Below are 288,358 nucleotides of genomic sequence, written 5' to 3'. Positions count from 1 at the left end.
AATTGAGGCTACTCGACTGCAACATCCACACCCGAGAATGGGGATGTCATGACGAGGAAGAAACCTGCTCGCACCATTAGACTTCTGCATCAAAAAAGTACGTATTATTTCTTGCACCACTTTTTTTAAAAAAAAACAATCATTCAGACTAATTTTTGTATTCACACTTTTTTTTTATATTTTTCTATCATTTTTTTTAAAGAAAAATAATCATTCACACTTTTTTTATATTTTTCTATCGTTTTTTTTAAAAAAAAACAATCATTCACACTAATTTTTGCATTTACATTTTTTTTATATTTTTCTATCATATTATGTACACTATTTTGAGGATATTTTTTTTTCTTTCAGATGCAGCACCCTACGGAAACTTTTTTACTTCTTACACTTTCTATTCTTAACCAAAATATTTTTCTTCTCTTCAATCATAAAACACACACATTACACACGGAGGTCCTCTGTAGGGAGTTATGGGGGGGGGGGGTTAAAAAAGAACCCATGAAACTCTACAAAGGCATGGCTTTGTTAGCCGCGGCCATTAGAACTGCGTTGGGCACCACGCACCCTCGCGAGGTTATAGGGGGCCAGGTATCCTAAAAGACAACATTTATTATTTTGTTTGTTTGTTTGCGTCACAATACAGGCGCGCGCGCGCGTGTGTATAACACATCGTGTTTCCCCCGAGAGAGAGGTTTACAAAAATCACGATATACGGAGTTGGAAAATTACGATATGGCGCATTCGCTCGTTACTGTTGCCAGCCATAAATATCTCTCTCTCTCTCTCTCTCTCTCTCTCTCTTCATCTTACACCAACGTTGGCATCTCTATTTTTTTAGTTGCAAGTAAATTGCCAACACACTCTAGTTAATAATGCTACATATTATACGCACACACGCACACACATACTATATTACCATCCACCCATCTCTCTCTCTCTTTTACGGCAGTGCCGGCTCTCCTTGTTTAGTATATGTAGGTTGGCAACGCTGATCTTTACTTGAGGGCGGTCAACCGGGTTGATTGCACAAGCAAAATTGCCACCTCCTTGCTTTAGGTTAGGTTAGACCAAAAAAACCTTGGTGATTTTTTTTTTCGAGTGAGGAGTTGGCAACGCTTATCTCCACTTGAGGGCGGTCGACCGGGTTGATTGCACAAGCAAAGTTGCCAGCTCCTTGCTTTAGGTTAGGTTAGAGCAAAAAAGGCTGTGGGTAAGCTGTCGGTTGTTTAACTCTTCCCTTTCTCTTTTTTTTTCTTGTAAAAGGCTATGGCAAAAGTACCAGTGGGTTGGCAACCTTGCTTTATGCACTGTAAGGCAAGCCTCAAGCAAAATTGCCACCTCCTTGCTTTAGGTTACGTTAGACCAAGAAAAAAAACCTTGGTGATTTTTTTCGAGTGAGGAGTTGGCAACACTGCGAGAAAATACCTCAAGCAAGGTTGCCACCTCCTTGCTTTAGGTTAGGTTATACCCAAAAACAAAAACCCTGGTGATTTTTTCGAGTGAGGAGTTGGTAACACTGCGAGAAAAAAAGTAGGTCAAAAGATGGTTCTAGGATCGGCGGTTTCACCTACTCCAAAAAGTAGGTCAAAGAACCGCTCTAGAACTGAGCTTACAGAAAAATATCGTAAGGGGAGACAGCCTTATAGTAAAATGTCGTAAGGCGAAAAGTAGGTCAAAGGACCGGTCTAGCCTTACAGAAAAATATCGTAAGGGGAGACAGCCTTATAGTAAAATGTCGTAAGGCGAAAAGTAGGTCAAAAGACCGCTCCAGAACGTTGGGTTTCACCTACTTTTAAGTTAATTTTTTACCAAAATAACACTATTTGTACTATTCAAGCAACATTTTTTATTAAATTTTGGACTCACAAAGACATTTTTTTCTACGTTTAACTTATTATTTTACAACTTTATATTAATTTTTTACCAAAATAACACTATTTGTACTAATCAGGCAACATTTTTTATTAAATTTTGGACTCACAAAGAGATTTTTTCAACTTTTAATTCATTATTTACAAGTTTATGCCTATTTTTTACTCAAATAACACAATTCTATCTGTTCAGGAAAGACTTTTAGTTACATTTTCGACACACAAAGTGTGAGTTCTCAACTTCTATCTGTTTATTTCACAAGTTTAGGCTTATTATTACCAAAATAACACAATTCAATCTGTTCAGGAAAGACTTTTAGTTATATTTTCGACACACAGAGTGTGTGATCTCAATTTCTATCTGTTTATTTCACAAGTTTAGGCTTATTATTACCAAAATAATACAATTCAATCTGTTCAGGAAAGACTTTTAGTCGCATTTTCGACACACAGAGTGTGTGATCTCAACTTCTATCTGTTTATTTCACAAGTTTAGGCTTATTATTACCAAAATAATACAATTCAATCTGTTCAGGAAAGACTTTTAGTCGCATTTTCGACACACAAAGTGTGTGTTCTCAACTTCTATCTGTTTATTTCACAAGTTTAGGCTTATTATTACTCAAATAACACAATTCTATCTGTTCAGGAAAGATTTTTAGTTACATTTTCGACACACAAAGTGTGTGTTCTCAACTTTTATTTGTTTATTTTACAAGTTTAGCCTAATATTTACTCAAATGACACTATTTATATTATTCAGGCACCATTTTTATTACATTTTGGACTCTCAAAGACACACACACACACACACACACAGAGAGAGAGAGAGAGAGAGAGAGAGAGAGAGAGAGAGAGAGAGAGAGAGAGAGAGAGAGAGAGATTTTTTCCAAGTTTACAGGATTATTCTCTAGTTTACTCAAATAACACAATTTAGATGTGTTTTGAATTATATTTTGGATGCAAAAGTATGTTTTGACAAGTTCTACCCTCTTATTTTACAAGTTTAGGCTTATTATTACTCAAATAACAAAATTTAATCCAGTCAGGAAGGATTTGTTATTATATTTTGGATGCACAAAGAGAGGTTTTCAACTTTTTTATTGATTTTTTGCAGGGTATGTATTAATTTTTATTTATTTTGTTTTGTATCATATATACATTTACAAATTTTTAACTTAGAGTTTAGTATTTATTTATTTTTTTCAAAAACACTAAAAAAAGTACTTTTAGCTAAAATGTAAGCCACAGAATATATTATTATTATTATTATTATTATTAGGGTTTACTGATTTCCACTATGCTATTTTTGGTTCTGTATTTCTATATGTATTTATTTAGGGCAGGTTACGCCTGCCACGTAGGAAAGTTTGTTTATTTTAGAGTTTGCCGAGTATTTTGTTACTGCTATACTAGGTAAAAGTTTTCTAAATATACCAGATAGAGCTCTATATACTTTTGTTTTTGCTATTTTGGAGATGATGCGATCAGCACCACTCTCCATCTGCTTTTTATTTTATGTACCCAATATTATTTTGAGGCTTAGTGAATTCTAGAGCCTATTTATGCAGGAGAGAGGACTTGAAAATTTTGATCTCAGACAACCCACAACTATTTGTCAGAGTATTTTAAAGGATATTTTATACTTATTATGTGCCACTAGAATATCAAAGCTTGCTTAATTTTTATGTCTGTAACGCATTTATTGTATTTCTAACTAAGGCTTACTGGATAAAGTACACGAAATGTTTAACATTTCAACTATTTGCTTTTATACGAGGGCAATTTTTTAGTATAACGAAAATTATGATGTGTCTATGAGGTCTGAAACCCCTTTACCGAGGGTCCATATTTGGACGCTTACTAATATTGTTTTTTCCCCTTACATATAACAATTTAACAATATAATTACAATACGAAGTTAACAGACGGCTTAGGGGCCTAGGTCCACTTTCCAAACTTTTTTCTATGCTAGAAGAATAATTTAGCCTTATAACCTTTTTCAAGGTATTTTTTAAGTATTACTGGATTTTTTGGGTGCATCAACATTTGGGTTATTTTCATTTGGCTTATTATACGAGGCTACAATCACTATTTGAACACTGAAATTCTCTGATTGAAACTAAAAGCTTAGGCTGTAACTAGGGACTTAGTATGTATATCGACAATTTATAGGAAACACGAACCTTACAAAGGATTGTAGGTGACGTAGGACCATACGCCAGAGCTTTGTTAATCTGCAAGAAGCACTTACAGCTAATATTACGAGGAAATGAGGTTAATTTTTACTGTTTCACAAGAATGCTATCTTTTATACACCCAATATTTGCTTTTTCAAGTAACTACTTGTACCAGAAGCACTTACAGGCCAACTCTAACTAGATTTTGATTTATACTATCTCAGGTGCTAAATTTATAAAGAACTATGATTGTGTATATTTCTGAGGAAGTAGGCAAAAGCAGATTACCCGATTAAAGTATCTGAAAAACAGATTTTTCTGTGTAAGTATATTTTTATTGACTGGATTATTTAACAGATCAAACAGGAAGACTGCAAAATTCATTAAATGTAGTTCTATCGTATAGGTGGTTTCAGAGATATAAAAAGAACAAATATAAGATTTCGCTTTTTTTGCTTCTGAGGCTAATCGCGACGCTAAGGGTAAATGGCGAGGAAATGTAACGGAGGAGAAACACTCCCAAAAGTTATGGGCTGCATGTAAGTTAATACCACAGAGATATTACAGTAGTTGTAGGTTCTACCACCAGAACTTTTCTATTATAATAATACTGGTTATGCTGTACTGTTAGCTAAAGATGCTGATATTTGAGAAACTTAAAAGCTTATTTGCAAAATTTTAGATAAATGATAATCTGTTAGACTGTAAACATATTTTATATCTATTCTGCAAAAGATCCGATGACAAAATTTAAAAATTGTAATCGCCCAGACAGGGACTCGAACCCTGGACAGATAGGTTAAAAGCCTAACGCTATACCAACTAAGCTATCTGGGCACAAGGTATTTTTTTCTTGAAAAGTTAGTTATGTTAAGAAATATATTGAAACATTTGAGAACACTTTTGGTCTGGTTCGACAGAGAAGGAGACAACATTTCCAAATTTTTACAGACTAGGTGTATTTTTCCACTATAGAGGCCTTCACTATATGTAATTCGAAACGCTAAAGTTCAGCTAGCTTCCAAAATCCAAAATTGAGGCAAAGATTGTGTTTGACGAGATTAACAAGTTACAATTATATCCAGTTACGGACAAATAAAGCTAAAACTCTCAGATTTACTGTACTAGCCAAGTTTTAGTAACATTTTCTTCACTTTAGTACTAATACCAAAGAAATAGGTATATTTTATTTATAATTTGACAAAATGTACTAGTATTTAATTCACAAAGTTAGGTAAAAAAACAGTATTTTAAAAAAATATTGTTACTGCCTTCAAATTTTATGTTATTTAGCCACTAACAACTGGTTTACACTGTTTGACATCCTTTAAATAGCAAAAGAAGGAATTATTTGTTTAGTATTTTTACTACTTTATATTTATTTAAGAAAACAATACTACGGTTTAACTTAATTTTTAACAAATTGTTACTAATTTATATATCAAAGTTATGTTATTTAGAGTGTATCAAGGCGTATAAAGTTAATATTTGTACTTATCAGTGCAACTAACAATTATATTTTACACACAAAAGATAATGTTTACAGTTAAATCACTTGAATCAGAGAATAATATTTTACAGTAATTGATTCATTCAGCACTAGTCAGTACTTTTATGCTTCAGAAAGTTTTCTTAATTTTCTATTATGCATGCTATTTTGTGCAATTCTTAAAATGTATTTCTAAGGCAAACTGGTTTAATTTTCTGCATATAATGCAAAGTTGACATAGTTTTCGCACAATGCATTGTACATTTGTTATATTCTCTACTTACAATTCAAATATTATGCTTATTTAATGTATAACTAACTAACTCTCTAGCCTTCTTAAACCCGAAGGTTCATGGGTGCAGCAACACATGCCTCTCATCTGTTCCTGTCCTAAGCAAGATCTATATACTCCTTTCCTTCCCTACCAATTTCCTTTAGGTCCATCTCTACATTATCCCTCCATCTTTGTTTTGGTCTTCCTATTGGTCTTTTACCATCAGGTTTCCCAACAAGAATCCTGTATATTTTTTTTCCTTTCCCATTTGTACCACATGATCTACACACCTAAGTCTTCTTGATTTAATTATTCTAATAATATCTGGACATGAATACAAATTATGTACTTCTAAATTATGTAATCTTCTCCACGCATCTGCCTCCTCATCTGTTTTAGGCCCAAATATTTTCCTAAGGATTTTATTTTCAAATACTCTCAATTTATGTTCCTTTTTCAATGTAAGGGACCAAGTTTATTTACTGTATTTAACTTTTATTTTTGTAATTAACAAAAATTAAAAGCTTATACTGTAGTTATTATATTTTTTTCTATCAGCTTATTTTGAAATTAATATTTTAGGTATAGTCTTTGATTTATAACTATATTGCTTTTTTATCAATTTATCTAAGAGTACACGCAGACAAACACATGTGTTCACACTTTTATGTAAATAGATATGCCTTTTTTCAATATTTTAGTATGAAGATTGCACTTTAGCTATTTAAGCAAGGGTAGGAAAGGTAGGATTTCTGAGAATTTGTTGCAGGATTTTGTTGTCCAAGTATAGATGAGAACTGAGCTGGGAGACTGTTTTGAACCTTTTCATGAGAGTTTGCATGTGAACTGTATGCAAATTGAGCACTATTGACTGTGCATGCTTCTAAGTTTTGCTGTTATTTTACATCAAGTCTGTGAGACTGTAGTCAGTTTTCCCATTTCAAGTAGTTTTTATTGATTGTGTTGAGTGTCAGTTTCCAGAAAGCCCCGCACTACATTGGCTAACTGGCTGAACTCCACCCTGGCCCGAATTATCCTAAATGCGTCGGTTCCCGCACGGTGTCTGGTTAAGTAACAGACGCACAAAGACGATATATACATACATTTAATGTCTATAATACACATATACGAAGGACTATACAATAACTAAACAATATACACGAAGGACTGTCTGTTTTGCTGTAGGATGTCTCTACAGCGCACTTGTGACCGCGCGCGTGTGACACGGTTCTTCTCACGATGACTCTCTGATGACGACTGTTCTTTTCTCGTGGCAACGCCCAAGCTAAGAGCCTGGCTCACCTCTTGGGACGTTCCCGAATTTACCACCTCTCGGGACGTTCCCGAATTTACTTGTGGGTGTGTAAGTTCCCGAAATCAAGTATGCGGGAGGTTCCGCAGTTTCTTACTCCCACACACTTCACATGAATAACTCACACATATACACAAAAATGGAAAACAAGATAAAAAACACTAATTATATGCATTGTTCACCGAACACACTCCCCCCCGTTGAAATATTAATTTCAACCACAATCAATAATTTCAATGTAGTACACTTATGTCTCCTTAGAATAGGGGAGAGGAGCAAGTTTCACAATTGGACGTCTGTATTGCCCATCAGCTGTTCGCACTGTCACTGATCGTACTAACTTGTCTGGTCCTGGATGAACTTTCACTACTCTTCCTAGCTTCCATTGCTGTGGAGGGGTAGCTTCTTTCAACAACACCAGATCTCCTATCTGTAGATTTTCCTTCTTCTCCATCCACTTGGGCCGCTGCTGGAGTCTGGACAAGTACTCTGTTGCCCACCGTTTCCAAAAATGTTGCGTCATTTTTTGGATCAAATGCCACTTAGACAAACAATTCGACGTGGATGTTGTAAAGTCTGCTTGAGGTACAGCCAGTAACGAATCACCGGTTAAGAAGTGTCCTGGCGTGAGTGCCGTTAGGTCATTTGGATCACTACTCAACTCCGTTAATGGCCTCGAGTTAAGACACGCCTCTATTTGTGTCAATAACGTGATGAATTGCTCATAAGTGAGTAATGTTGAGCCCATAACTCTTTTCAAGTGATATTTCACTGCCTTCACTGAAATTTCCCATACACCACCCCAATGAGCTGCTCCCGGTGGATTGAAATTCCATTGTATGCCTTGCGAGGCCGTAACATCTGACATCGATTGGACGTGCTCTTTTTGTCGCATGAATTGAAGTAGCTTTTTCAATTCTCTGTTTGCCCCTACGAAGTTCGTTCCGCAATCGCTGAAGATCTGGTTAGGTTTACCACGTCTGGCCACAAACCTACGTAATGCAGCAATGAATGTAGGCGTTGATGCATCATTTACCGCTTCCAAGTGAATTGCTTTGGTTGCAAGACACACGAAAAGGGCGACGTATCCTTTGGTGATTTTTGAAGACCTGAGTTGGCAACTCTTTATTGAAAATGGGCCGCAGTAATCTACACCTGTATTTGCAAATACTCGGCCTGGATTGACGCGAGGGGCTGGCAAACTACCCATGAGTTGAGTTGCTGTCAACTGTTTTTCCTTAAAACATTCTTTGCACTTAAACACAATTTTTCGAATTAAGTCCCTCCCTCGTATAATCCAAAAACGTTGCTGTAGGACAGCGAGAAGTAATTGTGGTCCCGCATGCAAATGTTTCAAATGTTCATGTTTCACGATGAGCTCTGTAAGTTTATGTTCACGAGGTAACAGAATGGGATGTTTCTTATCAATTGTCATTTGTGCATTGTGTAAACGTCCACCTACTCTCAGAATTCCCTCCTGGTCCAGGAAAGGAGTCAAATTGAGTAATGGGTTGTTTGAAGGCAAAGGATTCCCTTTTTTCAAATGCTTTATTTCTGTAGGGAATGCTGTAATTTGTGCTTGTTTCACTAACACAAGCAACGTGTGATTAAGTTCGCGTGCTGATAGGGGTCCAAACTGACGTTCATTAGCACTTCGCTTGGTGTTATGCATAAATCTGAAGCACCAAGCCGCTACTCGTTGGAGCTTTGATAAGTTTGAATACTTGTTTACTAATAACTCCTCCACCTCGACCGAAGACTGTAATACGAGAAGACCCTTTTTTCTCTCTCTCTCAACCTCAGCTGTTGCTGCTGCGTTGACCGTGCGTGTAGGATTGAAGGACTGATTACGTAACCACTGTGGGCCGAAGAACCAAATATCACGTTCGAACAGGGTTGAGGGAGAAATTCCTCTTGTCGCCAAATCAGCTGGATTCTCTTCACTACACACGTGGAACCAATTCTCTGCAGGGAGAACGTCGTGTATTTTAGCAACTCTGTTGGCAATAAATGTACGCCAATTAGAAGGAGAAGAGTTTATCCAACACAAAACTATTGTAGAGTCAGTAAATGCACGGATCTCTGTAATGTTCAAATGAAGAGCTTCCTTTATTGTCTGCAGCAAACGTATGAGTAACACTGCAGCACAAAGTTCGAGTCTCGGGAGAGTCACTTTCTTCAGAGGCGCGACTCTCGTTTTGCTTGCTACAAGATGCACTTCAATACTGCCGTCGCTGTATGTAGAACGTAAATAGGCAGTGGCCGCATAGGCCCGCTCGGAACTGTCACAAAAGCCTATCAGTTCGCACGTTAGCGGTTTTGAAGACACGATGCGCCTAGGCACCTTAACATCCTGCAACTTATGCAACTCCGCCCGAAAACTTCGCCATGCAATTTCTAGTTCTGGTGGAAGTACATCGTCCCAGTCAAGTTTAACTTGCCAAAGTGTTTGCATGAATATCTTTGCTTTGACAGTTACTGGAGATATCCACCCTAGGGGGTCAAATATTTTCGCGATGTCTGATAACAAAATCCGCTTGGTCAACTGCTCACGAATTGCGGGTTGCGTCACTGATATCGCGAATTCGTCACTCGCTGGATGCCATTCGATCCCGAGTGCTTTTATATGTTCATTTATGCTCACATCCAATGCAAAGTTCGTTTCTCGCAAATGTACCGGGATTTCATTCAGTACTCGTGTATTGTTCGAGCACCATTTCCGCAATTCGAAACCACCTCTTTGTAGAAGTTCACTTATTTGTTTTTGTAACGCGATAGCTTGCGTTACTGTATCACTGCCAGTCACTAGATTGTCTACAAAAAAGTCTCTCAATGTAATCGCCGCTGCTTCAGGAAAGTCTGCCTCTTCGTCGCGGGCCAGCTGTTGTAAACACCTGGTGGCTAAGAAAGGAGCACTAGCCGTACCAAACGTCAGTCTCTCTAATCTGAAGTCTCGTATCTCTTCTTTCGGTGACTTCCTCCACACAATGCGATGATATTCTGCATCATCTGGGTGTAATTTCACCTGTCGAAACATTTTGACAACGTCCGAAGTAAGGGCTATTTGATACGTACGAAAACGTAGCAACAAAGGCATTATGTCGTCTTGTATCTTAGGGCCTACAAGCAACTTATCGTTGAGGGAAACTCCTGTCGTCGTCTTCGCACTGGCGTCGTACACGATCCGTAAAGCCGTTGTGGAACTGTCCATTTTGATGACACTATGGTGTGGGAGGTAGCAACTGCTTTCTTGGGACACAGGTAATTCTGAATTCGAAATGACGCTCATATGACCCAAGTCTATGTATTCCTGCATACACTCAGCATACTTTTGTTGACGTTGTGGATTCTTGACGAGTTGTCTCTCCATTTGTTTGAGACGCTGCACCGCTAGGGAACGTGAAGCACCCAGAACACCGCTTTGTTCTCGGAAGGGCAATCTCACAACATAACGACCGTCGATGTCACGTGCGTGTGTTTTCCGAAAATGTTGTTCACAAAAGTTTTCTTCTTCGTTGTACAGTTTTACCGATGGCACAGTCTCTATTTCCCAGAAGCGCTGTAGAGTAGCGTCCAGATCACTACATGACGCATGATGTGAAGACACTGCGCGTTTATTGCGCGGAACGTTAATTCTGCCCATAAGAATCCACCCAAGTGAAGTACTTATGGCCGTTGGTGTACCTACTGGACCTGCGACTTTCTCAGGTCTTAGAAGCAAGGGAACAATATCTGCACCAAATAAAATGTCTATTTTCCCTGGTTTGTTGAAGGACGGGTCGGCAAGATCAAGGTTATGTAGGTGAGTCCACTGTTGATCAAAAGTGAATTGCTGCTTGGGCAAATTATTTGTAATCTTCTTCACAACGATGGCTTTGGTGGTGTACGTTTCGTTGCCCGTTTTTGACCTAAACTGTAGGTCCACCATGGAACGAGAAGTACCGATACCGGTTGCCGAAATACCGGATATGGCAACACTGATGTGTTTCTTTCGAAGGCCTAATTGCTGACTACAGTCTTCCGTGACAAATGTACACTCGGAGCCCGTATCTAAGAGTGCACGAAAATGCCGAACGTTGTTATGTCTATCCCTCACGCCCACGGTGGCTGTAGACAAGAGAACTTCCTGCAACGGAATGGCTTTCTTCTTGCTGGCGATGTGGGACGTTACTTGCCGCGTAGAACTGGGATTTTCACTAGGAGAGAAGTGAAGGGATGTGTGGTGCTTTCTAAAGCACACCATACACGTGCGCGAAGTACACTTTCCGACGTTACAATTCAATTGCAAACAGTTGTAGCACAGATTGTTGCTTTTCACAAAATAGTACCGTTCTTTCACCGACATTTGTTGATACTTCTGACAAGTATGCAACCTGTGGTGTCCGCGGCATTTAGGACACACAGTTTCAGCACCTGTGTGATACGAATTCACATTCTTCTTTACTTGACGATCAGTGGCCCTGGGAGGGGGTTTGCTAGACATTGGGAGGCTGGAGGTCACCGTAGACGCTGCAAGAGCTCTGGCACGCACATCCAGGAACGTAGTCAGGTCCTCGAACTTAGGCACTTCTGCATTCTTCAGGGAAAGTTCCCACTGTTGCCTAGATTCTGCATCCAACTTGTCGGTGGTGTGAAAGACTAAAATTGCATCCCAAGCCTCTACAGGGATGTCCAAAACCTTCAGCACACGCACACACTCAGAAGTGACGTCAATGAGCTTGCGTAACCCTGTAGCCGAGCGTGATGGCACACAAGGTTGATTAACCAAGCGATTAATCGTGCTGTTCACTATCTCTCTTTTGTTTTGGTACCGCGAAACTAGCAGATTCCACGCCTCCTCGTAGTTTGCATCCGTTATTGCGATGGACTGGATTAATAATGACGGTTCACCCTTTAATGCCGAATTCAAGTACTGCAACTTCTGAGCGCCACTGAGGTGTTTGTTGTCATGAACCGATGCCACAAATAAGTCCCGAAATGACAACCATTGATGAATGTCACCACTGAATTCTGGTAATGTTAGTTTTGGTAACCGAACGTCACTTTTCGCATCACTGTTCACCGCGACCGCGACAACGGGAGAAACGGCTTCCTTCTGTTTTTGGTACAGGGAGCCCAACAAGAACTCTAATCGGTCTTGCACCGCACTCAGTTCATCGTAGTACTCAGAGAACAATGTTTCTTCGCACTGTTTAGCGAGATTCACAAGTAATGCACTACAGTCTGCACTTAGTTGAAGGACCTTGTCTATGTAGACTTGAAGTGTAGCACCTTCCAGCGTTGGTGAAGCTGACTTGTTTTCAATCCGAGTAACTTCCCGCTTGAGGACTGTCTTTGACGCCTGTAACTGCTCCATGTTGACTCGTCGTACAAGAGACGCTAAACGCATATGGCGGACCGAGGGTGTGGCACGTTGACTCTTCTTCTGGCTCGTTGATTTCCCGACGACAAACTACCGGAATACGGCACGAATACTACAATTGCGACGCATCCGGCCCGGAGGACCATTTGTTGAGTGTCAGTTTCCAGAAAGCCCCGCACTACATTGGCTAACTGGCTGAACTCCACCCTGGCCCGAATTATCCTAAATGCGTCGGTTCCCGCACGGTGTCTGGTTAAGTAACAGACGCACAAAGACGATATATACATACATTTAATGTCTATAATACACATATACGAAGGACTATACAATAACTAAACAATATACACGAAGGACTGTCTGTTTTGCTGTAGGATGTCTCTACAGCGCACTTGTGACCGCGCGCGTGTGACACGGTTCTTCTCACGATGACTCTCTGATGACGACTGTTCTTTTCTCGTGGCAACGCCCAAGCTAAGAGCCTGGCTCACCTCTTGGGACGTTCCCGAATTTACCACCTCTCGGGACGTTCCCGAATTTACTTGTGGGTGTGTAAGTTCCCGAAATCAAGTATGCGGGAGGTTCCGCAGTTTCTTACTCCCACACACTTCACATGAATAACTCACACATATACACAAAAATGGAAAACAAGATAAAAAACACTAATTATATGCATTGTTCACCGAACAGATTGTATTTGTATATGTTGTGGGGACTTAGCAGTTTTATGTTATGAGTCAGTTTGTTGTAGAATATTTTTACATGATTGTTTTGAGATATTGAGTGTCTGCTGTTTTACTTGTAATTATTTTCCTTCTTGTGTTGTGTATTTGACTATATTTTGTCCAAGTTCGTATTATTTAGAATAATTGTTATTGACTTGTAGATGTAGGGAGTAATAATCCTTTGCAAGATGCCCTATACTTTAGTCTGAACATTATTCTTAGTGTTCACTTTTGAAGCCTTAGTATTCTGGTAGTATTATTAATGTAGAGGTAAAATAGGCTGAAACGTAGGCATTTTTTCTGATAAATTATACTCACTTAGTTGTTTCAGCAGGTAGAAGTTGCATGATGGTTTACTGCTGATGATGTTAATTTGCTCTTCTTATGTACTACGTATGATGTAGCTTACTTGAGTAACTGGAATTTTCTACTGAAAAAAGGATTGCTTGTCTATTTTATTCCTATGTTGTTGAGTTTGTCCATAAGCAAGCCATGTTTTTACTCTATTCTATGCCTTGGAAGAATCTAGATATATTGTGTTTGCAGTTTTATGCTTCTCTAAGGTTTCAGCTATGTAGTTTTTTAAACTGTGCTATGGCTTAACTATTGATTTCTTTTTCTGGATGCCATGTTGGTTCTGTGTATTCCTTTTGCTGCTTGAATTTGACTTAGGTTGTTTGCTTTTTTTCTTAGATCTTTATTTGTTCAGTATTTTTTATTTTTTTAATATTCTTTTACATAAAAAAATCAAAGTACATTGTTAAAGTCAAAATGTGTTAAAAATCAATTTTTCAAAGTTAAAGTTTTAAAAATACAATTTTCTAAAATTAAAAGTTATAATAGTACATTTTTGTTAGTAGAAGTTTTTATACTAGAGCAAATTATTTTGTTGTTAATTTAAAATTTGTTAGTTAATGTAAAATTAAAGTAATTAAAAATCAATTTTTCAAAGTTAAAGTTTTAAAAATACAATTTTCTAAAATTAAAAGTTATAATAGTACATTTTTGTTAGTAGAAGATTTTATATTAGAGTAAATTCTTTTGTTGTTAAAGTAAAATATGTTAGTTAATGTAAAATTAAAGTAATTAAAATAGAACTACATTTAATGAATTTTGCAGTCTTCCTGTTTGATCTGTTAAATAATCCAGTCAATAAAAATATACTTACACAGAAAAATCTGTTTTTCAGATACTTTAATCGGGTAATCTGCTTTTGCCTACTTCCTCAGAAATATACACAATCATAGTTCTTTATAAATTTAGCACCTGAGATAGTATAAATCAAAATCTAGTTAGAGTTGGCCTGTAAGTGCTTCTGGTACAAGTAGTTACTTGAAAAAGCAAATATTGGGTGTATAAAAGATAGCATTCTTGTGAAACAGTAAAAATTAACCTCATTTCCTCGTAATATTAGCTGTAAGTGCTTCTTGCAGATTAACAAAGCTCTGGCGTATGGTCCTACGTCACCTACAATCCTTTGTAAGGTTCGTGTTTCCTATAAATTGTCGATATACATACTAAGTCCCTAGTTACAGCCTAAGCTTTTAGTTTCAATCAGAGAATTTCAGTGTTCAAATAGTGATTGTAGCCTCGTATAATAAGCCAAATGAAAATAACCCAAATGTTGATGCACCCAAAAAATCCAGTAATACTTAAAAAATACCTTGAAAAAGGTTATAAGGCTAAATTATTCTTCTAGCATAGAAAAAAGTTTGGAAAGTGGACCTAGGCCCCTAAGCCGTCTGTTAACTTCGTATTGTAATTATATTGTTAAATTGTTATATGTAAGGGGAAAAAACAATATTAGTAAGCGTCCAAATATGGACCCTCGGTAAAGGGGTTTCAGACCTCATAGACACATCATAATTTTCGTTATACTAAAAAATTGCCCTCGTATAAAAGCAAATAGTTGAAATGTTAAACATTTCGTGTACTTTATCCAGTAAGCCTTAGTTAGAAATACAATAAATGCGTTACAGACATAAAAATTAAGCAAGCTTTGATATTCTAGTGGCACATAATAAGTATAAAATATCCTTTAAAATACTCTGACAAATAGTTGTGGGTTGTCTGAGATCAAAATTTTCAAGTCCTCTCTCCTGCATAAATAGGCTCTAGAATTCACTAAGCCTCAAAATAATATTGGGTACATAAAATAAAAAGCAGATGGAGAGTGGTGCTGATCGCATCATCTCCAAAATAGCAAAAACAAAAGTATATAGAGCTCTATCTGGTATATTTAGAAAACTTTTACCTAGTATAGCAGTAACAAAATACTCAGCAAACTCTAAAATAAACAAACTTTCCTACGTGGCAGGCGTAACCTGCCCTAAATAAATACATATAGAAATACAGAACCAAAAATAGCATAGTGGAAATCAGTAAACCCTAATAATAATAATAATAATAATAATATATTCTGTGGCTTACATTTTAGCTAAAAGTACTTTTTTTAGTGTTTTTGAAAAAAATAAATAAATACTAAACTCTAAGTTAAAAATTTGTAAATGTATATATGATACAAAACAAAATAAATAAAAATTAATACATACCCTGCAAAAAATCAATAAAAAAGTTGAAAACCTCTCTTTGTGCATCCAAAATATAATAACAAATCCTTCCTGACTGGATTAAATTTTGTTATTTGAGTAATAATAAGCCTAAACTTGTAAAATAAGAGGGTAGAACTTGTCAAAACATACTTTTGCATCCAAAATATAATTCAAAACACATCTAAATTGTGTTATTTGAGTAAACTAGAGAATAATCCTGTAAACTTGGAAAAAATCTCTCTCTCTCTCTCTCTCTCTCTCTCTCTCTCTCTCTCTCTCTCTCCTCTCTCTCTCTCTCTCTCTCTGTGTGTGTGTGTGTGTGTCTTTGAGAGTCCAAAATGTAATAAAAATGGTGCCTGAATAATATAAATAGTGTCATTTGAGTAAATATTAGGCTAAACTTGTAAAATAAACAAATAAAAGTTGAGAACACACACTTTGTGTGTCGAAAATGTAACTAAAAATCTTTCCTGAACAGATAGAATTGTGTTATTTGAGTAATAATAAGCCTAAACTTGTGAAATAAACAGATAGAAGTTGAGAACACACACTTTGTGTGTCGAAAATGCGACTAAAAGTCTTTCCTGAACAGATTGAATTGTATTATTTTGGTAATAATAAGCCTAAACTTGTGAAATAAACAGATAGAAGTTGAGATCACACACTCTGTGTGTCGAAAATGCGACTAAAAGTCTTTCCTGAACAGATTGAATTGTATTATTTTGGTAATAATAAGCCTAAACTTGTGAAATAAACAGATAGAAATTGAGATCACACACTCTGTGTGTCGAAAATATAACTAAAAGTCTTTCCTGAACAGATTGAATTGTGTTATTTTGGTAATAATAAGCCTAAACTTGTGAAATAAACAGATAGAAGTTGAGAACACACACTTTGTGTGTCGAAAATGTAACTAAAAGTCTTTCCTGCACAGATAGAATTGTGTTATTTGAGTAAAAAATAGGCATAAACTTGTAAATAATGAATTAAAAGTTGAAAAAATCTCTTTGTGAGTCCAAAATTTAATAAAAAATGTTGCCTGATTAGTACAAATAGTGTTATTTTGGTAAAAAATTAATATAAAGTTGTAAAATAATAAGTTAAACGTAGAAAAAAATGTCTTTGTGAGTCCAAAATTTAATAAAAAATGTTGCTTGAATAGTACAAATAGTGTTATTTTGGTAAAAAATTAACTTAAAGTTGTAAAATAATAAGTTAAAAGTTGAAAAAATGTCTTTGTGAGTCCAAAATTTAATAAAAAATGTTGCTGATTAGTACAAATAGTGTTATTTTGGTAAAAAATTAATATAAAGTTGTAAAATAATAAGTTAAACGTAGAAAAAAATGTCTTTGTGAGTCCAAAATTTAATAAAAGTGTTGCCTGAATAGTACAAATAGTGTTATTTTGGTAAAAATAAGGATAAGCTGTGAAAATGTTTGACATAAAGTCAAAGTTTGGTAAAAAATAAACTCAAAATTAAGTTAAATACCACACAGTAACATACATTTACTACCTAAATCAATAATCAAAGGGTCCTAGGTTCGTTACCCCGTGATAAAAGCAAATGGTGAAAACTGTAGGCCCCGTCCCTAATAGCTCTCCCTTCTTCATAGTACAGATAAAAAAAACCTGCGCTAAAGCGTCCTGTGCCTTGGAGGCAAACCTGAGCGGAATATTAATTGGCGGCGGAAACCGCATAGCTTCAGAGATTTGACCCTTGCTGCTTATTTCCAGACATCCTTTGTTGTCTGGTTGAATCCCTCCCCTGCCCTACGGCATTGCATAGCTTTCCCCTGTTCTTGCGTACTGGTTAACCTTGAAAAAACCGGTTCTGAAAACCTACCGACGCGTTCTCTGATTGGTCAATCAGGATCTTCCTTTGTTCTGACGTTGTGACGTCATTTGACCTTGAACGCGCTTCCCCCAAATTCCTTTCTCCTCTACCTGCGCGGAATATTAATTCATTCTCTCTGTCTGGCATCAGAGCGGAGTTGAGATTCAAAGACCGTATTCTGTCTAGCGTGTGAAACCATCGTCTTTCATACAATAATAACATACATTATTACATAGTACTAATTAATAATATTACATATCGCGGGTTCGAGTACCGGGACCGTCTTCTTTCGTACCATTACCAGCGTTCATAGCGGTTCATAAACCATAAACTCTTATTTTCAATATTATAAACATTAATATTAACATTTTATACATTACATACTTTACAGTAATGAATATAAAAACATATGCATAGCGTTTAGTACCTCTAATTACCTTCTATATACATATTTTTCATAAAATAAATAATTATATATTCATAAAAAGTTATAAACATGCAAATACATAAATGTAAAGTATTCTAAGTACTTGCAAATGAATTCTAAGTACGTGCAAATTAATTAAAACCCGTGCAAATTAGTTATAAGTACGTGCAAATGAATTGCGAATATTAAATAGCGATTGACGTTGGCGCGGTCAGATACTACTGACGATTGATGCTACGAAATTGATGGAGGGGCACTCACAAAAAAACATTCATGCCCGGATTCGAACCGGAATACCTGGCGTTGTGGTGCTCTGCTCTAACCACTCCGCCACGAAGGTTGAAACGAGACATAAAAATGTAACAAATAAAATAATTACTGTAAATAATTCTATTTGGATGAAATAACAATGGGTCTACAAATACATACAGTGTGGCTAATACGAGTAGTATTGGAATTATATTTATTATTAATATTAATACTCTTAATTTAATTATTTCATGTTGTGTAAGGCTTGATGTGTAAATAAATAAAACTAGTATTCCACCTGAGAATACTACAAATTGATATAAAAGTTACACATTCTTCTGTGACACATATGGGTCGTATACTAATGGACCCATTATGGTGGTGATTACGAGAGTAATGTATATTTCCGTGGCGGAGTGGTTAGCATGTGCTACGATGCCACGAGTCCAAGTATTCTTTGTGAGTGCCCCTTCATCAATTGCATCTAATCATCACTCAACCTCTTCGTCGCCATTAGCCAAAGTGGCAGGAAAGGGACGTCGAATAACTAGAAATAGAGACACAGTTAAAATGATTAATTAGGAATATTGTTGGGATATATCGGTCTCTATGAATCTTTCTATATATCCGTAAAAAAGGGCACTTAAACATTTTCTTTGCCGATCTATGGAGCAACGTGCTTCCAACATTTGCAAGATGGTATTTAATGCAATTTACCGGCCCCCGTGGCTAGGGTGACCAGACACGTGCATGCAAAAAAGAGGACAGAGCATGGTGAAAAAGGAGGACAAAGTCATAAAAAAGAGGACACCGCAAAAAATGGCTCTACATTTGCCATTACTCATAATTAGGGACGTGAAGTTTTAAATTTTATTTTAAACTGAATTTCGATGTTATTTTTTACTGCAATTCGGTGTTATTTTTCGCGGTTTAGGGCAAAATTCCTTCTATGATTAAGATTTTCACATTGCTTTAGTTCTGGAAAATTGAGGCAAACTTTAGTGTTAATGACAAAAAAATTAAGGCTTACCTTTGTTAGGAATTACCAAATTTCTTCCATTTGGAAAACTATTTCGTCTCATCAGCCAGTCAGCGGCGTGCATTCAGGATACGCAAGGTACGCACTGCGTACCCACAACACAGTAAGAAAAAATAAACGTTTTTTCGTCTTCCCCGAACATGAAAATTCAACAATTATTGCTCCGAAAGCAGTTCCACTGCAAGAAATTCCGATTTCCGCACGAACACGCTGCTGCCTTCCTGAAGGCAGTCCCGAATAATCCCGATTGTGACTTCGGCACCCACCCGATCCGCGTTCCTGCCGATTTCCGCAGAAAGACGCTGTTTCTTCTGCTTGGTACACTTCGCAACATCTTATTTGACCGCCCGGAAAGAATTCTAAGTCCCGAAATCGTAAACTTAGCAACATTGCACTTCAGCTCCAGGTGAGAGTAGCGAACTTTGAGTAGGTCCTTCCACTATACGATAAACGCTGCGGTGACAGGTTTTCAATTTAACACTTTCCATGAACTTAGAAACTATAAACCGCTATTATAATACACAATCAAACAGAAATAATAAATTGGAAAAATAAACTTGAAGGTTATTTACGATTCTGCTTGCCCGACTTGAAATTTGGGGGGGGGGGTTGAAACACTGAATAGAGTTTTTCTCCACCTGGAGGAAATTGCCATCACGTTTGTGCAGAAAGAAGCAAATTTGTGAGGAGTTTATGCGACATTTCATTTACAATACCTTGCATAATATCGAACAGTTCTCAAAACCATATATATTGCACGACTTGTCGAGAAAATGTGCTTAAAACACAGGAAGGTGGGAGTCTTCATAAACGTCAATATGTTTTTAAGGGTGTAACGTCATTAAGTTAACGTAGAGCAGCTGGTTAGGCGCTGCTATCCTTATTTTTCATCAACCGTGAAAGGTAGCGCGTTCAAATCCCAGACAGACAGAGCGGTTTGTGATGGGGGGGGGGGGGGAGGGAGATGCCTCAAAGTGTGACCATCTGTTCATTGAGTCCCAAAAATATCTATGACCTGACCTGTCTCCGTGTCGATGAGCAAGGGTCCTTGTACTTCACCGTGTTTAATGGTTAAATTGATGAAGGGACACTTACAAATACCCATGTCCAGGCCGGGATTCGAACCGCATCCCTGGCGTGATCATAAACCGCTACGACACCAGAGGTACCAGGTTCGGACCTTGGACAGTTATGGTTGCATCATGTCTGTCCCATCGCCATTTCAGCGTGTCATCATTCAATCTCATCATCGCATTTAACCCAAGAGGTTGAAAAATGGTACATTATATTAATAGCTTGTTAATTGTTAATGGTTTGATAGAAAAAAATCTTACATTTTGGTTTTGCCCCCCCCCCCAAACTGATCAACCTAGCTACGTCCCTGACAGATGGCAGTCGTGAGGCAAGTAGTGTTGCGCACGGGACGAGACGGGACAGGCTTTTAAAAATTCGAGACGAGACGAGATTGATCATGTGTCCCGAGACAAACTAATATTTTCGAGACGAGACAGCATTTCCACGAGACGAGACAGACCAAAGTCTCGTCTCGTGGGCAACACTAGAGGCAAGAGTGGTCTTTTTCCCATAAAACACTAGGATATTTCCTATATTAGGTTTCTTCCTAGGTGAGAAATTGTTCGAATGTTGAAGAAAGGGTATGAAAAGTTCTCTTCACACATCAGCAACTGATAGCAGTATAATTTTCTTCTAATTCCACGGCGCCCTTTGCTAAGTTATCACCTTTCGCCATGTTGTTTACATAGATTACGTAATCTACGTGTATAAAATAGTCTACGAGTAGAATGTAGACTATCGTTGTTTACGCGTAGACGCACATCACTGGTCCAAACATTTACAGAATAACGTACTTAACTCATTTCCTCCTCATACAAACTGTACAACTATTATGCTACTCGATGGCTGGAAAAGTTACAGGTCATTCATAAAGTGTTTAAAATTTATTGGGTAGCTTAAGGAGGAAAGTTTTCGGTGTTTCGGAATCGCGAAATAAAGCGAATTATGCCATTGTTCAGAATAACAGCGAATTTTGAACTTTAACGAGAAAAACGACTAGGACTATGCAATACAAACTGGGCATAACTCTTCTTCTGTTAAAATAGGAAAACTACCTGAAGAGCTTATTAGATCTGTCGTTTGTAGTGTAGCTCAGTTGTTCCCAAAGTGTGCGTCGCCGCGCCCTCTGGCGCCGTGGGAATTTTTGGAGGAAAGTTAGCTACAAAGCCTGTACCAACTGCAGCAATATGTGGATACGGCAGAAGGGAAAGAAAAATTCTGAAGTACGAAGCAGAGCAGTGTGGACTGAGTGAGTACTGTAATTTTATTATTCTCTTGATTTGGCTTGATTTGCTTGGTTTGATCAGTCTGTCATTGGAAATAAACAACAGCTAGATAGATTACAATTGATTTCCTCCATGTGGTAGTTGGATCGGCTTCTTTGGTGTACGCCAATGTTATTATTCTCCTTGTTCATTAATATCAGGAGAGCGGAGGAGGAAGTTTTTATGAAATATTTTGCAAATCGACAATAGTATCGATATTGTAGATCGGTATTTCTATGTTTTGAGTCATTTTGTCAGATTATCGTATGTTGAATTACATATTGCACAATAACATCGCACTTCTCGTGATTGGCTGGATAATTTCAGAAATATTTGAAATTTTTAAAAAAATCCGTGTTAAAAAAAATTGAAATGTAACTCTGTCATAGCCTCTTTTTCAATGAAAGGTGATCCAAACTTAGGTTTCCAATATATTAAGCATCATTATGGACGCAAAAACAGGTGCGAGTATTTGACAGGACACTTCTGGACGCGAGACTAAAGTGCACACCCATAGAGCCAGACCACGAGCCACCACTGTTAAGGGCGCCGTGAAACGAAAAAGTTCGGGAACCCCTGGGTTAGCTAGTGATAGTTCGATTCAAAAGAATTGATCACGCTTCATTTATTGCAATTTGACGCAAACATGGTGAAAGTGTTTAACCTCGTCCTGAAATAAAATTTGCTCTGGGGATCTTCCCAGAAGGGAAATTTCGTAGAAACAGAAAATTTGCATGGAAAAGTACCTGATTTGTTTCGAGAGGGGGTGTATGTTTGTATGTACACAAACGGTATTTTGAGGTCGTAGAGGGATTTTTTGCCATTGTTAGGGAAATATATATGATTGTGTTCAAAGATTTGGGTGATATTATTCAATTAACATTTCATATTTAGTTGCTGATGAGACGAAATAGTTTTTCAAATGTAAGAAATTTGCAATTTCTCACAAAGTTAAGCCATAATTTTTGTCATTAAAATTTGACTCAATTTTTCAGAACAAAAACAATGTTAAAATCTTAAAGCATAGAAGCAATAGTAAATATGCTAGTAAAAATAACACCGATTTAAAATTAATAACACCGCATTTTACCCTACACCGCGAAAAAAATTAAAAATAACATCGAAATTTAGGGGAAAATAAAACGAAAACTTCACGTCCCTAATTATAGGTTTTAGCAAATCTCAATCCTATGAAATTTGAAACCAATATCTGGAAACACTGAGGAAGAAAACTAGAATGTTCAAAATCTCAATAAATTTAATCACTGATCCAGGTTGAGGGTACAGGAACTATGGTGCAAGTATCCCTCGAGGAATTCTATCACGTAGCGGTTCCGGTCTGAAGAAGTTGTTCTGCCATGTCTGCATCCCAGTTAGAAGAGTGATGTGCCTCGGAAAAAGAACAGAGAAAATAGCAATTAGTAATATCCAATTAACCACAATGCTATTAACGTAATAGAAAGCTAAATACCAAACTAGAAGAATACTAAACATTACAGAAAATGCAGTGTTAGACTGATCACTTTTATTATCGTGCCAACTACGATTTTTTCCCTCTATATTTTAAAGGCTTTTTCCATAATTCCCTCCTACAATCGGATACAATCAGTGGTATCTAGGGGAGACCGGGGCACTTTGTCACAATTTTGACATTTTATTTTTTTGTGGCTCGCACGTAAGGCAGAAAATTATAATTTTTTACATGCAATTACTTAGTTATCTTGTGCACAACATATGTTCCTCTGTACAATGTAACTCATCCTGAACTGGACTTATTAACTCTTCTTTACGATCAATACAGTTGTGACAATGTACCCCATATGCGGGGTAAGTCGTCACAATATCTGGGGCAAGTTGTCACATGCTTTTCTAGTGGCAGTTTCATTAAATAGGTATATATTATTAATGCAACTCCTAGAAAAAGACTGGCAATGTTACTAGCACTAAATACTTAGCATGTAAAAGAGACTTAAAAGCTAATTAAATTAAAAGGTAAATTATGCTAGTTAAACAGGAAATAAAGTAGGTGGGCCTGTATATTTTCTTCATCCCAAAAGATACATATATTGTTACATCAATCTTTGTCGGTAAACCAGAACTTTCATGAAAAGAACTTTAGCTTAGAGAGTAGCTAATGAATCAAAACTACAAACTTAAAGGTTACAGAAAACTGTTTCAGTAAGAAAATTTGCAAAAGATAGGGCCTACACTTCCAACGCACGAAATTTGACAGTGGCATTCAACTTTCTTGTGATTTTAGAGGTAATAAATTTCAAAAATATTCATATATATTTGTCCGAAGCTTGTTTTAGGCATGATACTAGTAAGTCTTTCTCATGTTCCGCAAATACTCTGTTACATGTTGAGTAACCCAATGTGAATGAGCATTGCCCGGACTGTAGTTCACTATCTGTAACACGTGCACAAAATCTCGCCAATCTTCTGTAGTGGACATGAAATTGTTTGGCAGCTTTACGTATTGATACGGTGTTGTCGTTTCTTTTCACGGCTCTTGCTGCAGCCAGTAGGTCTCCCATGGGCGGGGCATTCCTCTCAGTCTTTCTCTTGTATGTTCTCACCATCTGCGAAGCAACAGAACCACTTATTAAAAGAGGAATACACCACTTGTATCATGACTAACACATAGTGGGGCACATTGTCACAGTGACAACATGCCCCGTCTTATTTGTGACAACTTGCCCCACGCGTCGTAGTTCGTCTTTTTTAAAAATATCTGTACCAAGCAATACGATTAAGCGCATTCAGAGTACCACATTAGGAAGCTCTATTTCTAAACTACATAACACACACGAAAATACTTACCGCTCACGCTTTCACGAACACACAGTAGGAAAATTCCAGGACTCAAAAAATTTACACTGAAGCACTGAAAACAGACGAAGCTCAACTGACTCAGCCACGTGTTTCCCGCGTTTAGGCTTTTCTCACAATTGCTACTGTGACAACGTGCCCCATGTGACAATGTGCCCCGGTCTCCCCTACTATGATACGTTAGGATAGCGTGACCAACGTTCTGCATTGAATTTAAGATAAATTTAGTCGGGACAAATTTTGCATATTTCTAGCGGCGAGGGGTCACGCCAGCAAATTTTCAAGGATTGGATAATATTAAACAAAATTATTAATTTACATTTTATATATTATGCAGGACACAATACAGAATAAAGTTTACAATGTGCAATGTTACATAGTCCTAACCTATGTACGTACACTGATACTGTAGCAAAAAAGCACTTGTTATTTTGTACAAATCTCAGAAACTCTTTACAAATATACTCATGCTATCATTCGTTCTGACTTACTTAGTTTCAAACTGTTTTGTTTTCTGCGATCAGGCCATTTATATTTCTCATCACTGGTAAAAAAATCTCTCGGTGTGTGCATTTGGGCTCGAATGCTCAAAATTAACTATTTGTGTGATTCTTAAATGATCCATCTTTGTTCTATACTTCATGTTTTAACCACATTCACAATCCCACCCAGCGAACGTTAAACGTGCAAGATCTTGCAGTTGAGTCGGAATTTTGTACGGCTCGACGAACTTGTGTTGTATCGGAATGATTTGAAGTTTTTCTATCTTCATTGTTAATGAAATATACCAGGAGGATAAAAAAAATGTTCTAATTCGGGAGTTTCCGGGAAATACATTAGAGTTGGTCACCCTTCAGTTTTATATTATGTATTCTTTTATTATCTCTTGTTTTATATCTTTAATGTACAAGTTTCAAGACAGAATTACACACATGAAAAAATATATAAAAAATAAACAAAAGTTGTAGGACATTTTTAAATTACTTTAAAAGGGTAACCCCGAAGGTATATGCCTCTACCCGCATACATTCGATTGTGTACTTGTGCTTTAAAATAAATCAGAACGTCAGTTGCTCTGAATTTAAACGACTTTTTAATTTATCTTATTTTTCCAGTTATTTATAATTGATTGATGGAGTTGGTGTTTTAAGTCCACTTTAAGCACAGTAAGGCTAATCGGGACTGGACCTACAGTTTAAAGTGGGATCCGAACCACTATGTATCCATATCCACCGGGTATCGAACCCGATACCCTTTGATTACAATTCGACGACTCTACCACTGCGCCATCGGGGAGGCCCGAAGTTACTTATACTAAGTTTTAGGACTATTTGAGATAGTGTCTCCCCTTTACTTGTTACTTTCTTCTAAAAAAAACATAGGCTCGTTGTTACCAGATTTGAATTTAGATGTCACACGCAAATTATTTCCACATACATAACAGATAATAGGCCTATTCCATTGCACACCTCTGTCAATTATTTTACAGAATCATGTAATTTTTTTGTCAATAGATGGCAGTAAATTATTATAAAGTAAACTACATATTTTATACACAAAAACATACAAACATTCATTTTTTGAACTAAATTATTTATGCGTTATTATACTTGAAAACATAATCTTCCAAATAGTTTATTAGATATTGCGAGATTATCAGTTTGAAATATGCTTACATCCAGCTCTCTTGAGTTCTCGGTAAAACCTGTTGAAGAAAAATGCAAGATTACTTGCGTTGTTTGATTCATATCTTGCTTCCTATCCGATGGGAACAAATATATTTTTGAAAAGGTGGGAAGGGGCCCATTCTCACCTTACTCAAAGAAATGGTAAGTGCGGTTGGCTTTCATACTATGGGAAAAAGGAGCAGAGTTATAACCTAAATAAATAATCGCGGTGGATGTGAACAAAAGCAAATTACGTTTCAAAGAATGCACGGAATAAAATTGGGTACTGTAAATGCGATGTTGCCGCACTTCCTTTCATGAAGTAAGGTGGCTGAAACAAGAAATACGGAGCCTCCACCGGGATCCAACCCGGGAACCCGTAATTACAAGACGACAACCTTAACTAACAGGCTATCGGAGGAGGCTCACGTTTTTTGACTTTGTCCTGAAAATAGAGTGTGTTAAGTATACACTAGTATATATATATAAATTCTTTTAGTAATTCGATGCAATACAACGTACATTTCCTCGAGCATACTCACGTATGTAAGTTGCCAGATGAGAGAGCGGGGAGAAAGCCTGTGTACCTCTCAACTGGTTAGGTTGACCTTTCCTCTTGTGTAATGGTAGATATCTGTTAATAATGTTAGAAACGTTGCTTTACCAGGGAGATTAGCATCACCTTTTTACAATTTTAAGACCCTTTTGCATCACCCTTATTCGTCTTCGGATGAGGATGCACGATGCACTGATTGGACAAACACGATGATCCATCCATGCCTTATATTAACCAGGGTTTGAAAGTTCCACACAGAAATGGAAACGCATCAAGTTTAATGTATTCACTACAAATGCATTAATTGATCGGAACTTCTAACAAGATGCATTTTGAAAATGCCACAATTGAAAATGAAGTGTTAAGATGAACCAAGTGTAATATTGGAATCAGTGGCGTACGCAAGGGGGGGGGGGTTACGGGGTTTAAACCCCCCCTTGAGCTTGTGAAATATTATGAAAAGGGCTGTGGAAAAATATTTAAATGCCAATTTACCACATTCAAAGATCTGGGACAATACTATTACTATTACTACATCTACTACTACTACTACTACTACTACCACTAATAATATTAATAATAATTTGAATTATTATTTCCATGTAGCATGGAGAAAAGCACAGCATTCCAAGCACACGCGTCTTTCAGAGTGATGCCTTGAAAATAAGCACAAGTTCTTGAAAGTGAAATATGGGGGTAACTATGATTTAAAAGAGAAATAAAATGTTTTGTATTTCAGTTGCAACAATGTTCAATACTCTGGCGTACGCAGTTTTTTTTTGGGGGGGAGGGGCCGGAATAGTAAATGTGGATAACACATGGCTTCGTTTTGGAGGGCAGGGTGCATAATAAAATATTTCGTATTTTTGGAGCTTTTCAGTCTATTAAAATTGTATTCAAAGACAAAAATGGTAATCGGGACTCACTTTAAAAGAGGTTTCGTATTTACACTTTGATTTTTTAAAGATCTTAACGGATTTTTATTTGAAAATTCTGATTTTCTCAAAATTTTGGTAGGGGCTGTAGCATCATCGGTAGAGGCATGCATATTTTGTTTTTGACAAAAAAAAACGAAATTTGAAATAACACATTGCAATGTTAATTTTTAAGGTTTCTGAAAGGTGTGAGGTTCATTTTCCTACCCTGTTTTGTCACGAAATGATGCGAAATGAATTGTAAAATACGAAATAGACTCTTAAACACGAAATTTACTGTTTCTATACCGACGCGACACTTTCTGAAGTCTGAAGTATCCTGTGTGTTATGCAATTCACGGAAAATTTATTAATTTTGCTGTAAATATTTGAAAAGCAAAAATGGACTCCTCTATACAGGAATAAACTTAATATTCTGGTAATGATTTAATGTGCTATTAGAAGGGATATGTTTATTTTGTGTAATAGTGCAGTTTTTAAATATATTCACATTTTTAAAACCAAAATGTAATTTTATATACCGCTTTTTCACCGCTATAACAGCGAAATTTCATTTTATTTACAGCTTTTGAACCCAAAATTGACTGTTTTTATACTGAAATTTTGCTTTTTTATTTACCAAAAGTATGTGCCTCTAACCATCGGCCAGTGTTCAACGAACATGTAAATTTTTTTGTGTGAACAATGAGAATTAACTAAAGAAAGTTCTTGGTTCGTTGTTAGAGGCTAATGTATAGACAAAGGCTAGGCGGACAAGAATACAGTCACCAGTCTTCCTTCCCATTGTATTATTTACCGCAGCACGTTTGAATGTCTCTCTTTAAAATGTCTCACCTTGTTGACTAGACAATTATTCAAACGACAATAAGCTTAACTAGTGGAAAATGTTTTGTTGGTAAGAACAGTGAGACAATCCAGATGTGAATTATCGAGGACATTTATGCGGGGAAGAAGCCGGAAAAATTCCAACCAATTTCGGGAATCGAATCCGGATCTCCCGCGTGATTGTCAGATGCTCTACCGACCAGACCACCGCAGCTTCTTGGATGAGTTCCATACTTTAATTATTTCAATTTATTTTAATATATTTTCTTGTTTTATGGATTTTCTTCACCCTTAAAATGTCTCACCTCGTTGACCAGACAAAAAACAAAAACAAAAACAAAAAAGGTCCCAGGATTTGATAAAAATTGAATGATTAGAAAGTAATTTCTTTCTATTGTTTTCATAAATGGTATATTTATGTAGATCTCTACTACATAATAGTAGTAGTGGTATTAATAGTATTATTAGTAGTAATTCAGCTAATTAATTAATTATAAGTATTATTAATTAATTGTGATTATTATTATTTAATTAAAGTATAATAAATCAAAGGTAAAATTAAATTTGGAGGAAGTTTTAGAAATAACCCCCCCTTGACGAAATCCTGCGTACGCTACTGATTGGAATGTTTCTCTGTACATGATTCGAAATGTTAATGCAGTACATTGCATCATCAGGTCATACCATTCACTTACGTTTCATGCATTTTCCCGTTAATCTTATTCGTATTCATAAATATTATTATTTTTAATTTGTTGTTCTGGATATGAAAAAAGTTTACTCAAATAGCAAGTTAAAAATTACCAATACCTTATACATTACTTAAAACGAAATTCAATTTTAATTATGAGGATTCACTAGTTAAATATTAAGAATTAATAATAGGTTTGATTGAAATTTTATGTTCATAAAATAGTTGATACATCTTAATGTAGTATTAATTTTTAAAAAAATCATTTTAGTTCATTAATATCTGATACCATTTACACGTTTGTTAATCCTACTCATTTTGTGCACTTTTTTGTATTATTTGCTGCATTTTTTCTGTGTGTATGACCCCTTTCTTCATAGCGTGTTACGCTAAGCGCTGGCTAACGTTAGTGGCAACAGGAAACAGAGCGAAGTTGGAGTAAACAGACACTCTAAGCATTTATCAATAACCCTTAAACTTTATGTTAGTATTGTTGAAAGAATGTACACCTAATAGAGTTAAGCATTGTTGCTCTTAGGTAATATTGATTGACACCCATGCCCAAGCCGGGATTCGAACCTGGATCCCTGACGGCGTCTGTGTGCTCACCACTCCTACGCGAAGGCTGACATTATCTCTGATATCTAAATCATGTAATTTTTATTTGTTGTTTGTTTAAAATTAAATATTGTGGCTACGAGTATCCGTTGTATTCAAGTAGGTGATACACACAACGTTCAAATCCGTTTCATTAGCTACACGTTTATGTAAAAGTAAAAACTTAGCCGCTTCGAAAGCAGATTTTGGTTCTGGTGGTTGTGGGGGGGGGGGGGAGGGTGTAATGTTGGCCAGAGACGTGGGGCTGATTACATCATCCCCACCTTCGGCTGTGATCAAGAAAGTGTGGAGTCCTAACTCCATACCCCCTATACGCCTCCATGGCGTGGTGCAAAGCACAGGGGAGTTAAATACACTACGTAAAATGAACAAAACATTACCGTCTTGTTCAGAAGGTGCATGAGATAGACTACATATTTACAAGGGTTTTTCGCCGGCCAGAAACACTTTTTCCTGAGGGTACAATTTTGCATCGATTATTGCCTAAATAACACCAAGTAAAATCGTTCCTATTTATAGGCATAGGTGTGTTTCATCTACGTCACAAACTGTTGCATTGTGGATTTGAGCAACCATGATTTAGGCCAGTTCTTGTAAGCATACGGACGGGCAGGAGATACTAACGCAGACATTCGTGAGTTAAAGCAAAAGTGCGGTTGGGTGCAGATGTAACGAACGCTACGTGGTGTATATTTTCTTGAAAACCACAAATAATATTGGCCGCAAACATGGCGGCTGTGCGCATCCTGACGTCACACGGAGAGCGGGAAAGCGACCAATCCAGCGCGATAATAAACGCAGCAGCCCGTGACGTCGTAACACTTGGTGCCACCGCTGTTGTCTGGTTGGTCTGCTGCGTATTCCCAGCTCCCCACTTACCTTGCTACCATGTAAGCCGCCCACCGTAAGATTAGACAAGAGTACACAGTGGGTTGCATTTTTTACAGGCTGACGCGGCTCTGCCGCCTGGGCTTACAATCAGGATAAGCCTCTGAGAGGCAAGTGTTGTGTCGCCCCTTATTGTTCGTCGGTCTCATATTTTCACCGTTCGTCGTGATTAGCGAAAAATGACAGAAGAACGACGTTAAATATATTAAAATCTGAAGTACTTCTACTCACAAAAGCAGTACAGAGTGTCTATCTACCAGGATTTCTTTGATTTTCGATAATTATCAGCGATTGTTACCATTTAATTTCAAATGTCATTTTTGCATTTCTTTTGGGTCTCTGTTATATAGCTGTTACCCTTTGGTTGCATATAAACAGGGTGGTTTTTTAAAAAGGAAAGGGGGGGAATTCCCCCTCTGGTTTCTGCATTTCCCTTATGGTTGTTAATTTTTGGTACTGGGGGAGTCTGTGTATATCATTTTTATAATATACTTGAAGTACACTAAAAATATTTAAAAAATCACACCCGGTATAACGTTTATATTTTAACTTTGAGACGAAGTCGAAGGGTTTGGCAACTCTATTTTAAAGGGAGGGGTCATTGCAATTGACTTTTCCTTTTACATATTGTTATGCGAATAATCATCATGGGGGTAGCCGGTTAAGTCTACATGTCAAAGGGAAATGATGATAGTCTTTTTAAACTTTAACACACTGTTAGCAACAGAGTAGTACTCGAAATTTGGATATCAATGGCAGTTGAAGTTGAAATTTCTTGAAGTTTTCTTGTAGAAGTACCGTTTCCTTGACTCCCATCTGTTTTTAGAGTTGTGGTAATGGCGTAGTGCGATGAATTGGTTTCTGTTACCTCTGCAACTGTCGCTCGAGGTTCGGTCTATGCTGGTAGTTCATTACGAACTGTGTGTTGTGGTCCTTACAAGGGCCTACAGGATTTTGGTCCTAAGAAGGGCCGTATTATCTTTTTTTTTTTTAATCTTTTGGTCCTAAAAGGGCCGTTTTGCTATGACATTTCGTGTTATATCTGATTTGTTGTTGGTTGTCTGTTTAGAATACTTCTGTGACGAACTCGACGAGTGCCTGCAGGGCTGCGACAGTTCTATCTGATTCGTTCTTCGTCTTTTCGATCTTGTCTTTCGCCGTTTTGATGAGCGTTCTTATTTTCTTGTCTTGCAGTTTTGTCAGTAACCATTTGATGATTTCATTTGTCTCTTCTTGCTCTTTAGTTGGAGTCTGAAGTGTCTGGCTATAGTTCATGGTAGTTTGTGATGTGGTCTTCGCAATTGGTTTCTCTTGTGGTAGGCTGAATGGTAGTTGTTTCTTCTGTTCCTTCCCATCGTCTAGTTTTGGTCTTGGCTTCATCCGATGTACTGATTGGAACATTTTACAGCCCCTCTAGTTGGCCGGATGGTTTCCTCCACAATTGCATCATTTTGCTGGGAGTTTTCGGTCTTTCTTTTGGCATTCTGCTGTGAAATTATTATTATTTGCACATTTCACACATCTTGGTTGAGCCATGCATTGGCTCTGGGAATGCCCTATCCTCTGGCATCTATGGCATTGCACTGTTACATTATTAGTTTTCGACTTCACAAATTATTCACAAAGTATTCGTAAATATTTAGTGTAAAATTTTAATACAAATAATTGTAAGTATTTCAATTGTTATAGTTTTTGGACATGAATTTATGTTCGAAAATTCTTATTGAAAAAGTGGAATTACATACCCTACTTTGACTTCGTTTGGGAGTATAGAGTCTTGATGAATGCGCGCCATCTTTTGTTGTCCTTTGTTATCTGTGCAATTTCCTAAATATATTAACGTTCTTACCAATAATAAAGAATGCAAGCTCAACCTTTCGCGGTGAAATTCAATGTATGTTAAAAATATACTCCCGTTGTTTGATGCGGTATTGAACGCATCATTCAATATATATTTGTTTTTAGAGAAATTAGGACATTCACGTTTCATCACGCGAAGTTGCGAAATGTGAAAAAAAGATTCAATTTTGAACATTCTGCACGTAACTACACCCCCAATGATGAAATATTCATGAGATTTATTCGCGAAGGAATGCGAAATGTGTGCTTTTCCACGAAATGAACGCTTTTTCGCGAAATAACCGTGAAATATCATCAAATTAAGTAGAGAACACGCAAAAACCGGCAATCGAGGTTGTGCGCGCAAACTGTCGATTTGTAACGAAACGTTTGCCTAAAGTTTCCTACCACTTGCAGCCGAAGAACGTTTTATCTTCGATCACATCAGGAAGATGCTGCAAATTGGGATTTCCCATGCACATAATCTCAGTTCGAAAACTTCGCTCCCTGTCAAGCTGCATTCCTTTCTTCCCCCGAATGTCTACTCAACTTCCAGTTTCATTGAACTTGCTAGCTGTAGCAACGATAAGATTAGTCTGTTCCCGCACATCAAGGGAGACAATGGTGTAATTTGTGTTCAGTCATGAATGAATTTTGTTTATCATCATGTGATTTTCAACATTTGTTTGTGTATGTGCAGTAGTGATTATTTTATTTGTTGGACAGCAAGGATATCCTTTAAATACATACAATGAATAAATCACTTGAGATATGCAATTTAGAAATGAAGTGATTTTGTGTTGATGTTTTCTTTTTGGTTGGACAGCTAAGTACTTGTGCATGTGTACAGTATATAAAATGAAGTAGTTTATCAATTTATAGCTCTTTTGTATGTTGTTTCCTCTCATAATGAAAAAGTGTGTGCAATTTTTTTTTCACCGCTGGTATATACCGCTCTCCTCAGTTTTTATTTACCATAAATTTGTGTCCCTACTAATTGTGATTTGTCACGATTGTGTTTATATTTACGCAATTCCATATTTCGAGAAAAATAGCTATATATTCATCTAGTTCCTAAGATGAATCGAACATTTATTTATGTATGTGTGCACTTTTCTTGTAACTTATATTACCTGAAAATATATTTGAATTTTATCTAGGTTATGGAGTAGACATCCAGGTATAGCCTAAGCAAAAAAACACTGAAATTGACAATTTAATGAAACGGTAAGGAGGAAGCGCCATCTACTGGGAAAAATAACTGAAACATAATGCATTAAGGTTGGTCTCATTAACACATAAGAAGGACTTAAGTTAACGAAGCTCAAAATCCATTGTGCAATATATTTGTTTTGGTTGAGACAATTCAGTTATTATTTATAATTATTTACCTTGTAGATGTCGCTTGCAGACATAACTTATTTTTCCGTGATTTTACAGTTGATCCAGAAAACATATTAGGTGGTCCAAGAATTACAAATTGGATTTTTTTTTGTAAAAACTGGTACCACTTCTTGCTTCGCGTCAATCTGTGTAATTTTAATTCCATGGCAGTAGGCTAATAATATGCATATTGGCGCATTGTTATGATAAAAGTTAAATTAGTGATTGTTGAGTACCTTGTGCACTTAACCAACAATGAAAATATACCCACCACAAGTATAATCGTAGATTGGCTCTTCAAATTCAATTTTTTTTCCCTGGGCGAGTTTCAGGACGAGGCTATTCTGCTATCTTATCCTTCTCATGAAGTAAGCTACATTTAAATTTACATGCGGTGTACGAATTAGTTACAGAATGCTACTGTATTACTGTTATGAATATCATCTGGATAAAATCATATAAAAATGGTGAAAAGACAAATACATAAATATAAGGAAAATAAAATAAAAATATATAAATAGAAACCATAATATAAGCATACAAGTCGACTTTCATGGCGGAGTAGGTACAACAGCGCTCTATAACGGGAACGGTCCCGGTTCGAATCTCGGCCTGGGCATGGATGTTATTTGTGAGGGCCCCATTTTCATCACTGCGATTAGTCAAAAGTGGCCAGAAAACGAAGTATAATAAAATCAATAAACATATACGTTACGTCATACTGTTTGAATACATTCTCTGATATGCTAAAAGAAGATTATTTATTTCACTATGAAAGTGTTCTATTTAGGTAACATATACGTATTTAACAGTCTATGAGGTAGCGTAGCTTTCAGGGATGTAACTTGAGGGACAGAAATGATCAAGCAGTTCCTACCGTCACCTTTGTTAGTGCAATCACTTGTTGGTGTTAGGTTTATAAAGGGATGTTTTCCTGCATAGCTCCATCGTTGGATCAACAGTGAAATACTGCTCCTTTATCCTGTCTCCAATAATTTTTAAATAATAATTTTAATCATTGACTTGAATGCTTGTGTGAATTTAAAAAGAAAGGTAACTTTCTTTGCACGTGACCACATGTTTCAGATTCTTTGCTCTGACCCAACCCAACACCTGCCTGCATGCTCAACACCTGCCTGTGACATTACTACCTACATAAATCACTGAAAATTGTTGTTTATTGCACAAGCTTTTAGTAATTGAGGCGTTGCGGATACGAAGGGAGAACTCAACAAACGTGCATTGAGAGGGAAATGCGTTTCAAGTTGTCAGACACAGTGCGAACTCCACAAAACTTGATAACAGTAGATCGGAATGTTTCGTTCGTGATTTCCAAAGTTTTTGTGGAGTTCGCACTGTGTTTGTCAACTTGAAACGCATTTCCCTCACAATGCACATTTGTTGAGTTCGCCCTTCGTATCCGCAACGCCTCAATTTAATTTTGCTTCGAGATTTGGAAAACAGTGCCATCACCAAGAATGTATGTAAATTGGTAAAATGCTCCCCTGAGCTAGGGTAGGTTTAGGGTGCCACACTTTCTTGATCCCGGCCGAAGGCGGGGGTGATGTGATCAGCACCACGCCCCTGGCCACCTTTACCCTCCAGAGTTTCCTCCAGGTACCCACTTTATACGACGCTGGGTGGGCGCCGGAGTCGCTTGAACAGGTTAAAAAAAATCCTGTTCTCCCCCGCCGGGGATCGAACCCGGGTCTCTCGCATGGTAGTCAGACGCCCCAACGACTGAGCTACCGCGGCTCAGTATACTAATCTACGATCTCCTTCTTATAAAAAAAGAAGAAAAAGAAAAAAAGAAAAACCTCCAAAACTTGCTCGAAGAACTAGCATGCTGCATAATTTCGTTTATCTTTGCAATTACATTGCAATTTCCACACTAATGCATAACACACGTTTCACTTGAACTCTTCATTCAAGCAGTTCAGCGCTTTCTGTAGTTTGGAGCAGCGGCGGCTCCATGGCACTACCCTCAGAAGAAACGCATACCTCGTCAAGTATTGTTAAATGAATACATTGATAGCTTACAGACAAGGAGATTCGAATCTTGCAATCGGTCAGGTTGACGTGACGACCGCCCCAACCCCCTCACTTCATCGCCAGCTGTTTCGTTCGTACCCTCGTGAGGCAACAGTCCGTGGCGCCCAAGAGCTGGCCTAATCCATGGACCTAACCAAGTTGACACACGTGCAGAGGGTTGAAGAAGTCTCCGCGAGGAACATTTCCACCATGAGCCTGAGAAAAAAGTGACCGGGGGCGGGGTTAGCCCATAGGAAACCGTGCCCTTCTTCGCCTGGCACGGCGAGGGAATTTTCGCATTGTTGAAACAGTTTCTACCTTCAGAGAAAAGTCGCTAAATACGATTGATTTGTAAGACCCGTTTGGGAAGTAATTTCTGCCTACTTTTGGAGAAACGAACCTAGTATTTTTCCATAGTTAAATGAACATTTTTGATAATAGATAGATGCACCAAGAGGGCCATCCAGACTTTTTAAAAAAATATAAAAGTAAAAAATCCTATGATGATGCGAGTTTCAGTAGTGTAATTGACTGTATTATAAACTCAGGAAAGTATGAACCCCCCTCTGGCAGATTTGTCTACACTTAAAACTTGCTCAACATGCCCATATGAGCTTTTTGCTCAAGTGTGGAACCCCGTCTAATCCAAGATTTTTGTAAAAATGCCCTCGGGAATTTCCTGAGAAAGTATGACCCCCCTCAGATTGATTTGCATACACTTATAAAAGGCACTTCTGTGAGATTGTTGTCCATAAACCTGTCAAAAATATGCCCCTCTTGATATTTTTTTTGGCCACACCTAAAACTACGCCAAACCCACCCACATACACACCTACACCCACCCACATACACACCCACACACACACACATATTCACACATATTTATTTCCGGTCCATTTCTGCCTATTTCTGCCCACTTCCGGTCCATTTCTGGCCATTTCTGCCTATTTCTGCCCACTTCCGGTCTATTTTTGTCCATTTCTACCCATTTCTGCCCACTTCCGGTCCATTTCTGGCTATTTCTGCCCACTTCCGGTCTATTTTTGGCCATTTCTACCCATTTCTGCCCACTTCCGGTCCACTTCCGGTCTATTTTCGGCCATTTCTACCCATTTCTGCCCACTTCCGGTCCACTTCCGGTCTATTTTCGGCTATTTCTACCCATTTCTGCCCACTTCCGGTCCACTTCCGGTCCACTTCCGATCTATTTTCGGCCATTTCTACACATTTCTGCCCACTTCCGGCCCACTTGTGGCCTATTTCTGGTTTATTTATATTGCATTATGTTTTGCAACAAATTATTACCTAATATTATTCAAAAAATTATTAGACATGTGTTGTTTTCTGATTGGTTGCTTATGACATAATGTAATGATGTGTTGTTTTCTGATTAATTGGCTATGACATAATGTGATGATGTGGTTTTTTCTGATTGGTTTAAATAAGCAGGGTTTCTATTGGCTCTATAAATCTATATAAGCCAGAGCACAGTGCAGATTCTTCACCATTGCTGGATCGGCAGTGGAACCCACATCGCGGGGGATAGAACCTGAACAGGCTCCACCAAAGTATAGGAGACTTGAAGCATATAATTTGGCGGAAGACCCAAGTAAGGTCATAGAAACAATATACACTGATACAATAAAAGCCAATTTTTGGCAGGGGGGCTAAAGTGGTTCCTAAATACAAAATAATTAATATCTCAAGAACTAATTGACATAGAGCTATGCAGTTTTTTGTCTGCACTGAACCCAACTGATATTTTTTATTAAGCATAGAATTTTGATTTGAACCCCAAGAAATTTTATATAAATACCAAAGCCAAAAAATATTAACACACATACACACACACACACACTAAATATACAAAACACACTGCTGAACCCAATTGATATTTTTTTATTAAGCATAGAATTTTGATTTGAACCCCAAGAAATTTTATATAATAAACATAACAAAATTCTAATATTTATTTTTGTTTAACAGGTACAACAAGTTCTGAGCACATAAGCAGTTTCTGAGGAATACAAGGCAGCAGCAGCAGCAAGCAAATAACTTATAGAAGGCAGTGTGTATCATATCTAATTGCATGGATAATCTTGACACAGGATTTTTTGAGAGAAGATGTATTTCAAAATACATAAAATCTAAGTCACTTGTTGATGATTTAAAGCTTAGATTTTTTGGCCTGTCCGAGTATGACCTGTTTGCTGTGCAGAATGAAACTGAAATGCAGTGGGTGCTTGCCAGTGACAGGCCATTCCAATGCCTGTATCTCAACTTTATCAGTGAGTTTGAGAGGCGTGTATACAACAAGAACAAGAGAATTGTTGGATCTTTTGTTAATTTTTATACAGACAGGTGCCATTATAATTTAAGGTTGAAATTGTTTGACAATTATTGGTTCAACAATTGCTATGAGCATTGTTTTGAGTATAGGATGCCCATGATTGCATCTCAGAGTTTAAATTGGAGACATTATAAATATTCAAATAAAATTATTAACAAGATATCTAAATATAAGAATATTGAATTTGTTACAACTGATAATGGAAATTTGTACAGTGGAGAAGATTTCAATCCAGAGTTTGTATCTTATTCCGACTATATATATTTGAATGAGCTTGTCATGTATTTTATAAGGCAAAAATTTAGAGATTGCACTTATGATTGTATTGTTGAGGCACTGGGGCCGAATAATTTGCATGGCATATGCAACTGTGGGAGAGTTTTGTCCAGACTCTCAGTGTGATTTCAGGCACAGGAATCTGGCAGTTGGGCATCAACCCCTCCATATCCATAACAGCTCTGTGTTTATAATAGATAGGAATATTGAGTGCATCTAACAATTCCTGCCCATAACAGTTCCATGTTGTAGAAATATCAGCAAGGCTCTGTGTCTGTGAGATTTGAAACCTTGCTCCCAATCAGTTCCAAGCTGTACAGCTCTGTGTGTGTGAGATTTGAAACTTGTTCCTGTACAGCTCTGTGAGAATTGTCATAGTGCCTAATAATATCAACACAGCTCAGTTAGGATCGCATATAACAAATATCAAGGATTTCTACCTAATTACAGTAGCACAGGGATAGGGATAATAAGTATAGACTATTGATATAGAAATTATTTTTTTCTTCAATCTTATTCATAACAGTTATATGCTCCTATGTGTCTGAGCAACATCAGTACAGCACAGCTCTGTTAATTAATATCTATTGAAACGTGTGTCTTTGCGGGGATTTGTACCTAAGTATAGCTATTATTGAGTATAGAATTATTATATCTAGATCTATTTTCTGTGTCTGTGCAGGGATTTGTACTTAATAACATCAGTACAGCATTGCTCTGTTAGAGTATAGATTTATATTATTATTGAAACATCTCTTCACAAACAATCTCATCTAACAATTCTATAACAGTTCCGCTCAGCTCTGTGTCTGTGCGGGGATAAACATCAGTACAGCACAGCTCTGTTGCTCATCTTTTCAGCTCTGTGTCTGTGCAGGGATTTGTACCTAATAACATCAGTACAGCACAGCTCTGTTAGAGTATAGATTTAATTATATTATTATTGAAACATCTAGAAATTATTCTTCCTAACAATTCCATAACAATTCCATGCTCAGCTCTGTGTCTGTGCGGGGATTTGTACCTAATAACATCAGTACAGCACAGCTCTGTTAGAGATAGGGATATTGAGTATAGATTTAATTATTGAAACATCTAGAAATTATTCTTCAAACAAATATCATCTAACAATTCCATAACAATTCCATGCTCAGCTCTGTGTCTGTGCGGGGATTTGTACCTAATAACATCAGTACAGCACAGCTCTGTTAGAGACATTTAATTCTTCACATTTATATCCATAACATCTCTGTGACTGTGTGTCAGTACAGCACAGCTCTGTTAGAGATATGGATATTGAGTATAGATTTAATTATTGAAACATCTAGAAATTATTTCATTCTTCACAAACAAATCTCATCTAACAATTCCATGCTCAGCTCTGTGTCTGTGCGAGGATTTGTACCTAATAACATCAGTACAGCTTAGCTCTGTTAGAGATATTTCATTCTTCACATTTATATCCATAACAGCTCTGTGTCTGTGTGAGGCAAGCACAGCTCTGTTAGAGATAGGGATATTGAGTATTGAAACATCTAGAAATTATTTCATTCTTCACAAATAAATCTCATCTAACAATTCCATGCTCAGCTCTGTGTCTGTGTGGGGATTTGTACCTAATAACATCAAAACAACACAGCTCTGTTAGAGATAGGTATATTATATAAATTTAAAAAATTATTTCATTCTTCACAAACAAATCTCATCTAACAATTCCATGCTCAGCTCTGTGTCTGTGCGAGGATTTGTACCTAATAACATCAAAACAACACAGCTCTGTTAGAGATAGGTATATTATATAAATTTAAAAATTATTTCATTCTTCACAAACAAATCTCATCTAACAATTCCATGCTCAGCTCTGTGTCTGTGCGAGGATTTGTACCTAATAACATCAGTACAGCATAGCTCTGTTAGATACATTTCATTCTTCACATTTATATCCATAACAGCTCTGTGTCTGTGTGAGGCAAGCACAGCTCTGTTAGAGGTAGGGATATTGAGTATTGAAACATCTAGAAATTATTTCATTCTTCACAAACAAATCTCATCTAACAATTCCATGCTCAGCTCTGTGTCTGTGTGGGGATTTGTACCTAATAACATCAAAACAACACAGCTCTGTTAGAGATAGGTATATTATATAAATTTAAAAATTATTTCATTCTTCACAAACAAATCTCATCTAACAATTCCATGCTCAGCTCTGTGTCTGTGCGAGGATTTGTACCTAATAACATCAGTACAGCATAGCTCTGTTAGAGACATTTAATTCTTCACATTTATATCCATAACAGCTCTGTGTCTGTGTGAGGCAAGCACAGCTCTGTTAGAGATAGGGATATTGAGTATTGAAACATCTAGAAATTATTTCATTCTTCACAAACAAATCTCATCTAACAATTCCATGCTCAGCTCTGTGTCTGTGTGGGGATTTGTACCTAATAACATCAAAACAACACAGCTCTGTTAGAGACAGAATATTCAATTCTTCACAATTCCATAACAGTTCCATGCTCAGCTCTGTGTCTATGTAGAGCAAAACAGCACAGCTCTGTTAGAGATAGGGATATTAAGTATAAATTAAAAAATTATTTCATTCTTCACAAACAAATCTCATCTAACAATTCCATAACAGTTCCATGCTCAGCTCTGTGTCTGAGTGAGGCAAGCACAGCTCTGTTAAAGATCTTCACAAACAAATCTCATCTAACAATTCCATAACAGTTCCATGCTCAGCTCTGTGTCTGTGTGGGGATTTGTACCTTATAACATCAAAACAACACAGCTCTGTTAGAGACAGAATATTCAATTCTTCACATCCATATCCATAACATCTCTGTGTAATTCCATAACAGTTCCATGCTCAGCTCTGTGTCTGTGTGAGGCAAGCACAGCTCTGTTAAAGATCTTCACAAACAAATCTCATCTAACAATTCCATAACAGTTCCATGCTCAGCTCTGTGTCTGTGTGGGGATTTATACCTAATAACATCAAAACAACACAGCTCTATTAGAGACAGAATATTCAATTCTTCACATCCATATCCATAACATCTCTGTATAATTCCATAACAATTACATGCTCAGCTCTATATCTGTGTGAGGCAAGCACAGCTTTGTTATATGATAGGAATATTAAGTATAGATTTAAATTTCATTCTTCACAAACAAATCTCATTTAACAATTCCATAATAGTTCCATGCTCAGCTCTGTGTCTGTGTGGGATTTGTACAGCAACATAGCTTTGTTAGAGACAGAGTAGATGGGTATAAATATTATCTCATTCAATTCTTCACCTCCATATCCATAACAGCTCTGTGAAATTTATTCTTCACATCTAACAATTCCCATAACAGTTTCATGCTCAGCAAGGCTCTGTGTCTGTGTAGATAGGGATATTAATATTTCATTCCTTCATAACAGTTCCTGTGTCTGTGTGGGATTTGTACAGAGCACAGCTCTGAGATAGGGATTAATAGTTAGGGTATAATTAATTCTTCACATCTATTGAGTGTCTAGATGTTATTTCATCCCTATGCCATGACAGTTTCAACTCTGTATTTGTATGGAATTTAAAACTTGTCTGAAAAGTGGCAATCAATGCCCATTGTTTCTATATAAACGTTTCAACATATGTTCAACATGTAGATTTTCTCAAAATTTTGGAGGGGACTGTAGCCCCATCACCCCCTCCATCTGCGTACGCCAGTGGTTACAGCGCCAAACTACAGTCCTAAGGACGAGTTTAACATAACAAACACAGCACATATCATACTGTTGAGATACAGTTAAATATCCTTCATATGAAACATTTTCCTTTCAACCAGTTTAGGAGGAATGGGAATTGGCGGTAGAAGATATCCCGCTTCGCCTAAAAATGGCGACCAGGTCAAAAATCACATTATATTTGCTAATAAGCTATTAGGCAAAACGGGATGCTTAGCCGTGGGTGTTCACCATGCAGTATCAGAATCGTCAGTATTAAAAATATAACGAAAAGATTATTGACAAAATTGTCCTCATCTACACTCAGGAGTGATTGATCAGCAATATGCTTCCACTGCCTTTAGCCTGTCAGCTTTGCTTCCAGGTATCCATTTTATACAGCTTAGATGAACCCAGAATCGCCATATGCAGGGATATGGTCTGAAATATTCCCACCTTCTGTGTAGACGCCCTACCGACTAGGCTGCCGCTTAAGACACAAAATTATGATAATGAAATAAAACCTTCTATTCAACACGAGAGTTTATGTGGTAAAGAGCCAGAAGGGCATTAAGCTACAAGAGTAAAGAAATTAGTTTAAATAAAAGTGATAAACTCTCCTTTAGTACGATTTTTTCAAAGCTGAATATCCTCTGTCAGAAATCATAGATGATCAAAGAATCTTGGAACTTCATATCTTCCTTTTTGCACACGGTTGTTGGATTTCGACCGTTGATGGTGAAGTTAGTTGAATTTTGTCGATTCCTCTGTAAAGCCCGCATCACACACAACTGGATTTCCAGTAGGTATGCCCTAGTTGGCGCTGGACTGGCTACCAATTTGCTAGTTTTCGCCTCACAAGATACTTATCAGCGTACTTGTCGATAGACTTTTGTTCCCATACGAGGGAAGTTGTAATGGCGGCCACGTGAGATGTATTATTCAACCGAGAGGAATAACGTTTCGTATAAAACGTTATTAGGTACAAAACAATGGCGCTGCTTAAATACATACTTTACAACGCTTACTGTACAGTACACGTATGAAAGCATATCTTAGTTGTTTCAAGTGTAAATACCGTGCACTCAGCATGGTGTAACTCAACGCGCCTTTCATGCTGTATACGTTATACATTGCTCGAGTAACACTCGGACAACACAGACAACACAACACAGACAAAAGCGCTCCTTTACACACTCACAGATTATCTCCACATGGCGAAACTTTGCTCTGATTCCACAGAATCCAGTCAAGGAAAGCAAGTAGCAATTAGAAAATGTCCTATTCCTCCAAACCAGTCAAGCAGTCAGCCAGGCGGCTATGATTGCTACCTAGAAAGTTAGTTCAGCGCCAACTAGGGCATTCCTACTAGAAATCCAGTTCCGTGTGATAGGGGCTTAGACCACTTACACCCAGACATCAACATACAGACTTGCAGAAAAAAAAAACAGACAGGAGTATCCAACGAAAAAACACACACACATTAATGTATGAACAATGCACTAATACTACATATTTTATTAAATAATAATACCTAGCGTCATTACAATCCTGACTTGTCTTTCTTGCTGCCAGGTACTGACTTTTTGACAAATGATCGAAGAGTTTCGTGACCAGTACACACTATGATTCACATTTCTTTTGGACCTCACTTCAGAATTAAGGCTCAGTTCTGATTTCCTTAAATGTTTATGAAGTAGAGTAAAAATTTTGCCGTTTCCTATCTGCATATGCCAATTATATCGTACGTACGAGTATTTTGACATTCTTGTAATACGATCATTAAAATTATTATTAATGATTTCATAGATCCAATGTGACGTTTATCGGTGAGTACATTTTCAATATTTTTATATTGTATTTATATCAGAAGGACTATACTCATGTTCTGCATATCAACAAAGAAGTTAGGCGCAGTTTCTCTATACATCTATTAGCTGACTACCCGGCGTTGCCCGGGCATTTATTTATCGCAACCTTCTAGTAGACAGGAAAGTAATGAATTCTAACTATAGTGTTGCTTGCTCAAGGGTGGGTTCACCAAAGAATTTAGCGACCCCAAAAACTATGGATTCCACACTAATATCGGTCGTTTTCAATTATTTTTACATGTCACTCCTTCCCATCCCCACCCCTAAGGAAGCCAGGGGTGTCTTACCCCAACAGTATTTCTTTCCAGAGTTTAAGTCATATGTGTACCAAGTTTGGTTGAAATTGCTCCAGGCGTTCGAGAGTTATGCCGGAACAAACATACATACATCGAGTTTTATATACAGGGTGACTGGTAATTAGATGTATTCCCTGAAATGGGTTAAAGTAGAGACAATTTGCAATAAATTTGAACATATGATACCCCGTCCGAAAATTAGTAGTTTTCGAGATAATCGAATTTCAATTGTTTTTTTTTAAAAAAATACAATTTTGCACATAAAAAGATGAATTGAGAAAAAACTGCTCATTGTATGGAATTTATTTCAGCGTTTTCTGATAGCTAACAAATAAGTGGTTCGTTGAGATAAAAGTTTTTCCCAAATAACAATCACATGTAAGTAACGGGTGGGTCTAAACTTACAAGTAATGATAAAAAATTGCACTCTTAGTTTACTTGGCAACGTATTAATAGCAGAAATGGTATGACACGAAACGTACAAATTACTTAAATTACTTCCTTGTTACATCTGCTATCCAACAAGGTGCAAATGTTGCTGACATTCACATTTGTGTACAAGAAATAATACTTCATTCATCTTCATGTGAATGGAATCAATGAACAATACAATTAAAGAACATTACACGTCTTGCTCAAAGTGGGCACCTCCGTTACGAATGCAGGCACGCAGGTTTTTACGGACATTTGGTCTCTTAACTCGTGATGTGATGGTGTCCTTGATGTGTTGACCAGCTGATAAGTTCCTCTCCCTTAGCTCTTCTTGCGAGTTTACCGGTGTTTTGTCATGTGGCTCCAAATGTAAAAGTTGCAAGTCTTCAAATCGGGGGATCGAGCCGGCCAGGGAATCGGGCCGGCCAGGGAATCGGGCCGCCTCGACCAATCCATTTCTTTGGGTAATTTTCATCCAGCCACTGTCGCACGCCCAGGCAGAAGTATGGATGGGCGTAATCAACAATCATTTTATCGAGCCATTTTTCCTGCCCCAAATCTTAAATGGCATCACTTATGAACATTTTTTGAGGAACGGGATGGCAATGTTGTTGGAGGATGTGCCTCTAGCTAAAAGACGTGACATGATTTATCAGCATGATGACTGGCCAGCTCGATCCCCCGATCGATTTGACGCCTTGCGACTTTTACATTTGGAGCCACATGACAAGACACCGGTAAACTCGCAAGAAGAGCTCAGGGAGATGAATGAGTTTTATTTCTTGTACACAAATGTGAATGTCAGCAACATTTGCACCTTGTTGGATAGCAGATGTCACAAGGACGTAATTTAAGTAATTTGTGCGCTTCGTGTCATACCATTTCTGCTATTAATACGTTGCCAAGTAAACTAAGAGTGCAATTTTTTATCGTCACTTGTAAGTTTAGACCCACCCGTTACTTACATGTGATTGTTATTTGGCAAAAACGTCTTTCTCAACGAACCACTTATTTGTTAGCTATCAGAAAACGCTGAAATAAGTTCCATACAATGAGCAGTTTTTTCTCAATTCATCTTTTTATGTGGAAAATTGTAATTTTTTTAAAAAACAATTGAAATTCGATTATCTCGAAAACTACTAATTTTCGGACGGGGTATCATATGGTCAAATTTATTGCAAATTGTCTCTACTTTGACCCATTTCAGGGAATACATGTAATTACCAGTCACCCTGTATATTGAAGATATATATATAGGTATATAACCAGATGTCTATGGAACTGTGGGTTTCAAAATACAAACGCCATCCCCAATTATTTCTTCCACAATCCTATAGCTAACACAGTATATCTACAGTAATTCAATATTCACACTGATCTCTGTGAAGCATAACTTTAATTTTCGCTCAGCAGATGGTGCTCGTTAAAACTTTTTATATATCAATTTATTCTGGGTTAATTTTGCAACACATTAACTTACTGAGAAATACCTCCTAATGGGAGAAAAAAAATTGCTGCTCATCTTGTAAGACTTGCCTTCAAATCTTAAAAGGTGACTCGTAACTATTTTTTGTTCCATACACTCTCATGTGGATTGAAAATGATTACGTTATATGAAAATCTGCAACGTTGAAAAGTTGCAGAGTTCTTGTACCAATTTGACTCTTTTTTTGTAGGGGAAAATTACGGTTTTCTTACGGCCACGTCTCCCAAAAAAACTTAATATTACCAATAGAAAGACAGGCAATGTACAGGAATCACAAAATAAGATATAGGGTGTTTCCGTGATCTTGTTCCAAACTTGCAGGGTGGTTGGAGGCTGACCGAAGTACCAATATGAGATAAGAAACCTCGGTCCGGAAATGCACCATTAAAAAAGTTATGAGCCAATACTATTTGGGGCTTTATATGACAGTGGAATAATATAACTGAAAGACGAGACTTGTAGATTTAATACGGACGTTATTACAGTGTATCGTAGCACTCTATGACGAAAACAATACAGTACACTAGATGTTCAGACGCGGTCCCCAGCGCCGAAACAAACTCTGTCGTATCCGTTCTGGAGTCGTTCTGACGATATAGCAAGGATTCTTGCCAACAGGTGCTCTTCACTCAAACGATTGACGATTGGGTGCTGAGCCGAGGGACACCCTTTGCACCCCCTCCTGACGGCTGTTCGTAAACTCCAGCCAACTCAGCGCAGATCTTACGAGTGGATTACGCAGACGTCACACGAAACGTCATGTCGACGTCACTATCCAAGCTGTTCCACGCTCATATCCACGCTGCAGTTTAAGAACAGCATGGATTATGGCGTGGTGGATCGTCTCGTCTGCTTGACTCTTGAGCATGTTTAAAAGCAGTTGACTTTCTTTGGAAGTAGTATTAGGTGTAAATGGCACTAAATCTCACTTCTATATAAGGCTCGGCTACATTAATATAAATTAATAGAATATTTTGACAAGATTTAGAAATTGACACAAAAAATAACCGAAAAAAATGATCATACGTATGCCTACACATCAAGAATAATTATTTTGTAGTATTTTATTGGTTGGTGAATTTAGTTTAGTATACCGTGTGTTAACACCAACTAATAACGTTGAATTATGGTAAATGAAATGGTTTCAAAAATATGTATTTCATTACAGTTCAGATCAAAAACTACTTTCATTGTTTTATACTTTTTTCTCTTCGGATACCAGTTTTTGCATATTTTCCCCATATATATACATCTACGGAAAGAATGATAAGATAATATTAATTACATCTTTTCCTTCAGCTGTCTTTCTGACTTACGAAGGCATCAAATAAATGATTGCCGGCCATTGAAAGCTGTCGCGTCGTGCTTTCTGCTAATTTTCGTCTGCAGTCAGCCAACTCAGTCGCATCGAGAACGGCTTACAAATCTTACGAGCCAAGTAAGCCGGATACGTCACCGTGACGTCACGGTACCGGAAGTGGGCGGAGCTAGCCGTACTTGGATTGAGTTTACGTACAGAAGAGCCGGCTTCGTCTGACTTGGCTGGAGTTTACGAACAGCCGTCTGGCAACTATCCTTGCTGCCTGTAATTTCGTCAGAATGACTCCGGGGATGTTACAGCAGATGCGACAGAGCTTCTTGCGATGGTATCGTGATTGCAACGACTCTTGGGGCCGCCATTTTGAACATCTACTACTGTATTGTTTTCGTCATAGAGTGGTACGGTACACTTTAGTAAATCGCCAAAGCATATCTTTCAGTTGTCGTATTACACTCTCCATGGATGTCCGCAGGATTTTTTCCAGGGGGGGCAAACAAGGCACATTTTCTCCAAAAATAGTGCTGTTTCCTAAAAAAAAAACATTGCTTAAATTTGAATTTATGGTGATCATGCAATAATTAACACATATTATTGTGGCTAAAATTAAATTATATGTGTGAAATACATAATTTTTGATTGACTTTCATTTTTAAGGGGGGAAAGGGCCCCCCCTTCCGGACGCCCATGCCACTCTCATATAGAGCTCCAAATAGTTTTGTCTCATAACTTCTTAACGGTACATTTCCGGACCGAGGTTCCTTACTTCATATTGGTACTTGGGTCAGTCTCCATCCACCCTACAAGTTTGGAACAAGGTCACGGAAACACCCTGTATATATGTTTTGTTGTATTTTCCTGTCTTTTTCCTATACACGTAACATCTAACTTTACCTTGGTCATTTTTGACTAAGTAAAAACCTTTTTATACTCTTGTAGGATCTTCTACAGTTTCATGAGCCCCTAATTCTGGATTAATGCCATTTTTTTCTGTTTTGAGAGCCAATTTCTTCACATCGTACCTCTGTTCTAATGTTTATTTCAGTTTTGCCATTCTGTTCATTTCAAGCGACCATTACACAATTCTCAACACGTTTTCGAGACAGTCACACTAAAGTTGAGAGGATCAGTTACACAAATTAATTACAATTCAATAAATACCAATATATTTAATTTTGCCCGAAGGTCCGAGTGTGCTAATTATAAATTCAGAGTATTGTCTTGTCCATTAGCTATCGTTTCCATAATGCCGAAATGAGTTGTCAGTTTATGCTTATCCCTTATGGTACGTAAAGAAAGCATTACTAATGATAAATAAACCTAGAGTTTTGATATGATACGCAAGGTAGAGTCCAATTACTTTCGGAACATCTCCAGCAGACTGAGCGAGTCTGTCTAGCGAGCCTAATGGGTGTGCAGAGCTTGAGCAAGGGGCTTAGCGATAGGTTCTGGGTTGAGATGACGTCAGCGGCTCGCTTGGTTGATTGGCTGCTTCGAGAGTTGTGACTCGTTCCGAAGTTTCAAATGCATAACAGCCAAAGATGTTGCGGAAATAATCTTCCTCTACAATAGTTGAATGAAGAAGTCATATCAGAAAACAAATCTCTCATATCCAGTGGCTGCGATTTTGTCCCAAAACTTGGGACCTGGAGGGAGCAAGGCGCCGTAACTGGGAGGGGAAGGGCAAGGATAGTTTACTTTCTATTGGTACAGTGCTTTCGTTTTGGCTCTGGGCCGAGATAGCGCGTGACATGACCCAGATGCCGGCATTGTCGTCCCGTAACGTCTCGCTTATTTATGCACATATCTTTAGCATGTAGACAATTATATTTACCGTGCGTTCATTTCGATCTTCAGCCGAGAGATCGGGAGAAGCGTGGCGGGCGGCGCTGACGGAGATGCCGACATTTGCGGCCTGTAATGCCCGCTTATTTTTATGAACATATGCAGTTATTTATATAAATATTGCAAAACGAGCACTAACCTGTGTTATAACACGCAAAAGTTCTTCTGTAATTCATCCAAGTTCTGTCCTTATATACACAAATAAATACGCTTAAGAAACGATGTTAAGAGCCACATATAATAAAACATTTTAATCATAGTTTTGACCAGTAATGTCCTGCTTAAGTTTATGTCCTTGAAAGAGTTTTGTGTCGATGGGGATCGTTTGGAGGTTTCGAATGTGCAACACTGTATCAAGATTACGCTGCAGACAAAACCGTTAAAAGTCAATGGTTTTCGTAGGCTTCCTTGTAATCCGTAATCTCCGAGCTCGAGTTTTTTGTTCCTTCGCGACTAGATGAAGACAGAGCTGTGAATATAGTGGCGAGCAGATGTAAACCAAGAGCGTGTTAATTTCGTACTGTGCGCAAGAGTGTTATTCTTGGTTACTTGCCGTTACTTGTTTGTGTTATTGCATTGTGTATGTGTGTTGTGTCAGTGAGACGATTGGAATGCCAGCCGCATGGTTCACGTTAGAACAAAGAACTTTTATGTATGACACTTACGTGAAAATAGACTCGTGTCGAGACGTGTGTAGGCAGTAGCGTACGCAGGATTTCATCAAGGGGGGTGTTATTTCGAAAACTTTCTACAAATTCACATTACCATTGCTTTATTATACTATAATTAATAATAATAATTAATTAATTAATATGTTTATAATTAATTAGTTTAATTACTACTAATAATTAATACTAATGCGGCTGCTATTTATGAAAGAAATAGAACAAAATTACATTTCTTTTGTTTCAAAATAATTGTCTAGTCAACGTTATTTGTATATGATAAGTGAGACATTTTAAGTGTGAAGAAAATCCATAAAAACAAGCAAATATATTAAATTTATTGAAATAATCGAAATATGAAACTCATTCAAGGAGCCGCAGTGGTCTAATCTGACAACCTCGTGGGATATCCGGGTTCGATTCCCGGAATTGGTTGGAATTTATCCAGCCTTGTCTCCGCACCCAGCCTCATAGCAATGGGTACCTGAGAGCAACCTTGGGGGATGAAGGCTGCCGGAGCATGGTGCTGATCACATCACCTGCAAAATATTTCGAGATCGAGAATCTTTGGGGCCCACCATGGCACGTTGCTATATGCACGGGGGAATTTACATTACCTTTACCTATGGAACTCGCCCAGGATGATGATGAAGCGCGAGAATACATGTTGCTAAATTCCACTGAGTCTATGTTTTCGTTGAAAAGTAAGTTTATAGACATTCCAACACATTTATTACTTCTAGGTGATTCACAAAACACTTCTTCAACATTATTTAATGATGTGGATGTAGACTCAGCATCACTTGAGAGTTCACAAGGGGATGTGAAATCAGTACCGGGAAGAACGTTTGCAATAAGGACGAAGCAAGGAATTTTCACAATTCTCGCGAAAGTCACTGCGCGACTTTTTGCAAAAAAAATTGCAAAATTGAACTTTGCGGCCGCTTAGATTGTGTTTGGAATGTTGTGTTTTTCTTCATGCTGCATGGGAATAATAATTCAAATTACTATTATTATTATTATTACTGTCGCAGATCTTTGACTGTGATGAATTAGCCATTTTTAATTTTTTTCTACAGCATTTTCCATAATATTTCAAAAGCTCAAGGGGGGGGGTTTAAACCCGGTAACCCCCCCCCTTGCGTACGCCACTGTGTGTAGGCAATTTGTACAGAAATCCCAGGCGTTTCACCTCCACATAGAGATACGGTTAGACATCTTGTCCTTAAATTACGAGAAACTGGATCGTTAAATTTTAAAACACCTAAGCAAAAACGACGGATTCTAACCGAAGCAAAACTCGATGAAATTGGTGCAACGTTAGAACGTTCTCCAAACAAACCTCTACGCCGTGTTTCACAGGAGATGGGCGTGTCAAAATCATCAGCACATACAGCCACTAAGCTACTAAAATTAAAACCGTACTCTTATAACACAGGTTAGTGCTCGTTTTGCAATATTTATATAAATGTCTGCATACGTCCATAAAAATAAGGGGGCATTACAGGCCGCAAATGTCGGCACCTCCGTCAGCGCCTCACGCCACGCTTCTCCCGATCTTTCGGCTGAAGATCGAAATGAACGCACGGTATATTGCATAACTAGTTCGGCTGCTTAGATCGACAAATGTTAGACCCTGTTACTTCACAGTGGGCCGTTTGTTTAATGTAGTACATATCTTTCCACTAGATGGCGGAAGTAGTAGGATTTATAAGATCTTCGTTCCAAACCAAAGAGAACAACTTCTCTTTGCAATACTTCTCTCTTCTATGTGCCTTTTAATATTTGCTAATCAATTAAGAATACATTTGTCATAGAGACAGAGGCTAGTGTTGACAATTTGCGTTGATTTAAGAAGCGCATTCAGGTACATATTGTAAGAACTATTACAAATACAAGCTTCGTGTTCGTATGTTCAAATTAATTGATCTTCTCGCATGGTGTATCCGATATGTTGGAGCATTGAGAATATATCCGCGTAGACATATGACCTGAAAAGTATAGAATCTAACAAAGATTTGGAAAACATTGCTTTCACCAAGAATGTATGTAAATAGGTAAAGTGCTCCCCTGAGCTATGCACCACACCATGAAGGCGTATAGGGGGTGTAGGGTTAGGGTGCCACACTTTCTTGATCCCGGCCGAAGGTGGACGTGATGTGATCAGCACTACGCCCCTGGCCGCTTTTACCCTCCAGAGTTTCCTCCAGGTACCCACTTTATACGACGCTGGGTGGGTGCCAGAGTCGCTTGAACAGGTTAAAAAAATCCCTGTTGTCCCGCGCCGGGGATCGAACCCGGGTCTCTCGCATGGTAGTGAGACGCCCCAACGACTGAGCTACCGCGGCTCAATAATGTATGTGGTGCCACAAATTTCCTGCTTTGGTATACTAATCTACGATCTCCTTCTACAAAAAAACAACAAAAAAACTCCAGTAGATGCTCTCAAAGAACTAGCATGCTGCATAATTTCGTTTATCTTTGCAATTACATTACAATTTCCACACTAATGCATAACACACGTTTCACTTGTAATATCATCCAAACAGTCTAGCGCTTTCTGTAGTTTGGAGACACCTTTGGTCTGTGTTTTTTGGTTCAGCATCTTGCAAAGGGAAATTATGCTCTCATATTGTGGCAACACTGGGTGAGTAGGGAATTTTTAGTCGTCAAAGATCAAGCATGTGTATTGTACTGAAGTCTAAAGTGATGCCGAATCTTGGAAATACGAGGGAAATTGCACTGAAAGGTGTCAATATAACAGGGTGATAGAATGACTATGTTAACAAAATGAATTAATATGAAAATTATTATTGTTTTTAATTTTATTAAAGTTTAGATGTTTGTGAATGCATATAATTCACACATTTCACCAATAAATGTTACTAGCATCTGTAGCCTGTATTCTTCACAGGCAAATGAAGTCAAAATTTGTTACATTTTCAAAGCGTCACACACGTAACGCACTTTGTTAATGTTTTTCATAAATCCAGCGTATGCCATCATTCTCTATTGTTAGCAGACACCACAAAGCAGGGGTGCCCATCCCCCCAATGCCCATGACGCACCCCCCCAAAAGGTAGAACATCCCCCCCGTTTATGCCGAATTAATTACTCAAATTATTTTTGTCACACAAAATGTGCGGGAAAATATAATACCAGAGGTGCAACAAAAAATTTTTGTCTGGGGGGCAAGTACCAGGATAAACGTACCAATAATAATAACAATAATATTAATAATGGCTTTATTATTATTATCAAACACGTTATTATTCTCGTAAATTACGCAAAATGGGGGAAGAAGTCTGTGCTAAAGCATTTGTTTGGAACAAACTACTTGAAATATTTTTTCAACACCGTCAATTTCACATTAGCAAATAATGGAAATGTAGCACACAAACTGTATTTTTGAATGGCAGACAATGAATGATAAATGCATTCCGAAGATACATGTGTAACTTTCATGTACAACATATGTTTTACACATATGCAACATGGAGCGACATAAAATAGAAAATACATATGCGACAAGCTAACAGTAAATTGAGTACGTATTCAAAGTTTATTCAATACAAATATGCAGCACATATTATTTAAACACATTACATTACAGAAAAGAAGCAGAATACGAGCGAAGGGAGCAAGAAAATTTTTATATCCAATTCTTGCAATTGAAAACAATATTGATTTAATAAGCGCAAATAATTTCACTGGACACAATGAAATTCTCTTTTTTACAACTTTTTTTTAGATCATTCGGCGCCCATGGCCGACTACTGCCGTCCCTAGCTACAGCTCTGAACTTGACGAAAACGAGAGAAGCAAACAAGGAAATTTTACAAAATGAATTTATATTTGCATAAAATTTGAAATCGAAAGGGTAATTGCTCGTCTCTACACCCCCTGCAGGTGCCCTTGGCCGTCAATGTTTGTCCCTCCTTGCACCCTAGAATTGACTTCCTCCGAAGGTTGGGGTGGGGGGAAGTCACCCCTGCCACAAAGTACAAGGGTCATCTAGATAGTAAGTTCCGTTGGCCAATTAAATAATCACAAAATGTAATGGAACAAAGCACTTTATTGTACACTGAAATACAGGCCTTGAACTATGTTTCAACATAATCGCCATCCCTGTTGAGACACTTATCATAACGAGACACCATATTTTGTATATCCCCATATCGAAGAACGATGCCGCCTTTGTTGATAACCAAGTGGTAACAGCTTTTTTGATCGCATCGTCATCCTCGAAGCTCTGGCCAGCAAGGAAAACTTTCAGGTGCAAAAAGAGATGAAAATCAGACGGGGCGAGGTCTGGGATATACGGGAGATGAGGAAATGATTCCCAGTCAAAGTCTGTAAGGAGTCGTTGCGATGCAGCCGCCGAATTTTAATACATGTCGAGTACCTTACATTTTGTGTGTAAAATGTCACACAAGTTACCCCAAAAGTAAATTAATGTAAGCCACTACTACTATTAATCACGTCTTGGTTTGAGGCGAAGAATTTATCGGAGTTGCCCCTGTGTGACAGACAGGCTCGCAGTACGTGCAGAAACGAAACTTCAAGAAGCTGAACCGAGAAGAATATACGGCCGAAAATTAAGATGCAATATTGGAAATTTTCGCGTCTGAAATAATGATGAAAACAGAAGTTCAGTCGTAAACAAGGGCCATAAAAATGTATCGACTCCAAACTTACCAAATGATCTTCTATCAATCTCAGTTAGTTCCCTCGCAACGTAACTGGCAGCAGATAAACATTCATTTTCTGCAAAAGAAGATGGAATCAAAATGGAAGAAATGTTCAGGATTTCATAGATTTTGTTATTGCCAATGCTCAAATGCTTAATCTCATAATATACTAGGTTTCTGTCGCACTTTTGCCCAGTTTGAAGCAGAATTTGATGTTCACCCTTTGCTCCATTTCTGCACTTCCACAACACCACTTTACCACTTCGACAACAACACTTCACCAGAAACGTTTCGACGCGTCTTTCCCAGCGAAGCTCTTGTCTCCAACTGGCGCGCGCTTGGGGGTACATGTGCAGATGTATACCTACCGGATACGGATACCAGCAGCGCCCCTCTCGGGTGAGTGATCGGTTTCGTGCTGTGACGTCAGTCCTGGATATTAATAGCCACACCTTGTATACATAATATACTAACTATTCATGCTCCAGTTTGTAATAAATTAATTATATTATTTAATTATAAACAATTTATTAATTGTGAGTGCCAATCATTCTTGAACGACATAAATGATGAACATGATATAAAAACAAATGCAAGACAACACCCATGTATGAACCCGTATACAATCATAACATTGGAGGGATGACAATTTTATGCAAAAGCATATAACAATGTCCGGTCTCAGCGCAAGTTAACAATTACGAAGATAAGCCTCAAGTTTTTGCTCATTCGATCGCCAAGTCGGAGACGTCAATGTACAATTGTAGTAAATAAGAAGATTACATTTTCAAGCATCCAGTAGAAGCTTCTAACATTTTATATCGAAGTTAGAGCCCTGTAATTATACAGGGTTTTCCAAAAGTCCTTCCCACATTTAAATTCACTATAACTTTCTAACGAAAAGATCATTTCTGTAAAATAAAGTTTGTACAGCACAGCTGTCGCAGAATTTATTTATTTATTTATTTATTTATTTCCTTCAACAGAGAAATTTTCTCCTTTTACAGAAGGTAGCCAATAAAAATACAAATAAAAATAGAAATACATAAACAAGAGAAACACATAATATAATACAGTGAGACATAAGACAGGTAGAACACATACACAAATATAATGTAATATAAATTACTAAACTATACTATAGAATCATATAACACTCAATAACACTCAATTAGCAATTTAGAAGCGCTTCACCCAATATAATTTATGTTATAAACACTTGTCTTAATATTTTTTTGTACTCATTGATTGAGATACTAAAATCAAGATTAGACTGCAATATGGATATTTTGTTGTATGCAAAGGACATTCTAAATAATGGCGAATTCTTGAATCTTTCTGTTTTAGGAATATCATAAGACATCAATTGCCGCAGCCTTAAGCCACATTTCTTTCCACTGAAACATATCTTTTGGAGAAAAGTAGGGTTATCTATGATGCCAGTCATTGTTTTGTACAGAAATATTTGTTGTGTTATTTCCCTTCTATTAATAAGACTTTCATAATTAAACTCATTAAGTAGGTCATTGTATGATAAGTTATTATAGTATGATGGTACATTATACTTTTTGTAATACAAATATCTTAAAAATCGTTTTTGAATTCTTTCAATTACCAACTCCTGGGATTTATAATATGTAAACCAAACATTAGAACCATATTCAAGCTTACTTCTAACTAATGCATTATACAAGAGAGAAATACTGTCTACATTAGTTAGATTCCTCGTATTTCTTATAAGAAAACCTAATGATCTAAATGCATTGTTTACCATGTATGATACATGTTTGTTAAACATCATATTACGATCCATAATAATGCCTAGGTCCTTAATAAAATTTATTCTTTCAAGCTCTTCTCCACACATAAAATAGGAGATTTTAGAGGTATTTATTTTACTTGATAACTCCATAAAAGAACACTTCTTGATATTAAAATTAAGGTCATTGTTTATACTCCACTCATACACCATATCTAAATCTCTTTGAAGTTTCCTAATGTCTCCATCATTATTAATTTGTTTATAAATCTTTATGTCATCAGCATACATGAGACATTTAGAATATTCAATTTGTAATGGTAGGTCATTTATAAACAATACAAAAAGTAGTGGACCAAGATTCGATCCTTGTGGTACACCTGACTTCACAATATATTCAAACGACTTCGATTGTCTATAGGTTACATATTGTTTTCGACCATTAAGATATGAGGCCATGAGAGCCAGAAAATCACTAGTAAACCCGAAACTTGAAAGTTTGCGTAATAAAATATTGTGATTAATTGAATCAAAAGCCTTAGCAAAATCAAGATAGATCGTATGAATAGGTAATCGATTTTGAAATGCTGCATGAACATCTTGAACAAAATTAATTAAATTTGTTGTTGTTGACCTTCCAGGAATGAAACCATGTTGATTTTCATTTATGTAACATTTACTGTGATTCCAGATTCTTGTGTACAATACTTGCTCTAATATTTTGGCGGGCGCACAGAGAATTACTACAGGTCTATAATTTTCTATTTTACAGTTGTCTCCTGACTTAAAAATTGGGCAAACTCGAGTTGTTTTCCAGATATTCGGAAAAGTTTGATATTTTAGAACTAAATTGTATATAAAACAGAGTGGCTTCTTTAGTATCTCTGCACATGCCTTTAATAAATAGGGTGGAATTTTATTAGGACCACTAGCTCTCTTAGGTTTCAATTTCTTTACAGCATCAAAATATTCTTTATCAGTAATTATATGATTTGATATAGAATATGATACATTCATTTTAACATCATCATGAATATCATATGAGCTTATACCTTTCGCATATACAGATTTGAAAAAAGACGCAAAACTATTTGCTACACTTTGACTTGTTTCCAATTTTCTATTTTCAAAAACCATAGTCTGTTTAGTACAGTTATATCTCCCTCTTTTATTTTGTATAAAGTTCCAGAAAGATCTTGTATTATTTTTAATATTCTCTTCGGTTTCTTTAACATACCTAGAATAAGCCCTTCGTACCATTGTTTTAACTATTTTTCTTGTTTCTTTATATAACATGTTATTTTCTTCAATGCATTTCATGGATTTCCCAGTGTCTTTCATACATTTCCTATAATACTCTTTTAATTTTAATGTTTCTATAATCTCTTTTGTAAACCAACAGGGATATTTATTATTTCTGTAAAATTTTCTTTTTGGTATAGTTGAGTCAAATACAAAATTTATTCTATCATAAAATAAATTAATAGCTGTTTCCACATCCTTTAATTTATATAGAGAATTCCAATCTGTATCGCGCAGCATTTCATACAATTTTGGGAAATTAGCCTTACAAAAATTATAATCCAATACCACTTCATTTTTTGTATTATTTCCTCTTAGAATGGCTTAGATTAATTAATATAATGTAAATAGGACAATCTACTTCACAGTAAAAGAGTTGCTAGATTCTTGTCAAAAATTTGCCTGAAGTATACTGTTAGCAGATACTTTTCTGAATTTGTTTGCCTAGAAATCAGTTTCTGAGGTGAGGACCAATCCCTTCCAAAGCTTTGTAACCAACATAAAAAAGCATACCGAGTGACAGGTATTATTTGGAGCTTAATTATATGTACTTTTGTTGATCTTGAAAATTTTGTGTGTAAGAAGCAAGAGGATTGATTGATTGATTGAACTGCATTATTTTACTTCGCTTTTTGTGCCACTTTTGGCTAATTTGCAAAGATGGGGATGAGTAATGATATGAAGAAATTGATGAATGGACACTCACAAACATCCATGCGCAGTCCAGGATTCGAACCCAGGACCCCTGGCGTCGTAGCGCGATGTGCTAACCACTCCGCCACGGGATCCGGCTGAGAAGCAACCGGAGAATACACATCTTTCTTGCTTAGTTCGGCGTTAACTTCTCAAATTAATATTTTCTTCTCTTTCATTTGGCACTCATCGTAACTCGGGGCGAACTTTTGCCCCACAGCGACAGCGTTCGAAAACAGTACTTTTCACTGTCAAGTCGTCCGTTGAGAAGCAGCTAGCGCGATGGGCAGTGAGAGCTTGTCTGCCGGCATTTAGACCCACAGCTGTATGCTGACCTTGGCACTTGTCAGTGCTTCAGTATGCAGTTAGCTGGTGACCAGTTTGCACGTGTTTCAGTGTTGTTAACAAGTGTTTAGATTGTTTTGTTTTAGTTTACCTATTACTAGTGCTTTACTGCAGTCTATCTAATGACAAGTACAATTTAAAACAAAGAATTTTTATCTACGACTCATACGTAATTACGAATTCTTGTAGGGAAGTTATAATGCACTTTGCAGTGGAATTCCCAGATGTTTCTTTTTCACACAGCGACAGAGTTCGAGATCTGTTCTTGATAAGAAGCGAAGGGTGAAAAGTGTGTGCTTACTGAGGAGAAACTAGACGAAGTTGGAGCACGATTGGAACATACTTCTTCAAATTCACTCCGGTGCCTTGCACAAGAAACAGACATTTTCATGACATCTGCATGGGGAGCAACCAAACTTTTAAACCTGAAGATACACATTAGAATTAAAAGAGAACTTCCGGACAGAAATTGAAGCAATTTCGGCGGAACAGGAACTGATACGTGTTACGTTAGTGAAATTTCCTTAAAAAATGCAGTAAATGTGTGGATGCAGGAGGACAACATTCCCAACACCTCTTGTAACAAGGTACTTGCTCATATTGTAACTGGCAATGTAATTGTACGAGCTAGCGTTCCAGTTTGTTGCATGAAATTTGCCGCTGACGCGCTCTTACTTCCCGGCGCGATAGTCTCTGCTCCACGGGTGGCTTGCCGTGAAAAGCACCGTGTGTCAGAATGTTAATCAGAGTCCTAGAGAAACTGAAAGAAGAATCTTTGAGGTTTGTTAGGTGTAAATTTTAAGATTCTGACGGCTTTCGTAGCTTAGATCAATGGAATCAAAAACTACTATGGGATTGAAAATTATAGATACTCGAGTTTATACTGCAAGTAAAAATTAACCAGTAGACCTACATAAAATCGAGTTACATCAAAATTTAGCTTATTCAATTCTACGTTAATTTATGCTAACCAATTTTTTCTCGAGTAAAACTTGTATTTTTTATCGTCGTGAGAACAAAAAAAGAGGCCTTTTTTTTTTTTTTGCAAACGATCGCCCTTTTTGAAATTCTGTAAATAAAGAACATTTTATTCGATCATTGTGAAATTTTAGTAGTGGAGGCAGGAAGGTTGTAAACACAATTCCTAATTTTCAAGTTTTCAAAATTTGTCAAAAAAAGTTTTCTTCAATTTTGCGAAATAACTTTTTCTTAGTATTGGGTAGTCAATATTGGTCCCGTTTTGAAGCTTTTTGCATCTGTTCTTAAAATGTATTATCATTGTCAATTCACATTGCGAAACCGATTTTATAGAGATTTTTATTCATCGGAGTAAAGATGTACGTGGTACGTGGCAACACGCAAGCATCACATCGTTTTGTCACGTTCCTCGTACAGCTCACCGCTCACGAGAAGATCCCAAATGAGGGGCGACGGCGTGCGGAGGGACAGGGGAAGACCAGCCTATTTGCAGATTTTAGGGGTAGCAGGAAGTCTTCCGCTGCATTGTCGTTCTGGTAGTGCTTGTGTTTGGGTGTTTAATTGTGATTTTTTTTATTTTCCGTGGTTTTCACGGTGTTTTATGAAATATGGCAGATGTAAAGAGGAAAGGTGCTACGTGAGATTGTCAGCAAAGTTATTGATTTCTGCAACCGTGAATCTGAAGAAAAGCAATATTTGCTGCCAATTACACAGAGCACCAAGCGTGCATCAGCAGCAACAGATTTGTCGGACCCGACAATCAAGAGGATTCGGAAAGAATCGCGTGAACGGATCGTCACCGATGGGAAGACTCGTTTTCCCGGAAAGATTACGAAAAGGCCACCTCACTGTAATGTGAGTCTCGATGATTTTGACATGAATGTCATCAGGAATTCAATTCGTGATATGTAGCTACATAAGTGAAAAAGTGTGCCGACCTGTGGTAAACTTTTGTCTGTCATACAATGAAAAAAAATTCTCGTGGAAGGAAGATTCTTTGCGTCTTTCAATCAGAAGAGCCGGCTTTGAGTGGAAGACGTACAGAATATTTTTGTATTGCTTATCCTGTACATTATTTAGCCGTGTTGTGTCGGAAACGTTCGAATAAAAGAAATGATCAACAATGTAGATACGAAACAATCAGCCCGAAAATTTTAATGCCAAACCTGGACCAACAAAGTAATGTTTACCATTGTTGTCATTTGTAGCTTTGCACATTGTAAGTGCAAATAAACGTTCTCCGCTTTCGCAATTATTTCTTTCTTTGCCATTTTCTTCGAATGTCCACGCGTTTACTTCGTTAACGTGGAAGAACTAAAAAAAAAAAAAAGGCGGCGCCACAAACGTGGGTGGGGATAAACAAGTGGTGTGGGAGAAATCGGGACAAGTAGATCAAATTCCACATACTACATAATGAAGGTGTACGCACCGGTGTGGTTTGGGATCAAGAAGGAACCATCGATAACTGACGGAGCCCGACACCTCTGGAATTTGATCCACTTGTCCCGATTTCTCCCACACCACTTGAGAGATCTGATTAATAGGGTCATTCAACAAAACGCATTCTTGGCCCATCCTGAAAATCTCCTGCTGGCTTTAATAACCGACAAAATCCCAGAAATAAGAAGTTTTGGTTGGCAAAGAATTAAGAAAGCAAGAGGATTGAAAGAAAGGCAAAAGAATTCGCACTTTTGTTTTACCAACCATCAATTTTAATGCAGACCAATACTATGACATGGTTGATTGGGCTTCAAGCTCCCTCCACGAGCCTACGTTGGCCAATAATATTACAAATGAAGAAGTAGATGACTACAATAAAAACAAAAATATAGCGGAAATTCAAGACTTCCCCTGCCACACACAAGGAATGGAGCGACTTGTGAAAATTATCACAGAGGCTGCTTCTTCCGTTTTCCGCGCCAGCGCACGTGATGGCTACATCAAAGCGAAATTCGAATCTAGAGAACATATGCCGACATTTCGAACAAAAAGTGACTATAAAGTTCAAGGAGAAAACTAGAAGAAAATCTTGGCCTGCCCCTTAGTAAAATTACGTTTGCCAACATCATTTGGGTGGGTGGAGCTCGCAGTCCAGCCACCTCCTTGTGGTGAGCTCTGGGTTATTTTCAAAGCATAATAAGCTATGAAAATAAGCGAAGCGCTGGACAGTAATTGAGGAACTGTTAGCAATTAGAAAGCCAAAATATTTTATTTAGTCTTTTATATCGGAAAACCTTCGAATAAAACACAGTCGAAACCAATTGGAAACCATCAATAGAAAAATATGGAGTTTTTAGCCTCAAATTGACAATTTTTGACCAAAAGCATACGTAAACAGCATAGGAAACCACCCCTAAGGCACGAATGTAACATATTTGCCATAAACAAAACAATAAACGACCATAATGCAGAAAAAAACACATGAAATAGCCAAATAATGACATTTCTGTGAAATTGTTGTGCGTGTTGCATAACGAAATCACTATCAAAACTTCAAGGTCGATGCGCGCCACCTAAACGACCTCCAAAAAATCTGAAAAAAATCAGACGTGTTTTTGGTCACAAATGGCCACTTTTCTCCACTAGCCACCTTAACATTTCGAAAAAAAGTTTTTTTCGATACACTCTAATGCACACCCAACCCTAATAGTGAAGTCGCCTGCCGCTACGTCACTTGACTTCCAGCAGCGATCTTCTTCTGAGCGGTGAGCTGTACAGGTTTACTCTCCTGAATAAAAATCTGTATAACGTTTTCAAAACTTGAAAATTAAGAATTGTGTTTTATACCTTTCTGCCCCCACTGTACTAAGATTTCACAACGATCGAACAAACCGTTTTTGTTTTACAGAACTTCAAAGAGAGCGATCGTATGCAAAACTCCAAAAAAAAGGCTACTTTTTTGTTCTCACGACGAAAAAATAGAGTACCTACTCGAAAAACATTTTCGTGAGCATAGATTAACGCAGAATTGAAAGAGCTAAATTTTGATGTAATTCTTTTTTATGTAGGTCTACTGGTTAATTTTTAATTGGAGTTTAAACTCAAGTATCTAAAATTTTTAATCCCTACTTCCACCCTACCGTTACGTCGTTCTACTGACTATTGAAAAATTAGAAATAACACAAGTGTGAAGGGAAAACTAGTACAGGATCACAACACATCTTTTGAAATAGTTAAATCGCATCCTCACACTTTTGCAGGAGACAGCAAAACACATGACTTATTATTATATACTAAGTATGTAATTATGAGTATTGTTAAAATTTTTACTAAAAAGAGTTTCAAAAGACGATGTGCATGAACTAGGGTAGTGGATGAGACTTTTGGGCTACAAATGGCTCTAACATGACATTCAGAACGAGATCATTGATATATTAGGGAGATCTGTTTTGCCCTCCGTGGTAGCAGATATTAAAAGTCGGGAATATTTTGCTATTATGGTTGACGAAACTTGTGAAATATCCATTCGTGGACAATATTAATATTCTGCATTAGAACTGAGAATAAAAATTTTGATATTTTTGAGGAATTCATGGGCTTTTACGTGATTCCGAACACTGAGATCAAAACTTAAAAAAGGGAGAGAGTGAGTCATTCATTAATTTATTTCAGTGATCAGAGCCCCGCCAATAATTTTGACAAGTCGGCGCCCCTACTGCAGACAGAGCTGCTGGTATTCATTCTAGATACATCGTTTCTCAACCTTGTTGTCAGTGAAATTAACAGAACAACTGTGTGATATCATCTGCGATTGTGGCAATAATTTTTTTTTTTTTTAGATTCAGACTTAACCTCTTGTTTACCAAATATCTCGATCGAGATATTTTCCTGTAAACCCTCGGGGACCAAATGTCTCGATCGAGATATGTTGACATGTTCGTAGTTTTTACGTCATTATTATTCGCTGGAATTGCGATTTTCTTCTTTTATATTATTGTTAACACATATATTGCACCGTAAGGACTCTTGCACGTCTTGTTCTTCCATAAAGAGGCCTGAAAAAAGGCTTTCTTTGTGGCGGCTTCCTCTAAAAAAAAGCATTGTGACTAACAAAGGTCGAACATTTTGTTCCACTACAATAATGCAGTTGAACCTCGATTTGGGAAAAGTTTGCTGGTCGGGAGCAGGAGGTTGCCAAGTACTACTTTCAGGGTCGGCAAAAGCAGTGACGTGCGGTGACGTTGACACTTGGGGTAGCAGTCAGTGGCGTGCTCAAGGGGTTGGGGGTTGGTGTGGGTCACACCCCACCCCCTTTAGGGCCCAGTATTCCGAAAAGATTGCAAAATTATGAATGAGTACTAAAAAAAAGTACACGTAACCCCACCCACATTAAAAACTAAAAGATTTGATTTGACTCTAAGCCAGAGATCCTGGGTTCGAATCTCGGCTTGGCCATGTGTATTCTTTGTGTGTGTCCCTTCATCAATTTTATCGTACCAAAAGTGGCGGAAAAGCGAAGTAAAATAAACCAAATTGAGCAATCAATCAATGATTTGATTTCATTTTTGTTACTTAGCGTCGCTTTTTTTCACAATTGGTTAATTGGGAAGATGATGGGATAAAATTAATGAAGGGACAAACACAAAGAACACCCATGCCCAGGTCGGGGTTCGAACCCAGAACTCCTGGTGTCGTAGCACGCTGTGATAACCACTCCCCCACGGTTGGTTGATTTGGTGTTTTAAGTACACTTTGTGCACAGAAACAAAACAGGTAACAAAACACAACACTCTTTTTTGTAGTTTCTTCGATGATATTCATTTGACTTTTTGAGTTCTGATATACATTTTTCATTCCAAATTATTTCATTATTCACTGCAAAGCATAGGAACAAGATTGCGTGCTCATCACGGGTTTGAATCCTGGCCTGGATTTTTCATATGACGTCCCTTCATCAATTTCATCATATCACTCATCCTCATTTTCGCGATAACCAAATGTATCAGAAAAGCGAAGTAAAATATACCAAACCAACAACAATATGAACGTGCGTTCTCTTGCCCAAATAAATACATCCGTATTTATGACTATTAGAGGCCAAGAGATTAGTATATTTAAATAAAACACTACTAAAACCAGAGTGAGAGAGAGCCTGAGCACATATTTGTAATTTAATCATTATATATTCCATATTTGAAAAAGAAAAAAGGAAGAAAGCATAACATTATTGTCTGCACATAACACGTTCCCATTTCATAAATAATAAAACTACATCCCATATTATACATACGTACATATTGTACAATGTGTAAAAGGTTGTGTAAATACAGAGAACATGAGTACCTACTGCAGAAAATTTTACCCTGAGTTCTTTAGAGGATTTACAAAAAAATCTATGAGAAACCAATCCCCTATCTATCCTATAGGAGATAGACTGGGGGACCTGAAAGCCTGGGCTGGGCTTTTAACCTTTGCAGCGGGGGGCGAGCGGGCAAGGGAGGTAGAGGTAGAAATCTTCCTTTTCCTTGGGCCGGCCGTTTCTACCTGGAAACTGGTCAGGCAGTGGAAGAGCGAGCTAGGGTATCCAGCCAGCTTTGCCCGCGGATCACACCGATGGACGAGAAGCGCATGGAAAATAAAGTGTTGCATATGAACTGTGGCTTTAACAAGACAATAAATATTGTGATTTGAATATAATTCGAGATGTGAGATTGATTGATCTATCTCTGCTAGACTAGCTACTCCTCAGTGCACGTCACTGGGCAAAAAGAAGATGGGGGAAATAAGGGGGGGGGGAAGGGGGTGGTGTAACAAAGGGAACGATCAAAGCGCAGGCGGAAAGAGAAACAAGTGCGTGTCACGCTACTGCAATATGACCGGCAACGTCCAAAAATCGACTGATTAAATGTTAAGTATCCCCGAAACGCCTGAAATTCCTTTATTTTCTTCTTTTTCACATTGGTACTTACGTATTCTGCATTCCTAAGGATTCTTGATGGTGCCATTTCGTTTGTTTTTTTTTCACGGAAATAATCTATATTTTCGACGTATTAAGTAAGTTTTGTTCGTTTCTTTTTCCATTCAGTAACACGCTGAATGGCGGTCACAGTTTCACTACCGTAGTCGGCATGCAGTGTTTCCACCCCACTCCACCAAGAAATACCTTTGTATGAAAATATATTTTTTCATCTCTGATTCAAGTGAAAAGCAGGGCCTCCCCGATGGAGAAGTGGTAGTGTCAATCAAAAGGTCCAGGGTTCGATCCCGGGTGGAGACACAAGTGGTTCGGATCCCACTTTAAAAAAACTGTAGGTCCAGTCCCGATTAGCCTTACTGTGCATAAAGTAGACTTAAAACACCACGCAAACCAAATCAAGTGAAAAGCAAGTACAGAAATAGACTTGACGCGCACTCAGATTTATGACTTAACCACCATTGAACCCAACATACCCCAGTTTATGCAGAAAAGACAGTCCCAACCGTCACATTAGTTCGGTAAATAAAAAAAAATAGAAGAATTGTTCTATAAAGTAAAAACAGACAAAATAAAATTTTTAAAACACGTACAAGGAAAATTGTGCTCTTTGATTGTTGAAACTCTGCCTTAATTTTTCGCAAGTGGGATAACACCAAAAAATGTTAATATTGTTGCAGTGACACGTTCTGAACAATTTTTCATCGAATTTGGCATAAAATGATGGCTGTAGCTCATCTCGGGAATTCCAATACATCTTGTGATTCAAAAAACTGAAAATACCGCTAAAATTAATCATTCTTCTGTTTTAGGTTTAATCACATATTTACACATGTATAACGCAAATGTTTTGCAAACTTTTATCCAAAAGAATACTGTGATGTGTGTTATACATGAATTGACTACACAACAGCTGCATGCAGTCACATGACATCGACGTTTCCCATGATTTTTCACCTTTTATGGGAAGTTTAGCATCACCGAGCGAAGTGGCTGAAGTTTGACGGGAGCCGAGGATGAACCTACTGTCACACAGGAGCCGCAACTTAGGTATTTGTTGCGCGAGAAAGAGTTTCTTGAAAACTCGTTTCCAGCGTTTGAAACTGTCACGAAAAGGCATAGGTCATGCCACCTACAGTTTAAAATACTAGTTTAAGGTGAGGTGTGGCAATTTCGAACTAGGCATGCATTTATTTAAATATCGTCGGAATGGGCACTGCTAATAAAAAAAAATCCACTCATAATTTGAGAGTATGAATTTCTCCCCATGTTGCAAGTGGAGGCAGTTTTTAAAGTTGATTATTAAGCTAGATACCTTCACAGCTTCATTATCAACAAACAATAAATTGTTATGGTTTCTACAATACATAATTTGTTCTGCACAGAACTGAAGAAAGTATTCTGTTAGAGGAAATTAGCAATGTGCTGTTTCACATCATATTTGGAGCAACTGTTTACGTGATCAAGTCAGATGTAATCTTCTTGTTCTGTTTTGGTCGAATTGTTGTAAAAATCCATCCAGGCCAAGGCTTTCAGTTCGCTTCTTTTCAAAGGCCAGGAAATAGAGATTTGTTTGTCGGGTAGTAGTCATTGATCTTCTTGGGCTGTCTATGTGCGTTAGAAGAGAAAATGCACTCATGCCTTGCTGTACTGCAAGGAAACGTTCTTACAGTTCCTAGCAAACTGTAAACTGTATAATCAAAAGCTGTTTTCTGTTTATAAACTTCTTGAAACACACAAAGATCATCAAATTTTTGTATGTAGTTTTTCACAACTATTACTTCTTCCTAAATTGGTGTAATCTGAATTCTCAGACGACTCAAGTGCTGTTAACAGTTTATCATTACTGAACAATCTGCAAACAAGTTCATGTACATCATTAATTACCAAATAAAATATTCTCTTCATGCTTTCTGAAGAAAAACCTCATCATTTTTTTTTCAGTTATGATATATTCTGGTACTTGCATCCAGTTATGGTTGTGTCAGAACTCGGGTAGTAGACCTGAAAATTTTCCTGTTACAAAGAATGAACAATTTCCATAACTTTGTCACTTATACTTTCCTCTTACGTAGAATTGACACATTTCTTCCTAAAACATCTGTGTTGTGAAGAATGAACAATTCCTACCTATGTATCCCCCATGCTTTATCATTTGAATAGATACTTCTTTTGATTTGGAGTGAGAAAATCTAGACTTTTGGAACTGTGTTGTGAAGAGGCTTGTGTTTTAAATACTGAATTACGAAAACAACTGGCACAGACAACTTTATGCTCCAATTTTCACTGCTGAGTTTAAATAGGTCTTCGCTTTCTATATTCAAGCACCAGTAAATTTATCTGGAAAGAAAGGATCATTATTTAAGTCAAGTATCATTAAAACTGAGAAGTTCTAGGTTTTTTTGCATTGTACAGATTATATTTTCTATAAACAAACAGTAAACAGATTGAGGGCTGGTCTTTCAATGTACAATTAAGGTTCAAGTTAGCAAGTAAGTGGAAGTTTGAAAATGTTGGTTTTTCAATGTAGAGTTAGCTTGGCAACTGGAAGTGTGGGAGCGAATAGCTTAACCACTACTCCTTCTTACAGTTAACAGCCTAACTGGAAGTTGTGTAGCAACTTGGCTGACTTGCGGAGATATTCCAGTTCTAGAAATAATTCACGAAAATGTTACATTATAATAATAATAATAATAATATATCTTTATTGAGCAGGCGAGGTTCAGCGTACGCTGTTCTCCCACCTAACCCTTGTCAGAATACACTCTACAGTTACAAAAGGTATATATGTCCAATAAGAAAAAAAGAAACAAAACCAAAAATAATAATAGTAAATAAGAAAGATGAAAGAAAAACGTATGGACAATTTGAAATCAGATAAGAACTGTAAAGATACAATTAATGAGTATATGTATACACATAAAACTAAATTCTAAATACAATTTTAAGTATATATATATATATATATATATATATATATATAGGCACACACACATGTACACGTAAATGCATATTTGTTAATATTTGATGGTGCAAAAATAGAAATATTTGACATGAAGTAATACCAAATTCTTACATTGACATTAATACATTGTGGGATGTATTTTTATTCGTGTGTGCTTCTAGATTCAAACTGTTTACATAGTAGATAGTCCTTTGCTGTGGATTTAAGAGCATGCAGTGTTGATTAGTTAGTTATTGTTATGGGCAATTTATTCCAGGTTGAAACTGCATTTACCGAGAATGATGATTTGAAGGAGGCGGTACTGTAATGACATGTAAAAAGTTTGTTATGCCCTCGCGTGAAGTGTGAGTGTATTTGAGTGCCTATTTTAAGTTTTCTAAATAGATAATCTGGTTTACTTACTTTCAAAATTTTGTTCATGAAGGTGATATAGTGCAGATGCCTTCTTCTGTCCATTGTTAATATTTGGTATAGAAGAAGACTTGTTATGTTTGGCAGAGTTCAATCAATGTTCATGCAAACAGGGAAATTGAGCAGTGGTTGTCAGAATTAACTTGGCGAGGACATGTTTGAGACTTTATGCCAAATGATATCAGTCTACCAGATGATCAATCTCCGAGTGCAGAGGCGTCTCGTGAACGCATGCGGTGAATGCTGCGCATGCGTCAATTCTGGAAAAAAAGACAGCTTGCTCTGCGACGACATTCATGAGCATTTCTACATTCTAATTTCTTCATATAGGAGAAGTATTTACTTTACACGAGAGTGCTGAACTAAGCTTATATTACATTTCTTGGATCTGAAGTGACGCATGCGTCAATTGTGGGAAAAGAATTATTACTTTCTTTCACTTCAGATCCAAGAAATGTAATATAAGCTTAGTTCAGCGCTCTCGTGTAAAGTAAATACTTCTCCTATATGAAGAAATTAGAATGTAGAAATGCTCATGAATGTCGTCGCAGAGCAAGCTTTCCTTTTTCCCACAATTGACGCATGCGCAGCATTCACCGCATGCGTTCACGAGATGCCTCTGTTAGAGTGGTAATTTGGTGTAAAGTGGTTAGTAGTTACAGCTTGCGAAGCACACTGTTTGGTAATATGAGTTCGAGTCCTGCTGCCAGTTCTATTATTATTATTTGCCAATTATTAATTACATGCTTTCCCTTCACTGCATGCTTTATTGTTGAGTGATCTTACAACAGAAAAATCTTGCAGTAAATTTTAAAATTTTTACTCTTTATATTGTCATATTTCAAGAAGCTATCCTACAAAGCATGCTCACTGATAGGCTGTTTTGTTCTCTTGTATAACAAACATGCACAAAGATAGTACCAAGCTTGCAGTCAAAAGACATTAAAATTTCTACATACCAATAGTATTTATATCTACCGACAGGAATTATTGATGTTTATAGTTCTTCATGCTTCTTCTACGCTTGTGCTCTGTAGCAACATTTTGTGTATATGATATTGATCTCTATTAGAAGAAAGCCAAATTTGTAGTACTTGTTTTCCTTACATTTGTTTCTTAATAATATAGATTGAAAGTACAGCCGATCATTTAATAATAATAATAATAATAATTCCTTTATTTGAGGTTCAGCCGTAGGCTGCGAGTGGAGAGCATATATGATTGTAGCTTCACATTTTAACACTAGGCTGTGTGCCAATTGATTTGGTTGGAAACTATGCTAAGAGATGGCGCACAGATAAATTTCCTAATATTTCCATGCTTCAGCATTGCCAACTGGCACATTGTTAACAGAGATATTAACTAGACATTGAAAAACAGGCCCTTAATGACATAACAAATCTGTAAGTCATGAAAATAAGACACAACACATTCTTTATGATATATATTTTTGTATTCACCATTGCATACCAAATCAGGAAGGAGTATGGACAAGATAATGATCACTTGTAGTGGTACACAAATTTTTCCAGACGACATCTTATGTATTTTCATATGCTAACTCCCACTGCCCTCCTTGCTTCCAAACCCTAAATCAATTGGCACACAGCCTAGTGTTAAAATGTGAAGCTACAATCATGAAAAGTCATGAGAAAACTTGCCATTGTTAGAGATTTATTGAAATTCATACAACTTACACTCTACTGTGAAAAACAACCTAGTTTACATAAAAAATAATTATAATGTATTATGCACTAGAAAAAAAAAATTGCTGCATTCTTCTTACATGCAAAATAAAAAAAAAGAAATTAGTACTACATTTATTAATATCTTCTTGAGAAAATAGCATTAATTTTACAAAACCTTTTCATGTGGAATGGAGACCATTTATCTGTATTGTGTGCATGTAAGAAAAATTTAAGATTGGAACTAATTTGCTTCTGAATATCTTCTCCTTTTCATACTTGTTCACAGATCGGCATTCTTGTAAGTAGGCTGACACTTTTATAATTCAGCAAATTGTACAAGTTCTAAGTTTTTAAGTTCAACTTGTATGGATAGTTTTTTGATATTCTGTTGATCAGATTGCAAACTCTTCAGCAACAGCAGGGTGTCTACCAAAATAACAAATCCAAAATTCTTGACTTTTTCCTTTACATTTATTTAACTGTCCACTACTTAGGTACAGTTGGAAATTAAGGAAATAGATATTTTTATTCAATCAAAAACCCCCATCACAAGCCACAGTAGCTTAGTCGTTAGGGCATCTGACTACCATGCAAAAGACCTGGGTTCGATCCCCCGTGGGGGAGAACTGGGATTTTTTCCACCTGTTCAAGTGGCTCTGGCACCCACCAGCATCGTATAAAGTGGGTACCTGGAGGAAACTCTGGGGGGGGGGGTAAAGGTGTCTAGGGGCATGGTGCTGATTACATCATCCCCACCTTCGGCCGTGATCAAGAAAGTGTGGGGCCCTAAAAGCAGACCTCCTATACACCTTCATGACGTGATGCAAAGCACAGGGGAGCAGTTTACTTTTTACTTTACCCCTAACACAAGGATGGTTAAGGCAAAAATTAAGCTTCACTTTAACAATAGATTTAGGTTTGCTTTAATTATGTAAAAAATGAATGCTTCAGACTTCATCTGGGATGGGGAGTGGGCACATTACTTTATTTAATATAGCTGATTACCTGGCATTGCCTGGGTATTTATTTATTCCAATCTTGTATTAGATAGGAAAATAATGAATTCTAAAGTAAAATGTAACTAACTTTAAATGTAATCGTGAATGTCACCAATTAGCTAAGTGACTCTGAAAACTATGGATTTGACACTAATCTAGGTCATTTGTGGCATTTTCTTTTTCACCCCCTCTCACCCCCCATGCCGATAGGTGATGATCTTGGAGTTGAACCGCATTGGGAGTGTCACGAAAACTATGGATTTCATTCGCAACACAGCCTGAATGTTAGACAACCTGAGAAACACTATCGTTGTGCGGATTGCATAGTCATGGATGTCCGTTTGTGCTGAATTTAATATCGGTGGTTCTCAATAATTTTTACATGTCACCCCTTCCCACCCTCACCCACACCCCTAGGGGTGCCAGGGGTGTCTTACTCCCACAGTATTTCTTTCCAGGTTGCAAGTGATACGCGTACCAAGTTTGGTTGAAATCGCTCCAGGCATTTGAGAGTTATTGCTGAAGAAACACACACACACATATACACACACATACATCCATTTTTATATACAGTGTGTCCGTAAAATAATGTTGGGGTTCTAAACAGTCATAATTTTGGAACAAAGCATGGGAGAAAGATGAACAATGCGTCAAAGCAAAGATAAACTCTCCAAGTTTATGTATGTGAAAGCTTACACGCTGACACCTACAGGCGCTAGGGGTAGAGCATGCACATTGTGTTTCAAGGACCTGCAAGCTGCCGAGCTCGTTAGTCAGTTATCTTTTTTGCTGAACAAACAATAATGGGGATCACCTTACTGGGTATGCAGTACCCCAAATACCGGAGAATTCCATTATCCAGTTAGATGGTGCTCCTCTACATTTTTCCCCAATCGTGCAGGACTTTCTTAACGAGACATTTCCTCAGGGATGGGGCAGATGAGGAGGGTGGTTTGCCTGGCCCCCATGATCTCCAGACCTTATACCCATGGATTTCTATTTGTGGGGTTATGTCAAAACACAAGTGTTTTCCTGTCAAGTTCAAAATCTGGACCATTTAAAAGCAAGAATCACTGAAGTTGTTTCGTCTATCACGCCAGATGTTCTCTGATGTGTATGGGAAGAGACTGAATATTGTCTTGACGTCTGCAGGGTAACTAAGGGTTCACACATCAAAGTCTACTGAACAGGTAAGAAACTTGGAGAGTTTCTCTTTGCTTTGACGTATCGTTCATCTCTCTACCATGCTTTGTTCCAAAACTATGACTTGTTTAAAACCCCACCATTATTTTACGGACACACTGTATATATAGAGATATTTTGACCAAACTTCACACATACAAGAATGTAATGCTTAAGAAACAAATTAAACAAATCTTAACCACAACTCAATACAATTTTAGATTTCCAAATATTCAATTTTATCAAATCCCAGTACAGGTATATAACAATGTAATTCACTAAACTGTAAAAAATAGCAAAAATTCTTGATCAAAAGCATAATTTCTTGACTTTTTCTTAACTGGTAGACACCCTGAACAGGTAACACTTGGGATCTTCAGTTCCTGCTTATGTAGGATTTGTGGTTACAGAAGTGCTCACCCCGCATGTGCAGCCACTAGTTGTTCCAAGCCCTGCGTAGAGGAGATGGCCAAATGATGCCAGGTAACTTTACATCCAGCTGCTAAAATTCAGTATTTACACATCAGGGTGAGCCACTTCGTAGAGTAAAATAAAAAAAAACTTCTTTCCCTGCAACAGGGGAATTTAGGTGGGTAATAATGTAAATAGCATTGTGCAGCAAGGTAATCATACATTGTTGGTGTTGTAACAAGACATACTGTAGGAGAACATTGCAACAAAGTACTATGATTAGTAGAGCCCATATTTATAAGCACAATCAAACAGTAAAATAAGCAAGTTAATAAGCACAAAAAATGAAAAAAATAAGCACCAAAATAAGCATAAACAAATACAGGAAAATCTGAAAAACATTTGTTTATTAGATCTCTTACCTTATTCAAAGCTGTTACAGTATGTAAGGAAGGTCATCCTGAGATTTTCTTTTGTGAAGCTCCTGTGTCTGTAAGTGAAGAATGATTTGTACAGTGAAAATGTTCTTTCCACGTAGCATGACATCACAGGCGCATGTGAAAAACACCACAGTTCTTCTTCGGTGAATTCCTCTTCAATGTCTGTTTCTTCACCAGAAATATTTTTATAAATATGACACAGTGTCTTGTAACCGGGATTTTTCAGTAATACCTGACTGAGCTTGTCGGACACAATTTTAGCAACACCGTGAGTTTCTGAAGACAACGTTACTGAAATTTCATCAATGAGAGAAAGCAAATGTTGCAATGGATTATTTCAAGCTTTCAACTGTGTTATAATACGAGGCAATTTGGAAAAATGATTTTGGATGTACTGTATCTTTTCTTGGATGCCGTTTCTCCCGTGTGGCTATTTAGAAGCATTGATCTAGTCATCCCAATGCCGTCGTGTGATTGAAATATGACAGATTTGGGTAAAATATGCTATTTTAAACCAAAATCCTAAAATAAGCAAGCATAACCGTTTCCTGCAGAAATAAGCATTTATAAGCACTTTCAACCTTAGTTAAATAGCTCATCAAGGTATGTAATACGAAGTATAACCTTTCTCCTTACCATTAGAAGTCTGGAAAAGAATATGCATTTCGTTTACAAATCCGGGCTCTAATGATTAGTAATAAAATGAAGGCTTCATAGACTTTACGAGAGATTAACACCCACGAGAGGTCAGTTTAACAACAGATTTTCTGAGAGTAAGAAAGTAAAATTATTTCTTTCTACTAGATTTCAACAATTCCAAAAGACTGTGGAAAATTTTCCAATAAATGCTTACAAATCTTTCCAAGATCGTATGGGCGATATTTTGATTCCCTATTTTGGAAATGAAACTGACTGTTTATTCAACTCAAGGGTTTATGAAACTTCCAGTCTCTTATTTAACAAGTAATTAATATCAACATACTTCTTCAACAGGTAATTTAATTAGAATTTTAACAATTCCTGCTACCAGTGCATCCATCGAAAAAGATTCTGCTTTGAAGCACACGCACACCTGCGTAGTACACATATGCAGGAGAGATTTACTAAACGATCATTGATAATGATACAGAAAATACCTCTGACAGATTTTGAAAAGAACTATACCTTTTAGGATGCCATAACTAAAATCTTTATGGATTTAAACTGCATTCGTAATGAAAGAGCCGGCTCCTGTGGCAGAGTGGTTATCGCATTGCGCTACAATGCCAGGGGTCCCAGGTTCGAATCCCAGCCTGGGCTTGGATGTTTGTGTGTGTGTCCATTCATCAATTTCATCATATCATCACTCATCTCCATCTTCGCAAATTAGCCAAAAGTGGCACAAAAAGCGAATCAAAATATAGCAAATCAATCAATCGTAATGAGAGAGTTGGATGTAGGGGTATGTCATTTTAATTCATTCAGATAGAAATTCCAAATCAATCTATTCTTGTTTGTTTATTATTGATTATATCTAATGTAACATTTTTATTCCTAGTTTGTGGTAGAAATAAAAAGAATGATGCAGTCATCAATTGGCTTAAAGAAACAAAAGTAGTACATTTATAACAGGCACAACCTTCATTAAGCTAGGCTTACACTATTGGAAAGGTCATGTTTAATGTTTAATGTTATAATGTAATAGGATAGTAGTACCCTTTCTGTTCATCAAAGATGGCTGCTTGGGTACATTGGTCAATTTTCTCACTGTGTGTGTGTGTGTGTGTGTGCAGCATTTGAGACCTTTGACTGTATGACACGATGCCCAGTCTACCACAATGTCCAAAAATCTTTCCATTGGTTAAAAAGTCTCTTACACAAATAGGACTCAAGAAGGCTCGACCAAAGAACACATGTATGGGAAACGTGGCTGCAGCTACCAGTCATTTGCAGCAGCATGCTACTTTGCTTCACCCACTCCCTTTTACCCCTTTCCTACCATTATGAGCGGCCTTTCTCCATAGATTCCCGAGATAGGGTGTACAGTTGTCATACAACACCTACTTTTCATCACATGCTTCAATCCAATCAAACAGGGGTACTTTTTGAAGGCGGTTACAACAAGTCTCAAACTGGTGTTGCTTCTGAAGCTTGGTTCATGTGTTGTTGGTGAACCATAAGTTCACAGTGTATTGTGGCCAGAGGTTGTTGTGCCTCCAAACAGATGTTAAATGTGCATCAGAGTAGAGTAGGAACTGATCATCATCCGTTATCAGAAGAGTCACATATTTATGGTAAATAAATATCAAGATTTCAGTACAAAACCTGGGCATATTTGAGGATCAAAAGCAGTATAAAAATGACATTTTTGTGTTAAAATGGTGAATAACATCCTAAATTTTATTAAAGAACTACACTTATTACACAAAATAAATATTCCTCTTCAAATAGTAGATTTATGTAGTTATTAGTAATTAAAATCATTCCTGTGTAATGCAGTCCATTTTTACTTGTCAAATAATAACAGCAGAATTAATAAATTTTCTGGGATTTACATAATTCACAGGATAAATCAGATTTCAGAAAGTGTGTCGCCAGGAAATTAATTCTAAATTTCACATTTAAGAGTTTATTTCACATTGTGCAGTTCATTTCACATAATTTTATAACAAAATATGGTAGGATAATGCTCCTCACACCTTTCAAAAACATGAAAAATGAGTATTACAATGTGTTATTTCACATGTTGTGTTTCCTCAAAAACAAAATATGCATGCCTCTAGTTAACAGACAGGTAACCAACCATGTGCTGAGAACCACACCCATGGAGTTGTCAATCAAGAACAGAACGTCTGAGGGAAAATTTGTTTGTATTCTACACCATAACTGGAAAAAGGGATTGAATGCTTCAGCTGCAGGGAAGGAAATCTGTAGCATGGCATGTGAAGCAACACTGCGCTCTGCAACAGAATGAAAATGGTTCAGTGCCAGGGGCGGCGCGTGCCTTTCCAGGCAGGCAGGGCACATTTTTCTTTTGGGCAGGGAGCGGAGGGGGCAGTTAACCTCTATATTCATCTTTACATGTACAGTAACTATAAACTCTTTCACTCGCGAAAAAACTAATTATTTCATAAGCGATCAATACGCACACAGATGGAACGTAACGCAAACTCACACACTAACTCAAATCCAAATCCGTATACAATGAAAAGGAAGGAGGATCTTTTTGAAAACACCGAGGGACTAGTTTGTGCAATGAAATGTGTTGTCAACTTTTCAGGTTGCCGGAACAAGTGCGAAGAAAAGCATTGGAGGGATTTTTTTCTAGCTGGAAGAACAAATGAAGTGCCTGCCAAGCGTTGGAAACACTGAACAGTGAAGGAGGCAAACATGAATGGACAGGGCACCTCGTCTACTGCGCAAAGACGGCTACAAATTTTATGTTTTTCCATTGAGGGGATACCGTCCCTTGCCTGTGCTGTAAATCTTAGGATCAGTTAGTGACGTCACGTCTCAGGGCAGAGCTGAGATCGAACTCTCTCCAACAGGATACAGAAATACTAGTCTCGCACAGGGTGCACACCCTGTAAGTCTGGTTGCAGCAACGTAGGAGTTGAGGGGAAAAAACAAAAATTTTTAGTTATACAGAAGGTTGATCCATCTATATGTGTCCGATTTTGACGTCTCACCTACTTTAGGAAAAACCACGGGACCACCAGCAGTTGCCCTCGATGTGAGCACCATGGGTCCTGGCAATAGCCCTGCACCATAACTTCCATTGTAGGAGGCTCCGTTGAAATACAGGAACGGGAATCTTGAGCCACTCCTCCTGGCAGGCTTTCCAGAGGCCACGGACAGTGGTGACATGACGAGATTCAAGTGCCCTTTTCTATAGGCCAAACCTGCAAAAATCCATGGGACTGGCATCAGGTGACTTCACCGGTATGTCCTTAAAGGGAATATCTTGGATGCCGGTGTCTGCCGCCATTTGTTGCAGAAATCTCTGTGTAGAACGAGATGTATCTGATGAGGCCTTATCCATATGCACACAGACCTGATTTATTGCATTTCCATACAAATGGGGCAGATCGTCTGTATAAATTGGTGTGAGGATATGTTGCTGATAAAATGCGGAGTTGATTTTGCAGTTTTTAGGCACCAGCCGAATCGTTAACTTGCCGTCATAGAAGTATCCCGCGACAACCAGAAATCCCTTCGCAAAACTTGCTTTGCACCGACGGATGAAGCAGGACGGGTTTTTGCACCTCGTGGGGTGTACGTTACGGCTCGAATTTTGCCACAATCGGATAGATAAGTCCATGCTCCATCGAGTGTGGCAACAAACTTCCACTTTTCCCCGGATAGATGGCATTCGTAGAGGTGCCTGCAGTGAGTCTTTCTCTCCCTCTGATGGGCCGCAATGAGGAAGTGTCCACGACTTTTAAACACCATCCGGAGCTTTAATTTGCCACGTAGGTTGCGGTTCACAGTTGACTGTGCCACGTGCACTCGTCTTACCATCACACGTTGCGTAGGATGGTTTTCCTATGGGGCCATTCGGTGCAACTTCCGAGCTAAAGATGGAGTCACCGCAGTACATGGTCGCTTTCTACTCCCCTTTGTGGGTGAACGAAGTGCTGGAACATCGTGGTGTTTATGTCGATTAATTATGTTCTTGATGGTCTTTAACCCCAATGCACATCCATCTTCCCCGCACTGTTTTTGAATCTGTGTCACGGAAAACTTGCGGTGGAAAAGTGCTACGACGTAGCCTTCCCAAAATCGGTTCACCTTGGGAGCCATGATGCACACACCACACACACATGAACTTGGCACGATACTAGAGGCCTTAGCCTTTCTCCTGCTGTTTGAATCATTCAGATCGGTCGATTCTGTGAGCAGGGGTGAAGGTTTAAAATCGGACACATATAGACGGATCAACCTTCTGTATACCGATCGTCTCTTCAGATGAACTTTTTATGTTACAATTGTTGTGGGGCAGTACCCTAGTTGCCCTTTATCTAGCATCACCACTGTTCAGTGCTTTCAGTCTTGTCGGAGTCTGGTACTGATCTCACTAGTTCCATGGCAGAGTTGAAAAATGTATGGAGGCCCTAGGGGCATTTCAGCATTACATGTGTGACATTTTACACACAAAATTTAAGGTTCTAGACATGAGATTGGATTAAAATATTCATAATGAACTGATTTCATAGAATTATGAAGTACTTTGTCTGCTAACAAATGACAAAAACTTTATTGTCATTGCATAGGCTGAATGCATGAAAAGCATTAACAAACAAAAGTGTGTTACGTATGTGACATTTTAAAAATGTAGCAAAGTTTGACTTCATTTGTCTGTAGGCAAAGATGCTAGTAACCTTTATTGAAGAAATGTGCAAATTATATGCATTCACAAACATCTAAACCATAATGCAATTTAAAACAATAATAATTTCCATATTAATTCATTTTGTTATTCACATGGAGTAGGACCACTTTTTGTGAAATGCCCTCCTATCTTCACACTCTCTATGTGCCTTCATAGCATGGGGTAATGCACAGGAGGTAGTGTTTACCTTCTTGTATTAGACAATTTGAGAGTCACAGTTGCTCCATTCAGTAGGACATTTGACTACAATGCAGGACAACCTGGGTTTAATGTCTGGGATGGGTGATCTCAGGTGGCCAGAGAATGATGCTGCCCACATCACCTCTGTCATATCTGAGTGTGTGGAGACCTGTCTGATCAATATTATGCAATTTCCAACCAATGGATATTTCTTATTATTGTCACCTCAATAAGAATCAATTGTATGTAAACGGTAGAATAAACATAAAAGATCCTACAGAGTGAAATGGTTAATGCTTTGGCCTTCGACGTAAGCTGACTTCGGGTTGATTCAAAATTGTGATTGTTATCCTGCATCATGAAAACAAATGGGAAGCTACTTGAAAGCAATAGTTGTAGAGGAGGCCTCCCTAATGGCATACTGGAAACGTCATCACCTTGTAATCAAAGAGTCATAACTGGTGGAGGGACATTGCACAGTGGTTCGGATTCCACTTTAAACTGTAGGTCCACTCCCGATTAGTCTACCTGTGCATAAAATGTACTTAAAACAACAATTCAAACATTCAATAGTTGTAGACTCTGTCCTGAAAACCAGAAAGTAGCAGCAAAGGGTACTCAAAGCACTGGTCGCACATGTCTACATAGTTTCATGATTACTTTCCTACATATTATTGTAGAACGTTGAGTATAGGTGACATGAACATTATTCAACATTTTACTTTTCATACTGAAATATTTTGTATACACAAATGTATATGATTTTAACACAATTTCTGGAATGTGAAAAGTGATCATGAACATAAAAGAAATCAAGTACACAAAAAAATATGGCTTTGTGTGTGCATACTAGAAATTAATTCTTTTGAATGTACTATCCTATGCCAATTCAAATGCATGACAATTTGGAAGACATATTTATTCAAGAGAGCAATCATGTGAATACAGAATCATACCAAGACGACTGATGTTATTTAAATACTAATAATAATAAAAAAAAAAACTCTCAGTGCACTATGAATCTTCAATCTGTGCTTACATGTGGAATCATGTCATTTGAAGCAACAGGCAGACGCTCAATGCTACTATCCCTGTCTTCTGATTTTGGCATGTCAAGTTGCTTTTTCTGCCTTCTTCTGAAATAAATACAAGAATGTAAAAAATAATAATAATGGTCCTTATTGAATTATAATGAACCATGATTAGTTTTACTAACTATTCCATTTAATTTATTTAATATAGTGAAGTGTGACTCGGATTAACATCAGGGATCGAACAGTCACTGGGATGTAGAAAATAACAAAACGAGAGGTTTAAAGTTCATAATGTAAAGGGCCCGCCCCGGTCAATGAAAGGAAAGATGAGATATAACTGAGTGAAATGCTCTCTCCACACTTATCATACCTGTCTGATGTTCTTGAGTACTGTCCTAGACGTATCTAACTGGCCGTGTCCATAGCCATTGTCAGAGTTCGCACATCGACTTTGACTCACGCTCCTTCCGTTATCCCGTACTGAGTGTATCGATTGAATTTGTAAGCCGACCGAGAGATGTCCTTCCAGATTTCATGTTTTATAGTGCCTTCGGACTAGAGGTTATTACTTCATGTCCTCTATCGGCGAAGTGTACTTTCGTCATCTTCCGTATAACCTCGGTTCAGAGGTATTGTGAAATGCTGTGCATTCCTGGGATAACGAGAGGCAGTCGACTGAAACGTCAGGTCAATGAACAGTGTAAAGAGATCATTAAACGAGCCTCTTCTCTATCTTCACTCATTATACCTCATCAATAGATACTTGCTCTACAAACAACAGACTGGTCACACAGTGGGCATAAAGTTCTCCATGCATATAGCACCATGCCATGAAAGCACATTTAGGGGAGATTTACATTTACGTTTCAAGAAATTCAGATACAGTAGCAAATTATGGAATGGAAGTACTTACTTATCTATGAAACTGTATTTTATTTATTTATTTAGTTACCGGTAGTTCTTTTGGTGTATGATTACAATATAAATTATAAAATAAATAAAGACAACACAGGTTCTGAGCAAGCTGCTCCAATTTGTGCTTAAAAAAAAAGAAAGATATATATATATAATGGATAAAAGCAAGGAGGGCCAAAAGGGCTAAGTAAAAATCAAATAAGGTAAAAGGAAACACTCACCGGACAGTAGGAAAATTCAAAATTTTCGCTAATTTATAGCATCATCGGTGTGAGAAGAAACAGAAGACGGAACCGGAAGTTGGGGTCCTGCAGAGTTGCCAGGTCCCCATTGAAGAAGAAGCGGTGCGTAGAACGAAAAAAACACTGTTTCGTCACCAGGCTCGTCGTAAACTGTGAGTGTGTAGGATGAGTTGGGAGGGCGGGAGGGTGGGTGAGGGTTGGGCATTACTGGGTGGCCTTGTTCAGGCCAGGTGGAGTGGTTGCACTCATGGCCGATATATAGGCCCTCTCCCATCTTTTGCGAACAGAGGTGCTGGCTGGTTGGGGTAGGAGGTGGATGATCGCTACCTGGAAGCAGTCGTTGAAACTGATGTTGTGGTGGTTGGTGTGGACGGCGACAGTGAAGTCCAGGTTGTGGGTGGAGGAGCGGTGGTTATTGATGCGGATGTTGAGGGCCGTTGATGTTTCCCCCAGGTAAAAATCACCACAGATGTTGCAGGTGAGGATGTAGATAAGGTTTGAGGCATGGCAGGTCCCTTTGGGATGGAGGGTAAATTTGCCAGTGGCCGTGTGCACCTGGAGGGTGTGAGAAGTGATGAGGATGGGACAGGTCTTGCACCTGGGTCGGTTGCATTTATGGGCAGGGGGGTGTTGGATGTGTGGTGAAGGAGTGTTGTGGACCAGGATGTTTTGGAGGTTAGGGGGGCGTTTGAAAACCACCCTGGGTTTGTCGGGAAATATGTTTTTGGTTTCGGGATCACTGTGGAGGATTGGGAGAAGAGAGTGCAGTGTGTGCCTGATTTTGTTGAGGTGGGGATGATATTGGGTGATGAGTGCAGGTGGGTTGGTGGCAGCAGGTTTCTTGGTGGTAGTGGTATGTGAGGCAGCTCGTGATATTTGCTTGGTGACCAGGATGGAGGGATATCCACGGTTAACCAGGGCCTGGTGTAGGCGGAGGTTATAATTCTGGCGGGAGGTGGGTGAAGTGTTCAGGCGCTGTCCCCTGAGGGCCAGAGAGAATGGAATTGCTTTCTTGGTGTGGAACGGGTGGGAGCTGGAGAAGTGTAGGTATTGCATGTGGTTGGTGGGTTTTATGTGGATGGAGGTAGTCAGGTGTCCTCCCTCGATGTGCACGTCCACATCCAGGAAGGTGATCTGGTTGGGGGAGTGTGTCCAGGTGAATTTTAGGGAACGGAAGTGGTTAAGTTGGTCCAGGAAGGCTGACAAGGATGGTTCTCCATGTGTCCAGAGCATGAAGATGTCGTCGATGAAGCAGAGCCAGAGGAGGGGTTGGAGGGGTTGGGTAGCCAAAAACTCTTGCTCAAGTTGGCCCATGAAGAGGTTGGCATAGGATGGGGCCATTCTGGTACCCATGGCTGTACCTCGGATCTGTCGGAAATTTTGGTTTTCAAAGGTGAAGTTGTTACAAGTGAGGACAAGGTGGGCTAGGTGGGTCAGGAAGTTGGTGCTGGGGTTGTGAGGTTTGGGTCTGCTATTGAGATAGAATTCTATGGAGCGGAGGCCATGGGAGTGAGGTATGTTGGTGTAGAGGGAAGTGACATCAATGGCGGCAAGGATGGTATTTGGGGGCAATGGCGGGAGGGTGCTGATTTTCTGGAGGAAGTGGTTGGTGTCACGGAGGTAGGAGGGCAGAGCTTTCACAAGAGGCTGGAGATGGGAGTCAACAAAGGCTGAGATTCGTTCTGTAGGTGGGTTATAGCTGGACACAATGGGTCTGCCAGGGTTGCTAGGTTTGTGGATTTTGGGCAATAGATAGAAGGTGGGGGTGCGGGGATTGTCGGGTATTAACATGGCGGTGGTACGAGCTGTTAGGCCTTCAGGTGGGCCGCGGGTGTGGATGAAGTCCCGGATTTTGGTGAGGTGTTCGGCGGATAGGTCAACTGTGGTGGGTTTGTAGGTGGAGGGGTCAGCCAGCTGGAGGTTGGCTTCCGCCAGGTAGTCTTGAGAGTTCAAGCCCACCGTGGTGGACCCCTTGTCAGCTGGGAGGATTTTGATGTTGTGGTTGTTGCGGAGGTCTCTGAGAGCTTTCTGTTGGGGGGGATTGAGGTTAGGTTGGTTGTGAAAGTTATTTAAGAATGAGCTGTCAGAGGTGGTGGAAATGACGGCAGTGATGTATCTTTCCAAGGGGTGGTTGGTGGGCAGGGGGGTGGATCTTGGGAGGAGGGGGGGGCTAAATTGAAGGAGGCTCGGGTGGGTTTCACTGGTAGTAGTTTGGAGTGAGGGATTTTTGGCCCAGAAATGTTGCCATCGGAGGCTGCGAGCAAATGTGTGTATGTCAAAAAGTAGGCGGAATTGGTTGGGGGGAGTTGTGGGGGAGAAGATGAGGCCTTTGGATAAAACAGCTATTTCATCAGTGCTCAGTTTATGGCTGGATAAATTGAGTACAGTCTGGTTGTTTTTGAGTGGGTTAGGGTCATTGGTGGTCATGGATCTGGTAGGGGTGAGTTTGTCCGTGGACTGGTTGTTTCCCAAGGTGCGATGTATGGGAGTGCAGTTTTGGTTTTCAGGGGGGTCTGTGGTGGTGTGGGAGGGGTGGGCAATGGTAGAGGGGGTTCGGGTAATAGCGGGCATGTTGGTGTGGGACTGAAATTGGGCGGCAGTGGAAGGGGAAGGGTGCAGCCAGTCTGAAAAGCTTGACGGCAGAGATTGGAGAGTTTTTGGAGGTGTTTAGTGTTAAGATCACTGGCAATGGAATGGGCGGTGTGCCAGAAGGAGTCTATTTTGTGATGGTGGTTACCTGGGGTCAGCAACAGGATTTTGGTAAGGGATTGAATAGAAATGGACAGTTCTCGGGCGCGATTTAGCTGGGATCGGTACATGGCGTGGGTCAGTTCAATAGAGAAATTTCTCGCTAGTGGGAAAATCGTGGGTTTTATGCTTGGGGGCATGGCGGAAAATGGCAGTTTGGGTGTGAGGCTTTTGGGTGTTAGGCCTAATATCAAACATGAGTGCAGGAAGCGTGCATGGGACGTAGCTTTGGTGTAGGAAACAATAAGAGATCGCAGGCGGTTCAGTTGATAGGAGTTATACGTGAAAGGATTCATACCAAAAGTGGATAATAATGGATAAAAGCAAGGAGGGCCAAAAGGGCTAAGTAAAAATCAAATAAGGTAAAAGGAAACACTCACCGGACAGTAGGAAAATTCAAAATTTTCGCTAATTTATAGCATCATCGGTGTGAGAAGAAACAGAAGACGGAACCGGAAGTTGGGGTCCTGCAGAGTTGCCAGGTCCCCATTGAAGAAGAAGCGGTGCGTAGAACGAAAAAAACACTGTTTCGTCACCAGGCTCGTCGTAAACTGTGAGTGTGTAGGATGAGTTGGGAGGGCGGGAGGGTGGGTGAGGGTTGGGCATTACTGGGTGGCCTTGTTCAAGCCAGGTGGAGTGGTTGCACTCATGGCCGATATATAGGCCCTCTCCCATCTTTTGTGAACAGAGGTGTTGGCTGGTTGGGGTAGGAGGTGGATGATCGCTACCCGGAAGCAGTCGTTGAAACTGATGTTGTGGTGGTTGGTGTGGACAGCGACAGTGAAGTCCAGGTTGTGGGTGGAGAGAGAGAGAGAGAGAGAGAGACAACTCTAACAAAATGGAAAACTACTCTCACACAATATTAATATGGTTAAAAAATGATTTCTACTCTCTATGAATGTGTATTTCTAATATATACAAATACACACATGTATTTGTGTATACATTTTTGAAAGGTATGTTACTACAAATACTTATAACATGGCTATGGAAAAATATGTCATATTTTTGACCAACAAGATTGGGTGTATAATGCAGGAAATTATAAAATAAAGTGCTTACAATTTTGTCAACTTACAATAATCGTTTGAGAAACTGTTGCTTGTATTTGCGATTTTTTTTGGTCTGAACCACCTGTAAAGAAATCACAGACATTTAAAAATAAAAATATTTACTCATGTTAATGGCATATAACATTAGAATTTATGTAAATGCATGATGTAAGTTTGTGAAATTATAGTTTTTCTTGGTGCACATTGCTTGCATTGTAGAATTATTTTCTTGTAGTTTACGATTATTACAAGCATAAGAAAACAGTTTTTCGTTGTGATGTTTCAGGAGAACACACGCTTCCTTCATCAGACATTTATTTTCATTTTGACTAAAGATACAGTTATAACAATGGTTAGCAATTTTTTACACAAAAATAATCAGTTATATAATGGATGTTGTCAATGTTACATTGTTGTAATATAGCAACCTAACTGTTTATTTCAGATAAAAATTTTTGATCACATTATTTTTTATTTAAAATTATGAATCCTAAATATCATCAGGTAATTCAAAGTCATAATTGGTTTCACAAAGTTTCTTGATTTTTTCCGTTACAACAATGTAACATTGACAACATCCATTATATAATGGATTCTTTTTGTTTAAAAAATTGCTAACCATTGTTATAACTGTATCTTTAGTCAAAATAAAAATAAATGTCTAATGAAGGGAGCATGTGTCACAACGAAAAGTTGTATTCTTGTGCTTGTAATAACCGTAAACTACAATAAAATAATTGTGAAATTATTCTTGGAACTAACTGATGAAATCGTATTTTGTAATTGTCTTATTTTACATAGCTTTTTTGCCTCTTCAGAGTAATTGTGATGAAGAGGGTTGAGTGATGGTTAGATGAATTTGATGAAGTGTCACTCGCAAAGAAACACTCATGCCAGGACTCCTACTTGGAACTGTCCATGGTGAGATCATGAGTTCAGCACTCAACATTCTTAGTCATCAAGTTGGCAACTCTTGAAATCATCAGTTATGTAGTCATGTAAAAAAAAAGTCTTGACAAAGTCATTCATCATATTTTTGTCTTTATTCTTCTGCCTTGAGAATGAGTGGCATGTTTTGATCAGAAATGTACTGGAAAGGTTTTCAAGTTTATGCCACACTTATCTTTAGGAACATTGAAAAATCTTTATTTTAATCCTTCAAAACTAGGAACGACATTAGCTGTTAAATACCAGGAACCTTATTAACCCACAATGAAAAATCTTGTTACTTGTTAACACTTCAGCTGTGAAAAATCCAAGATGATCTTCCAGAATGAGGAAACCACCTGAAAGAATGGAACAGTTATTTGGAAGAAGGAGAAAGTTGTAGAAGATGGATTATGGAACATCTAGAATGTTACAATGTATTTGTAACTTGATGTTCAATTGTTTCGTTGAGTCATTGTCAAGTATGGAGTTATGCCAAGTTGTAAGTTTTTGAGTTATGGATTAAATTATTGTTTTACATAAAACTGAACCTGTGTGCTTTATTATACACAGCAATCAACTGAAGTGTGGACCGCCGCACCAATGTTTGGGCTATTGGCAAGCGAGGCACTTGCAGTTGTTTGTCGGCATTGTAGAGTGTCGATGAAGCAAGCGCACAACAGTTTCTGTAATTATTTTAAAAAGCGATTTACTTACCAGATTTATAAAAGGAGGTGTTCAAACTAGTTGCCTTTGATGCGCACACATTTTTCATAAATCTTTATTAAAACACTCTCTAACATAAGCTAGCGAAGGGGGTTAGAAACTGGTTTTTACGGAGGTCCTGAAAGTAGACACGAGACTGTGAAGTGATAAGGGCACTTGTCTTGTATTGTGTAAAAAAAAAGGTAAAGTGCTCCCCTGTGCTTTGCACCATGCCATGAAGGCGTATATGGGGTGTGGAGTTAGGGCCCCACACATTGTGTGGCCTGTTTATTCTGGCAAATGTGAAGTGATAGGGTGCTTGTTACATATTGTGTTCTGTATTGAACTGCAAAGTGTGTTATGGCTCAGCAAATGTCTTCTAGTGTACAGTGTGTATTTATTTATGATTCATGTGTGTTAACTCAAACGTGAAGTTCAAAGATGATTTGAAACAAGATTTCCGGGTGTAAAAGTTCCATGTTGTAAATAAATCACTCTTTAAATTAGTTATGGAAATGTGCACGCTTGATTCCCAGACAGTCTACAGTGTTGACATATGGCTGCGAGTGCCTCACTTGTCGATAGCGCAAACATTGATGCAGTGGTCTACATTTCAATGGATCACTCTGTATTATAATATATTATGTAATATAGCATTATTAATTGCAGGGAAACTTCAACACACATACAATTAATATGTTTTTATGCTCTGAGTGAGCTTTCAGACTGAAGCGACAAGTGACATGTAACAAGAGACTTTCACACCATTGTGACAATGAACACAGCCACAAACTACACCAACCAGAACAGGCACTTCGGCTCACATTTGTAAGAAAACTTTCACTGAGGATACATGACCAATAGGCTGAGGTGACACGATGCATACTATTGAGAAAACAGCCCAGCGCAAGTGACACCCAAGTAACAATCAACACATGCAGCTTGCCATGTCATTATCATACGAAAGGTTGCATTTATTTCTGAAAGTTCATTTCCAAGTGACACATGACACTTGTGACTTGTCACTTGTCGCTTCGGTTTGCAAACTACCCGAAATGTACTTACATTCTGGTGAAGAGGAACTGTGAGGAACACATGCTCAAGATTTGTTCGATAAATGATGTAATCTCCAATTACTGCATGTCTGCTTTTAATTGCTTCAGTGGATGAAAACAACTGAGACCAGGATAATTCCAAATCCATCACATGATACTGTATGTTGATCTGAAATTAACATATTACCAAATAATAATAATGCATAGAGACATCCACTTCGCATTTTTGATAGAAACACAAAATGTGAAATAACACAATGTAACATTAATTTTTCATGTTTTTGAAAGGTGTGAAGTGCATTTTCCTACCAGGCTGTCACGAAATGATCCAAAATGAACTGCAAAATACAAAATAAATTCTTAAAACACGAAATTTAGAGTTTATTTACCGATGTGACACTTTCTCAAGTCTGAATGATCCTGTTTAAACCTGTAAATATTTCATAAGCAGAAATTCAGGAATTAACACATAAATTATATATAATAATAAATAATAATAAAATTATAGATGAATCGTGTCATTCTAAAGAATGATGGGATCTGAACCAGTGTTTGTGCAATTAATTGCTGGATGATGCAAGTTACTCATCATTCATCCTCTGATGAGAGCACTCGTCATTGGCATGACGAGTTAACGCTTGGCAATGCGAAAGGTACAAAATCAAACTAAGGAACTAAACTGCAGAAAAGACAATGGACACTCGTTGGGTTTTGTGAACCTTTGAACCTGAATCATGGCTGGGTGTTAGGATAATTACCTGTCTATCTGATGAATTAAGATGAATAAAATATACGAAGTCCTCTGTTGGCTTCTCAATTTGTCGACCAGAGCGTCGTCTCACTTCTGCCCTACTGCTCTCCTAACCACCTCTCCCTTCTCAACTCCAATCCAAAAGTCAGTCCCCTCTCAGCTTGTCTCACCTTTATATCACTAGGCCATCGAGATCTTCCTCCATGCCGAATCGTGTTTTTAAATTGCCACTATGCAAACCGCCGACTCCATAGGCAGAAGAAACTACCTGTTTCCTGGATGGCTCAGGAGGTTTGCATAGCACAACACAGTGCATTGTTTACATGCCTCAGAGGCTGAGACAACTGAGAAAAACAAGTGAATGCCCTGGTCAACGTGAAACATTCAGAGAGACTTTATAAAATAAACATATAATCTTAGGGATTGATATGTTCTACCGCCGTGGAGAAAATTTTCCATGTTGAAAATTTAAAAGTCAAATCGCAAAGCTTGACATGACCCAGGTTCGCCAATTCCATATATTTTCTTAGAAAAAAAAAACATACAAAATATAAAACCAACAAAGCATAGCTTTCTTTTGATTTCCTAACCCAAAAAAAATTCCATTCCCTAAAACATTACAATCAATAATAACAAGAACGCACATCGATATGATATAAAAACAATATTATGTATCATTATATGACTAATAATTACAAAAGTTCATGTCATTAAATGATATAGACGGTGTTAAAGGCAGAGCTACTGCGGAGCATGCACACTCGTCTGGTCCCCCTCGAACATCCGGTTACGCTTAGGATGCTATGGACGTTAATACAAAAGGGCAAAGTGGTGATTTTTTTACAAGGTAATAGGGTGTCAGCTGTGTAGCATATGGTTCGATCTGGAACAAATTTATTGAGTCAAGTATCACTTCGTAGGTTTCCGAAGGACGTAGAGAGACGAAACCTGTTGATACAAGCAGAACGAGAAAGGATTGGTACCCGGAAAGGATTTTTACGACTTGCACTTTGTTACAAGCATGTTGATCGTTTATCTGCGTATTGTGTTGTGGTGAAAAGCATACATCTTAGTGAGGTTTCAAACCGAAGCGACACGCGACAGCAGTGGTTCATACCGTAGTGACAAGCAACACAGGCCCATTTAGTCTATAAATAAGCATTTACCGCTCATGGGAAATCAAGTTTCAGGCGGCACAATATACGCCATTGGAAATCTGAGCGACACGTGCATTTCCTTGTGGCGAATTGGTTCGAAAGGAAGCTTTCAGACTGCAGCGATACGTGTCTCTTGGAAACCAACATTCAAAAATAAACAACACCTTCCGAATTAAAGCGACACGACAAATTGCAGGTGTCGCTTGTCGCTTTCATTTCGCTCGGACTGGGCCGTTTTATCAATACGGTGCATTGTGTTGCCAAGGTCTGTTATTTGCGCCAGCGTGACTGGTAAATGGTTTGCTTTAGACTGAATGCTTCTGGGCAAAATCCCGATATCGCTTGTCGCTTCAGTCTGAAAACTCCCTTGTTGCTTGAAGTAAATTCGTGCAAATGAAAGTGGCATGCCATATCATAAGTTTTCCCTAAATCCCTCAGGCGGAAAGGCGATGTTGAAAGCACATATATTTAATAGCATTTGTTATGTGTCATTACTTCTGCAGATTTGTTGGCAAAGATTCACTTAAGCATACTTTATAATATATTAATATCACTAGTATTATAGAATTATCTTTCCCTCACTTTTCCATTAACAAAATAATTGAATACCTAAACGTTCATCATGCGTGTACATGAGATACTTGTATGCACGTAGTGTGCTATACAACTCCACTCCGAAACCCTGCTCCTAGCTACGGCTCTGCAGTTGATCATCAGACGGATTCTAGACATCCACTCCTTCATAGTAGAACTGTAACAAATACCTTTCTTGACTATCGTCGCACAACTGATGAAAACAAGCGCTCATTTCTTACTTCGTATGCCGGTGAATCTGCACTGGCAACAACGGGGACTGGCCTAAACCGGAAGTTCCGGGGGGACACGGTCTATAACTTGTGATGTAACACAATTGTGCGTACGTAAGTGTTTTGATGTAGAATTGCTTATTCCTACGGGTCGCGAGCGCTTGGTCGTTAGTCTTTTGTCCATCGCCAGGCAAATGGCCGAAGTGTTTTTGCAAGGAAAACCAAAGTCAAAATGTTTCTGTGGAATTGAGACCGATGTGGACCCTTCAAATACGTTTTAAAAATGAAACAAAGTTTATAAGTAAGTACACGAAAGCGTGGATTGTCACATATGTAAGTAAAATCGTAAATAAGCATGTAGAAAAGCCTGGGTACACCTAAATGTAATACATTGTGCTGAATGTATAGCCACTTCACTTATGACCAAACGAAAGGAAAATATTGGTATGCGCTGTTTATATCAAATCTTCCCTTCGTTGCAAGCCAAATAAGCTTCTTCAAATATATGAAATGTCAATGGCTATCTTGCTTATTCCTATGTATGAGTATGAAATATTCGATGCACATAATTATTTACACTGAATAATAAAACTGTTGCAGGCAAAAAACCCTAGATATAACGTTTGATTCCTTGACTATGTTATTATGTACGCTGTAGTATATAGCTTTGTATTTATATAGCCTTGTAAATACTGATGTATAACTGCAGAAAGAAAAAAAAATATCTTGCAAGTGTCCAAAACTATCTGCTCTGATTGTAAACATCAGAAAATGTCCTGTGTACAAGGTGTCGCTTTCTATGTTCCATGTTGGTGAAACAAAAAATAACTGCTTGGAATAAACATTGGCACTAAAGCATACTTCCTGAAATGTTCGAAAGTGCTGTAGTTATGCTTTATTGCTTGCATGTTCGTTTGGTTATCCATTGTAAAAATTTCTTCTTAAAAAAAATATACACTAGTTGTTGCTAGTGCTGGTTAATTGGCACAACTGGCACTTGTCGCCTCCTTGTAGTATGATATGAACTATAATGCATGTTAAAACTGGCTAGCATGCATGGTACGGAACTGAACATTTGAAGAAGGGCTTTGGAAAAGTATTCTTTCCCATAATGCATGGTAAAGATCCACATAAATACACATGGTATGAGCTTGCATGTGTATGTGTGTGAAAACACTGTAGCACAATTTGAACAACAACTCCGTAATTATTGTTGTAACCAAAAACTGCTGCTTGTGGGATATATGTTTTCTCTGCTTCTTTTCTTCTTTGTATTGCTTGTCTTCTTGACTTAGTTTGGGGCAATGTAAAAGGTGTAATAAATTACCCGTATAACTTGGGAGATGGGGAAAAATGTTGTCCCAACTGCAAACGGTGTGGAGGAAAATTTTATCTGGTTCCTTCACGAAGTGTCGTTGATAGTCTGTAATCCACTGAACTGGGAAATTCATGGTTGAATAAAGTCTTCCCGGTAAAAATGTAGTCCTCTTGTAGTATTACTTAGGAATGTCTGCATGTCTCCCTCAAGTTGTTGGTGACGAGTCTCTCCGTATGGTAGTTGACTGCTTCGGCGGAAATCCTTCATAAAAAATGCCCTTAATTGGTGTAGGCATTGCCTGTCCACGTCGCTCCGTATAGACAGGTTAGGTTAAATAAGAGGAAAATTAGAATAATGAAAGGAAAACTGCTTAGGATAGGTGTATTTAATTCTGATATGCACACAAGACCAAACTCATTCCATTGTCTTTTCTTAAAATAAATTAAATTAAATTTCCTCATCAAGATAAAATAAGATTAAAAAAATAAATTGATTAAGTATCTGCCATAACTCTTTGAAAATAAATAAGAAAAATTTAAATAAAATATACAACCATAATTAAAATATTAATGTCCTTGATTGATGTGGTGCCTTAAATTATAAATTATTACTGTGCTGCTCTGAATGAACCTGTCTTGCAAGTTGACGGTGCTTATAAAAGTAATACCCAAGTGCTGCTGTTAGTAACAAATTCCAAATAATAAAAACTAATATAGACATGGGCAAAGGGTTTAAAACTAATTCTTGAAATGAAATGCCCTTACTAACAGATCGATTAAGTTGCTTTAAGGCAAGTTCAAGTGGAGTCCATTGGGGAATAGTGAAATCAGATAAATTCTTGGGAATATTAAGTGGTAATTCAACTTCCTTCATTTTTACCTGTTCAAAAGCTAAAATTCTGGTATGTAAAATTTGTTGATCCACAATAATCTGAGAAAAATCCTGATAATTAAAAAATCTAGATTGCCCCTCGTTAATCTGAATTGATCTGTGGGTGTTCAAATTATTATTCAAATTCTGAATGACAATAAATTGACCTGAGCCTGATATTAAAATACCATTACGTGTTCTGATAAACTGAAATAATTTATTATCAGTAAAAAATTTCACTTCAAAATTACAAAATGTAGAATTATTAAACAAAAGTAAGTGTTGCAAGCATGTTCTGAATTCTGTTTAAATTTTAAAAAATTATTGTGTTGTGAACCCTAAAAAAATATATAAAATTTGTGTTGCGCAAAGCAAGCTATTAGTGTCCTAAGAGGTTGCTTTGGCAAGCCTCTAATGGCCTCCTAATAAATGATAGGCCGATGCAATTTGCCGTGGTTCATTAATATGCAATGTAAAACAAAAAATTCAGTAAATGCTACTTCTGACTTTCGTTGAAACTCCAGGCAGTAACAAATATAGCATCCGAGAATCAAAATAGTGAAATTCAAATTTTAAACACAATAAGGATAATAAAAACTTTCTCAATTCCAAATTTTCTTTAAACAAAAGAAATTTAACCACTCAAAACTTCTCGAGTCCGCCGTATACTTCAAATCGCTTGGTCTTATAAACAGACCCGCCGCGGAAAAATATACTTGACTCATATAAGAATGGTGCGTCAATCCCTTAGGTTTGTCCAAACAAAATAGATCGAGAATAGTTATGCAATATATTAAAATATAAATACAAATTACTAGTTATTACCTACTGTACTAAAATTAACACGAAGTTAATCAGTAAGAAGTAATGAATTTCATTGCTGCATCGTCAAATAAGGTGCAAATTGGGTAAGTGAACTAAATTTCCTAATAATAAATAATAATAATAATGAATTCTCAAATTATAACATTTGTGGTAAACCACACTTAAAATTTGGAAAGGCTAACGGTGCCGTGGCGACTTTTGCTGCACATGCCTGTGCTAATCACCGAGGCTTAGCCCGGGCATGTTGCTGACAATTTTGATTAATCTATGTGCAAAAAATGCTAAAATTGCCCTTTTATAAAAATTTCCCTGATTTCTATCGAAATTTCGTTTGGCTTTATCCTGATTCTAATCAAATGCAAGTCGATTTCCCAAAAAATGGACTAACTATAAATATCTTTATACTAAACGGGAAAATTTTGCGTGAACAACTGAAAAAAAAAATCTCGTCTTGTTGTTCCTTTGTAAAATTTTTGGTCGTGATTAATCTGAAGTGCATAAATGCGACGTTTTATGGCTAAATTTATCTATGTAGAACAAAATAGCCCTAACATTGTTGACATAAAATTCTATCGTGAAAATCAAATTCTGATGGCTATATCCTTAACTAAACTGGTCCCATGAAAATTTAATGAGCGAACGCCACTGGTTCGAAAAAATATGCAGTCTAAAGTTTTCATACTAATTCTTTCTGAGCTTCTAGCGTGCTCTGGAAGTACTCGGGAGAGCTTCAGCGCGGAGAAAGGCATTTGCTGACATCAGATATTCAAAGTTTTTGCAAAGTTGCATTTTGTGGTTGCTGGACTTAACTGAGCTATATCTACAGCGACAGCGAGAAAGCTTGCAGGCTCGCTGCCGTGTTCCGGCGACTTCGGGTACAGTTCGGGTTCCATCGGGATAGTGGACGAAAGAATCTCACCGAACCACGATGTTTGGGCGTTAATCTTACAACGGACGGAGGAAGAAAAGGCAGCGCTATGATTCGCTGACTCGCTGGGTGACACGTTAATGTTGTCAAAACTTTAAAGTATTACGAACAAGGTTTAGTAAGAGCTGCGAGAATCTAAACGAAGTCAAGGACTTTTGAAATGACGTCGTAGGCGGAAGGGAGAGAGAGTGTGTCAGCATGGCTACAAAACTCGAACACTTCCGTGATCGCATAATAACAAAACTTGGGCAGGTGCTAGCAAAATGAAAGACTAATAAACCCTTGCATAAAATACAATAAAATCTCAATAATGGATTATAACTTAAAATTTAAAACGTAATAAATATAATAGATATTCTAGGCAAACGTATAATCGTAAAAAATATGATCAGTAAAGGATACAACAGGTTCGGAAACCTGAGAATTTGGCTTACTTTCTGCTTTTTGAGTGAAACTTGGAACTTTCTCGACTTTTGCTGTCGACTGATTTACAAATAAATCTTTAACTTTTACAATTGGCTGGACACAGGGTGAACTAATCAATTCACTCTCAATTTTGCGGCTGTTTTGGACAAAACTTGGACCCTTCCTTACGGCAAACTTCTGAACTCTATCTTTAACAGATACAACATTCCTCGGCAAATCTAAAACGTCGTCTTTGGTGACTAATATTTTTCGGGATGAATCTCGAACTTCTTCTTGTACACTATGCTAAATAATAACGGATTGGGGAAGGGGAGGCGGCATTGGCGGGTGTATTGTTTTCAATGGTACCACTTCAACAATTGATGCAACGTCATCGTAAAGCTGGTCCATGGATGGTGAATCATTATTAAGTTCACTTAACGTTAATTCGTTGGTACACTCATGGTCATAAGTAATAGATTTCTTGCGTTGACATTTACAGTAACAAATTATGAAAATTATAAAAATACTAATAATAAATGTTGTTAATAATGAACTTGTAGTAATATTATAATGATAGTCAAAGGACTTGTTCAACAGATAAAAAAATTAGAAGCTTTTACGTATGGAAGAAATCCGTTTAAAATAACTAAAATCGCAATGATTTTCATGTTGCTTTGACAACATAACAAACAGTTCTTCAAAACTAACACGTACTTTAAGCCTGCCTAGTTTAAATTAGTAGGTATTTTAACTCAACTTAATTATTTCTGATTCTAGGCTCAATTTATCTGCTTAATTTATTTATTTCATATAATTGATTTATTCTCTAAATTTTTAGCACTGTTAAACTTATCTTATTTTATATAATTGATTTATTCTCTAAATTTTTAGCACTGTTAAACTTATCTTATTTTACATTTTACTGCAAACTTATCTTATTTAATTTCAGGTGTTATCTTTATTTTTAAATACTTAATATCAATCCAACCGTACTGAGGTACAAGGTAATGGAAAAAATTGAGACTGATTTACTCCTGACTACCTGAAAAAAATAATAATTATTATTTATGCAATCTTCAAATGCATTAAAATACTAACATCACTAAAACTTGAAGAACCTTTAATTCTCTCAACTCATTCTAAAATGTGCTTAGCATATTATTGTGGCAAAGTTTGAAACTAAAACCGTTGTGGTTTAATCATTGTCATTCTGCCATCGCAGAATGGATTTCCAGGATTTTGGTAGCTATCCAATATCCGAAGGAAAATACTTGTTAATGGCCGCAAAAATCTAGACGTCGACGTCTACATATTCATATAAAATAAATATTCTCATTAATTGGCGCTTAAAATAAACTTTGCTAATATAATTATATACCTTCTTCTGAAGTGTAACTATAAAATTCTAGTGATGTACTTGCTGAGCTAGTATTTTTAAATACTGCAAAAAAAACTTTTGTGCCAAAGGCAAATTATTAAGTAATAAGTCTGCTTTTAACCTTTAATATTATTAGTGCCATTTTTATTATAAACTATTATTATGTCACGTGAGTGAAATTAAAATATTAAACCTGTTACTTATGTGAATTTTCATTTTTAGTGACCATTATCCATGTGAGTCCGCGTTGTTTTCCTGATGACCTTCATCTTCATCTTGACCTGTCAAGTTCTGTTCGCCTTCACCGTCATCTGGCGCATAATATTTTTTGAGTCTCTGGACAGCAATAGAGTCCACTATTGTCTGTTCTGGAATTCCACCAGGCATGTGTTAGGATTCTCTTCTCGGATAACTGTGGCTGGGCCTTTATAAACACCCGAAAAGCACCGTGCAGTTCCAATTTTCTGGGTGCTGTCAAAAATTAATACTTTATCACCTGGTTGAAATTTGATCTGTTTCCTCTTCCGATCATAATATTTCTTTACTTCAACGTGTCGCTTTGCCAAGTTATCCGTAGCATTGGTTCTTGCTTTTTCCAATACTCGAAATCGTACATCATTCTCCACATTTTCACAGTTTGGTGTGTATAATGCAAGCTCCCAAGGCAAAGTAGGTTGAAATCCATGTACTAAAAAGAATGGGCTATACTGCAAATTCTGATTCCTTGTAGTGTTATAACTGAACACACTTGGTTGTAAATATTGGACCCAATCAGTGTGTTTTGAATTAACATAGCACTTCATTATACTCTGTAGTACGCCGTGGTTACGTTCAGAAAGCCCTATAGAATTATGTAAACCTACTGGCGAAAACTTGATGGTTATTCCCAATTTATTGCCAAGTTCCTGAAAAAGCTTAGATTTGAATGCTGACCCACGATCGGTATAAATGTCATGTGGCGTCCCAAAGCGTAACACTATTTCCTCATACACAAATTCAGCTGCTGTACTGGCCATACAATACGCAACTGGTTTGGCTATTAAATACCGCGTCCCAAAATCTGTTGCGGCAATTATGTATCCGTGACGAAGATTGGACGAAGGAGGATATGGACCTGAAAAGTCTAGGCAAATCCGCTGGAATGGCTTCTGTGCGGGAAAAGTACACAGTTCTCCTACTGGTGGACCTGGACGGCGTTTATTCTGCTGGCATGTGATACATTCCCGAATTTTCCTTTGTATAAATAATTTCATATTTGGAAAATAAATTCGTGATAATGCAACATTGTAACATTTGGTAAATCCAAGATGAGAGCCTCCTATGGGTGAAGCGTGGAGTATCTCAATCACAGAATCACGTAACGTCATTGGGATGCATAACAATTTCCTGGTAGTGGCTCCTAATTTCTCCTGTCAATATAATAAGCCATCTTCCAACACATGATGATAAACCTGCCTCTGGATGGATAAAGGTTGTGTTCCATCGTCCCTGTCTGGGTCCTCCAACATTTTAATAATTGGGCCAAAAAAGGAATCCAGTCTCTGATGTTCTGCAACATCTGTGGTTGCATCAAATAATGTAAGTGTCCTGGGTTCGGGAATGTCCTCTTCAATGTTGCCATCCTCTATATTTTCTCCACATTCTCTGTTGAGGGGATCGGCGATGTTCTCCGTAGTTTTGACATGTATAGGGGTGAATGAAAAATCCTCCAAAAGGTTACTCCATCGAAGAAGCTTTGAGCTTAAATTACGGGATGTCCTAATATACGTAATTGCTTTATTGTCCATATGTAAATCGAAATGGCGCCCCACAAAAAAAAATCTAAATGATTTGAGAGCATATAAAATTCCTGTTAGTTCATGTTCAATGACACTCAATCTTTTTTCAGTGTCCGCCAACGTTCTACTACAGTATGCACATGGCAAGTACTCTCCTTCTGCATTGGGCTGCATCAATATGCCACTGACAGCATGATATGAAGCATCGGTAAAAACCTTGCTGTTCTTCGCTGGATCGTAAGGTAACAAAACAGGTGCAGTAATTAGTGCTTCTTTTAATTTTTCAAATGCTGATTGTTGTTCCGGACCCCATGTAAATTTCTTGCCTTTACGGATTAAACCTTGTAATGGTGATGCAATGTCAGAAAATTTTTTGACGTTATTCCTCACGTAGCTGCAAAGACCTAAAACATTTTAACCTTTTTTGTGGTGGTAGGAATTTTATAATTCTTAATGGATGACAGTATTCTATCGCTGATACGATACCCATACCTGCCCACATTGTGGCCTAAGGCAATTGTCTCGTAGTATCCAAATGAACATTTTGGTACAGCCAATTTTAATCCGGCAGATCGTAAACATTGGAACATTTTTTCCAAATTCACCAACATATCCTTAAATGTGTTAGCAAATACAAACATGTCATCAATATAAAAGGCAAAATTATTATCATTCATACCCGCTGTAGCGAGCTGGACACACCGGGTCATCACCGTGGGAGATGTCACATGTCCCATAGGTGTAAAATTCATAGCAAATTGTCCCCTGGCTGGTATAGTAAAGGCAGTGTATTTTTTCGATTCTTCCGCTAAAGGAATCTGAAAGAATCCTTGTTTTAGGTCGGCACTACAGTAGTAGCTCTTACCGGCCATATTATGCAATATTTCTGAAATGTTTCCTATTGAAACTGCATTGAAAACAAATCTGGCATTAAGTAATCGAAAATCCTGCACCATGCGATAAGCTCCTGATTTCTTCTTAACAAGAAAGACTGGGGAATTGTAGGGTGATGTTGTAGGACTCATGACCCCTGCTTCTAGCAAGTTGTCAATTTGCTGATTAATTTCCGAACGCAGGTGTACAGGTATAGGGTAGGCTGGGACGTGAAATTCAGAATCGTCTTTTAACTTTATACTATGCGTATAATTAGTGGCACAACCAATGTCCTGCTCAGACCAAGAAAACACATCTACATACCTCTAATAATTGTGTAAGTTGCAACTTCTGATCGGGTTCTAAAGCTGGATTAATGTCAAATTTAGTAATATCGTGCACTGTTTTTGTCATTGTGCCAGTTTCCTTGGTCACCATAACGTTAGGTCCTTCGTCATCTGCAATATGACGCAAAGCTGGTGCTGGATTTTGCCATGCCTCTGCGGTATCTAAGCATGCGCCTTTCCTAATTTTAATTTTGTAAGAATTTGGGTTAGTAATCCAAATTATAAATGACTCTGGATTTACAATGACTCGAGGCACCATTAAGCCTGTGTCCATTTGAAACTGTAAATCTGGTTCTAAATAAGTTAAATTCTGATTACTAGAATTTGTCAATTTGACAGGAATACACAAATGAGACCTAGGTTTAATTCTAATTTGTCTGGAAGTTACAAATTCTGGCACATATAAATCCCTGGTCAGACTAGCAACTTTTATGGATACGTCAAAGGTTTTTCTGTGTTCCGTCCTTAACTGGTTCCGCGGAGGAGTACCAAATCTCCTCAACGTGAGTCGATTTTGATCAAAATCCAAATTTGCTTTATGAGCTCTTAAAAAATCATTTCCCAAGTTTGTCCCATGTTCAAAATTTGGAATCATCCGAAAAGGGTGGGTAAAATTGCGGCCGTTTATTGCAAATGTTAACAGGACAATCTCTTTAATTTCAATTTGTTCTTTTGCTACTCCCCTTATGGCCGTATGAATTTTAAAACGTTTGGCGGTTGAAGGAATACCTCGATCACTAGTAACTGATACTTGGCTCCCGGAATCCACAAGAAACCTCTGACGTTGTCCCCCTATCACTGTGTTAATGTAAATTAATTCCTCATAGGGGAAAGTAGAGACTGAAATTTGCTTTCCTACAAAATCTGCGCATACGTCTCTTCTATGGGCAGTTACCGCTCGTTTAAAGCCTCCTTGTTTTGAAAACAAGTGGCTGCCGAGTGATTGGGATAGTTACAAATAGAGCAGCGTGGTCTTCCCCGCTGCTCTTCCCTATCTTCCTGGCCTCGCCCTGCTGAAGACGAGGAACCCCGCGAGTTCTGTCCGCGGAAGTTTCCATTGATTTGTTGATTGATTTGATTTGTTGTTTTAAGTCCACTTTATGCACAGTAAGGCTAATCGGGACTGGACCTACAGTTTAAAGTGGGATCCGAACCACCATGTGCCTCCACCGGGGATCGAACCCGGGACCCCTTGATTACAAGGCGACGACGCTACCACTGCGCCATCGGGGAGGCGCGTGGAAGTTTCCACGTCCTCGCCATTGTTGGGTATGGCCATATCGCCTATTATGATCTGAATTGTTATTATTATTATTAGATCGTGCATTCCTATACTCCCTATTATACTGTGGTCGTCTATTATTATTACCCCGTTATGAACCTCTATAATTATCTGATAATTATCTCTATAATAAGGTTCTCTAAATTGTCTCTGACTAGATGAGTCGGTGCCAGGGTGCTGTTTTTGATCCTCCATGCTATCCAGTCTAAAAGTAAGACTAGCTAATCTAGCATCCAAACCAGTTTCCTGAGCCTGGACTTCAGCTTTGTTATTTTGAGGATTATTTGCTATTTTTAATTGTTCGACCTCCTTCTGCAAGGCATTGAATCTTGCGTCGATCTCTGAAGTAGGTCGCGAATGTGCAGACTCAGCAGTAGCCAGATTGTTATTCTGCAATAAAATCTGCTGCTGTTGCGAAAGTGTTGGTGCACTGTGCAAAGGAATTAATAAACTGTCCCTTTGATCTTCGCACCTCAGCTCTTTCAGCTTGCGCTGCCTCATCAAGAACTGAAGCTTTTCAAAGGATTTTAAATCATTAAGCAACCCATGCACTGACTCGTATTCTTTATGATGGATATCTTTCATGTAATCCACCTGCAATCCTAACATAATCTGTTTGATCTGCTGTTGAACGCCCATTTTGGGGTCTGCTTTAAGTAAAAGTAACTGCTTGTCCCGAACATAATTTGTAACTGGCTCAGTTTCCTTATGTAACCTGTATCGAATTTGTTCCTCGATCTGGAGTTGATCCAAGGACCCTGTAAATTCATCTTTAATTTTTCGTCGTATATTCTCGTAAGAACTGTCTTGGTTTTCTGGAACTCTTTCCAAGCCTGATACCATCGTAACGCTGACCCGGCCAAAAGGGCTGGGAACAATTCCTGCTTTCTGGCACTGTTCCAACCATTTAAAAAGGCAAGGCTATCTACTTTATCTAAAAATTTCGATACATCTTCCCCGGCTATCCCCTGAAATGGGATACCCTCTAGAATAGTTGGGGGAACAAACTGAGACTGAGCCATAGTTGCAAATTGTGTTGGGCCTAAATCTCTAATATCCTGACCTTGTTGCTCTAATTGCTCTTCATATTCCTGTTTTTCTAATAATTGTCGCTGAAGGCGTCTAGTTAATATTGGGCTACGTTTAAATTTGAGGGTTGAACTTGCAGTTGGACCGCTGACATCTAAATTAAAACTTGTAGTCCCTCGTGCTATATCTAATAACTGGTCTAATGTTTCATCGAGTTTATCAGAAAGCTCGACATCTATCATGGCATATATAAATTCTTCTCCCCCATTAATGTTAAAAAAGAACCTTTAAGCCCTATGTATTTTCAAAATGAAATATGGCAAGGACATACTAAAAAAAACTAAACAAGTTAGCAAAATGTTGGGGTGGGTTTAAATTTAAAACTGGTTATAAAACTAATCTTTCAATTTTCATTTAGTTCATGGTGAAATAAATGAAAATCCCAGCACCTCGACCACGTGTCATTCTAAAGAATGATGGGATCTGAACCAGTGTTTGTGCAATTAATTGCTGGGTGATGTAAGTTACTCATCATTCATCCTCTGATGAGAGCACTCGTCATTGGCATGACGAGTTAACGCTTGGCAATGCGAAAGGTACAAAATCAAACTAAGGAACTAAACTGCAGAAAAGACAATGGACACTCGTTGGGTTTTGTGAACCTTTGAACCTGAATCATGGCTGGGTGTTAGGATAATTACCTGTCTATCTGATGAATTAAGATGAATAAAATATACGAAGTCCTCTGTTGGCTTCTCAATTTGTCGACCAGAGCGTCGTCTCACTTCTGCCCTACTGCTCTCCTAACCACCTCTCCCTTCTCAACTCCAATCCAAAAGTCAGTCCCCTCTCAGCTTGTCTCACCTCTATATCACTAGGCCATCGAGCTCTTCCTCCATGCCGAATCGTGTTTTTTAATTGCCACTATGCAAACCGCCGACTCTGTAGGCAGAAGAAACTACCTGTTTCCTGGATGGCTCAGGAGGTTTGCATAGCACAACACAGTGCATTGTTTACATGCCTCAGAGGCTGAGACAACTGAGAAAAACAAGTGAATGCCCTGGTCAACGTGAAGCATTCAGAGAGACTTTATAAAATAAACATATAATCTTACGGATTGATACGGAATAAACGAAATAATCTGACAACTACATAAATCTGCTATCAAGAGGGAAAAGTTAATTTATGTAATAAGTGTAGTTTTCAAATCAAATTTACGGTTTTATTCACATTTTAACACCAAAATGCAATTCTATATACCACTTTTGATCCCGAAATGTGCCCAGTTTTTGTACCGAGATCTTCATCTTTTTTTCCCCATAAATACATAGCTCTAATAATGCCAGTACATTTTCACTCTTACTTCATTATCTCATAATCTAAAACAACTTATTAATACAAACTACAAAAGTACTAACCATTAAACACAAAAAAAATTAAAGCACTTTGCTGTGAAGGGGTGTAGAGGTATGAAGGTAGTACTGGACATACGGGAAGTGATGTTATCAGCACCACTCTTTGGCATCTTTAGCCATCCTCCCCCAAGATAACCAGTGATGAGAGGGGGTGAACTTACCCAGGAATGAATAACCCTGAATTGATGATTATCATGTCGCCGGCCACGGGGCAGTGAAAATATTTCATTTACAAGGTGTTCATTGATGACAGTTCACGTGCTTCAAACACCATGTTTTCAGCATCAGGAATGGAACATATCACATTTCCTCCCCTACCCAGCCTAATCAAAATCCTCTGATTGGTGCCTTAATGTCCCATAGCTTAACAAAATGTAGTCCAATGCTTGCTTCTTGCACTTATTAGGGATGCACGATATTGGAAATTTGATATGGCGATATATTGTCAAGAAAATATCGTCATAGAAGATACGATATTTTTTCCACATGGTGATATCGGTGATATATATCATCTCCATGATATGTATCACCAAAATATCATGATGATATATCACTGACAAAATATATATTGCAAAATATCATGACGATATATTGCTGAGATGATATATGTTGCTAAAATTTCATGACAATATATCACCAACATGATATATATCGCTAAAATATAATGACGATATATAGCAGACACGCTATATATATCATTAAAATATTGTGACAATATATTGTCTGGTGAGATATCACATGGACAATATTTTTTTCAATATCACGATATATTGTCTGAACGGTATATCGCCCAACACTAGCGCTTATCCACTTAATACATCTGGTGCAGATGGCTAGTTGTTTCATTCCTTATTTCAGGAGAGTGCAGCTGCAACGCAGTTTCAATTCAATAAGTTTTTCTAATCACAAAAAAGACAATCTTGTAACTTTTCTTTCATTTATGGATCAAATGAAGATACATATTATGCAATTCTGATACTTTGAACATCTTTGTACAATGTATTATCTTACATTAAACTAGTAATGAATTTGAATTGTTGTTGAAGTCCACTTTATGCACAGAAAGGCTAATTAAGACTGGACCTACAGTTTAAAGTGGGATCTGAACCACTGTCTCTCCACCTGGGACCCCTTGATTACAAGGTGACAACATTACCACTATGCCATCAGGGTGACCCTCAACTAACAATTAATTTGCATGATCATTCACATGTATCTTCTAAAAATTCATATTTTCATTATAATGTTTTCTTTGATCTAATGTTGTTAGTCCCAACAAAAAGTGTTAGATCGGAAATTCACTGTATTGCATGTTACCAGGTCACTGAAACATTATATTCACAAAAATTATAATGCAGGGCACTAAATTAAGGCTCAGAAAAATATCGGTAATTTTACCAATACTCTGGTATGTCGTCTACATTTGCATTACAGATAAGAGTATTGACTTATTTGCCACATCCCCTAGTAGAATGGGATGCATAAATATTGCAATGCAAATTGACCATCACAACTCTCTGTTTTAGCCAATGAGAGCTCCAAGATTTGAGACAAAATGCTAAATAAGCTGTCTACACCAGCATATGCAAAAACAAATTCCTTAAGAACATAAGGAAGAGGTTGAGAAAAATTCATAAAAACATAGTCCAATACTATGTGATGGCCACAAAAATTTTACATTACACTATCACATATTCTAATTATCCTGGAAGTTGTGAAAAATTCGAAGTTTCCATTGATTTTGTGCCAATATTATGTGAAAAAGCTTTATTTTATGACTACATAACAGGTATTTGAATATTCTGATGTACTTTTTTAAATATTTTAAAGCAAAACTCTGGTACATTTATACTTATAATTAGAGTGCACAACCAGTAATATTAATCAATATTTCAAACAGCTTATAATTGTTATTGCAATCAAGGTGTCCTGGGTTTGATACCTGGTGGAGACACAAGGCTCAGATCGCACTTTGTAGGTCCAGACCCGATTAGGCTTTCTGTGCATAAAATGGACTTAAAAAACAACAACTCAATTGTAATTGTTACAATTTTCAAGCATTCGTATCAGTGGGAATCGGTGAGAGTATCGATATCGGTTCAAGGTACTATTGACTAGCCCTAGAAAATAGTACTGGGACAACTTGCCAAGTAAAACTTGTGCATTCCACTGTACACGGTCACAATGACTGCATACATTAAAAATAAATTTCAGAAGTGTATAACGAAAGCAATTCCTCAAACATCCACACCCTACCTGATCTTCCTGTAATAAAGTGATGTGTGTAAATGTCTTTTCAGAGTCTTCCTTTACAGCTGATGCATCTTTCAACTCACAATCTAGAATTAACTTGAAAATGATGATGAATCCTTGAGCATATTTATCCTTTAAGTCCCGTAATCTCCCTACACAGATGAATCGGCCGTCATTCATGATTGCTAACCTGTTGCATATTTGCTCACAATCATCCACACTGAAAGTACAATAATAAGGGATGGTTAGTGCTTACCTTGTTCTGAAATGGATAAATCTTCAAACGGAAAAGCAGTGTCTCAACCTTCTTAACAGAAAAATTTCCGCATAGCCCCAAAAACCATTCACGCATAGCCCAAAAATCCATTCGGGATAGTATGACCATCCACAAATAGCCCCAAAAACCATTCCTGCATAGCCCCAAAAACCATTCTGGATCGTATAACCATCCACGAATAGCCCCAAAAACCATTCACGATACCCCATGCACCATCACGGTAAGGTTAGGTTAGGTTGCTTTAGCTTGGGCAATATAGTGAAAAAACTGTGCGTTTGGAAACACTTACCAGGGATTACATCATCAGATGCTCGCAACATCCGCTTCAAGTACATAGATGGAAATGCAAGCAACAGCTTTCGTGCAGCGGACGGACATTATTATAGAAAAATACATGAATTAGCGGCCAAATACATTGAAAAATGCGAGAAAACACTTGTATGACCTTCCGAAATTACACAGAAACTCAATTCCGTAAGTACTTTCTCCTGTAAATTTGAAGAAATCCGATTCCCGGCTTTGACAGTTTTACCAAAATTTGAAATGAAAGCAGTAAAATACTCGGGGAAAAATCAAAGTGTAAATTCCAACTCCCTTATAAATGATCCCCATGAAATATTATATTATGCTCCCCCTCCGACATCTGATTACCATGCAAGAGACCTGGATTCGATCACCGGCAGGGAAGAACCAGGAATTTTTTACACTTGTTGAAGTGGCTCCGTCGTCCACCCACTGTCGTATAAAGTGGGTACCTGGAGGAAACTCTGGAGTGTAAAGGCTGCCAGGGGTGTGGTGCTGATCCCACTCTTACTTTCAGCCGTGATCAAGGAAGTGTGGGGCCCTAACTCCACACTCCCTGTACACCTTCATGGCGTGGTGCAAAGCACAGGGGAGCAGTTTACTTTTTTATCTCCCCTAGAATGCAGATGTGATGTTCCCTAGATATGCAATATCCACTTTACAATTCCAGCACCCTGAAAAAAAAATCATGCATATGATAGTGTATGTAACATAGTGTATTCAGATTTAACTGCTGGACTCTCTTCCACGAGCCTCTACTGGCAGGAGTTTCTAAATAATAATAATAATAATAATAATAATAATAAAGTGAAATAAAATAATGAAGTTTAGAATATTAATCAGTATGGCCCTGGATAGTTATGCACTTAAATTCTTAAAATATGCACTACACAGGTGGAAAATATGCAAATAAGTATGCACTTTACACCTTACCTATCTTAAATATTTTCCTTCAGTTACCGTAAAAACTCTACATGTAAACAGATATTTGTTGTTTTTCACCTCCTATGATTTATCATATAATAAATGGGAAAATTGCAGGTTTGAATTCTGGCACACACTCGTTACTTTGCACTGATGCTTTACAAATGAAAGAAAAATTCCTTACAGATCATGATTGAACTTGATTAGAACATGATATCTCAAATTTTCAACCTTGAAACTATTTCCGTTTTAGGCAAGCATATTTAAATACTCAGAAAAACTCACTCTCTACTTCACAACATGCAATTGGACAATATTTTAACGCAACAGTATCTGATACATCAAAAACACTAAGTTGCTGACCAAGGCTGATTTATTAAGAAATATAAACACTTAACAAGTAACGTTTCAACCCTGTGTCAGGGTCTTCCTCAGACGAAGAACTAAACTAAAAAAACTTAGTTCTTTGTCTGAGGAAGACCTTGATACAGGGCTGAAACGTTACTTGTTAAGTGTTTATATTTCTTAATAAATCAGCCTTGGTCAGCAACTTAGTGTTTTTAATATGGAAACAAGGCTTAATTATATTACTGATACATCAAGTACAAGATCGTCCATTCCATTGTTGTAGTTTTTTCTCTCAAAAACAGTAGTAGTTTGAGTGTTCCTGTAATGATGATGAGAAAAATTTGATCTGCAAGTATTGTAAAAGACAGTGCAGAATAAACAGCATTGACAGAAGGAAATAGCAAGTTATTTTATTAAGAAGATAATAAGCCCAACGCACAGATCTAAAATACGTACAATTTTAATATAGATTCTCAAATATGCATTATGCAAAATTATCTGGGACCTATTAATTCACTATAAGAAGTCATATGAATGTAGTTATTACATGGTCAATATTGATAGATAGGGGCATGCATATTTCGTTTTTGACGAAAAAACGAAATTTGAAAAAACACATTGTGGTGTTAATTTTTCATGTTTTTGAAAGGTGTGAGATGCATTTTGTGACCATGTTTTGTCACGAAATAATGCGAAATGAACTGCAAAAAGCGAAATTAACTCTTAAACACGAAATTCAGGGTTTATTCACAGACGCGACACCTTCTGAGGTCTGAATTATCCTGAGAGTTATGCAATTCCCGGAAAATTGATTAATTCTGCTGTTAATATTGGAGAAGCAAAAATGGACTCCTTTACACAGAAATAAACTTAATACTCTGATAACTACATAAATGTGCTATTAGAAGTGAAATGTTAATTCTGTGGAATAAGTGTAGTTTTTAAATCAAATTTAGGATCATATTCACAATTTTAAAACCAATATGTCTTTTTATATACCACTTTTCATCCATTTTTTCACCGCTATAACACCGATATTTTATTTTATTTACTGCTTTTGAACCCGAAATTGACTCCGTTTTTGTACCGAAATTTTGCTTTTTTATTTACCAAAAATATGTGCCTCTATTGATAGAGTACAAATTAATCTGATGATCCCTAATTTATATGCACTCGCTGAAAATGTATTAATCAATTACACATAAAAATATTACCTGTGAGTTGTAAGCAGAATTGCCTGTCCCTTAAGCAAGCATTTTTTCAACAGCTCGATCAGATTTCTTTTCGATATTGGGTCTATCCCCGTTGTTGGTTCATCAAGGATAATTATAGGTGGATCCCCTATCAGTGCAATTGCAATGCTTAATTTCCTTTTTGTTCCTCCACTATATATCCTGCAGTATTTGTTGCTGTGTTCCTGAATACCTGAAAAAAAAAACAAAAAAAAAACAAAAACCAAATACATTTGAAATAGAATAGGACATGATAAAATTTAATCTGTAAATTATCATTATACAGGGTGATTCAGAATTCCTATTACACACTTCTAGGGGTTGTAGAGGTGACTTAGTAGATCAAGTTTTGATAAGGAACCCATCTCCGGAAACATACAGTTTTGGTACTACACAGATGACAAGATCACATAATTTCACATATCCCGCTTCACGATATGCAACCCACATTTATGGAGAGCGACATCTTCAGTCATTTGATGTCATGTGTGCTGCTTCCAATGTCCTCTGTTTACACTGCACATGTGGTTCCAACATGATGGCGCACCAGCACACTTTTCCCATGACATCCGACAACATCTCAATCAAACATACGGGGACAGGTGGATATGTCGTGGTGGACCAACTCCTTGGCCTCCACGATCGCCGGATCTAACTCCTCTTGACTTTTTAGTATGGTGCCACATGAAGAGGCTTGTTTATGAGACTCCTGTAGTGTCGGAGTAAGACATGGTTGCATGAGTTCTGGCTGCAGCAGACACGATTCAGCACACACCAGGCACTTTTGAGTATGTGTATGCAAACATCCTTCAGAGGTACACTGTTTGCAATGAACTTCAGGGTCGCCACATCGAGCAGCTCTTGTAGTGACACAGGTAAAGCAGGAGATGTGAAATTATGTGATCTTGTCATCTGTGTAGTACCAAAACGGTATGTTTCTGGACATGGGTTCCTTATCAAAACTTGATCTACTAAGTCCCCTCTACAACCCCTAGAAGTGTGTAATAGGAATTCTGAATCACCCTGTATATCTGTGTATTATTATTATTATTATTATTCCTATATTTTGTGGTCTAGCTGCATGTTCACATAGAAACACAGACTATTGAAGAAGGCGTCAGTACAGCACAGTGTAGCCCGAAAGAAGATTGATTGATTGATTTAGTTTATTTTACTTTGCGTTTCGTGCCTCTTGGTTAATTTGCGAAGATGGGGATGAGTGATGAAATGATGAAATTGATGAATGGACATTCACAAACAACCAAGCCCGAGTGGGATTCAAACCCAGGCCCCTTGGTGTCGCAGCACGATGTGCTAACCACTCGGCCACAGGGTCCGGCTCCAGAAAGAAGATACAGGTAATGGGCGTTGATGTGATGGTGCTCTTGTCAATGTTTATTGCATGTTAGGTGGTGGGTGAAGTTCAGGAGGGCAGGAAAGGGGGTGGCAACTCAACCTAGCTACCCAATATATTGGGTTGGGCTCCAACAACAGGACCCAGAGTTCTATGAGACAGGCATCATTAACCTTGTGTAGGGCTGGGATAAATGCCTCAACCAGGGAGGACTATGTTGAGAAGTAGTGTATGAAGTGTCCTTTCACGTGAGTCCATTTGTATTCGTCTAATAAATACCTACTGGAATTTGTAGATTTTGTATTATTTTTTTCCTATCATCCCTAGTATTTCTACATGTTTGTTTCCAAGTCATAAGTGTCTCCTATTACTTGTCACTTCGACATGAAAGATCCCTTACAACATATTTTAATTTGGTAATGATTGTTGTAGATGTGGACAATTATGAAGAATTTGCATTTCAGGGATTGATTGATTTGATTTGCTTTATCTTATTTCGCTTTCATGCCACCTTTGACGAATTGCGAAGGTAAGGATGAGTAATGATTTGATGAAGGAACAACTCACAAAGAACACCCATGCTGGGGTTCAAGAACTTGCTGTGCTAATCACTCTGCGACAAATGTTTGCGAATATCAGGAATTATATGATCTGCATGGTGGACCACAGCTATGAACCATATTTAGTGTGAGAAGAATAGACATGTCCAAAAGATGTCAGGCATAAAATCCCCAAAACGTTGGGACACAACAAGATCACAGTGGTGTTATGTATAGAGCGACCACAAAGAAATCGCTCGTGCACCTTCCCCTCGATCAGTTCAGCTCGGGCCATAAGGAAGCATGGTTCACCCTGCCCCTCCCTGCCTCGCGGGAGTACGGTGCACAGGAGTCACAGGTCTGTGCAGGTTTTTTTGCCTGTGGTTCCACTAGAGAAAATGTCAATAACGGTACAAGACTGAAATTGAGAGCTAGAGAATGAGAGATAGTCAGATTCCTTGATCAAAATTTATAGATTATAGAGGCCAAAACATGTGAAGAGCTGCACTTAGTTTTGTTATAGATCATGTGTAACAATGAAAAAAACAATGTTACTTAACTACCACAATCAAAAATACTTACAAAATATATGCAGCCACTTATTTACTTCCTTCTGTATGCTCTTGTTCGCTATGCCCCGCAAATGAGCAAATAAATAAAGCATTTCTCTTCCAGTTAAGTAATCCATACAAGCACTAAACTGAGGGCAATAACCAATGTGCGATAAATACTGAAAAGTAGTAAATAACATCAAAGTTAGTATTATTTCATTAAGGTTGTATAGATTTTACATCCGCATATAAATTATATGAAAAAAATAACTTGAAACACTAAATTAAACTTACTACTTGTTCATAAAATTGTAAACAATATTGATTATACAAAGTATCAGTGTAATACATTGGCAAATTTTCACAGTGTGCAGAAGATATAAAGGAGTTTTGCTCATTGGGGGGGAAGGGGGTCTCTTTCCAGCATTACAAGCCCAAGGAAAATGACCATTAGGCACAAATTCATTGTTGCCATGATGTTTTTTCCTGAAGCCTAGTGAACTGGTAACCTTCACTGATGAGATGGTAACTATAATATATAATATACCGGGTGTCCCAGAAGTATTTTCCTGATTACAAACTTTATTCATATCCGCTATATGCAATGTAGAGATGTGAAAGTGGTGCCAAAATGTTGGCAAACTAACCAAGTTTATTTGTTGCAGGTTTCAGTAATGTGGCTGTACTGTAGCAGTGTCAGTGCCAAGGAATCCGGAATTAATGCTCTTGACATCGGGTGGCATCTTTCCATACAATGTTTCTTGGACTTGACAGGATTTGGGAATGAAGATAAATTCCATTTTTTTAAATACCAACTTATTGATGGCAGATATTCTAGATGAAAGAATTATGTACATTTGAAAGTTCCTCTGCACTGTTATTGGTGACAGGGTCTTGTGATACCAGAGGACATGCTGAGCTTTTTCCTGATTTGTGAACATTTCTGGTTTTCTGGGCACTGACACTGCTACACTACAGCCACGTTACTCAAACCTGCAACAAAAAAAAAATTGGTTAGTTTTCCAACATTTTGGCACCACTTTCACATCTCTACCTTGAATATAGTGGATATGAATAAAGTTTGTAATCAGGGAAAGACTTCTGGGACACCCGGTACTTTTCAGCTGAAAAAATTTAAAATGCAGGGAAATGGAAAATCGATGAAAATTTTGTAACATTTTGCATGTTGGTCATCAAGATCAAACAGAAACGTTGACTGTGTGTGCCAGTCTGTTAGTGAGGATCCTCGCCAAACAAAGATATTCCTCGTGCAATACTTCGGCGGGTTCAAGAATAATTGAATGTGAAAACATGAACGGTCCCCACTAGTCCAATACTATTTTCCACAAATAAAAATTTAATGTTTAAGCTTTCTTTTGGTAATAAATGTATCTTTATACATAAAATGTAAGTATTTATTTTAATAGTTTTAAAAACGAAAATATTTCTGAGACACCCTTTATTTTCTTACCACTTGCTTCAGGTTTGGATACTCATTTTTGAATTCCCGATACAACAGCGGATCCTGGTCACGTGGACTAGTTGGTTCAGCATGTACTGTTTCATTTCTGATTTTGAGGTAGGTTGATCCTCTGAATGAGAGTTTTCAATAATTTTATTACAAAAACTCTACAATGACGAAGAATCATAACCTAATATTCAATAAATCTTACAAAACCAAAATATAAAACTTATTAGAAGGTATTTCTAGTATTATTAGTACCGGTTTAAATATCTGATTTTTGCCAATGCCGATACCGATATGTCAATTTCTGCCGATTTTCATACATCTGTAATCGGCTTCGGCACATCCCTAGGTAGTAGTATTGGTATCTGTATTGGTATAGGTTCAAAGTGGTATTGGCTCAGCTCCTACGCCTAATGCTGGAGGCGAGATCTTCTAAAAGGTAAAATGAGGAAGAATGTGGGTAAAAAAGACCCCCCCCCCCTCAACACACACAACTACAAGGGACCGATTCACCAATCTCTGTAATACACAAAACAAATGTTTTTCTTCTTAGTCCATTGCGACTGATGGCATAAACAAAAAGTTTGTGAAACATCACCTGATTAAAGAAAATCCATGTGCTGTTTAGAAATATGGAAAATTACACAAATGTATTTTTCAGCAAAAGCACAAGACAGTTTCTAGCATCAAATTACATAGTATCTTCATAATACATTGTGCGGCAACTGAACCTGATTGTTTTTAATAATAAAACTCTTGCATACAACAAAGTCAGTTAAATACATTTTGAACTACATCGCAAAGCATTTTAGGAAAATAGCATGAGTGGTAGTTTCTTGGGACAGTTCATTTTTTGAATGACTCCTCAAAACTCGTTCAATGCTTTCGGGAGTGCAAACCTTATGATGTCCACAAGGTGTCCTTGTCATTGCTGATCCTTGAAGATCCTTACCCACAGTAAAATGGTATTCCAACTGGGAACATGTACGTGACCTGTCTAAAAAGTATCAGACTTTATGCTGGGAAAAAAAAGTCACTTGCTTGGTGTGGTTCACGTCCTAATCCCCTTCAAAGTAGACCCCTTGGGATTTCACATGCTTAGCGCAATGAGCCTGCCATTGCTGGAAGCCCTCCTGGAATGTCTCTTAACTCTGCCGTCGTGTTGCGGAAATTTTAGCTTCGGGAACAACCAGAAAAGTCACATGGAGCCATGGTCATAATCATTATCTACAGTTATCACAGTGTTGAGAAACTTTGCATCCCTGTTGACAGTCTCCAGCATGTCTTGTGCGACGTCATGTCGAAGTTCCCGCTGTTCCTGCGAAAGCAGCTTTGGCACAAGTTTTGTTGCTACCCTGTGCCCAAATCCTCCCGTAAAATGTAATACACAGAATCAGAATTTTTTGCTGATACTGATGTCATCAGCAATTACCCTGACTGTCAAACGACGATCTTCCATTATCAAGGACCTCACTTTCTCAACGTTTTCTGTATTCCGGCTTGTTGGTGGCCTCTCAGAATGCTGATCACTCTCCACCGATGTGCGGCCATTTTTTAAGCTGTTGTACCAGTTCTTTATTTGTGTAACTCCCATGGAATCATCACCAAATGCCTGTTGAATTTTTTTTAATTGTTTCAGTTTTCATCTCTCCAAGCTTCTAGCAAAACTTGATGCAGTATCTCTGCTCCACGCATTCTGTCATCCTAGCGAACAAGAAAATGTGACGGTACACAGAAACACTACCTCACTCACCTGCTCCCTCTCATCGACTTACGGGTCCAAAATGCCCAACAACATGCGTGCACATACATGAAGGTTCCCTTCACCTCTGTGTAGAGTGTAGCCAACCTAGCATAGATATTTTTGCAGGAAAAGAAAAGGTTGGATACTTTTTAGACAGGCCACGTAGATTATGGTGAATGTTAAAGTGCCGACAGAAGGCATGCTGCATTGCCACCATACATTCATTAATGAAAAATGTCTCAACCACAAAAGCATGGTGTTGTGGCGACCAGTGCTCCATGCTGACTGACATGCTTTGAGATAATGAACAGCTGAATGCCATTACTTCATGCAACATCCATTCAGTGTTGATTTAAAAACCAGATTCAGTTATCGCACCTCACAGGTGTGCTTTTTAAAAAATGAACTGCCCTTGTCAATAAACTGCATGAAACTGCCACTCATGTTATTTTTCCTTAAATGCTTTGAGTTCTAGTACAACCTGTATTAAATTGACTTCGTTGCATGAAAGAGTTGTTTTTATTTGTAATTAAATACCGTCAGATTTGGTTGCCGAACCCTGTACTTTAACAAACTCTCCTAATCAGTTGATTATATGCCGAATGACAGACCACCATTTGATACAATGTTTTTCCTACAATTTACAATGTTTCTTTCAATAAGTAGTAGCATACAAGTATATACCGTGCGTCCATTTCGATCTTCAGCCGAGATATCGGGAGAAGCATGGCGGGCGGCGCTGGCAGAGATGACGACATTTGCGGCCTGTAATGCCCGCTTATTTTTATGGACATATGCAGACATTTATATAAATATTGCAAAACGAGCACTAACCTGTGTTATAAGAGTTGTTCAAACTGATATCCACCAAGTGTCAAGTGTGTAGACTTTCGGGGAGAATACGTTGAATAAGCCTGAAACTTTCGTGCCTGTAGCTAAAGTCCTTCTGGGTCGGGCCGAGAACTTATCAGCCCCCCTCGTAAATTGCACCTTGCGGCTGGCATTCCAATCTCCTCACTGACACAACATACATACACACTGCAATAACACAAACAAGTAACGGCAAGTAACCAATAATAACACTCTTGTGCACAGTACGAAATTAACACGCTCTTGGTTTACATCTGCTCGCCACTATATTCACAGCTCTGTCGCGAAGGAACAAAAAACTCGAGCTCGGAGATTTCGGATTGCAAGGAAGCTCACGAACACAATTGACTTTAACGGTTTTGTCTACAGCGTAATCTTGATACAGTGTTGCACATTCGAAACCTCCAAACGATCCCCATCGGCACAAAACTCTTTCAAGGATATAAACTTAAGCAGGACGTTACTGGTCAAAACTATGATTAAAATGTTTTATTATCTGTGGCTCTTAACATCGTTTCTAAAGCGTAATTTTTTGTGCATATAAGGGCAGAACTTGGATGAATTACAGATGATAAATTATAACACAGGTTAGTGCTCGTTTTGCAATATTTATATAAATGTCTGCATATGTCCATAAAAATAAGCGGGCATTACAGGCCGCAAATGTCGGCATCCCCGCCAGCGCCACCCGCCATGCTTCTCCCGACCTCTCGGCTGAAGATCGAAATGGACGCATTGTAGATTTTATTGTTCGAAGGAAATACTCACTTTTTGCTTATTATATCTTAAATTGCCATATAAATTGTAGGCATTGCCTTTCGAAGGTTGAGTAATGCCAGTTAACATAGAATAGAGAGTGGATTTGCCTGCTCCATTTTCACCCAGTATGCCAATGCACTCTCCCTGGTCCAGCTTCAAAGTAACAGACCTCACTGCAAAGAACTTTCCATACTTTTTACCCAGATTATGAATCAGCAGAGCTACTGTGCCAGGTGGCAGAGAGCATTTGGGTGCTAATAAAGAAAAAAGCACAGTAATATAATTGTTTATTTTACTCCAGAAACTCGTAGATACATTGCAGATATGAAATTGCTATATAAGATCATAAATGGAAACTTAAGATGCAGCATCCCACTCCACGAACTCTCACAGAGTGCCTAGACATAAAACACGGAGCAAGGAAACTTTCCACACTACAACCCTATCACTATTCCATAGGCTACTGAATCAGTTCAATATCATCTCAAACAAAATAGATATATTCACTTCATATTAATTTTTTATCAGCAACACAGAAAAAATTGTACATAAGTAATGCTTTTGTGAAACTGATCCGTTTACCTTGGTATTGTTTTGGCTTGTTTTATTTTTGTTTATTTTATGTAATCCTTTCTTTTGTGTTCTTAATCTTAGTCTATTGTTTTATTGTTGTTTCTTTCTGGTTTAAAAGGGCTTCTGCTGTACTGGAAATTTCAATAAATAAATAAATAAATTGGGGGTGGGGCAGATTAGTAGGTACCTTTTATAGGTAGCAGGTGATGTACGTATATTGGCATATTGTTCAAATTACTGATATATCTATAAATAGCCAGCATTTAGTGCAAAATTCTGCCTATTTGTTATTGATTTGGTTTATTTTACTTCACTTTCTGCCACTTTTCGCTAATTGTGAAGATGGAGATGAGTGATGATATGATGAAATTGATGAAGGGACACTCACAAAGAGCACCTGTGTCCAGGCCACGATCCGAACCCAGGACCTTGTAGCATGCTGTGCTTACCACTCAGCTACGGAGGTCGATCTACCTATTTGCTATTATTTTTATGGATCTAAACATGTAATTCACAATAATACCTAGTTTTGTAAAACAGAAGTCTAAATATGCACAGTTTCTCTATTCAAAGCAAAACCCACTGCAGTGACTTGGTCAGAAACATTAATTAAGGAGGTTAATGAAAAATTAATGTTCTTCAAAGAAAAAGTGTTTAATATAATTGGTCGTTGTTGCCGGTTCTATAGACTGGAACCTGATACTTCATTTCACTCCAATTGCTTTCCAAAATTTTGTAGCTTATACTTGAATTGAACCCAAAACCCCTCAAATCATAGAATTCAAAAAATGTGAAAATTTGCCTGAAATTATATTTCCAAGGGAGCCACTGACCCTTCAATGCCCATGCCTGAAATGCATGAAACATTATTTTTACATTGCACCTAAAAATATATATTTTAAATATGAAAGTGGCTACTTACATGGTACTATTTTAGATACAATTTTCTCTTCTTGCACGACATCATCAAATATATCCATTTGAATCTTTGGTTTCTTTGAAGTAATTCTTCTATGAAATAAAAACTTTAATTTTCTGTAGTAGTTCCCTTCTATTACGATTAGGATCAAAATGTACAACAGGGGAACAGTGAAGAGGGAAAACACTTCTGGAGCTATGTTACTCTTTCCTGTCAAATAATGTTTATCGTGATGACAAGTGTTATATCTTTTGCATAAATTATCTGAAATTGCAAGTGGGAAAATTAGTACATTTGATAGCAAATTGTAACAATCTAAAGTAATTCGCAACATTTACAAATTTTAAAATACAGTCACCAATCTACCAGAACTTTGCTTTAAATATTCATAATTTTACATGAGATAATTATTTAATCAGAAAATCCATTTCGCCACAGAATGATATTGCCAAAATAAAGACAATTTCCAGGATATTTAGATCCCATAAAAGGATCATGTGGCATGTTTGCGCGTATGGTGAGATTTCCAGATCCTAGAAAAGAATCAACTGGTGTTGATAATTGCCACTGGATCTGATCTGATGCTTTCTGACGGTGATACATCAGTATCAGCTCAGTAGTAATTCAAGAGACTAATATCTAAATCTTCTCTATATACAGGGTGATTGGTAATTCGACCTATTCCTGGAAAGGGGTAATTCTAGAGCACATTTGAAACAAATTTGACCCTATGCACCAGGGGTCGGAAATCAATGGGTTTCGAGTTATTGCAGTTTGTACATTTTTGTAACATATTCCGACTTGCGACCAAAAAACTACTAATTGTGTAAAAACTACTACACCCTGGACACTTAATCGATACGTTGCTACGAGGAGGTGCTGAAAAGTTCGTAGCCCAACCCAGAAGGAGTGCACGTGGAATGATGAAACTTTACAGTTTTAAAGAATATATCTTGGTATGTACATATGCAAATTTTCATATTAATAACGGAATTGTTATTGTGCTTTTCAAGCTCCTGAAGTGATCATGTGTGCTCAGTCAGCTAATTTCACAAACATCGAGATCAGAGCTGTCATCAAATTTTTGTTTCACCAAGGAAAGTCGCCAAAGCAAATTCATGAGGAAATCAGTGGAACAATACGGGACACTCCTCCATCATATGCAGTGGTGAAGAAGTGGGTGGCACAGTTTAAATGTGGCGATTTTTCAACAGATGAAGCTCCACGTGCAGGAAGACCAAAAACAATGACTGTCTCCAAAATCTTGGATGAAATTCATGACCTATTTCTTGAAAATCGCAGAATCTCAGCAAAACGTGTGGCAGAGATTTTGGCATTTCTCGGGAACGCGTTGGTACCATAATTCATAATGACTTGGACATGCGCAAGCTCTCGACAAAATGGGTTCCCAAAAATCTGTCAGCAGATCAAAAGTGTGAAAGAGTGAGGACATCAAGGGAAGTCATTGCCAATTTTGAACGCAATGCCGACCAATTTCTGTCACGAATATTAACCATGGATGAAACATGGTTGTACCACTACGATCCTGAAACGAAACAACAGTTAATGGAGTGGCGGCACTCAGGTTCCCCTCGCCTGGAGAAGTTCAAGAGGCAGAAGTCGGCTGAGAAAGTGTTTGCAACATTCTTCTGGGATAAGGATGGAGTCGTACTCATAGACTACCTGCCCAAGGGTCAGACATTTAATGCAGAGTATTACTCTGCATTACTCACAACATTGAAAGACAAATTGAAAGTGCAACGCCGCGGAAAAATGAAAAATTCTGATCCTGCAGGACAATGCCCCTGTCCATCGAGCACTGAAAACACAACTGACATTGCATGATCTAGGGTTCCAATGCCTAGATCATCCCCCTTATTCCCCAGATCTAGCTGCGTCTGACTATAACCTCTTCCCCAAACGCAAACAACACTTGAAAGGATGCCATTTTGGATCTGATAAGGAGGTGATTAGTGCTACGGAACAGTAGTGTGTGGAATAGCCTTCAGAATTTCTTTCACTGGTCTGCAAAAATTGGAGCACCGTGGAAGGAAGTGTATTGAACGTCGGGGGGAGTATGTAGAATAACTGTAAAATTTCATCATTCCACGTGCACTCCTTCTGGGTTGGGCTACGAACTTTTCAGCACCCCCTCGTAACAGCTGACGAATGAGTGACTACTGGGGAAAAATTCATGCCCAAAATTCCCATACCCACAGAAAGAAACAGTCATTGGTGCACACGTCATGAGGAAATTTGGAAATTATCGTTTAAATCGAAGAGGATTACTCAAAAAATTGGTAACACACTTAGCGTAAATATTACGGAAAAAACTTCCTCGTTTCATAAGCTCTCCAAAAAGATACAAATGTTGTCAACTGGCACACGGGTTGGGGGGAAAATCTGAATAAAAAGCAGAGAATGCACGTTGTAGACCACTTTGTAAGTGAAAAGAAGTTGTCGGTTGTGAGAAATAAAGGAATGAAAATGAGTGAAATAATAATGTTATTTACCATTTCATGATTCCAGGTTGTCAGAATTAACTGTTAGAAAAACTACAAATCCTGCTAAATTTGCCTCCCCCGGTTACGTATGCAAGCACGCAGCCTGCTGCGTACTTCAGACACACTCACTCGCGTTGACACTCTGTCTCTTATGTCTCAATTCCCTCTTGCACCTCTTCTTGGGAATCCACTGGTGTACTGAAGACTGTGCTGCTTTGTTACTGTACTGTAATCACGAATCACTGATTGTAAGCACAAACTTTCAACTGAACCCAAACCAATATCAGGTGCATCACAACAGCAGGACCAAGAACTCAGACTGAAAGCACACATATGTATGATTGGCATTTAACTGCAGAATCGCCCAGATGCACATGCATGCCCACGCAAGGAAGAGAGAGACTTGACGCCATCTTCAATGACATCACCTTACTTCTCATACACCAAAGTATGTCCTTAGCAAATTTCATTACATTATGATCAATAGTCTAATTTTTATGACCAAAAATCAGGGGTCAAGAGCCTGTATCTAGCCTGCAAACAAACACTCAAGAATTTAATGGCCCCGAGTTTGAGTGAGCCTACATTAATCCATGGTCTCTTGCTAAGAGCAAAACAATTGTTAGAGATAATGGAAAGACAAAAGTTACCTCACTTACCACAACATTGTTCATACATACTGGTTCCTTCATTGCAATAATGATCTAATGTATCCTTAGGGATCACAGTACATTCGTTATTTGAAATTACAATATTGGAATATCGTGTTAGAGCATAAGTTAATGCAGCGTAGCAGATGATATTGAACGGCAACATCAGCTTTGTTCTTTCTCCAGTCACAGTGTCAATCAAACTGATTGGAAATGAAAACACCACACCTAAAGTACAACAAAAGTTTCATATTTAAAAACTTGAGTAAATGTACTTGCATATAGTTTTACCATGCCACTCTATAACGAATAAGTGTTATGAACTTTAACATTGCATTCTAATCAAATGAATAAAGTATATACAGTGAAACTCGGATTTTACGTTCCCGGATATTACATTTTCCCACATTACACATTCAATCTTTATAGAGCAAAATGTTACAAAAATTTCCCTCGAATTTACATTTTCTTGCATTTTCAACATTTTCAGCTTGGTCCAAAAACGTAAACTCGAGATTCCACTGTACTCAACATACTTGAAAAAAATTATATATATAAATAAAGAAATGATTTAAGTGGAAAAAACTGAATTTGGTTTTCAGTTTTCAATCCTGGAATTTCCCAGATTTAAAATTTATTTCCAAATTTGATTTCTCTGATTTTTCAACACTTTCTGGAATTTTTAGGTCACTTTGAACCCTGAAGAGATACAAAATCTGACAGAAACTATCAAAAAATAGTCTTACTGTTATCCTAAGATTCTCATCTTACAAAATCTAGATTCCCCCCTCCCCCATATGAACACAACCCTTAAATCTGACCCTATCTTGTTCAAGATCAATCCTACATTGACCATCCTTGCCAAATTCCTTCAGATCCATGTTAACATTGCCCTTTCACATTCAACTTGGCCTTCCTACCCCTTATCATCAGGTTTCCCAAAAATGATTCTATAGACTTCTCTCGCCCATGCATGATCCACACATAAATGCACACACACACTATTTACATGACTATACTTGTGACAAGGATTTAAGTGTCCTAATCTAACAAGTACCTTAGCAGTTTGCATGCAATGTTAACTGGACATTATCCATTGTGTAGTGATTTTAACTATAATTTTTCTAACACTACATTTCAAGTGAACAAATTTCTTTTCTTGCTGGTGGTGTAGCTGGTATCAAATCTGTGATTTCACTACGAATTGATGCACTAACCTAATTATGCCATTAACCTCCCCGTGATTGATTAGTGCACAGGATTTCTAGTAAAATCACAGGCCTGCCAGGCAGGCATATTGATTCTTGTCTTAACTCCTGAATAAGCCACATTATGTGGCAAGAGTTTGAGTAAAATAAGTCATTACGAGGCACATGTCAAAAAAAAAAAAGGGCCAATAATTTTTTACTTGAGACTGGCAACACTGCCGAAGCTGCATGTGAACGGAAGCATGCTTTAGTATTCTGTGCATGGAAGAGAGGTATATTTCTCAATGTGGAGGTGCGTACGTGCGAGTAGCAGGAAGTTGAAATGGCTGCTGTAATAGAAAATCCCACCAAATCATAGCAACCGTGTTTTGGGACCAAAAAGGTGTAATCCTCGTAGAATTCCTTGAAACGAGACCATCACAGTCATGTATTGCCAAACACTGTCTAATCTGCGACATGCCATCCAAAACCGGCGATTTTCATGACAACGCCTGCCCACACACAGCTGACCGTACTGTTGCGACAATTCAAAAATCCCAACGGGAGCATTTCAATCACCCACCATACAGTCCCAATCTTGCCCCCACATGATTACTTTCTGTTCCTTCACCTCAAAGAGTGGCTTGCTTCGCAACGTTTCAATGATATTGAAGTTCTCAAGACATCAGTTCTGGACTGGCTGAGATCCCAGGCAACAGATTTTTACACACAGGGTCTACGTAAACTTGTTCCACGGTACCAAAAATGCTTGGAGCGTCATGGTGACTATGTAGAAAAATAGCCAGCGTATGCACTTGTATAGCAACAAAATAAAAATTTTCTCGCTTGATTGTATTCTCTGTAATAACCAATTGTTTTTTGGTCCCAAAACGCGGTTACAATGATTCTGCGGGATTTTCTATTACAGCAGCCATTTCAACTTCCTGCTACTCGCATGTACGCACCTCCACACTGAGAAATATACCTTCTGTGCACCTGCAGCTTCATCAGTGTTGCCAGTCCCAAGTAAAAAATTATCGGCCCTTTTTTTTTACATGCAATGATTGCATGTGGTGTAAGTTACACCTTATACAAAAATAAAGTTTTTCACAGGAAGACAAGAGAAGAGGTGCTCTCTTGAAATGGACTGATGGAATACATAGGAACTTAAAAATAGACAGTGGATAATACCCAAGTAAGATTGTATGCTAACAATAAAGAACCATTGTCACTGACATGCGGCCACCGATATTACACATTTAGGGTGACCAGAAACGTACATTCATAAAAGAGGACAGAGCATGGCAAAAAAGGAGGACAAAGTCATAAAAAACAGGACACTACAAGAAATGGCAACCCATTTGCCATTACTCACATAATTTAATCAATATAAAAAAAATCTTACCAACACTTTGCTAATATATACTTTTCAGATAATCTCTTTCAATAACTTCCTCTTACCTTTAAGCAAAGAAAGCATTCTCCTAATCTGTTATTTAACAAATGACAAAGAATATCTACAATTTGAAGCACAGAATTATACTACATTTCTAATTCTTGGATATTAGAATGAAATATTCCCACAAGTGAATGCAAATGAAACAAGTAAGATTCGTATGACATTCCCACGTATTTTGCCTCTATACAGGAAGCAAATTACGTGCGCACATCGTACCACACAATGGATAGTTAGACTGGGCCCCCGTTTTCCTAGAGCCATACAACTATGTACCTAGTAGTGACAGTATTAGACCATATCAAATAATTGTAAATTACAAGCAAAGGTATCTTTTTAATTTCATATTTATTACAAGTAAATAGTAATTACTAATGTCAAGAATTATAATATTTAGATAAACAACCAGTAAATAACCTTAACTTCTTGGCACCTAAATTGAGTGTTAACCCCCCCGTATACTAAATACTTAACTGCAGTAGAACATTTCCCCAGTGTGTGTGTGTGTGTGTGTAGCTTCGCTACCCGAGACCAAGTGGGCGAGCGATTCTCCTAGCTCAGACACGAGACCTCGAGATTACGTAGCGTGACGTCAGAGCATGTGATGTAGCATTGCCAAGTTTATCGTACAGCTATGAAATGGACAAGTGATATTCGCTTTAACTTATTTCCAAAAACCAAATTAAAATTTCAGGTAGTTTAGATTGGCACACGAAATATGATTTTAATGACACGAACATTTCTAGCAGCACTCTTTCAACAGAAGGGGAAAGTGACAACCAGCTTACACTTTACCCCATATTTGTTTCTTCCATCCTTTAAAAGCTGGATATTTTCTTGCGAGGTCATTGGAGAATTTACACTTTTGCTTCATTATTTCATAAAAGTAAATATTACTTAATAATCAAAATTCTCACTACGCATTTCTGTATCACGTGTATAGCTCGAAAAGGAACTGGCCGACCTCCATGGTGGAGTAGTTAGCACACCGTGCCACAATGCTAGTGGTCTGAGATTCGAATCTCGGCCTGTGCATTAATCGTTAGCGCACTTTTATATATAAAATGAAGTGCTAATACAGTATAACTGTGCATTGTAAGAAGAAGATTGAAAGAAGTTCACATTCATTGCCTATTTTAATGTTACTTACGTGAAATTTAGAAGATTTCGCACTTCCGCATTGCACAATTTAATGGTTCAATCCTATTAATTTCGAAGATCCACTGTCTTCATTCACAAAAGGGTACGGCGTTTGAAGCGGAGATGGTACCGCGTCACTGACGTCAGTGGATCTTCGAAATTAATAGGATTGAACCATTAAATTGTGCAATGCGGAAGTGCGAAATCTTCTAAATTTCACGTAAGTAATTTTAAACCACGTTTACCGCAACCATCATGTATTTTAATGTATTTTTGAATTTTCGGGTACCTTCTAAGTGCCTATTTTTGTGATTTTTCTTAGTTTATAGTGTCTTTTAAGTGCCCATTGTCACCATTTTAGTGCCAATTTCAGATTAAATTCGCACCCTACTAACGACTCAGTTGAAAAAGTGATTGTGTTCATCTCCCAGATGCTAGGCAACCATTGCTCTCCCAGATGCTAGGTGACCATTGCTCGAATACTTGACGCACTCTAAGTGATATGCCTTAGTGGGGAAGCATTCTCTATGCAGCACGTTTACTATAGTCTATGCTATACTCTTTCCAAAAAAGGAGGGCATTTACCGATTTGTAAAAAATCCACCCGGATGCAGGACAGACACCTAAAGAGGAGGACATGTCTGGAAAAGAGGATGTCTGGTCACCATAACCACATTACCAAACTAATATGTGATAATATTTACAAAAAGAGACTTATCCCATTAATACAATTACGATTTCACGAAAATGTTATTTAGGTCAACATATTTTTAGCGTAAATAGTTTCAGATTTTGAAGACATATCAAGCATTCTATAGTAAAAACAAAACTTTGATTTAATTATTTGAGCTTACCAATGATTAAGTTAAATACTACTGTGAAAGAATATGCAGTCACCGGTTTGTTTCCTGTATAACTCATGACATATGTCATCAGAATACCACTAAGTCCATAGCCAAGGAGTATTAACAGCAACACATCTGTAAAATTAATGAATAATTTAAATCATTATATCACAACCTTTTCATGTATTACAATTTACATTAGGCACATGACATTCTGATACAGTAGCGTCCCCATAAATCAAGGTTATGTCCAATCTACACTTGAATAGGCAAATCTGAACTGAATCTACCATTTAAAAGTGGAATCAAAAATTACAAGACAACAGTACAATCCACTAAACTATCAGGAAGGTCCTAAGTAGCTTCACGCTACAGGACAATAGGGCATTGCTTCAACTTTTTTTTTGCCTATTTTATAAAACAATATACGAGGTTCATTTGGAAAGTAACTTCCATTCGGGTATAAAGAAACACCAGGACATTGTGAGAGTTTTTATCATATACAACTGAAAGAGACAACTCTAAGCTATTTTTCTACATAAGCACCATTTCTGTTGAGAGACATATCATATCAGCGAACAAGGTTTGCAATGCCCATGTCAAAGAAATCTGCCGCTTGTGCATTCAGCCACCAAAAACTCATGGCAACTGTGTTTTGGGACAGAAAAGGGATACTGTTGGTGGAGTTCCTGGAATGAGGCACAACAATCAATGCCCAAGTGTATTGTAAAACCTTGAAGAAATTGTGATGTGCAAATCAAAACAGGTGACACTGCATGTCGAGTTCTGGCATGATAACGCTCACCGCATACTGCTGCTCGAACCAAGGACCTTCTCCAACATTTTCAGTGGAAATTGTTTGACCACCCTCCTTACATCCCAGATTTGGCCCCTAGCGATTATCACTTCTTTCCACAAATGAAGAAGTGGCTAGGGGCACAGTGCTTCAACAATGAGCTCAAGGACAGTATTACTGCATGACTGGATGCACAGGTGGCAGATTTATTTGACATGGGTATTGTAAACCTTGTTCCCCAATATGATAAATGTCTCAACAGAAAGGTGTTATGTAGAAAAATAGCTTAGAGTTGTCTCTTTCAGTTGTATAAAATGATGGAAGTTACTTTCCGAATGGCCCTCGTATTACAAAGTCTGGATCTGCAGAATTAAAGTGTCTTTTCAAAGTGTCCATCACCATTGCAGACGAAATCTCCCCTCCTGCAACACTTAATGGATCACAGTTGCAGAAGTTTGCTGACATGCCTGCATAGTGTTTTCTTTAAAATGGATAATGCTCTGAATTCCGACCTTGTTCACCATGGCTTTCAGGTGACCTCACAAATAAAAATAGAGTGGAGTGAGATCTGGATTCCTTGGAGGCCTGAAAACTCCTATGAGTACAGATTTACAGGACACCCTGTTTATAAAAACTGAAAGAATCTTACCTGGAGCAGTATCCACTTCAGAAACCATGATGCCAGAGTTAACAAGGAAGGCAATCAAGAGAGAAATAACAGTCACGAGCAGGTAACAAGTGAAGTCCCATACAAATGTACAGAAGTAGTAGGTTAGCTTTGTAATTCCTGTTGTGAGTTGTAGTTGCTTTGTGTATGATACTCTTTCTGTCACCAGAGCTATGACATAACTGCATACGACGAGTAATAAACCCACTCCTATTATGAGACCCCAAAATTGCTCTCTAATTAAGTGAAGATTCACACTATTTGCCTGAAAAACACAGAACAGGAATATAAGTGGCTCTCAGTAGAACCTTGATTTCATGTGTTTCTCAAAGGACCAAGGTGAATAAACAGTGAATAAACTTACAAGGGTCGTTCAATAAATAAGTTTCCCTGTGGCATAAAATTTGTTACAAAAATTATTGAGTAACACTATGCACATGGTTGTCGAGCCCTATCTGTCGCCTTCAAGAAACGATAGGCACTTCTTCCGCAGACGTGAAGGCGCATGCACACAGGGGAAGGAAACTATGGAACATCACGACCAGTGGCATATGCCAGTTTAACGATTGGTTAATCTCTGACCTTGTTTCATCCATCCACTCCGGAAGTCTCCCTGCAAATTTACCTCAGCATCCATACAAGATTTATGAATATATGTGTGGAAAATTTTACCTTATTGTTGCGACCACTATCAATTAATTCTTGTGATTGCAGTTAATCTACATTTAGAATTTCAAATAATAAAACAAGAAAGTATAATAAACATAATAAAGAAAACAACCTGTAACATACAACATGAAAGGAATGTGCTAGTGAAATAAAAAAACCTCAATATTAATTGTAGTGAAAAATTCAAGGTACCCCAGTGCCCAGTTATCTGTGCATTCCCGATTTTTATTTTTATACACGGAAGTATAAGTTCAAGGCCTGTGGCCTACCTGCATTAACGATTTGCAATTTTTCTGGAAAAGATCTCGTTCCAAATATTTTCACATGCAAATGCTCAATTATATCCATTGCCTTTAACTTCAGTAAACGCAGCACTAGCACAAATACTAAACCACTAACAAATAATACATTTTTGAATCACCAATAGGAACATCAAGCACAACACAAAGTCACCTTCCACACACATTCAGTCCCTCGTGCCAATGTTCCATTGTGTTCCTGCTTCACTCAGAATGAAATTTCCTATGGATGCTGAAAATTACCCTTTCCCAGCTTTAAATTCCCTGTGATGCGCGAGGTTCTCCAAGTTGGAATCATTGCGTTTGTTCTATATATATATTTTACATTCATACATCTATTATCTTTATATTAACTATTAATCTAAAGAGGGTAGGAAAGCAATGTAAATTAACTAATATATTTTTTTCTGATAGCTTCCCCTTTCAAATATTATTCATTTCCCTGAAAGAAGTACCCTCACTGGTTTTGAAGGTTGCAAAGAGAAAGTAATCATGCATTTTAAAATATGAAAATGTGAAAAAAGTAAGCATATAAACAGTTTAATTACTTCATTGATTGATTGATTAAATTGTTATTTTACATCGCTTTCATCCACTTTTGGCTAATCACGAGTGATATGAAATTAGGGACATTTACAAAGAACACCCATACCCAAGCTGGTATTCGTACCCTGGAGCTCTGGCATCGTATGGAAAAATGCTAACCACTCCCCCACGGAGATCGGTGTAATTTCTTGAATATCTAGTTTAAATTTTAATTTATTTAATTACCTTAATCTTTAATATTTAAGGTTTTCCCCTTTGACAAATTCTGTTCAAGTAGCAGAGATCAGGAAGACAGAAGCAAATGTAAAATGATTGATTGATTGATTGATTTAGTTTATTTTACTTCGCGTTTTGTGCCTCTTGGCTAATTTGCGAAGATGGGGTGAGTGATGAAATGATGAAATTGATGAATGGATATTCACAAACAACCAAGCCCGAGCGGGATTCGAACCCGGGACCCTTGACGTCGCAGCGCGATGTGCTAACCACTCGGCCACAGGGTCCAGCCAAATGTAAAATGAGAATTAACATAGAATTGGTTCACAAATGTTCAGATTTCGCTGTTTCTCATGCACTTCCAGATGTATTTTCCCTACTTCCCTTTTCAGTACGGAATTTGTGAACCCAGACTTCCTGTCCCTAAGAAATTTCCCTGTCGTAAACAACACAGCTCCTACGATACAAAGGTCATCGGGGAAGAATGGCAGAAGAGGGCGCTAGCCGAGGGAACGGCAAAGGCTCTGGGGTAGAGAGTGCAACTGGCGACTCTCTCCAGGAGGAGGTTACCTGGCCACGGAATCAGTGTCTGAGAAGCAGTGTTCCCCTTTCCTCTCCCCTCCCTCCCCGCCAAGGGATTTAAAGGGAGCCCGTGGAATCTCACCCTGCAAAGAGGCAAGTCCACCAGCTGGTGAAAGGCTCTCGGACTTCCGTGGCAAACGGTTGAAAATATTCGCAGGATGGAAGGAAAGAAATGTATGAATGAAAGGTTGGTTGGAAAGAATATTGCCAAGAAATAAAAAAAAAAAACTTTTTAAAAAATTATAGCTGGGTCTTCTCTGATTGCCTAAGAGTACAGAAGGTCGATCCACGTATATGTGTCCGATTTTGAACCGTCACCCCTGTGCACAGAATCTACCTATACAAGCGGTTAAAAGCATGGGAGGATGGTTAGAGACTGTAGTATCGTAGCACTATCGCGAGTGTGTGTTGTGTGCATCATGGCTCCTATGGTGAACCTTTTTTGGGAGGGCTACATAGTTGCACTTTTCCACGCCAAATATTCGGTGCCAAAAATTCAGAAACAGTGCAAAGAACATGGATGCACCTTGGGTTCGAAGACCATCAAGAACATAATCAAGCGGCATAAAAACCACTAGGTTTCAGCTATTCAGTCACCCACCAGGGGGACGAGGAAGTGAGCGTGCACTGCAGTGATGCAACCCGTGTCTCGGAAGTTGCATCGAATGGCACTACAGGAGAACCCCCTGACGCAACGTGTGATGGCCACACGACTCCACGTGGCCCAGTCAACTGTGAACCACACCCTATGTGAGAAATTAAACCTCCGGAAGGATTTAAAAGCCGAGAACATTACCTCAGTGAGGCCTATCTGTGTAAGGTCTCATCACATACATCTCTTTCTACCCAGAACTTCCTGCAACAGATGGCGACAGACACCGGCATTCGAGCTATTCCATTTCACGATATATTGGTGGTCACCCGATGCGATTCCCTTGGATTTCTGTGGGTTTGGTCTACTGAAACGGGCACTTTCCTCTCATTGTGTCACCACTCTCCGGGGCCTGTGGAAAGCCTGTCAGGAGGACTGGCAGAAGATTCCACTTCCTGTACTTCATCGAAGTCTCCTACAATGGAAGTTACGGTGCAGGGCTATTGCCAAGACACATGGTGATCACATTGAGGCCAACTGATGGTGGTCCCATAGATTTTCATAAGGTAAGTGCTAGTCCAAAATCGGACACATATACGCGGATCGACCTTCTGTATATGGCGCTGATCATGACATGCTTGGCTCGCGCCATTACAGAGGAGGGCAGCATGGCAGGTGCTCGTGTATTGGACAGCTGGTGTCGGGAAGAAGTGCGTGCCGTGATTAGGTACGAGTGGGCAAATGGCTTTGACATCCACAGGAAGCTGGTTGCTGTGTACGGTGAGACTGTAATGTCTGTGCAGATGTTCCCAGAAGGCAGAGTAGGGATTTTGATGAAGTTCGATCCAGTCGTCCCTCAACTGGCTTAACTGATGAGAACATTGCGAAAGTGGATGAACTGATATGGGGTAACAGAAGAATCAAGGTTCATGAGATGGCAAACATGTTGAACATTTCCCTGGATGTGGAAGTCCAGGCTGCAGTTAGATGAGTGTTGCAAGCCCTGAGCTTCGATGAGCTGGTGCACCATTGGGACAAATGCCTCAATGTGCAAGGTGATAATGTTGAAAAGTAATACAGGTATGTACTTACCTAAACATGTAGAGTTCGCATGTATATATTACCAAATAAAACTATTACAACCTTAGGAAACTTATTTTTTGAGCGACCCTTGTACAATGTGGAAAAATCTAAAGTCTGAGAAAATTTTATAGAATTTTGCTCTATTGGGACAATGAAGATTGGAAGCATAATGTTGGAAACAGTAAAATCTGATAATGTAAAATTGGGGTTCCACTGTGTATATATATATACGTATATATACACACACAAAGTATAATATTATAGGCCTGTACATACAAGGTGATTCTGCAAATTTATGACAGGTTAATATTCAGAAAACATATAATAAAATGAAAAAGTTGTCAATGTATCTGTATAAAAGTGCATGGTGAGAGTCAACAGATGGTATTTTGAACTACAGGGTGTTTAAGAAAACACTGAACATGTTTGAGTGCTGAGTTTCAGTTACCTTTTCTTAAACACCCTGTATAATGCTGGCTGGTATCACTAGATATAGGGACAGATCAATAAATTTTTTTTTGTTGATACTGATATAATGCTGACACCGATATTCTGCCAACATCATAGAGAATTGTAAATGTATCATAATGAACCTGAAGGGCTCATTTAAGTCTGTAATCATTGTAGTCTTGGCCTTAGAAAAAGAAACTGAACATATTTAGTAGGGCTGAACTGATATCTCCTATGTTGATGTATTGGTATTGGCAGATACCAGCAGTATTGGTATCAGAATGTATCAGTTGGATGTTATTTATCGATACGAACAAATACATTTCCAGATTTTTAGGCATCCACGGTGTCCACAAAACAGACGATGGATACAGTATGCCAGAAAACTGGGTTTGAGCCTGCACTTTATGCTTAAATGTCCATGTAATACACTTCTTTGTTACTAAAACTCTGAAGTCAGTACAAGAGTATTAAAAATACATGAAACATAAAGTTGTTCGCATATGTACAAAATATTGCTAGTCTGAAAACACAAATGTTGAAAATAATATATTTTTTTGGAGAAATATAAAATTATAGATTCCTACTTGTTTATTAATATTAGTGCTAAGCTGATGTAGATACCAATACATCAATATCTGCTGACACCACTGGTATTGGTATCAGCAACAATCAGTTCCAATTTAATCAACGATACTTTCTCATATTTTTCTGGAGTCCAAATATCTCACAGAGTCCACAAATATGCCACACAGTTTAAATATGAGAAATGATTCTAAATACATAATTTTTCATTATTTTTGCAACAACGTCATGAGCAAGATGTCTACAATTTCATAAAAATAAAAATTCCCTGACTTATTCCAGAATTTTTAGATGAAGAACCGAAATTTTCCAGATTAAAGCCATTTGGGCAATTGATGATTAATTTGGTTTCTTTTACTTAGGGCCAATTATGTATTTAAATATGTTTGTAAGAATGTCACTATATTTTAGCTAACACCATCCTTAGAATACTGCTTAAATGAGTTTTTAGAATATTTACTTTATATGAGAAAGCGATAACAAGAACTAATTAACTCTCTAGCATTCTTAATCGTTAATGACTGCAACAACACAAGCCTTCCATCTGTCCCTATCCTGGGCAAGATTGTAACAGCCTTTTTCAGTGATCACTGACATTTGAAGCGTATGACGCATTTCTGAGAATTTGTGGTTGACGACCAACCTTTATATGGGACTCTTAAAAAAGGTAATAATCGAGAAGTTTCGTGCGGATGGACATTGCAATGAAAGTAACAATTTGCAAGTCATATTAATTAACTTTTCAGTGTTTAATGTGATTAACGTTGATAAAAGTTAATATTGTGTGCCTGAATATTGGTTTCTATGAATAGAGGAAGGAAAATGTCGAAATGTGTTTGAAGTTTGTTATTTTGTGAAAGTAACATAAATTGTTTTCCTGCACGCATAGGAGCTTGTGTAACTTAAGTTGTCATAGTTCCTTGTCTTACAAAAATGCTGAGAAGTCTGATTGAGGGATTTTAGCAAGCTTAGGACTATTTGCACATAAGTCAGTCAAGATGAATCCAATATTTTCCATCCTTACCGATTTCCTTTACGTTCCTCTCAACGTTATTCCTCCATCTTTGCCTTGGCCTTTCTACAGGTCTTTTACCATCTGGTTTCCCAACAAATGATAACAAGAAGGGAAACTCTTGAAAAGGTATGAGCTCTTACAGAATACTTGGCATGTATTGACTTATGGTTAACAAAAATTGCAACAAGAAAGTGGGAAAATCCTATAGCCACTTAGTGTAGCTCATTTCTACATGAAAATAGTTCAAAACTTAACATCTTCCTACTGTAACTACTGGTAATAGTCAGTATATCAACCTTCGACAATATTTAGTATATCAAACTGAAGTATCGTTTATCCACAACAAATTTAAAATTTCTTGCTTGTCCTTCTTCATTTGTTCAAAAACCTACTTTTAGTGCACTAATACAAAAACATTGATCTTTCCAGAAACACAGTAAATGTCCCTGACATTTCCATAACTTTTTAAAGATTTCTAGGTTTTCCAGACTGGTCATATGAAGCAAAACTTGTAGGTTGCTATGACATGGTTCCAATATATATATAGTATTAAAATTTATAAATATTGTGAACTACTTTGAATCGTTAAAATTTTCAAGTATCGGTATCACTGAAAATCGGTACGCGTATCAGTAGTGGTATCTGTATCGATTCAAAATGCTATCAACTCGGTTCTAATTAATATATCATATGAAAACAGAATGAACACTCACAGGAGTATATTGGTCAATAGGATAATTTATCGTTGTTATTGTGCAGTCAGGTCTTCTTGTAAAATACTGGAGCAATGTATTGGTCAGAAAGTTTAATGAAAATGCTGCAGTAACATCATCTTCAAATCCAGAATAAAGCGCCGTAATATTTGGAACATCATTGACTGAACGGAATTCTGCAGCAACCTTGAAATACTGATACGAAAATAAATCTTGAGATGCTTCTTCTAATAGGCCTTGTATAGCACTGGTATTAACAAATTTCACCCTTGCACTCCCACTAATAAGTTGGGCATACATAGCACCAAGTTTTCTCATACTCTGGACAGCATGGTAAAGAACTGGTGGCCCTCTGTAACTTTCAACTGAAATAGTTACTGCACGGTCATTGTGAAATCGTGGCGACATGGTAATGAACGCTGAAAGTATGCTCAACATGGCTGCCAATAAGACCTGTAACAATAATACTGAAATTAATTATAGAATAGAAACTCATTGATCAAAATTTCATGGGGCTGCACACGTAACAACATTTTGAATTGTTTGAATTGTTGTTTAAAGTGAAATCCAAACCAATGTGTAATGTGCCCAGGACCTGGGAGCCCTTAATTACAAGGTGGCAACGTTGCCACTACACTATCATAGAGGCTCTTAAACAACATTTTGGTAAATATGTACAGTATATTAAAAACTTACAGTGAATACTGAATAATGTTACTAATATAATTACAGTATAAATTAAGTGTACAATGTTGTATACTGCTGGACCAAAAAAAACGGACACCTTAATATTTGACATCTGAATTGCAATTACTTATGAATTACGCTCTCAGTTAAGTATTGAACAATTGAACATTCATTATTGAACATTTTCCATAGTTTTTCCGTTTATTATTTATCTATTTATTTACTCGTATACTTATTTGGAACACCTAGTAGGCTCAAAATTAATTTCATGCAATTTTGTTTTAATTTATTGATTTTCAATTCCTGTTGATATTATTTTGTTTAATGTCTATAGAGGCATGAATTTTGGTTCATAGTAACCATAGTAACAGATATTATTGACATTGTCATTGCTGGTGTTTTTCTTGCAACTGTACTGTAAAGTTTGCTAGCTTGAAAATGAGCCGTGAAGAGGTAGTAAAAGAAGTAGCTCTTCATGATGATGGTCGTAGTGTGCCCTATATTGCTAGGGTGCTAAATATACCACGAAGAATTGTCCATGAAGCTCTCAAACTGTATGATGCAACTGGTTCCTATGGTAGAAGACCGGGTTCTGGTCGGAAACAATGCACAACAGCACAGGAAGATCATTTCTTAAGAGACCATCGTACATAATCAAATATTGTGGCACGGCGTTTGAGAAATGTTCATAGAGCTGTGGTTTCTTCACGAACAGTTCGTAGAAGACTGAATGAAAGTGATTTATCATCTCGGAGGCCGGCTACAGGTCCCAGGTTGTTAGCACGTCACCGGAAGCGAAGACTGGAATTTGCTATACAATGGAATGTGGAGCAGTGGGAAAAGGTTTTATTCTCCGATGAGTCAAAATTCAACCTACGTTCATCAGACGGGCGTCAACATGTGTATAGAAGACCTAATGAGCATTATGCACAATGTTGTTTTGTTGAAATAACACCCTTTGAAGGTGGTGGTGTCATGGTCTGGGGAGGTATTTCTTTACAAGGATGTACAGAGTTGGTTCTTGTAGAGAATGGGGCAATGACAGCTCGCAGGTATATTACAGAATGTTTGGCAGATCATGTAGTACCATATGCACCATTCATAGACCCAGATTTTGTTTTTATGCATGACAATGCACGTCCTCACATTGCGAATATTGTCACGGAGTACCTGGACGAAGTTGGGATTATGCGATTAGAATGGCCACCACAAAGTCCGGATCTAAATCCGATAGAGCACATCTGGGATTAACTGAAATGACATATCAGAAACCGCGGAATAGTTCCAGAAACAATTGAAGAAGTAAGACGTGCTATTCAAAATGAATGGGAGCAATTGGACCAAGAAGTAATTGCCAACGTTATTCAAAGTACGCCACGGCAGTTACAAGCTGTAATTGATGGCAGGGGAGGTAACACCCGCTACTAGACAGCTTTTATACCCCACCAGTCTCAGTTAACAATATTAAAAAAAATATTGCTACGATTTTTTTTCTAATTTTTTTTGGTAGTTTTCTGTAACTTTCATTTATGTTCTAATTTAACTTATTAACAATAAATTTTAATTTGCTTTCTGTTGACTATATTCAGGTTTTCTTATTTCCAATAATTTCTGCAACATTTAGTTAACCTTTGAATCAGAATTTATGCGTTATCACAAATACAAATGTCCGTTTTTTTTGTCCAGAAGTGTATAATGTGGAATCACTTGTGTACACTATTAAGCATTGATGATAGTTAACGAGGGAAATGTTTTTTTTTTTTAAATTATAAATTGGATTATTAAATACATGCAATTAAGATAAACACATTCTTAGTGTAAAGGGATTGTATCCATGTTGGTCATCTCATTTGCACCTATAATTTCACCCCATGAGCATGACAACCCTCAGGAAACTTGGACGGTATGTAAAACGAGGATCCACTGAGAATGGCTGGTTCATTGGGGCAAAAGTGAGTCTCTTGGAGACACATCAGGACCGGGTCAAAGTCTGAAATTAGCATTTGCAGTTCCTCAATATGCATACAGGAACCATCAAGGTGGTTCCATACAAACAAACAAACAAAGAAGAAAAGAGGTGGAATGTGGAGGATCCAAAATGCCATCTTGATACGCCCTCTATGCCGAGGAAGCTCTACTACAAAAAATGAAGACTACACAGAGTCCAAAACAAAGTCACTATAACTACCCCCTGCAGACAATCCTGTCCCATAGACACATATAACTAGCATCTTGTTGGAGGCGTGGGTTGGGGGTTGTCTCCTCTAGAAGAACCCTTAGTTGTAGGGATGCCAACTGAAATGGCATGATTGATAAGATGACTGGATGATCCTGGATGACAGGAGTAATGGAGATGAACTTACTAAACAAACTCTCTAGCCTTCTTAAACCCAAAGATTTATGGCGTCAGCAACACATCTGTCCATATCCTGAGCAAGATCTATCCACTCTTTTCCATCCCTACCGATTTCCTTTAGGTCCATCTCAATGTTACCTCTCCATCTTCGTCTTGGCCTTTCTACTGATCTCTTACCATCAGGCTTCCCAAGAAGAATCCTGTAATATTCCAGAGTATTGGAGACGAAGATGAATAAAATGGAATAATGATAGATGGCCTCCCTACTAAGCTCCCTTGAACCATCAAGGCATCCCTACCAAGAGTGAGACCAACTGGTAGGGCAGTTTTATTCCTTGCTTGGTACCTCAGCTCAGGAAAAGGCACAAACGACAGCTTACTTTGTTATAAAGTATGGCTTTTATCTTACAAGTTACAACTAACACTTACTGGTTTGCTCGAGTTTTTTTTTATGTCTACTTTATGCAAAGATCTGCTAACAGGGACTGGACCTACAGCTTAAAATGGGATCTTTAATCACTATGTGCCTCGAGCTACACTAACCTGGAACCACTTGATTACAAGGCACTACTGGTGTGCACAGTGCCATTTGAAAGCATGGTCCCTGCCAGTTAAAACAATTGCTCTAGGGTTGTCGACATCCACAACAGATTTTTACAACCCAGTGATCAGGATCCTATCACAAGCAAAACCGTGCATAACATTCTGATTTCCAATCCCTTCAAGAGAATGTCTTCCAATTTGCTCTCGTATCCTATGCTCACCTGGCCTAACTTGAAATACCTATACATCCTTTGTTCCAGGATATGATATATTTAAAAAGCACATCTGTAGCATGTAAACATTGAAACATGAGAGCCACATCACAGAAAACATTACTAGATGTATACATTGTTATTTACAAAATGACTATCTTACCACATAAACTGCAAACAATTTTAGATAATGTAATGTAACTATGATTCATCAGTTCCACTGCAAAACAAAACTTCAGAAGAACAGCATTTTAAATTAACCAATGAAAGCAAGTACTGTCATTCTTAGCAATAATTATCTTCATTAATACCTCACATAATTTTGTGCAGCAATGTTATTAATTACCTCAAATATTACTATCCTTAAGTTCCTGTAAGTTGAAAGTACTTTCTTTTTTATCAATGCAGTACACTGCTTTATTAATAGCACAAATCCCGTAGCTTTCTCAGCAGTTTCTAAAACAATAGAATAAAAAATATAACTTTCCTTCAGTAACAATGGTAATGTATCTGATGGAAGTGTTTATGTAAGAACAAAATTAACATAACATTAATGATCCAACCAACAGAAAGAGATCCACTATAATAATCCTAGTTTATGCTCTTGTGATTTCTCATAAGAACATTGACAAAATTGCCATACAATCTACGACTGAGCTTATGCCAGTGGTATCAGTATCAAAAAGAATTGGTTCAATTATAACCACTGATACCAATAGATACCAGTGGCATATTCTCCCATGTTATCTGGTTTACCACCGGTAACTTTATTCATGTACATAGAAATTGCTGCAAAATTTGAAGTTATTATATCTGATTAATATATAATAAATATATGAACTAAATAAGAATTGTTGTATTAAACCAGGTCAAATTTTTAGAATACACCACTGACATATACCTCTTCAGAGTCTGGGAATCTTACAGGCTCTACAAAAATGCCACACGATACTTTTGAAGAGATTGAATATCCTGCAAATTATGTAAAATGCATCCTTAACTGGGTAATATGCACATGCCAAATTTCTTCCATATTGCATAATCTTAAAAATTAGAAGTACATATCACACTCCAAAAGTGCATCTTCATAAACATGAAATTTGGAGTTTATTTACCTACACTTTTTGAAGTCTGAATTATCCTGCAAGTAATGCAAATCACGGAAAATTGTTTAATTCTGCTGTAAATATTTGAGAAACAAAAATGGGCCCCATTAAACAGGAATAAACTTAATACTCTAATAACTACATAAATGTTCTACTAGAACGGAAATGTTCATTTTGCGTAATACAGTAAGATAAAGTTCCCCATGCATATACACGTAGCACTGTGCCATGAAGGCTCATTTAGGAGTTGTGAGAGTAGGGCCCACACACATTCTCGATCTCAGCAATATTGGAGGTGATGTCATCAGCACCATGCTCCGGTAGCCCCCAGGTACCCACTGATTTCATGCTAGGTGAGTTCCAGGGCCCTATTATGTGAGGACAAGGTGGGAAATATTCCGATCCTAGATCACCAACCCTGGGTCGACCGCATGGCACTCAGATGCCTTACTTGTGTAACAAGTGTAGATTTTAAATCAGATTTAGGGTTTTATTCACCATTTTAACACCAACATGCCTCTTACATGCCATTTTAACACCGACATGCTTCTTATATACCACTTTTGATTCCGAAATGTCCCCAGTTTTTCTACCAACACCTTGATCTTTTATCCACCATAAACAAGTGGCTCTAAGTCCTAATATAATCTTATATTCTACATGGATTCATTCATATTGCTAATACACCGTGTATCAAAAAGAATCATCCGATTTAAAAGTTCTATATTTACGTTGTTGCTGGTAGGTACGTTCCGAAAATCTTAACGAAACGAATTTAAAGAAGGTAACTGGGCTCATCAACCTAGTGAAACGAGTTATTTTCCAGACTTATGGGACACTCTAGACGAAAGCGCAGGTGCAGCATCCTCGTGGCGTCGAGCGGAAGGCATGTCCTTATGGCAGAAATAAACTCTACTGTGGGCATTGTTACTCATTTTAATCACATTGTAAGAACAGTTGAGGTAGCAGACGATTCTCACCGAACAAACCAGTCTCCTGGCCCGTGCGTTTGGTGAATCTCATTCTTGCACGAGAAGCACGGAAAGCGACTTTTGGGACAGCATAACAAATTGCACGAGAGCACTTATGGGATGGCCATTTACCATAACTCGTTTAACGCGTTCACCTCGTGCGACTTTCGGAACGGGCACCTGGTGCTGCTCACTCTTTAGTCCGCTTCAAGATGGCATCCCAACAACCGAAAGCTTTCTGCGTTCTCCACTTCAACAAATGTGTTCCGTTACAGTTGTGCAGCGTAAGTTTCGTCGTAAATACGGTGCTGCACCACCTACTGCTCACAGTATTCGACGTTGCATGCAGAATGCTGCCTGTTGCTGGGTTGCCATCCTGACGCAGACTAAAGAGTGAGCTGCACCGGTGGCACCTACCTGCAACAAAGTAAACCTTATTGCAAGCAAAACTTTATATTCCAGCATATATTCTACAACTTACTGCAAGGTTCTATGTCCATTGGTTTCCTAAATATAGCATTTTTAAATCGGATGATTCTTTTTGATACACCCTGTATACTGTTATACTCCACATGAGAATAAAAGTTACCTTCGAAGTGTTTCAGTGTTTCACTATCTGTAAATGATAGCTCCCCAATACTAGATACAACATTTCTACTCTTGATCCTCTTTTTGGGTAGAACAATGTTTGTCTGATCTTCAGAATCTCTCGCTTCTCCAATCCCCCCTGTTTCAAATATTTCATTCAGTGCTCGACTGTCATATTCTTCTGTCAAATCACGGAACCTTGGTGGAAAAGAGGCTGAAATCAGTATATAGCAGAACCTCAATTATAAAGAGTATCTTGAAAAGATGAGACATTTTGAAATGGAGTTATAGAGAAGAGAAAAATACTTTCAACGGGAGATTTCATCATGGATCCTTTCGATTCGATGTGCTCATCTGAAGAATCGTTCACATTCCCATGGACATTTTACGTCAGGCTATGCAGGGTGTTCCTTGAGGTTGCGCACAAATGATCGTCATCTTAAAATCATAAACCTACCCATCTATTCAACAGCATGTAATGTAATAAATTGTATGCTTTGCACTATTCATTTCCGTAATTAAATCTCATGCAACTATTTTTCTCTTCTCTACACCTCCATTTCAAAATGGCCTGTCTTTTTCAGATTCCCTTTACAAAGGTATCTAAAAGTTTCATAATCACAGTAACATTAAAAGACTTTGCTTCTTGCCTGAAACTGGTTGTAAATTGACACAATCACATGGTAAACACATTTTTTATTCAGAGTAACTTCTTCAAATAGAGTTCATCTGTGTTAGTCATGTAAGGCATTGGTGTAGGTGCAAAAGTGCAAACAGGAGTGCCAACTGCAAGTGGAACACTCTCGGTTTCACGAAAATAGTCTTTGTTCAATTCAAAAGGTTTTTTTCTAGGTTTTGCAACAATTTCACACATGATTCTCTCCACTTTCCTTTCGTGTTTGAATTTGTAGTCTCGAGATAGGAACGTCTTCCGTGGTCAACAGTCTTTTAGAAGATTTATAGTGCATCTTGCAAATTTCTGCACTTTTTATGCATTGTGCAGCAAAAAATACTGCAAAACTTGGGAATTTGATACCATGCAAGTATTAGGTGATTCAATAATATTCTAGCTAACTAACTAACTAACTAACTCCCTAGCCTTCTTAAACCCGAAGGTTCATGGCTGCAGCAACACAGGCCTTCCATCTTTCCCTATCTTGAGCAAGTTCTATATACTCTTTTCCATCTCTACCGATTTCCCTTAGGTCCATCTCAACGTTGTCCCTCCATCTTCGTCTTGGCCTTCCTACAGGTCTCTTACCATCAGGTTTCCCAACAAGAATCCTGTAAACTCCTCTTTCCTCTCCTATTCGTGCCACATGGCCTGCCCACCTAAGTCTTCTTGCTTTAATTATTCTAATAATATCTGGACATGAATACAAATTATGTAGTTCTAAATTATGTAAGTAGTGTATATTGGTTGTTTCAAAATAGTACTTAGTAGGTATGGTCTTTTTTTACCAATTGAATATCACTTTTTGACATATTTTGACAATTTTTTGTCGATGTTTTAGCGTTTAGCGATGTTTTAGTACAAATTTTCACTATACTCATTTTTCCCCCACTCGTACTTGGTAGGTATATCATGATGTTACGTGATACAACTTAACCTATCCTTTTTTTACGATTATTTAATTTTTTTACGATCCTAAGTGATATAACTTAACCTATCATTTTTTTTATTTAGGTACTGTTTGAACGTTATTATTTGAGGATCATATTTTGTAGGTATTTTTTTCATCAATCGAATATAAGTTTTTGACATATTTTGACAATTTTTTGTCGATGTTATAGCGTTTAGCGATGTTTTAGTACAAATTTTCACTGCACTCATTTTTCCCCCACTCGTACTTGGTAGGTATATCACGATGTTACGTGATATAACTTAACCTATCTTTTTTTTTACGATTTTTTTAATTTTCTTACGATCCTAAGTGATATAACTTAACCTATCATTTTTTTTATTTACGCACCGAACTAACCTACAAGGGGGACTCCGTTTGTTTTAATATTTCAGTATTATAAGGTTTTCACAAATTTTATATAACCTAAAATGTGTTGGATGTTGATTTTTAGTATGTGGCAATTTTTTATGAATTTAAAACTGCTCTGTGACCCTCTCGTTCTTCACGTCGTAGGCGAAGGACTTCTCTGCAATCAGGATGACACTGCATAGGGTATCCTCGGGCAAGGCATCGTGGAACTCGCAGACGACCTTGATGTTGGTTCGATCGTTAACCACAACCTTCTTTCTCTTAGATGTGTTGATGACGGTCATGGGTCTCCGTGCTTTGAACTCGCTGGACGTGTAGTACATGTCCACGCTTCCCTCGGTCACGCGTTTGTAAGCCGAGAGCGCTTCGTAAAGTTTGAGGTAATCGTTTTTGGTCACGTCGAGGTTGTAATTCTCGCGCGGGAACACTTCGTTGCGTCCGTTCTTCAGATAAACGTTCTTGATCTTGCAGTCGTCGAACTTGCTGGAATCTTTTTCCTGATTCTTGTCCCTCCCGGTCTGAAAGAGCACTACGACGAAATCTGGCATGTCGAACTGTATGTTGTTGAACTGCGTCGTCACGTCGAATTCCATGTGACTTCCCGACGCCATTTTCTGCACGCACTGGTAACCATGAAAGTGAATCAACACCTGCGGACTTTTTAAGATCTCCGCTTTGTACTTGAGGGCGTAGTTTGTTTCGTATTCCACCACCGGCATTCTCAATTCCATGCTCCGGATGATGCATTTTGCTGCTTCGGGTAAAGTGTTGGCTATCGGCGTGGTGCCGTCCGGACCCAAAGTAGCGTATCGCATCAGTGCGTCGTTGTCGTTGGCCGCTCTTCGAAACGTAACCCTCAGTCCTCCCTTCCACATGATCTCCTTGTAGTCCGAGAAGAAACCAGGCAGCAGACGCATGGGAAAGAGCACCGTGTGACTTTTCGTCGATATTTTGGTCCCGGCTTCGAATCCCCCGGCCTGGTAGTACGCTGCGTCCGTTTTGGATAATTTCAACGTTCCCACCGCCGTCGACGTGATGCCTGGATAATCTATTCTGTCGATGACGGTGTTGTGTTTCCTCACCTCCACCTGCGAGAACAGGTGAGGCACGAAGTTGTCCACGAGTATCAAGTTTGCTGCTGCAGGAAACGCGTCTCCGCTTTCTTTCTTCACCACGTCGAATTGAAGATAGAGGTCCGCTCTGTGAGGATGAATGAACCCGTCGCCTACGTCCACGTCGTATTCGATCTCCCTGTTCGCTTCGTTCAGATTGGCAAACGTGCGACGGTTGGGAGGGAAAGATTGCAATTCGTAACTTTCGATTTGCTCCATTTTACATGTATGGTAATTTATTATACGTTGATCTCCACGATGGCCGTCGTAGTGGCACCTGCGAAATCCACCACGTCTCCTTTCTCGTTCGTCACCACCAACTCTATGTCGTCTATGCGGTTACGACATACTGGAAAATAGATCGGCGAAGAGGGCGTGTAGATGATCGGTTCCATGAACTCGGAACTTGGTTTGAAAGTGGCTATGATTCCCGTCTGCTTGTGACTTCCTAATCCGTCCGAGGATTTCGTGATCATACCTTCCGCCACGTTGCAGTGTACGTTCAGAGTCTCTATGGCCAAAAATTTAGGAATGTTGGTTGCCGTGTGCTTGATGCCGGCTTCGAGTTTGGTGTCGTTCTCGAAACCTAAAAGTTCTCCTATGGTGCCCAGGTCCACGGTCTCCGTCGCCGACAGGATTTCCACTCTGTGCGTGACCGAATTTTGAGAAAAGTATGTGCCTTTGGGTAACTGAGCTTGCAAAGTGGAAAGATTGTATTGTCCTGGCGTGACGACGATGTGTTCGCTTCCGACGCTAATTTTGTTGTTGTGCTGCGTAACATTAGGTATGAGGTACATGCTGTAGAATGCACGCAGAGCCACGGATTTAGGATAGACGATGTCGTCGTGCAGCGTGAGTTTCAAGATTGAAGATTCGCTCGTGAGATGGAACACGCCCATCCTAGTGATGCTGTTTCAGGTTCCACAGTACTTTCTGGAAATCCTCGATCGTAGGGTTATTTATTTTAGAGAGAAACGCGAGCACGGAGAGGCAGAGATGACCGCAGTTCACGTCTCCGAAATCTTGAATGCGTTCGTCGTTGTAGTATATGGAGGTTTTGTTCGTTTTCAGATAATAGACTAAATTTGTAGGTGGAACACCTCCGAAAGAATCGAAAACGAATGCTTTATCATCATTTTTGTGGTAACATATCCAATGCGTGCCTGGATTTTCTTGACCGTCCAAGTTGACTACTCCGCATTCTTTTTTTTTCACGGTTGAAGGTAACGAGTCGGACATGAAAACTCCTCTGAAGTGTTTGATTTGTAACGGTTCGATCAGAGATTCAATATCTCGGTTGGTGAGTGCTTCTGTTTCTTTTTTTTAAACTTTCTCATCACGCCCTTCCCCTTCTTCTCCATGGCCAGGTTGTGACGTTTCTGTTCTTCCAATTCCGCCTTGTTCTTCTTCGAGTCGATGACGGTTTTCGCGATGGCGGCACTTCCGCCAGCCAAACTTCCAACAGCCCCCAATGCTGCCAGGATGGCCGGGATGCTGAATATGAAACCTCCGACCTTTTGCTGTTTCCGCGAACGCTGCAATCTTTTCAATTGAGGTGTGCTGAGCAGCAATTTCATTCCGTGTCCTTTCGACAAGCAAGAACGTTTCTTCTCACGTTGTTTCTTGGTGAGTAACCCATCGAGGGCACCTAGATTTTTAAGATTGGAGTATGGTATCTGGTACACGACACCCTTGGGCTTCATGTTGATGCTCTATGTGTTATTTTCACGGTATGTTATTTATATATATATTCTGAGATTTTTTCTTGTGTAGTTTTTTACGGTATGTTATTTATATATTTTCAAGGCCTCGCAGTCGTTACACAAATTCTATTACGTGCTTCGTTTTCTTGCCAAGAAGTTCCTTTGTCCCCTTGTACACGATTCGAGTTTTGTTCTCGATTAAAATAGATAGCTTCTCGTCGGATAACATGTTAGCGTATCGATCTGGTAAAAATAGACTGTATTGTGCGTTGAGCAACAGGCGTACCTTGGGACCATACTGGGTAGAAACGATTGAACCGGAAGTTATCGTGTAAGGTTTGTCGACTTCCAATTCCTGAATTTTTACATACTCGACTGACAAATTTAGCATTTGTTTTAATGCTTGGAGATCGCTTATTTTTTCAGTTGTCATATCAAGAAAAATTTCAAAGTGTTAGAGAGAAATTTAATTGCTTTTTTTTCACGATGTGTGTTATTTATATATACCGAAGATTATTTTTTTACGATGTGTGTTATTTATATATGAAGTTTTTTTTTACGGTATGTTATTTATATACCCCACCCCAATTTTTGTTTCGTGTTCATGGCGATGGTGGTGCCTAGTGCGGCGACCCGTTCACCCAACGATGCGTCTCTGCTCACGAATCTTTCGAAAGCTGCGTGCTCTAACTTTCTGTCTGCTTCGTGACGTGCGTCCAGATCCGTCTGCGTGGTGTTGTAGGCGATGTCGTGATCTTTGCATGCCGCGTCCAACGGATTCACACCCTTGTCTCCTCTCTCCAATCTTTTCTCGAGTTTGGTACCCGGTCCGCAGTACTGGTAGCCAGGTAGATGCATCTCGAAAGGTAACTTGTTGATGATGTCGTTCACGAGTCCCTTTCCTTCGGCCACGTTCCAAAATTTCGGAGGCAGCGTGTTGATGATTTTGATCAGGTAACCTATGCCCTTGTCGTCGTTCACGATGAAGTTGGAAAGTTTCGTGCTGATCATGTCCACGATGCCAACCTTCTCGTTGTAGAAATTACGGTTACCTGCATTCTCTTCGCCGGCTATCACCAACAATCGATCCACGAGTTTCCTAACGTCGTCCACCCAAACAAATTCTTTGGGTAACGTGTTGTAGCGTTTGACGCCGCTGCCTGTTTTGACCTGGTTCCAAATCGGTTTGATGAGATTCCTGTACTTCTCGCCGCTGCTCGATTTCACCCTATTCTGCGAGGCGTCGTTGTTCTGGTACAAGGCATCCGTCATGATCAGAATTTCCTTGTAACTTTGGTAATCTTCGTCGGTGTAATCTTTCGGCTGCTTTTTGGCGACGAGTTCCCACAGTCCCACCGTACCCGGATACCTGTTCCAACTATCCTTGTTGCCTAAATTGACTTTAATGTCGTTGCCTTCGAAGGTCACCTTCGATTTCCCAATCTTCCACACCACACCACCACCCTCGCTGGTTTCCATGCTGGGATACAATCCGAACACTTCATCCTTGTCGAATTTCCCCGTGCTCAGGTAGTCTCGTGCCAAAGGTCCCAACTCGATTTTATCCGAAGACGACGACGTGCTACCAATAGCTCGACGTCGTGCCAGTGCATCCTTCAGTTCGAACGGCGTCGAAGGAATGCTCGAAATGGGTGTGGGTACAGCGTAACTTTTAGCTGCGAGCGGTACGAGTTCATTAATCAAATTTTTATTTTGTTCCGTGACACTTTTAATTTCTTTACCTAGACTGCTGATGGCATCGATCACGGGTTGATCCTGACGTTTCTTCTCTTCGTAGAATCCTCGATTCTCGGAATTCCAACCTTTGAAGCGTTTCGCGAGGTAATCGCGAAGCTTGAGATTTTCGTCTTCGATTTTTCGTTTCGTCATGACGTTATTTATATACGTCGTTTCTCACAACGTTGCAACGTTTAGAAAGTCGTTGATTTTGTTTCTGTATTTTCCATCGTTGGGTTTTCTCGTCATGTCGATCGTCGCGAATCCGAAATCGTCACCGTTCCAGCAAGTAGAGCAGCCTTCCGAAAATTGATTGTAGTTCGTGTCTCCCCCTACGTAGTCATCGTACGCGTGCTTGAGGTTGGTGTGATCTTGACGAAACAAACATATGAAATTGGCGTTGTCGCGCACTAACTGTTTTGGAATTTTGGAAAACGTTTGAGCTAAATAAAAACAATCCATTCCTTTGTGACGACCTTGCGTGAAAAAGTTGCGAATTTCATTTTGATTTTCCAGGATGGCGTCGTCGAACACAACAACTGAATTTTCACGACAATCGTCGAGTGGTTTTATTTCCGAGGCGAACGTTGCAATGTCCAGACCATCGTACAGTTTCATCAGTTGCTGGTATTTGGATTGCTCCAAACTTTTCGAGAACACGTACAGGTGCCTGTTCTTCCAATCTAACCAATTCGGTGCGAGGAGAAAATTGTCCACGAGCAGTGTCGTTTTCCCACACCCCGAAGGACCTACGATCAGACAGCGAATGCTGTCGGGAAGTAACTCGCCGTTCTTTTTCTTTCTCGTTTGACTTTCCGGATCCGGTAGACGCTTCACCACGTTCCACGTACTCACAAGATCACTTCGTCCGCGTCGATCCAACTCTTTTCCGGAAGTCCCAGCCATTTGACCAAAAGTTTGTCACCTTTCCTACGCAATACTTTCTCGATGAGGTACGTGTCGGGGTGTTTTGTTTTAGAGAGTTCCTCTTCGTAAAATCTTCCTTTCAAAATCTCGTCGCTACTATCTTTTATTATATACGTGTGTCGGTTTCCACGTAGAACTCGAACCACCGTAAAGAGTTCCGTGCTCCAATTTTTTGTGAATCCCTTCTCGAAGGTGCGTTTGAATTTGCTGATCCTCACCCGGTCTCCAATTTTGTATTTAGCTTTTTTTGTCGTGGGTGTGTACTTTGGACAGTAAACTGTAGAAATTAAACGCTGCTCGTCGGACTTGGTAACGTCGGCTGGCTTCATGCCTATCGTTCTGTGTACCGTATCATTATAGGTGTCGACGAGTTCCGGCAGGATGTCGACCCATTTGTAATTTCCCCGAAGCGTGAATCGTTTCCACATGTGTGTTTTCAAGGTTCGATTGAATCTTTCCACGATGCTGGCTTTGATGTGACTGAAGCTCGAATAATGTCGAATCTTGTGTTTTTGAATAAATTTTTCGAATACGACGTTGTAAAATTCTTTACCGTTGTCCGTTTGCAGAAACCGTGGTCGTCTGCCGCTGCTTTTGCGAAAAATTAATTTGAATGCTTCCGTGATGCACGTTCCCGTTTTCGCCTTCAAAGGTAGAGCCCATGCGAATTTCGAAAACGTGTCTATGACGGTGAGGAGGTACTTGTTGCCCTTGTTCAATTTATGCACGTTTTTCAAATTGCCGCTACTCATCTCCACGAGGTCACTTTGCCAGAGGTCGTCGATGCCCTTGGTTACCACAGCCAAACGTTCGTAGTTGCGGCGTGCAGGTTTATGCAATTCTTCGACGATGGCTTGCCTAGACATTTTTTGTTTAGAGATTACGTTTCAAGAGAAGCACAAGCGTGATGGGATTCAAAGAAGGTGGCACTTCGCTCGTGTTTTGAATGATCAGCTTATCGCCGGCACTCACGTCGAAAACAGTGAGATCTTCGTCTTCGTGTATTTCATATATGTTGCGCGTTTCGTTCCAACGTGCCAGAGGAATGTTTCCTGCTTTCTGGACACCACGATTCGATATCAAAGTCATGGTGGGAACGCTAGCTTTTCTGCCGTGAGACCAGTACGAAAATTCGTTTATCTGAATCGTGCCATCGAGGAGAAACTTGTAGTACGGATGATAAGGATGCAACATGTACAGTTTGTTACCTTCGACGAACGTGGAGATTCTCTGTTGATTGGGTACGCTGTTGATTTCGATGGCTTGCAGAGAATGCAGTTTGGCGAATTTAGTGTCGACGCCGAGCAGATTACTGTGAACTTGTCCGAGTTTATTTTCGATGGGCAGCAAATGCTCGACTATGGTATCCGTTACGGCAGAAAACGACGGTTTGATTTTCACTTCCACGTTCAACTGCTTGTAGTTTTCGTTGAGTTCTTGCAACTTGGCACCGAAAGAAGCCAGCGTCGATTCCTGCGTGGATTCCAGCACTCCAACTTGATCTCTGATGTTGGCGACGATGTTCTGAAGGTTCTCGACTTGATTCAATTTCGAGCTCTTCTCGGTAAGATCGTTCACGATGCTTCGCATCTCTGTAAACTGCGTGTGAAGGTCGGCGACGCTCTGCGAAGTGGGCAGCGTCGACACCAGCGAACTAATTTCGTCTCGAATCTGTTCCACGTTCGCCGTTTCCGTTTCCAGTCGTTTCAGCATTCGAGATATGTTTCTTTTCAAAGCGTGCAATTCTTTGGAGGTGGGGAGATTGGCCACTTTACTCTCGAGATCGCTCAATGAACTTTTGATGTCGTTCGAATCGGATAGTGCCGTCACCGCCGTTTTCAATTTTTCCAAATCTTCGCTCGAAGGCACGCTCGTCCGTAACGATTCCAAGTCACCCTGTATGTTGTCGAGTACGTGATGAAAATGAGCGAGATTCGTTTCGACGTTCAAATTTTCTAAATATTCGATCTTCTGCTGAACCGTGCTCAACGTGTCTTGAATGCTCGTCAACGCTCTCGCTTCAGCGTGAATATTTTTAATTTCTTCGTTGATCAATTCCAAGGACGCCTGAAGCGTAGCGATGGTGGTTTGAATGTGTTCGAAATCTCGATAGGCCTCCAATTGAATTTTTATGTTCGCGACGCTTTTACCGATGACCTGCAGTTCGTCCGACGATGGTAGGTTCGTCATGGTATCTTCCAAAGTCTGCAACTTGGATTTAATTTCTTCCAACGTGCTGGTGAATTCTTCTTGTAATTTGGAAACAACGACATGCAAGCGTTCTACATCAATATCGTTCACGACGGTTTGAAGTTCAGAGAAATTCTTTTCTATTGCGGAAGTTCGTTCTTCGATTTCGAGTTTCAATTTTTCCAAATCTTCATTTTTCGATTGAAATTGCTGTAATTTGGCCAAATCATTTTGAAGCGAATCCACGCTCAACTGTATATTTTGAACGTTGTCGTAAGAAGGTACGTCGACATAATTTTTTATGAGCGTTTTCAGTTCGGAATCGATTTTCAGAATGGGGTCGAGACATTGCGTTTGGAGCGTAGCGATTTCCGACTCTAAACTTTTGTTTAAGGTTTCCTGCAAAGCGATCAAATCGGTCCTCAACTTCTTAACTCGAATGTCCAACATGAGAATCTCTTCTGCGTGGTCCACACGCTTGGTGTTGCCGAAAATATCGTTAGGCATTTTTGGTTAACGGTTATTTATAATAGGATAGACGATTCGTAATTCTACGAAGAGAGGAATAAGTTTGTCGTAATCTCCGAGGAGTTCTATGTAAAAATAATCTCCTGCAGACACATCGTACGTAATGTTAGAAAGCATCTTGTCGTGCTTGATTCGAAAAATGTTCTTGCCGGTAGAAATTTTGGTTTCGCCTGCGTTTTCCGGATTCACGGTGATTTGAAGTTTCCCGTCGATCGGAATTTCGTAGAAATGTAAATTGTTATTAAAAACATAAAACATCTTGCCCACATCGTCATTCAGTTTCGTCCAAATGCTGTTGAGGTGAATGATCAACAGACCGTTGAGTTTAGGTAACACGGAAGGTAAGACTTCATGATCTGGTATGGTTTCCATGATGATCTGTTTTTTGAAACCGAACAAGTTCATAGGCATGCTGGTTATTTAAGGATACGAGCATAGTTTTATTTTGTAATGACAGTCAGTGTTTTTTTTACTGAGTAACAAAAGGTTTTTTTTTGAGTTAGTAAAAATTGTTGTGTGTGGTGGTGAGTGCTAATTATTTGCACTGTGCGCAATTCTTATTTATTTCTAAACGACGATGTCCCCAAGGCAATGTGTGAATACCACACTCGAGGACGCACCTCTTGTCGTCGTTGAGATCCAGGGCAATTTTCCTAACTTCGTTTGTTGTAATCACATGGTTGACGCTCTGGATTCTTTGTTCTATGCTTAGTATCATCGATTGCGAGTAAAGGCAATCGATGTAATCGTGGAAGGTGAGTTTGTCCTCCACCGTATTTTTGCCCACACCTTTTGCTTTCTTCGTAACACTACTCTCTGTTTTTATGGCATACATCTTCGAACGCAAACCCGCGAACTCGACAATAATATCACCGTTACATTCATCTTTCAGCTTACCTAGGACTTTTTTGTTGAGGGAAGGAATTCCAAATCTGTTGGGTTGAGGGTACGCAGAAGTATCGAAATACTCAAGCATGGAAGGATTTTTTATGTCTTCGTATAGGTTGGGTGTTTGTATGCTGTAAATGAAGCTGTCGGTGTCCGTGTACAAAAGTGATATTTTATCATTGTAGAAGGGTTTCATCACGTCATAATGAAATTCGAACATGTAAAGTTTCGACAAGTCGAGAACCGTTGCGCCAACGTAAATTGGTTTTCTGAATTTCATCAATTTTATATGTAGATTGAAAAGTGCTAAATTCTCGTTGTAAATTTTTCTCGACTTGAATCTAGGATCGGCTATCCACTTCCGACATTTATTCTTATCGGAAATTAATTTCACGTCTACGTGCTTTCTAACATTCTCCATGGTCTTTCCGTACACCGCATTGTTCATTAATTTAAAGAAGTCCTTGTCTAAATCGGAAGTGGCAGCTGTTCTATGTTGTGTGTTAGTTTCTATGTAAGATCTTAACCACGTGGAATGTTTAAACTTTAGTATTCGTCTAACATTCACTATCTGAACACCCTTCCCAATCAAAAACCGGAGATTCTTGTAGTGGACGACGTATCTCTGTTTAGGATCCAATGTTAACAAAAGCTTGTCTTGAACCGAGTCGGGTGGACATTTGATTTCGGGAGTCGGAGGCAAATCCGAAAACGTGTCGTGCAGGTGGTCGGAGAATTGGAGATCTACCTCTGCGAAGAAACCACACTCGCTATCGTCGAAATGAATAATATCTATCGAAGTGGGATCTAACCATTCGAATCCCCCGTAAGGAAGTTTCTGAACCATGGCATGTCCGTAGAGATTATTAACGTCAGCGTAGAAGATGTAATTCGATGCTCGATTTGAATCGTAATCTTCTTTCATGTGTACGTTATTAGCTTTTGCATGTCTCTGTACGCATTGCACCATTCCACCTCGTATCCCTCTTTCGATGAATAGCAACATGTCAACGTCCGATATCAGTTCCAGCTTGACCTTTGTCTGGAATAACATTGCCGACCACGCTAATCCCGGTAGACTGTAGAAATATGCTGGATCTAATTTATAAATATTCGTTGCCGTTTTCCTGAACGCTTGAAAAACATCCGCGAGTATCGTCACATCCAATTTTAAGTATGCGTCGTGGTAGTCTCCGAGTGTCCTACATTCTAATTTCTCCCACATGAGTTGCGCGTGTTGGTATTCTTCTTCCGCGATTCGTTTCTCTCTGAGTCTGCTGTAAAATTCTCTTGGAAGTGGAAGAGCGTCGTCGTTAAATTTAGAACCATCACTAACATATTCGTAAGGATAAACCCCTTTACGTCTAACGAGTTCTATGTCTACGTTGGGAAAACTAGCTCTAGTTATTTTAAATTGATCGTCGGTGAGTTTGTTCGCTAAAGCATCCAGACTTGCAGAGAGAAATCTATACGAATCCAGGAAGCGCATCTCGATTGTATTTTTCGTTCCCGGAATCGACACTTGCTTGCTGAGACTAATGTAACGTTCTTCATTCTCGGCCAAGACACCTATACGTTTCGGATCGTAGCCAAGATGTCTCACCAGGTGGTGAAAATCATATCCGCTTCCGTTGTGAAAGAATATGGGGATGAATTTAGGTTTCTGGATTTTAAGATTGCACGTGTTGCAAATTCCACCTATGTAGTTTCCGCTGAAATGATCGTGGTGGAATATTTTTTTGTTCTCATCAGTGAAACTTTGATCACATACCGGACACACCTCAGTGGAATTGTAATTTTGAAGTTCATTTTCAGTTAAAGGTGCCATCGGTTTTGATGTAAGCAGTACGCTACCAATTACCTCAACCTCCTCCACCATTTTTTCCAGGAAGTGTTCGATTACATTTGGCCCGCGGTATATATATGCTTCATTTATTTTATCACGTCGCACAACAACATAGCCGAAACTATTAGGTTGATGAAGCTGGTACGGCGTTGTGGAGGAAATTTCAGGATCCGGTTCGCAGTAGGAGAGTGGTTTGAGGAACGCCTCGAAATCTGCGACGATGATTGCGGGATGTTCCAACAATGCCTTGTGCATTTTGAATTCTTCGACTTCGTTCGTTTCGGGCATCAACATTCTAGCCGGTCTGTTGTCGCCGCAATAAATTTTATGTTCGGCAAGTTTCTCCAGAGCAATTTGACGTCCGGTGTAATTTCGATAATCGAGTTGTTTTCGATCGTCGAACGTGGTTAGGCATCTCGGGCAAACTTCGATGTTGTTTGCATGCTTGGTTGATTGACTTCTGACCAAACGTGATAGTGAACGAATTAGCGTATAGTGATGAACATCCTCGTTGGAAATTAGAAGGAGATTTATTACACAGGCATCGTCATCGTCGATATCGCTTATCCTGACAGGGTGCACGAGATATTTATCTGACGTGAAGGAATACACATTAATAGCGATGCGTTTTCCTGTACGATTTTCGAACTTTGTTATATCCGACAATGTCACCGGGTATTCAATGTCAGACATTACACTTTGAAAGTCGGTCTCGTATTGTTTGTAATGTCCAACCCACTGTGGATTATTTTTGCAATGAACAGGATGCAGTGCAGCCAACACACACCAGAGAAAACACTTGTTATCGCTGTTCTGTATATTTAACACAGCCCTCTTGTGTTGAATGTTCGGTGGAAGAGGAACGTAGCTGGAAGCTCGAAGAGGCGAGAATCGGTTCACGTAAACAGTTAACGTGTGAGGACTTCCACATAGAGACCATCCCGACCCTTTAGCCTCGAAATCGTCATGTTTGCTAACCAGCTCGTTGGAAACTTTATAATAGAAGTTGTCCAAATTTTCGACGTCCGCCAAATAAAGAGTCTGGTTTTTTGTACGATGATAAAAAATACTCGTTGTGCCATCAACTTTCTTGTATTCGGAAAACAGAACAACGTATACTTTTATAGAGTTGTTTTCAAGTTTATCTTTTAAAATATTTAGTACAGATGTTTTCGTTTCATCCAAGAAACTAAGGATGTCACGACCTGGTTCTGACTTAATTGAAAAATCCTGGAGTTGGTCGTTAAATGCAGATCTAATTGGTTTGCGTTCATTAGATAATTTAATTTGCTTGGAAGTGGAAGCTTCCGTTTCTGAATTATCGATTTTCCTTTTCGATGTTCCTTGTTCGGTCGATGGTTTGCAAATTTTGAGATGTTTACTTAAATTTGTAATGCTGATTATTTTTCCGCATCGAGCACATGGCTTAGAAGGTAACGAACGATTAATTCTCGAACCTGTTTCGCTACATCTTGCCCTGTGTACCGATAAATTGTTCCTTGAGATTAGCTTCCCACAAGTAACACATTCAGTTTTATCATTTTTACGATTGAAACTGGCGGTGGATGCCATTGTTTTCTCCAAAATCACAGAAATCAAAAAGTCTAGTATATAGCGACACAATTTTCAGGTATGTTATTTTATATAGAATTTCTTGGAGTGATTACAAAACTCAAAAATTCAATCTACTGTATATAGAATTTCAGGTATGTTATTTATATAGAATTTCTTGTGTGCGAATACAAAAACTCAAGAATTCAATCTACTGTAAATACAATTTTCAGGTATGTTATTTTATATAGAATTTCTTGGGGTAATTACAAAACTCAAAAAATAAATCTACTGTGAATATAATTTTCAGGTATGTTATTTTATATAGAATTTTCTCGGGGCGTTCAATATTGTCAACGGTATCATATTAGAGCACGTCGCCTGTCGCCTAAACACTACAGCTCACAGGTCGGTAAAATCTGACATGAAAGCAGATAATACGCCTATGCCTTATTTATATATAATTTTCACGGGGCGTTCAATATTGTCAACGGTATCATATTAGAGCGCGGCGCTTGTCGCCTAAACACTACAGCTCACAGGTCGGGAAAATCTGACATGAAAGCAGATAATACGTTTATGCCTTATTTATATATAATTTTCACGGGGCATTCAACATTGTCAACGGTATCATATTAGAGCACGTCGCTTGTCGCCTAAACACTACAGCTCACAGGTCGGGAAAATCTGACATGAAAGCAGATAATACGTTTATGCCTTATTTATATATAATTTTCACGGGGGCGTTCAATATTGTCAACAGTATCATATTAGAGCACGTCGCTTGTCGCCTAAACACTACAGCTCACAGGTCGGGAAAATCTGACATGAAAGCAGGTAATACGCTTATGCCTTATTTATATATAATTTTCTCGGGGGCGTTCAATATTGTCAACGGTATCATATTAGAGCACGTCGCTTGTCGCCTAAACACTACAGCTCGCAGGTCGGGAAAATCTGACATGAAAGCAGATAATACGCTTATGCCTTATTTATATATAATTTTCACGGGGGCGTTCAATATTGTCAACGGTATTATATTTGAGCGAGCCGCTTGTCGCCTAAACACTACAGCTCACAGGTCGGTAAAATCTGACATGAAAGCAGATAATACGCTTATGCCTTATTTATATATAATTTTCACGGGGCGTTCAATATTGTCAACGGTATTATATTTGAGCGAGCCGTTTGTCGCCTAAACACTACAGCTCACAGGTCGGTAAAATCTGACATGAAAGCAGATAATACACTTATGCCTTATTTATATATAATTTTCACGGGGCGTACAATATTGTTAAGAGCGTTAGTTTTTGTAGAGCTCTCTTTTTCCATTTTTCCTCTATAGAGTGAAGCTGTAGAAGACGCAATTAGCTAACCTAGCATACAACACACCTTCCTAATTAATATGGATATTGTCACACATTTCTCTTATTTTATACTGTTGTAAATAGAAAAAATTATGTACGGTAAATGTTTTGTACATTATAGGAAAAAAATGCAAAATATCCTCCAATTTTAATTCGAATTTTATCGAATTTTTACATATTTCCACGCCGCCACATATTGTCCTATTTGCTTCTTTTACTTGCCTGGCTTAATTAACTCTCGCTAATTAGCATTTTTTTGGAAGAAGTCAACTAGAACAACATATGGCGGTATGAGAAATATGCAAATCAAAGAACATTTTAGCAATATATGGGCCCTAGCAATTAGCTTTCTCGACTAAGAGTACTCTTTCAAACGTCTTCTGCTGATCGTATTACTAAACGAGGACGTTTAAAATTTTTGGGTGTTGAAAAAGTTTGACCCTACTTTTTTATTTCTATTGTTTGCTAATAGATGGCGCTAATAGTACCCCCTCTCCTCCCCTCTCCCCTCTTCTCCTCTGCTGTATGACAAATAGCACAAACATAAAAATCAAGATTTTGGAGAGCAAAACATAAAATTTGCATGCATCTGATGTCGAACCAGGAACTTTTATCTTTCGGGGAGTCAACATTATTTTTTACTCAGTCGTCATATAACATGAACGCACGCAAAGATTCACATGTGCTTTTTATTATTTTGTGTTCGGTAAGTACAAGTATATTCTTACATAAATTATTGTTTAATTTAATAAATTGTAAACTCGGAGTCTGCTATACTAAAACTCCTTCTGTCTATTCAAAGCGAATGTTGCGTGCACGCGGAAATAGCACAGAAAAAAAACCCGGATGGAAGCAATTTAAAATCACTGGGGCAAGGTCAGTATTACGAGAGCGTAAAAAACACGTGCTTCCATTCAACTTCGAAAAATAAGAATGAATATGTGCATACAGAACACATATGCTTTCTTTTCACAGTTGTAAAATCATATAAATTGTGCATGAAGTAAGTTACGAGAAGGCTCTCTCAATTAGGTACAAGTATTGTACAATTAGGTACAAATTGTTGTACAATTATTTCCCCCAGTTGCCCAGTTGGAGTTGGGGGCATAACACTGGTATTATTTGTAATCACAGTGCTTACTCATGTATTTTGTTTAATATTTTATTTCAAATTCACTGTCAGAAACTAGTGTTGCCAGTTTCTGCATGTAGGTTTACCTACTCTGTTGGTTGTCACTGTCAAGTTTTTAGTATTCGTACAGCATAAAAAGCTATAACCCCTCCCCCTCAAAAATATATACATTGTATACGCCAAGATGCCCAATAGCCTGGCAACACATCATGAAAAAACATGCCAAGAAGACCCAGTGGGTTTATAAGTCAGTGCTACCAATTCCTATTTGTAGGTTAGCTTAGCCAGTGAAAGATCATATAGTAGAATTTTTGTAGAGTTGGGTGTTTGCGAGTTCCACGATGCCTTGCCCGAGGATACCCTATGCAGTGTCATCCTGATTGCAGAGAAGTCCTTCGCCTACGACGTGAAGAACGAGAGGGTCACAGAGCAGTTTTAAATTCATAAAAAATTGCCACATACTAAAAATCAACATCCAACACATTTTAGGTTATATAAAATTTGTGAAAACCTTATAATACTGAAATATTAAAACAAACGGAGTCCCCCTTGTAGGTTAGTTCGGTGCGTAAATAAAAAAAATGATAGGTTAAGTTATATCACTTAGGATCGTAAGAAAATTAAAAAATCGTAAAAAAAAAGATAGGTTAAGTTATATCACGTAACATCGTGATATACCTACCAAGTACGAGTGGGGGAAAAATGAGTGCAGTGAAAATTTGTACTAAAACATCGCTAAACGCTATAACATCGACAAAAAATTGTCAAAATATGTCAAAAACTTATATTCGATTGATGAAAAAAATACCTACAAAATATGATCCTCAAATAATAACGTTCAAACAGTACCTAAATAAAAAAAATGATAGGTTAAGTTATATCACTTAGGATCGTAAAAAAATTAAATAATCGTAAAAAAAGGATAGGTTAAGTTGTATCACGTAACATCATGATATACCTACCAAGTACGAGTGGGGGAAAAATGAGTATAGTGAAAATTTGTACTAAAACATCGCTAAACGCTAAAACATCGACAAAAAATTGTCAAAATATGTCAAAAAGTGATATTCAATTGGTAAAAAAAGACCATACCTACTAAGTACTATTTTGAAACAACCAATATACACTACTTATGTAACCTTCTCCACTCACGTGTTTCCTCATCCCTTTTAGGTCCAAAGATTTTCCTAAGGATCTTATTTTCAAATACTCTCAATTAATGTTCCTCTTTCAATGTAAGGGAACCTAAAGTAAACTTGATAAAAGATAAAGACGGTGATTTTCTATCTGACCCAAGCGATATTCTAAATTGATGGAAGAACTACTTTAATGACCTTTTAAATGTCCATGTAGGAGATAAATCAGAAGTAAATGAAGTCCACACAGCAGAACTTTTAGTTCCAGAACCTAACTTGACTGAAGTTAAAGATGCTATTAAAAGGCTAAAGAATATCAAAGCACCTGGCATTGATTTAATACCAGCTGAGTTAATTAAATATGGTGGAAATTCATTAATATGTCAAATTCATAAATTAATTTGTTTAATATGGAATAAAGAAGAAATCCCTCAACAGTGGAAAGAATCCATAATTGTTCCCATGTCTAAAAAAGGTGATAAAATGAACTGCAATAATTACCGTGGAATTTCTCTACTCTCAACAACATACAACAATATTCTAGCAAGGAAATAAATACCTCATGTAGTGGTCTGGCATCGACTACCACTCTGCCTGCTGAAAATTTATAATAAGAAAAAAAGCTGATTGTTAATCTAATTTTAAAAATTTCACGCCATGTCCAAATTGGCACATGCTCCATCATGTTCTCTCCCGTTGCTTTCCTATGTCATCAAAATCGTCTGAATCTACAAGTCCATTGCAGCACAATTGCCACTTTTCCAACCAGGTGTCAGCTCAAACAACACCCACACCGCTCTGGGGCGCAGGCGCACAGAGGGCAAATGCTAACCAAACATCACAATGATTTCTACCTATTTACTACTCATATTAAAAATGTGGCATGTGATTTCTACTCTATCAATTTTTCTACATACAGTGTTATCGATAAAATATCAAAGTAGCACTGAGTTTTACATCGTCTATTTAATAAATGTTGCCTCTGCAAAGTGAAAGTTGCAATATGGCTGCCAAGTGCAGGGATAAGTGAGTTGAATTGTGTACCTGTCATGCTTCCCACCTCTCCCCTCCAACTCTACCTATGCCGAGAATTTGGACATCGGTGGGTAGATTCTGTGGGTGGAATGGTGCTCTGGGCGACATTGCTGATTCGGACATGGCCTTAGTAAGCTAAGTGTCCTCATTCATAACCATTAATCTTGAACTCGGGGGAGAAGATAAGTATTTCCGTAATATTATTAACTGTATTGATATCATTCTCAGGTATATCTACATCATCTGCACCTGCTAACATCCTAGTTACACTATTTAAATTCATGCATGTGTACTGAAAAATACTGCAATATTCAAATGTTGTTGTCTACAACAACCGTAGACTACAAGAGAAATAATTCTACAATGCAAGCAATGCGTACATACAAGAAAAATTATTGAAATTCAGCCCTTCTGTGTTTTCTTGCACCTTCCTGACTGCATATTCTAAGACTAAATTAAAAAATAAAGGCGATAAAGCATTTCCTTGTACAGTCACGGACACTGCCGGCTTGTAACGATTCCATTGAAAGTCAATGTATTCATTACAAGCCGGCAGTGTCCGTGACTGTACTTGGTACTTATCACTTACTTCAAAAACACATCAGATAATGTTGTAAATGTTAAATCAAATCTTTCAATTCCTACATCATTTTTGTACACTTCTAAATAATCAAAAAGTGCAGGAAATGCATTCGTCTTATCAGCAGGTAAGATATATTGCAGCTGTGTTCTCCCTTCTGTTCTTAGTTCAGCTTCAGGGACAAAGAACTTCACAACTTCATCCACTTTGGCAGCATTGCAATCATATTCTTTAATTAAATATAATCTGTATCCGGAGCCTATAAAGCATAAAAAGAAAGCCAGAAATACTATGATAGTTCCCTTACTAGTGTACTCCTGCAAATACTAAAGTAAATTATTATGAATATTACATTACATACATACAACTGACAATTTTGTTCATTTAGTGATGCACCACAAGAAGAATATAAAATTTAATAAAATTCCTCAATAAAAAAAAATGCAAACAAACTGAAAGGTTTTCGTAGGAAATCACATCACTCCTATGATTCTCGTTGATGTAATCCGTAAATTCCATTTTTTCTGGATCATAGATTCAGTGTCAACAATTTCATAAACTTCTCAGACTTTTCCTGGTTTCCAGTCCAACCAAATAAAATTTCCAGACCCAATCATTAGGGCAATTAGTGCATATGAATACGCCTGAAAGAAGGTCACAGTACAGGATGGCAAAAAAGTTTGGTCTCAGTACAGGGTGGCAAAAGAGTTCGAAGACTTGTTTTGTGCTATTTTTCTGGTGTTATTTACATTTTTATTTAAATACTAGCTGTATGATTGTATTCCTCATTTAATTTTAGACTAGAAAGTGTAATTGCATTCACTTCCTCACCAATGAAATGAAACAAAATCAGGTGGAAAAAGCACAACATTTGCTTTGGTTGGCCGCTGGTGACCATCTTCAAAAAGTTACTTTTACTGATGAGAAGATTTTCATTGTGGGCAGTGGCGTGTCCAGGGGGGGTTGGTTTCATCATTTAAAAAAATTCAAAGCAAAAATAAATTTTATTTCATAAATGTGTTTGAGTACCAAATCGCGAATATTGTAAAATGTTTACATTTGACAATGAGAAATGTATTTGCTTCTTCAATTACATTTGATAATATTGTAGTTGAGTTACAGCAATGCACAGGCATTCATTCATTCCTTAGTCACTGAAAAGGAAGGAGAATTTCCTTCTCAGTATGGTCAAGAAAAGAGCCCTTGGAATGCGAACTGAAGGAATCCCTCCTTCCCTTTCTTTCACCCACGATGACCCTCTTAGGAGAATGACCCTCCCTTTCCTGTTACAACAGTACTGCTAACTTCCCTTTTCTTTCTTTCACCTTCTTATACCATTTATGCCAGCAGAGCAAAGTTCTGTGAGATTTCAATCACTACAATTAGTAGGCAAAGTAAGTCAAAATCTTATATCGCACCTGGATGCATATTTATTTCAAAATATCAATAATTATAATAATAATAATAATAATAATTGTTGCAGGCAGTAGCGAAGCATGGTTTTACAAAGGAGGCAAGCGATGTTTTGTACAATAGCATGCCGGGAGGAAGGGAGGGGTGAGGGATGCATTATATAGCCCAACTGGCCCAGTCAGTTTCATAAACAAAATAAAAACAATTAATATGCCAAAATATTATACATTTTACTCTTGTGCTCTTTACAAATTAGATTTTTTTTTCTCAACCAATTTCCAGCCTTCAGTTTATTGAATTTTCTTGTAACATTTGTGAAAGATCTCACTTGAATTTCTGCGTAAATAATTTAGCAGTTGCCAACACTACTGACACTGACACTACTGGTTGCTGTCAACACTGGTGACGTAATTTGAGCTGGACCAAGCTGGATGTATGGTTCAGACATTCGACTTCCCGGAACCACAAACACTCGCCCCGTATCTTTGTCCCAAGTCCTGGTGTTCACTGGGGTTGTAGCGAGTTGCAGTCTGCAAGGTAGCAAGTCGAAGTGGTCGTGTTGTGTGTTACGTTTCTGCGTGTGTAATAGATTTTTGACGTGGAACTAAAGATGGATAGAGAAAAGAGGAGAAATACGTATTAGATTATTTCCAAAATAAACAAAAAATGGAAGTTGAAGCTTCACCTTCCACAAATAGAACGTCAGAAAAGGTCGATTTAAGTTCAGAGAAATTCCATCCGAATTGCAAGAGTGAAACGTGCGAACTTTCAGACTCTGATATTCAACAAGAAGGCATAACAAGATATTGGAAACCTTGTTGCAAAATTATGTCAAGGAACTCTCGAGGTAAGTGACGTTCCTTATTTGATAGCACATATATCCATAGGCGGATTTAGAATTGTTTTTCTGGGAGGGCACAGCATGTGCTGTAAGCATACAAATGTGTGTGTGCAGGGGAGGGGGGATTCCCGCATGTGTATGTCTGGAAGACGTGTGTAGGATGTCACCCTATATCACCAATAAACTTTCACAGGGCGAGAGAACATTAAGATGAACAAGTTTCCTCATTGATTTCAGGGGCCTCACCGATGGCGGTGTAATCAAAGAGGTCCTGGGTTTGATCCCCTGTGAAGATGCATTGCACAGTGTCCCGATTGAAATTTTAAGTCCAGTCCCGATTAACGTATCTGAATATAAAATGGACTTTAAAACCATTTACTTTTTGTTTTGTTCACGAACCCTCGAAAAACGATATTACTATCTTATAGATCCACCAAGGCATTTGAAACCCTGGCGTCGGAGCAGTGGCACTAGTGTCGCTAGTTAAAGCCACGGGGAAGCCTGTGGTTACTGTATTTTCCGAGGTCACAGAAAGCTTGGTGATACTATATATGTATGCGACCACATTATAAAATCACGGTTGCCATGGACAGTTTTATTATTTTGTAAGAAAGGGATAAAATTTATATTATGACACGGGATAGACTAGGTAGGCATCCTATGAACTGTAAATATTCCTTACAAATCTTCTGAATATTTCTCTTGTACAAACGCAACAAATACAATAAGTAATATGTGTGTGTGCAGTAATAAATTCATTTTCTGAAAGCATCTTTTCTGCCATCAGTGGTCGAAATAGGGGATGCTGCCTCCAGTTAAGAAAGTTTTACAAAGCATACCCCCAATTAGAATAATTTGCATATTGAGCATCCTCCACCTACTGTATTGTCTCCATGTTGATCCATACAAGGATGTAGTCCCTCGTATCTCCAAAATCGATCAAATATCCCCTCCCTTTTCGGCTAGGAATTTCCATTTCGAGCACTATCTGGCAAGATTTTGTCAGGCTCAGTGACAGATCCTGCGGTGCGGTGCTGGGATTTGGAAGGGGAGGGGGGGGGGGGGGTGAGTGGCCCTTTCAACAGTTGGTTTCGCAGTTCCATAACGTTAACAACATACAAAATTCATCTCCATAGACCTAATATGAAAATGAATATGACATATTAATGACACTGTAGTAGAAATTGTTAATTACTGAAGGGGTTTGTATTTGTTTGGCGACTGTCAAACAAATGTTTTGATCAATACAAAACAATACAATGCCAAAAATGTACACAATATTTAGCAAAATCATCTCCACAACAAGTACAATGTTGATTGAATTGATGTTTTAAATCCACTTTATGCACAGTAAGGCTAATCGGGACTGGACCTAAAGTTTAAAGTGAGATCCGAACCACTATGAGCCTCCACTGGGTATCGAACCCGGGACACCTTGATTAAAAGGCGACAACGCTCCCACTGAAATGAGACTGTGGTATCGTCATCTTGCAGCAATGCAAACACGTCCAGTAAATGCTCTTGAAGCATTGATATGTGAAGTAATATTTCCCTGGGTAAACACATGTGTGCGCATATTATGTACAATCCCGGTAACTACAACATCAAATGAGAAATCATTCTCAACTTTGAGGCGGTTGAAGACCTATCTTCAAAATACCATTTGCGAAGAAAGATTAAATGGGTTAGCTGCTCTGAACATTCACCGGGATATAAAAGTTACTTGTGACGACATATTGCCAGAACTCGCACAGAAACCTTGATGCCTAAATTTCAGAATTTAAATTGTTGAACTGTGGTACCTTATTTATTACTGTATTTAAGACATCAAGTAGTCTTAATCTCTTTAATGTTGTTACAATGTTGAGTGTACATATTTTTTGTTTGAAAATTATATTTGAGCAATTAAATATGAAATATTAATAATTTGGAAATATTCAAGCAGGTGCTTTTATATGATGCTTTTCTTCTTATCACAAGTGTGACTTAAAAAATAAAAACATGAAGCATCCATAGCAAATACATTGATTGCGTTCATTGGGGTAAAACCAAAGTATATTAATTATCAAATTTATTACAAGAAATTTGACCTGTGAACTGGAAAATGTGTTGGATTCATAACCCCCCCCCCCTTATGAAAATCCTGGGCACGTGCCTGATTGTAGGGCGTACACAATTATCAAAACCAATGTCAATTACTGAAGAAGGGACGGAAGAATTCTGTTGCTGCAGAAGTTGTCGCTCACTGTTGTTTTACAGTACCTGTGATAGTTTTGGGAGGCATTTGAGCAACGGAAAAAGCACCTTCGTGTTCATAATTCAGAATGTTAAAATCAACATGCTATCTATTAGCAAAAACATCCTCAGTGGCATTTTGGTACTATGGGCAGGGAAGAAGATTCGCAATTCAGAAAGACTGACTGCATTCAGCTAGATTAGATCAACAATTACAATGTGTGAAGAACTGTTTCATGGTTTTGGGGACGAGACATTTGGCCTTCAAATTTGCAGGGACTTGAATGTCATGTGTGGTCGATGCTTGAGCATCCCGTGTTCAGTACAAATCAGTGGACACACCCAAAATAGCTTTACGACGTGCATGGGACAAATTTTCTGTCGAACAGTGTCCGACCATTGTCAACAATTTTCTGAGTTGACTTCACAAATGTCATCACCATCATTCTTTGCCGTTTCCTGCCTCAGGCTGGGTCGGCGTAGAAGTCAAGCCTCTCCATTTTTTCTGGTCTTCCACCACTCCTCTCTTTCCACGGTATTCCAATCTTGTCCTCTTCTCCTAACATTCTCCGCTATCTGCTCTTTCCACCGACATCTTGGTCTCCCCCTTGGCCTTATTCCCACTCCTTGTGCATTGTAAGCTCTTTCTGGTAGTCTTTCTGCATCCATCCTCTTCATGTGTCCAAACCATCTCATCTGTGCCTGATCTATCCTATCCTGAAGCTTTAACACACCCACTGTCTGTCGGATCTCCTCATTCCTTATTCTATCCCTTCGATTCTTCCACAATATACTCCTTCAAAATTTCCTCTCCACTGCCTGCATCTTTCTTTTGTCTCTCTCTGTCATTGTCTAAGTCTCTGCTTGTAATTATTGGCACATAGTATGTGTTATTATATATTACCTTCTTACATGTCATAGGTACATCCCTGTTCCAAATTATTCTTTGTAAGCTTCACAAATGTACTGAGGCAAAAGGAAGCAACTTTGAGCATGTATTGTAATTTTCATTTCTCTTTGCTATTATTACTAGTCTAATAAATTTTTTTGAAAAGTTAGTGATTTAGATTTATATATTTATAGACATGTTTTATGCTGCTGAAATATTTTTAAAAGTCTGAACTTTTTCACCACCCTGTATATAAAACAATCACATTTAAAATCCCACATAACCAAGTTTTAAAATATTAAGTTCACATATAAAGATAATAACGTGAAGATTTACCTATGATTTTAGCTGCATGACAAGGAATGATTCAGATTAGCAAATAGTTCTCTACTTACTTACTTACTCAGAGGGCTAGCAATCCCCTCCACAACCCCTGTATTGCAATAAGGCCAGAAGTGTAGGGCAAGATTTGTTAAGAGTGAAAACTCAACATGCACAAAAACTATTACACTTAATGCAAAGTTTTGCAATAAATCTGCAAAATCCATACTAACCAAAGAGATTTTTAAGAAATTTTGGAGATCCAAAGCAAAATACTCGTCCATGGGACATCATCACTATCCTATCACACAATCCATCTGCTTCTTCCATGGAGTTTGTTGCAATCACTGTTGTACATTGCCCTCGTACATTCTGAAACAGTTCAATGAGAAGTTTCACAATGTGAACTGAAATAGCTTTTAACTATGCCCAGATTTTTATAGCTAAAATATGTATGTACATTAAATCATTGAACTATGTTTGCTATTGTTATTGAGATTTTGTCTTAAGTCCACGTTAGGAAAAGATAGGCTAATCAGGACTGGACCTACAGTTTAAAGTGGGATTCAAACCAATATGGCTTGTGTATTGATTCATGGCTCTGTGTATCGAACCAAGGACCCCACAAGGCAATGGCATAGTGTTATGCCATCGGGGAGGTCCCACCGAACTATGTCAAAATATGTAATAATATTTATCATACTTTATATCACTTGCTTCATTAATGTGAAACTTTCAGCTTTGAGAGGATATTTTGGAAATTCTGTCAGGCCCACAATCTGAACAGCGGACCTGAAGTCACTATTCACAGAAGAAATATGGCAGTAGTGGAGGCACAAAGTACACACAGAGCCTTCATTTCTGTGATGTGACGTTCATGGCTTATAATTAGATCAAGGGAGAATAAGGTGACAAGTATGTCAGAAAAAATTAAAATTACCAACACAGAAAAACCATACTCTGAATGTTGGTCGCAGAATTACATATGCATTATTCATTGAAACCTAGAAAAATGATACAACATACCAATACCCATACTCTTAGCATTTCCCACCAATACTTACCATTTCCCACCGATACTCTTACCATTTCCCATCGATACTCTTACCATTTCCCATTGATACTCTTACCATTTCCCACCGATACTCTTACCATTTCCCACCAATACTGATTCTTGAGAATTATAGCAATTAAAAGTTGTTCAAAATATTGATTAATATTAGTGGGGGAGCATTCCACTCCAATTATAAGCATCAATTTACATGAGTTTTGCTTTAAAATATTTAAAAATTACATCAGAATGCTAAAATGCCTGTTATGGAATCACAAATAAAGTTTTTTTTTTTTTTTTTACATAATATTGGTCCAAAATCAATGGAAACCTCCAATTTTGCATAACATACAGGATAAGTAGACTTCGTTAAAGTGTTGTGCAGCATTTTTGCAGACCACATAGATGATCCACATGCTGGGAAAACATCGGCCGGTATTGGTAAATAAAATCCAACCGATACATCAGCTCAACTATAATAACTGGAAACCGGGTTTTAAAGGCAAGTCCTTTTTTATTTTTCAACACGGATCATGGAATAAATAACAACAGTGTTGATAATTATCTTCCACCAACAAGATCACATGGTTTTGATTTCCCTTTTTTTTTACCTTTTTCAGCCCACATTCTCTTTTTTTCCCTTTATAAAAACATTTTCCTTTCTGGTCACTTTATTGACTAGTTTTTCAGCCTACATTAATTTTTTTCCCCCTTTTTAAAAAAAAACATCTTCCTTGGTCCCTTTATTGACAAGATATCAAATATTTTGTACGACTGTTTTCTCCCTGAACAAAACATTCAACAGTTGTCCAATGCCCCATTGATATGTTCCTGAACACTGCCATGGTAATGCGCAGGGGCACCATCCAATTGGAGAATGAAATCTGCGCTATCCTCTGCAAGCTGTGGAAGGAGCCATAGTTGCAGCATATCAAGGAAAACAAGTCCTGTCACAGTACGTTCATGGAAGAAAAAGGGCCCATAAATCAAGGAAATGGCACAAAAGGCATTCACTTTAGGAAAATCACGTTCCTGTTCCACAAATTCATGGGGGTTAGCAGTTCCCCAAATCCTTACGTTGTGTCTATTCACTTTCCCTGAAAGGTGAAAAGTTGCTTCATCACTGTAAATTTCCATTAATGCGACGAAATCAGCACAGAAGGATGCAAACAAAGCATAATCAGTGTCTTTTAAGGCTTAAACTAGGGATGTGCCGAAGCCGATTACAGATGCATGAAAATCGGCCGAAATTGACACATCGGCATCGGTATCGGAATCGGCAAAAATCCGATATTTAAACCGGTACAGATTATACTAGAGTTTTTACCTTCTAATAAGTTTTATATTCTAGTTTTGTAAAATTTATTGAAAATTTGGTTATGATTCGTCATTATTGTAGAGTTTTTGTAATAAAATTATTGCAAACTCATTCAGAGGATCAACCTAACTATAAATCGGAAATAAAACAGTACATTGCTGAACCAGGATCTGCTGTTGTATTGGAAATTCAAAAATGAATATTCAAACCTGAAGCAAGTCCTGAGAAAATAATTGGGCATACCTGCTGCATCAGTATTCAGTGATTGAGTGTTCAGTGTTGTTAAACAGATTTGTGATAAGAGAAGAAGTAGGTTACTTCCTGAAGTGCTTCCAAATCTCGTGTTTCTGAAGTTGAATCTGGCATAACAGGAATTCATTTTGCATTTCAAAGAACTGCTTGTGTACTAATGTTTAATCTCTTGAGAATCAATGTTCTTCTTAAAGGTTCACATAACATTTTGTAGATGCAAATGTACATTCGCATCTCTTCAGAATATACTATATGTATATACATATGATATGCAATAGAAATGTACATAGCAAATATATTTTTGTCATGCTGAAAATAACATCCCATTTCTGTTTAATAATCTTATGTATCGGAATCGGTTAAATATCGGCATCGGTATCGGTTCCAAAAATTATCGGCGAGTACATCGGCATCAGTAAATTTTCAGCTTCGTCACATCCCTAGCTTAAACTAGTTGCAAGCGGTAGGGTTTCATTTGTAAACGTTTCCGCAGAACCTGCCAGACAGTTTTCTGTGGAAGTTGAATTTCTCTCGCTGCCCGGTAGGTGGACTTCTGTGGACTCTGCACGAAACATGTGCGCACTCGTTCCACTGTCTCTTCCCCAGTCGATTTTAGTTTACAGATGCAGCCCGAATCTCTGAAATGTTCATACCACTTACGAATGGCTTTCCCCGAAGGTGGTTCTCTCCAATATTTGGTACGGAAATGCCGTTGCACACTAATCACAGACTTGTTCACATGATAATTAAGCACACAGAAAGATCTGTTCTCCAGTCAATGCCATTTTCCTGCTTGCTGCTGACTCCTAGCGGTAGAAAGTGGAAACACTGCATGGAAACTGAACTTTGAAAGTTAACCTTGCGAAACGCATGTCTCACAATAACATATGTTTATTATATTTCACAGAATACATTTCTGTAATCGGGTCCATCATTTTGACTTATCCTGCATTGCGCTTTCATTTAAAATACCAGGCTGTCCCAGAAGTCCTGCACCATACAAGGGCAAAAACGAAACACAGAATATCAGAAACAAAGACAGACTTTATTCAGCAAAGTACAGCCCTCCATACTCAATAACTTCACCCATCTCTGTGACAACAGTTCAATCTGATGGAGATACCAGGTGGCAGGTTTAGAATTGAAAAACTCACGACAGGCAGAATTTACCTCATCATATGAATTGAAGTGCCGACCACACAGGAAATGTGAGAGAGAGCGAAACAAATCGTAATCCGATGGTGCAACTTCCATACTATAGGCGGGATGAGGTAACAACTCAAATCCGTCAAGCTCAGCTAGTGTGTTGGTCACTCTTCGAGACCGGTGACTGGGAGCATTGTCATTTTGCAGCAGAAACCTCTTCCTCCTCGTTAATGCCGGGTATTTCCCGTTCAGAATGGCATACACTTGGCGTAATTGTTCAGAATACAGTTCACCTGCTACAGCATGACCTTCTGGAACAAACTCATAATGGACAATCTCATCAATATTCCACCACACACTCAGCATGAGCTTTTTTCCAAATCTGTCCTGTTTCACATGGGCGATGATGGCCTCCTGTCTTCTTTTCACCCACTGTTTACGTGTATCAGGGTTTTCAGAAACACCCACTTCTCGTCTCCTGTCACAATTCTCCTCCAACAACAAAGATCATGTGGGTTTTGTAGCAATGTCTGGCAAATTGCAACTCTGCGCTTGGCCTTCACCTCTGTCAGTTCATGCGGACTTTGTCGGGGTTGTTTATTGGTGTAATCCATGTCATGCAAGCGACGGTTTACTGTCGATTTGGATGCCCCAACCAGTCTTGCTAACACACGTGTACTGGATTGTGGTGTAGCATTCACAGCATCCTGCAGAGACTCGTTAATGTCCATCGGAGGTCACCCCGTGCGGGCCTTGTCCGCGAGGCGTAGATCACCTGAAGCAATTTTTTTAAACCAACGGGAAGCTGCTGATCGATTCACCACTTCTTCGTTCTCCACACGACAAATTTCCTCCGCTGCCGCTTTTGCGTTTAGTAGTTTTTCCATAAAAAACGTAGCACTGCACAAAGTGCAATTTGGTCCTCACTCATCGTGCCCACTTTAACTTCATGGGAACACTCGCTACACATGCTGTGCGTGCCTTCACTTGATCCCACGAACCTGTCCTCTATGCTTGCCAACAGCATTTCACCGGTGGCACCACCTACCCTCACAAACTTCACCTCTTGGAGCTCAGTGTGCTGATGGAGCAGGACTTCTGGGACAGCCTGGTAGTATTTTTAGTGGAATGCAAAAAAAAAAAAAAAAAAAACTATAGTCCTTCTTTTCCCCTTTTTTTGGCAATAATTTTCCCTTTTTTGTCTTTTTTAGAGGAATATTTTTCCCATTAAAATCCAGTCTCTAATTATAACTTTTTGAAAAGTTATGAAAATTGTGGTTCAAAAATAAAGATTCAGGTTCTGCTTGCACAAAAAAAAAGTCACAAAGAAAAAATACTGCCTACCTGAATTATGTTCCATATGCTCCTTTTTGTTTCAATGTCCACACCAATAGTTGGTTCATCAAGGACCAGAACCTACCAAATGTGAAGAAAGTGAAACCAATATGTAGAAAAGGAATACACTTAAATTTGCAAATTGACATCTAGAATAAGACTGAGCCGATACTTGTGGCAATGTACTGTTACTGGCTGTTATCAGTGGTGTCAGTATCGGAAAGTACTAGGTCAAATTGAATCACTAGGAACATGCATATTTCGTTTGTGACGAAAAAACGAAATGTCAAAAAACACATTGTAGTGTTAATTTTTAATGTTTTTGAAAGGTGTGAGATGCATTTTTCTACTCTGTTCTGTCACGAACTGATGCGAAATGAACTGAAACATGCAAAATAAACTCTTAAAACACGAAACTTAGGCTTTATTTACCAATGCGACACCTTCTAAGGTCTGAATCATCCTGTGAGTTATACAATTCACGGAAAATTGATTAATTCTGCTGTTAATATTGGAGAAGCAAAAATGAACTCCTCTACACAGAAATGAACTTAATACTCTGATAACTACACAAATGTGCTATTAGAAGTGAAATGTTAATTTTGTGTAACAAGTGTAGTTTCTAAATCAAATTTAGGATTATATTCACAATTTTAAAACCAAAATGTATTTTTATATAATACATTTTATCCAGTTTTTCACAACTACAACACTGAAATTTTATTCTATTTACCATTTTTGAACCCGAAATTGACTTGGTTTTTGTACCAAAATTTTGCTTTTTTATTTACCATGCCTCTATGAATCACCTATAATTTTTCCAAGTTTGGATATCTAGCAGGACTGCAAAAATGCTGTGCAAAACTTATGCAGAGTCTACATATCCTAGAAAGTGTGCAAAATGAAGTATTTTTGTAATTTTGCAAACAGCATTGTGAGGAGAAATGGATTTTGTGATACAATAACTATCTTGTATGAAATTATGAATACTTTTAAAGTAAAAAAAAAAAAAAATTATGCTTGATATCATATCGTTCCAATCAAAAACTATAAAGTTATAAATATTGTGAACCACTTTAAATTGTTTCACTTTCCAAGTATTGGTATTGGTGGCAATCGGTAAGGGTATCAGCACTAGTATTGGCTTAGCCTTAACAAAGACTTAAATCTAAAGAATAGAGATCTATTAATAGCTTGCATGTGTCTCTGAGGATTTAAAGCTCCTTATGCAGGTTAAAAGCTGACGGCTCAGCACATATGACAAAGCACAGCCCTACAGAGTTTTATGCTGACTGTGCATCTAGGTGTCTGAGCCTCGATGGCCTACAACACTGCAGTTAGTGGGGTGCACTACATGGAAGTGAGGTTGAGTTTTGGTTGATTGATTTGCGAAGATGGGGATGAGTGATACATACATCCATGCCCAGGCCAGGATTTGAACCTGGGACACCAGGCATCGTAGCACGATGTGTTAACCACGCCTCCATGGGGGCCGGCTGGTTGAGTTTTGGATGCCTTTTGCGAAGATCACCTCTTACATCCCAAAATAGTATTACTGGAGGTTGGGGGGAGGGGTGGTGGACCAAAAGATTAAGAAGCTTTTATACTAAAGTGACAAATACACAAAAGTAGCACATGACACATTAAACTGGAAGGAGGGGATTCACACTGCAACAATTCTTATTTATTGTTTATATTTATTACATATTAATTAGATATAATAGAAATAAAACACCAATACTGGCACACAAGTAAAACAAATACAGAAGTCCGATAACTTCAAATTTTACGGTAATTTCTATATGCCTAGTCTTGCCATAAATACTGTTACAAATGTCTGATGCATGCCATCCAACCAGTGTGAAAGACAAGATGCCACCAGCATGCTGGCTTCCACCCTGAGTTATTGTGAGTGTGGCTGTGTAAGAGCCATCAACATGGAACGGGGAGACTGAAAATCGTGTCGTCCTGATAGTGTCACATAAGGTTGGGAAATCAGCCAGTGAAACTTTCAAGATCTTAGAAAAGCTAAAAATCAGTCGAATGTTTGTGCACCGGACCATCCAGTTCTTCCCTGAAACCGGGCCTGTTAAGGATCACCCGCAGCAAGGTCACCCTTCCACTGTGCGGACTCCAGCAGTGCAGAAGGCAGCAGCAGCCAGTGTTCGGCGAAATCCAGTTTAGAGGCAGTCGGTGATGGCTCGTGAACATATCGAAAAGATTGATATCCAGGCTACTGCATGAGGACCTTGGACTTTAACCATATCGCCGATATACCGGACATTACCTCCACCCACAGCTGAAGACTCAGAGGGTGCTGAAGCGTAGATGCCTCCTGCAGCATTACACCCAGAATTGACATTGAAGGATTCTGTTCATAGACGAGAAAATCTTCACCACTGAAGAGAGCATCAACAGGCAAAATGATCGTGTGTATGCATTTAGTTCACTGGAAGCCCATCTTAAGCTCCAAGAGTTCAGAGGGGCCATCATCCCTCCTCAGTAATGGTTTGGTGCAGGGTGAGTTATTCTGGTGTCACCCAGCTGCATTTTTGTGAAAAGGGGGTTAAAACCAGTGCAAGAGTGTATGAAAACAGTACTGGAGCCTGCCGTCAAAGACTTAAGCAACACATTTTTTTCAGAATCAATATTGGAGTTTCCAGCAAGATTCTGCTACAGCCTACAAGGCGTGATCAACACAATAGCAGCTAGAGCGTCATGTGCCTGATTTCATTTCACCAGCAGACTGGCCATCTGGCAGCACAGACCTCAATCCATTGGGCTACAAATTGTGGTCAGAGCTTGATGGCATCGTCTGCAAGAAGAAACACCCAACACTTGCAAATTTGAAGCGTTCCTTAGTAGCAGTAGTGGTGGATTTTCCAGTAAACATCATGCGTGCTGCAATTGACGACTGGCCGGGAAGACTCCAAGCCTGTGGTGGCCTGTCATTTTGAAAAGTGATTGGCGCTAAGTGTAGTCAATACTCCATGTAAGTGTCACATAACTGCACTGTTCAGTTTTTCATTTTATATGTTGTAACAGTACTTATGGCCAGACTCGGTATATGAAAGAGATGGTGTACCAGTGGTAAACCAAGCAACATGAAAGAATATACCACTGGAAAAAGCATTCACTGCGCGCATGTGTAATCACCAGACCAAGGCAACATGATGCACCAACGTGGATAAAAATCTTGATTTTTATGTCAAAAATAATTTTTGATGATTTATTTTTATTTAAATAGATTTTTTAATTTAAAAAAAAACAACGCTTAAAATTGCTTGCATGACTTTTCGCACCAAACATATAGATATATGTTTTTTTTAAATTTTTTTTTCCATAGAAATGCTTTTTTGGTAAATGACCCTGTAAAATATTAAGGCAAATAAAAAAAATACATGTAAACATACATCTTCTGTTTCTGAATCTGTAACATGTTTATTTACAGTTTAATGATAATGACACTATTTACAATTTAACATGATTAGTTTTTTGCATATGATTCTGTGCAAAATGTTTGCTATTTTTTTCTATGAAAATTATTGCATTTTAAATCAAGATAAATTTAAGCATGTTTACAGTTTACATATTACATTTCCTTTCGTATGAGCTTCACCCCATCAGTGCATATATATTGTTTCCTTCCTTTTAGCCCAATAAACACCATTAAATGATTGCGAGTTTAATGTACTTGCACCAAAAGTGATTCTGATAACTACAAAATCCTTACGTACATTATTCTATATATTATTTCTTTAAAGTGATTTTTCTTTTAAAAATCACCTGATTTAAATCAACACACCTTGTGATGCACGGTATTGATAAGTCAGCACAATCTGAGTGACACACAAGCAATACATGCAGCTTGTCATGCCTCTTCAGTACAAATGATTGCATACATTTCTGAAGGTTTGTTTCTAATTGAAAATTGTGGTTTGCTACTTGTGACTTGTCACTTTAGTCTCAAAGCTCCCTTAAAAGCCTACTAGATCCAACAATGTACTCTTAAGTGGGGATGGCCTTTGGTACACTTCTGTTCAGAGAAAGTGACACACTCGTTTGAATTGAAGTCCAGGTTCGTGTCTGGCAGTACAGCCAAAGTAATTGTTCGGAAAGCAGCAGTGTTGATTACTATCAATCATTTTAACCACAAGCAGGGAATTTTGTCTCTCTCAGACTCAAAGAAAAGGGCTAACAGAAAGATTGCAGCGTAAATATTAACCTTTTCAGTCCCAAGGCCATTTTCACAAGTAAGCCTGTCTGTCCCGAGCCGATTTTGAGCAAAATGCAGAGTTTCAATTAAATGAGTGTAGATCGGAGACTAATTGCCCTAGAGAGATGAGTGATATACCGTTGTACACGGAATGAACCAGACATTCAGACTATATAAAATTTATGCAAATTCGGCGTATATGTGGCAGGGGGGAGGGGGCTAACTCTCAAAATTCCAAAATTTCGGAAAAAAAAAAGAAAACCCCCAAAAATTATTTTAAAAAATTGTCACTTCACCCAAAAAATGTCCTTGCACTTGGGCACAAAACGACACCTACGCACAACATTCACGGACGAAAAGCTAGAACGCAGTGAAAAATGAGCGCCGATTCTTGCAGCTGCTTGAAATTCTATTTTTAGACAATGCAGGGTAGCCCCTGTCGCAACTTGTGGACACTTGTGCTAAAAAAACAAAGGTTTCCTTCAGCGCGCTTCGAAATTCCATTCTCACAACGCAGATTCAACAACCAGTCTTCCCCCTCCCCCCACCCCCTGCTTGCGCCCTCACGGAAAACTTTCATTTTGACATCGGATACTGATAAACAAGCTTCCTTCGAATGCAGTTCACAGGCGGGAGTGAAAAGCATTGCTTTAGAACAACAAAGCCCCTCTTCCTTTGTCGGCAAAAATTTGACCTTGAAAAGAGATGCAAAAGAGACGTCCCTTTTCCTGCCTTTTCACCTCCATTTTCATGAAGGAAAAAAAAGGTGCAAGAAACGTTTCTGTTAAATACATGTGTTAGGAACAATATATAAAAAAAATCGAAATTCTAGCCAAAAATAGAAAAGTTATAACGTAAAAACTACGACCTTGACACAGTGTCTTGATCGAGACGTTTGGGACCGTGAGGCTTACTTTTGGGTACCTCGATCGAGACGCTTGGGACTGAAAAGGTTAATTAACTGAACTGTCCACATCTACAATCAAAGTAATGTAAATGTAAAAAATTCATGAAAAATATATTTTAAGAAAAAAACAGTTTTGACGTTCATGACGAAGTGGTTATCACAATGCATTAGAATGTGAGGACCCTGAGTTCGAATCTGGCCTGAGTCTCTCTTCATCATTGCAAGTAGCCGATAATGGAAGAAAAGCAACACTAAATAACAAAAAGAAAAAAATGCCATTAGAATAAGCGAGACGGAAATAGTGCTGCTGTAATTCCTGAAAATGATGAAAAAAAAAATCTTTCGGAAATAGTGTTATCCTAATCCAGGAGAAGGCTTGAAGAATATAAAAAACTCCTTCCGCATACACTTTGGCAAACAGAATCGCAAAGTTGGCATTGAATATGTGATGGGAAAAATAATAGAAATCCGAAAGGAAGAAGAGTTTATGTCACAGCCAGGGTAGCACATGAGAGGAGGTACCCCCACCCCCCTACATCAGTCATCCAGGCTATTAAAAATAAGTCAATGGTTGTCCTCTCATTTAACTTTAACAGTCAATGGCATTTTTTTAAATAAAAATTGTCAGGCTTTATTTATTTTACACGTGCACGTTGGTTGTGACTCTCGTAAAATTTTTACCGAATGAATGAATGCCTCTGTAGATTCCAGAATAATGACTCTTCATTTTGAAATAAATAGTTTAAAATAATATAATTTATGTGCCGTTGGTTAATGATATTCGTCATCACATAGCAGAATCCGCTATGTTGACGGAAAGTAGAGAACGGTAATCATTTAGGGTTGGAAACACTAACCTTCCACAAAAGCACAACTTCCCAACGTCTTCATTAGTTTTCATTCACATGCTTCACTTGTATTTTCTCAGCAATGTCTACAGCATATGAACCCTATCTGATGAAGTGTATTGCTTTCAAATTAATGTAATTAGCGAGAAGCGACATCAAAAGTTTCGAGGTAGACAGGAAAAGATGCAATCTTATGCATAAATTACTCGAATAGCTTGGTTTCTTCACCGTGGCTTATGGCCATGTCGGTTAAAGGCCAGCTTTCAAGCTGAAATCCTAGGTTCGAATCCCTGTCTCTCCAAAATAATTTTTCTTACCAAATGGGTGCTACATAATGTATTTTATTCTTGTCACACCAATTGCAGCCTGAAACTTTGTTATTGTTTGCGTGCCAATAAGAAAATATGTATTGATGTATTACTCGTTCAGAGAACATGACTGTTACTCGAGACTACTTGAAATTGAGATTTTTTAGTTGCTGCTAAGCCTCGATATTTACAACAAGTGCTAAAATTGAAAATTGTTGTGTGATAAAACACACCGTTAATATTCTCAAGAATAAAACCACTGCAATTAAATTAGTTAAGTTGTCAGGAACATCAGCAGATGTATTTTAAGATGTTCCGTCATTCACGTGTCACTCTCCTTGTTTTATACATAGATAGATATTTACAAGTGACCCATTCGATGAATGGTTGCACCCTAAGAGTAATTTTCAGATGGGAAAGAAAAAAGCCTGGTTCAAATTGTAAAGTCAAGACGTGCGCAGATTGTAGATGTTATTATCAGAAACAAACAGAATTAAACAATAACTACAATTATTTACCTAAACATCACTCATATATATATATATATATATATAATAGAGCTGTAAATTATGTATTTTGGATAATTAGCTGTTTGAATTATTATTCTTTTATTATACTTCTGCATACTTCTGCTCTCGAGGTGCAATTTGAGAAAAACAGCTGAATCTGGACTGCAAACTAATATTAATAGCAATATAACCATTGGAGTATAGAGAGATGAAAGGGACAAATATGTCGTTTCCATTCACACTATACTACGCAGGTAACATCTGGGGTAACTTATCGTATGAATTGGTTTTAAGTAAATTTGATGTTACATTCCCTGGAATGTTTGTTTTCTTTGTTACGAACTATCTGAATAAAAGTTTCCTCTTGTCTGTTGGATTTCGCGGGAGCTGCTTTAGTCTGCCAAGATCAAGTAATAATAATATAATAATAATAATATTGTCTTTATTGAGAGGGCGTGTTTCGGCCTTGCGGGCCATTCTTACAACAAACCCGTGTTTGTTTCCTTTGTTCGCCATGTTTGAGAAAGATGAGATAAGATAAGTAAGATAAGCACCAGACACGTGAACCTGTCAATCCAGCTCTTTCTTCTCTGCGACCGAGAAACAGAAACAATTCATTTTGCTTTGGTATAAATTAACAAGCTGCAAGGGTCACGAGTTCGAACCCAGTCAGGATCAGAATTTTTTTCTTCTCTTTATTTACGTGGTAAACAGTGAAGTGTAGCAAGATTCAAAAGTAAATTTTGATATTTCGGTTTATTTTGGCCATCGATGTATAATATGTAATTTCGAAAACCGCCAATGCTCAATTCAATAGTAAACATTCAGATGTAAAAACATATGGTGCTAACGGGAAACCTATATTTCTGCACTTTTAGAAGTTACATAAAGAAGGAAAAATTATATATTTATTTCAAATATCTCTTTATTTTCACACGGGCATGTGGCAAAGTGATTTTTTTCAAACCGTGTCAAAAGTCTGTGGATACGTCACACTCACACTTCAATTATACTCAGGACGGGACTTACAGTTGCAAGTGAAATCTGAACCACTATCTGCCTGCCACCTGCTATCCAGAGCCACTCTATTATAAGGGGACTAATTTACAACACAACATACGAAAGTCTCTCTCTTATGTCACGAAATTTATCAATTTCTAATTTAGCTCACGATTAAGCTGGAGAACTATAAAATTAACTGTCCAAACAAAAATAAATTAAATTAATCATTTTCCAACAACATAAAAATCAAATAATCCACATTCCTAGATAAAAAAGAGACAGGCAAACTTCCCATCATGTTTATGAATTATCTAGTCGCCCAATATAGTGCTTTCTTTTTATACAAACACTACTAGAAAGCAATTTTGGTCGATAATTTTAGTTAAAAGTAGTTTTTTTTTAATTCTTAGTAATAACTCCTGCAACTGGATCAAATTGATACGTTCAAATCGCCTGTATTTCAAGTATTATTTATCTATTAATAATAACTTAATAATAATCAGCAGTGAACGATGAGACTTGGTGAAGTACACAGACTCCTCTCAGGTACAGGGATAGCGTTAGGCAAAGACAATATTCACAGCACAGAGAAATAAAACCACATTGCTGCAGTAGATAAACTAAAAGGTTTTAATCTTTATTTATGGCAATTATAATGCGAATATACTTGAGACGAAGGCGAGGATTCTGCTTTGTCGATGAATTGACTCAACTAAAACGCATAAACTCGCGTGGCTATCGGCATGCCTATGATCACATAGACCTAGCTTGCACCCCGAACTACCACACCAAGAGATATGCAATAATAACTGAGCCAATATTTGCTCTTTAGCCTTTTATTTCCAAATTAATCCTTAGGCTAGCTTTATTATTTAACGTAGAATGGTTGTAGTATTGTGCATAGCATCAATGCATGGCTATCGGCGTACCTATGATCACATATTCCTAGCTTGCACCCCGAACTACCATACCAGGATGTATTCACAACACCGAGGAGTTATTTTTAAGTTTAAAAGCTTCGTCGATCCATGGCAAAAGTGTGATATTTCTTACGCGATATCCTCGCTTTTATACTATTTTCGAGAACACAGATTCAAGTACAGATGAATCACTCACTATCTACAAAAAGATACTATCAACAAAACTGACATCTACACATGTTAAGAAATACAAATTCACATAGTGCACTCTCGCAAACATGAAGATACATTAAACTACTCATAATAGAGCATAAAGTACAATAAACATTAAACAAAAGATATACATTACAAACAGAGTGCAATGTTACATATAATAACACAACATTTATGTGTCCTTTCATAAAAGTATGATATATCAGTGACATATTTTAAAGTTGTGACGTCACATAAAAATATGGATCATATCAAAATGATAGTCCTTGACGTTTACAAAATTACAGATTTAGAAGAGGGTTGATCCAAACACTTACTCGTGCACTATGAAATAACTGAAACAGCTAATCATCCAAAAGACATATTTTACAGCTCTATTATATATATATGAGTGATGTATAGGTAAATAATTGTAGTTATTTATTAATTCTGTTTGTTTATAATAATATCTACAATCTACGCACATCTTGACTTTACAATTTGGACCAGGCTTTTCTCTTTCCCATCTGAAAATTACTCTTAAGGTGCAAGCATTCATCGAGTGGGTCACTTGTAAATATCTATCTATGTATAAAACGAGGAGAGTGACACGTGAATGACGGAACATCTTAAAATACATCGGGTACGCGCGACGATGAAGAGACTCAGGCCAAATTCGAACTCGGGGTCCTCGGATTTTAACCCATTGTGATAACCACTTCGTCACGAAAGTAAAAAATGCATTTCTTTTTTAAATATATTTTTCACGAATTTTTCTCATTTACATTACTTTGATTGTAGACGTGGACAGTTCAGTTAATTAATATTTATGCTGCAATCTTTCCGTTAGCCCTTTTCTTTGAGTCTGAGACACACAGAATTCCCTGCTTGTGGTTAAAATGATTGATAGTAAGCAACACTGCTGCTTTCCGAACACTTACTTTGGCTGTACTGCCAGACACGAAGCTGGACTTCAACTCAAACGAGTGTGCTACTTTCTCTGAACAGAAGTGTACTAGCAATCTTGAAAGAAATGGTAACTCATATACGTACGTTGCTTTCTCCCATGAGAGCAATGGCAATCGACAACTTTCTTTTCATTCCCCCTGACAAGACTGAAGGCATACATTTCTGTTTGTCAAACATGTTTAACGACTGCAGCATATTAAGTGCTTCTATCTTTGCATCTTCATACTCAACATCTTTCAACTGTAAAGAGAAAGCAAATGTTAAAACAATGCACAACCTAAAATATTCTGTCTTAATTCAGGTGCTTCAAAATTAGGACTAAGCAGATATCAATGCATGAACTTTGCGACAATTAAGAGTTGTTTAGTATAACAATATATAAGTATTCATTGCAATTGTACCACATCAACTTACTGGATTTTTAATTTAAAATATTCAAGAAATTGCATTGGAATATTAAAATTGCTGTCAATCACAAAATACTTTCTTCCATGCAATATTAGTGCAAGATAAATGAAAATTTAGTTACGGCAACTGACTGACTCTGATGAAACTCAAGCCCAAAAAACATCTCATCAAAGCCGTGACCCACCATCTTGTAAAACCTTTGAATAACCCTGTATTAACATCAGAACCAGGATTAGGATATTGGATCCAGGATTTGAGATTTGGATATTGAATGCTGGGTTCAAGATTCAGATATCAGATCTGATATATTCAGGATTTGACATTTAGATATCAGATTTTGGACTTGAGATTTGGATATTGGACCGAGGATTCAAGATTCAGATATCAGATCCAGGATCAGAGATTCAGATATCAGATCCAGGATCAGAGATTCAGATATCAGATCCAGGATCAGAGATTCAGATATCAAATCTAGGATCAGATAGTATTCAGATATCAGATTCAGATATCAGATCCTGGACTTGAGTTTCAGACATTGGATTAAAGATCTAGCACTGAGATCCAGCATTTGTATATCTTACCAGTCTCAGATTCACATAATTCTGAATTGAGATAACTCAGATACAGACTTGAACATACATCCCTTGTATTGACAAATGAAATTGGTGGAGGCAGGCAGACAAACAAAGAGGAGAAACGTGAAATATGAAAGCACATGAGTAGTGAAAAGACAGGGAAAATGGAGCATCTTGACTTCCATGTCAACTTGCTCAAAGGAAGGTAATGACAGAATATAATATTAACACAGTTTTATTTAAATGCTATGAACTTACCAGATGCAGCTTGCCCACATACAATTTTAAAAAAATAACATTTAAAGTTATATTAGTATAATAATTAGTACACGTTTACCATGCATTACAATAATTAAAATGTAAAGTGCCTGAACACATTAAACATGCATTATTATCATTATAATTTTTAAAAAAACTGCTCATATATGCACCATTTGAATGAAAACATTGACTATATTAGTAAAAAGTAAGATAAATTATTAAAAAACCCATTACCATAGCAAAGAATAGCAAATGTTCCATTACTGTGAGCTCTTCAAACAGCACATTTTCCTGAGGACAAAATCCAATCTTCTTTTTAATTTGACTAATGTTTTTTCTTACATTAATTCCCCTAATAAAGACACTTCCTTTGGTAGGTGAAAACAATCCTGAAATGGATAAATACTTATGTCTAGTCGATAATTACACAAAATTTCACAAAATGAAATTGAATTGTAACTGAATTTAAAAATTGATTTCCATTTATTTTGGACCAATATTGTGTGGAAAGACTGTATTTTATGATCATATAAGAGGTATTCAATTATTCTGGTTTAATTCTTGAATATTCTCAAGAAAAAACTGGTAAATTGACGCTTATAGTTGGGAGTGAAATACTCACCCACTAATATTAATTGATATTTTGAACAACTTTTAAGAGCTGCAGTGGTCTAGGTGCCAGGGCATCTGACTGCCATGTGGGAGACCCAGATTTAATTCCAGGGGTGGATGATCTAAGGTTGGAATTTTCCCGGCCATGTCCCCGCATAAAGTGGCTCTGGGGCTCACCCAGCCTCAATCAATGTATACCTGGGGGCAACCCTGGGGGTAAAGGTGTCCGGATAGTGGTGCTGATTACATGACCTCCAAAATGGCCGATATCGAGAATGTGTGGAGCTCTACTCCCACATCCTCTAAATGTGCCTTAACGGCATGGTGCTATATGCACAGGGAACTTTACCTTATCTTACCTTTTGAACAACTTTTAATTGTTACTATTTTCAACCATCAGTATTGGTGGGAATTGGTAAAAATATTGTTAATGGTATAAGTATCAGTGCAGCCCTAAAATAAATACAGTAGAGCCTCGATTTTACGTTTTGCAGGGGAACAAGCTGAAAAAATGTAAAATGCAGGAAAATGTAAAATCGAAGAAAATTTGATAACATTCTGCTATATTGGGGCCATCAAGACTGAATGTATAAGGTGGTAAAATGTAAAAATCAGGAACATAAAAACAGGGCCCTGTATAAAGCTCCTCTCTTTCTTTATCTTTTCTCTCTCTCTCTCCCTCTCTCAGGGAGAGAGAGAGAGAGAGAGAGAGAGAGAGAGAGAGATATATAGGAAAGAAGGAAAGAAAGAGAGAAGAAAAGAAAGAAGGAAAGACAGAAAGAGAAAAGAAACAAAGAAAGAAAGAAACAAACAAAAAGAATGAAGGAAAATATAGAAAGAAGGATAGAATGAGAGAAGGAAATAGAAAAAGAGAAGGAAAGAATAAAGGAAAGGAGATAAGATAAAGAAATAAAGATGGGAAGAAGGAAGAAAGAGAAGGAAAGAAAGAAGACAAGAAAGAAATTTGCACAAAATGTGCACAAGTAATAATAATAAGTGTATACCTGTTAGCAAAGCTAGAAGAGTTGATTTCCCAGCACCATTGTATCCCAGCAAGGCTGTTATTTCATGATCATAAATATCGAGAGAAATGTTATCAATAGCCAAAACCAAATTCCCCAGGTAATGAAATGATTTACTCAATTTCCTAATTTTGATTCCTACTGGGTGGTCCTCAGGAACCTCTTCAAAGTATTGTTCATTCCGTATGAAGGCATTCAAATCATCTTCATGATATTTTTTTCTGAAACACTGAAAAGCAGAAAGTGTAACTGTGACAAAAATACAGAGTAATTTTAATATATTTTATTTTGTCAGCACAAACAATTTCTGTTTATTAAGACTGGATTAATATTAAATGTACTGATACCAATAAATCTACTGATTGAATATAAAATTACGAATGTTTTATTTATTTTTTGTTTATTGACCAGCAAAACGTGCATAACCTTAATCCTCTCTACAGGGCAATTACATCAAAAGAACCTGCTTATCTCTCAAGCAAATTCTCATGACTTCCCAATTCCCACACCAGATCTCAACTACTCAAACTCCCCCCCTCCCATACTTAAAATTTCTATTTTCATAGTTTCCACTTCGTCTCTAGTACTCATTGCCCCTCAAAATCCAGAATGCATCTTCAGAAAGTGTTTTTTTAAGATACAAGCAAAACATTTTTTGCTGGGCTCAAATAGTTAAGTACATAAGCACAAGCTTAAGCTGGGAACAAATTGAATACATTCCATTACAGAAAATTAAACACCTTATTAATCAACATAATATTACAACTTTTAAATAATTGTCAGGAATAAGAGAGAGAGAAAGAGAGAGAGAGAGAGAGAGAGAGAGAGAGGAGAGAGAGAGAGAAAGAGAGAGAGAGAGAAAGAGAGAGAGAGAGAGAGAGAGAGAGACAGAGACAGAGTGAGTGAGTGAATGAGTGAGTGAGTTGAGTGAGTTGAGTTGTGAGATGTGTCTTGTGTTGTGTTCTGTACCCACGCACCTAGTTTAATCTTCTATTCTTGTATGCAATTATTCTTTCTAATTTTTTGTGTGTTATTCCTTTTTCCAATTATTTTCTTTTATGTATTTACTTAAATGTAGTCTGCTAATTTTTACATAAAAATTAACCCATTAACACCCGTAATCCCCATTTGGGGATCACACAAATATTGCTTCACCGAGAATAATATTTTGACAATTCTTTTCTTCTGTACACATGAACACATCATTGAAGGTTTTTCTTGCAAGACAAAACAAACAGTTAACACAGAAATTTTTAATATATTTATAGATACAGTTATGTTCAAAAGTGCAATATTTTCATCAGTCAATTTTTCTCATTTTAAAAATAATTAGTAAATGTAGTTGTACAAAGTCTTTGATTTCGATTTTTTAACATAAAATGTATCTTCTTTCTATATATCACCTTCATCAAAATCTTCATGTATATGAGATGCCATTTTTTTCTACAGTATAATTTGTATTGCATTGGCATGTAAAAAGAATAACTTTTTTGTGGACATAAATTTCCCTTTGGTGTAACAATAAGAGTTTGGTCTTTTATTTCAATCAAAAAAATACAACCTAGCAACATATTCCTCACCACAGCAAGCATAATTGACTCAGCTATACTCTGTCCCTGATATATCTGGAGCAAGGACGAGAAGAGAGGGAAACCTAGTGGGCAGAACAAAGTATAGTCCACGCTTTTACTTCGTTAACGTCGAAGAACTAAAGAATCTGCTGCCACAAACATTGGTGGGGATAAATAGCGGGCAAGTTGTTTTCGTCCAATGACACTGAACCTTCAGCCAATGGGCGCAGCTATCATTCTGCTCATCTACTCCACGTGGAGTCGCAATCACATGACTGCGGATACGCTGTTGCTGTACTTTGCAACTTCAAAATGGAGACCATGGAAAGGCGGTTGTGCGCGGAGGGACAAGGTGGCCTAGAGTAGATGTGTTATCGTTAACGTAGCTAGCGTGTCGACTATAACTGCAGTCGCTTTCCTCTCCTCCATGCAATCCCATTCCCTTTCACGTGTTCATTGGTAAAGAAGTCTCGCTTCACTATTTGTTCAGACTTGTTTTCGTTTCAATGACACTATAAGTCAACCAAAAATGCAACAATGGTGTTTCTTGGCTGAGTCATTTTAGACGCAACAATGAGTTGGCAAATGTGTCTGATTTTTAATCAAGCTTTAGATCTTTGGGAAAACGCCGATTTTGGTGTCAGTGGCAAGATGGCAGTCATTCATATGGTACATTGTGGTACACCCAACAGCAAAAGAAACAACAGGAGAATTGTTCATCGCCATTTTCATTCGGTCTGTATTGCACAATATGATGGTAATGAATTGAAATAAAGGTGTCAATTAACAGAGGGCAATGACTGTTTTGCACCAACACAATTTCATTCCTTAAAACAACACAGGATGTAGAATGAAAAGTAATAAAAATAACGATGGACAATTTGCCTACCATTATCTTTAACGAATTCATGATGAAAGAAAGTTGTGCGAATTACTCACAAGTTTAATATATATATATATATATATATATATATATATATATATATATATATATATATATATATATATTATTATTATTATTAACTTACGTTTTGCGAGTATCGAGGTAACTCCAGCGACGTTTCGGGACGGAACTCCTCCCTCTCTCAGGCTGCTCATGTTTAGATTATGTATAAATCATAACCACGTCGAACTCTCCATAATTACAGGATATAGGATTGGTAAAAGGTGTGTGGTTAAAAATAATAAAAATCTAAAACCCATTACAGGTGCACGTCAACCTACCATGCCATTTACCCAATTAGAAACTGCTCCTTAAAATGTTAAAACTTTAAAACTGTGAATAGCCACGGTCTGCGTGTGCTGCAATTCTCCAATGTTTCCTCGAAGCCTTCCCAGTTTCTAATTTGTAAGCCTTCCTAGTTTCTAAATCGTGGTTATGATTTATACTAACCTAAACGTGAGAAGCCTGAGGAAGGGAGCAGTTGCATCCCGAAACGTCGCTGGAGTTACCTCGATACTTGCAAAACGTAAGTTAATAATATATATATATATATTCTTTAACGTTGACTGTACAATAGATATTATGAAAATTCTGTCATAAGACGTGGACATTATTTGAACTGAAACAAATTGGAATATGTGCTACAGCAACTGTTTGGATCAATCGAATGAGTAAGGTGCCCATAGGCGCCGACTCCAAGGGGCTTTTTATTTTGCTTCTCTTGTAAACTATACTCTGAATTGGGCGAAATGAACTTAACTTTAAATACACATTTGAAATGTTCTAAACCATCAAGTTGGGGGGGGGGCTGAAATGCTAAACCATCAACTTTGGGGGGGGGGCTATGACCAGAGACAACAAAACACATGACTTATTACTATATACTAAGTATGTAATTATGAGTATTGTTAAAATTTTTATTAAAAAGAGTTTCAAAAGACGATGTGCATGAACTAGGGGAGTGGATGGGATGTTCGGGCTACAAATGGCTCTCACATGACATTCAGAACGAGATCATTGATATATTAGGGAGATCTGTTTTGCGTACCGTGGCAGCAGATATTAAAAGTCAGGAATATTTTCCTATTATAGTTGACGATACTTGTGACATATCCATCCGTGGACAATTAATATTCTGCATTCGAACTCTAAATAAAAATTTTGATATTTTTGAGGAATTCATTGGCTTTTGTGATTGCTTGAGCGTATTATCAGCTGACCTCTTTAACTGACATCAAAATCCCAAAGAGGCCATCTTATCCCAAAGGAGCAAAATGTGTTCTGCAGAATATTCAAAAAGATCTATTGGGACACTTCATACACAGCACTGAAGACGGAAAGAAAATAAAATGTGAAGTATGCAAGAAAAATGTTTGCTAAGAGTGCAAGAAATGCAATGTTGTTTTACAAGTCAGTTGTTTCAATGTGTGCCACAAATAAATATTTCAGTCAAAAACTTAGCATGTTGACTGTTTTAAATGTGTTAAACAAATGAACACTTCTGTGAATACAAGAACATTACTGCTTGTTCATAATAATACATCTGCATTGTATATTGTTGTTAGTAGCGACGATTTGGTTCCAAAACTGTTGGGGCAAAGACTTTCCCTTTGTAGATAATGTTTAGCATAGTGTGGGGGTAAAGTAACAAAAAGTGGAAGGGCAACTGCCCCCATGCCCCCTAATCGCTGCCACTAAACGTTGTTATACATCTATGTTATATATCTATGAATTCATGTATGTTAAATGTAAAACAAGATCGGGAATTAGTTGTGTAAATGGAAATTGAAATGTGTTACTAATTTACATGTCATTGCCCATGATGGGGATCAGCCAATAAAATATGTTTATGAAGAAACTATGACATTTTTCGTTCTCTCATAATAATAGTCACGCTCAGGTGACCAAATGCAAACTTTTTAACAAAAAAAATCCGAGAAAAAAAATTTGGGCATTAATGGGTTAAGATGCCAACATAGTTAAGTGGACAAAAAAGGCTCCACAGCCTTAACTTTGCCATAAAAAACAATGAATTAAAATAAATAAATTATGGTATGTATTGGTAGATACCACTTGTATTGGTACTGGTTGAAGTTTAATTCAGCTGATATGTTATGTAGAAGTGTACATATTTCGAGGAGTCTACAAAAATACCATGCAACAGTTTTGTAGAGTCTAAATATCCTGGGATCTCCCCGCTGGCGCAGTGGTAGTGTCGCCTCCTTGTAATCAAGGGGTCCCAGGTTCGATACCCGGTAGAGGCACAAGTGGTTCGGATCCCACTTTAAATTGTAGGTCCAGTCCCGATTAGCCTTACTGTACATAAAGTGGACTTAAAACACCAACTCTAAATATCCTGGAAGTTTACGAAAATGCAATATTTTCATTATCTTTGCAAAAATTGTGAGAGATGTTGATTTTCTCATGTGAAATTATTGATACAAGGCGCATCCAGAAAGTAAGTTCCGATGGACTGTAAAATGAAAGATGAACATCAGAAGACAATGATGTTATTACTGTGAAGTTAGTGATACATAACCTACTTTTCAACATATGCACCATCCTTGTTGAGCCATTTGTCGTAATGTGGCACCACCTTTTATATGCCTGTGTCAAAGAATTCTGCCGCCAAGGACTGGAACCATAGTGCAAACAACTTGCGAAACTGCAGTCGCTGGGTGACGATCTCATGCAGCAGGAAACGGGAGATCTGAGAAAACTAACATGAGAGTTCAGACATTGTGAACCGCTGGTTCTGCAGTATTTCTTGCTGTACACTTTCCACCAATTCAGGCATCACCATGGACGCTCTGCCACTACGGTGTCCGTCGTGCACATTGGTGCGGTCTGCTGTGAATTTTCTGCACCATCTTCGGACCATTCCTGCACTCATGACATTCTGCCTATACACTTCACACAACTGCCGGTGGATCTCTGACGCCGACAGCTTCTTAGCGTGGAAAAACCTGATTACCGCGCGTACCTCACATTCGGCGGGAGACTGTATGCACGCAGCCATGTTTCCCGTACCACAGTTCTATCACCATTGACTCCAAACAACTGCGTTTGCGCCAGGTTACGGCTACGTGTTCCTCCTCCACTCCTGCAAAAGCATGTCCCGCTCTGACCACTCGAGCCATCTTGGGGCACTTTCAGAACTTACTTTCTGGATGCGCCTCATATTTTAAAGGAAAACTAGATAGATTTGTATGACATATTGGGTTGGCCCATAAGTTCTGGCATTTTTTTTTTAAGTGAAAATTTTGCGTGAAAAATAAAATGTGTTGGCAATGTGTTTTATGTTATTCGATAGAGAATTATATGCTCTACAAAACAGTGTGTTTAGGTTATTTATGCTGATATACTTTTTGTTCTTTTCAGGTCATTATAATGGAGTGTCAAGTTGACAAAAAAGAGCATTTTCGACACCTTCTGCTTTTTGCATTTAATCGAGGTGCCAAAGCTACAGAAGGTGCTCGAGAGATTTGTGAAGTGTATGGCGAAGAAGCGATGCCTCTTAGGATGGCTCCAAATTGGTTTAAGCAATTCAAAGACGGCAATTTCGACCTCAAAGACATGAATCGCACCGGATGCTCCGTTCAGTTCGATGAGGAGCGACAATCGCTTATTCACGAAGATCCACGTGAAACGACGAGGGAATTGGCAGAGATAATGGAATGCTCCCACAGTACCATAGAGCGTCACTTTCACTCGATGGGAAAGGTTCAAAAGTTGTGTGCATGGGTTCCGCATGCTTTGAACGACAACAACAAAAATCAACGAGCCACGATCTCCGCCGGTTTGCTTGCCCGTCATCGGTCAACTCATGGACATAAGCAGCGATTCCTCTACTGAATTGTTACCGGCGAGGCATCACTTCTTCGTCACACTTCACAAATCTCTCGAGCAGCTTCTGTGGCTTTGGCACCTCGATTAAATGCAAAAAGCAGAAGGTGTCGAAAATGCTATTTTTTGTCGGCTTGACACTCCATTATAATGACCTGAAAAGAACAAAAAGTATATCAGCATAAAAAAACTAAACACACTATTTTGTAGAGCACATAATTCTCTATCGAATAACATAAAACGCATTGCCAACACATTTTATTTTTCACGCAAAATTTTCACTTAAAAAAATGCCAGAACTTATGGGCCAACCCAATAGTTCCATGGAAAACATAATTTAATAGCCAAAATAAACATATCCATGCAAAAAAGTAAAAATGCCGTTAAATTTACCTGACCCAATATTTCCATGAGTAGCACATAATTTAGAGCAAAATTCTATTGTACTTTACGGACCCTCATTTTGAGAGTACATGGATTAATTAAGAAGATGAAGGAAGAAATCATGTTCTTCAAAGAAAATTTGAAATTTTATATTTGATCAGTACAATATCGGGTATTGGTATCAGCAAATTTTATATTACAGTATTACTTTATCGGTAAGAGCAAACATTTCATATTGAACCATGCTTACAAGAAGTACTGAATTAATAAAATTTACAAATTTTATCAATATGCTTCTACAGGGTGGTGCAAGAAAAACCAGCCAGAGTCAGTAGCATATGCTGCTGACCCAGGCCGGTGTTTCGTGCGCCACCACCCTGTATTACATGATATTGATAAAGTACCAATTACTCAGTTCCATCTCTACTGTGCCTATTCCCCTCCTGGCCATACAGTGGAATCCAACTCATATAATAGATTATCAACATAATAAGGATTACAACCCAATATAAAAGTGAGTAGTAAATTACTTACTGGGAATATGAAATACCATGGCTTAGCAATTCCATAATGACCAGGTTTCACATTCTCAACATACCAAGTGAGAAAGCCATAGAAGAACACATCAAATATGAACAAAATAAGGCTCAATACAAATTCTTGGTATTCTGTTTTAAACAAGTTATCCCATCGAAGACCTTCACCTGAAAAGAAACAAAGCATATGCATATACCAACGAAAATATGGTTTCATTTTTCACTATATGTAGAATGCAAGCAGTATTTAGAACAATAACAGGGTGGCCACTTTAGGACCATGACAATTCAAGTATAATTCCCGGTTTTCATGGTGACATTTCCACTCTAAGCTATAATATGATTTTAACTGTATCACTGCCTGCCATTCATTTTATATTAACGTCGTTCAAAATAGTTTGTGAAAAATTGGCCTTAGAAGTTGTGCCAAATTGATGCTATACGCCACGAAAGCCAATTCCGGCAATCTAACATGTGCAGATGCATTCACGGTAGCTCCATATTTTGCACAACTGATATTGGATGGAGCAGAGATAAGAGGAGCGAAAGCAGCGAGTTAAGTTTTGCAAGGGAAATTTGGCGTGGTTTTTACTTTCATCGACAGTTTATTCAAGATAATTTAATATTATTCTGTTGAAAGATTTTTCTCAGTAGCAATGATTCCTAATTTTCAGTTATTATTAGTAGCGCTGGTATTACTGCAGTGCAATAAGTTTACCTGGAGAAAAATGTCAGTGTCTCTTTGCACTACAGTATAAACCAGCATTTTTTCTTTTTTCTTGCGTAGCTTAAAATAAATGTATGTAATGCAAATGAGCGTAGGGAAGGGTGGGGGTTCGAACTGGTCTGTTGACCAGCTCCTAGAAGTTGGCATTGTTCATTTCAAGTTACAAAAACAAAAAGTATATTATTTTTATTGTAAATAATAACAGAAATAAATTTTAGTTAGATATTATTCCAACTTTGGGCGTTGCCAGAATTTCTTGCTGGAGCTCGGGAAATAATAAAACTTGAATAGTAGAAATAATAAAAATTGATAAAAATAGAATTGTTATTTTACAGTGATAAATATTATATAATTTATATAAAAATAAACAGATGAGTACAAAGTTATTTCTTATATTTTTGGTTCACATTTCACTCAGTGTACTGAAATTCACAGTTATTGTATTATTAACTTTTGTATACATCATTCGCAAAAAAAGGCTGTAAAAAGTAGGGGAAAAGTTTATTCATAAGGTTTATGTTGTGACCTCTCCCATAAAACTATATTTTCTGGAATATTGAAAACTGTCGAACCATGTATTTCTTGGATTAAATGGTAGAACATGGAGATACAACTTGGTTCCTATATTTTCCTTTAATTTTTTTGATCTAACACACTTTCTACTGTCGCTATATTCTGTTCAAATACTAACTAAATGATCTTTATTTCTCCTATTAACAATAAAAATAACAAGCTTTCTTCTTTTTTGTAACTTGAAATGCCAATTTCCAAAGGGACGACCGACTCCCCTCCTTCGAAGCCCATGATTCCAACAGAAAAATTCAAGTAAAAAATGCGCGAGATCGAAAAAGTTGAGTGTAAAATGCTGGAACCATATTTTTATTATTTGATCCAAGGAAGAGGTGATCCAAGTTTTCAAAATTCCAAAAATTAGATTTCTTATGTGAGAGGTCGCACTATATGACCAAAATTTACTCCTAATTTTTTTTTTCTTGAACAAGGCATGTGAATGTAAATAACGAAATATAGTACTTTGCATTTCAGTACACTAACTGTATTTGAAATGTAAAAAAGAAAATAATAAATAAATAAGAAAAACAGTTATGCTGCATATTCGCTCATCTGGTGGACCGAATAGAACAGCCTGCTCAAGGAAGGATGTAAATAAATTATTATAGAAATAAAAACTTTTATTGATTGATTGATTGATTTGGTGATTTAAGTCCATTTTAAACAACTTTTATTTTATTAGTTTATAATGGTTATTGTTGTGCAATAACAATCATAACCATTATTATTATTTTTAATGTTTCAACTTTTATCAGAGCCTGAACCCCCCCCCCTCCTTTCATACAAAAATTTCTGGCTACGCCCATGGTAATGCACTACAATGTAATCAAATCGAACAGTATTTTTAGTAACTTGCACTTTTACATAGCTTTCACAGACCAATTTCATTGTTCTTGTAGCTTATCATTCATGTGGCCTCGCCATGTAAATCACACACCAAACAAGTCGTCTGTTCTTTTCATTCGTGGGTGCATTGAGAAATATCTTATTGGAGCATCTAGTACTCGTATTTGTGCATAATGGTGGAATATTTATTTTTCATTGTGATATCCACAACACTGACCAGCTATAAAATTTGGGCTGCTCTGCTCCTGTAACTCACACGATGGAAACTTGTTTCGGTACAATGTAACAAAAATCTTATTTGTAATGTTAACTCAGCAGAGAAAACTGTGGTAAAGCACTGACTTAGTGCATGCTTAGTGGTAACGACCATTTCCTGTTCTAGTAGTTACGTATCTTTTCCAATCCATTATCTGATAGCAAACACAGACACGTCTAACACCAAATGCAGCCAACGCGAAGTGCAGATGACAGCACGAGCCAAACGACGACGTCACAACATGGCGCAAGTGTGTTTACATGCTACGCTTGGCTCGAAAATTAGAATCTCGATTTTTTACCTAAAAACAAACGAACATGAACGTGGAAAATTGCAGGGGTTATTTGTCGATGGTGTAGATTTTAAAAATTATTTTTTAAAAAAAGTAGTGGAAATGTCGATTCAAGGGTACAAGCAGATGTTTTCTCCATTTCAACCTTACGTATTACTGCCTCGTACTACCCCCACACATACACAAATACATTAACAATATAAAGGGTCTGTATGATTCCAATGTATCCAAAAATTCTAATTCAATTCAATTAAAAGGTATAAGAGGAATCAATATATATTTGAAACATTTAAGGTGCGAAGTTTACCTTTGTCATTTCACTTACTCAGACTAGAAATACATCTATACACACAAGTCTCAAATGTTATGGAATATACTAATCTACGAAAAATGGTTAATTGTATACGAATTTCAATCTCAAATTTGCCTAATCAACTTCAAGATATCATATCTTGCAATAATCTTCCACCTGTCAGTGTAACGAGTGCACTCACGGTCCCTGAAATGACGTGTCATTCATACCCCGGCACGGGGCCAAACGTCGTTATGTGTACGGGAGACCGGTCGTGACTCTTACGGTCCAGGTTTTCAAGTTCGGTACTGAGACGGTTGTTTATTGTCATACTATTGCGAGGCGGAGATAAATACCTTGAAATGTTACGCTGTTTTGTTTACCTTTGATATGTAGATTCGAACAATCAACACTGACGAACGGTAAAAAGTGAATATATCTTGTAACAACAAAAAAAATATTGCAATCAACAACTGTTTACATAGCCTCCTCAATCTCTCACTCATTCACTCTCTCTCTCTTTCACACATCTGAGGTATTTTTACATGTGAAGTATAGATACAAATCATGGATCTCATTAACATATCATTCCTTTTTATTTTTAAACCTTTATGTGAATTTAGGGTATTTGTCTGCCTGCTTCTGTGCTCTTTTAAATTAATTTATGTGCCAGTCCTCGGAAAGCGGTTATCTAAGACAATTGGGTCGCCGTGGTTAAATCTTTCGTTCGAAGGAACGTATGCATCCAGTCGTAAGCACGACATTTAACAAGTTTCTCGGACGGGGGTAATACACATAAGCTTCTCTCGTCCAATGAGGACAACTACACCATTACATAGCGATGCAAAACTTAATCGGCTCCAGCTGCCGGAATACACAAATCAATCGTCGGCGCGAGCAAAAATTACATCAAAAACCACTATGCAATAAATAATACTACTTCACACGCAAGACCTTGCAATATAAATTATGCTTTCCACAATTAAAAAGGACTCATCAGTCAACTATTGACAAATTAAATGGCACGACGGGCAGTCGGTTACACAAAAAATGGAGCACACTTTGACAATTTACACTAAATATTAAAGTAATGAAATGGAACTTCTAACCCTGAATGCAGACAATTAAATTAGAACATCTGAACATGAAATGACCCTTTTTTATAACAATACCAAAAAATTATCAGACACGGAAGTTAGGTTCGGGGGGTTCTTGAGTCACTTTGCAAATACGTGAGACTTCGGCGTTAACAGTACGGTGTTGATACTAACAATGCACGTTTACATGGACATAGACCATCTGAAGAATACTCTACCGGACTCTGCTACATTGCGTGGTCATTCATCTTTCCTGGATGCGGGCTTGCACACGGTTCCTTTGCGGCGAAATTGTTCTCTGAGGTTGATCGCGACGAAGAATAATTGCGACGATATGGTGTACTTGCACCTCCTCAGTACTTCGGGCATTCCTCTTGTCACTAGCATCGGGTGTACGTGGTCACGTGCCGGTCCGGAATCTCTCTAGTGTCGGGCATCAATTGGACGTCGATCTGCAATCATCTCTCTCTGGTAACGGGCTTCGATTGGACGTCGATCTGGAGTCGTCTTTCTCTCTCTCTCTCTCTCTCTGGTAATGGGGTTCGGTTGGAACGTTAAACTGGAACGTCCTTTGGCGTCGTTTTTGGAGTTGGCTGGCTGGCTTCACCGGATGACGGCGATGCATTGTTGCGGGTGTCAGGAAAGTCGATGGACTCCCTTCTCTATCTCCTTTAGCCGCCCATTATTATGTAGTCCATGCTTGACAAAGACAAATCACTGAGTAATACTTCGCCAAAATAAGGCGCACACTGGTAACTCTCTATCTGCAATTCGCTCACGGTACATAAGAAAACGAAGTCCATGGACACAAAACAATAATCACGCGAGAGTGTAGCGCGGAGATGCTCTCTCTATGAAATCCGGATAAAAACTGTGTCTGGAATCGTAGTACGCTTGTTTTTATATCACTTTCGAATTTGTCCGTTGAGAAGCGCACTAAAGTGGCTTGGCATGGGTTTCCGAAGAGATGGAAATGACCTCTGTCCATTGTCTTGAAACGCGGTCACCAGCGCATCCTCGATCCTTGCAGCCTTGGGCTCCAGCTGATTTTCCGTGTCATCCGTGAAAAATGGGTTCGCCCACCTGCTGTGACTTCTAGCCCGGTCCCGACGAAAATAATCCTTCCTTTTCTCCATCTTGGTGCAAATATGTCATGTTCTAAGCCGCGGCTGTCACTCAGGAAAAACCAGTCTCCCCACTCCCGACGTCTGGCTCGGATACAAATTTATCCACAAAATAAAATCAAACCTCACACTTTTATATTTGAACATACAATGAATCAATAAACAAAAAATAATTTATATCGAACTGCGTTTCACATGTCACTGGATACCGTGACATCAGATAGATTGTTCTGCAAAGGACATTAACAAAGTAAACGGATTGAGAGAATTCTGTTTTATTTTCCATGCAGCTTTCTTCTCTATAAACATAAAAACTAAACTGTGAAAAACTTGTCTCAGGGCATTTATAAATTTCATGGGATTTGGATTAATAAAAGTTGCAATTTTTCACGTCTATGGAGAAAAATTCACATAGAATTCACGCTTAAATCCCGGAATTCAAGGAATTCCCCATGAGTAGCCACCCTGAATAATTAACTTTGATAAAGATTACAATAAACTTATGAACTGATATTGAAATTAATAAGCACACTTTGTTGTATGTTCACAAACCACTGAAGATAATACAAATACAATAAAACATTTAATTTTGGAAACTTTTCAGGTGTAAGAGATCTGAAAATTTACATGATTTAACCTTTAGTGAATGGAGCGTCTCACATGTGCTAGCTTCTTCCGTATGGGAACTTTTCAAGCATTCGCTTTTCAAACTTGTTGCATCGTACGAAAAAAAATTGTAGCTTGAAAACAATTCCTTTTTTCCTGATGTTCGAGATGATTTGACGTGGCTATGACACATATTTCTGGTAGCTGAGAAAAAGAACCTGAAGAAGGGAACAGTTGTTCCATAAACATCGTTTGAAATAATAGATACTCGCTACACATAAGTACAAAAGTTTTGTATTTTTGATTAATTTATTGAGAATACGAATTAATCATGGTAATTAGCATGCCCTATGGCCACCACAATAAACCAAAGTAAACAAAAATATGTAGCATGTAGCAGTGGTACATTCCTACAACCAGAGGCGGCTCTAAGGGGAGAGCCACCGTGCCATGGCTCTACCCTCAGAAAAAGAAAAAGAACTTGCTTTGCCAAAATATAGTTAAATTAATACATTTATGAACGAGGAAATTCGAATCTCATAAGTGTTCCAGCTTACAGCTGCCTCAATTCCTTCGCCACATTCCCAGCTGTTCTCTCACTTGCTCTGGGCCAGCATAACCTGGCCTGAGAGCAGAGGCCTGCGCGGAGGCATGAAAAAGTCTCCGCAGTTAACGAGCGAGGAGGTGGTAGCCCAGTGGGCTAAGACAACCAGCCGTGCCACTTTTCGGCTGGCACGATGCGAGAGCTTCCGCATTGTGTTGACTTAGTTGCAAACTTCACAGAGAAGTGACTAATCCTGACCGATTTGTAATACTCGTTGGAAAAGTAATTCGCGAGAAAGATACTTTCCTGCATACTTGGCAAGAACGAACATAATATCTTCCCCAAATTTATATAACCATTTAGATAGATGCATCTAAAGAGCCATCCAGAATTTTTTGTTATCGATTTCTTCCTTAAGAAAAGATATATCCCTTGCTCTCACGCACACAGACGTTGACAACATTGAAGACATTTACTGTACAAAAGAATTGCCTAAATATCAAAGGGAATTCGCATCACCAGGGGATTTTTTACATTAATATTTGTAAAAAATCACACGGAAAATCTATCAGTATAAGAATTTTACTTGGAGATATAATTCAATTTCTTGCATTGAATTCTAAAAATTGTAGATCTACAGTTCATTTAGCAGATAATCATATTTCAGTTGTTAGTAACACCGATCGTTGATGTACCGTCTGCCAACAACTTCCTATTCTGATATGAAAGAAGTCAAAATAGGAATAATCACATAACAATTGCATTTCCAAATTAAACTCCAAAATTAGCTTCAGATTTATTATTAAGTGCCTCAGCTATTTCAGAGTCATTTGGCAAATCTTTACACCATCCTTTAACGTTTATCAGATGGCTGGGTTACATGTTTCCCACCGCATGTGACTAGCCATGTGAGATTGTGTTATTGTATGTGTATATCTTGGTGTAGCTTGAAGAAGTTCTTGGAAACCAGAATGAAACGTCGCAGATAAAATAAAATAAAAACCACTAAAAATAACTGTTTTAGATTATTTTGCATTGTTACCATTGTTAACAAACGGACTTTGAAAATGTCTTTGATTTTCCTCACTTGGGAGAGTTGTTATAAAATGGAGTATAACTCTTCAATCACCAGTTTCTGCTGATATATTTAATTTTTACATGTAATAATGAAAAAAAAGAACATGTTCACAACATGCGACAATTGGGAAACACCCAATTTTCAAAATTTCTAAAAAAATTATCACTTTTACAAATATTGCATTTACAGGGTGTACCAAAAGTCCCATTACCCCCCCCCCCCTTTTGAATTGTAGACAAACCTGCAAAATGTTATTTTACCAGCATGCTTATGACGAGAGGATGGTATACCATTAAATCAGACCAATGACCACCATTTACTCCAGAGGATCTGTGTGCACACCGCCATTTTCATGGCACAGTATTATTCGCCTCCAGGTGTGATGTGAAATCCTCCATACATGGCTGGCGTGAGGGAAGCAAACGCACTGTGAACAGCTTCTTGAAGTTCCCCAGTTGTATGATAACGATTATGCGACTTTCTGTTTGATGTGTCCCCATAGCGCATTATCACAAGATGTCAGATTTGGACTTTGGGGTGGCCATTTTAGAGGTGCTGGTAAATTTGGCGATCCTCGTCCAATCCATTTGTCTCTGAACACATCATTGAGGTATTCTCTTAAAATTGCCACCTGAAATCCTGATCTGACATCTTATGTTAGAATAATACTGTGCTATGAAAATTGCGGTGTGCACACAGATCCTCTGGAGTAAATGGTGGTCATTGGTCTGATTTAATGGTATACCATCCTCTCATCATACGTATGCTGTTAAAATAACATTTTGCAGGTTTGTCTACAATTCAAAAGGGGGGGGGGGGAATGGGACTTTTGGTACACCCTGTAAATGCAATATTTGTAAAAGTGATAATTTTTTTAGAAATTTTGAAAATTGGGTGTTTCCCAATTGTCGCATGTTGTGAACATGTTCTTTTTTTTCATTATTACATGTAAAAATTAAATATATCAGCAGAAACTGGTGATTGAAGAGTTATACTCCATTTTATAACAACTCTCCCAAGTGAGGAAAATCAAAGACATTTTCAAAGTCCGTTTGTTAACAATGGTAACAATGCAAAATAATCTAAAACAGTTATTTTTAGTGGTTTTTATTTTATTTTATCTGCGACGTTTCATTCTGGTTTCCAAGAACTTCTTCAAGCTACACCAAGATATACACATACAATAACACAATCTCACATGGCTAGTCACATGCGGTGGGAAACATGTGACCCAGCCATCTGATAAACGTTAAAGGATGGTGTAAAGATTTGCCAAATGACTCTGAAATAGCTGAGGCACTTAATAATAAATCTGAAGCTAATTTTGGAGTTTAATTTGGAAATGCAATTATTATGTGATTATTCCTATTTTGACTTCTTTCATATCAGAATAGGAAGTTGTTGAAGCATTAAACAAGATCAAACCATTTGGGAATGCTGGTATTCAAGCAATTCCAAATTATCATCTGGCTACCAGGTTCGGATCCCGGGGCGGGAAATTTTCCAGTCATTTCCCTGCTTCTGCATGGCTCTGAGGCCCACCTAACCTAACATCAAAGGGGAGCTGGGGGTAACCCTGGGGGTAAAGTTGGCTAGGCGTGGTGCTGATCACATCATCTTGGTGTGGCCAGGACCAAGAATATATGGAGTTCTATCTCATCACCCCATATGCATTCATGGCATGTATGCACATGTACAGAGGTTCCTTTACCTTATCTTTATCAAATTATATATTGTGGGAGGGTAGATGGCACTACTAAGCAAAATATATCATACTTCACTTAAATATGATAAGTTCCCTGTAGTCTGGGAAACTTCCTTTGCTATTTCAATTCTGATACATAAGCAACTCTGCTTCCAGTTTAGTTCAACATAGATTCAGGATGAAAAGACGAACAGTTCCTAATGTACTGCAATGAAACACTGATTTTCATCAATCCTATGGAAGAAGAGCCCATGATTTATCTCAATATATAAAAAGCTTTTGATAGTATTGTCACAGCATTTTATTGACTAAATAAATTTTAAGTCACCCACTTGCCAAAATAATATGTAAAGTCTTAAACATAACATACAATTACCATTAAATTATTATAACAATTATTTATTACCTAGAACCTCGAGAAACGACACCACATAAAATCCTAATTGCAGACCCACATTCGGTAATATAGCAAGCGGTAGAAAAAATGCATCATAGTTTATAATGTTTGGAAATATTGTAAATATCAATAGAGGAAAATAGTAGGTCAGTAACCATATGAAGAGTCCACATGCCATTGCAATAGTAGCTGAAAAATAATAGTTGCATGAAAATCAATATGCTTATTACATAATATGTGTATTGATTACGAAGGAAAAGATTATTCCTAAAGGCATGAGCAAAGATAAAAGAACAAATTCAAATGTACCAGTTGTGTCCATCCGTCTGCCAATATTTCAGACTAGGTCAAGCCTGGTCAACCTGCTGTACTTGTGGAAGAGTGATCACATATGCACGTGTGGATGGCACTGTAGCCTTGTACAGTGGGATCCACAAGTATTACGTGGCAAATTGTCCATGACTACTTTCATTAATTTCTCTCTTGTATCCTGTAAGTTTTTAAGGAATTGATTTTTACTTATGTTGATGCAGAGATTACCAGCAGCCTATTTGGCATTCTGTTTGAATTCTTGAAGCTCTCATTGCATAAAGTAAAGAGAGTAAACTTGGTGATGGACAATTTGCTTGGTAATACTGAACAGGGTTCCTACACAAAATCATGCAATTTTTTACAGGACATTTCCAGGACTTTTCAAGGATTTTCTACAATTGCTCCAGGACAAGTTTACAAAGTAACCATGGCAAAATGCACATCATTACATATTTTCTTTTATTAAAAAAAAAAAGTTTTACGTTTTCTTAAAGCAGGCTCCCAACTCCTCTACACCTGCTCCTTTCCACACATTTCATTTCTTAGTATAATGAAGGTTATTTAATTTTTACAATAATACAAAAAAATACAAAGGTAGAAAAAATAAACACAAGTATATGTAAGTTTATAAAAAATTACCATCTTGTATTACAAATAAACAAGAATAATATCTTTAGAAAACTTGGAATATTTAGGATAGCAAACCCTTTTTTTTTTAACCATTATTATTATCATCATATTTTCTACCTCTGAGTGATACAAAATAATACAAAAATGCGGGGCATTATACTTCAATCACAAAAATAAAACTTAGCACAAAACTATGACTACAGTAGACAGCAACGTGACATAAGTAAATAAACCACTGTCATGACACTGACCTGTTTTAAATGAAAATTTATTTTAATTCATACAAATAAAACGGGGCAAAGGTACAGCTTGGAAAAGTGTGAAATTTCATAACATTTCCAGGGCTGGAAGGAATATTTTAAAATTCCAGGTTTTCCAGGACACGTAGGAACCCTGCTGATGGATCCCACTGTACAAGGGGTGGAAAGGAGGAATTGAGCAAGTAAGAAGGCATTTTGTGTTACACACAAGTAGTGGGGAAGTTTCCATGTAGTACAGCAGGGCATCTTTCCTGGCGTAAGCAGCACCCCTGCTACTGCTCTGCCACTTAATGGCATTGAGATGCAGTGTGCAGGCGGATAGCTTACACCACATCTACTTGCCTTCCCAGCTTCCCTCTACCCTCTCCCACATGCACAGACAGTAGTACTCAAGTCTTTACTTGGCTACATACATTATACAGGGTGGGCCAAAAGTCACGAAGGGGTTATAACTGAGAATTACTTTTTTATTGATCATTAGTTTCCAATGAGATTTCACAGACTTGAAGATCAAGGATGGGAGATTCCTTACACTTATGTGTGGAATAGAAGCTCAGGTAAGTGAATGGTGATCGATATCGAAACATGATTGACACTATTGTGCATCCTGCAGTGGAGAACATGCCTGAGATGTGGTTTCAACAAGATGGGGCCACAGCACACACGGCACGTGCCTCAATTGGGCTTCTGAGGACCATTTTCGGCCATCGCATCATCTCAAGAAACACTGACTTCAACTGGCCCTCCCGTTCGCCTGACCTCACTCCGCTTGATTATTTTCTTTGGGGCTTTCTGAAGGACAAAGTGTATGTGAACAAACCACAACCATTACAACAGCTCAAGGACAATATTTGTGCAGAAATACAGGCACTCAGACCAGAAATGTTGACCCCTGTCATGCATCATGTGCTACACAAGGGCCGTATCTGTGAGGCCCATAATGGCAGACACCTACCTGAGATTATATTCCACACATAAGTGTAAACAATCTTCCATCCTTGGTTTTCAAGTCTGTGAAATCTCACTGGAAACTAATGATCAATAAAAAAGTTATTCACAGTTATAACCCCTTCGTGACTTTTGGCACACCCTGTAGTAGCATTAAGAAAATGAGCAAATTATCAACTAGAATAATTTATTGTATTGCAAGTACCCTTTCTGTTTTCTTCCCACCAAGCAGAAAAAATCAATTTTGATAATTAAAGCAAAAGTTATGCCTCGTGCGAATGTGATTATGAAAAAATAAATGTAAGTATCTAACTCACTTTTATCCATATTGTCACATATTTGGATTTTACACTATATTCCAGGACGAAGACTATCTGAAACCCAACACCTTAGGTTGTGACACATGCAAAAGATGTATGAAGAAGAAATTTAAGCAAAAAATGCAGGCTCAGCCAGGACTTGAACCTGGATTCCGTTATACATTGCTTTACCAACTGAGTTAGCCTGGCTTTGAGTCTGCATTTCTTGCTTAAATTCCTTAGTGCAGTTACAGCATCACTGAGAGGGACAATTCCACATAGGAAAAAAAAAACAGCTGATGTGAAAAATCAAGCTAAATTCGAGCCTGCATTTGCTGTATAAATTCTTACAAAGTTAAGGCATTGTGTAAAAAAATATATATATATATGTAGCAGAAATACTACTAAAAGTAAGTGTACAATACTTATATTTATCAAAATGTGTAATCAACAGCTGGTTGCAGGTCAACAATGAATCTCTTTTTCTCTCTCAAATCAAAAAAGACAAAACAGAGATTATCAACAAAATGGAACAGTTCTAAAACTTTTCAAACTTGAGAAAATTAATTCATTATTACCTTGTTTAAATATTTTACTCCATAGCACAGGGCTTTGGTCACCTTTTTCCAACAAACCCAAGAACATGTTCCTACTGTTATTTAGTCTGTAGATATGGGCAATTGAAAATAGCCCATATATATATTTTTTTCTAAATCAATTTCTGAACAACCCTTGTATATCTTTGAATATTTCAACAAAATTAATATTCAGGAGTATTCCAAGGACAGAATTCAAAAGTACTATAACTATAAATTAGAGCTGAGCCAATGCCATTGCTGATGTATTGGTATTGGCCAATACCACAGGTATGATATCGAAAAGTATCAGTTGCAATGTATTTATAGATACAAGCTGATATTTTCGCAGTATCTCGGACTTTCACGAGGTCCACAAAAAATGTAGTGCAATTTTTCAGACTAATTAACCTGAAAATTATGCATCAGAATTGAATTTAAAAAACTGGATTTTGTGATTACATAGCATGTGATTTCAGTGACAGTTGTGAAAATTTCACTTGGTTTACAGCAACAATTCTTATTTATTGTATGTATTTATTATATATTAATTAGATAAAATAGAAATAAAACACCAATACCCAGAAAACATGGGAAAATATGCCACTGTGTAATTTAACCTTTAAAGTCCCATGGCGCTTATGGAGTTTTTACCTCTGTCCCAGGCCATTTTAAACAAGTTTTATAAGATTTAGCAAAATTCGCTATAGCTTCCATCGTATGGCAGATAATTTAGTGAAACAAGAAACATTTTACTAAGAATAAAATGTACTTTGACATACAAAAGACGAAGTGTTGCTATCTGTATGTATTTGTTATTATTTGTGACTTCAAATGTGAAAATTGAAAAAAGACAAAATTTTGCCCCTCCCTGTTGAGACATGGGACAGGAACAAATTCCATGTCCCATTTGCAACCACATGTCTACATTATAAATTTAATATTTATTTTGTTCCTAATGCCTTTTGCCATCCGAATAAAAAAATGAAAAAGAAATGAAGTGCACAAGTTATTTTCGACAAGTGTTGGCAATACACACAATGAAGTGCATAAGTTAGCCTAAGTTATTTTCGACAAGGGTTGGCCTAAGTTATTTTCGACAAGGGTTGGCAACACGTTGCTGTTGCTGCATATCGACTCTTGGTTTCAAGTTCCACGCACTTCTAGCCATGAGCATAGAAAATGAACAGGGTTGCAAGGTGGCGAAAAATGGTTCTGTTCCATCGGTCAACGTATGACCGACCGGGACTGTGGCCAAAAATACCATCGGTCAGCACGTGACCGATCGGGACTTAAAAGGTTAATACTATGTGTAATTTTTTAATATTTTTAAGCAGAATTTTTGATAAATTAATGCATAAAATTGCAAATATTGCTCAATATTTTGAACAACTTTTAATTATTAGCCGCAGTAGCTCAGTCATTAGGGTGTCTGACTACCATGCGAAAGACCTGGGTTCGATCTCCGATGGGGGAGAACCGGGATTTTTTCCACCTGTTCAAGTGGCTCCGGCGCTCACCCAGCGTTGTATAAAGTGGGAACCTGAAGGAAACTCCGGGGGGTAAAAGCAGCCAGGAGCGTGATGCTGATCAGATCACACCCACCTTCGGCCGTGATCAAGAAAGTGTGGGGCCCTAACCCCACACCCCCTATACGCCTTCATGGCATCGTGCATAGCACCGGGGGACACTTTACTTCTTTACTTTTTACTTTAATTATTACAATTTTAAGCATCGGCACCTGTCAGAATCAGTAAGAATATGGGCATCGGTATTGGTTCAAAGTGGTAGAGGCTCAGCTCTACTATTAATAGAACATAATTTCTTTCACATCTTATAACTCCAATAACTACAAAAGAAGCCTCTTAACACATAATAAAACTTATTGATACTTACGACGAGAAAAAAAAGAGCTAATAAATATACAAAACATGATGCTAGCGCTGAGATACATATATAAATATATCCAGACCAAACAGGAGGAGCTGTACTTCAGAATCTCCTCAGCGTGGTCACCAAATTTCAGGCTTAGCAACAATACAATTATTGTAATTGAGAAAATGTTCACAATAAGGTAATTGACCATCCATCCTAACCACATCATCCATGATTTCAGACCCATCATCTTCATGATCGCCTGCCACAAAAAAAGGGTACATCAACAAATAAATAAAACATACTGTATTGCTTGCAATAAAAAATGCCAACGCAGCAATTACTGCATGTGCACTAGTCTCCATATACAATGAAGGTCCACAGATTCAGATTATTACAACACGGTTAAAATAGTTTAAGAAGTATACAAACTTGAAGCCCTGTAGGGATTGGCCCTGCCTTGTTAAAAATGTTTGCAAGAATTTTGACCATGTTTTAACTCTTTCATGAAGTAAGTTAAAAAATGCAGACTAAACAATCACATGTTGTGATTCTATCTTGTTTTTAATAAAGGAGCCCATGTGAAAATGGGGATCAAAGGCAATACAACTTCTAGATTGCTGATTGGAATGCAACGAACAGTTAGTTGCTACAGTCCAACAGTTTTTGAGTTATTAAACCCATGCTACTCACGGTCGGATCTGTCAAACCGTTACTCACGGGTGAGCATGGCGCTCATCCCAAGTATTTTCGTACTTGTAACAATTTTGATTGCTAAATTTGACTCAGATCAGAAAGTTTATGCAATATATGTGTATCTTGTATCTTGAATAATACACATTTTAATACTCCACTTACTTTACTTAAGAATCAAATAAAACCTATTGTAACTCATTGTGACATGAAAATACAGTTGCTCGCAGGTAAGCACCGTGCTCCTGTAAAAAAGATGGCTCAGAAAACGTTAGCAATGACTCATATTTCGGATTGTGGTACTTTATTGAAGGAGATACTCGGAAAGGAAGGTAGACGAGAGCTTGGCTCTCACACTTCCACGAAGCTCGAATTACAAGCATTTGAAGACGAAAGATAGCACAGCGCTCACTCGAGAGTAACGGCAGGTTAATGAGTGAAATATGTCAGAAATGTCTTAAACATCTTGTATGCTTAGGTGCTTTATAGCTAGTGTAGAAATCAAATTCTGATCACGACCAGAAATGAAAACTTATCTTGTTCGTTTGAGTATTGTTTTAAGTCCACTTTTATGCACAGATAGGATAATTGGGACTGGACCTAGGGCCGGTTGTATAAACATCGCTAACTGGAGATCAGAATTGATCTACGATCCGGTAGTGAACTAAGTTCAAGCTTCTATCATGTTGTATAAAGCTAACTGTCGATTTGTCGATCTTAGATCAAATCCTGATCTTGGGTCAAAGAAATACGTTTGGCAACGTGGCAAATCCAGACATGTCGCTAGTGTGGGTGTGATGTTGCCAATTGTCCAACACTGAACAGTAAACATTTTAAAGTCGGTTTCGGAAAATGCATGTATTTAATATTTGAATAAAGAATAAATCTGAGGTGCTGGACGTACTAAATATTCAAATATGTTGCAAATTTAGTAAAATCACTTAAATTAGATACTAAACTGCCATTTATTGCTTGTGCGAGTTCCACGTGGATGATTTGTCATTGACAACGAAAACAGCTATGGGTTCTCGGTTGCAAAGGGGAGAAGAATATGCTTGCATAAATAGAATTTTGTAAAGAAATCTGTATTTCTTTTTAATGCTAAAAAGAGATATAACAACTTTCTTATACTCGGATTTGGTGCTATTGTTCATGTAAGGAGATGTTTATTATATTTATTTTGTTATTACACAACATGTTACAGGTGGACCATTAGTTCCTGTAAGTAATATACGGAATTTTCCTTGCACTTGAATAGCCTACGTTGTGAAATGTAAAATGTACTTGCGTTTTCCCGAATGGAAAGAAATGTTGAAACAACAGTGGCGCTTGTCCTCTTGGATGTAAATTATGCACAAAATAAATAATATTCAAAATAAAATATGTGTAATTTATATATCGGGAGGAGAGAAAGCTTTACCAACTAAGATGCAACGTGCTCGGTTCATAAAGCAGTAGATATATACACTACAACCAAAGTTACATGATCTGTTCCATTCTGCGGACAACATTCAATTGCAATAACACTTGGCTGGATGCAGTAAAGCGAAATGGTGATATTTGTATTCTCCCTCTTCATCCCAACGCAAGTTTTACAATGATATCATATCAACAAGAAAATGTAGCGGGTCTATTTTCTGTTTGTATCAGCACTCGATTGTTCTCAAGTTACTTTTCTCTGATCGTGCAATTAAACAATGTTAGAATATGCTCTTGCAGTCATTTAAGGCAAATTTCAAGGAAAAAATACATGGTATTTCAAACAGTAAATAACAATGACACACGATATATGGAAAGAAATAAAAAATAAAGAAATATTTATCATTGTTCACCTCGTTGTGCATGCTTCTTCTTTATTATTATGGAAACAGGATTTTACGAATTGATTCTCCCGTCTTGCCGCATACGTTCACTTGCAACACATTTTACAAGCAAATATTCGTTAGTACAGCCATGTTACAACAGCTGAACTACGGTCAATGTCTGCTGATCGGAGAAAAATCGCGGATCAACTTTGATCGCAGATCGCAGGGACTGAATCTCAGTTCAACTTTTATACAACACAAAATCAGAGTTCAGCGTAACTGCAGATCAATTTTACTGGCTAATCGAGGATCAACTGTTTTATACAATCGGGCCCTAAAGTTTAAAGTGGGATCCAAACCACTACGTGCCCCCACCAGGTAGCGAACCTGGGACTACTTGATTACAAGGTGACGACGCTACCTCTATGCCATCGAGGAGGCTCTGAAGACCACATTCTCCATACCATACCTATTATCAAAACTATAGATATTTACAAATATTCTGAGCAAATAAAAATGTGAGATGCCTGGATGTCACTACCTCATTAACAGGGAATGGATTTATATGTAGTAAAAATGTATTAAATATGTAAATACATATTTAGTTATTTTCTCCAAAATAAGGAGTTAAATATGGACTAAACATTTACCTTTTTAATAATATAAGACACTACACAAGCTACATAAAATACAGTCTCGCCATTGTAACTAAAGGGTGTTTCATAAAGTGTGCAGTTTTTGAAAATGCAATAACTCAGCCAAAATTGCATGAAAGTTGACATTTTTATTTTTATTATTTTACACATTCAGTACGATTTAATATTTGAAAAGTGTCCAGCATATGCCCGTATGCGACTTAAAAGTGAAAAATGATGTCTGGCATATGACCATATGGCATATTTCTTCGCATGATCGGTTGCTTTGATCTCTTGCGTCAACTGAACCTTGTAAAGGTGCATATGAAGGTCTTCTTTCAGTATTCGTTGCACTGAGGATACCAATATCCCAAACTGTTGTGAACGACAGCGAAGTGACTTTGCGGGGCTAACATTCATACTGTCTTGCACTACTGCAATGTTTTCATCTGTGCACAGACTACGTTTTCACCCAGGCGAATTTATGGTTGCAACTGACCCTGATATCTCAAATTTCTTCACCAACCTCCTAACTGTTGTTGCAGTGGGGGCATTGTTACGTCCAAAGATCGCGCGAAGATTACGAACTGTCTGTGCATAAGACTCCCCATTTCTGTAATGTGTTTTCAAGATAATGACGCGTTGCTCGATAGTGAAACGCTCCATGGCAACTAAACTGAACAAATGCCAAAAATTGCTCAAGTAATAATCGGAGTGATCAGAGATTACGAAAATGATAAGAACAGTGTTGCCAAACTTCAAACAAAAAAATGACAAGCGATTTAAAAACTGCGCACTTTATGAAACACCCTATATTACAGTGATTGTCTTGAAGAGAAATCAGAAGCGAATCCCATACATGTGCCACAAAATCGTTGCCTCTGGCGCTGTAGTTGGGAGAACAAATATAGTATACTGAGGGTGGGTTTAGTAATGGGCTACTAAAGTTCAGACTCTCTTCCAACTAGAGCTGCAAAAAAAGCTGACTTTCTTGAATGAACGTTTTTTGTTTTTCGATAAAAAGCTGGCTTTTTTAAAAAAGAAAAAAACTGAAATTTTGGCTCCTTTTGCTTTTTACCAATTACAGCTAACCTATTTCACTTGAAGTTACTGTTATAAGTTTATAGGTTTACAGTGACATATTTTACAACTCGCTACAAAAATTTACATGGTGTAGCAGTCGAGAGACAGATATTGGCCAATCCCAATGGCCACATATTGCACAGTGGTTCAGATACAATTTTAACCCTAGCTTACTGAGGTAAAGGGAGAGGGGGGCTTGCAGGCCCACTACATGTAGATTTTTAGATTTTTCAACTGTTTGAAAATAAATTACATTGTTCTCTAGGATATTCCGAATATTTCTGTATTACTTTTGCTCATATAAACCTAAATGTAATGTAAATAGGAGGCAAAATGAACTTGGTGGGCTTATCAGGTGCCATCTTTGAATGCAACTCATTCAAGACACTCATGCCAGTGACATTGTACAATTGGTTGATTGGTTGTAATTATTATATTTAATAAACAACTACACTTCTACAAACAAATAGCATTAATAAAAAATTATTATGGATTTTGTGAGTTTTAGTGAATGATAAAATATATGCGAGACACTCATGCAATAATTAGTTATATTTTTAATGACAGTAATTATCGTAATTATTATAATTAATAAATAACTGCACATATATAATCAGCAAAGGAAGCGGTGATTCCATAATAAAATGGTTTCTTGAATTTTAGTGATAAAAAAAGTGTGGGCCTGAGAGCCATCCATCTTGTACGGCACGGGTAAGCTAGGGATAAAACGAAACGTGTAGTCCTGATGAGCATATCTGACCATGAAATGGACTTAAAACCAGCATTTACATGTTTGTGTCTCAATTTAAATGTTGATGTCATAAAATATGAAACAAATGTTAATATCAAAATATTTGATGTTTTGGGACAATTAAAAATCTTTACTGTTCACAACACATATGCAGAAGTATACGTGTTACATGAATGTAACTGAGCTTTGAGACGGAAGCGACATGTGACTATTGGAATCCAAACCATGGAAGTAAATGCAACCTTTTGAACCGAAGCAACATAAGCTGCAAGTGTCGCTTGTCACTTGACCTGTACCATTTTCTCAAGGGACTTTTAAATCGAAGCAACAAGTGGCATGTGTCACATCTAAGCAGACCCTCAACAATCCACTCAACATTTTCACCCGAAGTGCGGCAACGAACTAAACATGTCACTTGCATGTTGCTCGGACTATACAGTTTTCTCAATGGTGTGCATCGTGTTACTTCGGTCTGTTGTTCTTGCATGCACGGTGAATGTTTTGCTTTATACTGAAAGAGACTGTGTCGCTTGTCATCTGTAACTTCAGTCTGAAAGCTCATTCAATAGCATGCATCACGTTTCCTTGGTCTTGTTTGTGCATGCGTGGTGGATGATTGCTTAGACTGAAGGGGCACTTGTCACTTCACTGTCATGTGTCTGCATGTTCTCTATACTTAACAAGATTGTTAGCTACTTCATCAGAGAGTAAGAATTAATTTAGCCTGTAAATTACAGAAAACAAATTGCAAGTACTGTTGTTGGAAAAAGGCCGGCTTTTTGATAGAAGGTTCCTTTCATAATAATGAATGGGCCTCTGGATTAGAATAAATTAATGTTGTTGCCTTGTAATAAGAAGGAGTCTGAGGTTCAATCCTCAGTGGAGGCAGTGTGTTTCGGATCTCATTTCAAACTGTAGATCCAGTCCAGTCCATACTAGATTTTCAAAAGGTAAGTCCATACTACATTTTCAAAAGGTAGAGCAGTATTTTCTTTTTTTGCTTCATGTACGTATTCTAATAACAAATTCAAACATTGAAAATCATATCATACCATTAGGTCTATGAAAAACACATACAAAACTACTCTAGTTATGTGGATATGTTTATACTACATAGTAGGGATGTGCCGAAGCCAATAACAGATGTATAAAAATCGGCAGAAATTGACATATCGGCATCGGCAAAAATCCGATATTTAAACCGGTACAGATTATACTAGAGTTTTACCTTCTAATAAGTTTTATATTTTAGTTTTGTAAGATTTATTGAAAATTAGGTTATGATTCATCATTATTGTAGAGTTTTTGTAATAAAATTATTGCAAACTCTCATTCAGAGGATCAACCTAACTCAAAATTGGAAATGAAACAGTACATTGCTGAACCAGGATCTGCTGTTGTATTGGAAATTCAAAAGTGCTGAGAATACTTGGGGCATACCTGTTGCATCAGTATTCAGTGATTGAGTGTTCAGTGTTGAAGAGAAGAAGTAGGTTACTTCCTGAAGTGCTTCCAAAACTCATGTTTCTGAAGTTGAATATGGCAGCAGTAAATTTCCAACATTAAGAACAGGAATTCATTTTGCATTTCAAAGAACTGCTTGTGTACTAATGTAAAATCTCTTGAGAATCCATGTTCTTCCTAAAAGTTCACATAACCACCTTTTGTAGATGCAAATGTACATTTGCATCTCTTGAGAATATATATGTATATACATATGATATGCAATACAAATGTACCAGGTGGTTATAATTAAAGTGACGGTGTTCAGAGTGGTACAGCACGGGCTGTAATGAGAGTAGCAGTCTGAAACTTCGTAGATATGATAATGAAGCAATGCGCTCGCGAATTATGCAAAAAAAAAAAAAATAGTTCCAATTCTCGCCACCAGGGTAAAAAATGGCGCTGTAAGCAGTCAAAACGTGGAATTTTCCGTAACTCTGACGTCAAAGTCGTTGACATTGCCTAACCATTGTGTGAGCTCCCTGGTTGTTGTTGGTGACGCTTGTTGCTTTTTTTTCCTTTAGTGATGTGAATGTTCGCCGAACATCAAAAGTTTGATTTTTCCCGTGTAAAAAGCAATGGCTATTGCGAAGAAAGACCGTGCACTGCTAGTGAAGTTGTTTTACCAGAATGGGAGCAATAGTAACGCTGCACTGCGGAAATATCGCCAACAGAAAGGGCTGAGAAGAGGGCCCATGTCAATTAATGGGCTGAAGAAGATGATGAAGAAATTCGAGGAAACAGGTGAATTGGGTGTTGCACCAGGGAGAGGAAGGCGGCCCATCCCCGTGGAAGTTGTGGACGAAGTTGCTGTAGCTGTAGCTGACCGTGCAGCACATGCCTCAACTTCTGCAACCAGTGCTAGAGCTGTGGCACGTGAATTGTCACTCCCCTGGTCAACAGTTCGCAAGGTATTGCGGTGCATTTTACACTGGTATCCCTACAAGATTCAAATTGTGCACCAATTGAAACCCCAAGATATTCCACAACGCCGTGAGTTTGCCCATCGGTTTTTGGCACGCATGGAAGTGGATGGCATGTGGCCGGGGAATATTCTGTGGACTGACGAGGCGCATTTTACTCTGGTCGGTACAGTGAATACTCAGAACTGTCGCATATGGGGTTCCACTCGTCCACATGTTGTGCAGGAACAACCATTGCACTCAGTTTACGTGACTGCTTGGTGTGGGTTCACTAGCTCCTTCATTCTTGGTCCGTTATTCTTTGAGGAGATGACACCTCGAGGGCCTGTTAGGTGTACAGTGACATCTGCACGTTATAGGGACCTCCTTGTGCAACACGTGATTCCAGCTTTGCAAGAACGGAACTGTGAACACACCACCATTTTCATGCAAGATGGGGCAACACCACATGTCGCTCGCCACGTGAAAGATTTGCTGAGAGAAACCTTCACTAATGACCGCATCATCTAGGCAGTTTCCAGATGATTGGCCTTCCAGATCCCCCGACCTTAATCCATGTGACTTCTGGCTGTGGGGATATTTAAAAGATCGTGTCTATCAGGGACATGTCCGGTCTCTGCCTGATCTGAAAGCTAGCATACAACAACATGTCGCTCAGATTTCACCAGACATGCTGCGAGCAACTGTCGATCATGCCGTGTTACGAATGCAGCATGTTGCTGAATTGGGAGGCCATATTGAACAGTTCTTGTAACCATAGTTCCTAATAAACATGCCAGAATCATTGTTCTCGTGTGTTTGATCTTTCCTGCCTATTTCCTGTAACTATACCACGTTTTGACTGCTTACAGCGCCATTTTTTACCCTGGTGGCGAGAATTGGAACTATTTTTTTTTTTGCATAATTCGCGAGCGCATTGCTTCATTAGCATATCTACGAAGTTTCAGACTGCTACTCTCATTACAGCCCGTGCTGTACCACTCTGAACACCGTCACTTTAATTATAACCACCTTGTACATAGCAAATTTATTTTTGTCATGCTGAAAATAACATCCCATTTCTGTTTAATAATCTATGTATCGGAATCGGTTAAATATCGGCATTGGTATCGGTCCCAAAAATTATCGGTGAGTACATCGACATCGGTAAATTTTCAGCTTCGTCACATCCCTACTACATAGATCTATTTAATAAGCCTACCAAAATATGAAGATAACACTCGGAAAGAACAGCCCATTCAAAAAAGCCAGCTTTTTTAAAACACTCTTTGTATCTAGCTACAAATTTCATATTGTAAATTGTATTTTATATTTAGAAATGAGTGTCTATTTTACAGTAGGGAGATAAATGAAACCCATGGAACAGGAAAGATACTGCCAACTCCTGTATTTTCATTAATTTGAGACACTTTTGTGAAAAAAGCCAAAAAAGCCACAGAAAAAACTCCAGTTTTTGTCCAAAAAAGCAGTTTTTTTCTCGACCACTTGCAACTCTACTTCCAACGTTGCCAAAATAATGTTTGCAACAAGCAGGAGCCAATGTTTGAGCCCTCATTCTCTATTGTTGACAACAATTATAAATAAACAGGAATTTCAAGTGTTTTACAATAGCAAAAGCAAACAGTTGGAAAGTGTAAAATTGGAAAGAAAGAAAGAAAAAAAAAACATTATTATTATTTGGCTGACAGAAAACTTGCAATTAACGCAATTGGAGGGTATAACAAAGGTAGTAAACTTTTGTTTATTTAACGTTGCTTCGGACTTTGTTAGTTATTTGCAAGAAATCCACCCAACTCTTTCAATCTCGTGTAGTTATTGCACGAATATGGAGTATATGTTGAAAAATGTCCTGAAATATGAAAGTAATATGTAAAAATAACTAAAATATGTAAAATATGTAGAAATATGAAAAATAAAAATGAATTTTTCAAGTGTACATGCCATGATGTGCAAAGATAATACAAAAAAATAACTGATTTGAGCATCGTACATAAGTATGTATTTACATATAAATCCGTTCCCTGCTCATTAACCTGTAAGAATGCAGTTTCCAGAGTTTTCTTACTGGAAGAAGGGTTGAAGGGTTAACATGAATATCTTGCGAAAGGGTTGCAGCTGCCAGTCAATTTACGAACACAGGAAACTACATGTAGATAAAGTAGAACCTCAATTTTATGTTTTTCAGGGACCAAGTTGAAAAAACTTAAAATACAGGTTCCACTGTATTCTCTTTTAATTCACAATGATGGTGTAGGGAGAAAACTGAATAAGGTGAAAGGACATTCACAAAGGCCAGGATTCAAAACCAGAACACTATTGTGAGCTGACCACATGACGTTCTTAGCAAACACAGCAGCATGCATATCTCGGATAATTATGCATATGCAAATGCATATTTAAGGATTTTTAACTAAAAATGCATATTTCATATGCAGGTGTATATTTGTATGAAAATAAGTTGATATTGTGCATATTTTTGTACCTACAACCAACACCGAGCATATACTGTATTTATTTTTCTTCTCCTCACTTCTCTTCTCTTTTCTTTATCTTTTCTGTCTTTCTTCTTTCCTTTTTCCTGGATTGTATGAAATGTGGCAAGTACGTCATTCTCACCTCAACAATAGACTAAGCTGCCAACCCCGTGCAAAGGGTTACAACTTCAAACATCAAAATTATAGAAGACATTAAAGAGGCCCTCGCCCAGGTTGAAGACTTTTTAGGCCTTGTAATTAGGGGGTCCCGGGTTCGATACAGTAAAGGGGCACTCAGCACATATAAGAACAAAACACAGGACAATATACACACAGACTTAAAACCCGAAATAATTGGATGCAGTATTGAAAGAGAGTTTTTTTTCTGAGCCTTGAACCATATTAATTGAAAAAATCTGTGTAGCAAATGAGCATTCAGAATAATGCATGTAATCTTTCATAGTTTGTAATATACAGCATTTATAAATTAAACAGGTTTTTAAAGTGCATATTTTACACTTTTTTAGTGCATATTTTGCATTTTTTTTAGTGCATAACTATCCGAGCCCTACTCATTATACACTGCTTCCTGTATGGAAATGGAACTGTATTCTTAACCATCTAGAAAATATGTTTCTAACCACAATCTACTTCAACCCAACACTTAACTTAGGACTGGTCAACCTGCTTTCATATATATGCGTGGACTATATATATGGTGCTTATTTGCCTGCTAATTTGAGATTTTAGGTGCCTATAAATCTGCACCCTATTCATCAGTAACACCTCCATTCCTGAGGTGCAGCATGAAGGCAGAAAGCTTGCACCACACAGAGCACTCTATGGTCTCTTAACCAATTAAAAATTGCTAAGATAATTATACTGCATACCTGCACACCGGTTTGTTTCTCCTCGACCACTTTTCTTATAATGGACGGTGATAGTGTTGCAAAACTTAGCACTGTCATCATTGGAACGTAGAACATGATTACAGCATGGTTAATGGGTCTCTCCATGTGAGCAGGATATGGAAATTCTTGCATGTTCATCTGAAGTAAATGTATTAATCAAAGTAACACATCAACGGTGGACAGGGAAGGTAAACAATTCTGCATGTTTCAATACTTGCTAAGAACTAATGCTACTTTACATTAATGGAGCATGGAAAATTCTGCAAAGAAATAAAACCAGTTCAAATTCAAGTCCTAATCCTTCCTAATTTGTTCTAATTCATTTTCCCTAAAAATAAAGAAACATGTTCTTGGAATGGTTCCTTAAAAGGAACTAACTTCTGAACCCCTGGTTGCAACAAGGACATTTCTTGCACTTTTGGCATTCCTAAATTGATCTGAGTATTATTAGTGAATGCAAATTTGCACAAAGTTAGAATTATCATTCTTTACTGTGTTCTTCCATTACATGAATGAAAGCATGTGCTGAAATGAACAAACATGCTTGGAACTTTTCTTTCACAGATGAATTTGGCAACATAATGCATATTTTCAATAATTCCATTCATTTTTGTTTCTAATGCAATTAAGGCTGAGCCAAACATGAAAAATAATTATTGGTATTACGTACGTAAAGTTTTGTGTTTCCGCATTGTAGATTTGGCACGTTACCATCAAAATTCCAGATGCCATACCCTTAGTGAATGAAGAAATGGGAATTCGAAATTAATTGGAATCAACTATCCAATCTGCAACGCAGAAACACGAAACTTTACATACACAATACTTAAACCGCATATACCACATCCATCAGGAATAATTATTGATCTTTAGTTTCATAATACACTATTTACACTACGGTCAAGCTGATATCAATGTATTGCTATTGGAAAGTATCTGTTTGAATTTAATGACAATACTTTTTCGGAATATGCAAGAATGGCATAAGAGACTGTCTCAAAAGTCTAAATATCTTGGTAGTTATACAAAATGCATAACTTTTCATTATTTTTACAACATTGGGAAGAAATTGATTTTGTGATTAAAAAAGATTATTAGAGGCACATACATATTTTTGGTAATTAAAAAAGCAAAATTTCGGTACCAAAACAGTCAATTTCAGGTTCAAAAGCAGTAAATAAAATAAAAATGACATTTTGTTTTTAAAAATGTGAATACATCCAAAATTTGGTTTAAAAACTGCACTTACTACACAAAATAAGCATATCCCTTCTAATAGCACATTTATGTAGCTACCAGAGTATTAAGTTTATTCCTGTATAAAGGAGTCCATTCTTGCTTCTCAAATATTTACAGCAGAATTAATCAATTTTCTGTGAATTGCATAACTCACAGGAAAATTCTGATATCAGAAAGTGTCGTGTCTGTAAATAAACTTTCGTATTTAAGGTTCTATTTCACATTTTGCAGTTCATTTCGCATAATTTCATGACAAAACAAGGAAGGAAAATGCACCTCACCCCTTTCTGAAACATGAAAAATTAACATTACAATGTGTTATTTCACATTTTGTTTGTTCGTCAAAAACGAAATATGCATGCCTCTGATGATTATTTAATGTGCAATTATGAATATTTTAATGCAATTTCTGGTGGAGTGCTATAATACAGGGTGACTCTAAAGTCACTATACATTTCTGCATGAACAGGATTTATTGTACAAAATACAGTATGTACTGAAACATATATCACAGTAGGACACAAAATCAGCATAACTCAATGTGACCACCCCTCAAGTCTAGGCACAGATGCCAGCAATCCACCAGAGCCAGAAACACCTTCTCCAACATAGCTGGTGTAACCTCAGCAACTGCGGCTGTTGTGCGTTGTTTCACCTGTTATGCTGTGGATCTTCACCTCGTACACCTTAGACTTGATAAACCCTCAAATGAAAAAGTCTAAGGGGGTCAGCTCGAAGGGGGCCCAACTCCCCGTTGTGAGACATGACCAATCCATCTACCGGTGAAAACTTCGTTTAGGTGATCACAAACGATGATGGCAAAACGGGGTGGTGTCCCATCCAGTTGGTGCACAGTAAAAAGCTTGGTGTGCCCCAATCCAGTGCCGTGCTATGAGCCACAGTTGGTAGATGCTGGGATTATGGATACTGTGTCGCCTGGTTGATGCAGTGGGGCTATGTGTGATCGTGTCCTGTACACTTTGCACAATTTGTGGTGTTATGGCTGGCCTCCCAGGACAGTCTTCATCCACAACACTACTTGTTCGCATGAATCTGTTGACCAGGTTCTTAATAGCCAGCCTGGTGTGGCCTGATTTTCTGAATTTCCACCTGTTCATACGTCATTCCACACAGACGAGCACAAACAACTGCTGTTCTTTCTTCTACTGTTAGCATTGCTTCATATAACATGCAAAAAAATGTATTTTGTCACTAAAATGTATAGTGACTTTAGAATCACCTGTATAGTGATAATGGAAAATTATTCTGAACAAATTTGAATTATTACAATTTTCAAATATCAGTATTGTTAGCAGTAGGAATCATAGCGTCGTTGCCTTGTAATCAAGGGGTCCCGAGTTCAATACCTGGTGGAGACACATAGTGGTTCAGATCCCACTTTAAACTGTAGGTTCAGTCCCAATTGTAATTTTTGCCCAGCCCAAATAAACCCCAATTGAAAAATGTGACTTAACCAGGGATTGCCATGAGTTTTGAGTTTCAGGTTACTTAATTTTGATCTGGATCCACTGGTGTATGCATGGTAGATCCAGAACTATCAGGATTTAATAAATTTACTGGCTCTAAATAACTCCAATTGTGAAGAGTGGCATTTTTGTAAAATTGAAAATTCTGATTTAATCTTATCATCATTTGAAATCTTAGACGGAAAGCAGAAAACTGGGTATATGGACACATGAGAACCAAGTAATTGGAACCAAATATTGTGTACCCAGATTTAGAACAAAAAGTGAGTTACCTGGATAAAGAACTGTAAATTGGGTATTTGGAGTCACAATAGAATATCGGAAACTTGGATGTGGGACTGAACTTTGGGCAGCCAGATCCAAACACTAAAATCAGATATTTGGAACCAAAAATTAGGTGCCTGAATCTGGAACTTAGAAAGGTACCTGGATGCATTATTACTAGGGGTCCAGATATGGCCATTGCTACTACACATATCGCTACAAAAGCAATTTCTTGTGTCATCTCAAATTCCACAATTCAGATCACTGTATGGGTTTCCACATGCCTCACTTTTTTCTGTGATCGGTACCAAATCCAATCTCTGGTAAGAACAGGGTTGCTACGATCTTCTAACTATGAAATTGCCTGACATTTCCAGGTTTTCCAGTCCAAAAATGAAATTTATCCAGATATGTTTATCATCATGATTTTTGCTTTTCAACCTTGTGTTTTCAATTAAATATATAATCCGTTAATTATTATGAATACTCACTTTCACAACTTTTTTTAGCAAATTTAATTCTACAAACACAAAAACACATGAAAATTCGAAGAGTAAAATATAAATTACAATCGGCATCAAATGTATTGGGTGCTACCATCACGTGCATCTAGCCTTCAGGCTAAGATAACAGAGGTACATTATTTCACCATAATAGATCTCCACAATATAAAAACAACAGAAAAAGTTCATAAACCATACACAATTTTTCATTTTCTGGCGGATTTATAGTCTCGTAAAAAATGCTGCTTTTTTGCTAACATTTATAAGAAACATGTACACAGCATTTGAAGAATTTTTTGTTGCATATAGGAATTCTATAGGAAATGCCAACAAGACTAAGATCAAAAAATTATAGACGATAACCTCATCTTCAACAACCTTTCCGATAATTATGATCATATTGTTAATGTGCTCTAGTTATCAATCACATGTCTAAACTTCAAGTTTTACTTTGATATTCTGTTTAATATCTAGTATTATAAAGTGAAAATTTATTACAGAAATTCGAAGGAACCATAATTTTGCACAAGACTGAGAATCATAAGAACGAAAGAAAGAGTTTTTAAACTGAATCTATTTTGGGAGTGGAATCACAAGAACCGAATCCAGAAGTGGAAGAGAACTGATTGTTCATTTTGCAATTTTCTCTCTTGCAGACTCCAAAATGCACGTAAATTCCAGACGATCTGCAAAATTCCTTGACATTTCCCTGTTTTCCAGGTTTTCCAGACACGCAGCAACCCTGAAGAACCTTAAGACTTATGTCAACCCAGCATCAGGATGACAATTTGCTAGGTAGTGGAGGCTGGTTTAGGGAGCAAGATAACAGTAGCAACAAACTTAATTATCATCCAATTAAGAGCCACTTGGCAGTTTTCGTCCTCAAAGCACTATTACGCCTGCCCCTCAGTATGACTGTTCAGTTATGCTGAAACATCCCATTGATATTAACAGACATATGCATGTTTGATTTTTTAACGGAAACATGAAATGTGAAATAACATGCTGTAATGTTTATTTGTCACAGTTTGTATAGTGTGAAGCACATTTTCTTACCATGTATTGTCATGAAATGATGCAAAATGCAAAATAAACCCTCAATCACAAAATTTTTCAATGTCTGAATTATTCTAAGAGTTATACAAAATAATGGAAAATTGATTATTTCTGCTGTAAAAATTTGAAGCACAAATAGACACAGAAAAGGAAATGTTTATTTTGCATAATAAGTATAATTTTTAAATCAAATTTTAGATTCAATTCACAATTTTAACAATAAAACGCAATTTTATATACCACTTTTGATCCTGAAATGTAGCCAGTTTTTGTACAAAAATGTTGATCCTTTTATTTACCATAAATACTGTGTTTACTCATATATAATGTGCACTTTTTTCCCAAAATGGTTACCCCCAAAAACTGTGGTGCGTATTATGCACAGAATAATTCAGACAGCCAACATTAAAACCACACATGTTTTCACTATGTCACTGCATATAACACATATATATCAACAGGTGCAAGTGCAAATTAGCAGGTTGGATTTCTTTAGTAATAATATTTTTTTAAAAAAAAAACACTATACAATTGCAATGGCCATTTCGCCTGATTTTTTACTTCATAACGAATTTGCAACATCATGTTGTTCTAGAGAATTTGAGCATGCATTTCCAGTTACACATGATGAGTATCAGAGATATTTGTCGGGATAGAAATAATAGAAAATAACTTCCTGAGCACTGCAAATCCACAACATAATTTTGATCTTGCTTTCTTCTACTACAGAAAAAAAGGTGGTTACGGAAGTGCAAGCTTTGGGATGCTGAACACAATGGAGAGAGAGGGTGGTGGTGACGTGGGTTGGTGACTCATTGAATAAGTGTCATTTGCTCTTGATCGGCATAGCAACAGCTTTACAACAATCTTTTCAACCTACAACTAAGAAAGCCATTTCTTGAACCTGAATTGCACTGTGCATTAAATATAATTGTGTGTCAATTTTCCCCATCAAAATCCTGGGTGCGTTCTATACATGCATGCACATTACACACATGCAAATACAGTATGTGGCTCTAGCAACTAGTTACCTAGAAACTTATGAGCACTAGTGCCATCTAATTTCAATTACGAGGAGGTCTTAGAAAAACTTAGACACAGGATTTGTAATAGCTCAAGAGAGCAATACATTTTTCCTCCACCAAAACTACACTGCTCGCCATTAAAATTGCAACACCCAGAAGGAAATGAGATAGAAACACGAAACTTGGCAAATATGTAGTTCATAATAAGATAAGAAAATGATTACAGTTAGAGCTCGGTGGTGTGACATGTGACATGTAGAACATGGTTGCATAACCCCAAGGAGCTAGTAGCGTGTACAGCCTCCACGGGCGGCAATAACTGCTGCAATACGGCGAGGCATGGACAGAATGAGTCTATCGATGTCTGCTTGCGGTATGGCGGTCCAAGCGGCTTCCACACGGTGCCAGAGGTCTTCAACATTACGTGCCGGAAACCTGAGTTGGGCCAGCCGGCGACCCACCATGGACCAGACATGTTCAATTGGCGACATATCCAGTGAACGTGCTGGCCAAGGAAGCAGGGGCACGTGGTTAGCTTCCATAAATGCGAGGACATTCCTTGCAACATGGGGGCGCACGTTATCCTGTTGAAAAGCGGCATTATGCAGTGCATGGATTAATGGGACAGCAACAGGGGTGAGAACCTGTATGATGTACCGTTGGCTGTTCAATGTCCCTTGAATGCGTACGAGACGCGAACGAACACCTATGGCGATGGCACCCCATACCATGATACCCAATGAAGGCCCTGTGTGATGATGCATGATGCAGGCGTCATGAAGCCTAGTGCCACGGTGCCACCACACGCGTGTACGTCCATCATGATGTTGTATACAGAAGCGGGATTCATCAGAGAACACTACAGCTTTCCACTCCACCATCCATGCACGACAGTCTTGACACCATCTCAGATGCAAACGCCTATGCTCTAGCGTCAGAAGAATCCGCAACAGTGGGCGCCGGGAAAAAATTCCCCGGTTCGCCAAACGACGAAGCACGGTTCGTGGGGACACTGGACGTTGTAAAACATCCCGTACTTCATGCGCAATCCTCGTTGACGTGGCCGTTCTGTCTGTAAGGGCCATGCATATCAGACGTCTGTCCTCTTGTTCCGTCATCCGACGCAGACATTGTGAACCTCTACGTCGCTCTACAGTGCCTTCGTGAACCCACTGGTTCCATACACGGATCACTGTGGATGTATTCCGTCCCACACGGGCACCGATCTCACGGTAGGATAATCCGCATTCACGGTATGCAACAATTCGGCCGCGATCGAACTGGGAAACCTGCTGGAATCGCTGCCGTATTCGACGACGTGGCATTGCTGACCGATTTTAACACACTACACTCACGACCATGCACTTTCACTGCTCTTCTGCACCTATCTGACCTGCTACAGGTACCACTTACCAGATGGCGTGGCAGGCGCACATGACGCATGACAGCCTTGAACACCTAATCATTTCCTTCTGCACCTGTCCTCTACACACTGTGCACATTTCGTCCGATTCCGATTACTCCTTCTGGGTTTTGCATTTTTAATGGCGAGCAGTTTAGTAAGAAAAAGTAGATTAAATCAGCTGTAGATGTCACATCAGATTACTTGATCACAGATTATTAACCTAATGAAATATTGTGAAGAATAACATGAAAATGAATTTTCAAGGTACATTTTTGCTGTACTTACAATAACACGTATCTCTGAATGATTACTTGCAATCTCTATAAATGTTGCATCTAATATCCACTGAAGAACAATGAATCCACTCTCCACGTATAAATCTGGAAGTAAAACCAAAATATAAATTCATTTCAACTCTCGCACTATTTTTAATTACAAGAAAATACTGAAATTTGTACTCAAGGAAGACTTTCTTTAGAAGTGAAAACATTTAAAGATTCATCAAATAATGTGCATTCAAGTGAAAATGGGGCTTTTATATGTAAGACTAAAACTCGTGACTTGGAGCTGAAATCATATTTCTTGATGTAATCCTCTTCAAACTTTATACACTTGTCTCACCTATTTCACTAGTCAAAAAAATGGTTGTTCATATTTCAGTTAATTCATCTGTTAAACACCAATAAAATAACACAATTGGCAAGAATTATATATAAACATTTTTTTGTTGTTGTTGTAAAATTTATCCTATTGTTATAACTAGACATATAATATGATGGCCATGGCAGACATGAAAATGAGAAAGAATTGTGTCCCAAGTTGACTTTTATATACACTGATGGCTCAAATCTACTGATGGAGTAGGCTGTGCCTTTTATGTTCCGTCACAAAGAAATTCAACAATCCACATTACTGCAGGACATGTCCATATTTTTCGCTGAGTGTTATGCCAGACATTGAGCATTACTTTACATGTTGCAACTAGGGCTGAGGCGATACTGATGTACCAGCACTGGTATGGATTGATTTTTTTCCCTGATATCTTTGTTTTTGAGTGGCTAGAAGCATGGTCAAGAGCAGCAAGTCATCTGTCTCCATTTGTTTTTTTAAAAGATTTGTTCATCCTTTCTTGTGACAGACTGGAAGGTCAGACAGACAACTCAGGTTCATACGTCTTTCTCTTCAGAATAGAACAGGCTTTCAAATGGTACCATCTACATGTGTACATCATGTATGAGGAAAGGGAAATCGGGGATAATTTGGGAAATTTCCCGACGAAAAATCCCTTCTGGTAACTTTGGGGCCCTCTGGACCGGCTCTGGATATAGGTACCTGATTATAATCTACCTTGAAAAATACTATGGTCTATATCTAATATGTCCGCCAAGTTTCATTGCAATATCTTCAATAGGTATGAGGGACAAGGGCGCCGACTTTCCAAAATTTCTGTGGGTGCATATCAATGGCGGTTAGATCTGTAAGTATCAAGTATTGTATACTTTAAACAACTTACATGCACATTGATTGCAATAGGCAATGATATTATCAACACGTTACTAAAAGAAAATATCACATTCATACAAATTAAAATGAAAAATTCTTCATAAATGCAAATAATTTTAATTGTATTGCAGAAAGAACTATGCAAGGATTTTGTTGTGAACAGAAACTACAAAATGACTAACTTTATGTACCAAATAATAATAATAATAATCATGACATGTTAACTTTCAATATAAAACACATTCCTTCTTACGTCATTTGCACTTATGAATTTGTTCGCAATTTTGGTAATGTCAATATTTTTAGTCATTTCTTTAATAACATGCAAAATTGCCAAGTCATTCAATCTTTTTTGGGTCATTGTTGACCGCAAAAACCTTTTCAAGCATCCAAGTGCTGAAAATGACCGCTCAGAGGTACAAGAAGTAACAGGTATAGTTAAAATCACCCGTACAAACTTCACAAAATCTGTGAGCATTTCACGCATGGGACCACTGTTTTCTCTACTTAAAATATTTGTAATGTCTGACAAGTTGGCCACTTTTTCTTTGTTTCGTTCTGCAAACATCTAGAAACATGTCCCTGTGCAATGTTAGCTTGTCTTTATCAAAGTCTGTCCCATAGAACTGCAGAATTCGATCAGCACCAATTTGACCGATAGCAAAAGCTTCAAGTTGTGAAATAAGTTCCAAAACCTTTGTTTGAAATCTACGATTTAGCGAATCCACAGCCACATCAATTATTTCAAAAAATATTTGTCTGTACATTTCCTCCGGCGTTTGATACGTATGAGGATCACTACCTTCATCGTAGCATTTTGGCATCTTCCTTTTTCTAGGCAAAACTGGTTCATCAATGTTCAATTCCTCCGCTTTCCTCATGGTTTCATTCCACAACTCAAAAAATATATCCCTTTGTGAAGCTAAACTTGCAGTCAAAGTTTCCACCAAAGTTTTGATTTCTCGGTAGGACAATGATTTCTTCTGAAAAGAAGAATGAAGTTGTTCAATCCTGCCGAAAACTGAAATTAACATTTTCAGGAAAATAAGAAATCTGAATTGATGTAGGTTTGAAAAATATCCACTAGCCTTCCCACCGACTTCACTTTTTTCTTCTGACAAATCTTCCCAAAATTTCAAGAGAACGTCATCATTACTTTCCAACGATTGTAGCAATTTTACCCTCACACACCACCTTGTGGGACAGAATGGTCGCAAAGTCAGTCTGGGAATGTTTTTTACAACACCATCTTCGTTGTCTTATTGTAGCGATTGAAACACTGCTAGCCTCTTTGGCGTATGTTTTACAAATGATATCAATTCACAAAGAATCACCAGAAAGTCTCGCACATAACTGATACCTTGCATCGCATCTTGCACTACCAAATTCAAATTATGCACTGAACAATGAACAAATATAGCTCTCGGCTCCAACTGAGTAATCCTACTTTGTAATCCTGCTAAATGTCCACTGACATTACTCGCGCCATCATAACATTGACCACGACAGTATTTTATGTCGAGAGATAAACGTCTTATGACATCCTGGATGACTTTAAACAATGACCTAGAACTTGTTGAAGCTACTTCATAGAAGACCATAAACACTTCTCCAACTTGCAGATTTTCATCGACAAATCTGAAGCATATGGATATTTGTTCTTTCACTGATATGTCGCAAGTCTCATCTACAATGAGAGACAAATATTGTGCCGCCTTAATAGATTTCACAATATTTTGCTGTACATCGCTGGATAATAAAGAGACAATTTCATTCAATATATCGTGAGAAACCCACTTATATGTAGTTCGCTGCAGAAAAGATTTCAACTCAGGAGCATCTTCTATTCTAAGCAGCAGCAACTGATGAATATTTGATGCTTCATCGGTGTGACCCCGAATTGCTATTCCTTGCTGACTTAAAAATTGGAGAGACGTTATTATCTTTAAAATCGCCTTGTGTGCATTTTTCATATCTCCTAATTTATGTGTTAAGGTAAGAGATGACACATTCGTTCCTTGTTTCGTAGTTGCCACAGCAGTCACGTACGAACGATGAAGTGTACATTTTTCGTGAACACTGAAACGTTCAATTGCCTTTTGCTACTGGGAAAATCCTTTTCGAACAAATGCATTACACGAATCCCTGTCTGCAGAAGTAGCAGTTGCCGACAGAAGCACTATACTAGAATCAAAAGCGTTTTTACACACACACTACAGAACACTTTGTCCAATTCTTTGTCGTAATAAATCCAAGGAAATGTTTTTTTCCATCCTTCATGGTATGACCTGCCTGATGATTTCTTGACACTTGTTGCTAATGTACTACAGGAACTGGCAGAAGACACATTCTCGGGTTCCTTATTTTTTGATTGAGCATGCTTTTCACTACGTTCAGTGTCAGTAATATCCACCTGTGATGACGACGACAAACGTATGACGAATTTATCCATAGCGACTAGCAAACCTACTGTTCGAATTCGAAAGTATGTAAAGAAGCAATACTCAATATTGTGTTTCAGCTTTCCACACGCGTCCCGTGCCACATTTGAAAATTGCGAAAATTTTTGCCCGGCGAAGAGCTTTCGTTCCACGCATCCAGTGAGTAGACCCTCTTCTTTGTACTAACTATTAATATGGTAACACCCCTTTTTTCTGAAAATGAGAACTTCCCAGTCTACAATCTAAGCTTTCGCGTCCTTCCAAGCCGTTGTTTCTCAGAGAACAAACAAAACTATAACAATCCAGATTACATGAAAACAACTTCACTGAAATCGTAAACCACGCCGCTCTTATCTGATTGAAACAAACAAAAGAAGAAAAATCAACTATTGAGGTAGTCGGTCACAATCGGCTTCCTTGTGTTTCGGTTTATTCTTTATTAGTGTTCAATATCAGCAAGTAGTTATTTTAAAACAATTGTTGACGAATGGATTGGGCGTATTGCAGTGTGTCACTTGTAAGGAAACATCAAAGCAAGCCGAAAAGACGGGATTCTATTCACAATACAATATACTTCCATTGTTATTGTGGGGACTGCCTTTGACTTGGCCAGAGACAAGCAAGGAAGGGGGGAATGTGTTGCTTGGTTGCCTTTGCACAAACACACTTGAAACAATTAAGTTTTAGAGGTTAGAAATTTTAACTTCCATCTCAATGTTTTAACTGCTTATTATTTTTTGATAATGGCAAGTGAGAAATATTTATTTTATTTTGTTTTTATGAAACTAAAAATATTGTGGGTGCTCGAGCCCCAGAGCACCCACGTAGTCGGCGCGCATGATGAGGGATGAGGGAAAAAATATTTCACAATCCTGTTTGATAATACTATTAGATACTAATCAGGGATAATTCGGGAAATTTCCCTCTGAAAAATCCCTTTTGGTACATTTGGGGCCCTCTGGACCAGCTCTGGATATAGGTACCCGATTATAATCTACCTTGAAAAACAGTGGTCAGAAGTAGCGAGCTACTTGTAGCATCGCTACTGTAGCTAGCTACAAAATTTGTAGCTGTAGCTGTAGCGATGCTAAATTGTGAAAATTGTAGTTGTAGCGGTAGCGAAGCTACAAAATTCCTGTAGTTGTAGCAAAAATTTCGCTACAGCTACATTTTTTCTCAGCATTTTGAGGTGAATTTTGAATGTGGCAATAGCGTCAGAAAAAATCGACAATAACCCTTAATTTTGCAGGAGGTTCATAAAGACAGTCTATTACATGGAGATACAGATTATAGATATCTGCGTAATTTATTGAATTAGAATCTGAATAATGCAGATATCCAGATAACTAACTGGCATACGTATATGAATATATTCCCGCTAACAGCTACGTTTTTTTTTTAGCTGCATCACAATTTTGGGGAGAAACATGCCTCGTTTGCTGCACCGCTGGAAAAAAGTGCCTCGTTTGCGTCAGCCCCGAACAAATCCTGTGGATATTCATGGTGTAAGAGACACCAAAATGTCATTAATTGCTGTGCTTGCAGTGCAAAAATGAGCGATAAATTTTCCACTGCACTGACAAGGGAATAGTGTCAGCAATAAATGGCTCAGTACATTAACAGCATTGATCATCGTCAGTATATAGGATCTCACCAGGAAGAAATTATTGTTACAAGAAAGCTAGAGTTTCTGGAATTACAATTATTTTCGCGATAGTATTTGTTCACAAATTTTAAAATTACAATATGTTTAGAACACTCAGGTTTACACGACAGTTTCCTCAATAATTTTATCATATTGCAAAAAAGTATGTACGGTTATTGACTTTCCTGCAGAAACGACAATTTTCTTTAGTTAATATACATAGTTTTCAAATTTATGTATTTCTACTACTTTTGTGTCACTTTTCTGTAACTTTTGCTAATCATGACATCATCATCATCCCTCACTGTTTCCTGCCTCTGGCTGGATCGGCATAGAAGTCAAGCCTCTCCATTTTTTCCTGGTCTTTCACCACTTCTCTCTTACCAAGGTGTTCCAATCTTGTCCTCTTCTCCTAACACTCTCCGCTATCTGCACTTTCCACTGACATCTTGGTCTCCCCCTTGGCCTTATTCCCACTCCTTGTGCATTGTAAGCTCTTTCTTCATCCATCCTCTTCATGTGTCCGAACCATCTTGTCTGTGCCTGATCTATCCTGTCCTGAAGCTTCACCACACCCACTGTCTGTCGGATCTCCTCATTCCTTATTCTATCCCTTCAAGTCTTCCAAAATATACTTCATAAAAATTTCATCTCCACTGCCTGCATCTTTCTTTTGTCTCTCTCTGTTATTGTCCAAGTCTCTGCTCCATACATAATTATCGGCACATAGTATGTGTTTTATATTACCTTCTTGCATTTCATAGGTACGTCCCTGTTCCATATTTATCTTCGAATGCTTTGATATAGTCCACCACCCATTTGTCCTCTTCTGTTTACCTCCTCATCTATTCTTCCACTTCTCTCAATCATGACAATGAGGATGAATGGTTTATTTAATTATTCTCTTATCTATAGTCGCTTTCTGCCACTTTCGGCTAATTGTGAGGACAAGGAAGAATGATGAGCAGTGTGGGGAATGGGAGAGCAGGAGGATCCCATCCTCCCAACTTGGCGTCTTTCCTAGTTTTTGTTTTGAATCAATTTTATGCATAGATAAGCCGATTGAGATTGGATCCTAACTACTATGTGCCTCCAATGGGTATCGAACCTGGGGCCCTTTTGTAGTCAAAGGGCTCCAGGTACTTTTCATTCAAAATGCTGACTTCATATCAGTCTATAAAAAATGAAATATTTATTCTGAAGAAAAATATGTTGATGTGAACATAAATACGTAATCCTACCAAATTTTATTTGTGTATAGTTGTAATAATTAATTTGGGTAACACCCTAATTGCAATATTCATATATCAAATTTGAATTGATATGCCACTTGCATAGGTATGGTATTCTCAAAACTATAGTAAAAATAAGTAACTGAAGTAACACTGCTATAAAAATTATCGAATGGACTGGAATCATGATAATAAATAACAGAATCTATTTACCAGTAGTAGGAAATTTTTTTAATACCCATATGGTTGTTTTCATTTTTTATGCAGAAGTAGCGCAAAAAGTAGCGAAGTAGCGAGTAACGAACAGGAGTAGCGTTGCAAGCTACTTTTTGGTAAATGTAGTTGTAGCTGTAACGAAGCTACATTTTGGAAGAGTAGCTGTAGCTGTAGTGAAGCTACTTTTAAAATGTAGCGTTCTGATCACTGTTGAAAAATACTATGGTCAATACGTAATGTGTCCGCCAAGTTTCATTGCAATATCTTCAATAGGTATGAGGGATGAGGGAAAAAAATATTTCGCAATCCTGTTTGACATACTATTAGATACTATTAGAAACTCTCAAACTCAAAAACCAAAAATAAATCACCCACAGTTCAAATAACGCAACCAAAAAAAAAAAAAGTACATAAAGCAACTGAATAAACGTGGCACACAAACAAACTCACGTTTGCACTTTGTCAGCATAACACAAAATTAGTTTACTTTCCTCTGAACCAAGGGCGCCAACTTTCCAAAATTTCTGTGGGTGCATATCAATGGCAGTTAGATCTGTAATTATCAAGTATTTTATACTGTAAACAACTTACATGCACAATGATTACAAGAGGCAATGATATTATCAACACGTTACTAAAAGAAAATACCACATTCATACAAATTAAAATGAAAAATCTTCATAAATGCAAATAATTTAATTGTATTGCAGAAAGAACTATGCAAGGATTTTGTTGTGAACAGAAACTACAAAATGACTAACTTTATGTACCAAATAATAATAATAATAATAATCATGACATGTTAACTTTCAATATAAAACACATTCCTTCTTACGTCATTTGCACTTATGAATTTGTTCGCAATTTTGGTAATGTCAATATTTTTAGTCATTTCTTTAATAACATGCAAAATTGCCAAGTCATTCAATCTTTTTTGGGTCATTGTTGACCGCAAAAACCTTTTCAAGCATCCAAGTGCTGAAAATGACCGCTCAGAGGTACAAGAAGTAACAGGTATAGTTAAAATCACCCGTACAAACTTCACAAAATCTGTGAGCATTTCACGCATGGGACCACTGTTTTCTCTACTTAAAATATTTGTAATGTCTGACAAGTTGGCCACTTTTTCTTTGTTTCGTTCTGCACACATCTAGAAACATGTCCCTGTGCAATGTTAGCTTGTCTTTATCAAAGTCTGTCCCATAGAACTGCAGAATTCGATCAGCACCAATTTGACCGATAGCAAAAGCTTCAAGTTGTGAAATAAGTTCTAAAACCTTTGTTTGAAATCTACGATTTAGCGAATCCACAGCCACATCAATTATTTCAAAAAATATTTGTCTGTACATTTCCTCCGGCGTTTGATACGTATGAGGATCACTACCTTCATCGTAGCATTTTGGCATCTTCCTTTTTCTAGGCAAAACTGGTTCATCAATGTTCAATTCCTCCGCTTTCCTCATGGTTTCATTCCACAACTCAAAAAATATATCCCTTTGTGAAGCTAAACTTGCAGTCAAAGTTTCCACCAAAGTTTTGATTTCTCGGTAGGACAATGATTTCTTCTGAAAAGAAGAATGAAGTTGTTCAATCCTGCCGAAAACTGAAATTAACATTTTCAGGAAAATAAGAAATCTGAATTGATGTAGGTTTGAAAAATATCCACTAGCCTTCCCACCGACTTCACTTTTTTCTTCTGACAAATCTTCCCAAAATTTCAAGAGAACGTCGTCATTACTTTCCAACGATTGTAGCAATTTTACCCTCACACACCACCTTGTGGGACAGAATGGTCGCAAAGTCAGTCTGGGAATATTTTTTACAACACCATCTTCGTTGTCTTATTGTAGCGATTGAAACACTGCTAGCCTCTTTGGCGTATGTCTTACAAATGATATTAATTCACAAAGAATCACCAGAAAGTCTCGCACATAACTGATACCTTGCATCGCATCTTGCACTACCAAATTCAAATTATGCGCCGAACAATGAACAAATATAGCTCTCGGCTCCAACTGAGTAATCCTACTTTGTAATCCTGCTAAATGTCCACTGACATTACTCCCGCCATCATAACATTGACCACGACAGTATTTTATGTCGAGAGATAAACGTCTTATGACATCCTGGACGACTTCAAACAATGTCCTAGAACTTGTTGAAGCTACTTCATAGAAGCCCATAAACACTTCTTCAACTTGCAGATTTTCATCGACAAATCTGAAGCATATGGATATTTCTTCTTTCACTGATATGTCGCAAGTCTCATCTACAATGAGAGAAAAATATTGTGCCGCCTTAATAGATTTCACAATATTTTGCTGTACATCGCTGGATAATAAAGAGACAATTTCATTCAATATATCGTGAGAAACCCACTTATATGTAGTTCGCTGCAGAAAAGATTTCAACTCAGGAGCATCTTCTATTCTAAGCAGCAGCAACTGATGAATATTTGATGCTTCATCGGTGTGACCCCGAATTGCTATTCCTTGCTGACTTAAAAATTGGAGGGACGTTATTATCTTTAAAATCGCCTTGCGTGCATTTTTCATATCTCCTAATTTATGTGTTAAGGTAAGAGATGACACATTCGTTCCTTGTTTCGTAGTTGCCACAGCAGTCACGTACGAACGATGAAGTGTACATTTTTCGTGAACCCTGAAACGTTCAATTGCCTTTTGTTACTGGGAAAATCCTTTTCGAACAAATGCATTACACGAATCCCTGTCTGCAGAAGTAGCAGTTGCCGACGGAAGCACTATACTAGAATCAAAAGCGTTTTTACACACACACTACAGAACACTTTGTCCAATTCTTTGTCGTAATAAATCCAAGGAAATGTTTTTTTCCATCTTTCATGGTATGACCTGCCTGATGATTTCTTGACACTTGTTGCTAATGTACTACAGGAACTGGCAGAAGACACATTCTCGGGTTCCTTATTTTTTGATTGAGCATGCTTTTCACTACGTTCAGTGTCAGTAATATCCACCTGTGATGACGACGACAAACGTATGACGAATTTATCCATAGCGACTAGCAAACCTACTGTTCGAATTCGAAAGTATGTAAAGAAGCAATACTCAATATTGTGTTTCAGCTTTCCACACGCGTCCCGTGCCACATTTGAAAATTGCGAAAATTTTTGCCCGGTGAAGAGCTTTCGTTCCACGCATCCGGTGAGTAGACCCTCTTCTTTGTACTAACTATTAATATGGTAACACCCCTTTTTTCTGAAAATGAGAACTTCCCAGTCTACAATCTAAGCTTTCGCGTCCTTCCAAGCCATTGTTTCTCAGAGAACAAACAAAACTATAACAATCCAGATTACATGAAAACAACTTCACTGAAATCGTAAACCACGCCGCTCTTATCTGATTGAAACAAACAAAAGAAGAAAAATCAACTATTGAGGTAGTCGGTCACAATCGGCTTCCTTGTGTTTCGGTTTATTCTTTATTAGTGTTCAATATCAGCAAGTAGTTATTTTAAAACAATTGTTGACGAATGGAGTGGGCGTATTGCAGTGTGTCACTTGTAAGGAAACATCAAAGCAAGCCGAAAAGACGGGATTCTATTCACAATACAATATACTTCCATTGTTATTGTGGGGACTGCCTTTGACTTGGCCAGAGACAAGCAAGGAAGGGGGGAATGTGTTGCTTGGTTGCCTTTGCACAAACACACTTGAAACAATTAAGTTTTAGAGGTTATAAATTTTAACTTCCATCTCAATGTTTTAACTGCTTATTATTTTTTGATAATGGCAAGTGAGAAATATTTATTTTATTTTGTTTTTATGAAACTAAAAATATTGTGGGTGCTCGAGCCCCAGAGCACCCACGTAGTCGGCGCGCATGATGAGGGATGAGGGAAAAAATATTTCACAATCCTGTTTGATAATACTATTAGATACTAATCGGGGATAATTCGGGAAATTTCCCTTTGAAAAATCCCTTTTGGTAAATTTGGGGCCCTCTGGACCAGCCCTGGATATAGGTACCCGATTATAATCAACCTTGAAAAACAGTGGTCAGAAGTAGCGAGCTACTTGTAGCATCGCTACTGTAGCTAGCTACAAAATTTGTAGCTGTAGCTGTAGCCATGCTAAATTGTGAAAATTGTAGTTGTAGCGGTAGCGAAGCTACAAAATTCCTGTAGTTGTAGCAAAAATTTCGCTACAGCTACATTTTTTCTCAGCATTTTGAGGTGAATTTTGAATGTGGCAATAGCGTCAGAAAAAATCGACAATAACCCTTAATTTTGCAGGAGGTTCATAAAGACAGTCTATTACATGGAGATACAGATTATAGATATCTGCGTAATTTATTGAATTAGTATCTGAATAATGCAGATATCCAGATAACTAACTGGCATACGTATATGAATATATTCCCGCTAACAGCTACGTTTTTTTTTTAGCTGCATCACAATTTTGGGGAGAAACATGCCTCGTTTGCTGCACCGCTGGAAAAAAGTGCCTCGTTTGCGTCAGCCCCGAACAAATCCTGTGGATATTCATGGTGTAAGAGACACCAAAATGTCATTAATTGCTGTGCTTGCAGTGCAAAAATGAGCGATAAATTTTCCACTGCACTGACAAGGGAATAGTGTCAGCAATAAATGGCTCAGTACATTAACAGCATTGATCATCGTCAGTATATAGGATCTCACCAGGAAGAAATTATTGTTACAAGAAAGCTAGAGTTTCTGGAATTACAATTATTTTCGCGATAGTATTTGTTCACAAATTTTAAAATTACAATATGTTTAGAACACTCAGGTTTACACGACAGTTTCCTCAATAATTTTATCATATTGCAAAAAAGTATGTACGGTTATTGACTTTCCTGCAGAAACGACAATTTTCTTTAGTTAATATACATAGTTTTCAAATTTATGTATTTCTACTACTTTTGTGTCACTTTTCTGTAACTTTTGCTAATCATGACATCATCATCATCCCTCACTGTTTCCTGCCTCTGGCTGGATCGGCATAGAAGTCAAGCCTCTCCATTTTTTCCTGGTCTTTCACCACTTCTCTCTTACCAAGGTGTTCCAATCTTGTCCTCTTCTCCTAACACTCTCCGCTATCTGCACTTTCCACTGACATCTTGGTCTCCCCCTTGGCCTTATTCCCACTCCTTGTGCATTGTAAGCTCTTTCTTCATCCATCCTCTTCATGTGTCCGAACCATCTTGTCTGTGCCTGATCTATCCTGTCCTGAAGCTTCACCACACCCACTGTCTGTCGGATCTCCTCATTCCTTATTCTATCCCTTCAAGTCTTCCAAAATATACTTCATAAAAATTTCATCTCCACTGCCTGCATCTTTCTTTTGTCTCTCTCTGTTATTGTCCAAGTCTCTGCTCCATACATAATTATCGGCACATAGTATGTGTTTTATATTACCTTCTTGCATTTCATAGGTACGTCCCTGTTCCATATTTATCTTCGAATGCTTTGATATAGTCCACCACCCATTTGTCCTCTTCTGTTTACCTCCTCATCTATTCTTCCACTTCTCTCAATCATGACAATGAGGATGAATGGTTTATTTAATTATTCTCTTATCTATAGTCGCTTTCTGCCACTTTCGGCTAATTGTGAGGACAAGGAAGAATGATGAGCAGTGTGGGGAATGGGAGAGCAGGAGGATCCCATCCTCCCAACTTGGCGTCTTTCCTAGTTTTTGTTTTGAATCAATTTTATGCATAGATAAGCCGATTGAGATTGGATCCTAACTACTATGTGCCTCCAATGGGTATCGAACCTGGGGCCCTTTTGTAGTCAAAGGGCTCCAGGTACTTTTCATTCAAAATGCTGACTTCATATCAGTCTATAAAAAATGAAATATTTATTCTGAAGAAAAATATGTTGATGTGAACATAAATACGTAATCCTACCAAATTTTATTTGTGTATAGTTGTAATAATTAATTTGGGTAACACCCTAATTGCAATATTCATATATCAAATTTGAATTGATATGCCACTTGCATAGGTATGGTATTCTCAAAACTATAGTAAAAATAAGTAACTGAAGTAACACTGCTATAAAAATTATCGAATGGACTGGAATCATGATAATAAATAACAGAATCTATTTACCAGTAGTAGGAAATTTTTTTAATACCCATATGGTTGTTTTCATTTTTTATGCAGAAGTAGCGCAAAAAGTAGCGAAGTAGCGAGTAACGAACAGGAGTAGCGTTGCAAGCTACTTTTTGGTAAATGTAGTTGTAGCTGTAGCGAAGCTACATTTTGGAAGAGTAGCTGTAGCTGTAGTGAAGCTACTTTTAAAATGTAGCGTTCTGATCACTGTTGAAAAATACTATGGTCAATACGTAATGTGTCCGCCAAGTTTCATTGCAATATCTTCAATAGGTATGAGGGATGAGGGAAAAAAATATTTCGCAATCCTGTTTGACATACTATTAGATACTATTAGAAACTCTCAAACTCAAAAACCAAAAATAAATCACCAACAGTTCAAATAACGCAACCAAAAAAAAAAAAAAAGTACATAAAGCAACTGAATAAACGTGGCACACAAACAAACTCACGTTTGCACTTTGTCAGCATAACACAAAATTAGTTTACTTTCCTCTGAACCAAGGGCGCCAACTTTCCAAAATTTCTGTGGGTGCATATCAATGGCAGTTAGATCTGTAATTATCAAGTATTTTATACTGTAAACAACTTACATGCACAATGATTACAAGAGGCAATGATATTATCAACACGTTACTAAAAGAAAATACCACATTCATACAAATTAAAATGAAAAATCTTCATAAATGCAAATAATTTAATTGTATTGCAGAAAGAACTATGCAAGGATTTTGTTGTGAACAGAAACTACAAAATGACTAACTTTATGTACCAAATAATAATAATAATAATCATGACATGTTAACTTTCAATATAAAACACATTCCTTCTTACGTCATTTGCACTTATGAATTTGTTCGCAATTTTGGTAATGTCAATATTTTTAGTCATTTCTTTAATAACATGCAAAATTTACAAGTCATTCAATCCTTTTTGGGTCATTGTTGACCGCAAAAACCTTTTCAAGCGTCCAAGTGCTGAAAATGACCGCTCAGAGGTACAAGAAGTAACAGGTATAGTTAAAATCACCCGTACAAACTTCACAAAATCTGTGAGCATTTCACGCATGGGACCACTGTTTTCTCTACTTAAAATATTTGTAATGTCTGACAAGTTGGCCACTTTTTCTTTGTTTCGTTCTGCACACATCTAGAAACATGTCCCTGTGCAATGTTAGCTTGTCTTTATCAAAGTCTGTCCCATAGAACTGCAGAATTCGATCAGCACCAATTTGACCGATAGCAAAAGCTTCAAGTTGTGAAATAAGTTCCAAAACCTTTGTTTGAAATCTACGATTTAGCGAATCCACAGCCACATCAATTGATACGTATGAGGATCACTACATTCATCGTAGCGTTTTGGCATCTTCCTTTTTCTAGGCAAAACTGGTTCATCAATGTTCAATTCCTCCGCTTTCCTCATGGTTTCATTCCACAACTCAAAAAATATATCCCTTTGTGAAGCTAAACTTGCAGTCAAAGTTTCCACCAAAGTTTTGATTTCTCGGTAGAACAATGATTTCTTCTGAAAAGAAGAATGAAGTTGTTCAATTCTGCCGAAAACTGAAATTAACATTTTCAGGAAAATAAGAAATCTGAATTGATGTAGGTTTGAAAAATATCCACTAGCCTTCCCACCGACTTCACTTTTTTCTTCTGACAAATCTTCCCAAAATTTCAAGAGAACGTCGTCATTACTTTCCAACGATTGTAGCAATTTTACCCTCACACACCACCTTGTGGGACAGAATGGTCGCAAAGTCAGTCTGGGAATGTTTTTTACAACACCATCTTCGTTGTCTTATTGTAGCGATTGAAACACTGCTAGCCTCTTTGGCGAATGTCTTACAAATGATATTAATTCACAAAGAATCACCAGAAAGTCTCGCACATAACTGATACCTTGCATCGCATCTTGCACTACCAAATTCAAATTATGCGCCGAACAATGAACAAATATAGCTCTCGGCTCCAACTGAGTAATCCTACTTTGTAATCCTGTTGAATGTCCACTGACATTACTCGTGCCATCATAACATTGACCACGACAGTATTTTATGTCGAGAGATAAACGTCTTATGACATCCTGGACGACTTCAAACCATGTCCTAGAACTTGTTGAAGCTACTTCATAGAAGCCCATAAACACTTCTTCAACTTGCAGATTTTCATCGACAAATCTGAAGCATATCGATATTTGTTCCTTCACTGATAGAAACCCACTTATATGTAGTTCGCTGCAGCCAAGATTTCAACTCAGGAGCATCTTCTGCTCTAAGCAGCAGCAACTGATGAATATTTGATGCTTCATCGGTGTGACCCCGAATTGCTATTCCTTGCCGACTTAAAAATTGGAGGGACATTATTATCTTTAAAAGGGCCTTGCGTGCATTTTTCATATCTCCTAATTTATGTGTTGAGATAAGAGATGACACATTGGTTCCTTGTTTCGTAGTTGCCAGAGCAGTCAAAGACGAACGATGATGTGTACATTTCTCGTGAACCCTGAAACGTTCAATTTCCTTTTGCCACTGGGAAAATCCATTTCGAACACGAATCCCTGTCTGCAGAAGTAGCAGTTGCCGACGGAAGCACCATACTAGAATCAAAAGCATTTTTACACACACTACAGAACACTTTGTGCAATTCTTTGTCGTAATAAATCCAAGGAAATGTTTTTTTCCATCCTTCATGGTATGACCTGCCTGACGATTTCTTGACACTTGTTGCTAATGTACTGCAGGAACTGGCAGAAGACACATTCTCGGGTTCCTTATTTTTTGATTGAGCATGCTTTTCGCTACGTTCAGTGTCAGTAATATCCACCTGTGATGACGACGACAAACATATGACGAATTTATCCATAGCGACTAGCAAACCTACTGTTCGAATTCGAAAGTATGTAAAGAAGCAATACTCAATATTGTGTTTCAGCTTTCCACACGCGTCCCGTGCCACATTTGAAAATTGCGAAAATTTTTGCCCGGTGAAGAGCTATCGTTCCACGCATCCGGTGAGTAGACCCTCTTCTTTGTACTAACTATTAATATGGTAACACCCCTTTTTTCTGAAAATGAGAACTTCCCAGTCTACAATCTAAGCTTTCGCGTCCTTCCAAGCCATTGTTTCTCAGAGAACAAACAAAACTATAACAATCCAGATTACATGAAAACAACTTCACTGAAATCGTAAACCACGCCGCTCTTATCTGATTGAAACAAACAAAAGAAGAAAAATCAACTATTGAGGTAGTCGGTCACAATCGGCTTCCTTGTGTTTCGGTTTATTCTTTATTAGTGTTCAATATCAGCAAGTAGTTATTTTAAAACAATTGTTGACGAATGGAGTGGGCGTATTGCAGTGTGTCACTTGTAAGGAAACATCAAAGCAAGCCGAAAAGACGGGATTCTATTCACAATACAATATACTTCCATTGTTATTGTGGGGACTGCCTTTGACTTGGCCAGAGACATGCAAGGAAGGGGGGAATGTGTTGCTTGGTTGCCTTTGCACAAACACACTTGAAACAATTAAGTTTTAGAGGTTATAAATTTTAACTTCCATCTCAATGTTTTAACTGCTTATTATTTTTTGATAATGGCAAGTGAGAAATATTTATTTTATTTTGTTTTTATGAAACTAAAAATATTGTGGGTGCTCGAGCCCCAGAGCACCCACGTAGTCGGCGCGCATGATGAGGGATGAGGGAAAAAATATTTCACAATCCTGTTTGATAATACTATTAGATACTAATCGGGGATAATTCGGGAAATTTCCCTTTGAAAAATCCCTTTTGGTAAATTTGGGGCCCTCTGGACCAGCCCTGGATATAGGTACCCGATTATAATCAACCTTGAAAAACAGTGGTCAGAAGTAGCGAGCTACTTGTAGCATCGCTACTGTAGCTAGCTACAAAATTTGTAGCTGTAGCTGTAGCAATGCTAAATTGTGAAAATTGTAGTTGTAGCGGTAGCGAAGCTACAAAATTCCTGTAGTTGTAGCAAAAATTTCGCTACAGCTACATTTTTTCTCAGCATTTTGAGGTGAATTTTGAATGTGGCAATAGCGTCAGAAAAAATCGACAATAACCCTTAATTTTGCAGGAGGTTCATAAAGACAGTCTATTACATGGAGATACAGATTATAGATATCTGCGTAATTTATTGAATTAGTATCTGAATAATGCAGATATCCAGATAACTAACTGGCATACGTATATGAATATATTCCCGCTAACAGCTACGTTTTTTTTTTAGCTGCATCACAATTTTGGGGAGAAACATGCCTCGTTTGCTGCACCGCTGGAAAAAAGTGCCTCGTTTGCGTCAGCCCCGAACAAATCCTGTGGATATTCATGGTGTAAGAGACACCAAAATGTCATTAATTGCTGTGCTTGCAGTGCAAAAATGAGCGATAAATTTTCCACTGCACTGACAAGGGAATAGTGTCAGCAATAAATGGCTCAGTACATTAACAGCATTGATCATCGTCAGTATATAGGATCTCACCAGGAAGAAATTATTGTTACAAGAAAGCTAGAGTTTCTGGAATTACAATTATTTTCGCGATAGTATTTGTTCACAAATTTTAAAATTACAATATGTTTAGAACACTCAGGTTTACACGACAGTTTCCTCAATAATTTTATCATATTGCAAAAAAGTATGTACGGTTATTGACTTTCCTGCAGAAACGACAATTTTCTTTAGTTAATATACATAGTTTTCAAATTTATGTATTTCTACTACTTTTGTGTCACTTTTCTGTAACTTTTGCTAATCATGACATCATCATCATCCCTCACTGTTTCCTGCCTCTGGCTGGATCGGCATAGAAGTCAAGCCTCTCCATTTTTTCCTGGTCTTTCACCACTTCTCTCTTACCAAGGTGTTCCAATCTTGTCCTCTTCTCCTAACACTCTCCGCTATCTGCACTTTCCACTGACATCTTGGTCTCCCCCTTGGCCTTATTCCCACTCCTTGTGCATTGTAAGCTCTTTCTTCATCCATCCTCTTCATGTGTCCGAACCATCTTGTCTGTGCCTGATCTATCCTGTCCTGAAGCTTCACCACACCCACTGTCTGTCGGATCTCCTCATTCCTTATTCTATCCCTTCAAGTCTTCCAAAATATACTTCATAAAAATTTCATCTCCACTGCCTGCATCTTTCTTTTGTCTCTCTCTGTTATTGTCCAAGTCTCTGCTCCATACATAATTATCGGCACATAGTATGTGTTTTATATTACCTTCTTGCATTTCATAGGTACGTCCCTGTTCCATATTTATCTTCGAATGCTTTGATATAGTCCACCACCCATTTGTCCTCTTCTGTTTACCTCCTCATCTATTCTTCCACTTCTCTCAATCATGACAATGAGGATGAATGGTTTATTTAATTATTCTCTTATCTATAGTCGCTTTCTGCCACTTTCGGCTAATTGTGAGGACAAGGAAGAATGATGAGCAGTGTGGGGAATGGGAGAGCAGGAGGATCCCATCCTCCCAACTTGGCGTCTTTCCTAGTTTTTGTTTTGAATCAATTTTATGCATAGATAAGCCGATTGAGATTGGATCCTAACTACTATGTGCCTCCAATGGGTATCGAACCTGGGGCCCTTTTGTAGTCAAAGGGCTCCAGGTACTTTTCATTCAAAATGCTGACTTCATATCAGTCTATAAAAAATGAAATATTTATTCTGAAGAAAAATATGTTGATGTGAACATAAATACGTAATCCTACCAAATTTTATTTGTGTATAGTTGTAATAATTAATTTGGGTAACACCCTAATTGCAATATTCATATATCAAATTTGAATTGATATGCCACTTGCATAGGTATGGTATTCTCAAAACTATAGTAAAAATAAGTAACTGAAGTAACACTGCTATAAAAATTATCGAATGGACTGGAATCATGATAATAAATAACAGAATCTATTTACCAGTAGTAGGAAATTTTTTTAATACCCATATGGTTGTTTTCATTTTTTATGCAGAAGTAGCGCAAAAAGTAGCGAAGTAGCGAGTAACGAACAGGAGTAGCGTTGCAAGCTACTTTTTGGTAAATGTAGTTGTAGCTGTAGCGAAGCTACATTTTGGAAGAGTAGCTGTAGCTGTAGTGAAGCTACTTTTAAAATGTAGCGTTCTGATCACTGTTGAAAAATACTATGGTCAATACGTAATGTGTCCGCCAAGTTTCATTGCAATATCTTCAATAGGTATGAGGGATGAGGGAAAAAAATATTTCGCAATCCTGTTTGACATACTATTAGATACTATTAGAAACTCTCAAACTCAAAAACCAAAAATAAATCACCAACAGTTCAAATAACGCAACCAAAAAAAAAAAAAAGTACATAAAGCAACTGAATAAACGTGGCACACAAACAAACTCACGTTTGCACTTTGTCAGCATAACACAAAATTAGTTTACTTTCCTCTGAACCAAGGGCGCCAACTTTCCAAAATTTCTGTGGGTGCATATCAATGGCAGTTAGATCTGTAATTATCAAGTATTTTATACTGTAAACAACTTACATGCACAATGATTACAAGAGGCAATGATATTATCAACACGTTACTAAAAGAAAATACCACATTCATACAAATTAAAATGAAAATTCTTCATAAATGCAAATAATTTAATTGTATTGCAGAAAGAACTATGCAAGGATTTTGTTGTGAACAGAAACTACAAAATGACTAACTTTATGTACCAAATAATAATAATAATAATCATGACATGTTAACTTTCAATATAAAACACATTCCTTCTTACGTCATTTGCACTTATGAATTTGTTCGCAATTTTGGTAATGTCAATATTTTTAGTCATTTCTTTAATAACATGCAAAATTGCCAAGTCATTCAATCCTTTTTGGGTCATTGTTGACCGCAAAAACCTTTTCAAGCGTCCAAGTGCTGAAAATGACCGCTCAGAGGTACAAGAAGTAACAGGTATAGTTAAAATCACCCGTACAAACTTCACAAAATCTGTGAGCATTTCACGCATGGGACCACTGTTTTCTCTACTTAAAATATTTGTAATGTCTGACAAGTTGGCCACTTTTTCTTTGTTTCATTCTGCACACATCTAGAAACATGTCCCTGTGCAATGTTAGCTTGTCTTTATCAAAGTCTGTCCCATAGAACTGCAGAATTCGATCAGCACCAATTTGACCGATAGCAAAAGCTTCAAGTTGTGAAATAAGTTCCAAAACCTTTGTTTGAAATCTACGATTTAGCGAATCCACAGCCACATCAATTGATACGTATGAGGATCACTACATTCATCGTAGCGTTTTGGCATCTTCCTTTTTCTAGGCAAAACTGGTTCATCAATGTTCAATTCCTCCGCTTTCCTCATGGTTTCATTCCACAACTCAAAAAATATATCCCTTTGTGAAGCTAAACTTGCAGTCAAAGTTTCCACCAAAGTTTTGATTTCTCGGTAGAACAATGATTTCTTCTGAAAAGAAGAATGAAGTTGTTCAATTCTGCCGAAAACTGAAATTAACATTTTCAGGAAAATAAGAAATCTGAATTGATGTAGGTTTGAAAAATATCCACTAGCCTTCCCACCGACTTCACTTTTTTCTTCTGACAAATCTTCCCAAAATTTCAAGAGAACGTCGTCATTACTTTCCAACGATTGTAGCAATTTTACCCTCACACACCACCTTGTGGGACAGAATGGTCGCAAAGTCAGTCTGGGAATGTTTTTTACAACACCATCTTCGTTGTCTTATTGTAGCTATTGAAACACTGCTAGCCTCTTTGGCGAATGTCTTACAAATGATATTAATTCACAAAGAATCACCAGAAAGTCTCGCACATAACTGATACCTTGCATCGCATCTTGCACTACCAAATTCAAATTATGCGCCGAACAATGAACAAATATAGCTCTCGGCTCCAACTGAGTAATCCTACTTTGTAATCCTGTTGAATGTCCACTGACATTACTCGTGCCATCATAACATTGACCACGACAGTATTTTATGTCGAGAGATAAACGTCTTATGACATCCTGGACGACTTCAAACCATGTCCTAGAACTTGTTGAAGCTACTTCATAGAAGCCCATAAACACTTCTTCAACTTGCAGATTTTCATCGACAAATCTGAAGCATATCGATATTTGTTCCTTCACTGATAGAAACCCACTTATATGTAGTTCGCTGCAGCCAAGATTTCAACTCAGGAGCATCTTCTGCTCTAAGCAGCAGCAACTGATGAATATTTGATGCTTCATCGGTGTGACCCCGAATTGCTATTCCTTGCCGACTTAAAAATTGGAGGGACATTATTATCTTTAAAAGGGCCTTGCGTGCATTTTTCATATCTCCTAATTTATGTGTTGAGATAAGAGATGACACATTGGTTCCTTGTTTCGTAGTTGCCAGAGCAGTCAAAGACGAACGATGATGTGTACATTTCTCGTGAACCCTGAAACGTTCAATTTCCTTTTGCCACTGGGAAAATCCATTTCGAACACGAATCCCTGTCTGCAGAAGTAGCAGTTGCCGACGGAAGCACCATACTAGAATCAAAAGCATTTTTACACACACTACAGAACACTTTGTGCAATTCTTTGTCGTAATAAATCCAAGGAAATGTTTTTTTCCATCCTTCATGGTATGACCTGCCTGACGATTTCTTGACACTTGTTGCTAATGTACTGCAGGAACTGGCAGAAGACACATTCTCGGGTTCCTTATTTTTTGATTGAGCATGCTTTTCGCTACGTTCAGTGTCAGTAATATCCACCTGTGATGACGACGACAAACATATGACGAATTTATCCATAGCGACTAGCAAACCTACTGTTCGAATTCGAAAGTATGTAAAGAAGCAATACTCAATATTGTGTTTCAGCTTTCCACACGCGTCCCGTGCCACATTTGAAAATTGCGAAAATTTTTGCCCGGTGAAGAGCTATCGTTCCACGCATCCGGTGAGTAGACCCTCTTCTTTGTACTAACTATTAATATGGTAACACCCCTTTTTTCTGAAAATGAGAACTTCCCAGTCTACAATCTAAGCTTTCGCGTCCTTCCAAGCCATTGTTTCTCAGAGAACAAACAAAACTATAACAATCCAGATTACATGAAAACAACTTCACTGAAATCGTAAACCACGCCGCTCTTATCTGATTGAAACAAACAAAAGAAGAAAAATCAACTATTGAGGTAGTCGGTCACAATCGGCTTCCTTGTGTTTCGGTTTATTCTTTATTAGTGTTCAATATCAGCAAGTAGTTATTTTAAAACAATTGTTGACGAATGGAGTGGGCGTATTGCAGTGTGTCACTTGTAAGGAAACATCAAAGCAAGCCGAAAAGACGGGATTCTATTCACAATACAATATACTTCCATTGTTATTGTGGGGACTGCCTTTGACTTGGCCAGAGACATGCAAGGAAGGGGGGAATGTGTTGCTTGGTTGCCTTTGCACAAACACACTTGAAACAATTAAGTTTTAGAGGTTATAAATTTTAACTTCCATCTCAATGTTTTAACTGCTTATTATTTTTTGATAATGGCAAGTGAGAAATATTTATTTTATTTTGTTTTTATGAAACTAAAAATATTGTGGGTGCTCGAGCCCCAGAGCACCCACGTAGTCGGCGCGCATGATGAGGGATGAGGGAAAAAATATTTCACAATCCTGTTTGATAATACTATTAGATACTAATCGGGGATAATTCGGGAAATTTCCCTTTGAAAAATCCCTTTTGGTAAATTTGGGGCCCTCTGGACCAGCCCTGGATATAGGTACCCGATTATAATCAACCTTGAAAAACAGTGGTCAGAAGTAGCGAGCTACTTGTAGCATCGCTACTGTAGCTAGCTACAAAATTTGTAGCTGTAGCTGTAGCAATGCTAAATTGTGAAAATTGTAGTTGTAGCGGTAGCGAAGCTACAAAATTCCTGTAGTTGTAGCAAAAATTTCGCTACAGCTACATTTTTTCTCAGCATTTTGAGGTGAATTTTGAATGTGGCAATAGCGTCAGAAAAAATCGACAATAACCCTTAATTTTGCAGGAGGTTCATAAAGACAGTCTATTACATGGAGATACAGATTATAGATATCTGCGTAATTTATTGAATTAGTATCTGAATAATGCAGATATCCAGATAACTAACTGGCATACGTATATGAATATATTCCCGCTAACAGCTACGTTTTTTTTTTAGCTGCATCACAATTTTGGGGAGAAACATGCCTCGTTTGCTGCACCGCTGGAAAAAAGTGCCTCGTTTGCGTCAGCCCCGAACAAATCCTGTGGATATTCATGGTGTAAGAGACACCAAAATGTCATTAATTGCTGTGCTTGCAGTGCAAAAATGAGCGATAAATTTTCCACTGCACTGACAAGGGAATAGTGTCAGCAATAAATGGCTCAGTACATTAACAGCATTGATCATCGTCAGTATATAGGATCTCACCAGGAAGAAATTATTGTTACAAGAAAGCTAGAGTTTCTGGAATTACAATTATTTTCGCGATAGTATTTGTTCACAAATTTTAAAATTACAATATGTTTAGAACACTCAGGTTTACACGACAGTTTCCTCAATAATTTTATCATATTGCAAAAAAGTATGTACGGTTATTGACTTTCCTGCAGAAACGACAATTTTCTTTAGTTAATATACATAGTTTTCAAATTTATGTATTTCTACTACTTTTGTGTCACTTTTCTGTAACTTTTGCTAATCATGACATCATCATCATCCCTCACTGTTTCCTGCCTCTGGCTGGATCGGCATAGAAGTCAAGCCTCTCCATTTTTTCCTGGTCTTTCACCACTTCTCTCTTACCAAGGTGTTCCAATCTTGTCCTCTTCTCCTAACACTCTCCGCTATCTGCACTTTCCACTGACATCTTGGTCTCCCCCTTGGCCTTATTCCCACTCCTTGTGCATTGTAAGCTCTTTCTTCATCCATCCTCTTCATGTGTCCGAACCATCTTGTCTGTGCCTGATCTATCCTGTCCTGAAGCTTCACCACACCCACTGTCTGTCGGATCTCCTCATTCCTTATTCTATCCCTTCAAGTCTTCCAAAATATACTTCATAAAAATTTCATCTCCACTGCCTGCATCTTTCTTTTGTCTCTCTCTGTTATTGTCCAAGTCTCTGCTCCATACATAATTATCGGCACATAGTATGTGTTTTATATTACCTTCTTGCATTTCATAGGTACGTCCCTGTTCCATATTTATCTTCGAATGCTTTGATATAGTCCACCACCCATTTGTCCTCTTCTGTTTACCTCCTCATCTATTCTTCCACTTCTCTCAATCATGACAATGAGGATGAATGGTTTATTTAATTATTCTCTTATCTATAGTCGCTTTCTGCCACTTTCGGCTAATTGTGAGGACAAGGAAGAATGATGAGCAGTGTGGGGAATGGGAGAGCAGGAGGATCCCATCCTCCCAACTTGGCGTCTTTCCTAGTTTTTGTTTTGAATCAATTTTATGCATAGATAAGCCGATTGAGATTGGATCCTAACTACTATGTGCCTCCAATGGGTATCGAACCTGGGGCCCTTTTGTAGTCAAAGGGCTCCAGGTACTTTTCATTCAAAATGCTGACTTCATATCAGTCTATAAAAAATGAAATATTTATTCTGAAGAAAAATATGTTGATGTGAACATAAATACGTAATCCTACCAAATTTTATTTGTGTATAGTTGTAATAATTAATTTGGGTAACACCCTAATTGCAATATTCATATATCAAATTTGAATTGATATGCCACTTGCATAGGTATGGTATTCTCAAAACTATAGTAAAAATAAGTAACTGAAGTCACTGCTATAAAAATTATCGAATGGACTGGAATCATGATAATAAATAACAGAATCTATTTACCAGTAGTAGGAAATTTTTTTAATACCCATATGGTTGTTTTCATTTTTTATGCAGAAGTAGCGCAAAAAGTAGCGAAGTAGCGAGTAACGAACAGGAGTAGCGTTGCAAGCTACTTTTTGGTAAATGTAGTTGTAGCTGTAGCGAAGCTACATTTTGGAAGAGTAGCTGTAGCTGTAGTGAAGCTACTTTTAAAATGTAGCGTTCTGATCACTGTTGAAAAATACTATGGTCAATACGTAATGTGTCCGCCAAGTTTCATTGCAATATCTTCAATAGGTATGAGGGATGAGGGAAAAAAATATTTCGCAATCCTGTTTGACATACTATTAGATACTATTAGAAACTCTCAAACTCAAAAACCAAAAATAAATCACCAACAGTTCAAATAACGCAACCAAAAAAAAAAAAAAGTACATAAAGCAACTGAATAAACGTGGCACACAAACAAACTCACGTTTGCACTTTGTCAGCATAACACAAAATTAGTTTACTTTCCTCTGAACCAAGGGCGCCAACTTTCCAAAATTTCTGTGGGTGCATATCAATGGCAGTTAGATCTGTAATTATCAAGTATTTTATACTGTAAACAACTTACATGCACAATGATTACAAGAGGCAATGATATTATCAACACGTTACTAAAAGAAAATACCACATTCATACAAATTAAAATGAAAATTCTTCATAAATGCAAATAATTTAATTGTATTGCAGAAAGAACTATGCAAGGATTTTGTTGTGAACAGAAACTACAAAATGACTAACTTTATGTACCAAATAATAATAATAATAATCATGACATGTTAACTTTCAATATAAAACACATTCCTTCTTACGTCATTTGCACTTATGAATTTGTTCGCAATTTTGGTAATGTCAATATTTTTAGTCATTTCTTTAATAACATGCAAAATTGCCAAGTCATTCAATCCTTTTTGGGTCATTGTTGACCGCAAAAACCTTTTCAAGCGTCCAAGTGCTGAAAATGACCGCTCAGAGGTACAAGAAGTAACAGGTATAGTTAAAATCACCCGTACAAACTTCACAAAATCTGTGAGCATTTCACGCATGGGACCACTGTTTTCTCTACTTAAAATATTTGTAATGTCTGACAAGTTGGCCACTTTTTCTTTGTTTCGTTCTGCACACATCTAGAAACATGTCCCTGTGCAATGTTAGCTTGTCTTTATCAAAGTCTGTCCCATAGAACTGCAGAATTCGATCAGCACCAATTTGACCGATAGCAAAAGCTTCAAGTTGTGAAATAAGTTCCAAAACCTTTGTTTGAAATCTACGATTTAGCGAATCCACAGCCACATCAATTGATACGTATGAGGATCACTACATTCATCGTAGCGTTTTGGCATCTTCCTTTTTCTAGGCAAAACTGGTTCATCAATGTTCAATTCCTCCGCTTTCCTCATGGTTTCATTCCACAACTCAAAAAATATATCCCTTTGTGAAGCTAAACTTGCAGTCAAAGTTTCCACCAAAGTTTTGATTTCTCGGTAGAACAATGATTTCTTCTGAAAAGAAGAATGAAGTTGTTCAATTCTGCCGAAAACTGAAATTAACATTTTCAGGAAAATAAGAAATCTGAATTGATGTAGGTTTGAAAAATATCCACTAGCCTTCCCACCGACTTCACTTTTTTCTTCTGACAAATCTTCCCAAAATTTCAAGAGAACGTCGTCATTACTTTCCAACGATTGTAGCAATTTTACCCTCACACACCACCTTGTGGGACAGAATGGTCGCAAAGTCAGTCTGGGAATGTTTTTTACAACACCATCTTCGTTGTCTTATTGTAGCGATTGAAACACTGCTAGCCTCTTTGGCGAATGTCTTACAAATGATATTAATTCACAAAGAATCACCAGAAAGTCTCGCACATAACTGATACCTTGCATCGCATCTTGCACTACCAAATTCAAATTATGCGCCGAACAATGAACAAATATAGCTCTCGGCTCCAACTGAGTAATCCTACTTTGTAATCCTGTTGAATGTCCACTGACATTACTCGTGCCATCATAACATTGACCACGACAGTATTTTATGTCGAGAGATAAACGTCTTATGACATCCTGGACGACTTCAAACCATGTCCTAGAACTTGTTGAAGCTACTTCATAGAAGCCCATAAACACTTCTTCAACTTGCAGATTTTCATCGACAAATCTGAAGCATATCGATATTTGTTCCTTCACTGATAGAAACCCACTTATATGTAGTTCGCTGCAGCCAAGATTTCAACTCAGGAGCATCTTCTGCTCTAAGCAGCAGCAACTGATGAATATTTGATGCTTCATCGGTGTGACCCCGAATTGCTATTCCTTGCCGACTTAAAAATTGGAGGGACATTATTATCTTTAAAAGGGCCTTGCGTGCATTTTTCATATCTCCTAATTTATGTGTTGAGATAAGAGATGACACATTGGTTCCTTGTTTCGTAGTTGCCAGAGCAGTCAAAGACGAACGATGATGTGTACATTTCTCGTGAACCCTGAAACGTTCAATTTCCTTTTGCCACTGGGAAAATCCATTTCGAACACGAATCCCTGTCTGCAGAAGTAGCAGTTGCCGACGGAAGCACCATACTAGAATCAAAAGCATTTTTACACACACTACAGAACACTTTGTGCAATTCTTTGTCGTAATAAATCCAAGGAAATGTTTTTTTCCATCCTTCATGGTATGACCTGCCTGACGATTTCTTGACACTTGTTGCTAATGTACTGCAGGAACTGGCAGAAGACACATTCTCGGGTTCCTTATTTTTTGATTGAGCATGCTTTTCGCTACGTTCAGTGTCAGTAATATCCACCTGTGATGACGACGACAAACATATGACGAATTTATCCATAGCGACTAGCAAACCTACTGTTCGAATTCGAAAGTATGTAAAGAAGCAATACTCAATATTGTGTTTCAGCTTTCCACACGCGTCCCGTGCCACATTTGAAAATTGCGAAAATTTTTGCCCGGCGAAGAGCTTTTGCTCCACGCATCCGGTCAGTAGACCCTCTTCTTTGCACTAACTATTAACACGGTAACACCCGTTTTTCTGAAAATGAGAACTTCCCAGTCTACAATCTAAGCTCCCACATCCTTCCAAGCCATTGTCTCTCGGAGAACAAACAAAACGACAACAATCCAGATTACATCAAAACAACTTCACTGAAATCGTAAACCACGTCGCTCTTATCTGATTGAAACAAACAAAAGAAGAAAAAAGTCTTTACGTCTGCTACAGACACAATGTAATATTATAAGAAAATCAATAGAATATAATTTGAGAGATTTTCAATCGTATTTATTTGACTGCAGCTTTTTTCTACTATTCAGTTTCTTGAACCTATATTCATAGGGTGCCACCTGATGAACACCGACAACTTTCACAGTGTGTACAGGACATCAAGGCAAGCAACTTTTCTCAGTCACTATTTGCTCGTCTAATTCTTCTTTCGATGCTACAAGCAATCGAAATATGGCATCTTTTGTCCTTAATGTATGCAATCCCTTTGATAGCTTCGCAGATGCAAATGTCATTTATTTTTACTGCCGTTTAAAATCCTTAGAGCAATATACAACATGCTATGGAAACAATATCATGTGAACAGTCAGGTTAAAACTTAACATTTCCTCTATAAAATGGATATCATAACACACACCTATGTTCCTTATCATATTTGATGTGTTTGCAGAGAGAAATGATTCATAAGATTTGATTGATTGATTGACTTGCTTTATTTTACTTCCCCTTTTGTGCCACTTTTGGCTAATTTGCAAAGATGGGGATGTGTGGTGATATGATGAAATTTATGAATGGACATTCACAAACATCCATGCCCAGGTTGGGATTCAAACCCAGGACCCCTGGCATCGTAGCACGATGTGGTAACCACTCTGCCACGGAGGCCCGCTCATAAGACTTGAAATTGATATTTACACTCCATAAGATGCTTACTTAGTGTAACCCGTATGAAACTACACATTTTATTGCTTTCTAACCGAAGTAATAAATGTGAAACACTATCACATTTTCATCATGTTTGATAATAATTTGAGCCAGTAAGCTGTCCTACATCTTTCACTAGCCGACCTCCATGGTGGGATGGTTACATAACACACTACGAAGCCAGGGGTTCCAGGTTCGAGCCTGGGCATGAGTGTTTTTTGTGAGCAGAGGTTAAATTTTTATCTGGATGGGAGGGGATCAAGTACCAGGACAAACAAGCCAATAATAATAATAATAATAGTGGTGGTAGTGGTAGTAATAATAGTAGCATTAAAATACGTTATTATCGTCGTAAATCATGCAAAAGGGATTAGAAGTCAGTGCTAAAGCATTTGTGTTTGAACAAATGATTTGAAATAATTTTTCCAACACTTTCAATTTCATATCAGCTAATAATGGAAAACAAGCACACAAACTGTATTTTTGAAAGACAGAATAAGCATGACGAACATTATTCTTTTTGTACATATGACACGTATAACTTTTATGTACAACATATATTTTACACATATGCAACATGGAGCGATGTAAAATAAGAAAATACATGTGTAACATGTTAATGCTAAATTGTGTACGTATTCAAAGTTTCTTTAATATATATATATATATATATATATATATATATATATATATATATATATATATATATAATTTAAATACATTACATGATCAATCCATCCGCCAAATTGTATCTCAAATGTGCACCCTCCACTTTTGCGAGCAAAGCGAACAAGAAAATTTTACGAAATGTACTTTTATTTGTATAAAATTTGAAATCGAGGGGGCAATTGCCCCTCTGTGCCTCCTGCACGTGCCCTTAACCATCCTGAAGAAAAATACAAGAAACACTTGAAAACTAATTTCATCTTGAGTATCCATGTGTCCTGCTATTCTTAGATTCTGCTAGTCATGTTACTTTACTTCAATGTTTGCCCCCCCCCTAGATTGGGCATCCATCCAAGATTTGGGGGGACAATCCCCTGCCCTTCTGTGGTTGCAGCACTGTTTGTGAGTGTCTCTTCATCAATTTCACGTCATCACTCATTGTCACGATTAGCTAGATGTGGTAGAAAAGCAACGCTAAGTAAAAAAAATGAAATATCCACTCTCCTCTCTCTATCACATGAATCGCTATTACACCAAAAGGTAGACTGGGGAAACAAAAAAAATATGCAGTTCAAACTTCATAGCAACAAATCCAAGAAAAACATTCAAACACATTAGGCACCTTTAATACAAGACTTCTCAAAATGTCACAACTGTTCTAGATACTTAAAATTGCGAGATCATTTCCCAAAATCTGAATCTGGAAGGTAATTTCCCCCCCCCCCCAATACGGATACATTATACGGAATCCCACACACCTTCATAAATCACAAAATCAATAAATGTCTTTGTTACGTTGCTAGAGTAATACAGGATATAATTGTAAAAAGGAGTGAGAATTCCAGGTAGGAATGTGTTCTGTATTTTTCACAGGGCGGCAGAACAGGCTCTCAGGAAAGGGGGGGGCAGTTGGCCCCCCTGCCCCATTCTAGCTAAGGGCCTGAGTACATGCTTTGCTTCTTTGTTTGACTTGTTGTTTTAAGTGATACATCAAAAAACATGTTTAAATGCTCATAACAATCATTAACTAAAATTATTCTGTGTACACGCAAGAATAAAACTGGTTGCTATTTAATTATATAGGGTCCGGCAGAATGAATAGTAGGATATAAAAAGGACAGAACGTCGAAACAAATCGAATAATTTATTGAAACACACATTGAAAACAAAGAATAATAGATGCCATTACATACCATAAATGCCTTTTTACTTGGTTTTGAAGATAACGCCCGACAGATGGTCGCCATCACGTTCAGCGCATTCTTCCAGGCGGCGAAGGAAAGCTCGCATCACACGCTCCAGCATGTCCAATGGGATCGCCTCCACAGCTGTACGTATCCTTGCCTTCAGTTCAGCCACGGTATGAGGACGTGCAGCCTACACTTGACTTTTCAGGTAGCCCCATAAGAAGTCAGGGGCATCAAATCAGGTGACCGTGATGGCCAATGAATGTCCCCAAATCGGGAAATCAATGGACGAGGAAAATGACGCCGCAAGACAGTCATGGACTGGCGGGCCGTGGGCTGGTGCCCCATCCTGTTGGAACCATATGTCTCTGTTCACCCTTGGAAGGAGAAAGTCATGTAACATTTGGACATAGCGATCGCTATTAACCGTCACCGCACGTCCATGAAGATCCTCAAAAAAAATATGGACCGATGATGCCAAACGATGCTACACCGCACCACACCGTCACACGTTCACTGTGCAGGGGTTGCTCATGCAGCCAACGAGGATTAAATGGCGCCCAGTATCTGTAATTCTGTTTATTGACACCACCGTGCCGATCAAAATGAGCCTCATCCAACATCAGTATGTTGTTTTGCATCTGCGGCTCGGCTGCTAAAAGTTCCAAGCAACGCAACGCAAAGGTTCTTCGGGCATGTTTATCTTGTTCGGTTAGTTTCTGTGCGACCTGCATTTTCTAGGGGTGGAAGTGGAGGTCTTCATGGATGATGCGCCGCAGGGAACGATCTGACATTCCTAGCGCCAAGGCATGTCTCCCAGCAGAATGCCGAGGACTTCGGATCAGTGCTTGACGGGCCTCTTCTACTCGCTCCTGGGTCCGTTGTGTCTTTGCTCGCCCCGGGCTTTTCTTTTTTGCACACGATGCATTAGTCCTGAATTGTTGCGTCCACTGTACAATCATCCTATGATCCGGGACGTTCTGATGTCGGCCCACCTGGAAATGGCGGCGAAAGAGCCGCTGCACGGTGATTGGAGACTCGTTATTTTTTAAATACGCATCAACGGCGAATGCTCGATGTTCCGAACTCCATAAGGCCATACTTACAAATGGCAGTCCTTCCTCAATGTAGCGCGCACACAAGTCGTTGCTCATGCGCAACAGCGACGCCGTACTACGTGACTCAAAACAGGTTATTCATTCCGCCGGACCCTGTATTATTTTGCAAGTAACATGGGATTGTTAATATTTTACGCAGAGAAGTAAACCATGCTTGTTACATGCATATGAATCATTAACTCACTTTTTTGTCTAATCTTCTCATTGGCATCACTGACTGTCACCCATGTTGACCTTTGCAGAGGCATCCGTACCTTATAAATAAGATTTGGCGGTGGTGCTGCTAATGAGAAATCTCCTACAAATGAAAGTCCAAGAAAGGTACTTCTTGTTTTATTTCTCAAAACAATCTTGTCCTCAAAAATTGAAGAAATATTATTCTCAGATGAACATGGCACCAGCACTATAAAAATAAAACAATTTTATAATTTTGACTTCATAAATAAATGAATGGCTTATTGCAGAAAGGGACCTGAGTCACATTTTTGAGGTATCGGAGTTAATTTTTTCATCTCCACTGTGTCTAGCAGCATACTGCAGGGGGGTGCATTGAGGGTTGCAAAATTAACTATTCATTATGTTGAATATTTGAGCCAACAACGGCACATTTCTTTCTTACACTATTAATATTATACGATTTTTCATTGTTTTTCTCAGAATTGTGCAAAAGTGACTCAGGTCCCTTTCTGCAATAAGCCATTCAAATATGATATCCATGAGTCATTAATATCACCTTGGTGGCTGTGTTCAAACTCAAGATATCACCAGCCAAGATTATGTGTTCAAACTCCAGCTTGGACAAAAAATATTTCTTTGGAGTATGTCCTCATCAGTTTTTCTAAACATCACTCATGCTAGTAGTTGAGAATAATGAAACACTAAATAATGAAAATTAAAAATATGTAGAACACATAGAGGCATATTTTTGGTAAATAAAAAAGCAAAATTTCGGTACAAAAACAGTCAATTTTGGGTTCGAAAGTGGTAAATAGAATAAAATTTCAGTGTTATAATGTTAAAAAAAAATGGGTCAAAAGCGGTGTAGAAAATTACATTTTGGTTTTAAAATTGTGAACAGAATACAAAATTTGATATAAAAGCTGCACTAATTACAAAATAAAACATAACCATTCTAATAGCACATTTATGTAGTTACCATTAGTATTAAGTTTCTTCCTGTATAAAGGGGTCCATTCTTGAGTCTCAAATATTTACAGTAGAATTAATCATTTTTCTGTGAATTGCATAACTCACAGGATAATTCGAACTTCAGAAAGTGTCGCATCGGTAAACAAACTCTAAAGCTGAGTGGTTATTACAGAGTACTACGATGCAAGGGGTACTGTGTTTGAACCTTACCTGAGCATGGGTGTTCTTTGGGAGTGTCATTTCATCACATCATCACTCATCTTCGCAATTAGCCAAAAGTGGAAGAAGAGTGAAGTAAAATTAACCAAATGAATCACAATGACTAAATCATAAACTAACAATCGGAAGATCGTGCAAGTGAAGAATAAGCGAAATGTGATCAACTTTTTAAAATGTGCTCGTGGAACCACAAATTAAAAATTCCCATACCTTTTTTATTCCATCCAATCTTCACTCGTACTCTCTCCATGAACATGTCTGTGAATTCATTTGACGGAGCATATGCCACGATATCTTTCTTCGAAGGTGGGCGCAAGAGCATTAACTGAGTCATCGGTTCAATTGGAGCAATCACTGATCTAACCCATTCTGAGGTGTCAGACTGAAGCTCAATATTTAAAAACTCAATAAACACAAATAACAAAACTGGCAAAATCACTTCTGTCAGCGTTAATTTCCAATTGTGCTTCCTGATTCGTAGATTTTTCCACACAATTAAATTAAAACTTTGCAGAAAGGAAGGCATTTTAAGAAATTCTATATTCTTCTCTGTTTTTCCACTACTTCAACTTAGGGAAGAATCTGCATCTTTCAGAAGAAAATCTTCCAACCTTTAATAAAATCAAATATAACTATTATTAGAGTAATACCTGAAAATTTCAATGTTTTGCAAGAAATTAATTAACAATGAAAATAAAATTTTGGATCTCGATTTATTATATCTTGTAAAATTCAAATGATAAAGTACAGTAGAGTCACGATTTTACATTCCCATATTTTACATTTTTCTTCAGATTAAGTTTTTTCAGCTTAGTCCCCTGAGAAACATAAAACTGAGGTTCTACTGTATATGGTTTGAGAGCCAAGATTTGTCAGGCGGTTTTTCACTGGATGGTAAGTTGCTGATGCTCTGAATCCCTTCAGTGCTGTCTTGATCGATTGATTTGGTGTTTTAAGCCCACTTTATGCACAGTAAGAATAAACGGGACTAGACATACAGTTTAAAATGGGATTCAAATTACTATGTGCCTCCATTGGGTCTCGTCGAACATGGGACCCCTTGATTACAAGACGATGACGCGACACTGCACCATTGGGGAGGCCCTTCAGTGCTGTTATGCGAATTTCTGAGCTGTAGTCTACTACTATTTCTATTTAAGTATCTCCCCAACAATGAAATTTGGAAACTCTCCACCTGGGAATTTAACCCAGAACCATTTGCACCCAAACCAGAGTTCGGAAAGTTTATTGTAAGTTCACTTAATGCCAAGATAGGCCCATAAACGGATTGGACATACAGTTTAAAGTGTCATTGGAACTGCTATTCTACGTGAGTTGGAAATTTAATACTGGCAACTATATATTCTAAAATGATACAAAAGAGACACCTCTGTGAAACTTTCACAGCCCTTCCATGTAGGCGCCAGCATTGTGTACAACTGCTGCCAGCGATGTGGAAGTCGTAGTATTTCTGTAGCAGTGCCTGTTCTGTTGATGGTGTGAATGGAGCGGTTTATTGCCTAGAAGAATCTCAGGAACAGTTCGCAAACTTCAACTTAGGGATCAAATCAAAGTCACAGGGGCTGGTAGAGTTGTGCAGTGCTCCCGAGCATTGTCCTGCAAAATGATGGGAGGATTCAGCAGAAAGTGTCCCATCTTCTTTCGCAATGCAGGTTATGTTCCAAAAATTAAGAGTAATACTGCACATTGAAGGTATGTCCTGGAGGTACGGTGAGAATCACCAGAACTTTCACATTAGTGGGGTTCTGACTACAAAACTTTAGACCGCCAACTCCAACAATACTTTATTCCTCTTGTCACTGCAAATGTGCCTAGTGTTGGAAGGAAGAGTCCATTTACTGGGAGGTAGCTTGGGTATCAAACTAACACGTGGTATAAGTGAGAAGCACCGGTTCTGTTTCATGGCGTATATGCAACAGTGTTGGCACTATTAAATTTCCAACTCACGTATGTGAGGATAACTTGGACCTATTAGTGGGGTCGGAACTCCAGAAAATATTTCGCTTCCGGCGGAAAACATACCCTTTTGGGGGCACATACTACATTAATTCCCAAACCTAAAATGCCCCAGACCCCAAGTTTTTAAGCCCTCGTTTGCCTGTAATGGTGTCTTCAAAATGGCAGTCATGACGAAGATTCTAAACCTGAAACCTGTTAGTTTATTGTAGTTATTTATTATTCATGACATCTTATTTTCACCTAATTTGCAGTTCATAACTGCATTGTGATAATAAGAAATTAAAAACACCCACTTTATTAAATAATATTAGATATGGCGGCCAATATGGCCACAAGAAGTCTAAAAATAACCTTTTCAGCTATTTGATCATGTTTTGGATCAAACCTTATGTTTTGGATGTGCCACAACTCCACGGTAGCATCCAAAATAGTGTCAGACTAAACCCATGAAATAATAATAGTTCAATTTTTGACAATCTGTATATGTACAGGGTATTTCAAAAGTCTTGACACCATACGAAAACTGCATTATTAGTATAGATGGCGAAAAATGGAAAGAGGGGAATGTTGTTGGAAATATGAGGTTTTCAATATACCGTAATGTGCTTAATTTTTAAATGTAGCATGCACCGTTAAGGCTGTTGGCTGGTACGAGCCTCAATGAGAACTGACAATTGCCTTGTTGCCACATGATTCGTCCTTTAGGGGGCATTTACGTTATCGCAACAATGTACTGTACTCGGTAAATTGAGAATGATGATGCAAAATTAGAGACAAAGTAAGAAAAGAGAGATATAGAGAGAGAGAGAGAGAGAGAGAGAGAGAGAGAGAGAGTGAGTGAGTGAGTGAGTGAGTGAATGCGTGCGTGTGTGTGTGCATGCGTGCACACAGAAACACACACTCACACGCACACAACTACAAAACCTGTAATTTTAGATACAGTAGAGCGTCGATTATCCGAACGTCGGTCAACCAAACCACCGCTTAACCGAACTGTGTACTCGCTCGCACCTGTTACTCTCCCACCCTACCGTCCATCATCCCCCTCACTCCCAAACCAAGTTTCCCACAGTAGTCGCCGCACTGAGCCACCGCTGGCGGAACATTGCTTCTAATGGGGCCTTCATAAGGTACTGCTGACCAGCCAAGCTGCCAGTCGCTGTGTTTCAACAATCAGCACACTTCTGTCGGTGTATGTATTGTTCATGCAAAATGCGTATGTAATATGTACATATTTTTGTTTAATAAACTGTACCACATACTATATATTCCTACTAAAGTTGCCTTTGTACGTTACTTTGTAATACTTAAAGAGATGCCTGTTTTTATGAATAAATTTACTGTACAGTACTTCTTTTTGGCAAATAAACATGTACAGTTCGATTATCCGAACAAACCAGTTTTCCGAACACCCATGTCCCCCAATTACTTCGGATAATCGACGCTCTACTGTAATGTTATCTTAAATAGAGGTTGTTTATTAGGGCATTGTGATATGAACAAAGGATAAAATTTCGAAATGAAAGGGGTCTTCATTTTTCCCTTCGAATCAGGGTAGAACACCACTAAAATATATTTGCACTCAGACAACATCTTCTGTTGGCACAAACCGGAAATGACAGCAATAATCATGATTAAGAGGGTAATGGGTCACGGAGACTTCGCCTTTGGTGCCCTGGGTTCGCTGTATCGAGTAAGTTGTGTGTCTCAATGAATAAGGAAAGACATCTGGTACCGTTCATCAAAAGGAAGGAAGCGGTGGAGTGGACCAAATCAAGCAGAAAAAAGAATTAAAAATGTAATGATTCGTGTGTTATGGGTTGCTATCTTCCGTCATCACGCTGCATCTCCTCCAGACGCCTCTGGCACACTGCCAAAGGGCCAGTGGCACGCATGGAGAGCGTCAATATCCATATCTAATCTTTAGTCCCATTTTTGGAGATACTCTGGACAACTGGGGACCTTAACCTCTGCTGGTTACGCTGTCTTTCTTTGTCCCAACACCTTGCTTCTGAGGACTACTTTTGAGGTGTCCTACATTACTGTCTGGTGGTCCTATAGGGCTGCTGTCATGACGGAGCTCCATTTCTCGTAGCTTAACGTCTCCAAAATTATCTGTGTGTCACACATTTTCTTTGGAGGCACATAGTGGTTCAAACCTAATTTAAACTGTATGCCATAGCTGTGCATAAACTGGACTTTAAAATAAAATTAATAGTCAATGTACATTCTTGGGTGATTCATCACCATTAGCAAGCTCTCATCTTCCGAGGGAAGCAGAGGTGATGAGACGTTACCTTCAGCACAGACAAGATGTAGTTGTCGGAAGGGGGGGGGGGGGGACCGCCGTGAAAGAGCTTGTTCTAGAATATAACAAGAAATTGGGGGCCACAATATCCATTTCCACAGTCAGCAATGGAAGTATCTGCCAGATTCCGAAGAAAATGCGTGACAAACTGAGAGAATTTTGGGGAAGTTAAGCAGCGAGAATTGGGGTTCCAGAGGATGAAAGAGTTTCGGAAGAAAGTGGAGTCATTTTAAACAGCTACAGAGAGGAAGTTTTTTTTACACTTCGTCATGCAAATGTGAGAACTATACTAAGTACCACGGTGCCGTGAAAATTCTGAAAATAGAGACACTGCTGCACATGAGAGGAACAAACGCTAAGACCATCCAGAAGAACTTGATGGCACTGCCAGGCATCCTGAGAGAGAAACAAAGGACTTAAAAATATGCGTGAACAGGGCAGGGTTGGCATTTTGCCTGGTTTTTTTTCGAAAAACCCAACCTGGGTGGGTTTTTCGGTTGTTTTTTTTTCAGATAAAACCCAATAAAACCTGGGCAAAACTGTTTTTTTTTTTCAAGTTATGTTTGTAAATACATATATTTCAAAAATGAAATACATTTTTCCCTCATAATAATATATTGGAACATTCAATTTGTATTGTTTTAGTTCACTGAATAAAAAATATTTAATATTGTCTATTAACATTGTTAAAAATTGACAATCAAGATCTCCCACCCTGAAATGATTAAACTAAAGACATACGTAACCCGTGCCGCAACAGACTATTTAGGGCCCAGGCCAACCTACGGACTGCCGGCCGCAATCCCACCGGATCGTACTTTTATGGGGTGACGTGTGGTCAGCACGACAAACCTCCAGTCGTCGTCGTAGGTTTTCATAACCGGGTTATGCTACTCATTCGTAGCTCCACAATTTAATCATGATGGTGAGTGTTCACCAGTGAGTCTCATATGCAGGCCGAAATCTCAGGAGAAAAGCTGTTACATTTCTCCAAGAAGACTCAAACCTACACATGTCCCATAGCTGGAGCCCAAAGCATGGCATGACAGTGCGGAACAAATGATTAAATTATATAAAATACTATGTTCTGAAAAATTTGACCAACAGTTTGACTCTACTTTTGCTGGATGGCATAATAGTTAATATATCTATGATCAGTTTCCAGGATTGTGGATTGCAATACTATACTAATACCTAATAACTATGGTGGTTCAGTCAATCTCCATGGTGGAGTTGTTCTGTCATGCAGAACAGCCGGGTTCGAATCTTGGGGTGGGTGATCTAAGGTGATCCGGTCTTGTCCCTGCAAAAAGCAGGTCTGGAACTCACACATCCTCAAATCAATGGGTCCTGGAGAGTTCAGGCAGCCAGTTTGGTTGTGATCACATCATCTCCAAAATCGCCGAGATCAAGAATATGTTGAGCCCTACCCCCATATCCCCTGAATGTGCCTTCATGGCACAGTGCTATATGCACGAGGAACTTTTACCTTTACCTACTATACAACATACGGTAGCTGAACACACACACTTTTAATTCTGCTTCAATAAAGTTTGTTCACAGTTGTGCTTTCTCATAATTTTTGTGGATGTTTCAAGTTTAAATATCTCCTCCGTGTATTAACTATGCCAAAAATTATAAGGCTGACATATTTAATTGTCTTGATTGATTTCATCCAAATGGAATACCATATCCATCCCCCAAAATATCTGGTTGCTATGAAACTGACAGCTCCCACGGACAAAACATTAGTGGCCCCCATTTAGATCCCAACATACATGTGCACTATATTGTTAAAAAAAATATTTGTCAAGCCATAGCTTAAGAAATGCCCTAAAATATTTAAATCTCCATTCTTTATGTCCAAAAATGTAGTTTAGGCAGAAATTTGAAAGTGGCATCAGAATTTGGAGCTACCTCAGAATATGAAAAATCAATTTTTCACCCACCATCTTAAAATGCTTTCAACAAATGTAAATGAAAAATAAAAATCATTCCTTGGGTGTATCTATTTGCAACATGAATTTGAGCATAAAAACTCTAAATTTGCTACAGATATCATGGTCTCAATATTAGTGACTTTTCCCACCCTTCCTAAACCACACACTATATTACAGAGTAATGCTCAAGTAATGTCCTAACATAGCTGAGACTTGGTTTTCTTAATCTACGAAAATCCAACCTCAAATATTTGAATAACGTAAAGCTCTTGCAATGCATGTTAAATTAGTCTGTCATCTACCATCTTTTAACATGGTGACATTTTTTTCTCAAATACAATATGACACCAACCCTTTAAGTTATCTTGAAACTCTAAAAATTGCAAGTCAAAAGTTTTTCATTTATGGCAAAATGTATGTTTGCGATTTTACCACCACTCCTCTCATAACTAACTCTCTAGCCTTCTTGAACCCGAAGGTTCATGGCTGCAGCAACACAGGCATTCCATCTGCCCCTCTCCTGAGCAAGATCTATATAATCTTTTCGGCTATCAATTTCCTTTACGTCCATCTCAACATTATCCCTCCATCTTCATCTTACCATCAGGTTTCCCAACAAGAATCATGTAAATAAACTCATTTTTCCTCTCCCATTCATGCCACATGGCCTGCCTACCTAAGTCTTCTTGATTTAATCATTCTAATAATATCTGGACATGAATACAAATTATATAGTTCTAAATTATGTAACCTTCTCCACTCACCTGTCTCCTCATCCCTTTTAGGTCCAAAGATTTTCCTAAGGATCTTATTTTCAAATACTCTCAATTTATGTTCCTCTTTCAATGTAAGGGACCAAGTTTCGCATCCATATAACACTACAGGCAAAATTACTGTTTTGTATATTTTAACTTTTAGTTTCTTAGATATTAAACGAGAAGACAAAAGTTTATGAAGAGAAAAGTTACATGCATTTCCTGAATTAAGCCTGCTTTTTATTTCTTCTTTAATATCATTTTCATTTGTTAGTATTACTCCTAAGTACTTGAATATGAAATCTGGTTCAAACGAGTTATCAATAATTAAGATTTTGATTATTACCTAACACTTGGTTTCGGCCTGTAAACATATACAGTATTTAGTTCTTTCTTTGCTAACTTCCAAACCTATCTCATTAGCTGCATTGAAAAATATTTTAGCATTATCTTATTTGTATTTACATCATCCCCCAGTAAGTCTACATCATCTACATATGCTAACAGCTGAGTCACACAGTTTAATTTTAGTCCTTCTAAACGAACTATCTACAATTCCTGAGTTTAGTTCCTTATGCTATGAAACTGCATTGTAGACAGTTTTGGGGAAAAAGATAGCATGATATAGAGCGTGCGTGCAATATGAGGAAAATCAGTTTTTCATTCACCATCTTGAAACACATTGTTCAATTTCACTCACATGTAATACCATTGCAGTCTGTCAAGTTTTCTAATTGCAGAAACATGTTATCATGGTCACTAAATAGATGACTTGTCTATCTTTACCCATCCACCCTTCCCATGCTCTTCCTAAATCGTTCATTATGTTTCGATAATTTTATTGTAAATTTACAGTGCAAGTAATGTCACAATGCTCCTGAAAGTTTTATGCACAAAGCTCGAAATTGTCGTCTATAAAAACAAGCTAGAAAAGCAGTTTGGATACGTAAGAAATTGATCCTGCAGTCACATCATTCGGGCCATGATTGTTTATTTTCTCCCATCCGCATCTTGAACATCAATTTGATTTATATTTTGTTAGTGTCGCTTTCCTTCCGCTTTTAGTTAATCACGTTGAAGAAGATAAATGATGATATGGGAAAATTGATAAAGTGACACTCACAAAGAATACCCCCACTCGGGTGGGAATTTGAACCAGGGTTATCTTGGTGAACATCAACGTTGCTGTTACGTTAAGCTAGGGAAAGAGGTAATGAAACCTCCATCCACTCCCCTCTGCTTTCAAATGAATATGAGCTTTTCCCCAAGCGAAGGGATTGAGGTAGGAGTTTTTTTAGATTAATTATGGGATACTGAGTATCTCTAATATATTTTCCAGAATTTTTTAAGGCCATTCTCTTTTCAAATTGGACACTGCACTGCGTTAATAATTAAAATGCAAGGCTTTCCTGTAAACATTTCTTTTCACTCGGCAAGTCAGAAAATTCCTTGCATCCGATGAAAAACTTTAGTGGTCAGCAACACTGCAGAGTGCTGTTTTCCCGAACCTTTACTTTGGCTGTATTGCCACACTTGATCGGCTCTGAAGCTGATCTTGAACTCAAATGAGTGTGCCAGTATCTCTGAACAAAAGTGTACCATGAAAAAAGAAATAGTGACCACTCAATTTGTATCAATCCTTCTAGATGAAACAACAGACTCAGTTAATAAATCACAGTTATCTACGTGCCTCAGTAAATGATAAAGGGGAGCCACAAGAAATATTCATAGAATTTTCTGATGTAAGTGCAGATCGCTCTGCTGAAGCACTGTCTGAGCATGTCAAAATTGCAAGAGACTTTAATTTTGAATCAAAATTGGTTGGTCAGATATATGATGGAGCAGCAGTTATGGCAGGACAAATAAGCAGACTACAAAAGCGAGTGCAGGAAAAATATCCACAGGCTACTTTCACCCATTGTTACAGCCATGTCTTAAATTTGGTTTTACAACAGTCTGATTGTGCCATTAAAGATAGACGTATACTTTTTAAAATGTTATCTGGCAAATCTGTATATTTTTCAACATCTTCAAAAAGGACTCGTGCACATAAGAAATTCATGGCAAAGAAGATCCCCAGAGCTGCACCTACATGATGGAACTTTTGTTCAAGACTTCTTAACACAGTGCAAGAAATGAGAAATGAGTTGGCTATGTTTTTTGAAGACATTATAGAGAATTGTGATGATTGGGACCCCTTATGTGTATCACAGGCTCATGGGTTCATTAAATTTCTGTCAGATTTTTTCAAGGATATTGTCCCACTCAGACATACTTTTTTCCTTACTGTGATAAAGAAATTGCATAATTTCATTTTCTGCTTACTTCACACAGAAATGATTTTGAAACAGAATGCGAAAAGTTCAATATACAAGAGACATATTAATTTCATAGAAAGAGGAAGTGTATTGACAAATGTGAAATGAAGCGATTGTACTATGAGATTGTAGATAACATATCCAATCAAATATCCGAAAGGTTTGGTTCTCTTGCTAAGCTCGAATTCATGACCCTTCTGAATGAAGAGAAATTTCCCTCACACAAATCTAATTTTCCTGAAATTTTTTTAAATAAACTTAATGTCAGTCCATACAACAAATTATTTGACTTTGTAAAGCTAAAGAATGAGTTGATTGCTCTCTATTCTTCCCCCGAGTTTGAAAATATACCTGTACAAGAACTAGAACCATATATGAACAGGAACAATATTCATAACATTATGAGTGAAACTTACAAGTTGGCTACACTCATTTTGTCAATACCATCTTCAACTGCATCAGTGGAACGATCATTTTCAGCATTAAGAAGAATTAATAATTATATTAGAGCAACCCAACCGCAAGAAAGATTAGGTGCACTTGGTATATTATCCATTGAAAAAGAGCTGCTTCTGAAGATTAAAGCATTGCCCTCATTTTACGAAGATGTTATAAGGGAATTTACCACTCAAAACAGAAGAGCAGAATTTACATTTAAATAATTTTAATTAAGTGTGGTCTCTTGTTCCTGAATCTCTGATTGTAATTTAGGCCTCTACTATAATGTTATTTGCATAAGCCAAACAAAACTAAATCTCCAATGTAAATATAAACTGTTTATAAATATCAAGTGATTTTATAATTTTATGAAGACTTCCACATCAGATATCAAAACCTGTTGAGTTTTAAACTTTTATTATCCATATTTCATTATTTTATATGTTATGCAATATTTAGTAATGTTAATGTGCAAATCATAAACTACTGAATACGTATAATGCTATCCCCCATTCCATAATATGTATGTTTTAAAAAATTTGTGTACAGCATGTAATTTATGAAAATTCAGGATACGTCACTGCTGCCATATCTAATATTATTTGATAAAGTGGGTCTTTTTAATTTCTTATCATCATAATACAGTTATAAACTGCAAATTAGGTGAAAATAATATGTCATGAATGATAAATAACTACAATAAACTAACATGTTTAGAATCTTCGTCATGACTGGCATTACAGGCACACGAGTGCTTAAAAACTTGGGGTCTGGGCTGTTTTAGGTTCTGGAATTAATGTAGTATCTGCCCCCAAAAGAACACGTTCTGTGCTGGAATTGAAATATTCTTCCATTTTTTCTTGCTTTCCAACCCCATTTTACTTCACATTTTGTGCCACTTTTGGCTAATTTGTGAAGATGGGGATGAGTGATGATATGATGAAATTGATGAATGGACACTCACAAACATTCATGCTCAGGCAGGGTTTCTAACCTGGGACCCTGGCATCATAGTGTGATGTGCTATCCACTCTGCCACTGGAGCCAGCTGGACCTGTTGATTACAAGGCAATAGTGTAACCACTATGCTACTGCAGATGGAGTGCAAGGAGTGACCCTTTCAAAAGACAGCCAAATGTCAACCTCGATGCAGTGGACTGCATTTTGCAGAATCTGGCATCTGGACTCAGAGCAAGTATTATCCTGGCTTGCGTTCTGTCTGTGTCTGGTTGCGATTGTCATTTTACTCATCTCATCTTATCACCATTCATCCTCATCTTCATGATCAGTCAAAAATGGCAGGAAAGTGGAAATAAAATAAACTCAATCAATCAATGCTACGAAGATATCCAAACATTAAAGTTTGCTTAAGCCAACTTTATTCTATTACAAGTAATTGGAAGAGTACATATGATTACAGTGGGATCTTATAATCACTGAAATGTGCTTCCACCAAGGATTGAACCCAGGACCCATTGATTACAAGCTGACTGTATTAGTCAGTATGTTATGAGGGAGGTCCATAACAAAGCTAAGTTAGTAAACCTGGATAATAAATTTGGAAACTGCTTGACAACCATAATTCTGTTTTGGGTTTTAGGGTATGATCTAGTATTCATGTTTCTTTTCTTTCCCTCTGTATTAATTATAATGATGAGGATGAATGATGCATACATGTGTTACATAAGGAGCCTCCTGAATGGCGGAGTGGCATCACCGCCTTGTAATCAAGGGGTCCTGGGTTCGATACCCGGTGGAGGCTCATAGTGGTCCCGATTAGCCTTACTGTGCATAAAGTGGACTTAAGAAGTTTGGTTGCAGCAAGATAGTGCAAGTGCACACACACCCTCTCTTCATCACTCGAAGTTTTTGGAACACATCTTTGGGTCATTCCACGCCAAACAACAAAAAAAAAGTGTCATTTCTGACCCGACCATCTCGGATTTTTCTGAAACTCTACTATTTCGTAGTCCTCATGAAGATATGAAATGCTGAGAAATTATAGCTTGCTGTGTGGCGTAGTTATGGAGTTTTGGGGGCTCGAAAATACAAAAAATTGTTGATTTTTAGTCTGCGCTCGAGACTTTCATGGATAATTGCTCTTACCCTAAGTGACGTAGAGAACTGGTTGTAGTCTTGTTTGAAAGGACATGAAATAAGCTTTCCAACGGTGTATCACATCACTATATTTAGAATAAATATTTTGAATGTCATCCACTTTGACCTATGGACCTTGAACTTTTGAAGATGCATATCTGGGATTTCCTTGGAACTGAAATATATTGTTAACACAAGGTTACACTATAACATAACCAAATTTGAAGTTGGACGATTATGGGATAATTAAAGAAAAACAATTTCATTAAAGTGTACTTTTTCAGCTGGTCATTTCTAGTGGGAGTTTGCAACACTACACCCTTGCATTGCGGACTTGCTAATCTGCAATACTTCTGCAACTAGAAAGTGAAGAATGCGTGCAGCAGTGTTGTTTGAAACAAGTGTGGTAGAATGTTGAATAGATAGTGTGTTTAGTGTGACAGTTCTAATTTGAGCTGACTTTTTTTTTTAAGTAAGATACCTTGATCACCGGCATCATGGCATCATCCCGATTGACTGTCCATATTTTGAAATTAATAAGTATCACCTGGAAATTAACAAAAAAAAGAAGGAACAAACGGTGGATATCCACAGACATATCAACACTTGAAACATCAATGAAGTCTGCAGAATTCATAGGAATTCTAGTCGAAAAAATGTGCACCTGATCGGAAATTCTTTCATGCCAACAAGTTTAATTTCTCAAGCATTTAAAAGAAACAGTTCTTGATAGGCACTACATTGTACTTTGTGATTTTGCAGAAAATTACTCCTGTGTGTTGCAAGATGCCTCGCAAGGTTTTCACTGGAACAATGGTCAAGCAACAACAATACACCCATTCACTATTTATTATGGAATCCCAATACTTCGACAATCATAACTGAAAGTTTACTTACTCCAGAAAGTACTTATTACATTTTTGAAGAATAAATTTGGTTCTGACAACCTGTTCAAGATATTCAAGATATTTTACTTTTCTGATGGAGCATCAGCACACTACAAAAATTGCAAAAACTTCATCAATGTTGCCTACCATGAGGATGATTTTTCTATGTTGTGTGACTGATTTGCTAAAGTTAAGTTAATTCCATTCCAAGAATCAAAAAGTTTCATGTAGTACTTCCTTTTACAAAAGATGTCATACATATGAAATATTATTCTGCATGTGATAAATTTATAGAACATAGTTTCATAATACGTATGTTAAAATGCCTTAGAATTCACAGATATTACTGGATATTTTACTTGTGTATATAATAACAACTGGTGGCTAGTGTGTGTTCAGAAAGTGTCTGAAGACACCGGTGATTTACAAATTAACTTTCTTCTTTTTTTTACGTCCCCATTCGGTTCAACTGGACATTTGTTGGGTCCCAACGTGCAATGTTCTAACAAAAGTGGATCCTTCCACTGCTACAAGAAGAATGTACACTTTAACAACAGACGAAAGCCAGCTTGCCAAGCAAAGACTGAATGAATGAATGAATACTGAAGAACAACCTGTGAACTATGGTGCATGTAAGTTATTTCTCAGGAAACAAAAATTCTTGACCATTTTTCACTACTGTGGATAATCATATACATACAACAGTGTTGCAAATTCCCACTAGAAATGACCAGCTGAAAAAATACACTTTAATTAAATTGTTTTTCTTTAATTATCCCATAATCGTCCCAACTTCAAATATGGTTATGTTATAGTGTAACCTTGAGTTAACAATATATTTCAGTTCCAAGGAAATCGCAGATATGCATCTTCAAAAGTTCAAGGTCCAAAGGTCAAAGTGGATTACCTTGAAAAGATTTTATTCTAAATATAGTGATGTGATACACCGTTGGAAAGCATATTTCATGTCCTTTCAAACAAGACTACAACCAGTTCTCTACGTCACTTAGGGTAAGAGCAATTATCCATGAAAGTCTTGAGCGCAGACTAAAAATTGACAATTTTTTGTATTTTCGAGCCCCCAAAACTCCATAACTACGCCACACAGGAAGCTACAATTTCTCAGGATTTCATATCTTCATGAAGACTACCAAATAGTAGAGTTTCAGAAAATTCTGAGATGGTCGGGTTGTGAACTTTGTTGATTTGGCATGGAATGACCCCTTTGTCAATTGCTTGATCTTGTATGGATTCTGGCCTGCTCATTCTCCGGACCTGCCTCTTCCACACAATTCTCTGTGGGGGTGCATTGACATGAAAAGTACGCAGAAACAATCCACACACAAATGAGGAGTTGAAGGACGTAAAACCACCACCCACATGCAACACATCTTACCAACTCCCCTGCAAAAGATCTTCGATAATATGAGGAAACATGTCCAGACATGTCTTGAGACCTATGGAAGACATTTCCAACATAGAGTGAAGCAAGAAGTGCAACATGGATAGAATGACCATACGTCCCACTTTGACTGGGATAGTCCCATTTCAGAGGTGAGTCCTGGTCGTCCCATTATTAAAAAGCCACCATTTGTCCAAAGTCTAGGAGTTATCTTGAAAACCAAGCATTTCATGTTAATAAAAGATGTATTGCATTGTGTGTGTTCCATTATTTGTAGAATAAGTATGCAGTTTCTCTACGGAATTGCAACAAGAATTAAAAGGTCCTACATATTAACACAAAAGAAAAATCTTGAGTTCTGTCTGATATGTAGGGTAAAGTTTTCGGGGAGATGTATAAATGATTGATGAAGAATAAAGATGCTCTCAAGAATATTGGTTCTTCTGCTAAATACTTCTGACATTACGAAACTTCAGCATTGGACTAACATCAAAGGCTGATCAGAAAGGATGAGAAACGTTATATATGTAAATCATACCAAGATTATAATAATTAATACCTTTTGACAACAGAACATCATATTTCAGTTATTCTTTATAATGTATCATTTATGTGATCCATCATTTAATAAACAATAATTTTATAATTAGGCCTAACCGATTTACAGTAGGTGGTGGGAGGGTGTAAACTGATCTCCTTGGGATATCCCATTTTTGGGTCAAAATATTATGGTCACCCTATGGTGGTTGGTGTTTTAGCTGCACATTGACTTTACAGACACCCTGTATATATTCCTTTTCTATGGGATAGATGGAATAATTCTGTTCATTAACACTAAAAATTCCTGTAAAATCTTTAAAGCTTTGCAGCCAGAGAAAAGCTAAAACCCATGATGGGATTGAAGTCTGGGTTCAGGGTTTCCACATAAACTCCAAATGTATATTCTCTGAATTCTTTTCTCAGACTATTGGGTAAACAGTTCACTACTATTTTAAATTTTAAATGGCCTCCACCATTTCTCCTCATAGCCATATCATCCTCACCTTACTTATATTATTTTTATTAGGAATGGGGCAGATTAATTGGTACCTTATCAAATGGGTGCATAGTTTTATCATAAAATTATTTTAGGAGTAAAAACATAATATACCATAACTTTCTAAAGTAAATGTATAAATATGCATTGTCAAAGGAAATACCCATTGCAATCTCAGTGTTGCACACAATAATGAAGAAGGTGAACATTTGCAATTTTACATTGAATCAGCAGAATGTCGGTATCGGAATAAATTTCATATCAGTTCATCCCGAATTATTATTATTATAATTACTACATGTACTACTACTTTTTGATGCCAATAACAGAACTAATTCAAGAATAAAATGACATATATTTGTATATAATTAAAGCTAATTAAAGGTAAAGCTTACAGGTTCTCTGGGATGTAAACATAGCTTTAAGTATATTACAAATCACAAAATAAAATTTCAAACAAATCATGTTGAGAACATCTCAATATTTTCACACATTAATGTGTAATGCAAAATAAACACACATCTAGAGCCTATACCTTCAAAGTAGTTTGTGTAAAGTACATTACTGCAGTTGTAATAATTAGTACTTACTAGTTGTGATTATTATCAGCATGCAGAATCATGAAGTGTATGAATGCTGTATAACCCAGGATAGAACCAACAAATAACTACTCTTTCACAACCACATATCTGAAAGCATATTAGTCTGCAAGTCTGCACAATGACTAAAAGACGCAATCAATAAGCTTGTTCATTACATGAATGTAAAAAGGGGCCTCCCCGATGGCACAGTGGTAGCGTTGTCGCCTTGTAATCAAGGGGTCCCAGGTTCGATACCCGGTGGAGGCACAAGTGGTTTGGATCCCTAAACTGTAGGTCTAGTCGTGATTAGCCTTACTGTGCATAAAGTGGACTTAAAACATCAAACCAAACCAAATTAATGTAAAAAAAAGTAAAGTATTTAGTTTCATTTGAGATCCCTCTCTCTCTCTCTCTTTCCCCGAAAACAATTTGATATTGTTTGCTTTAGTAGTAAAGAAGATATTTTTCCTTTCAAAATCACACAGATCATCCCCGCACATGTTACTTCCCTGAAGGAAAGCCTCTATTGCTAATGCAACCTTTCAACATTTCCAATAAGACAACTGTTCAAAATCTTTCATGAATGCTCTCTTTCAGTGACAATTGTATCAACTTTCAGATCTTGCTTGCATCTGAACTCTGCAGTTTAAAATGATACATAACACATGGCATTAACTATCGGGTGACCATGTACAGAATTATATTTTATGAAGTAATGTGCATTAGAAAACTTGGAAAAACTGAACCTACAGATGTATTTCATGAGAGTAATTCTGCTGATAGTACCTGTAGAAATATAGCCTACTATTATTTTCAATTCTTACTTAAGTACTTTCATTACTGAACTAATATGAATATCGACACAGTGATAAAAAAAAACCTGTGCTCAAGTGATAACGAATGCTCAGAGTCTATAATGTTAAAATTTCATACACCTAATAGTTTCTGTGAAAAGGAATATGAAGTTACGATCATCAGGCTAGCATTGATTTAACTGAAACTCCCCTTAAGGCACCCCCAAATAAATTAATCTGTGCACATCTATGCTATTAATGGCTGCGGTGGCTCAGTCGGTAACGCATCTGACTACCATGCTGAAGGTCCTAGGTTCTAACGTTGGAAGCAGCCCCGGTGCCCACCCAGCGTCGAATGACATGGGTACCTGGGGGAAACCCTGGGGGGTAAAGGTGGTCAGGGGCGTGATGGTGATCACATCACCCCCACTCACGACCCGATCAAGAGAGTGAGGGGCATTACCCCCACACCCCCTATATGCCTTCATGGCATGGTGCTAAGCACAGGGGAGCACTTTACCTTTTTTACCTTTTTACATCTATGCTTACATCACAAGTATAATTATTATTTTGTATTTTGGCCAGATAAGACTTTCATGTTGTTGTTTTCAATTCAAGTGGTAACCTCGCTACACGTCCCTGGAAGTTACATCAGAGCGTTTGGTTCCATACATACAGGTTAGGTTTTCAGCGCTCCTAGTGGAAGCGTTGTCGCCTTGTAATCAGGGGGTCCCAGGTTCGATATCCGGTGGAGGCACATAGTGGTTCAGATCCCACTTTAAACTGTAGTTCCAGTCCCGATTAGCCTTACTGTGCATAAAGTTAACTTCGAACACCAAATCAACTAACCTTTGCCAAAGAGAAGGGGGGTGCAAGTAACGCTGTGTTCCTTTAGTTATAGCTGCAATCTCCCCCGTACGAATCCATGGATGTTCTGCCTTTCGTTTCAGAAAATCTGCTAGTGCTAAATTATAAGGGAAAGTTGCTTGTTTTTATATCTACCAGCACCCAACAGTTGTTGAAGTTGTTTTAAAACACCCTGTGTATATATATATATTGGGAGGGGCGTGTGTGCATGTATACTGCCCACCCTAATTTATCAATATACAGCTTCTACCCAGCCGGTCGAAAATTTCTGACGCCGCTCCTGGTCCCAGGTTCGATGTCCGGTGGAGGTACATATTCGTTTGGATCCCACTTTAAACTGTAAGTCCAGTCCAGTCTCGACTAGCCTTTCTGTGTACAAAGTGGACTTAAAACAAACTTAGACAATATGCTACGAACAACTTACCTACCAAGGTTTTAAACTCCCGGACATATTTAACGTGAGCTCTTCTACTAGAAACTCAGTTAATCTGTGACTCAGTCTTAATAATTATCCCACGCCATATTGTGAAGGATGGAATGCCTATTAAACGAAAAATGTAAATATTTATCTTAATATAAACTGAACATAATTCAGTATTCTGAACATAACTAAATAACATATGATCATGTGCGATCATGTACTAATCGGAAAACATCCATCAAAAATTATTTGAAGTTCGTCTTACCATAGTCTTACCATAGAGGAGTTAAGGAGTAGAGGATTACCCCACATTTAAACCTCGCTGCGCTTTGAAATTGCATTTCCATCGGTGGCCAGTAGATGGCGCGGCCGTCTTCTTTTGCTGCTCGCAGTAAATAGGGGGGGAGATTCATTGTCCCACTGGAGTGTCCTTCACCACAGAAAGGACAGGGGTGGGTTGTGAAACAGGTTTTCTCAAAACGAGGGGGGAATATATGTCTTTTTCTGATTTCATGCAGTTCGTGAATTTACGGAATGAGGACTTTGCCAGGCAGCTACATACCCTACCAGGGCGCGAAATCATTGAAGATTGATTTTTTTTTTGGGGGGGAAGAAGATTGTGGTCTACACAGACATACACAAACTATACATATATATTATGTATGTGCATGAAACTTTTCAAATTTTCTACCAAGCAACTGACAAGAAAGAGCCTATATGATTAATATTTATAATGTTATTAAATATAAAAGTAAATTACTAAACATGTAAAAATACATTAGTATTTAATACATATAAGGGAATTTATTTGATATTTTTTATGTATCAGATATTTATAACTGCCCTTCTCGATTGCGCCGTGAATAAGTTTTCGCCTTGCAATCAAGGAGTCCCGGGTTCGATACCTGGTGGAGGCACATAGTGGTTCGGATCCCACTTTAAACTATCGTTTGATTGACTTGTTATTGATTTTTAGTTTTGGTTATTATGTATAGGTTTTCTACCTACCTGTGGGTGATCGCGGTGATAGGGTTGAAGTAAAACATTATCTCTTATGCCTTTAGAATCGGTTTGGATGGAAGGGGGAAGGGTGCGTGGTATTCGCATTAACACAAGGTTAGTCGAGCAACTGTGCAGATTAAGGTTGACTAACAATGGCAGTGAGCCTAAAGTATCCAAAGTAAACATATATTGCTTAAATACAGGGTGCTCGGAAATTCCCCTTACAAACTCCTAGGGCTAGTAGAGGGGACTGAGTAGACAATATTTGGAATAGGAACCCAGGTCCGGAAACGTACCGTTTCTGTGCTACAACCATGACAATGTAGACAATGACGTCTACAAATTGTTGCGTTCCACTGTCGACACAGGTGTTGATTAATGAATAGTAAGTTTCTTTTTTGTTCCCTTGGCATTGTTACCAAATAAATGTGTTTGTATTATGGACTGAGTCACACGTCATTCACTTCCGTACCTTACGTAACACCTCATTTGACATGGTTGTAATAAATGATTACACTTTAGGTCATCAGGTGATCTTCTGACGTCATATACTGCCTACCCGGTTGCATACCAACACAGGCACATCCGACACATTGTCATGGTTGTAGCACGGAAACGGTACGTTTCCGGACATGGGTTCCTATTCCAAATATTGTCTACTCAGTCCCCTCTACTAGCCCTAGGAGTTTGTAAGGGGAATTTCCGAGCACCCTGTATGTCTGCATTATACAGTGACTCAACTACAGGGGGGACAGGGGCTAATGCGAGCAATTACCCCTTCGATTTCAAATTTTATGCAAATAAAAATTCATTTTGTAAAATTTTATTGCTTGTTTCGCTCGCATTATCTGCTATTCTTTTTTTAATCAAGTTCAGAGGGGCGGCGGGAGCCAGCTATTGGGCACGAATGATCTAAAAAAAAGTTGTAAAAGAGAGAATGCCATGGCGTCCAGGGAAATTAATTGCGCACTAATAAATCAATATTGTTTTCAATTGCACAAATTGGATCTAAAAATTTTTGAGGTATCTATGTGCATTTTTCCGGACCTTCTCATCGGACTAAAATGTATGATATAAAGTAATCCCCTCACATTAGCCTTCTAATACTAATAGTAACTAATGTATTCAACAATGTGCTCATTTCTGTTTTGGGGGTTGAACTGGACCTCTAGATTTCCAGTGTTAACCCAGCATCACAAGTTCAATTGGAATCTAGTAGACGGAAATATGGAGGACTCCAGCTTTGAAAGACGGGTAATAGGGCGGTGCTGGGACTTCATTCACTGAAAATTCGTCACTCAATGAAAGTCGATCGGAAAGACTGAATTCCGAAAAGGATTTCAATTTTAATAATAGTGGACATTATTAATAATAATTTCAACAATAGCATTTCTTTTCGATATATTTCATGAAACAAGACCTTTTATATTAATAATAGATCGTCAGTGCTGGAGTTGTGGGTGTGGAGAAGGAGTGCAGAGGGGTGCTTTTCCCCCAGTTATGTACATTTCCATTAACCATCCCCTCCTGCTAGGATAATTTGCATAAGCATCCCCCACTTCTTCATTGTCTCCATGCCGATCTACACAAAGACCCTCCTCGACCAAGAGGCCTCCCCGATGGCGCAGTGGTAGCGTCGTCGCCTTGTAATCAAGGGGTCCCGGTTTCGATACCCGGTGGAGGCACAAGTGGTTCGGATCCCACTTTAAACTGTAGGTCCAGTCCCGATTAGCCTTACTGTGCATAAAGTGGACTTAAAACACCAAATCAATCCAATCCTCCTCGACCAAGCATACCAGCTATAGGAGTATCCACTTCGAGCACTGTAGATCATAAAATAAAAACACACTGGAAAGAAGGAAATGTCCACAGAATTTCAATATGGAAGAAAAATGAACTTCACAAAATGCCCCCAAATAATGGTAACATTTAACCCATACGCTGTGAACCCTTAGGGCAAAGGGATAATTCCACTCCACATCAAACTGAGTTTTGGGACCACTTTGAAGTAACATGGAACAGGTGTAAACTATTTTAGAGTTTTTTTCAGCTCTTATTTGAATATAAAAAGGCTTAGAGCCATCTTGAAAATATTTGATGTGAAGTTACATTTAAATACCACACATAAAATTAAAATTAGTGATAAAAGTTCATGATTTATCAAATTTAATTCTTTATATTGTGCAGCAACAAAGCAACGACTGGTTGAGTAACTGGATCTTTCTATACTGGATTAATGCAAGAAATAATAAGTTATGTCAGCGTTTCGTTAAAAAACGCAACAAAAGTTTTTTAGTGCCTAAAAACCTATTTTGCTTGTTAGAACCTATTTTAGGTTCCACTGTTACCTGTGCAATACAAAGTGGTCTGATCTGTGTGGTCTTGCTCACTTTCGCGTCACTTCCATGCTTTGTGGCATTCACGCCTTGCAAACGAACATTTCAGCATTGAAGTTTGCACCACTCACTATATTTTTGTTGTAAGATTTTCAGAATATAAGATGATCCTCACTGACAAAATTGCGGAGTTTTACTGTGGATAACATGAAAACAGATTGGTGCCTAAACTATACGGCGATGAGTGGAATTTGATAGCAAATTTCCAATGTTGAGTTCTGCCATCGCCGTAGGGTTAGGCAACACACATAACGTTATGCAAGATAGTGCATATTTCAGGATATATGTGTCTCATTTTCATTGCCGGTGACTATACCTAATCAGCAGTATTCAGAAATTTTGAACTATTTTAAGTTTTTTTTAACCTACTTCAGGATTTTTCGAGTCTAACTTAAGATTTTTAGGACCTATTTCAGGATTTTTAGAACCTATTTTAGGGTTTTTCGAACCTATTTTAGGATTTTTCGAGCCTAACTTAAGATTTTTAGGACCTATTTCAGGATTTTTAGCATCTAAAAATCCGAGGTCTAGTTATGAGATATGGGATTTTTCCTATAGATGTCCACCTGCGAGCAAGGAAGTTAATTCTGCATTTCGGAGGGGACACATATGTTAAGTTAGCCGGGCCCCTCTGGCCGAACCAGAACGCCCCTGCTTATTATCGAAGATGTCGTATCATATGTTACTGGAAACCAGATTTCTGTCTTGTAAATTAAATTATTTCATAAGCGACACTTCCTGTTGAATTTTTGAGCTATATAAAATTTCAGAAGCAGAGAGAGAGAAAGAATATTGCGGGGCTGGTTCTACACCTCGCCACACCCTGCATTGCCGGGCGGCCACTACGCCACTGTCTCTAATTATCATGATCAATTGAGCTTTCGTGGCTCCCTTCAGTAGCTGTTATGTCAATCTTCGCAGGTTTCAGATTCAAATCTTCTGTGGAAAAATAGCGACGCATTGGCTTCGAGGAGGAGGGGGGGGGATAACCTTGAGTTAGGACTCACTCACTGTCGTAATGTTCCCAAGTTTACAACCGCAACCATTACCCCGATGCCCAAACTGCTCGCGGATCTGATTCAGGTTTGGCCCGCTTTTGAAGGTCCTACAGGCATTTTCTTCCCCCAACTCTCGTGTTTACAATCCCGCCAGAGCCAGTTTCTCTGTGACGCAGGCCCGTAGCCAGAATTTTTAGTAGGGGGGCGAAGTCAATCCTAGAGGGGGCAAATTTTTAATATATTGTGTTGCATTGGAAGATGCCCCTCCCCCTCCTCCAAAAGTGATAAGTAACAGGAAAGGGATGATATCTTGAAACTCCAACGAACAAAAAAAGTTCGAGCAACATCAAATAACAATATTTTGATAATGACATTTTCGGACTACCAAAGAATACAAAGATAAAGTTTAACATATATAGGCTAATCGGGACTGTATCTACGTTATATTTACAGGTCAATAATGTTAATAGACGATTAATATGTACCAACAGCTTTGAGCTTCTCTGCAGAACTGATTAAGGAAGACGTTTATAAATCGTGCTTCATAATGTTTTCCTCTAGTTTCCAGTATGCAAGATTTTTACGCACAAAGGAATCTAACGAGAATCCAAGAACACCATTGTGTTGTGTTAGGCAAGAAAAATAGAATTAATTAAATAATAATGGTTACATATTATCTACACTTTGATGAATTGTGTAAACATTTACATTTTTTTAGGCCTACTTGCTAAAACATTAAAATGGGTCCCTTACTCCACCATGGATTCTATTTGCTTCAAATGAAAGACTCTTGCATCACTTCAGACAATCTTTGCCTACGTTAACCATTTTGCAAAATATTGTGTTGACACCTTACAAACAAATAGGAATCCCTTGATTGATCAGCGACTTCTTGGATTACACTGTCATCATTAATATTTCATGTTTTATCAAGTTTTATCGAGGGAAATGCTGTATCCTCTTTACATTTTGAAAAATACCTTCCTTAATTACTATGGTACGAAACCGAAAGATATAAGGGGCCACCTTCGCTTTACCCCATTTCCGCGGCACGAAGTCTCTGAGCAGCTTATCGTCACCACTTTTTGAGCAGAAGAGTACAAACCCCAAATATCAGGGATTTTTATTCTGATACTAATTTTTACCAGTCACACAAAGGCTTAAGATATATGAATAAAATTAGGAGAATCCACTACATAGCAGAAGAGTTGACATAATTATTTGTCAAAAAATTAGGTTGTGCCTGAGGTAGGTTTAACAGACAACTTCTGCTACAGACACAATTTATTATTATAAATATAAGAAAATAAATAGAATGTAATTTGAGAGATTTTCAATCGTATTTATTTCACTGCAGCTTTTTTCTACTTGTCATTTTCTTGAACCTATATTCATAAGGTGCCGCCTGATAACATTGACAACTTTCACAGTGTGTGCAGGACATCAAGGCAAGCAACTTTTCTCAGTCACTATTTGCGCCTCTAATTCATCTTTCGATGTTACAAGCAATCAAAATAGGCATCTTCTGTCCTTAATGGATGCAATCCCATTGTAAGCTTCGTAGTTGCAAATGTCATTTATTTTTACTGCCGATTAAAATTCTGAGAGCAATATATAACATGCTATTGAAACGATATCATGCAAACAGTCAGGGTTAAAACTTAACTTTTCCTTTATAAAATGGGTATCATAACACACACCTATGTTGCTTACCATATTTGATGCGTTTGCATAGAGAAATGATTCATAAGATTTGAAATTGATATTTACACTCCATAAGATGCTTAGTGTAACCCTATGGAACTACAAATTTTATCGCTTTCTAACCGAAATAATAATTGTGAAACACTATCACATTTTCATCGTGTTTGATATTTGAGCCAGTAAGCTGTCCTACATCTTTCACTAGCCGACCTACATGGTAGGATGGTTACATAACACACTGCGAAGCCAGGGGTTCCAGGTTCGAGCCTGGGCATGAGTCTTCTTTGTGAGCAGAGGCGAAACCACAATTTTTTATCTGGAGAGGGGGTCAAGTACCAGGACAAACGTGCCAATAATAATAATAGTAATATAGTGCTGGTAATGGTAGTAATAATAGTAGCATTACAAGACGTTATTATCGTCGTAAATCATGCAAAAGGGGATAGAAGTCGGTGCTAAAGCATTTGTGTTTGAACAAATTATTTGAAATATTTTTCCAACACGTTCAATTTCATATTAGCTAATAATGGAAAACAAGCACACAAACCGTATTTTTCAAGGACAGAATAATGACGAACATTATTATTTTGTACATATGACAAGTATAACTTTCATGTATACAACATATATTTTAAACATATGTAACATAGAGCGACATAAAATAGCAAAACACATATGCAACATGTTAACGCTAAATTGTGTACATATTCAAAGTTTCTTTAATATATAAGTAGTTGTTGACCGACTTAGTGGATGTTGCTATTTAATATTCGCAATTCATTTGCACGGGTGTTAATTAATTTGCACGGGTTTTAATTAATTTGCATGTACTTAGAACTAATTAGCATGTACTTAGAATACTTTACATTTATGTATTTGCTTATTTATAACTTTTATGAATATATAATTATTTATTTTATGAAAAATATGTATATAGAAGGTAATTAGAGGTACTAAACGCTATGCATATGGTTTTATATTCATTACTGCAAAGTATGTAATGTATCAATCGATAATATTAATGTTTATAATATTGAAAATAAGTTTTTATGGTTTATGAAACGCTATGAAAGGTGTTAATGGTACGATTTGGGACGGTCCCGGTATTCGAACCCGCGATATGTAACGGTAATAAATATAGTGCACTATGTAATAATGTTATATGGCATGTAATATATTGAGCGGAGACGAACTATGTATAACGTGTGAGCTGAGTCTGATGCCAGACAGACAAGGGTGAACTCCGCGCAGGTAGACGAGAAAGGAATTTGGGGAGTGTGCGTTCAAGGTCAAATGACGTCACAACGCCAGAACAAAGGAAGAACCTGATTCACCAATCAGAGAACGCGTCGGTAGGTTTTTAGAACCGGTTTTTCCAAGGTTAACCAGTACGCAATAACAGGGGAAAGCTATGCAATACTGTAGGGCAGGGGAGGGATTCAACCAGACAACAAAGGATGTCTGGAAATGCGCAGCAAGGGTCAAATCTCTGAAGCTATGCGTCGCTTGTAGATCCGGTTTCCGCCGCCAATTAATATTCTGCTCAGGTTTGCCTCCAGGGCATTGAATGCTGTAGCGAGGGTTTTAGGGTAGAAAGCTTGCATGTTAGAGCAGGTTTCTGTCTAAGTAAGCCAAGTTTGCCCAGAACACAAGAAAAAAGGATTTTTGGATACCGAATTAGATTGGAGCGAGAACTTTACTTTGAACAAGGAGAACGAAGCGTAAGGGTTTTTTATATGTACTAGGAAGAAGGGAGAGAGCTCTCAGGGACTGGGCCTACAGTTTTCACTATTTGCTTTTATCACGGGGTAACGAACCTAGGACCCTTTGATTATTGATTTAGGTAGTAAATGTATGTTACTGTGTGCTATTTAACATAATACCAAGTTTATTTTTTACCAAACTTTGACTTTATGTCAAATCTTTTACAATTTTATGTTAATTATTTTACCAAAATAACACTATTTATACTATTCAGGCAACATTTTTATATTAAATTTTGGACTCACAAAGACATTTTTTCAACTTTTAATTTATTATTTTACAATTTTATGTTAATTTTTTATCAAAATAACACTATTTATACTATTCAGGCAACATTTTTTATTAATTTTGGATTCACAAAGACATTTTTTTCAACTTTTAACTTATTATTTTACAATTTTATGTTAATTTTTTACCAAAATAACACTATTTATACTATTCAGGCAACATTTTTTATTAAATTTTGGACTCACAAAGACATTTTTTCAACTTTTTAATTTATTATTTTACAATTTTATACCTATTTTTACCAAAATAACACTATTTATACTATTCAGGAAAGACTTTTAGTTACATTTTCGACACACAAAGTGTGTGTTCTCAACTTCTATTTGTTTATTTCACAAGTTTAGGCTTATTATTACTCAAATACCACAATTTCATCTATTCAGGATATTTTGTATTTACAAAGAGATTTTTTCAACTTTTAATTTATTATTTACAAGTTTATGCCTATTTTTTACTCAAATAACACAATTCTATTTGTTTAGGAAAGACTTTTAGTTACATTTTCGACACACAAAGTGTGTGTTCTCAACTTTTATTTGTTTATTTTACAAGTTTAGCCTAATATTTACTCAAATAACACGACTTGAACGTGTTTTTTATTACATTTTGGACACACACACACACACATACACACACAGATACATTTTCCAAGTTTACAGGATTATTCTCTAGTTTACTCAAATAACACAATTTAGATGTGTTTTGAATTAAATTTTGTACACATGAAGTGTGTTTCGTCAAGTTTTACCCTTTTATTTTACAAGTTTAGGCTTAATATTACTCAAATAACACAATTTAATCCAGTCAGGAAGGATTTGTTATTATATTTTGGATGCACAAAGAGATGTTTTCAACTTTTTTACTGATTTTTTGCAGGGTATGTATTAATTTTTATTTATTTTGTTTTGTATCATATATACATTTACAAATTTTTAACATAGAGTTTAGTATTTATTTAAATCTTTTCAAAAACACTAAAGGAAAAGTACTTTTAGCTAAAATGTAAGCCACAGAATATATTATTATTATTATTATTAGGGTTTACTGATTTCCACTATGCTATTTTTGGTTCTGTATTTCTATATGTATTTATTTAGGTCAGGTTACGCCTGCTACGTAGGAAAGTTTGTTTATTTTAGAGTTTGCTGAGTATTTTGTTACTTTTATACTAGGTAATGTTTCCTAAATATATCAGGTAGGGCTCCATCCATAAATTTTTGTTTTTGCTGTTTGGAGATGTGATCAGCATCACTCTCCATCTGCTTTTTATTTTATGTACCCAATATTATTTTGAGGCTTAGTGAATTCTAGAGCCTATTTATGCAGGAGAGAGGGCTTGAAAATTCTGATCTCAGATAACCCACAACTTTTTGTCAGAGTATTTTAAAGGATATTTTATATTTATTATGTGCCACTAGAATATCTAAGCTTGCTTAATTTTTATGTCTGTAACGCTGTTATTGTATTTCTAGCTAAGGCTTACTGGATAAGGTACACGAAATGTTTAACATTTCGACTATTTGCCAAATTTTTAGTGTAACGAAAATTATTGTGTGTCTATAAAGACTGAAATCCCTTTACCGATGAGTCCATAACTGGACGCTTACCAACATTGTTTTTTATTTTTAAAAATATATATAACCATTTATCAATATATTGACAATTCACAGGACAAGACGAAGTTCACAGACGAGTGACTATATGAACCATAGGTCCACTTGCTAAACTTTTTTCTATGCTAGAAGAATAATTTAGCCTTATAGCCTTTTTCAAGGTATTTTTGAAGTATTACTGGTGTTTGGGTGCATCAACATTTGGGTTATTTCCATTTGGTTTATTATACGAGGCTACAATCACTATCTGAACACTGAAATCCTCAGATTGAAACTTAAAGCTTAGGCTGTAACTAGGGACTTAGTATGTATATCGACAATTTATAGGACAACACGAACCTTACAAAGGATTGTAGGTGACGTAGGATCAGACGCCAGAGATTTGTTAATCTGCAAGAAGCACTTACAGCTAATATTACGAGGAAATGAGCTTGATTTTTACTGTTTCACAAGAATGCTATTTTTTATACACCCAATATTTGCTTTTTCAAGTAACTACATGTGCCAGAAGCACTTACAGGCCAACTCTAACTAGACTTCGACTTATTCTATATCAGGTGCTAAATTTATAAAGAACTATGATTGTGTATATTTCTGAGGAAGTACGCAAAAGCAGATTACCCGATTAAAGTATCTGAAAAACAGATTTTTCTATGTAAGTATATTTTTATTGACTGGATTATTTAACAGATCAAACAGGAAGACTGCAAAATTCATTAAATGTAGTTCTATCGTATAGGTGGTTTCAGAGATATAAAAAGAACAAATATAAGATTTAGCTTTTTTTGCTTCTGAGGCTAATCGCGACGCTAAGGGTAAATGGCGAGGAAATGTAACGGAGGAGAAACACTCTCAAAAGTTATGGGCTGCATGTAAGTTAATACCACAGAGATATTACAGTAGGTGTAGGTTCTACCACCAGAACTTTTCTATCATAATAATACTGGTTATGCTGTACTGTTAGCTAAAGATGCTGATATTTGAGAAACTTAAAAGCTTATTTGCAAAATTTGAAGATAAATAATAATCTGTTAGACTGTAAAGATATTTTATATCCATTCTGCACAAGATCCGATGACAAAATTTAAAAATTGTAATCGCCCAGACAGGGACTCGAACCCTGGACAGATAGGTTAAAAGCCTAACGCTATACCAACTAAGCTATCTGGGCACAAGGTATTCTTTTCTTGAAAAGTTTGTTATGTTAAGAAATATATTGAAACAATTGAGAACACTCTTGATCTGGTTCGACAGAGAAGGAGACAACATTTCCAATTTTTTACAGACTGGGTGTATTTTCCACTATAGAGGCCTTCACTATATGTAATTCGAAACGCTAAATTTCAGCTAGCTTCCAAAATTGAGGTAAAGATTGTGTTTGACGAGATTAACAAGTTACAATTATATCCAGTTACGGACAAATAAAGCTAAAACTCTCAGATTTACTGTACTAGCCAAGCTTTAGTAACATTTGCTTCACTTTAGTACAAATACCAAAGAAATAGGTATATTTTATTTATAATTTGACAAAATGTACAAGAATTTAATTCACAAAGTTAGGTAAAAAACAGTATTTTTAAAAAATATTGTTACTGCCTTCAAATTTTATGTTATTTAGCCACTAACAACTGGTTTACACTGTTTGGCATCCTTTAAATAGGAAAAGAAGGAATTATTTGTTTACTATTTTTACTACTTTATATTTATTTAAGAAAACAATTCTACAGTTTAACTTAATTTTTAACAAATTGTTACTAATTTATATATCAAAGTTATGTTATTTAGAGTGTATGAAGGCGTATAAAGTTAATATTTGTACTTATCAGTGCAACTAACAATTATATTCTACACACAAAAGATGATGTTTACAGTTAAATTACTTGAATCAGAGAATAATATTTTACAGTAATTGATTCATTCAGCACTAGTCAGTACTTTTATGCATCAGAAAGTTTTCTTAATTTTCAATTACGCATGCTATTTTGGGCTATTCTTAAAATGTATTTCTAAGGCAAACTGGTTTAATTTTCTGCTTATAATGCAAAGTTGACATAGTTTTCGCACAATGCATTGTACATTTGTTATATTCTCTACTTACAATTCAAATATTATGCTTATTTAATGTATAACTAACTAACTCTCTAGCCTTCTTAAACCCGAAGGTTCATGGCTGCAGCAACACATGCCTTTCATCTGTCCCTGTCCTGAGCAAGATCTATATACTCCTTTCCTTCCCTACCAATTTCCTTTAGGTCCATCTCTACATTATCCCTCCATCTTTGTTTTGGTCTTCCTATTGGTCTTTTACCATCAGGTTTCCCAACAAGAATCCTGTATACTCTTCTTTCCTCTCCCATTTGTACCACATGATCTACACACTTAAGTCTTCTTGATTTAATCATTCTAATAATATTTGGACATGAATACAAATTATGTACTTCTAAATTATGTAACCTTCTCCACTCATTTGTCTCCTCATCTGTTTTAGGCCCAAATATTTTCCTAAGGATCTTATTTTGAAATACTCTCAATTTATGTTCCTTTTTCAATGTAAGGGACCAAGTTTATTTACTCTATTTAACTTTTATTTTTTGTAATTAACAAAAATTGTTAGGCATTATTATATCTTTTTCTATCAGCTTATTTTGAAATTAATATTATTAGGTATAGTCTTTGATTTATAACTATATTGCTTTTTTATCAATTTATCTAAGAGTACACGCAGACAAACATATGTGTACACACTTTTATGTACATAGATATGCCTTTTTACAATATTTTAGTATGAAGATTGCACTTTAGCTATTCAAGCAAGGGTAGGAAAGGTAGGAAAGGTAGGATTTCTGATAATTTGTTGCAGGATTTTGTTGTCCAAGTATAGATGAGAACTGAGCTGGGAGACTGTTTTGAACCTTTTCATGAGAGTTTGCATGTGAACTGTATGCAAATTGAGCACTATTGACTGTGCATGCTTCTAAGTTTTGCTGTTATTTCACATCAACTCTGTGAGACTATAGACAGTTTTCCCATTTCAAGTAGTTTTTATTGATTGTATTTGTATATGTTTTGGGGACTTAACAGTTTTATGTTTACACAGCACAGTTTAAAAAACTACATAGCTGAAACTTTAGAGAAACATAAAACTACAAACACAATATATCTAGATTCTTCCAAGGCATAGGATAGAGTAAGAACTTGGCTTGCTTATGGACAAACTTAACAACATAGGAATAAAATAGACAAGCAATCCTTTTTTCAGTAGAAAATTCCAATTACTCAAGTAAGCTACATCATACGTAGTACATAAGAAGAGCAAATTAACATCATCAGCAGTAAACCATCATGCAACTTCTACCTGCTGAAACAACTAAATGAGTATAATTTATCAGAAAAATTCCTACATTTCAGCCTAATTTACCTCTACATTAATAATACTACCAGAATACTAAGGCTTCAAAAGTGAACACTAAGAATAATGTTCAGACTAAAGTATAGGGCATCTTGCAAAGGATTATTACTCCCTACATCTACAATTCAATAACAATTATTCTAAATACTACGAACTTGGACAAAATATAGTCAAATACACAACACAAGAAGGAAAATAATTACAAGTAAAACAGCAGACCCTCAATATCTCATACCATCAGGTAAAAATATTCTACAATAAACTGCCTCATAACATAAAACTGTTAAGTCCCCAAAACATATACAAATACAATCAATAAAAACTACTTGAAATGGGAAAACTGTCTATAGTCTCACAGAGTTGATGTGAAATAACAGCAAAACTTAGAAGCATGCACAGTCAATAGTGCTCAATTTGCATACAGTTCACATGCAAACTCTCATGAAAAGGTTCAAAACAGTCTCCCAGCTCAGTTCTCATCTATACTTGGACAACAAAATCCTGCAACAAATTATCAGAAATCCTACCTTTCCTACCTTTCCTACCCTTGCTTGAATAGCTAAAGTGCAATCTTCATACTAAAATATTGTAAAAAGGCATATCTATGTACATAAAAGTGTGTACACATATGTTTGTCTGCGTGTACTCTGGGATAAATTGATAAAAAAGCAATATAGTTATAAATCAAAGACTATACCTAATAATATTAATTTCAAAATAAGCTGATAGAAAAAGATATAATAATGCCTAACAATTTTTGTTAATTACAAAAAATAAAAGTTAAATAGAGTAAATAAACTTGGTCCCTTACATTGAAAAAGGAACATAAATTGAGAGTATTTCAAAATAAGATCCTTAGGAAAATATTTGGGCCTAAAACAGATGAGGAGACAAATGAGTGGAGAAGGTTACATAATTTAGAAGCACATAATTTGTATTCATGTCCAAATATTATTAGAATGATTAAATCAAGAAGACTTAAGTGTGTAGATCATGTGGTACAAATGGGAGAGGAAAGAAGAGTATACAGGATTCTTGTTGGGAAACCTGATGGTAAAAGACCAATAGGAAGACCAAAACAAAGATGGAGGGATAATGTAGAGATGGACCTAAAGGAAATTGGTAGGGAAGGAAAGGAGTATATAGATCTTGCTCAGGACAGGGACAGATGAAAGGCATGTGTTGCTGCAGCCATGAACCTTCGGGTTTAAGAAGGCTAGAGAGTTAGTTAGTTATACATTAAATAAGCATAATATTTGAATTGTAAGTAGAGAATATAACAAATGTACAATGCATTGTGCGAAAACTATGTCAACTTTGCATTATAAGCAGAAAATTAAACCAGTTTGCCTTAGAAATACATTTTAA

At 37.7% G+C, this 288,358-nt stretch overlaps 2 protein-coding genes across 6 annotated transcripts; both read right to left on the bottom strand.

The window, feature by feature from the left end:
- Nucleotides 1–7,373: 7,373 nt before the first annotated feature.
- LOC145979575 (uncharacterized) lies at nt 7,374–12,482 on the bottom strand. Its single transcript, XM_083112548.1, has one exon. It carries the CDS (start codon nt 12,480–12,482, stop codon nt 7,374–7,376), a length of 5,109 nt encoding a protein of 1,702 aa, XP_082968674.1.
- Nucleotides 12,483–80,435: 67,953 nt separating this feature from the next.
- Nucleotides 80,436–273,922, bottom strand: LOC145979339 (phospholipid-transporting ATPase ABCA3-like). Of its 5 annotated transcripts, none has more exons than XM_083112199.1 (28): nt 273,820–273,922; nt 256,203–256,603; nt 254,809–255,027; nt 222,939–223,033; nt 215,654–215,812; nt 204,918–205,158; nt 200,007–200,186; nt 190,462–190,631; nt 183,166–183,412; nt 181,784–181,938; nt 180,390–180,545; nt 170,444–170,515; nt 165,566–165,704; nt 159,643–159,892; nt 139,909–140,105; nt 137,589–137,698; nt 133,445–133,897; nt 126,677–126,959; nt 125,241–125,366; nt 120,613–120,831; nt 117,453–117,713; nt 115,967–116,211; nt 111,148–111,295; nt 108,655–108,865; nt 105,592–105,808; nt 88,181–88,339; nt 85,510–85,565; nt 80,436–80,628 (listed from the first exon to the last, which is right to left on the bottom strand). In XM_083112199.1, exons 2-28 carry the CDS (start codon nt 256,516–256,518, stop codon nt 80,517–80,519), a joined length of 5,196 nt encoding a protein of 1,731 aa, XP_082968325.1. In that variant the 5' UTR covers nt 256,519–256,603; nt 273,820–273,922; the 3' UTR covers nt 80,436–80,516. The 5 variants fall into 5 exon arrangements, 4 of the variants coding, with proteins under 4 accessions (XP_082968325.1, XP_082968326.1, XP_082968327.1 ...); XM_083112200.1 differs by having other exon boundaries at nt 117,453–117,659; XM_083112201.1 differs by lacking the exon at nt 159,643–159,892 and having other exon boundaries at nt 139,909–140,121.
- Between the last annotated feature and the right edge of the window lie 14,436 nt (nt 273,923–288,358).

This window comes from Lepisma saccharinum, chromosome 26 (genome assembly GCF_977018435.1).
Source record: "Lepisma saccharinum chromosome 26, izLepSacc3.1, whole genome shotgun sequence".
Classification (NCBI taxonomy): domain Eukaryota; kingdom Metazoa; phylum Arthropoda; class Insecta; order Zygentoma; family Lepismatidae; genus Lepisma; species Lepisma saccharinum.
The sequence above is the reverse complement of the archived record's forward strand: the minus strand, read 5'-3'. Positions and strand labels throughout refer to the sequence as shown.

Excerpts from the sequence above, each read along its gene's own strand:
- LOC145979575 (XM_083112548.1), bottom strand. The coding sequence starts at position 12,482 with ATGGAGCAGTTACAGGCGTCAAAGACAGTCCTCAAGCGGGAAGTTACT.
- LOC145979339 (XM_083112199.1), bottom strand. The coding sequence starts at position 256,518 with ATGCCTTCCTTTCTGCAAAGTTTTAATTTAATTGTGTGGAAAAATCTA. Across the intron at positions 140,106-159,642 it reads TTATCTGATGTGTTTTTGAA|GTTCCGTGATTTGACAGAAG; the intron begins GTAAGTGATAAG and ends TTTTCCACCAAG. Across the intron at positions 88,340-105,591 it reads CTTTATTACAGGAAGATCAG|ATCAACATACAGTATCATGT; the intron begins GTAGGGTGTGGA and ends TGTTAATTTCAG.